This window comes from Dermochelys coriacea, chromosome 14 (genome assembly GCF_009764565.3).
Source record: "Dermochelys coriacea isolate rDerCor1 chromosome 14, rDerCor1.pri.v4, whole genome shotgun sequence".
NCBI lineage: Eukaryota > Metazoa > Chordata > Testudines > Dermochelyidae > Dermochelys > Dermochelys coriacea.
The window spans coordinates 6,266,097-6,554,454 of record NC_050081.1 but is presented as its reverse complement, the minus strand read 5'-3'; the positions used below and the strand labels follow the sequence as shown (position 1 = coordinate 6,554,454).

The following is a 288,358-nucleotide window of genomic DNA, read 5'->3' as shown; positions in this document are numbered from 1 at the left end:
ATATCTAATCTGTCCATTTCCAGTGTTTCTAAGATGCCTGTCATGGCGGTATCTTGGGATCCTATTTCTGAGAAGAATATTTGAATTGTAGGTAATATAACTTACATTCCTTTGAGCTACAGAACCAAGGTGCCTTTGTGGGGAATAAATCTTGATTTGCATTTACCAATCCCACTTTGTAATGAATCTGCATGGCACCAGGTTGCAGTTTTAAAGAAAAATGGCAAATTGCATGCTGGGTAATCATTAGGCCACACACATCACATGGTTTGTATCAGAGCTGGTTAGGAATTTTCCATTGAAATGTTTTTTTCCCCCCCAATGGAAAATTCTGTTTCCACAAAATCAAAATTTTCTGTGGAAAAATTTTAAATTTGCCCAATTTTTTCAATTTTCCAGTAGGAAAATTGAAATGAAATAGTCCAACATTAACCTGCTGCTACCTAAGGTGCTGCAATGCTCCATGGCTGTTGTAACTCAGGAGCTTCATACTGGTCATTAACTATGGGCTGGGCTCCTTGGTCAGACTTGCATCTCCCATTATGATCTCCATTTTCAACTTTTCCAAACTGGGATTTTTCACAATTTTTAAGTCCATGAAAAATTTCAACATTTTGATTTTTTTTGGTCCCAGTTCAGGCTGAAAACAAATATCAGAATTTCACAGAGGATGGATATTCTGATTTTCACTTGATTCTATTCGCGACGCTCTGACAGCTCAAAATCCCTCACTCTGAATGCAGTCATAAAGACCTTTAAACCAAGCGACTGCTGCATCATCCAGAGAAAGGGTCTCCTTTTGAATAGTGCTTTGAGTCATGTTGCTTTGTTTATATTATTCAGGTTTGCTCCCAGCCTCCGGAAAGTTTACTGATGCAAACTGTACAGCGAGACTGCAGTGTCTAAGGTCAAACTTATGATTTACTGAGTGTCTGCAAACAGCTTTCAACACCTTTCCCCACTTTTTTCTTTTTTTTAATAGTAAGGAGAAAATAACCATCCTTCAGTCATTGCAGCTATTGCTCAATTGCACAGTTATTTGTGACATGAAGATTATAGGATAATTATAGTTGAAGACACTATGATTTTACTAGATAACTAAGTATCAACATTTTATAAACTACAGGGAGTTTTTTTGCTCATATGGCAATATTTATACTTAATTGGAGACATAATTAACCAAGTAACTTCTAAAATACATAGTAACTATCAGAGAGAACTATCAAGAATTCACTGCCTCTAAGGTGCCACAAGTACTCCTTTTCTTTTTTGCGAATACAGACTAACACGGCTGCTACTGTGAAAACTGCAACTAAAGTGACACTGAATCTTTCTTTGCCTGGCTTTGATTTCTCCCATTACATTCAAGACCTCATTTCAACAGCTAAAGCAGGCTTCAAGGGGCACTTGAGATGCACAAATGATAGTGGTTTGGTTTGATCTCAGCAGTTTGAGTTTTTCAAAATTGGGAGGGATAGAGATTTGAGCCACTTCCAAAGACTGTCAAAGGTTGGAGAGATGGTTTCCCTTTTGCCCCTCACAAAATCCCAGGTCAGTTGCTTTATTTTCATTATTAAATGTAGAAATGTCACCATTTTCAAACTAAAGTACAAAAATATTCTTTTGCAATTACTTTATGTGTGTATCAAAGAGGAATTTGCAAAAAGAAAAGGAGTACTTGTGGCACCTTAGAGACTAACAAATTTATTTGAGCATAAGCTTTCATGAGCTACAGCTTATGCTCAAATAAATTTGTTAGTCTCTAAGGTGCCACAAGTACTCCTTTTCTTTTTGCAAATACAGACTAACACGGCTGCTACTCTGAAAAGAGGAATTTAGGTGTCAAAGGGATTGCTTAAAAGAATGCTCCAGGGTCTAATACAAAAAAAGGCAAAAAGACATATTGCTCTAGAAATGGAGTCCAGGTATTCTCTTTCAGAAGGTGTCAATACTTAGCATCTATTACAGGCTAATAGAAACAGCTACTGTGGGAACTGGGAGGGAAACCGGAAACTTTTAGCCTTTTTACTGTGGGAGAGGCTAGCTCTGGTAGGTTTAACTAATGGGGGAAGCAAAGGGGTTTTCATGTGGACTGATGACTTTTCTCTCTCACTCAGGCTGGGCTCTTCCGTCTTCTCACCATCCAGTTCTGGGAAGGTTAACGGTAAAGACCTTAAGTCCGACTCAGTGCTGCAGATTATACCCTGCCTCAGCATCCGAGGGGTCATGGGTAAGTCTTGAGGTAAAGTTAATTTCTGCATCTCCTAAGACAGAAATAGTTAATAAAAATGCATAATGAACACACAGGCCAACCTTGAGAAATACATTCTATCACATGCATTTCTATAGCATCCGTCATTTTAGCATGGGTGTGTATGTGTGTCAGGATTTTGTCTGCAGGTCTGATGATGTGGTGGTTCTCTAATTACAGCTAATTTCAAGGTTGAATCTCTCTGGATTTAGTTTGAGACTAGTGAAATTATTTCTGTAGTTCCAATAATCTATGTACAAGCACCCAGAGACATTGTAATTGGTGTATTTTTAAAAATCATTCAATTAAACACACACACACACACACCCCTCCTCCCTCTCTGAGGACTCTACAGAACAGAGAGAAACAACAAAAGTTGATACAATCAGATTCCTTCAGTGCATTTTGTAAGGGTGAATATAGATGAGCCCAAATGGCTCCTCTCCTCACCATCTCCACATCTGGAAACCCCAAACCTGTATATCCCAAACACAGGGGCATTTTGGGTGAGAAGTAGCATTTTCCTTGGCCATGGGCACGGTCTTCCCTCTGCCTATAAGTGTGAATGGAATCCAGGGCCCATAGAATTTAGCAGCTCCATTTATGCCCGTGTTGATACTGTCAGGATAACATGTGACCTTTAATAACTGTAGAGATGAATTTCTAAATATTCTGGCTAACGGATATTGCATTTCTAGGTGCCAGGTTTTACATCTGACTTGCACATGTACTGACAAAAAACTGTGCAATACATGTGTTTTGAAAAAGGCACATTTCATATCTGTAATGACAAGTATTTCTGTTATAATACATACAAATGTATTAGGGGATGAAGCTTCTGTCTGGGAATTAAGATTTCTAATATTCGCTCTGTTGCTAACTCACTATGCGGCCTTGGGCAAATCACTTAACCTCTTTGTGCTTCAACTTTCCTATTCATAAAATTGGGAATTACATTATTTAGCTGTGTGCCTCAGAGGATTGTTCTGTGGATTAATTACTTGATATTTATACAACACTTAGCATGTACACACCGTTCATATTTGCAGAGTATTATAATTATTATTTCATAAATATATTAAAGACTGTGAGGTGCTCAGATGGCATGATAATGGAGGCCAGAGAGAGAGATTTCAAAGATGAAAAAATTATCTAAGTTAAACAAGTATTTTAAGAAATCTCTGAAGGAATGAAGATCCTCTTTGAAAGGAGTTCAGCCAACTCAAATTTGACTCCACATTTAATGTTTGAACAAGCAAGCTTTTAATCCAAGTGAGGATCAAGAAAAATATTCCCACGATATATTTTTAAATCAAATTCAAACACAAACTATTATTTTTAAGAGCTCAATATCACCCAGGCCTAGCTTGCAAACAGAAGCCTGAAAGTGATGCTAAGCAAAAATGAAAATGATGCCATTCATTTTCATTTTCCAAGAAGTAAACGAGCAGAAAATAAATAAATAAAATAAAAAAAATAGATTTTTAAAATTCTTTCCATTTTAATCTTCTGTGCTATTGATAGAAAGGTAGGTAGCGTGACTTTGCTACAGATTATGATTTTTAAGTTGATGTTAACCCATTAACAAACAGCTGGGTGATTTACTTACTTAATCCTTTTGTAAGGAAGTTTTTGGAGAAAATATTAACCCTTCCAGGAAAAGCCACAAGGAAAATATAATGAAAACAAACAGCTTGTTCACCAGGAGTCATTGGCTGATTCTGAAAATGCTGTTGGAATGGCTATTGGCAGGATGAGCCTTGGCAACTGGGGGACCGGTTTGTATTGAATGTAGAACTACCCAGAGGGAAGGACACTTACCGGGGTTGCTAGTGCATGAAAAGGTGAACAGAGTGTCCCAAACTGGTTGAATTTGTTAGCATTGATCGCCCCAAACACACGCCGACGGGCTTTCCTTCCTGTAATTCTTTTCACCAGGTTATTTTCCAGATGGTGTCTGAAAAGGCTCTGGCTCTGCAAAGGGAAGAGAAAACCCTGGGGTGCGCTGGCAATGATGTGGTCACACTAATTTAAAGACTATCTCCTATATCCTATATAGGTATAAAGAATATCTCCTATAATTTAAAGACTATATTTTCAGAATGAGGGAACATTGATTCGCATTGGAAACAACTAAATCCACCACCAGAGCTGCCCTCTTCCTAAAGCTCAGAAGCAGAGGGCATCAATATCACTTAATGGAAATGTATGACAATGGTTTTATAACATCAATAGATCCCCTTCCCAAAGAAGTGCTAATTACAGCCCAGCTTCAGTGGCTAAAGTGTAAAACGGACACACTATTCGATATATGATTATTTCCCGCAAACTCCAATATATGCCAGGCATTGGAGAGAAATAAACACAACACACAGCCCATGCCCCAAAGGGTTTACACTCCTATGCTCATGCAGAGTCCATGGGTTCCTAGTGGACATCTGCATGGAGCTCATTGTAGGATCCAACAAGCAAAGATGATAGATGAGATTGGAGAGGAGAGACAAGGTGACAGCAGGATTCATGGATTATAAGGCCAGCAGGATTCACTGTGATCATCTATTCTGATCTCCTGTGTATCACACACCATCTGAGTTGCTCAGAAAGGCATGGAACATTTCAAAGGTTCCATCATATGTTTTTGGTTCTGTTTACTGTTCTTTTCCCTGCTCACTTCTCGCGTCCTTTCCAGCAGAAGTGAAATTTGAGGAGGGAATTGTGAGGGACATGGTGAGGGATGTGGCAAGGTGACCTGGTTTTGGAAGGGTGTTCCCAGGTTAAGGGGAAGCATTGAAGAAAGAAGAGACACACATGGTGGTGGTTGCTGATTTTAGAGAAATTACACAGTTTTCTTTTTCTTTCTTTCTTCCTGGTGGTGTAACTTTTAGTGACTGACAGTTCTGGACTGATTGCCCTGGAGATGGTCATTTCTCTGAATCCACAGAACAGCTATAGAAGAGGCGGTACAAGCTTCCCCCACCCTTGCGTTTCAGCCCTGGTCTGGAGAGAGCAGACCTCCAGGAGTGAAAGGACAGTTCTCAGTCTCCTTGGCCCATGTAGTCCCTGGCCTTTTTACTGAGAATGCCAAGAAGATTGCAAATTAGTGCCAGTGGAGATATGTCCACTGGAAAATGGACTGATCCATCTCATTTAACAAAGGCGACAGAGCAGACTTGGGATGCGAGTAATTTCAGTCATTATGGATGTGGGCTAATTCCACTGCTTGCAATCCATTCAGTTGGAACAAACTACCAAGGGACGTGGTGGATTCTCCATCTCTTCCAGTCTTCATATGAAGACTGGCTGTCTTTCTGCAAAATATGCGCTAGTCAAATGGAAGTTATTGACCTGGGATATATGGCACATCAAACCAAATGATCAGATGGTCCCTTCTGGCCTTAAAATCTATGAATCACCAACCCTCTGTGCCACCCAAACACCCTGAAAATTCACATTTAACAATGGCATTAAGCACCTGAAGAAAGGGTACTGAAGAATACATAAGAAAGAAGCATTCGTTATCAGACCTTGGAGATTACTGTTGTCTGCATTTCCTTATTAAATATAGTTCAGCTCTGCTGCCTCACACAGGAATAAAACCAGTGGCTATTACTTTAAGAAATTATCCATTCTTCTCATTATTATTTTAAAAAAACCATTCAACAGTCTGTTTGCTCTTGTGTTTGCAATAGATTGGATTGCTCTGCTTAATCTGCAAACTGTTCCCCGTGCATGACTTTTTTTGGCTTGCCTATCTGAAGCAATCCCCAATGCTTTATCACTTTGTGCGTCTTTTAATTAATCTGAGCTTATGGCAGATTCCCTTATCTTAAGCTGCAGGGTTTTACCCTTCAGTGGAATGGCAGAGTGTCAAGGTCAGAGATAGATAAAAGATCTCACAGACTCACCTCTTGTTTTCTTTGATTTGAGGTACCGGTTAACGATTGTGGAGTAGTGAGGTGGCTTTGCACTGCAGAAATCTGGCTGGGGGATGTGGATGGATGGGCACCATCCACTCCTGGTAATTGGAACTCTGTAGAGAGAGAATAGGGTCATCCGGGAGCACTGTATGGTAGAACATGGCATGTACAGTATTTCTTAAAGGCATGGACAGTTCTGTCAGATTCTTCTTAAATGGAATCCCCGCAAAGCAAGGCAAGGGCCTAAAACTGAGCAGGGACCACACACACCCAGTGCTAAATACCACATAACTTAGAAGAAGAATCACGCCTCTTTATTATGTGGATTTAGCTTCCTAACACTGTCACGGCCTGACAAGCATCACCAGACCTAGTTTTCCCATTTGACTCATTGGCTTCTGGGACACCCATGTAATTGCCATAGGTGCGAAGGCTCTGCATGTGTTAATATTGCTTGAAGCACTTATCAACCTAACTAAAAAAAGAACCAGACTGTCGAACGTGTAGTCACACTCAGCCTGGCTCAGTCAAAAATGACTTGGGCCTGTTAGTTCTTTGCATTCGAGCCAAATCGTAGCTTTGTTATCAACAGCTGCCCCCTCACACCTCAGCATCCTTCCTGGATTTGAAAAGTTTGATGGTTTGAAAGACTTTGTGGGCATTTACAAATGGAAAAGTTTGTCTCTGAAGCCAGGCTGTGGTGTGACCAGACCTCTTTGGAGCACCTTTGCATGAGCAGCTGAGCTCATGCGTGCTCAGCTGGGAGACAAAGGAATGTAGGTGTCACAGTGATGAAATGATTCAGTAAGTGTCTCTGATCTTCCTGAGGTGATGCTGATCCAACACTCCAGCATGGTTCGGGATCACTATGCTGACAGAGGTCAGCAACAATTTCATTTTAGTCTTTGACGGGGGGGGGTTTAGGTCCTGTAGTCTGACAATTGCGTTCTGTCTCTTTAAACAGCTGTTCCAACTGGGACGCATGCTGCTTCATTTCCTGTCCATGCAACCATGCCACGTGCTGTTCACTCTGAAACATGCTGCATTTTACCCCAGAGATGGCTGCACTTCAGTAATGCTTGAAGTGATCCCCATGCAATTTGTCCATCAGCTTGCGAAAGGGACAGTAACGGATAGTTAAGGTCCAGTCCAAAAGAAATGTTTCTATGAATTATGAAAAATTCCAGTTTGAACTCCCCCTTGACCCAGGGGCTGCACTTAAAACAACCCTCCTCACCTGTTTACGGGGGTAGAGCATGGCAAGTACAGCTGGCGCAAATATTTTTGACAAAAATGTCAAAGCTAAATCATTTCATGGAGATGCATTGATTTCGACTAAGTTTTTGACAGGAAGGTTTCAGAGCTTCTGGTCCCTTCTGACTAAATAGAGGGAGCGAGCAACTTGACTGGAAAAACCTGACCTTTTCTATCCACAACCCTGTTTCACAAAAACACATTTTGAAACCTTGAAAGTTGTCATGCAACTGAATCGGCCTCCTCGAGCCAGCTTGTGCAAGATGGTTAGAAACACAAATGAAAGTCACACAGGTCTGTATTCATTGGATGCTCCCCCCCTCAGCCCGGGCAAATGGCCAACAGCCCAGCCCACAAACCCTGACCCTCAGCTCAAGGGTTCACAGAGCCAGGATCCTAAACCTGAACTGCCTTAAAGTTCACGAGGGGCTTGGAGGGATGGGGGTAGGGGGAAAGAATCAGACCCATGTCTAATAAGTTGGAAAAGTGCATGAAAAGTGCATGAAATTGTTAACATTCCTTCACCTTTAACAATCAATGGTTTATTATAACATAGGGAAGGGCATTTATTTTCCCCAAGCACCCGCTATTTTGCCTGGCAGTGCCCCTTTAAGCTTATGAAGTCCTTTGGGATGAAACGTGCCAAATAAGTGCAAGACATTAATTAGTTTTATTAAAGATGATGATACAAAGACAAATATCTTTGGACTCTGCCAAGCCCGCTTCAGGAGGCCCCAGATTGACAGAGACTAAGCGAGGTATCGAACAGTCACTAAAGTTCAAACATTTGGAGTGTGGCGGGGAGAGAGCTGCCCTTCAAAAGACCATCTCTGCATCGCTGTGGGACAGACGTTCAACTACCCTTTCTGTATAGGGTGGGGTCCCTGAGAGGAGAGAGCTTCTCTTCTCCCCTCCCCTGACTACCTCTCCACCCCTAACCCCCTCACCTTGCCTCATGAGACCTTAGGTCCAATCCTCTGGTGCAGCTTTTTTCCTCCCCCCGACCCTGCTTGCTGGATATGGTTCCAGATCTGTCCCCTTCCTTCCAAGGGATGGGGATTGGTTCGCTGCCTCCTTTCCTTCCTGGCCTGCAGCTTTACGTTCTTGGCTTAAACCCCTTTCGTGTGGAATCCTACTCTACGCACCCTGCATCCCTACCTAGGCTTCAGCATGCTTGTAATGTAGTTTGTAACAGGGCTAGGCCTGGACACAAGCCCTGCACCATTGCACTAGGTAGGGTGACCAGAAAGCAAGTGTGAAAAATTGGGATGGGAGTGGAGGGTAATAGGTGCCTAGATAAGAAAAAAAATCCTCAAATATTGGGACTGTCCCTATAAAATTGGGACATCTAGTCACCTTAGGCTGCAAGTGCATTTGAAGGTGGCTCCCAAACACAGGGCCTGATCCAAAGCCCACAAATGCCAATGGGAGCCTGTCCACTTCAGTGACTCAGAGTCCTGGTTAACAGCTCCAGGGTGGACAGAGCTTGAGACTCATGAAGGAAACAGGGAGCCCACTGCTGAAACTGGGAGGTTTGCAGGAGCAGGTTTCCAGCATGGGATCCCGTGCAGCATGGGTAGCTTTTGCTTTTGGTCCCCTCTCTGGCCCCTAAGGGCTGAGAAGCAGACAAAGAGGCAGACGCAGCAAGGTGACTTCAGAGGATGCCCGGGCAGGTCAGAGATCATTCGTACAGCGGAGCATGTAAAACACTGGCAGCCTCTGATGAGCCAGGCAAGGCTTGGAAGGGAGGATTTGGAAAGAGAATTATGCAGCTGTGTCTGTTTGAATGAGGGAATTCGCTCTTTTCCCATTTCGTTCCTCGCCTCCAATACCTGTGAGTTTTAAACAATATGATAGGCCAGGAAAAGGCATTCTTCAGCATGGCCGGGGCTTAGCACTGTCTAGACTTCAAAACACAACAGTGCACACCCTTCCTTGAACTCCTGCCACTGCCTTTCTCAACATTTCCTAGACATGGAAGCTGAGAGCCCTTCGCTTTGCCAAAGTCTCAATCATGCTAATGAGCCCCGAGTTCCTGTAGCATCTGGCAACTGGTCCTGCTGAACTTACAGCAGGTGTTAGCAAAGTTCATTTCCAAAACCACATCCATCTGAAAAATTCAGCCTTCACTTCCCATTATGGAATGACAGCATCTCCCTTCAGGCTGACAGAGAGAGAAGCTTGGAGCAAGCCATTCCTGAAGGGACTGCTTCCTAATAATTACACTACAGGGGTAAGCTTTCAACTGGCCTGTTACTGTCAGGCCAAATTGCTGTCTAAATCCTGTCAGAAAGGAGATACCTCTTGTAGCTTGGAAGCATGTCCTCTTTTCTTTAAAACCAGCTATGCCCAGAGACCCGAGGTTGCAGTTGCCCTAAATAACCCGCTCTTTCTTGCATATTTCCTTTCCAGCTTCTTATCTGTACGTTGAGGGATTTGTGGTTCTACAAATCTGGTTACCCTTAAGTGAGTTTAGATTTCTCATGTACTGAGGTGTTTTTTTAATTTTGGACAGAATTTCTCACATTAATAGTTAGCCTTTAACTCTGTGGGTTTTCATCACAAAGAATGGGACCTGGTTGTCCCTGTGTCTCTGAGTGCAGTCCAAGTGAAGAGTGTTTATAATGAGAAGGCACAGGGTTTGCCTAACCCCACGATCTAAGTAACTCCTTAAAACCCTGTTTCTACCCCAGTCATGCCCCCTCCACATCCCTCATGATGTGGCTCAGCCTGGACCCTTTAGTGCTGATAGGAGGCATTTTCTAATTGCCTCTGGTCACCCATACAGTGTGTATCAGGTCCATGACATGTCCATCCCCTGCAGGTCTTAGTTATGTGCTGGTGAACGGGTTTGCCTCACTGCTGTTCTCTCCTGGAAGGACTATCAGACCTGCTCCTGTATCAGCTCATTTCACCCTCTGACTATCTTAGGTACTTTATAGCCCTCATAGGATTTCACAGTTATTAATAGGTTTCAGAGTAGCAGCCGTGTTAGTCTTATTCGCAAAAAGAAAAGGAGTACTTGTGGCACCTTAGAGACTAACTAATTTATTAGAGCATAAGCTTTCGTGAGCTACAGCTCACTGCATCCGATGAAGTGAGCTGTCGCTCATGAAAGCTTATGCTCTAATAAATTAGTTAGTCTCTAAGGTGCCACAAGTACTCCTTTTCTTTTTACAGTTATTAATGGCTTTTATCTCACTACACTCTGTGACACAGGGAAATAATCTCCTCAGTTTTAGAAATGGGGAACTGAGGCATGTGGTAGGTTGAGTGACTTGCCCCGTGTTTCACACCATGACCCTGTAGCTGAGCCCGGAATTGAACCTATGTCTTTTGAGTCTTAGTCCAGAATGCTAATCGCTAGGCCCTTCTTCCCTCTCGTGGCATGGCCCTAGGAGGGACAGAACCAAAACTAACACTATAGGTCATTTAGCTCATGTAACAGAGGCCTATGGTTTCGGAGCTCAAGGTGTCAGTTGCCATGGGAGTGTCCTGTGATTATTTTCAGAAGTAACTAGTGATTTCGCGTGTCTCAATTTTTGCGTGCCTAACTTGACACCCCTTAAAGGGGCCTGATTTCCAGAAGATGGGTGTTCAGCACTTTCTGGAAACTAGATCCCTTTAAGGTATATCAAACTGAGCAGCCCAAAATGGAGGCCACCAGAATCACCAGTCACTTTAGAAACTTGAAGCCCTGACACTCCAAAATTTTGACCCAGAGAAAAACACACTCAGCAGAAACAATTTCTCGGTGTTTGATCACCATGGAGCAGATTCCAGCCCCACAGCTCTGATCCCGGCAGCTGGCAGCTCTCATCTGATAGGCTGGAAAAGTAAAACAAATCAATGAAAAACTCCATGTTAGGACTCCACCCATCTGATGTAGATTTGACCGTGTGTGATAAATAATGTGCCAGTTTGAGCTGTAGCTTAAAAAAAACCCAAATGTCACGCGTGAATATGAAGGGTGTGTTCATCTAAGATGCAGTGTACAGTGGCAGGACACTGAACGGTAATTAAAACATTCAGCAAATGGGAACAGACCAGCAAACACTTAAGTGGCACCAAGCCCACCTAATACAAAGAATGCGGAAGGTGCACGTGCGAAGCAGAAAGGCAATAATCCTACTGCCTTCCAGTGGATCTGAAACCAGTCTCATTAATTCAGTTCCCCCCGTAAGATGGGTTTTACACATGGGGACTCTGTGGCACAGAGTGTAAGTCATGCAGGAAATCTGTAGCAGAACCCAGGAATCCTGGCTCCACGTTTCCTGCTCTAACGCCTACACAGCACGTAACCTGGTACTTAAGGGCTTGATCGCAAGCACATCGGAGTTAAAGGAAAGAGTCTTTAATTGCTCACTGTTCAGGATTTGGATATGGAAACACATCCAGATATAAAGTGCTGCAGTGTATCGGGAGCTCTCCAAAGCAGCAAGATGGCAGATTTCTCTGTCCTCCCAGACAGCTGGAACAGATTTTACATTTGACAAAAAAGTCTGATCTATGGGCTTCCAAACAGCACTCTGGACAAAGCGCTTATGTGTGTTTTAACAAACATGTTCGTGAAGGCAGGGTTTGCGGCCAGCCCACTAAGAGTTGGCTGCAAGCTGCTCCTAACTTGGAAGGAAAAGTCCAGGAAATCTGTGTCCAGGCTAAACAAATCTGAGCACATGCACCCATTCAGCCTTGAATCTCGGAAGCCTTTGACGGGCCAGTAGCTCCAGGTGGTCAGAATTTGCAGTCTTGCTGGTTGATTTCTATAGGGCATTTCAATTCAGACCCCAAATGATTATGTGGAAGCTGTTCTGCACTCTCCTTCCAGTTTGATAACTGCACAGTTATTACCATCTCCATACAGCACATGATTTTCTGGGGCAGATTGCATCATCAACCCATCATATCCAGCATCCCAGCTTTTGCAGCAGCCAATGCCTGAAACTTCAGAGCAAGGCAAATCGACCCTTTTAGGCCCTCACTCAGCAAAGCACTTAAGCGCTTGCTTCATGCTAAGCATGTTCTTAAGTCCATCTCTATTCTGCACTTAAACATGTGCTTAACTTTAAGAACAGACTTCAGCTCCCTTAACTTCAGTGGGTTTTAAACACCTGCTTATGTGCTTTGCTGAGCTGGCACCTTCATGCATCTGGCCTATTATGTAATACTATCCATAGATGTGGGATTTCCTTCTTGAGCCCTATGGTGATCAGGTGGCATGAAGCATGAGATTTAACTTCCCTGATCTTATCATGCATATGGCAATAATGGTAATCCAATTACCTAGCCTTTTAAAAATGCAGCCACACTATTTGACTCTCTGCTCCAGAAACGTGGTGTTTCACAGTGAATAGATTTCTGTTCATTTGGGAAGATCTAAAAGTATTTCCATTGTGGGCATGTGTTCAGTTTAATGTGTACTAGGGGTCACTGTGTGTCCCCCCCCCCACTCCTAGGCTAGGAATTTTCTGGGCAGTGGTGATTTTTTCCATAGTTTGTTTTTAGTTAGCTTTTTTTGTTGGTACCCAAAGACCTTTGGGTGTTGGCACCACATACATGAGAATATTTTATTATTATTTATCACAATTATGAATGCGACTCTGTTTGCTGCATGGCCCCTAATGATTTACACAAATTCCTGGAACCCATATTGTGCGAAGTGAACGGAAACCTTGCAGCTGTGCATTCCTTAAGTGAAAAGTGCAGTCCAGTTCCAGTCTGTTTCTTAGCAATAAGTCAAGCCTGTGCAATCTATGGAACAGCTTGGCAGCCACGTAAAACTGTCTGACTGTTAGAACAATTTGTTGCTAATTTATTCTGGGTCCTACCCTGAAGTCCTGTCTCCAGTAAACCCCCATCCCTACATTTCCAATATTTGCCAGTTGGCTTCACTGAGTTTTGACTGTGAAGACTTCAAGATTGGAGCCTTAGGAGCACTTCTGACTCTTTGAAAATTACAATATATTTTTTACTCAGCAATTGCAGAACATTCAGATCATTTTAAAGAGGAGGCAAACAAGCAGCAGACTGGGATTTGGCTGAAGTAATGAATTCAGCTCTTCACAGCCTCATTAGGTATAAATTTCTCCCTGGAACCGAATTAAAATACCTGAATATCCATCTTTCAGCCCCCTTTGTGAAGCTTGATGACAAACAATGAGTCACTCTATTTTATAATTACATAAATGTTAACTTTTTTTTTTAATTTTTTTTTTTTTTTAAAAGACACACATTTGGGGCCAGATCCTAAACTTTCCATCTGGCTACTTTGGGTTGCGCAGACCACACAGAACAGCCAGGAGCCTGGACTAGATGAGCAGCAGGGGATTCCCAAGGTATACAGCAGCATATCCCAAAGTGCAGGTTGTGCTGGACTGGGGGTAGAGAGCCATGAAGGTGTATGGAGTAACCTGCGTAGGTTGTAAACACACATGGCATGGGTACAAGGGGATCAGGGGATTACATTTTTCTGAAAGGGGAGGGAATTAGTCTTCAAAAGTCTGAGATATGCTGGCATGGGGAAAAGGCAGCATAGTGGGAATGGGGAACAGATGGGAGGAGGGCCAAGAGTGGAGTGCACTGCGTTGCAGCTGATCCTTACCTGTGCAATGGCTTTAAGGGCTCAGAACAAACCAGCCTGTCCAAGCGCTGCCCTTAGGCTGTTCTAACTTGCACTTGCACTGGTTTCACCCCTGGCTGCCCCCAGGAATGGGGAAGGTATATTGCAGCCATCTTTACCCCATTTTCTGTCAGTTGCACAGGGAGTATGATGGGCGGTCTCACTGTCCGGCTAGAAGAGCTGAAGTTAAGGACTAACTCTTGAGAATATGCTCCTGACTCTTAAGGCAGGCCCCATTGCTGGCAATCACTTACCCTGCGGTTGCTCTCTCTCCTCCATTATACTTCCCCCATTGATCTCCTGGTTTATCTTCTCTTCGGTCTCTCCCTCCACATTGCTGACAAGCTCCCCTGAGCTGAATAGCAGCCCATCCGTATATGCCGGCTGCTTGGTTGGCGTTCGTTTTTTCCTGATTTCTTTTTGCTCACTCCAGGGGTCCCTGATAAAAAAAAAAAGAAAAAAAAGTAAAATAAAAACGTGCTATTGCTAGAGTGGGTTAAATATCTGTAATCAAACCCGGGACTGATCATCACAGCCAGCTGGAGAAAATGTGAAACCCAAACGGATCAGAATCATCTTACCTACAAAAAATCATAGAATACCAGGATTTGAAGAGACCTCAGGAGGTCAATCTAGTCCAACCCCCTGCTCAAAGCAAGACCAATCCCCAATTTTTGCCCCAGATCCCAAATGACCCCCTCAAGGATTGAACTCACAACCCTGAGTTTAGCAGGCCAATGCTCAAACCACTGAGCTATCCCTCCCCACAAAGGATGTGGGGAGCTCCATTACAGGAGCCATTGGGAACAGGAAGTTACTGTTGAGAATAATCTTGAATTGGGAAGGGGGCTGGATTACTGTACTTGATGACCTTTTCCATTTATGATTTCTATGGCTCACACCATGGTCACAGATAGTCATATTAACCCTGTTTCTATAGAAGGAAAAGGCAATGCTGTGACTGAGTTAAGTGGTGCTAGATGCCATACAGAATATAGAAAGATCTGCCTCACGTGTTATTCTATATGATAATAAGATATCTGGCCATACTGGCAATGCGGAGTGTGGCAGGGATTCCTAAAGACAGAGCTCTGTGAAAAAGAGAAAAGTATCACCCCAACTGTGTTAACAGTCTTTTGCCATATCAGCCCAGGTCATTTCACAGCCTGAAAAGTTCACTTTTCATTAAACGCATTGAAATGGAAAATTCAGCACAGTTTGACACAAAAATTCATCTTCACTAGAATGAAACTTCACATGTCCAAAACCAGTGGGTTTCCTCAAAGATACTATTGCACAGAAATCCATGACATTGCCCCCTGCCCCATCTGGACCAGTTCCATATAATCGAACCCAAATGTGAAAATCTCAAATACTGCGAATGTCACTGCAAATATTTCACATGATTGTAAGTAGCTGTGTGGCCAAAGTAGGAGCACTATAGAAGTAGAAATTCAACTGTGTAAGCTACGGAAGAAATTCAACTGTGTAAGCTACGGAAGAGGTTAAAACCACTACAGAAGACAGTTCCAGCTCAATAGTAAACTGGATTTATTGGTTTAATTTTACGGACACTAGTCAGATAACGATGCCTTTGAACAATAGTAGCAATGCTTGAGCTGCTGAGTCTAATCTTGACCTAACAAGTAGTTTTAAAACTGGCCTATTAACTGGAATGGTGTGACACTTGGTTTATACCTAAAAAGAAAAGGAGTACTTGTGGCACCTTAGAGACTAACAAATTTATTAGAGCATAAGCTTTCGTGAGCTACAGCTCACTTCATTGGATGCATTTGGTGGAAAAAACAGAGGAGAGATTTATATACACACACACAGAGAACATGAAACAATGGGTTTATCATACACACTGTAAGGAGAGTGATCACTTAAGATAAGCCATCACCAGCAGCAGGGGGGGGAAAGGAGGAAAACCTTTCATGGTGACAAGCAAGGTAGGCTAATTCCAGCAGTTAAAAGAATATCAGAGGAACAGTGGGGGGTGGGGTGGGAGGGAGAAATACCATGGGGAAATAGTTTTACTTTGTGTAATGACTCATCCATTCCCAGTCTCTATTCAAGCCTAAGTTAATTGTATCCAGTTTGCAAATTAATTCCAATTCAGCAGTCTCTCGTTGGAGTCTGTTTTTGAAGCTTTTTTGTTGAAGTATAGTCACTCTAAGATCTGTGATCTAGTGACCAGAGAGATTGAAGTGTTCTCCAACTGGTTTTTGAATGTTATAATTCTTGACGTCTGATTTGTGTCCATTCATTCTTTTACGTAGAGACGGTCCAGTTTGGCCAATGTACATGGCAGAGGGGCATTGCTGGCACATGATGGCATATATCACATTAGTAGATGCGCAGGTGAACGAGCCTCTGATAGTGTGGCTGATGTGATTAGGCCCTATGATGGTATCCCCTGAATAGATATGTGGACAGAGTTGGCAACGGGCTTTGTTGCAAGGATAGGTTCCTGGGTTAGTGGTTCTGTTGTGTGGTGTGTGGTTGCTGGTGAGTATTTGCTTCAGATTGGGGGGCTGTCTGTAAGCAAGGACTGGTCTGTCTCCCAAAATCTGTGAGAGTGATGGCTCGTCCTTCAGGATAGGTTGTAGATCCTTGATGATGCGTTGGAGAGGTACCAACATTCCACACAAAGATGGACTACGAGCCGTCAGGAACAGTATCCCCGATACTGTCACGGCTAACCTGGTGGCTGAACTTTGTGACTTTGTCCTGACCCATAACTATTTCACAATTGGTGACAATGTATACCTTCAAATCAGCGGCACTGCGATGGGTACCCGCATGGCCCCACAGTATGTCAACATTTTTATGGCTGACTTAGAACAACGCTTCCTCAGCTCTCGTCCCCTAATGCCCCTACTCTACTTGTGCTACATTGATGACATCTTCATCATCTGGACCCATGGAAAAGAAGCTCTTGAGGAATTCCACCATGATTTCAACAATTTCCATCCCACCATCAACCTCAGCCTGGACCAGTCCACACAAGAGATCCACTTCCTGGACACTACGGTGCTAATAAGCGATGGTCACATAAACACCACCCTATATCGGAAATCTACTGACCGCTATTCCTACCTACATGCCTCTAGCTTTCATCCAGATCATACCACTTGATCCATTGTCTACAGCCAAGCGCTACGATATAACCGCATTTGCTCCAACCCCTCAGACAGAGACAAACACCTACAAGATCTCTATCATGCATTCCTACAACTACAATACCCACCTGCTGAAGTGAAGAAACAGATTGACAGAGCCAGAAGAGTACCCAGAAGTCACCTACTACAGGACAGGCCCAACAAAGAAAACAACAGAACGCCACTAGCCATCACCTTCATCCCCCAACTAAAACCTCTCCAACGCATCATCAAGGATCTACAACCTATCCTGAAGGACGAGCCATCACTCTCACAGATCTTGGGAGACAGACCAGTCCTTGCTTACAGACAGCCCCCCAATCTGAAGCAAATACTCACCAGCAACCACACACCACACAACAGAACCACTAACCCAGGAACCTATCCTTGCAACAAAGCCCATTGCCAACTCTGTCCACATATCTATTCAGGGGATACCATCATAGAGCCTAATCACATCAGCCACACTATCAGAGGCTCGTTCACCTGCGCATCTACCAATGTGATATATGTCATCATGTGCCAGCAATGCCCCTCTGCCATGTACATTGGCCAAACTGGACAGTCTCTACGTAAAAGAATGAATGGACACAAATCAGACGTCAAGAATTATAACATTCAAAAACCAGTTGGAGAACACTTCAATCTCTCTGGTCTCTCGATCACAGATCTTAGAGTGACTATACTTCAACAAAAAAGCTTCAAAAACAGACTCCAACGAGAGACTGCTGAATTGGAATTAATTTGCAAACTGGATACAATTAACTTAGGCTTGAATAGAGACTGGGAATGGATGAGTCATTACACAAAGTAAAACTATTTCCCCATGGTATTTCTCCCTCCCACCCCACCCCCCACTGTTCCTCTTTTCCACCAAATGCATCCGATGAAGTGAGCTGTAGCTCATGAAAGCTTATGCTCTAATAAATTTGTTAGTCTCTAAGGTGCCACAAGTTCTCCTTTTCTTTTTGCGAATACAGACTAACACGGCTGCTACTCTGAAACCTCTGATATTCTTGTTAACTGCTGTAATTAGCCTACCTTGCTTGTCACCATGAAAGGTTTTCCTCCTTTCCCCCCCCTGCTGCTGGTGATGGCTTATCTTAAGTGATCACTCTCCTTACAGTGTGTATGATAAACCCATTGTTTCATGTTCTCTGTGTGTGTGTATATAAATCTCTCCTCTGTTTTTTCCACCAAATGCATCCGATGAAGTGAGCTGTAGCTCACGAAAGCTTATGCTCTAATAAATTTGTTAGTCTCTAAGGTGTCACAAATACTCCTTTTCTTTTTGCGAATAAAGTTAAAGCAGACTGTTCTCGCTATGTAATAGTCACGTCTGTCTGAAGCTGTCCACTGAGATTATAGATAGCAAATAAAATAGACTAAGGTAATGTATGGCCACTCATTTCTCTTCTGAAAAGGAAATTCCTTGGGTCAGATTCACTACAGGGGCATAAGCAGGCACAGGTCCACTGACGGCCACGGAGTTGAGCCAGCTTACGACAGCCCAGAGTCCAAAGCTTCCTGACAGGCTGGAAGCCACGACAAAGTCATACACTTTATCCATTCCCACGGCCCTGAAAGAATTCAGATTCTCCATCCAATAGTCATACACCGCCGGCTAAATGACTATGCTTGCTGGGTGAGGCAAGCTGGCATAAGGCTCCTGAGCCCAGCATGACTCCACGGGTGGTTAGCTTGGTCCCCGGCCAACGCAGTGAAATTGGAAGGAAGTATGTGGCTTCTCTTTGGTACTTTGTGGTTTGACCATCTGCAGGGAGCTTGAGTAGGCGAGCATGTCCCTCTTTCTGCCCATCCCCTCCTCCATACCAGGCCAACAGCTAAGGAGCAGTGATAGTCTTTATCGCTATAATAAATGACACTTCTATAGAGCTTGCCATCCGAGGATCTCAAAGCACTGGCAAGCCTGCACTTGGAAAACGAAAACTTTTTTAAATCAGTGTTTCCATTAGATGCCTATTTTTCTAGGGTAACCCATACCTTCCCTCCCATCTCCCCCAACTTTTGCTTTGGCCTGAAACGTACTGGTACATGGCCAGAGAGAAATGTTTGCTGAATACAGTTGGCGGGGGGGGGGGGGGGGGGAGAGGAAGGAAAAGTACATTCATGTCATTTTTAAGATGCAAGATCACAAAAAGCTAAAAAATAGACTTTTGTGGTTTCTGAAGCCATTTGGCATTCCTGGGTGGGAGTTGATGAGGCTCTGGGTTTTTGTTATTATTTAGACATCCTTACATTTTGCAGGGCTATTTCTCTTCAGTGTGGGTATGTGTGGGTAGTAAAGCAGAGGGTATTTTTGGGGATAAAAAAACAAAGTTAAAAATGGCCTGGTTATCGAGTTTAGAAAAGTGCTTATTGCATGTGCAACCACTTGTTTTTTTTAAAAAAAGAGCTCAAATTTGCTGTAGATTTTGAGGATGTGGACATGCAATACCAAAACACAATGAAGTATATATGGGAAAACAACTGAAGCAGGATCCTCTTGAGCTGAGATCCTGAAGAATAGATATATTTCATACTTCATTACGCATTTCCTGATTTATGTTAGTTTGTATCTAGTACTGTGGGTTTGTACAAGAGTCAACTAAACCTGGTAGGCTCAGGTTGGATTGTTTCAAGGTTGCTCAGATAAAGGTCCACACAAACAAAGAACTCTCGGCTGAAGTCATTGAACTCACAAACTCAGAGAGCAGTGTCGGCCCAATATGCTGGGCTCTGATGGTCATCATATAAGTTTTAGTAACTGTTGCACCAAATTCAATTCTTGTCGGTATCTAGCTATACTTCGAACCCCATCTTCAGTGCTGAAGGATTGTCACTAAATCCTGCATGCTTAGAAGAGAATCCTATTCACTAGCATCAAGGGTTAAGCGGTTTTTGACCTCTCTGTCTCTGTCCCTATTAGTGCCCAGCATACTTCTAATCTGTCCTAGGACAATTGCTGTGGATCTTATTCCTCCTGATTCAGGCTATGTCTACACTACTGCAGTTGATGAGGCTCTGGGTTTTTGTTATTATTTAGACACCCTTACATTTTGCAGGGCTATTTCTCTTCAGTGTGGGTATGTGTGGGTAGTAAAGCAGAGGATATTTTTGGGAAAAAAAAAAAAGTTAAAAATGGCCTGGTTATCGAGTTTAGAAAAGTGCAGGGTTTTGAAGACCCGCTAAATCGACGGCAGACTCCAGTACTCCAATAGGAACAAGAGGAGTAAGATAAATTGACGGGAGAGCATCTCCTGTCAACCCAGCGTGGTGTAGACACCACAGTAAGTCAACCTAAACTACGTAGCTGGAGTAGCGTAACTTAGGTTGACTTACCGCGGTAGTGTAGACATATCCTCAATGTTGACTCAATGTCAGTCCAGTAAGTCAAGGATTATTTCACTTTTCTGTTTCTTTCTCCCAGCATTGGACAATTAAACACTATCTTCTCAAACGGTAACGGTCAACGGATCAAGTTGTGGGCTCAGTTACACTGGTGCGTAAATCCAGAGTGACTCTGCTAATTTCAGTAGGATCACTCTGGATTTACACCAGTGTAACTAAGAGTAGTGTTTGATCCATAGTTTTGATATCAGACAAAACTTAGAGAAAAACAGTTACTCGATCAGATTTTGAAAGAGAAATAAATAACTACGCTTCATTCTCCCAGTAGCACTGCAATGCAGTGTGACACTTTCCTGAAGGAGATATTCTTATGGCTTCAGGGACTTGTGCTCAGATGCTGGACAAATCTCTCTTGACCAGAGGTGACACAGTTATAAGAGATGCACATTCTTTATTTGTCAGGTTCAAGCACTTATTAACTATTGACTCTCAGGTATTCTCTGATCTGAACTTCTAAAAAAACAAAAACATTAAGATTTCTTTTTTCCTGGTCCCAAAGTACATACTGACTTATCTAACAAGTGCATCCCATTTGATATTCTCTTTACCCATTAATCCTTTCAAATGGAGGAAAAAGGACTTTAAATTTCCAGTTAACTCTTTTTGTTCAACTAATGCTTCCTTGTTAAAACCTTAATATAGCTAGTTTTCCTCTCGGGTTCATTAATATTTGATTAGTCATCTGGAAGGTCATGGATGTTTATCGATAATAGCAGAGAGATGATTGTCTTCCAAAAATTATAATATCTGTAGAATAATTAGGCATTCTTGATAACAGTTAGACACAGATCTTTATTTACTCTTTTGCTGTGAGTGGAAGTTAATTTTGTTTGGCTATGAAAGAATTAATCCCAACCTCTTCACAGGGTAGGTTTGTCCAAAGCTTCTTTGGTATAATTTTTCCTATCTGACTTTTCCTTGGTGAACACAATGCTTTTTTTTCTGGGTGAAACAATAGGATTTGTGGAAAAAAACTTGAAGAACTTAGTATAATAGGCCTGACTTTTGGTGAACATTGTTGATCTGAGTCCTCTGTTGTTTTTGTGGACTGGAGGGAGATTGAAAAATCTGGCACTTTACAAAATACTGTTTATAGCTTTGGCTATTAAGAAAAGCTGGAATTGAGTCATTTACAAAGCATTGATAACCTTTTCAGAGCTCCCGTCTGCTTCAAATTAACAGTGTTTATTTTCTTTGCCTCTGGTTCTAGCTCAGTGTAATCAGTTGACAAATCTTCAGCGACTTTAGTTAGGAGCACGTTTGAAAGGTATGTCTGGTCTGTTGCTTACACATGCAAAATTTTCAAAAAAGATTTACTTTTACTACTTCCTTGTACGTTCCTCCCGGTTGCTAGTTTACTGAATGTACCCTGTACAAGGACTAGATTTATAGAGCAACTGCTTCGCCTTTGGAGAAGACTCTGAATGCAGATTATTCCAGGAATCAGCGACAGAAATGCTGTCAGGGGCCATAGTTTCTTGGGCAAGGCTGGCAGGGGATATGTAGTTGAAACAAGAATTACTGAGGTCACTCGGTATGGGAGTATGGTGATTCCAGAGAGATTTTTAAATCAAGGCACAAATTGGTAAAGCTTTACAATGATGGCTTTTTTCCCATCCTGGACTCAGGTGCCTTTCAGCCAGCATGCAGCCCTTGGCTGTGTCTGTGCTGAGCTTCTTTGGCAAACATTTCCTTCTGCAGCTAACACAGCTGCAGCTCCTTTCTTGTAGAGAGCCTTACTGTGTACATGGCTCTCACAGCCACTGGTGTTTTGAGTGCAGTGTCATTTTGACTTGCTCTGAGAGCAGACTTGTTAAAAATATGACCTTGCCAGTGCTTCCACTGTTGTTAACGCGACTGGAATGGCACTGATGTGAGCAACAGTGGGAAATTTTTGTCCCCCCCCCCTCCCCCAGAACCCTTTGTGTAGACTGCTCTTGAGCATCAGCAGGAGAAGAGTAAAGGGTGTCAGGGGAGGCTGCTTTCAGGGGGACAAGTGTTGCCAATGCTCATGATTGATTTCATGATTTTTCTTTGTTTCCCCATAAAGCACCAGCTCCTGGAGTCATATGATTACATAATAATCTCAGCTTTCATTAAAAAACAGTATGTTTCTAGTCCTTGTGGTTGAGGAGAAAAGGTTGAAAATATGAACCTTTAAAGGTGCCGGTACAAAAAGTGAAAGAACCCCAAATGTATCATTTTAATAATCTCAAGGTTTTTATGTCAAGCTCATGATTGGAGAGAGGGGGAAGAGTAAGATTAACTCAGATGAGTTTAACTGACACTGTGGGATCAAGCTGATGAAAGAGGATTTTCTCACCTACCCTATTAAAGCTCTCCTCAGCAGGTCATCACATCTGCAGAGCATCCTCTCATTTACCAGCTTCTTTAAGTAGGAGATTTTCTGTATTAATCTTTTCATAGCTCTCCCACACCCCACAGGATGTGCTGTGGCTAAATCCTAGAATTTTAGTTAGGCAGGCATGCTAACACCTTTTGATACGTAGGCTAATTAACAAAACTATTGTTAACTGCCTTCCAACTGCACACCCCTAATTGTCACCTCCCACCCCACACTGAAACCCATACTGGGTATCATTAAACAATTACGAATTACAAATTCAATAGGGACCCCATCCTGAAAGAAATATTTCCTGAACCTTTTCTTCTGGCCTTCAAACAATCCCCCAACCTCACCAAGCTCATCATCAGAAGCAAGTTCCCTGCAGACCAGGACCCACCAACACAAAGGGGCACCAGACCCTGCCAGAACAACAGATGCAAAACCAGCAGCCATAGCTCCACTGTTACAATGATCAACACCTTCCCACAACACACCTTTCCGGATTCCTGGGTCCTACATGTGCCTATCACAATATGTGGTGTACTCACCCAGTGCACAAATGCCCCAGTAACCACTATGTGAGTGAACCCAGACACTCACAATGCTCTCGAATGAATTCACACAGAAACATAATAAAAGAAAAACATCCTGTCACCCATAGGCCAACGCTTTCCCCAGAATGAGCAATCCCCCTCTGACCTCAGTCTTTGTCCTCAAAGGAAACCTGCACAATGCCTTCAAAAGATGAGCTGGGGAGCTGAAATTCAATCTTTGCTAGACGCTAAAAATCACGGTTGCAATAATGACGCTGGATTTATGGCTTATTCTGACACTCTTTTTGGTCGTATGACTGCAGGGGTATTAATGGGCCATGTCACCTTGAACGGTCCTTTAGATTGTGTATTAACCACTTATGCTAAACAATCTGTTCCACCTTGTATTCAGCTGTGACACTCTGAGTCCCTTCCCCAGACCTGAGGAAGAGCTGAGTGTAGCTTGGAAGCTTGTCTCTTTCACCCACTGAAATTGGTCCAATAAAAGATATTGCTTTATCCACCTTGTCTCTCTAATATCAAAACTAGCCCACATTTGCCAAGTCTACTTTAGCTGTTATACAGACTCCCTATCACAGCTTGAATAGCCTTAACATTAAAATTAAAGCATTTTAATATGCCTTAGCATGATATATATAATTTAATCTTGCACCAGGCCAGTAGTTACAGGTCAACAGTGATGAAGAAGGGAGGAGAGAACTTTATAATTTCGCATCTGTGATACAGGTAGGGTGCTGAGGAGAAGATCAAAAGAGATGGGAAGGACCATCTGGAGCCAAAGAGTATGAGACCTAGTGTCACCCAAGGCACCCATGGTGATGAGTTTACATAAGAATTTATATGGAATAGAAGCAAAGAGTCTCTTTGCAACCTGCACCTTCATCCCCCTAACTGCCCAAACTTGCCTCCAATCCCTTAATGGGAAGCACCCCAGCCAGACCAAACGAGCTGACAAATCAGCCCCTTCCACAACTGGTATTGTGCAGGTTAGCCAAGGCTAACCGAGTTCCCCGTACATATGACTTAGTACAGGCTCCACAAATCCCAGGGCCAACCTTGCCCTTCAGACTGTCCAGGTCAGTATCTATTTGAATTTCTTGCTAGGTAAGTGTTGGTCATGACAATGAGATGCACTGGGGATAGAGGAGGGATAACATGTTCTCAGAAATTCCTCACAGTAATAGCCTTAGAAGTGATCCATCTTGGGCTGGAAACTTACTTGGGGTGGGCGAACGTTGATGGATTTTTCAAGTCCCATCTCTTTTCCTGCCCAAAGGTTCCCACAAATTTCCCATCTGGGGTCCACAGTCTGGCGCTTCTGTCCGAGGAGCCGCTCAGGATGAATGAATCTGAACCTAACATGAAGTGCTCAACACTCACCACAATGCTGTTATGGGCTCTCCAGCTACACAGTAAGGGAGGCTTTTCCAGAGAGCCCTGGGACAATGGACACAGGAGAAAGAGATTCAGATAGCTGGCCACTAATCATAACTTTAAAAAAATCCCAACAGAGAAAGCAGAATCCACGTCACATGAATGGAACCTAGGCCGTGGGATTGATCCAGGTCAATAAGGCTTCAGGTAAGAAGTGGGGTTATTCATGTGAGTGATGCATTTCGTTGGGTCTGACCTACCTTAGATAAAGGGGGAGGAGTTATATAACAGTTTTTTTTCTGTATTTTATCATCCTAAAACCATCAGCGCAAAAACCATCCTGTATTAATTCCTGACTAATTATCCTGAAGAGATTCAGCCTTTGACCTTGTGTCCGATATACTTGGCATGGATTAATGAAACATTTCACACCCAATCTCATCATTTAATTAGAAAAGGAAGACAGGAAAAACTGAATGCTCCCAGCAGCTAATATGAATTTCCAAAGCAGTGACCAGTCCCTGCTTCCAGAATGAAGATCCTCATTACCTTTAAAAATGGAGAATAATGAGCCCAATCTTGTCCTTACTCAGGCGAGACTACCTTGGGCTTAATTAGGATGTGTGAGGGAGATAAGGGTGAAGTTAAAAAGTGAACGCTTGGACAGTAGCACCATTGGGACATGTACACAGTGAACCTAAAGTAACTATGAACTCAGCATGGTAACTGCCCTTCAACCGCCCTTCCCACCTTTCTTCTCTCTGCTATTAATTGACTTCATGTATGGGATCAGGAATGGAATCTTATTTGTTCTGTAAAACACTTAGTACACTGTATGTATTGTATGTACTGTATAAATCATTGTTAATAACACTATGTGACTGGCTCCGTGGAATACTCCAGCTGTGGTGTTAGTAAGATGCTTATCGCTCTAAGTAACTTGTTTACTTAGCAGGTTTAATAATTGTATCACTTGCTGTCTGCATGTGCTGAGTCTATAAGCCCCAGCATTGGAGATTTGTAAGGGAAGCAATCCCGGTGCTCAGCTCATGTTATTAGCTGAGTCAGCAAGATAGGAGCACATTAGAGGCTGAGCTGAACTAATCTTATTTTTTTTGCAGGCAACATGGGCTTTTGTCTCTCCAGTTTTCTTCATAAAGATTTTTTTTTAATCATGGAGTCCATTCAAGGAAATCAACAATCTTTGCTTTCCTGCCAGAGATGTAAGTGAATGTAGCAGACATATTTGGGGGGGATGCCTGAAGGCCATATTTAAGATGGTGACGCTACAACTACCATGGCCAAATTTCATGCTTACAAACTAGAAGTTCAGGGAAACCCCAGGAGTTCCTGTTCAGGAAGAATGGACCAGTGGTTAGAGCATTAGCTTGGGAAACTCAGGACCAATTCCCTGCTTCAACAATGTCTTCCTGTGAGAGCCTGGGCAAGTCTCTCTGTGTCTCAGTTCCCCCTCTGTAAAATGGTTCACTGGTAATGGGAGCCATATGGCATAGACATATTGAGCTTTCCCCACCAACCCCTTTGGCCAGTGGAGCTGTCCTGATCTCACATATATACATTCATACATATAGAGAGGCCTCTAATCTGCAGTTCTGTATCAATAGTCAGTAGGACTGACAAGCTAATTGGGTCAGAACAGCAATCACAAAACCCTGGGGCCTCGAAATGTGAGGGCTAGAATAGTAATGTGTTCTTTACATTATTCATGGGTGATGAAGGGTTAGAACATGCTGAGAACATTCTGGCTTGGGAACATTAACCACCTGGTGAAATGTTTTAGTAGATTCATAGAGTCCAAGGCCAGAAGGAACCATTGTGATCATCTAGTCTGACCTCCAGTCTAATGCAGGCTAGAGAACTTTCGCACAGTAATTCCTAGAGCAGATCTCAAAGGAAAAACACCTAATCTTGATTTAAGAAAGGTCAGTAATGGAGAATTCATCACCATCCTTGGTAAATTGTGAATGACTTTCACCGCTAACGAAGTCCTGTGGGTTGAGAACAGTGCTGAAGCAATAGTTCTTACCAGGCTTTCTGGGTGATGGCTAGGTGGTCCAGAGGCTCGCTGAGCAGAAGGAGCAATAGGACTGATAAATGACAGGGTGGTAACTATAACTAAACCCTTCCCATGAAGCTCCTGGCAACAGCTTACTTCACTTCAGAGTCTGGTCTAGTGATTCCAAACCCATGGATAATTCTCAAGCTACTGTAGCTACTATTGGTTGTCACTGAAACTTCTGGAACTTTTCTTCCAGACCTCTGTGAAGTCACCAACTCGCTGCCAGGCTTCTCTTATTCAGGCACCATGCACAAAAATGTCTGTGTCCTGACCTGTGGGAGGGGCTTAGCCACCCGAAATGGTGGTAATAGCTGGATGGGCTAGGCATGTGTGTGCTTGCAAGTGTGCATGTGTTAGACCTGAGGGATCTTAAACACAAAGGGATCCGCTGGTAATTCAGTGAATCACATCTAGTCATGGGCAGGCTCTTTACTTAATTATTATTATTTATTGTGAATTGACAATGTCTTGTTGGGATGATGAGGCTGTGCAAAACCAGAGGAAAAAGTGTTCCCTGCCTGAAGGATCTGATAACCTAAATCAAACAGACAGCTCAACTTCTAGGGATGCGGATATTTTAGCAAATATATTGTAACAATCCACGAGCACCAAAAACATTTGTCATTCTGCTGCACACCAAGGGTACTCAGAACTTCATGGCATCTGTGCTAGTGGCAACAGAATATCTGTTTTCCTGGAATTAAAAGTTCAGGTCTTTGCCAGCTGATGTACAGGTGAATCTCTGCAAACTGTGAGCAGTGCAGTTCCTATGACAAACAGCTAGGAAGTTCTGATCCCATCTAACGGTGTGTACACCCACACCCGTGTGTGTGTGCTTGCCAGTTCATAAAAACCTAAACAATGCTTGTTGAGTTATCACTGAATGACCTGGGCAGAAAATGTGAAAATAGAGGTTGAACCAAATCATAAAATTTGGATCTGGATTCTGCTGGGGGCGGGCTGGAACAATTTGTATAATGAGGGTGCTGAGAGCCATTGAACCAAACTGTAAACCCTGTATATAATGGAAGCCACTTCAAGCTGGGGGGTGCAGTAGCACCCCCAGCATCCCTCATTCCAGCATCTATGGATTCTGCCCCAGTATAGGGCACTGGGGTTTGGATTCAGTGATTTCAGGCCCATTGCTAGTTTTGAAGAGATGTTTGGAGGACCTTTGGCTCACCAGGAGAGAATGACAGCTCCAGGAATAAAGGGTGGCAGGGAAGCCCTAAGATGGATAATAGAGACTCTGGAAGTACCTATTCAAGTTTGCCTAATGCCTGCCAGAGACATTAAAAAGATGCCTGACGTGGTCTTGCTCAAAGAAGCGAGCAATGCCCTTGACAAGTGAAGCACCGTGGACATGAACTCCCTAGGGATAATTAGGAAATAAATAACACCACACATGAACATGGTAACCCAGTGAACTGCTTTGTTCCTACATGCCAAGGCCATTTCCATATACCGAGACTGAAGCGTCAAGATTTACCTGAGTTCTAGGGGACAGCCCATAATCTGAAATGTCCCAAACCTGGATGAATCCACATGTGTCTCCAGATACAAGAACACTGTTCATTTGATTGGTGGACAATCCAGTCACAGCCACATCCTCTGTAGCTGGGGCATAGTAAAAACCTGAAACAAGAGAGGATGAAGGGTAACACTTTCAAAAGCCTATTACACTGACACTGTGGACAGTGGCTTCATTAGGTAGCTCATCAGCAGCACTTCACTGAAAAGAGGATGAAAATTCTTTGTTCCTCTTCTAACTGCTCCTATCACACTGCTCCTATTACTAACACAGGAAAAGGCCTCTCTTGTGCACCATTAGAGCCACATTGGAGCACAGGTCTCCTCACACTGTGTCACACCTGTTATAATAAACAGATGCTATATTTAATACCTTATATCTATATAACAACTGTCGCCAGAAGAATACCAATGTGCTTGCATATATAAAATTAGTCATCCACTATTGAAATGCAGCCACCTCTGGGTTGGAATCTGGCCGCCACTCTGTGCTAACAACACTGGGTAAGAGTTCTTGTTGTTGTTTCCCCTTCAAGAGAGGAATATTGCCTTCAGTTTTGCCTGGAGTTTTTTTGGACAGTTATTCATGTTGGACTTTGGCAGAGAGCATGGGACCCACTCCAGAATGGCCAATATGCCTAGTGGTAGGATACTCACCTGGGATGTGAGACACATGATTTTGGAGCAGGGACTTGAATCGGGGTCTCCAACATGCCAGGTGAGCATCCAAATCACTGGGCTATAGATTCTCTCTCTCTTTGTCCCAATGAATATTTAGTTATTTATACAAAGCGGAACAAAAGAGAACTAGATAAATTCATGGAGGTTAAGTCCATTAATGGCTATTAGCCAGGATGGGTAAGGAATGATGTCCCTAGCCTCTGTTTGTCAGAGGTTGGAGATGGATGGCAGGAGAGAGATCACTTGATCATTACCTGTTAGGTTCACTCCATCTGGGGCACCTGGCACTGGCCACTGTCGGCAGACAGGATACTGGGCTGGATGGACCTTTGGTCTGACCCAGTATGGCTGTTCTTATGTAACAGCTCTAGCAGGAGTTATCTATAGACAGATGGACTCTCTAGTGTGGTTGGGACATGTGCCTGGGGTATAGGAGATCCAGGTGTGCGTCTGAACCACTGGGCTGTTGGCTATTCTGGGGATATTCTCTCTCTCTCTCTTTTTTGTGTGGGAAATTTTGAAATCTCTCAGTTTTGTTCTGATGTGGAACAAAGTCAAATTCTGAAATCTCACCATTTTTCATGAAACGGGAGCTCAGCATCTTGTAAGGCGTCTCTTGTAAGCCCAAAATCAAGGGCTACTTTAGAAAATATTGGCCTGATGGGTGTGTCCACCCAGCAGTGGGAGGTGCGATTCCGACTGCAGGTGGACGTAACATGCACCAGCTCGGCTTCAGATAGTGCCTCAAGATCACACTGCAGGGGCGGGGCTTAGCCTGAGGATGGACCCAGGAGGTTGGGCAGGACTGTACTTGGGCAACTAGCCTCTGCAACTGTGCTATTGTTAGGTGCTAGACTGAGCAAAGCTAGCACGTGTATGTCTACCTGCCCTAGGAATCACACCTCCCCGAAGCTATGTAGACGCATCCTTAGTGTCTCTGCGCAAAACCCTGACCCTACTGAAATTAATGGGCTTTTAGCCATTGACTTCAATGGGGCCAGGATTTTTCCCTCTGCGTGTCTGTTTGACTCACTGTTACTGGTAGTCAGCACAGATGGAAATTCCTCAGCTGCAGAGGGTTTCATTTTCGGTAACAGCTCACCATGTACAATTGCAGCTGCCCGGATTGCCATTTCCCACCCATGAACTCTGTGCTCCCTTTTATACTTGGCTAAAATGATCTGTTTAGTGAGGGTGGCTGTGCACTGAATAGCACTGCTGTGTCTTTTTGCATGGTAATTTGTTGTACGTTCCCTGGAGTTAGTTTAAGGCTTGCTCTTTGGTTTTCGTTTTTGTAGTCCGTCCCCCCCACCCCACCCACAGGGATACTAAAGTGGCTCACTGAAAAAAACAAAACAAAACCCAGCCCAACCCCAATCACTGGGAAAATACATTTCCCAAGAGAAAGGGTTTGGATATCTTGTTTTTAAAGCTTTTCTCATGTCCCGTTTGGAAGCTTTTCTTTTTAGCTAGCATTTTGGTTTTATAAATAACATACATTTTCCAATTGTTCTTAGTGCCAGTATCTGAAGTTCCAATAACTGGAATATTGGCACAATAGGAAGGAGAGAGAATAAATAAGCATCAGATACATTCCTGCTGATAGACCAGGGAAGAGTTTGGCTCTTTGGGCCAAATCCTCATTCCAATGTAGTTGATGGATGTTGTGCTTTTAATTCCAAAGGGATTGTGATTTGGTCCAATAACTTCTTATGCCTCTCAGTAGGACTATGGTTATAGCATATGTTGCCAGAATCCTTCTGAGAGAAAATTTCTGGAACAACAGATCAGTTAAAGATCCGAACACACCAATGAACATGGATCAGCTTAATTACAATTCAGATTTCAGTCAGATGCCACCTGCAAGGCCTTTAACACTAAGGCCTTGTCTACACTAGCACTTTTGTCGGTATAACTTATATCACTCAGGGGTGTGAAAAAACACACCCCTGAGTGACACAACTGAGACCGACAGAAGCGCTGGCGTGGACAGCGCTACGTCGGTGGGGAGAGAGCTCTCCCCTGGGCACAGAGCGGCTACATGGGAGGTCTTACTGCGGCACAGCTGCATTGGGACAGCTGTGCCGCTGTAAGGTCTCTAGTGTAGACATGGCCTTAGCCCTGGTCTACACGACAAACTTATGTCGGTACAACTACGTTGCTCCAAGTTGTGGAAAAATGATACCTCTGAGCAACGCAGTTATACCGACCGAACTCCCGGTGTGGACAGTGCTCTGTTGACAGGAAGGCTTCTCTCGTTGACTGCCTCTCGGGGAGGTGGAGTACCTACGCCAAGGGGAGGAGCTCTTCCCATCGGCTTAGGCAGCGTCTTCACTAAGCACTACAGCGGCGGAGCTGCGCTGCTTCAGGGCTGTGAGTGTAGATAAGCCCTCAGTTACAATTAGCATCAGCTTTAGGAATAGGCGGGATAGGTGATCAACCAAAGCATTTCAGAGAGAACATCAGGGCTCCACACACTAGGGGATGAATTCGCCTGCAGGAAGAGACCCCTGCGCTCCAGAAGCCCCTTTACAGAGTACAGGCTGCGGAAGAAGCCAGCTAGCTAGAAGACTCCGTACTCCTGACTGTGGGTTGCAGGAGAAGAACAGCTAGCCAGAAGACACGTTCCCTTCTCTAACATGGGTTGGGCATGAGACATGGAGAGGATGGGAAGGAAAAGTAATAGTGTACAATCCAGGATTAATTACTTCAGGTTAGATGGAGGCGTCTCCCTTGTTTCTCTAGCACCAAACCAAGCCGTTTCTGCCACATCCTCATGGCTTGTTGGCCCACGGACCAAGAGGCCTGGAGGAGACATACACACCTTCAGGTCTCTAGATAGGCAGCAACGAGCTCTTAACACCTGCTCTCCATTGAAGTTAATAGCAAAACTCCCACTGACTTCAGCAAGCCAAGATTTCTCCACAGGCCACCAGGATCCAAACATCTAGCTGAAGTTATGATGACTTTCACAGGTAAGTCTTACCCAATTCCCGTTGTTCTGCAAGGATGCTCCACCAGCGAAGGTTCCCGGCATCAGAGCTCACAAGGATTGCACCGTCTTTTGAAACACCATCCAGGGATCGATGCTGGAGAAAGAGTAGTTTATCCACTGGAGGATGTGACCTAAAATTCAGTGAAGTAGATGTTCAGACCATCCCCAACCCTTTGTTTTCTTTAAAGTCCACCTGGCAGGTCAAAACACCCAACTTTTTAAAAAAGGGCTGGTTATTCCCATTGGAAAGGAGGGGAAAAGCCCAGAACTATAAATGCGGTTGCATTTGGGAATACTAATCACATTTTCCTGTGATTGCTTTCTTCACACAGACATAAATTAAGAAACCCCACACACATTTAATTGTTTTTATTTAACTATTCATGCCAATTTCTACAGGAGAACCCCCAAATAAATAACTGTCTGTATGTATTGGCTGTTAGACATCCAACAAACCTCTGCATTGACTTCAAAACTTGAGCTCCAGGCATCAGAGTGGTGGGAGCAAGAAGTGGCATGTGGGTGAACTGCTGTGCCCATGAAGATCCTGACTGAAGTCAGCGAGACTCTGTACCATCTCAGGGGCCTGCCCATGTGGAGCTCATGGCAGGATTGAGGCCTAGTGAGTATATATTTCATAGAAGTTGGCAATTTTTTGTTCAGTGGCAAAGGGATGGGGAATGTCTCCACAGCTGGTGGCTCGTGGTTGGGCGTTTCATATCACGTGGCTGATATTCCTAAACCAGGGGAAGAATTGCATTTGGCTCCTGTTCAAAACCTTTGCAAAGGGTGCAATTCTCCTCGGTGTCCCTATCAGCCCAGTAATATTTCCTTAACCCAAACCACTGGAAACACCGGGCCTGATCCAAAGCCCATTGAAGCAGACACACGTCTTCCCATTGATGTCAGGGAGCCTCGGACCTGGCCCATCGGTAGATTTTTACACTGAGCCAGGGATGGAAAATGAAGTCATGCTGCTGAAACTGCGTGGAGAGGAAGGCCCCGGGTGTTTGTTAAGGGTCAGATTCTGCCATCCCTGTTGAGGCTGGGTCCAGCTCATCTCAGCACAGTGCCAGTCTATATCTGCAGCAAATTGCAACATCCTCCTGCCTCTGGCTCAGCTGCTACACTGAGGATGGCTTCAGCCATTCCCCACCCCTTCTCAGTCAGATGCTGCTCAGGTGGCAGTAAGTGGGTTCACAAGCTCTGGGTATAGCCAGTGGAGGGGTGTAAGGGAGGTTCTTATTCCCATGGATGCATGGTGCCTTTTAACCCTGTATAGCATAGACCAAACCCATAAAAGCAGGCTTAAATTTAATGGACCCAATCCTGCAAACCATCTATGCTCAAAGTTCTTGTCAACATCTATGTCACGCAGGATTGGGCCCAATTTCCCCTCAGTGGGGCAGATCCTCTGGTGGCGTGAACGGTCATAGTTCCATTGAAGTCAGTGGTGCTAAGACACTCTATACCCGCTGAACAGCTGCACCAAGGGATTGAAACATGCCCGCTGCCCGGGTGCATTCCCAGATTTCACCATTCAAACATGCAGGCCCATGCAGTCAGGATAATGCTTATCACAGCTATAGCTGCTTGTTGTCTTCAAAGCACCTTGCAAACATTAATAGTGCTTAGGCTGGTGCTTACCTTTTGCGAGAAACCTTCACTGTTTGCTCAGCATGCTGACATGATCTCAGATAGAGAGAGCAATGCAGATTCTTTAGTGTCAAGCACCCGGTTTTCAAATGCGTTTTTAATAAATACCACCACCACCACCCACCCACCCACACCCAGCAGGTAAATCATGATAAGGAAGATAATCAAGGAGAATGTTGCAGGGAAATAAGACACCAACATTTTAAGCAGCAAGGCTCTAATAAAAATGCCCTCTCCTTTTCATGCTGTTTGTTAGAAGAAAAAAAACAACAACTTGGAAATGAAGCAATTCTAACATCTGAGCAAAGCCCATTACTTCCCCCAGCCCAGTTTAATGAAAAACTCACCATAAGTCATTAAAAGAAAATGATACCTTTCGGGCTGAGTCTGTCTGAGGTAGAGATACACACTCTGGGATTCCACATCCCACACGATAATTTCTCCATCGAAGCTGGCTGAAGCAAGAAGCCCAAGAGAAGGACAATAGTCTACAGTCAGGATGTCCTCTTTGTGCAGCTTCCCACCCTTCCAAGAAGGATGTGCAGTAACATATAGCGCCTACAAACAGGCAGAGAACAGAATAAAGCTCAGGTTTTACTAACTTGATTAATAAGACATACTGGGGCAAATTCAGTGTTGATGTGAGCAGATGTGGCTTCCTCTGACTTCAGTGAGGTTTTTACCCACTTACTCCAATGTCACTTCCATGGGTGTAACAGAAGGAACCGTCTTGTTCATTTAAACACAATCAACAACTAGTACCCTGTTTTTTAACAGGTGGCTATTCCCATTCCACTCCTCCTCCTTTACGCACCCCTGGTTCACAGAAATCATAAAGTACGATTTTCTGATTCCATCCCACTGTGAGCAATGTTTGATCCCGCAAAGCTACAAGTCCCATGACTTCAGCTTCTTCCACTACCTCCAGTTGGTGCAAGTTGTGGCCAGTCTGAATATGCCAGACCTGTTCAAAAGAAAATATATTTAGTTTTATCCACCCATAATGTTAGCCGTATCATATCCGGCCCCACAGCTATGGTGCCTGGTATCAGAAGGGGAAGAAAAGGCACAAAAGATGATAAATGAAGTCTCTGTCTCAAAGAGCAGACAGTCTAAAGATGTGCTGAACCAAAACTAGGTTCTGATCACATCTGAAAACTTCAGAGAAGTTCCTATTTGATTCCAGAGCAGAATATTGCAGCTTGGGCTATATGCTAATTGTCACACCATGTAGAGTCATCAGAGCTTTGCAATGATTGTTATAAAGGCTCTTAATATATGCAGTACGAGCAACATGATAATTCCTGTCTATCCATATTTAAGGCCATTGTAGTGAACTGAGAGTGTTTGACTGAAAATCCAACTCTGTTAGCAAATGGTGAGCATGTTAAGTGTGTTCTGCTGACTCACTGGGGCAGATGGGAATGTCACTCTAGAGAGAGGACCTCAGCTGTGAGCTGAGCCGACCTTGGGGAGGAACCCTGTGAACAGTCAAACCTCAGAGATTTTGTGCTGAGTTGTTTTTGTGAATACAGCCAGACACCAGAAAAGGGGCTACATTTTGACCTGCTACAGCTTATGTGGGCTGTGCTTCAGGCAGGGTGGGGGAATCACCTGCTCCCAGCTCTGTATTCTGGAAATGAAGGAAAGGTCAAAGGAATTTTGTCACAAGAGCATCTCTATTCTGTTTCAGTAAACAAACCTTTATGGTCCCATTCCTTGCTGCTGTAATGAGCCTCTGCTGGGAGTTGTCAAGGGCCATGCATGTAATCTCTTCCTTCCCATGGGCATTGTTTATGAGGAGGCATTTGGCCCCCGTCTCCACATCCCACACAGCAACAGTGGCATCATCACCTCCTGTCACCACCTGTCAGCAGGGAGAGCAAAGTTTGAAATGTTCTGGTTTTGAGTTGTTTTACATTTTGCTAAGGAAAGCCCTGAGGAGCAGTATGGAGCAGCATCTCCGTTTGGAGCAGGACTTCACCTTCCCCAAATGGTGCATCAGTCCACCAGTTTATGCAGAAATGCCAATTATCCCACTTCAACCCATCTATAATATAGGCAGTGGCTGGTTCAAGGCAGCTATAGACCGATCCATGTATATCCATTGAACTGAATCACTGAAATCATCGTGGATAAACACTTGTGCGGTCAACAGGGGCCAATGTAGAATTGTTCTCTGCAATTTATCCTCTCCAGTGCTATGTCCAGTCTAGTTTGAAATTACTTCATGCTGAAGGATGTTGAGAAATTTGAAGAGGGTTCAGAGAAGAGCCATGAGAATGATCGAAGGAATGGAAAACATGCCTTAGTGAAAAACTTAAGGGGCTTAGTCTGTTTAGCTTATCAAAGAAAAAGTTAAAGGGTGATTTGTTCACAGTCTATAAATACAAACATGGGGAGCAGAGAGACAAGGTGGGTGAGGTGATGTCTTTTATTAGACCAACTTCTGTTGGTGAAAGAGACCCGCTTTGGAGCTAAACAGAGCTCTTCTTCAGGTCAGAGCTCTGGATAGCTCAAAAGCATGTCTCTTTCACCAATAGAAGCTGGGCTAATAAAAATATTACCTCACCCACCTTGTCTCTCTAATATCTTTGGACAGACGTGGCTACAACAATGCAAACTGCATGAAAGAAATTTGACGCCAGAGGGTTTTTTTAGTTTAGCTGACAAAGGTGTAACAAGAACCAATGTCTGGAAGTTGAAGCTAGGCAAACTCAGAGTAGAAATATGGTGCAACAGTGAGGATAATTAATCACTGAAACAACTTCCCAAGGGGTGTGGTGCATTCTCCATCACTGGAAATTTTTAAACAAAGATTGGATATTTTTCTTAATGATCTGCTGTAGTTCAACTACAACTATTGAACTTGAAGCAGGAATTAATACAGTGAAGTCCTAGGGCCTGTGTTGAGTAGATGATCACAGTGGTCCCTTTTGGCCTTAAAAATCTATGAAAAAAATGAAGGCGTTTCCATCACATCTCTTGGAAGACTACTCCAGTCTTTTAGAGCTTAACATCAACTTTCCTTTGCTCATTTCCATTCGATTTTGTCTTGTACTGCCATGAAGCATCCTAAACAAGTCTCCTTGTTTGGTGTTTATGTCCTGGGCCAAGGCATTCCGTAGGACATACAAGACCTATTATTGAAGAACAAAAATCAGTAATGAGGAAGTGAAACATAGGACAATGCGGAGTGTGAAAGAGGTGAGCATTCCAAAAACACTCAGAAAAGACCCGTGTTGGTCAGTTCAATACTAATGTGATTTAGAAAGATTTCCAAAGGCAGCCATATGTCAGGCTGCTAATGAGCTCTCATTTGGCACTAGCACTGCTTGGAATGGGTGTGAAATTTGGAGACCAAAGGGATCAGAGGACAGAGCTGAAGAGGTGGGTATATTTGGGGCTGGGGAATATTAAGAAGCGAATCTTGACAAATTGAAAGAAGTCAGGCTGACCGACAAAACAAGAGGAAGAAGATGCAAGGGATTGTGGCAGAGGATGGGTATGGAGGGGAATTTATAGAACAAGGCAGCTGGGCACCACACAACTAGCTGTGTGGTTCAATGGCTGACAGTTAAACACATAAAGTGATGGCAATTTGTTCCTAGCCTCACGCATGAGAGTAAAGATGTCAAAGCTGCTTAGCTGCAAACCCCAACTACTGCTGAGCTCAGCTTGGGAGGTGCTAGAGATGTCACCAAAGTCATGCTTTCCGGAGCCAACAGGATTTCTTTTTGAAACTTTTGATTAAGGCAAAGCTACAACAAATGGTTATCATACTACACTATACATTAATTAGTACTTATTCAGGATTGGTTTAATATTCAAAGATCCTGGCTAAATAGAGTTGAATGTACCTTGTTGCTCAGTCCTTTCTTGCATTTCCTGGCAGCTGCTCTCCTCCCCTCTCAGCTCCCAAAATATGACATGGAAACACATTCTGGAGCCAGACAGGACACAACCCAAGCCAAACCACATGAACTCAGGGTTCCGTGACGGTGGAGGAGATTTAAAAGGCTCCTGGACTTGTTTTCTGGGTGGGTTAATGGCTGGAATTTGTCGTTCTAACCTTGTCCGCCCTGTTTATTGCAGAAGGAATGCATCCCCGAAACAAAGTAACTCTTTTCTTGTGGCTTCTGACAGCGATTCAGCTGCACGTGTTCCAGGGCACACAACCCTTGACTGTGCTTTTCCAGTTGGTTTGGGATGCAGTCAAAACAAACGAGTGACTAATGTCTGTGAGCTGCCCCGGGTGAAGAGCTCCGCTTTGCCTTATTTGCACTTAGTGACTAATACCGATGGTTGGACGGATGGGAGACAAGTACATAAGCCCATCATCTGCCTGCTCCGGGTTAAGGAAACAGACAAAGAAACCAACGAATGGTGCACAGCTGCTTCATCCCACCGTTTGCTTCTCCAGCAATAAAACAGGGAGATTTTAGTATAGAACAAGAGCAAGCCCAAGTTCTTGCTTTTTCCTTCCATAGCAACTCACTGGAGAAATCGCTAGCGCTCGGGGACCTTCATATTGCTCTTCTTCTTGTCCCAGAGGAGAAGACTGTGACTCCCTCAATGTGTTTCAGAGTAGCAGCCGTGTTAATCTGTATTCGCAAAAAGAAAAGGAGTACTTGTGGCACCTTAGAGACTAACAAATTTATTAGAGCATAAGCTTTCGTGAGCTACAGCTCACTTCATCGGATGCATTTGGTGGAAAAAACAGAGGAGAGATATATCCCTCAATGTGCTTTCATTTTAATTCGAGACCTTAGAGCACCTCTCAGTCAAGCTCTGAAGAGTCTGGTCATCATAAATATACCTCTCCAGAGGGTAATGGGGTGGAGGAGGAATCCCCCCTGCCTGGTGCAGGGATTGGATGTGTTGACCTATATTAAAGTGCCTTCCACACCTAATTGCTATGGACTCAGCTGTGTCTGTAAAGCACTGCCCTGCCCTAGGGGCATTTCAGAGCTGCACCATTCTAGCAGGAGCAGCCTAGTTCCATCTGTGCACTAGATCTGCTCTGGTGCCTGGTCCCCAGCAATTCCCACTTTGGGACGATGCCTGTGGCTAGCAGGAGCAGTCCCAGCTCATCACTAAGCCCTTAGGTAAAAGTCCTATAGAATTTCTTAGGCATTTAATCTATGCCTAAGGTCTCTAGGAGCCAATGGAGGCTGAGACCCGTTCACTGCAATGGGAGCTTTGTCTGAGTCCAAACCAAATAAGGATTTCAGCGTTCAGTCCACAATGAACACTTTAAAATCCTGGGATCAGCATGCAGCTTGAGAGGGTGGGCTGTCAGTTGGACATCTGTGTGGGGATTAATGGAAAGGAATCCTTTCATTAGGCTGTGGAGTGGCCAGAGCTGCTTGCTCCTCAGCCACCGTTGTAGCAACAGGGCTGTCCGCACTGCTCTGGCCAGTGCATTTGAAAGAGAGGAAGCTAGGTTTTTTTCTGGCTTGCACACTTTAATTGCAGATCTGTAGTCATTGGGGATGATGCTTGAGGCAATGGATCAAATTTGCAAAGAAGTGTTTGTGTGCTGTTTCCTGCATCCTTTTTGCACCTGCAGACTCTTAACTAACACCCAGAGACGTATATGCACGTGCAGCACACACACTTCTAAGGATGTGCAAATCCGAGTTTGTGTGCCTGCATTAGGATTTGTGCAGCACAAATTGAAAGAGTGAAAAAGTGCATGAGCACATCTAAAAATCTTTCCCAACTGGATTTTCAAATTGCTGGCAGAGCATGTGCCTCTGGTAACTGGGAAAGCCAGTTTTTTACTTGTAATTTCAAAAACTGGACTGGGAAAGTCACATGGAGAGAAGAAATACAGAGATCCATAATGATGTTTTTACAATCACTTTCCTGGAACTTGCAAATCTAGCATAGAAACTAAAGATGGGTCTGAACCAAACTCCCAGATCCAAACACCCCCAATCCTATAGAGTGTACAAAATCTATATCTGATTTGCTCAGTTGCCCCATATCTACAGTGGGCCAAACGAGTATCTCATATGCAAACACATAAAGGGGTTTAAATTCTGCATTCGTATCCAAATTTTTTGGTTTAAGCCCAACCCTACCGGAAAGCGCTGATCAATAAAGTTATCAGAAGTGCTGACCTGGTGGAAGAAGGTGTTATACAGAGCACCACATAATGGTGCATCATGGGTAGCCAGCATTTCTTCCTCAGGACTGTCATGCGCTAGCTTCAACAATCCAATATAATCAGCACAGGAGACTAAGAGGACGTGGGGAGACTGCTGGATGAGCAAGAAGGGAAAATCCCCCTGCTCTAGCGTTTGTTCTGGCTGGACACATGGGAACTTGAGCACCAGTGTTTGCAGACAAGCCTGTGAGAAAATATCCCAGACTTTCAGGACCTGAGAAAGGAGAGAGAGAGAAGCCGGGATTTATTTACGTGTTTGCTAGGGGCAGCTACTAGTGGCTCTGCATACTCCCAAATTTTGTGGTTCAGGAAGATCTTTTCTATTTACCATGGAGTGACGTGCTCGTGCTTTGTGATGTTTTAGCTTGTCACCTTATGTACTTCCTTTCACACCCCATCTTCTCGCAGAGTTAAGGGCATTGTTGAAGTGAGTCTAGTTACAATATATTGCACAAATACTGAGACTTCATCTGAGCTTTTCAAAAGGCTTCATAATCATTATTAGACCAGGGCAAATAATGGTTTTTGGTTTGTTGGCAATTTCAAAAGTAAAAAAAAATTATTCCAGGTCAAACTGAAAACTAAAAATTTTGCAATTTTCAACAAATCAAAAAGTAAAAAAAAGAAAAGAAAAGAAAAGATTTTGGGTCAAACAAAACTTGTTTGTATTATGACCATGTTTGTAGATTTTTAAAAACAAAATTAAAGAGCATTTTGAAAGACAAAGGTATTTAAAACCCCAAACATTCAAACATTTCATTCTGAAAATGTCAAAGTGAAGCATTTTAATTTTTTTCTGATTTTTTTCCCAAAACAAGCAATTCCAGGAAACCAACACTAAGTTGCAAAATGTTTGAGTCACTGAATTTGCATTTTAATAAAAAAATAGGCCAAAAAATGTCACACAGCTCTAATGCTGGATTAATGCTTTTATCCACACGATGCCTCTGGAAGGGGAGTCAAGTATTATATTCTTTGTTTCATAGTCCCATACATTTACTACTAAAAAAGGACTTGCTAGCCCTGATTCTTAGGGAAATGGCAGAATGTAATCATATTTGCTTTTATGTAGTCCAACTACCAACCTGCAGTGAAGGTGCATGTATTCTTTTTAAGCACTTATTTGGCTTAAAATTATTAATTGCTACAATTGCTGAGAAATTTCTCCCCCTCTTTTAATTGCCTGCAAAATGAAAAAATTTCAAAATACTGTAACAACCACCTCTTCAAAAGGCAAGAGGAGATAAAAGAAACTCCTGTTGCCTCAAAAACAGCTGCACACTCGTTCCTTGGCCATAGTTACACGTAGACTTTCCATACGCTTTGACACTGGCATCAGAATACTGGGAATGCCCATGATGTCTTTCAGCCAAGGATCTCAAATCACTTTACAAAGAATCATTAGTTAATGAAGCCTCACAATGCCCTGATAAGGTAGGTGAGGAATTCATGGAAATTGCTTCATCCACCTATGGAGTGAAACCTGGCAGCTTTGTAGCATAGGAAGTAAAGAATGGTATACTGGAGCAATACACTTCAGTATCCAATTGAAACTGCTGGAGGAATTTTGGGAGGCAGAATGAGCTGATATGCGACAAGAGCACTGGTGTCAAAATGCCTGTTCTTATGAAAAGTGTATTAGCATCTTTCAGGACCACAAAATGGATAGGAGTGCCTTCGTTTTACTACCCAGTCAAAAGCTGGCCCCTCAGGCAGTGCAGTACCTGTTAACTTTGTGCTGAGTCAGGCGTTTTGTTCATCATGACTCAGATGGAAGACTGCCCCCCTACTCAACCCCCACACCACCTGCTGCAGCACCTCAATGCTCTTTGGAGGTCTTCTACCCAAACACTGATCCAGTGACGTATCAAACGTCCATCTGGCATGGTGCATATTGAGAAGGAGAGGTGAACATTGCTATTAAAGGAGGAGCGTTGACTAAAACCTAGCACAAATATGACAAACCGAGTCCTTGGAATAGCTGAATACGTGTCCTCGGGGCTCATGGATGGCAACTGCCAGAATTGTAGTATAATGTCCCTGAAAGGTAGCAATTGGCCAGCTTGTGACATATTGGTTCCAGAGTTGCACAGCATGATCCACCCCTCCGGTAACTAGCAGATTCAGGGATTTGCAGTAGTCGAAGCATTTTACACCCTCGAAAAAATAGGAAAAAAGCAATAAGTGCTTTGGAAAAGTTTGTACAGTCTATGCAGAGTATCTGGAATGAGGTTGCGCAGTGCAGAGAGGTCCAACTAGGAAAAGACTCAGGGCTCATCTATACTTAAAACACTGCATTGGCGCAGCTGTAGTGCTTAAGTGAGGATGCTCTATCATAGAATATCAGGGTTGGAAGAGACCTCAGGAGGACATCTAGTCCAACCCCCTGCGCAAAGCAGGACCAATCCCCAACTAAACTATGCTAATGGGAGCGAGCTCTCCCATTGGTGTAGTTAATCCATCTCCCTGAGAGCTGGTAGCCATGTCAGCAGGAGAAATTCTCCCGCTGACATAGAGCTGTCTACATGGGGGCGGGGGTGGGTGATGGTGGTTAGGTCAGTGTAACTATGTTGTTCAGGGGTATGGATTTTTCACACTCCTCAGCGACATAGTTATAGCAAAGTAATTCTGTAGATCTGACCTCAGTACAATGTTAAAGCACACGAGGGAACCATTAGTGCACACCAGCAGGGTCTACCAGGACCAATTAACATGCAGCATGTTAGTGTACCGTAGAAATCACACCCCTGTAGAGTACATCACCCCACCTTGTAGACAAGGCCTCAGGAATAGTGGGGTTTTTCCCCTTTTCATATTTCAGCTTTGTGATTCAGGTATCAGACATTGTTACTTTTTTTATCCCTGATTGATAAAGAAAGGGTTCTGAGAATAATTTAGGGTCACAAAGAAGCTCTTAAATATTATGATTAAAAAAAATGCACTTTCCCCCCCATCTCGCATAATCTACTCAGTCATACAGAGGAAACCTTTGCACTTTGCAATTAGAATTTCTGTCCGGATGGGAGGGCTCCAGTTCTTTCTTTCCATGACTAAATTTTTTTGTGATTGTAGACCAGAGGCGGGAAAGGCCTCTTGATTTCAGCAATGCTAAGTTTTGTTTAACTATCCAATTGCAAAACCACAATGAACTGAATGGAGCTAATTTAGATCTTCCAAAAATTTGGTTTCAAATTCTATTTTTCCTGAATTTCATTAAGCTTTGTGGAGTCTATCTATGCTGTTGCTTTTATTGTAAAAATAGAATTGTTAGCTAGTAAAATATAATTGCTATTTTTTTCATATTGAATTAAAACAGTGTAACTCCCACTGAAATCAATGGGAGCAGGTTAGGCACCTAAACCTACTTAGGTGTTTTTGAAAATCCATCTAGCTCAGGGGTGGGCAAACTTTTTGGCCCGAGGGCCACATCGGGGTTGCGAAACTGTATGGAGGGCCGGGTAGGGAAGGCTGTGCCTCCCCAAACAGCCTGCCCCCCGCCCCCCACTCCTTGTCCCGTGACCGCCCCCTCCCAGGACCCCTTACTCCTAACCGCCCCCCCGGCACCCCACCCCTATCCAACCCTCCCTGTTCCCCGACCCCTGACTGCCCCCCCAGAACCTCCGCCCCATCTAACCACCCCTGCTCCCTGTCCCCTGAGACCTCCTGTCCCTTATCTAACACCCCACTTCCCCCCTCGCTCCCCGCCCCCTTACCAGGCTGCTCAGTGGCAGGACTGGCTTATTGGAAAGCCTGGGAGGTGGGCGGGCGCAAGCCGCGCTGCTTGTGTGATGGCGTGGCTGTGGGGGAGGGGCTGGGGACTAGCAGCCCCAGCCAGGAGCTCAAGGGCCGGGCAGGATGGTCCCACGGGCCGTATGTGGCCCACGGGCCATAGTTTGCCCACCTCCAATCTAGATGCCTATCTGCATCTTTAGGCAATATCTCACAAAGACCGGGGGTATGGCTACATGAGAAACTTAAGTCAATCTATATTAGGTCGACTTACAGCCGCTGCAGTAATCACTGTGGTGATACATGCCCACGCTGCCCTCCTTGCACGTGCTCACCAGCAGCGCTTCCACTGACCTCAAAGGGACAGCGTGTGCTCTCTTTTCCTGTCCTTTTTCACTAGGCAGGAGACGTGTTCTCTCTGCGAGAAGCCCCAGGCGGTTTCCCAGCTGGGAATGGAGAGCAGGGGGGGTTGGAGGGGCTCCTGGCAGGCTGCCCCTCCCACCCCCCCCCATTCCCCATTCCCTGCTGGGAAGCCACCTGGGGCTTCTTGCCTCCCCTTTCCCCTCTGGGAGTAAATGCAGAGAGAACACGTCTTCTGCCTAGTGAAAAAAGACAGGAAAAGACTGACAAATGTGCAGTCCTGTAGAAAGGAAACAGGGCCCTGTGGTTAGGATACTAGCCAGGGGCTGGAGAGACCCAGATTCAATCCCCTGTTCTGTCACAGACTTCTTGTGTAGCCTTGGGTGGGATCCACAAAGGTGCCTAAGCTCCAGTGTGATCCACACAACTCCTGCTGACCCATGGAGGTGTCTAAAGTAACTTGGTGCCTATGGTTTTTGGGTAAAGGTTTCCTTGGGCTCTTGTGTTCCTGCCTTGGAGCATGCACACTGCTGCCCCACTCCAGGCATATAAAGGCCGATCTCCTGCCTAAATCCCCAAATGATCCATGAACCGGGGGAAGACAGGCATTTGCTCACCTATTTCATGGGGCCCAATCCAGTAGGCCACCTCTGAGCATGCTGCTGGATGGGGTGCCATTCAAACTCTGGTGGTGGCAGTGATGCCCCTCTTATAACCTTTAGCCCAGTGGTTAAAGCACTCACCTAGGATGTGGGAGACCCAGGTTCAATCCACCTGCTTGAGGGGGGAGAAAGGAATTGAACTGGGATTTCCCGCCTCTCTCTCAGAAACTTGCTCCAGCTACTGAGCTATGGGCTGTTTTGACATGCGTCTCCTTCAACTCTCCCGTTGAGGCTGTTCCATTGTGGACAAATAATTAAAGTGACCAGAAAGAAAGAGACCGTGGGAATGACTGTAGCCTGGTGGTTCAGGCACCAACGTGGGCAGTGGGAGACCTAGGGTCCAGCCCCTCTGCTCCAATCCCGCTTCCTTGCAACTCCATGTCCTTTTGTGGATCTAGGCCTTTGTCTCGCTGTACCTCAGTTCCCCATCTGTACATTGGAGTTAATAGCCCTGTCCTACCTCAAAGGGGTGTGGTAAGGATAAAGACATTAAAGATTGCGAGGTGCTCAGATACTGGGTTAATGGGGGGCCAGAGAAGTACCTGAGAGAGATAAGAAGAGTGATAAACTCTGGTGAGTATAAAAACAGGAATATAATATTATGAAATATATGTGACTGTGTTCATTTTGCCTGATGCTGGAGTAAAAACATTGGCCACAGGGCAGGGAGTGGAGCTACCTTCTTGATTTTCCAGGTGTAAACTTTTCTCTTTCTGAGAATATCCATGATCACCACCGAGGTCTTGGGACTGCCTGAGGATGTGATGATGAGTTCTCCCTCTGCTACATACTGGATTTGGGAAACAGCTTCCTCGTGCACCTCTGGGATGGTTTGATATTGCAGGAGTTTACTGTGCTCTTTAATTTCCTGGGAGAAAACAAGGGATAGAAATGTCACAAGGCTAATTCACCTACTAATCATCCAGCATAATACGAACGGCGGTAGCATGCACGCAGAAAGGGAGAAATATAGAGGGGTTGGAACAGTAGAAGAGATGTGGGGTTTAGCAGTGAAGTTTGGTGAGCCCTGGGCCTAATGCAATGATGTTTATGATGCCATGCCAACCCAGCAGACTATTTTGTCCCCCAGCAGTGTGATTAATGACTTGATGATGCGATTAAAGTTGAGCCTGAGATGCACAGTTCAGATCCAGAACCAAATATCTCCAGACTTAGGGCATTCAGGAGTTGGTTTGGGACAATTCTGAATGGCCACACACAGCGGTTACATTTTGTCCCCCAGACACAAACCTGGGATTTTTGCCTCAACTTGAAAACAGCTTGTTTGGAAGGATTTCTCTAGTTCCCTCCATCCCCACTCACCAAGCTCTAAAAATAACCCACTATGTTTCTATTTATAACCGAGAACAGCAGCAACTAACTCTGCTCACATGCTTGGGAGCTACTGCAGCCTCAAATTCTTTGATATGAACCTAGGGCGGTGAAGGCATTTTACAGTCTGAATGCTAGAGATGCGCCTCTGATTTGTGTTGCCCAGTGGACTCTCGCAGCCTTGACCTTTTATCTCAGCCCAGAGCAGCATCCAAGGCTATTTCCTTTGAACATATGTGAATTCACTTTGGGCAGCTCTCTCATTTCAAAGGGAATTTTTTTTTTAATATAGAATTTTTTTTATAGCAACTCCTGCCCAGCTCTGTAGAAATGAATATTTCACAAGCACTGAATTCCCCCACCCTTCCATTATTTGTAGAAGCTGGATATCAGAGATTAATGTAGACGGTTCAGTGGGGCCCAGGAATTTAGAGGGCCCTTGGGAACCCCTGCTTAACTGAGATGATTCCCTGTTTATCCTCCTCATCTTGCTACGGGATGACTTCTCTGTCTGGCTGACGACAGCTGGACTTGGCTCCTGGCTCAATTGGGACTTAAGCTCAAGACAAACCTTAAGTGGTGAAGTTTTGATACAGTTTCGCTAACACACGGGCTAGTAGGTCATGCCTTAGTCACCATCTGAGAATAATGGTGTGTGTGTGTGAGTGTTAGAGAGAGAGAAGGACGTTAGTAGAGGAGTAAAAACAACCTGGTAGACTTGTGGGCCGATTGAAGCAGTACCCAGAATTTTGTTGGCTGTGCAGGTTGGGTCCCAATCCCCGTGTCACCTTCGATACAGGTCAGTGCTATTCCAATTTTATCAACTAGGGAAGCCCTGCATTAGAAAAATGTTTGGTCCACTCCTTTATGGACCGAGAGGGAGAGCCTGGGGAGGAGGGGAAGCATTTGGTACCCAATAGTGGCTATAAAGCCTGTGCTCCTTACATGTCGCTATCAGGACTGGCTCTAGGCACCAGCAAAGCAAGCACGTGCTTGGGGCGGCACAATTCCAGGGGTGGCATTCTGGTCACCCTTTTTTTTTCTTTTTTTTTTTTTCTTTTTTTGCTTGGGTGGCACTCCAGCTAACTGCTGTAAAGTGGGATTTGTTAAAGACAGAGTGGGGCAGCACTTGGCGAAGTGAAAGTTTGCGAATTCTTGCCTGACGTAGCTGGGCTGATGGGGAGAAGATAGTGGTATCTACTTGGCCGTGGTAGCTAAGCCTGACCTAAACTGGACCATCTTTCCTAGCTTAGGTTCCATTTCCAGGGCCTCCAAAAAGAGGCCAGGAAGGGCAGTGTCAAAGGAGGGATGCTTAGCACCATTCTTAGCACCACTCGAAGTTTAGCACCATTCTGGAAGGTGCCTTTCTGCCCACACCTGCAGGAAGACTCTGTGCGGCCCTGACTGATCCGAGAAGGGCTTTTCAAAGATGCCTGAATGAGGGTGCAGCAGCCAGAGCAGGTGAACGTCACCGTGGTCATCTCCCCAGAGCAGCAAGGAGCGACTCCCTAAGGACTGAAAGGGAAAAAAAAAAAACAGAGGAGGAGGGAGGAGTTGGGATTTGCTGGGGAAAGCTGATGATGTTCCCTTTACGGTCCATCTTCACATGGTTAACAGACGATTAAACATACACTGAATGCAATTGCACTTGAGTCACTGCTGAAAACCACACTACATTCCGTTGGACCAAAGCCAGGGAATCGGCCCATGGCTCGAGTAGGGTGCTGGGCATACCTTGGGGATCTCTGCAGGGAGCTCTGATACAGCACCCCTCATGCTGTGTGTGCATCCACCCCCTGGGTCCATCCCACACACACCCGTGCCATGCCCCAAACTCACCACATGTGGCCACACAGAGTGCCCCTTCACCCCAAGAGCTGGGCTCTGTGCAGTCTAGCAGGCTCATACGTGTGCCCTCTCCCCAAATCCTGATTCTGGACTAGGGTAGCGGCACAGCTTTGGGTCCCTGTGTCAAGGCCCTCACACATTGCAGAGAAGCAAGATTTGCCCCATCCAGTACAGACAGCTGATAACAATCAAATCCCCTGACACAGGGTGTGAATTGGAACCATCTCTATCTCCTGTACAGGCAGTATTGATTCTGCTCCCTTTATAGATACGTTGATTCTGTTACCCTTATATACAACATATATACAGCACGTCTCCCTATAGACACCATTGCACAACTGGCTAAGTACATCACTGGTGGAGTGGGGCAGGTTTGCCTTTCCCTGAAACATCAGATGCCCATCTCTGCTACAAGCAGGAAATTGAATTTGATGGAGAAGGCTCTGATCCGCTCTGCAAATCCTCTGTTCCCAAGAAGATTATAGCTAGAAAAGCTTCCTAAATAAATCCCAGTTTCAAATCTGAGAGCACCCTTGTTATTCCTTTAAGTAATGATTAACTTTTCCCTCTTGCCCTGAATCTTGATGGGCTTCTAAGTCACTCGCAAGAGAATGGTAGCAAACAATCTTTGTGACCTAAGTCAGGATGGGTTCTTGCATCTGAAATATAAGACAATCTTATATTGTGACCTTACCTCAAAGAATTATAGCTTGGCACAAATGATCATAAACACTTTTACTTGTTGGGGATAAACAATAAAGGTTACAGGTAACTTTATGAGCACATATTGGAACACAAAGTGCTGTGCCACTGTACCTTTGCATTATACCAGTAGTACAATGAAGTTGGAACATTTTTCAGAGCTGGAGGGATAGAAAGAGAAATGGAATATTAGAATTGTTCATAACTTTTTTCTATCCCACTTCCTCAATATCCATTTTCCATGTGATACGTAGAAAGGGATCCTATTCTCTCACTGCAGTGGGAAGGGATGAAGATGCATGGAACTAATCACTGTTAATGGCAGGGAACAGTGTAAATTCCTTGGGTATGCATGAAAATATAGAGACCAGAATGATGTATAGTTTCCTCTACCTATATCTATTTTCATGATCAACTACAATCTCTTACAAACATCAACATAATCATCACTAGAGACAGACGTGAACCAAAACTCTGGGCCCAAATACTCATTGAAGTGCTGTGAAATTCAGAAATGGATCAGAATTTAGCAGCTCAGCCTTCTCTAATCACTTCTTGCATTCACCTATTCCCAGCAATTGCTGTATTGTCATTTATTTAAATAAGGTTCATTGGGCCTGTTTCTCCATTGCAGGAGGTAAATGCTACCACATGAGAATGGTAGCACATCACTTCCACTAGCCGCACAAGCTGCAAGACAGTGTAGAATCAGATCCACTATACATAAAGGACCAGCTCCTCACACAATGTAAAATTGGATCTCAGTGGAGCTATGCTAACGAATGCCAGTTGAGGATCTGACCAAAACCACATTCTGCCCAATTTATATCTCAGGTAATCCCATGGGCCGCAAGATGCTTTCACTAGTGTAAATTCAGCTTGATCTCACTGCACCCAATGGAGCCAGTCTGGATTTATGCCAGTACCAGTGTGAACAGAATTTGGTCCACTGACTTCAGTCAGGGTGATCATTCCAGCCTTCAGTTTAAACCTTGATACCCATACATCTATAGGAATCCATCCCCTCCACAGCTAACCTACTAGTGAGTGTTGGGGTCTGGTTCCGAAGCTCCAACTCTCCATCTGCTGCACCATTCCCAAACCGCATGGCTTTAGCTACCTGCCTTTGGCCAGTTTTGGCTAACTCCATTAAGCAGTAGGAGAGAACAACAACAGGGACCCCAGAGACTGCAGTGATCAGCAACTAAGGACTTTTATTTGGTTTATTGCTCTCCAAAATACCCAGGTTTCTGTGTGAATAGCCTGGTGTTTTCTCCCCAGAAAGCAATGCTGGAAATCAGAAGCCTGATTTAGACGATACCCAAACCTCAGAATAGAATCTGGGAACATGAACAGAGGCCCCTCCTATTAGTAAAACCCTAACTTGTACCAAATAAATGAAACTCTTCAAAAAGGTTTGCTGTGGACACGTCAAAAAAGTGAATATCCCTGCAGGTGGTGGCTACTGCAAATTTGTGGACATTTGCCATGTACGCAGCATCTGTGGTCCAGAATTTCAACCTTCTTTTTTCTGCTTGAGAGCCTTTGGAATCTGTTGCAATCTGTTAGAAAACAAGTAGCAAAGGGAAAGGAGTACTTGTGGCACCTTAGAGACTAACAAATTTATTAGAGCATAAGCTTTCGTGAGCTACAGCGAGAACTCAAAAGATTGGAATCCCTCTCAGAAGAAATGCACTGGGGCCACCTTCAGCATGAAACAGCCATTCCCAGATGAAGTTAATATGCCCGCATTCTGCAAGGAGCTGTGTATTTTTCATCTCCCACTGAAGACACTCAGCACTTGATAGGAATTTCTCAGCAGCACCTAGCAGTGCCAGGGGCATACTGCTTGGAAAATGAAGGTAACCTGCTAATCCTAGCTTCCCAAACATATGCATTATTATTGATCTGTACTGCAGTAGCATTAGGCGTCATGGACCGGGGCCCCATTGTGCTAGGTGCTGTATACACTCCCAAAGAGTTTACAATCTAAGTAGTCACTAACAGACAACAGGAAGAGCTGGACAGACAGGCACTCTGACCCCATATAATGCTAGTTGATGCAATGCATTTAACAATACACAAAAATGCAAACCTCTTATTTTCCCCAGGGCAGATGGAAGGCGTACTAGGAGCCATAAGAAGCGGTTTATGAATGTAGGTACTGGATTCTCATTAGGGAGGGTTTAAACTCAGAATTTCCCACAAAAGAGAAATTCTGACACTTTGGAAAATATTTGATTCAGATTCAGAATGAAACACAGGAATTTTGGAATTTCCCATTATGGGAAAAAAACAGTGTTTCTTTTCAAAAATGCTCCCAGGCTCCTCAGCAGTCCACCTGAGGAGTTGAGGGCCCACGGGCTTCCAGGACCCCTAGATCCCAGGGCAGCTGGCTGGGCTGCCTGGCTCTCCAGTTGGATACCTCAGGGAGTCAGGGAGTTGGCTGCCCAGGGAGTCATGCAGCCAGGTAGCTACCATGGAACCTGGAAGCCCCAGATCTGCAGCAGCCCTCCAGGTGGGCAGCCAAGGAACTAAAGCTTTTATTTCCATTTTCCTATAGACAATCAACATTTGGGGGCAAAGCTGAAACTTTCTTGCAGAAAATTTGAATCTTGCGGAAACTGCATTTTCCATTGGAAAACATTCCTCTGTAAAATCCCAACCAGCTCTAATCCTCATTGCAAAGAGGCTAAACTCTCCTAGAGATAGCAATTTATTGAGTGAAATCTGGATGCTGAATTACTCCCATGTTCAGTTGTCACTGCATTTATCCCCAATGCTATTATCAATCTCTTTACCTCATATGTTTTCTGACTATGTAGAGCGCTGTCCCAGGTAGTAACAACTCCTCCTTTGCTGACACTTACAAACCAGAGTGGTGGTAGAGAAGAGATGGCCAATAACCTGGTAGTTGGTGCCAGCTGAAAAACCAAGACACATCTTGCTCCAGTGGTCAGATCTCACTCTCTTCTCCATTTCACATTATATACGTGCCTGTAATTCAGCCATTGTGTTCAATGCTGGGTATAAACAAGGCTAGAATTTGACTGTACACCTTCAAAGTTATAGGGAAATGCTCAACCCAACTGGTCCTGAAATAGGCAAATTATGACCCTTCCCTATTATTTGATAAAGTGACCTCTCCCTAGATTTAAGTGCCTGGCCAGAATTGTTTTACTGTTATGTCAGTGGAATAAATCTGGAATTCTTTATTCATTTTTTACTAGAAATTCAACAAGAAAAGCTGCCCTGAAGACAATTCTAGCTAGACAGAAAACTCTGCCAGCCGCTGTCTGCCTGTGTCCTCAAGAAAACTGCAATAAAGCCTGAGGGGAAAAAAGAGTAAAGCTCAAGTTTTTAATTCCTTTTATATTTTGTTTGTGAAGGGAAAATGCAGCTGAAGAAGAGAGGAATATTGCCGAACTACATGCAGCACCAGAGAATGGTTACACTGCTAGCCTGTCCAGTTACAATTCAGCTCCTCCATCCTCTGCGACCAATGCACTTCCCTCTCCACTCACCTTGTTCTGCACACAGTGTCGGATGAGGGGCTCCCTGCCAAGGAAGATCTCCTTCTTGGCTTTCATGTAGTCCCTTTCTTTGTAATAGAGCAGCAGGTATGTGCAGAACTTGTTCCAGTCAATAAGGCCATCACAGCTGGTGTCAACCTCAAAAAACATGGCAACAAACAAGGAGGGGGAAAAGCCAATGTGACTTCACAGGGAGTGTGAGCAGGCACAATGTGATCAAATTCCACTCCGATTATTAAAATTACTCATTGCTTGTATTACAGAAGCACCCGGAGGGTCTACCAGGTAACTGTACATATATATAATGAGACAGTCCCCGAACATGATGAGCTCACAGTCTAAATGGATAAGACATAGGGCGTGAACCTCTATGTCCCTGCATGTATATACCTGTGCAAAGTAGCTGTAAAATGCTATGAAATCGTGGTACTTTACTCAGTCTGGTGGTAGCATTTTACCTCCACAAGATGCAAGGCCGTGGAGAAGCAGTTAATGCTGAAGTTCCAGGTAGCCAGTTATAAGACTAGCTGCCATAAGGTAAGAGTCCTAATGGGAAGGGGAGTAGTGGAGGGACAGGCAAGGAAAAGATCAAAATAAGAGTGTTTCAAAATGTCGTGGCGCCTGTATGCTAGAAATGCTACCTGGCTGGGATGGGAATTACTTGCACTTATGACTCATCTAACCCCAGATCCTCACTACCTTGTTGAAAAGCAGCTCCGATTGGTTGTTCCAGATCTCAGAACTGGTCAGCTCCGACAGGGCTCTATGAAACTCTTGTAGAGTCAGACTTCCTGGTGGCTCCACTTTCTGTTTTCTGCAGGGTCTCACCCACTGGTCTTTATTCTCTGCTTCCCTGCCTTGGTCTTCCCCTTTGGGAGAGGTGTGATTAGTAAACAATGCTTCCAAGAGCTGCAAGTGACCCAGCTCCAGCTCTTCTTCCGGATGGGGGCTTTTACTCTGATCAAAGCTAGTGGAAAAGGAAAGCAAAGCAAAGCAAATGCTCATCGAGGACAGGATAGACACAGATTGTTGTGGGGGTATGTACTGCTCAGGTCCAAGGGTGTTAATTTGCTAAGTGAAAATTTGCAAATACAGACTAACACGGCTGCTACTCTGAAATTTGCTAAGTGTTCTCTTATAGGGAGTAGTAAGAACAAGAGGACTGCAGAGGGGTCGGTACTTTTGAAAATCAGGCTCAACGAGCCTCGTGTTGGACACCCAACATTAGTGGACTATTGAAAACATAGACATTAACCTCTCTGGGTGTGCCTACCCTGCACTTAAAAACCCGTGGCTGGCCTGTGCCAGCTGATGCAGGGCTTGGGCTAAGGGCCTGTTTAATTGCCGTGTAGCCATTTGGGCTTGAGCTGGAGCCCAGCATCTAGGACCCTGAGAGGTGGGAGGGTCCCTGAGCCCGAATATCTACACTGCACTTAAATAGCACATTAGCCCAAGACCGAGTCAGCTGGCACAGGCCAGCTGCGGGTGTCCAACGGCGGGGTAGACATAGCCACTGTGGCTCAGTTTCAGCCATCTGTCAATAATTAGAGTGTTCTGCATCACAGTTTTTTGGGAGGCTTCGAGATCCTTCGATGGAAGGCACAATTGTTTATTTATGATGATGATGATTACTATTAGTGCAATAAATGCAAGAGTGGCACCAGAGAAAGCAGGAAGTAAAGATGAAGCAAGTGTACCTGGCTGCTTTCCACACCCTCACAAGTGATAGTATTTCACCAGGAAATCCCTTGTGGCTTCTGCAACACATTCGCTTTCCCTTAGTGTTTCTCAAAGTCCCAAAGAGACATTTCCCTATCCCCTTCTCCCCTCACATGCCCATTTCCAAGGCCCTGAGTCTTCATAACTTTCCTCCTAGCTGAGAACGAATGGATGTGACTCTTTGCACTGCTCCTGAACCAGCAAGGGGGCTAGTACAGAGCTATGTGGAGCACTCTCTTCCCATCCCTGGGGGCTGGATATAGGTCTGAAACTCAGAGCCAGATCATCAGCTGGCACAAATCAATGCATCTCCATTGACTTATCCTAGCTGAGGATTTGGTCCTCTGAGCCTCTATCTAGTCATAGGCTGTTCCACCCTTGCACTTTTTTCTGAAGTATTTAATTCCCAAACCAAGTGCACTCAGATCTCAATAGCACATGATGCCATGACATTTTCTCTATGGCAAGCATGTGATCAGATGAAAATATCCAATGTGGGTAACTGCATAGCTTGGAGGAAATAATAACTCTAACACATATTGATTCCATGATTACAGGGGGGAATTCACTGTCAACTAATAAGCCACAATTTTTTTTCTATTCAAGGTTTTGCTATATTGAGGTACAACCTGTTGAATTCTTATTTTGTATAGAAAAGATTTAAATAAGTACAACACAGCATAACTTTCTATTTGATTATATTCAGTTTCTTTTCATACTGTCTTTTCAGAGGAAGTTACAAAAAGTTTAATAGCTGCCATAACTAGGTAATATGAACAGTAGCATCAACAACTGTGGTGCACAAAACCATTGATGATGGTGGATGTGTGAAACATCTATGACATTGTTTCCTTTTCACAAGGTACTGGATAAGCTTTCAGCATGACCTATGTCGATGTAGCCCATGAGCTATGTTAGTTCAACTGACAACCGATGGACTTGCATGGCTAAAACCCAGGTTGAAAAACGTGCAACATATTATCATGTCTTAAGGGCTTGTCACCATTGGGAAATTAGTGCACTGCAAGCAAAAGTGTGAATTTACAGCACTGTCTGCTCTGCACTAACTCCTTATGTTGACACTAAAAGTGCCTTTGTGAAACTTAGCTTAATACACTTTAAAGAGTACTACACTATCCTAGGGCACTTTTAGTGCTCAGTAAAAGTGTCCACCTAGGAAGTTAGTGCAGAGCAGCTAGCGTGCTGTAAATTCACACCCTAGTTTACTGCACACTAAACTTTCCATTTAGACAAAACCTTAATAAATGTACTATTGTCAGAATGGAACTTACCATGTTATACTTGCTGGTACTTCTTGCTTGTACGCACACCAGGAAGAATTCTGCTTTTGCTTTTCCATCACTGACATTTCAACTTTTTCTCCCTCTTTCTTGAAACTGCGATGGTTTTTCATGGCCTTTTCCCAGTAGACCAAACCTAATTAAATTGTGACATTGGCAGAACCAGAATCAATTCAATATCTCCTTCTTACCAATAAAGAGATAAGTAAGTAAATAAATAAAAAACATCAAGATCTGAATGATCTTCAACTGGAGCAAGGTGGAAGTTCTTCTCTGAGTTCTCCTGAGACCCTTATCCAATAATCCTTGAGAAGTTGCTTGGCACCAAAAATAAATGTTTTCAGGAAGCCACACTGACAATCTTGGTGGTAACTGCAATGCGCTATGGCTGAATCAAACACTGCTCTTCAGATGCAAGCTAAACCAATGTTTCAAGTTTTCCCAAGCCAAGATATGCCATACCATGGAAGCAAACTAGCTAGTGCATTCTTAGACAGCTGCACTGCTTAGAGGCTCCCACATACATGAGCAGCTGAATACATTACACAGACAGAAAACTAGAGGCTTCATTTTGAAAGGCCAGTACTAGGTACATTGGGAAGTGTATTCTACAGTGGTACTAGCCTGGACTTGCATAACACGATCCATCCTGCTTATAATTATTTAGCAACAGTGCCCAAGAAATGTTTCAACGCAAAGGAATTTCACTTGGGGGATGGGTCCATGAAGAGAAAAGCATTTGGTCAATTTATGATTAACCTGATAATTTGCAGTTGATATCTACAGAGAGGAGAGACAATCAGAGATTTCTTTCCTGTGCTCCGTTGAACATTAAGATTTTGCACCATGAGCTCAATGTGTGACCATACATAACAGGTGAACCTCCAGAAGGGGATTAATTTAGGGAATTACAAATAGCTGGTTGTGCAACTCTGAGACCATGATCAGCTAGGTGGGTTGGTAAAGTACACTGCACAGAAACAGAAGTGAATAGCTAAAGAGGCTCCTTCATCCTTGATCTCAGAAGTGGAATGCCCTGCCTGTTTCATAAATGTGGACTGGTTATTTAATAGTGAAGCAGGATAAATTTTTGTCTTGCTATTTTCATTAATACGTAATTTATTGTGCTGTCAATATTTTCTTGTCGCCATAACTACAGGTGATGCTGGCGTTCCCCTCCCTGTTCCATTCGGTAGTTAAACTGTAACAATTCCATGAAGCCTCCAGTCACGTGCAAAGCAAGAATTCTAAGGAGTAAATGGCCCGTTCTTTCAGAGAGTTTGCGAGAGGGTGAAACCCAGGGTGCCTGTTGCTTTTTCACAATAGTATCACTTCTCTCCTTGTTTTTAATTGCTGCTTTCAGGCCTGTGACTAGTCTTTGCCAGCCTTAAAATCAGAGCGAGACCATGATACGTACATACATGCCTATTCTTCTTCACACCTGGGTGCAGAAGCAGGTCCTCAAATTTCCTGATACAGCCCTGAGAAACAGCTTATTTCCCTTGCTGTAAATCTTCTTTTTAGAACTAACATTACAGGCAGCAAGGGCAACGAGAGGGGACCTCTTTAACGGTCCTGTGTATTTTAATCCAGCATTTCCATAAGTGTGGGGCTTGTACATAGGCCTCTTAATTATTTTAGAACGTCAGCTTTCATATTAATCATTGATATCCCCACTCATTTGGGTGGAACTAGGAGAAGTTACACCAGATTTGACCCCCAGTGCGTGCTTAGATTGGATTGATAGACAATATACTGAGCTGTGGAGACAAAATTGGGATTAACTATATTCTAATAGCTAATGTATTTCACAGTCTAGTGCAGTTAAAAAGGAAACAGTACTTGCTTCATCTTCAGCAAAGATCCCTACACCCTTTGAGAGGCGGAAGCAGGTCAGATAGCTTGTAGAGAGAATATTTTCTTGTCTCCTGCTTCACATGAAACGAAGAGCAAGTGACATTCACACCCTTGAGACATGCCCAGTGCTGAAGAATGCTATCTGGAAGAAGCCCCATGCAATTCTGAAGTCTAACCAGCAGATGGTAGACTATGAAAAGAGATGGAGAGCAACAGCTACAATCTCTTTTCATGGGAGTGAAATCCAGTGCAGTGTTGGAAAACAACCAATGTCTCCAAAGGAATCTATGTCATATGCTGGAAATGTGTGGAAAACATTCCAGGAAAGAAAAAAAAAGTCTTGTGTATCCTTTCTTAGAAATTCTGAATTATTGTGAATGTTCTTTTAAATCAAACCAACCAAATAACTCATTTGTTGTCAAGAGAGAAACAAACAATTCCTCCCCATCACCCAGCAGTGCCCCCTCTCCCCTGACTTTTCTGTTTGAGAACATTTTAAGCATAGAGCATAAAACTGTCTTCTGTCTCCAGGGCCTTTTCTATGTAACTCAAGACTCCAGTGATGTCCTCTGCATGCCCCCCAAAATATTTTCCCTTTCATTCTTGTGCCCTCATTCACTGCTCCAAGATCTCATCATGACTACATCTCATTCAGAAGAATTAATTTATGGCTCATATTAAGTAATATTCATTTTTGGCCATTAGATTCATAGAGGGACCAATTTTAGGCCTAAAAGGAGACTCGATTGTGCCGTGAAACTTGGTTTGTAAGGAGAGGTTTTTATGGTGAGTGATGGAAAGCTGGGTTCTGTGGGCCCATCTGATGTGCAGATCTGGCTTAATACTTTTGCTCACACAGATGCATGTTTTGTGTGCATCTACTTTTCAGGAGCAATTTAAGGTTCCAATAACTGAAATGATAAACGTGGAAAAGAAACAATGGGCTACATTTTCCATTCACTGGCAATGTACACTCTAGGAAAAGTGGAACAGCCTGTAGGCTTTAGCATGCACATTCCTGAGAGACCAAAAGAAGGGGTTTTTGACAAAGCACTGAGAGCGGTAATCTCTAACACAGCTGCTTCGGAATTAAACATTCCACTTCTAGTCTTTCATGTACTCAGACACCTCTGAAACAAATCAGTACTTCTGAAAGCCTTGTAGAGACGTGATGTTCCATACATCCTGCACCTAGTGTGTTAGAAACTCTGCACAATCTGTAACCAATGCTGAGGTTTGCTTCCAAAGAAATATTTATCTCCCCTCCATCAAATTCTTTGCCTGTCAAAGTGTTTAAGGAAACACACAGTCAACAAGGAAATACCAGGGCCTGCAGGGATAACTGCACGAAGCAACCTCATTGTGCCATCAACAGTTTGTGTGATATAAGTCTGATTTACTGACTGAATGGCCAATTGATTTGTTGAGTTTATAAAGGGCTTCACTCCTACCTGAGCAAAAAGCAAAACAGAAGATCTGTACAAACAGCAAAACATAGCACGTTTCTATTCCAAAATGCTGCCATTAAGTTGTTCTGCAGGAGAAGTGGCCATCACGGCTAATGCTAGGGGAGCTTGAGATGAAGCACCCTGTGGTTCAGCAGGGCTCATCTGATGGCAGTAAGGGTGTGTACACTACCTGGTACAGAATTAACCAGCCCCCGGCCAGTCTCATCCTGCAGATTTCCACAGCAAAGACATGGTCAGGAAGCTAGTATAGCCAACACAGTCTCACTTGTGCTCCCCAGTCTATCGCTACCCACCTGCTGTTTGAAACAGGGGTATGTCAAAGCTCATTAGTAAACTTTTAGTGCATGTATGCAGTGTCCACAGGGCCACTTAGTGTGCTGTAGATTGGCACCCCAGTATGCCGTGCACTGATTCGCCATGTAGACAAGCCCTCGTATTGTAAACTCATTGTGGCAGGGAACATTGTTTGTCCTGCATTTGTACAGTGTCTAGAACTAGGGGTTCTGGTCCATGACTGGGACTCCTAAGTGCTACCACGATACAAATAAGAAACAACAAGCAGCTCCGCAAATTACTCCAGGTGAGGAAATTGCTCTCTCTGGATGTCTGGGTTGACTATGGTAGCCCGAGAGCATCAAACATTTTAATTTCAGCATCAAGGAGCTGAAAGTTCACAGAAACCAACAAACAAAGAATCTGGCAGATATAATTGAATGGGAAGGATGGTTGGTTACTAATGGAAGCCAGGGAAGGGCAGTATTTGCCTGCCTGTCCAAAGATATCAGGCCAAGAACTGGATGCTGAAAACAAGCTCTCATTGAATTAAATGAAGGGAAGGAAAGCATCTATAGACAGACATGAAAGCAAAGAAATGAGAGCAAAGGACTGAGGTGCATGAATGCCAAAGGCACCTTTGCATTTGTAGAAATTTGAGGTGGGATATAGACCACTGATCCTAACCGATGATCCCGTTATGCTCCAGGGGAAAGAACTACACCCTGCTTTACCAGTCATTCCTTCCAGAACTCAGTGGGGGAAGTCAGTTTAATTCTGAACATGTAACAATAGCTAATCTGACTTCTCTCCTCAGATGCCACAGGGATACAAGTTACCTTTGTCTAATTCTCAAGCACCGTACTTATTACAGAGTTTGGTAGGTTTGGTCTACTGCCCCCGGTGGCAGGGAAAGACAGCAGCAACATAAAACTGCATTGTCTTCGCATGCACCAGGTATAAAAGAAAAATGCACTGAGAAGCAAGTTGCTTTATATCATCCCACAGCGGGGAGCGTTTTAGGTTCACATTGTTGTTCAGATGCAGCCCTGAATTTCAGCCAATGAAACACAGCCAGAGTTTAGAGAAACACACTTCTGTTACTATTACAATTGAGACACTAATTACCCTGAAGGGAATGCACAAAAGTTCGTTAAGAGTTCACATGGCTCTACTTATGTGATTGAAAAGAAATGAGAGAGATTTCATGGCAATTAACAAGGATCCTAAACGTTCCTGTTAGAGTTCTCCTAACATTCAGCCTGTATAATTCTCAGTGGGCGCATGTATAATACAACAGTTGCAATCTGTGCCTTTCTTTTTATGTATAAAGGGCCAAAATCAGTCTTGGTACAACTCCACTGAAATGGGTAAACCAAGTCTGAATTTGGCCCAAGGTTTCTGCCAGTATACATGTAGGACCTGATGCTACAAACCCTTCATGTATGTATTGCTTTGCTATAGTTAGGTTCTTAGGCTTTTGTTTTCTGCATACTGCTTCTGTCAATCTGTAAGGATTGTGCTGTCAACAAGCAGGCAGCCAGTTTGTGTTCAGAGCAGATGGTTCTAGGGGAGGCATTAACACTGCTCAGTCACTAAGACTTTTCTTTTGTTCTTTCTTCTTGCTTTTGATTAATCTTCAATAAAAAAAAATAATGCAGGCGGAAAGGTTCAATCTGTTTCCCTGGAGAAAAAAGATCACCATTTCTAGGGATAGATCTTCTCTATCCTCTGTTGTACTGCAATCAGAATCCAGCCTGCAAGTCAGAACAGGGTGTTTAATAACAAACAGGAAGTTCGCCCCTTGAACATGCTGCATGTTTTACATATAGTTAATTTGTGTGTGCTAGAAAGGCTGCAGAGAGAATTCAGTCTTATTGAAAATGAGATTGTCCATTTGTTAGAATTTAATAATACCCTCTTTATTTTACGCTGCCGTTTCACATTTTGTCCAGATTCCTTGCAGGCAGAGAAATGTGAAAAGCTGAGTGACTGTGGTGGATACAATGGGCCATTGAGCAGCATAGATTTCTCCAATCAACAGGAGAGGGTCGGCAGAGAGAAGAGCAAAGTGTTTCAAGGGAGCAAAGAAAAATCTTGCCAGCTGGTCATTTTTCCAGGACTAAAGGCCAGGGCGAAGAGCGAGCAGGATTCCTCTAGGATTGCTCAAGGTCACCCGTTCAGCTCCAGCCAAGGTCTGGATGACCAAATGTTGTTGCCATCTGATGGCTATTTGGCAGCACCACAAGAACAGCCAGGCAGCTGCTGCAGGAGAGATATCAGAGAGTGACTGGGCCAAAGGAAAAGCAGGTTCATCCTGCAAGGGGATCCCTTTGGGTCAGGGTTGAGCAGGGCTGGATTAATGCTGGGGCTCTAGGGCTTCAGCCCAGGGCCTTGGATTTTGAGCCCTCTTCCCCCCAATATATATTATTTACTGCATTATTCTGCAGTTGGTGGTTGCGTGCCTGATCTGGCCCCAAGGGCTCCCCCGGCTGGGCATCAGCTGTCCCTTCATGCCTCCTGGGAAGCAGCAGTGCGCTCTGGAGCCTCGCCTATCCTCGCAGGAGGGACAGGGAGAGGAGCAGAGGAAACATCCCTGCTCACAAGAGGGATGGGGGGGAAGCAGGAAATGCCCCACAGCTCAGGGTGGTTCCAATTCCCCTCCCGGTTCCTCCTCTCCCTTCCTGTAACAGCTGGCCTGGGAAAGCAGAGAGGGGTGAAGGACCCCTGGAGCTGCCATCTCCTGCCAGGAAGGGGAAGGAAGGGGTGGGGGGGATGAAGAGCTACATGAGCAGAAGGAAGGCTGGTGAGGCCACAGCTGATGAGTGGGAGGGGGCTGGGAGCTTGAGGCAGAACTGATGGGGGACTGGCAGATGGAGGGTACAGGGCAGAACTGATAGGGGCTGGGCATATGGGTACAGGGCAGAACTGATGGGGGGGGATGAGCGCATGGGGGGCTAGAGGCAGAACTGTTGGAGTCTCGGGAGGTTGACAGGATGAGGCTGGGCAGATGGCCTTCAGTTTATTTTCTCTGTTTACTATCATGCCATGTATTTAATTTAGACACTTTTCATTTACATTTAAACACATTGGACTATATTGATAAATGCAGACGTACAGTGGTACGCTTTTCATCAGGCACCTAATCAGATACTGTAAAGCAATCAGTAAATGCCGTGCTTTCATTAGTTAGCAGGGTTGCGTACTGTGCAGCACTTTTCCCCTAAAAAACAACAACAAAAAAAGACCACGCGAGGTAAGTGTCAACATTTCAGGCAGTAAGAAAGGGAAATTAGATGTCCATTCATTTCTTGTGAGTTTAACTTCTAATTTTAGTTCCATAGTTTTAATTGAATTAATATTAATAGCATATTGCTTTAATAGCAGTGCATGCACTTATTCATTTGCAAGATTTTGTTGGAATATTGTCTACTGGCACACTTCAATCTTTTATTGTGAGATTAATAACTATGAACTGGCACACCACTCTGGAAAGTTTGCCATCCCTGGCCGATGGCAGGCTCACTTGAGAGCAAACATTTGAAGTGCCCTTCGGCCCTTAAAAACACCCTTTGGCTGCCAAAATTTGTCTGCCAGAAAATGTAATTGAAAATGATGGCGGTAGGTGAGTAAAGCCATAGCATCACTGTGTGTATTAAGACTAGTTATGTGCCAAAATAAAAATGATTTTGTTCATTTTAACTTTCATTCCTCTTTACAATAGGGCCATATATCACACTGAAAAACCAGACCTGAAATAATCAAGGTCATTTTAACAATAGAGTGTTTGGCATCCCCCATGGATGGCGGTAAAACAATAAAGGGAAGAAATTGAATATGCAAAGAGGGTCCCCAAAACTATAACAGCCCTGGGCCTCCATCAAACAATCCAGCCCTGGCTGGAGGTACATTAGTAGAGTTGTGTAGGACAAGAGTGGCTACTGCACCTGTTATGTGAATAAATAAAGGATTTAGGTCTGCAGAGTGGCCTATTTAGCATTAAATTCATCCTTAAAAAAATAAAGGACCATCTGCAGACATTTGCTAATTATTAACATTCATTTTCCACTGCACTGCAGAACGTTACACCAAACAAGCATGATTTTAAAAGAAACAGGAAGATGTAAATTCCACCAAACAAGAGAACAGAGATCCCTCTCAGAAGGCCCATGGAGGTACATCAAGGTAAACCTGGTACAAAATGAGAAGAGAATCAGGTTGGTTTACCTTAAGATTTTCTTCCCTGGAATGAAGCTCAAAGGTGGAGTGTCACTCTTCAGGCTGTCTGAAAAACAAAGTCCAAACACATGTTCATAGCAGGCTGGGTAGATGACTTGATGATAGAACATTACAACATTAGGAGATACCAGCCAATTTAGTTCTGCAGCTTAGGGTTTGTCTACACCAGGGGTTCTCAACCTTTTTCTTTCTGAGCCCACTCCCCAACATGCTATAAAAACTCCATGGCCCACAGTGCCACCAGAACTGTATTTCTGCATATAAAAGCCAGGGCAAGTGTTAGGTGGGAGCAAGCAGAGCAATTGCTCTGTAACTCACCCCCTGTGGATGCTCCGGATGCAAACTAAAAGGTTTCTAGTTCACATTAATGTAATCCTCTCCAGACAGGATGCCCCAAGATTTTGGGGCTGTTAAATGGGGCCGAGGATGAAAAGGGAAAGCTCTATTATGGAGTATTGCCAGGAGGCTGATAGATGCTCAGCCCAGAAGATACTATGAATCAGACACACAGCGGTTCCTATTCACCCACTTTCTCAGTTATGAACTTCCTAAATTTCTTTTTTTCTGCAAAGCTCCATCCAGTTGCAAACTTAGAGAGGCAACAAGAAGATGAATGGCAAGAATGAGCAGGAGGGAGGGTGAATGAGGGGGATGTGAACAAAACATTGTGACTATAATGTGGCTTTCTTAGTCATTTTATGTGCCCCTGTAAAACAACCAACCGGACCATCTTCCAAGATAACCCTTCTTTGTATATTATTAGTGATAACTAAGCAACTCTGAAATGAATAGAAAAAATTAATGCTTTCTATTGATGAGGATTTCAAAGTATTTCAGAATAGTTAATGAGTTAAGCCTTGCAACCCTAACCCCAATCGCAACCTGTACCCCTAATCTCACAATACCTTATGAGCGACCAAAATCATATTTGCACGGTACAAAGAAGGAAGGCGAGATTATAGGAGTGGTTGAGTGAGCTTCTGTGGCTTGCAATGTGCAGGAGGTCAAACTAGATGATGATGATGGTCCCTTCTGACTTTCAAGTCTATGAGGTACTGGGAGATTAAGTGATTTGTTCAAGGTCCCACAGGAAGTCTGTGGCAGAGCTGGAGATAGACCTTGGGCCTCTCTTTAATCCACAAGACCATCCTGCCTATCAAACACCATACTGCATGAAAGTAGCTCCAGGTTACCCAAGGACAGCCCGGTTCACCACATTTTGTCACAAGACCGTTGGTGAACCCACACTAGGGACTATATTGCCATGTTCTCTTTGTTCAAGGAAAACAATGACCAAGGTCAAAGTTAAAGTAAACTCATGATCTGCTTTCTCTAGGACAGCACAAGTGGAACCCATATAAAGCTGCTCAGGAGTCAGGAAGCATTTTATACAGGTGTGCCCTGAAAAAGAATAGCCAATTATCTGTTCACATACACCTACTACACAAGTCGTGTAAAATCCTCCAATGGCAGAGCTGGAAGGAATAGGACTGGTAGGGAGCAGCTCTCTACAGCCAGTTTGTGAAGGTTAAAGAAGAATGAAAACAGCTGCCACAAATCAATAGATTTGTCAAAAACACCCATTGAGTCAAACGCTGTCAATTCCAATGTACTGTAGCTGACCACAAGGGGGGGTCCCACTCCCCAACAGAAAGATGGTCTTCAAGCATCGGATAAATAAGGCTAAGCAGATGCTAGGCAGCCATTCACTCATTATAATTCAATTCTGCTTCTCCGACCACTTGAGACCGACAGAGGAAATCAGTTCTGGAGGCAGAGCAGCAGCTCCTCAGCTGGGGGCCTGTGGCATAGTGACACATCAAATTAGCCTGTCCCATTATATTGTAGCTGTGTGTTGGCAGGAGCCTTTGATCATATTTTAAATGGCAAAAAAGTCAGTCATTTCAGGACCTGAATTAGTTTACAAATCAAAGCGGCAAAAGGTATATTTTCTTCTTTGCGTTGTTCCCCCTAAACTCTAGCAAGCATTCCTAAAGCATTCCTAAAACAGCTCAGCAGATGAAAAACGTGTCTAGCCAGAAGTCTTGGCAATTGCGAGAACAGTCAAAAACAGCAACATCTTTTCTTCAAATAGGGAAGGAGGATCATTTTCCCAGCTGGAGGCAGAGAGAAAGCTTAAGGAGAAGGGAAAAGAGAGATTATATAAAAGTTATTGCATTATAATTAAATCATGCTTCAATGACTGAGGCTCATACATTTATATTCTAGACAACATGGAAGCTATTGTGGGTATGATTTTCAAAAGGTGGCCTCTGCTTGTGATGGTGCATCTTTGTCCTCACAAACGTCAGCTCATTTGCCCATTGGCAGGGATGGAATGGTAGGCGAGTCTATCACGCACTAACACAGGTCATAAAAAAACCCCAACAGGTAGGAACCTATCTATCTAAAAGGTTTGTGCGCCTATCACCTCTATGGCACACCACAGTGGGACCTGAGCACCGGTGTGTGCAGGCAATCCCTGCTTTGCTTCTTTTCTCTGCCTAATGCTTTTAAACTGGCTGGATTGGAATACCTGAGTGCTGTCCACTGGGCTTTCTCATTAGGTTCCCTTCTCAGGACGCTGTGCAGGGACATGTATGTATACAAGTGGAGGCCGAATTGAGGCCTTGCGGAAAACCAGGTGCTGTGCCATTAACATAGGTGCTGTGAAAGGGCACAGGCTGCCCTGGCGCCGCAAGACTGTGGGACTTATCTACCGAGGTTCTGGAATGTATAGACTCCGTCACTATAGGATCTGAATGCCTCCAACCCGACCTGATCCAACCCGCCATTGAAGTCAGTGGGCATCTTTCCTAATTGGACATCAGTTGGAAGCAGAGGGTGCTTTGCGGGTGGATGAAGCAATGGTGCACGTGCTAAGCTGTGTAATGTGAAATCCAAGTTGGACCTTTACGTCTCTGAGCTGCAGCCTTTGTTACAGTAGCTGTTGCCAACCCTGACCGAACATGCGACTTGTACATTGCCTAGCACATCTCTGAATGCATATTTGGCTATTTGACTATAATGGAAGGGAAGGGTGATCCAGGGTTAGTTACAGAGCTTGTCTGGGACTCGGGAGACCAGAGAATTGTCTGCTCTGCTGCAGAGTCCCTGTGCAACCCTGGATAAGTCTCTTAGTCTATCTCTTCTCTCTGGGTAAGCAAAGGCTTTGTGATGGCATTATTCTTCCACTTAGAAATATTATTGAGCGCTTGCTGAGAGAACAATGAATAGAAATTTGGAGGAAGGTGAAATGGACAGATTTAGTTTATAAGAATATTTCAAACCTGTCCAAATATGCCAGCCCAGACAGTGGGTAATCTGACCACCTAACAGCAAAAAGGGACAGGAAACACACAACCCTTTGTAACATAGGCCTTCAGTACAGAGTAACACAGCTGTGCCTGCACTATTCCCCAGCAGGTGGAAGCATCTGTCCTGATTAGCCAAGGTTTTAAAGTTTGCTTTCCCTTTTTGATCTGCCTAAATCTTTTAAACTGGCTGGATTAGACCATCTGATGCTCCCTGCTGGGTTTCTTGATATTTTTCCTTCACTCCCCTGACTCCATGTGTGGAGGCAGCTGGCTGCTTTTTGTATCTCCCATCCTCCTTCACATATGAGATTCAGTGGGATTTTTTCCTTATTCCATTTGGCTTGAAAGTTTTTTCCTTTAAGAATACAAGACTCTTCCATAGCCAAAGGCGTGCGTCCCTTCAGATAGCTGTATAGCCTTCCCATTTGTTATGCACTGGCTAGTATGTATGGCCCCGATTACATAAACTCAAAACTGCAGTGTACAGCTAAGGCTCTCTTGCCCATTGAAGTCAGTGGGAGCCTTTCCTTCTACTTCAGTAGGTGGAAGAATCACTCCATCACAAGTACAAGGATCAGACCCTTATACTTCATTATTACAGTAGCTGGCAATAAAATATTATAGTGTTAAGACACTGAAGAGCTGATTGCTACCATCCCTGAGTGTGAATAACCATCGCAGACAAACAATCCCAAACAGTGGGTAACCCTGAGTGCGTTTCAGGTAAGCCCAGAAGGACAGTCCAGCACACCTGGGTATGTTTTCAGAGTGGTTACATGGTATTTTTTCTTTGTTCCCCCTCATTGCCTTCTACAAGAATAGCACAGCCAAATCTCCATCTCCACTTGAAGCAGCTTAGGATGCGAACAGGCAGAATCAATTAAACCTGCCAGTCAATGCAAAATTAAAAGAAAAGTTTTGGCTTCCAGTTATCTGTCTTCTCAGAAACTTCTCTAACTCCAGCAGTGCAGAGGCTGAGACACGCTGCAGGGCACATGAAGTGACTTGCAAACTTGGAAACAGGGGCCTCATTTCTATTTATGATTCCCAGTGAGGGAAGTCATCTCACTGAAGGGTCATATGTCTCTTAAGCAATTCACTTCTGATTAACACACAAAATCTGCTCAGGAAGATGCAGAAACAAGCTGCCCCTGTGAAGATAATCTGGAGCTGAGAAATTCCCAGCTGTAAAGGACAGGGAATAACTCATTGCCTTCCAGACATTTTCTTTTCTTTTCTTTCTTTTAAAAGAATAGGTACATTTTTTTGAAGCAAAAGCACAAGCTATTTTTACAGTTTTAAAGACAGCAGATTCCAGTTCCTTTTTATGTTAGTCATGCTGGTGCAATGCTCTGTATCAGGAATTGGGTAGCGATACATTCAATTGGATTTTCTAGTTCTAAAGGGGTAGAATCTTCTCTCAGTAGAAAACATATTTCTCTGTCTTTCACCTTAATATTGAGCTTGTTCTTGATCTGCATTGTCCAGCTACCACACAGCGGGTGTGACAGGTGGCTGAGTAGCTGGCTGCTTTGATTGAATGAATTCCATTTGATGCCCTATTAAGGTTTACAGAATCTCGGTCCCTGCTGAACTTTTTCAGATGCTGACTCAGCACTAAAGAGGAACCATGGCCAGTTGCATGCAGTACGAAAAGTTAGATGGGAAAGGCCATTTGTCATCTTGGACGTGCAGACCAAACGAAAGCTTATGCTCAAATAAATAAATAAATAAATAAATGTGTTAGTCTATAAGGTGCCACAAGTACTCCTTTTCTTTTTGTGAATTCAGACTAACACGGCTGCTACTCTGAAACCTGTTCGGAATACAGTAGATCACAGGCATTGCTGCTTGTGGGATCTGTGTGAGATCAGAACCAGTAGGATGAGGGAAGTAACCCCATGTTTTTCCCCACAACCAAGCATCTGAGCAGCACATTCTAAACATGTTCAATTGTTAAAATTGATGTTATTTCTCTGATGGATGTTTTGGGGTTTTTAAAAAACTTTTCATGTATGTATTGAGATCACTTCTCCATCCAGCATCCTCTCATCTGGTACTTTATCTTTAGTGAGATTTAATGAGTAGACTACTGTATCATGCCATGTCTGAGTACATTTAACAGGTTTCTTTGAGTACTTTGTCATCTCAGCTATTGTTTCAATATCATATAATCACTAGTCCAAAGATGAAAGGTGAACATTTTGCATCTTAGTAAACCATACACAATTACAGATAAATACCAGATTTTCTTTTATATACAACAAGAGATAATATATGGAGTCACCATTTATTGATTTTTTTTTCCAGAATCTATCATCTAGACATGCTGGTATTAGGCATTAATGCTGGGTAGTGTACAATAGGAGTACTTGGTGACTGAAGACAAGTAGACGAGTTGTCCTGAATTGTAATTCTCTTAAACCACATGCCGATCTGATGTAGAGAATTCCATCACTCCCATGGAATTTATCTGTTGAGGGATGCAGTGGTGCTGTAGCCAGGTTGGTCCTAGGATATTCGAGAGACCAGGTGGGTGAGGTAATAGCTTTTATTAGACCAACTTCTGGTGGTGAGAGAATCATGCTTTCAAGCTTACTCCGACTCTCCTCACCCACCATGTTTCTCTGTTGAGGGAGTTAGTCATTGCGGAATGAGAAGGAGCATGCGTGAAGCAGGTTTGAAAACCAATACGAGGTTCTTGTGTATGATTCAATGGTCAGTGTGTAGCTAGCGTCTGAAGCACCTGGGTGAAGACATGATGTGTGCCCGCAAGGGCTGGGGGGAAGATACCAGCGAAAGGAGGACACTCAGGTCTAAGAATAGTAAACTATGCTTTATTGAAGGAGGAAAAACTTATGCTCCAATCTGCGCAGGGAGCCCCTAGGACGTGCGGAGGGGCTGCAGGGGACTCTGGCCATTCGGGACAGCTGACCAGGCAGGACTCCACCGGGGGAGGGAGTCCTCTGCGGCGCTATATTCTCCGTGCTTATCTCGGGATTACATGTGGTCAACAGCTGGTTACATTCTTATATATATGATTTATGCTTATTACATAAACTGACTTATTTACAGGCAAAAATATGCTGATCTATGCTACAATGTCTTTTGGCAGAGTCTGTTGGACAAAGTTCATTGAAACTGCCTGCAACCTCCGCTTACATCCAGTCACATACTCAGTCCACCACTTAGCTCCTCGGCAATCTTCCGCAACCTTGCCCCTACACTCCACCCCTTGGTGGACTGAGGTGTATTAGTTACTGCCACCAGCGCACTTCGAGCGTGTGCACTGGCTTGGGGGTCATAATGTCACTCTGCTTAGTGGGTTCAGTCCATTGCAACAGTCAAGCTTAGCGGCCACAAATGTGTGGCTCAGCAAGGCTGAATCATGATTCAAAGGAGCTGTTGCTAGGTACTGATGGAGGATGGTGTTTCTAGCAGTTGCAGCTATTTAAGGTTCCAGCAGTAGTGAGAAATCTAGAAAGTCCCCAACATGTAGCACTTCCAGTTGATGCATACAGCTATTAGGATTTTATTCACTAAAACTGTAAACCACATAATCCTTATAAAGTTGGAGTTTGTAATTTATCAATGACTCGTACACAAGAACTACCAGTAGTATTGCATTGCTTTCTAATTTTTTGTCATTGTCTTTGTCTCCTACAAATAATGCTGAAGAGACAGAATCTCTCATTGACATCAGCTCTGTTCTTCTACTGATGTCCTTTTGGCACGTAAAGGAACAACAAAACAGTACTACCATTAACATCTGAGAGGAGAACTTCTTCTTCTTCATATATTTAACATGTCTCATAGCAAGTAACCGGAAGGTCCAATAATATAAAGAATACTCCAATAATGAGATCACTCTGGCAAATTGCTGATAACAGTGTAAAAGCATCAGACTCAGTTAATAGCTATCACATCTCCTCGGTAGAAGATTGTTGATTCTAGTCCTATATAAGCACTTGGGCTCACCGACAGAGATGACACTACTGCTGTACTGTTAAGTGTGTTGCTCCATTGATGAGAGATCCCTCTGTCCATAAGGTGAAGGGAAGCTGAAAAAACTCAGGACACTTACAGAAAGAGACAGAGATTATCAGTCTCTTACTCACTGATGCAAATCTAAATAACTCAGCTGCAGCCAGAGGACTAAAATGATAATCAATCTACTAAGAAAGCAAAATCAGGCCCAGTATCCAACCACCTGTACATTGTTCATCCCTGTAATACATGAATCCCTGCTGACAGGTTTATACATGTTGTCACTTCACCACCAGTATTTAATTGAAAACTCTGTAATGTGTTTTGGGTGATTTGTGTGACAAATGTGATCTCAGTTCAAATTTCTTAGCAGATGGCTTTTTAAGATTCAGTTCTGCTTTTATCGTATTTGCAACTGGAGATGTATTGAAATTGGACTGATTTTGCCCGTGAGCTCCTGCATCTTCTCTTATTGGCAGCTAACCCCATTTTTGGTCCTTGGCCAACTTTCTAATGCAGTCCCATGTGTCTCAGAACATATTCTTTGCTCCAAAAGGAAATGTAGCCATAGCCAAATGTAATTAATCAAAAAATAGTTTTCATGATGACTGGCTCAACTTTCCTCTCTCGACATTACCATAATACAATGTTAGTACTGGATATAACGTAGTATGTAATTGTACATGCAGATATTGTTTATAGTAGAGCTATAGGACTGTGGTGCAGAGCTTTAATCATCATCCTGCTGAAGGAGTTTCCATTCGGCTGTACTATCCAGATTCATATCAAAATCCTCTTTCTCCTGCTCTCTTGAAAGCTCTAAGAACACCTGAAATGTGAAAGTTAAAGGAAGGGTCTAATTAATTCCCAGGATTGGAAACAAAGAGCTCCAACAATTTTGTTTTAGATTTAGATCTATTTATCCAAAAGGCACAAAAAGAGGTTGCAATGAAGAGAGAGACATGGCACGAGAAATTGTTTCTGTACTCTAACCCAATGAGATGTGAGCTGTCAGAGGATGACATAATTCTGTTAAGTGGGGAAGAAAAACCAACACAGGACCAAATTCTAACATCAGTTACAACTGAGCAAACTCACTGATAACCATTGTTTTGAAATAACCATCGTTTTTAATGCTTGTACATAGGTGTCATTTGCATCTGAATAGAAATTCCATATCAAATCATAAGGCGTTGCAATAATTATTGTTCTGTGCTTCTGACAGGTACACAGCATAGACAGTGCTGAGATGACAGCCTTTATACCACTTATTGATAACAACTCTCATTTAGGAGGCAGTGCTCCTAGTGCACAGGGCACTGGATGGGGACTCAGGAGACCTGGCTTCAATTTTTGGCCCTGGTTCTGGTTTGCTGGGTGACCTTCGGCAAATCACCTCATTGCTCTGTGCCTCAGTTTCCCCATCTGTAAAATGAGAATAATGATGCTGGCCTCCTTTGTAAGTCACTTTTAAATGTCCTGATGAAAAGTGTGGAGTAAGAGCTAGGGACCATTATTATTTGGACTGATCCCCATACTGACATTCTTTAAAATATGTTGGTTACCAGGTTAAATATGTTCATTTTTACACATTGTATTTTCTTGCTACTGTCTCAGAAATATTATAAACAGCACACTGTACCTGTTCCAAAGTGGACTGAGAAAGGCTGTACTCCTCCAGGTTGAACGTACGTTTAGCTGGACAGAAATGAAAACGCATTAGAAATCTCCCACAAATATATGTTATGACTTTAAATAACAATTCTTCATATGTATAGTGAGTCCTTTTTGTTTAGTTCTCCTCAGACAGGTGCAGAGAACACAGCTGTGCAAGCAACTGTCTAGAAGTGCTCCCAATAGCCTGAAGATATCCATGTTGCAAAGACACCATCTCTGACTGTATGTAACAATGGATGGGGACAGCTGCTTCCCTATTTGGTCAGTCATGAGTGCTCCTCACCACACTGCAAGTCCCCTCAAATTCCTACAAGTTTCCGCAATGGTCCCCAGAAACTTGAGGCTCACAATTCAATGTTTGTGGCTGAAGTCCTTTATGGGCCCTGCACATCTGACATCTCACAGAGTTACAAAACAATCTATGGCCAGCACTGGTTACGCAATACAGTTTAATTTTGGACACGGTCTTGACAGTCAACGAGCATAAGATAGTACTACTCAGCACTGATTAGGCTTCTTCTGGAGTACTGTGTCCAGTTCTGGGCACCCTAGTTTGGTAAAGATCTGGACAAACTGGACTAAGTCCAGAGGAGAATAAAAATTATTAAAGGTCTAGAAAACATGACCTATGAGGAAAAATTGAAAATGCTGGGTTAGTTTTGTCTGGAGAAGAGAAGACAGAGGAGCGAAATGATCACAGCCTTCAAGTACGTAAAAAGTTGTTATAAAGAGGAAGGTGATAAATTGTTCTCCTTATCCACTGAGGACAGGATAAGAAGTAATGGGCTTAAACTGCAGCATGGGAAATTTAGGTAACTGTCAGGGTAGTTAAGCATTGGAACAAATTACCTTGGGAGGTTGTGGAATCTCGATCATTGGAGGTTTTTTAGAACAGGTTAGACAAACACCTGTCAGGCCTGGTCTAGATAATACTTAGTCCTTCCTCAATGCAAGGGACTGGACTAGTGACCTGTCAAGGTCCCTTCCAGTCCTACATTTCTATGATTCTATTATATACAATGCAAAGTTACACTGGAAATAAACCGATCAGAAATATTTTTTCCTCTGCAAAAAACTGAGATGAGAATGATTTCTTTTTACATTTTGGTAAAAATATTTCAGCAGAAAATTTTGACATTTTGATGAATTTCTTTTTAGCCCAATCTATAAAACTTTAGGCCAAAACTGCCTTATTTAGGTGGGTGAGCAGGGGGTGTTGGTATTCTGATGAAAAAAATTAAAAATTGAGGAAAGCAGATACTTTCTGTTAAAAAAAAATTGATGTACAATTTTTGATCAGTCCTGCTGGAAACACTTAGGGTGAAATCCTGGCCCCATTGAACTCAATGGCAAAACTTTCGTTGTATTCAGTGGACCTTAGGATTTTACCTCAAAATTTTGCTATCTGAAGGATTCACTCAAGTTCTCCTGTACATATGGACTAAACGGGGAGAGGGCACTCTGAAACCTTTGGAGGGGAGAGCTAAGGGTAACATTTCTCAGGAAGCTAAGTTCCCTTTTAAAGAGAGAGGGACACATAGACAGACAGACTTAGGCTATTAACTGTTATTGAAAGTTAATGGGACTTAGGTGCTTTTGAAAATTTACTCCAGGTGTCCTGCCTGTAACACATGGACCACCAATACAGACATCTCACCATTCTAGAAACTAGAATCTTTGAATATCAATCTTTTTAGGAAGAAGATCATAATGTCGGGTATTCAGAGCTGATGTCTGATGCTCTGACATCCTTCCAATAAGGCCTGCCTTCCAGAGGCACCCTTCCTGCACTGTCAGAAGCAGCCATTTTAGAGCATCCACAGGACTGCTCAACAGGCCCCAAAGTTGTAGTTCACAGGGCTAGAACCTCAGCTCAGTGTAAACTGCCATAGCTCCATAGACTTTAATGCAGCTAGGCCTATTTACACCCACAGAGGATCTGGCCCAAGCTTTTTTGACAGAAAAAATATATAGCTTAAAATGCGGCTGTATTACGGAGATTCCAACATTTGACAACACCCCTCTTACCTGCCTCCAAATTGAAAAACGCCTGGGACAGAGACTGTACATTTTCCATTGGTATCTTATAGACCATCAAAGAGTGATACCTGAGAGAAGGAATGTGCAGAAGGTGACCAGAATGTTTAAGCAATGATTGGATCATAGTCTATACGTACATGCACCGAGAGAAGATTTCTGATGGCAAACGGCTCTTTAATCTAGCAGACAAAAGCATAACAGTGGTGCTGGAACAATTTGTATAGCGGGGATGCTGAAAGCCATTAAATCAAACTGTAAACCCTGTATATAATGAAAACCACTTCAAGCCAGGGTGCGCTGCAGCATCCACTGCACCCCTAGTTCCAGCACCTATGATAACACATTCCAGTGGTTGAAAGGTGAAGCTAGACACATTCAAAGTAGAAATAAGGTGCACTCTTATGGTGAAGAGGGTAATTAACCACTGGAAAAACTTACCTAGTGATGCCATGGTTTCGTCCTCTCCTGAAATCGTTAAATCAAGACTGGATGTTTGTCTAAAAGTTATGCTTTAGCTCAGCCAGAAGTTACAAGATTGATATAGGAATCAGTGGTAGGAATTTTATTTCCTGTATTATGCAGGAGATCAGACTACGGGCTTCTCTACACTACCTGCCAGATCGGCGGGCAGTGATCGATTCAGCCGGGGTTAATTTATTGCCTCTAGTATAGATGTGATAAATCAACCACTGAGCGCTCTCCTGTCAACTCCGGTACTCCAGCAGAATGAGAAGCGCAAGTGGAGTTGACGGGAAAGCGTCCGTTGTTGACTTACTGCAGTGAAGACATGGCGGGAAGTAGAACTAAGTACGTCGACTTCAGCTATGCTATTCGCGTAGCTGAAGTTGTGCATCTTAGATCAACCCCACACGGTAGTGTAGACAAGCCCTAAGTCAATGGGAGTTTTGCCAATGACTTCAAATGGTCCAGGATTCCACTCTAGATGATCATAATGGTTCTTTCTGATCTTAAAATATATAACTATGGGAAATGGGGTTCTCTCTTGTGAAAACACATACCAGTCATCAGCCTTTCTACTCAGCTTGTATGGCATATCCCTTTCCTTTACCCTTCATCTGTTTTTGTTATTCAGATTGTTAGCTCTTTGGGGTTGGGACTGTATGTTGCGATATAGTACCTAATATATTATGATGTTAACGCAACATCATAAAAATAATTTGTGGGTGGTTATGCATACAAGAGAAGCTTGTCCACTCATAGTAAAATTACTTTGTCATGGAACTTGTATCCTTATTCAAATTAATATCACTGGATTCAGAAGAGAAATATTAGGAAGCTAGGTTTTTTTTGCATTGCAGTCACATAGAGGAAGACTCTAAATGTTGAATGATTTTACAAGGGTCCCATTAAGAGAAAGACGGTTGGTTCCCTGGAGAGTTCATCTTTTTAATTTTACTAGTATGGAATGTCCAACCCCTAAATGGGATATTTAGAAAAAAGTTAAAATAATGGACATCAGCTTGGAAAATATTCCCATAGGTTACATACCTAAATTGGACATCCTAACTTCATTACTGTTTCCTCTGGCCCTGATGATAATTAATACTCATCTTTTTTAATAATCTTCTTGGGCCTATTGCTGTAACCAATTGCCACTCTTTGAAACCATATTCTGGACTGATGAGCAGGAGGTGTTGTAGATGGGCTCAGTTGGTGTCCTACCCTCTCCAGCCTATTATCCCCTGGCTTTGTGGATGCTGGAATTCATACACCTCACACACAAACTCCGATCTCTAAGTTAACCCACTGTTGTGCCGATTGCACGCAAATTCAAATAGCATCCTATGTAACCCCTGCCGCATAGATGCATTTGCATTATCAATAAGGCTCCAGAATTCTTTTAAGTTACCGTTCCTGACATGCTGAAAGTGGGAAGATTCGTGTAATCTCTGCATGGATGAGATCAACTTGTTCTGGGTCCTTCACTTTAATTTCCAACAAGTAACCTTTGCCAAACTTGCTTTTCAGGTACTGAATGGAGCCGATACAGCTGCAGAGGAGAGAAGCACAAAGTGAAACACTCATCAATGGTTCTCACTACTCTCTTTTAGTAATTGCAACCACATGATGTGAAGAAAGTGGTTGAATTCATTAGTTTTTCTATTAGTTCTCTAGGGGAAGGACTGATATTAGCTCAGATTCTTCCTAGGTCTATCCATCTTCTAAGGCAATACATTTACTTTGTGTTTAAGCAACAGTATTCCTTGGAAGGAGCAGTATCTCTGGGCAAAATAAACTGGCAATGTGCAAGCACTTAACAGCAGCTGAATTTTGACAATATATATTTAATGCTGGTCCCTGAATCTTTTTTTAATCCAAAGCTGTATTAACTTTTGACACTTAGGCCTGGTCTACACTGCGGGGGGGGGAGGGAGATCGATCTAAGTTACGCAACTTCAGCTACGTGAATAATGTAGCTGAAGTCAATGTATTTAGATCTACTCACCGCGGTGTCTTCACTGCAGTAAGTTGACTGCTGATGCTCCCTCGTTGACTCCACCTACGCTTCTTGCGCCGGTGGAGTACCGGAGTCGATGGGAGAGCACTCGGCGGTCGATTTATCGTGTCTTCACTAGACGCGATAAATCGACCCCCGCTGGATCAATTGCTCTGGAGGTAAGTGTAGACATGCCCTTATATTTCTCTAATGTATCTGCTGCTGCTTACCGAAGCTTTCCAGACACCATGATGGCCACTCGGTCACACAATGACTCAGCCTCTTGTATATAATGGGTTGTCAAGATGACTCCTTGTTTCTTACTTTTCAATGCAGCACGAACAGCTGTCCTGCAACCAAAAAATACATTTGATTTGCAATGTGTAACTCCTGTGAGTATTTTCCTGCATCACTGCTCTGACTTCCAGAAAAGGCAGAGACATGTAACTTTCCTCCTACAGCTGCCCTTTTACAATAATGAAAGGAGAAACTAATAAGCTAACCAAAATAGCAGAACATACATGATCACTGAACCTTCAAAGTTCAAGGCCATTGGGGTGGAGAGCTAGGGATGACTTGCAGAGAGGAAAGACAGGTGGGTGAGGGGGGAGGAAGGACACAGTGAAAGAAGAGAAGGAGGGTTAGGAACATAATTGCGGCTTGAGCGTAGCTGAAAAAGCAAAGAGACCGAGGCTGGTATGGTCTATTTTGTGCTTAGAAAATGATCACTGATATTTTCAGAGTGATCACAGGCAAATCAGGTGGGAGTCCAGGTTGGGGAAGGGTAGAAGGTCACACTAACAAGGAATCTAAACCTTTAGAATTGAAGTGCTCCTTGTTGGGTTTGCTCATTCCCCTACAAGTAATGATCAGCTACAGCGCAAGGATTGAAATAACGACAAAAAGGTTTCTACGGTTTGTTCTGAAAGCAAGGGCCCTTTGGATATCAGATTATTTTATGAGTGTGAATCAGAGAGAGCGGCCTAGGAGTAACTAAGTCTGGATTGAAAATTCGACCCTCTCTCCGGCTACCACAGGGCTGGATTCTGTCAAAAGAGCTTCGCTCACTTGCGTGGCTCACTAAGAGGTCAGGCAGCATTGCAAAACCTGAGTGCCGGGAATACAAAGGCTGTTCTGCTTCAAAACCTCCCAGGGCACATCACACACCTGACATGCCCCCCAAAACTACACGCCACTTGCTGTGCAGGCTGTACCCCATAACAAGTGTAGTAGGGGGTCCTCTCCTCTGCTGTGAAACTCCATGAGGCCTTCTCCTTCCCTGAGCCTCGAAAGCTGGTCCCTCTCACCAACAGCAGTTGGTCCAATCAAAGATATTATTTCACCCACCTTGTCTCTCTAACAAGCCCGAGGAGCATTCGAACAGCTGGCTTCCATGCTGCCTTCTGGACAGTTAGCCTTACTCACCACACATGATGTTGCCCCATGGGGTCCATTCCAGTCGACAGTTCATCCAAAAGCATCAGCATGGGCCTGCCCAGCAGGCTCAGTGCAAAGCATACCTGATGGGGGAGATCACAAAGTCAGTGGCTTTTACCTTCACTGTGTGCACTGGTCTCATGGGTAGCAACTGCCTTTCACTCAGCACAGTTATAGCTGGAACGGCTCAGGTGGTTTAATGCAGGCACCCCCTTTTTTATAATGTGGCATGCACTTTGAGGGACTGTCAACATGTGGTGAGTGTAACTGGTATGAAGAAAGCAAGCTTTGACTGAATCTGCAGGGAATGGACAGGTCAGGCATGTCAGTGACACATGCTGAGGGGGCTTCTCTCACCCACGACATCTTCACCGTCTACTCAGGCTTCTCCAGTGATTCTGACACTGCACAGTAAGGTGTGACCCGCTCTCTGCTAAAGAAACAATGTGTAACATTTCTTTCTCCTTTTCCAAGATGTTCCAGAGAAGGGTGTGAATTCACTCCTTTTCATAGCCCTGGTCTTTGGAGAACTTCAGATCCAGTTCCAAACTGCATGAATGGTCTGTCTCTCTCTCTCTCTACTGGGCTGATCCAAAACCTCAACCTCAAACGCCCCTGAACTCTAGAGAAGTTCAGATCCAGCGTTTTAGGCTCAGGTCCATCTTTAATTAGAAATCCAGGGCAGGGATGCACCAACTATAGAGCAATGCACAAAAATACAACTTGAGGCAGCTCAGTCCTTTTCACTTGCCATTCCAAAATAAAGAATGATTGAGAGGGATCTTCCTGGAACGGTTCATCCCCTTCTCTAGACACTACTGAACCACCCTTGCCAGGGCTGATTTATCCTTGCCTTATAGATAGGGTTGCTACCTGTCCAGGTTTTCCCAGGATCATTCCTTTTTTGAGATAGCTCTCCTGGAAAACCTGTACACATTGCCAGCTGTCCAGTTTTATAGGCTCAGGATAATTCCAGATGCCACAGTTTTTTGAACCTCTGAGATGACAACTCTACTTACAGAGAGTGCAAAATATTTGCCTTTTGTGTCCTCTAGATGGCACCCAATAGCACTGGCTTAATACCCACAAAGCCAAAAGCATTTTCAGGAAAAAAGATCCCCAAACTTCCTGAAAAGACAACTTGAAGTCTTCCCTCTGAACTCTTCAGGAGGACCCAAGTGGAAACAGCAACTAGGAAGTGATGGGTTTTAGAACATAAATCACAGGAGAGAACGAAATCCACACCTTTCTGCTTATTCCTGCTGGTAGTTTCTTGGCTGGTTTTTGAAGATGCTCCTGAAGTTTCAGAGCATTCACTACCCTGGTGGGGAGAAAAAGTGAAATGAACCCATCAGGCATGTCTCTCCCTATGGAGCCACCTGAGGGGAGACCTGCTCCTTCCTAGCCTTGAACCCCTCTGTCTGTTACATCACAATCATTTCTACAGCCACCCTTGTGATCTCACAAACCATCATCACTCCATCCTCCAGCTCCCTGCCCAATCTTCTCCAGCAACAATGATGTTCTCAGTCACCCATTTACTTTTTAGCATGTTTATTTACTAAAATATAATTGGCTCAAAACCACCCACCCAGCTATCCTTCCTCTTGTGTCCCCTATTTGTCACAGACGCTTGGTGTGTCTTGGAAATTAAAATACGTGCTGTGTGTACTCTAGCAAGCCCTGCTCCTGGGGTTCCTGGACCCTCCTACAGTACAAATAATAACAATAGTAATAACAACAATAACAAACTGATACTAGTTAAAACCAAAAACAACCACAGTCCCTATTTTTCACTATGAAATTTCAAAACCTTGAAATTCTAAAATGTGAACCCCCCTGAAATTCCTATTTTCCTGTAGTCATTAGAAAACATCTCCATTTTTTGCTAAATATAAAAACATTTTTGCTGTTTTTCACACTAGTAGTTCCCATTTCAATGGCCAAAAGCCAAGTGACCAGGCAAACTCCAGCTTTCCCAGCTGGGCCCTATGTGCCCAATGAAATGCCCTAGAGGGATTTTTAAAATGTTCCCTGCTTTCATTTCATTTAACCTGAGCAAGGGGGGAAAGAGCTCCACATTTTCTTCTATGTCATAAGTACACGAATATGATAAAGAAGCTGAACCAGAAACAGCTTTAGACAATCTGGGCGCAGAGGTTGCTAACGGTGATTAAACACAATGTACATCCCTCCACCTGCCATGGAGGCTGGAATCATTTTATTTCTGTACCGTTTGATAGTAACAGCAGCATCTTCTCTCCTCATCCCTTTCACAGCAGCATAAACCTCCAGATGTTCCTGAACAGTAAGATTTGGCCAGAGAGGGTTCTCCTGAGGGCAGTACCCTAGAAAGTCAGTTGTGTCCTCTTCTGGTTGAGAAGCAGCTGCATCCACCCCCTTCATCACCACCTGCACAAACAATCGGCTTATTCTCAGAGGTAGAAGTGTTTCTTCACACTTTTTAAAAACTCTTCTTCAACATGGAATCCTGCAGACCTCACCAAGGGTCCAGCTGAGGGCTCTGCAGGTTTCCACTCTAATATGGCCCCACTACTTCAGCACAGTCAAAAACAGGGAAAGGGAGACAGGGAAAAGAGGTAAAATGCAGTCTCCTTTTTGTAATGCTATGGGGAAGAAGTGAAAGCAATGGGGCTATAAGATTAGGGTTAAACTAATAGGAAGGAATTATTTACCATGTTCATGAAAGGGACCTCGAGAGGTCATCTAATCCAGTTCCCTGCACTCATGGCAGGATTAAGTATTATCTAGACCATTCCTGACAGGTGTTTGTCCAACCTGCTCTTAAAAATCTCCAATGATGGAGATTCCACAGCCTCCCTAGACAATTTATTCCAGTGCTTGACCACCCTGACAGTCAGGAAGTTTTTCCTAATGTCCAGCCTAAACCTCCCTTGCTGCAATTTTAGCCCACTGCTTCTTGTCCTATTCTCAGAGGTTAAGGAGAACAATTTTTCTCCCTCCTCCTTGTAACAATCTTTTATGTACTTGAAAACTGTTATGTCCACCTCAGTCTTCTCTTCTCCAGATTAAACAAACCCAAATTTTTCAATCTTCCTTCATAGCTCATGTTTTCTAGACCTTTAATCATTTTTGTTGCTCTTTTCTGGAATTTCTCTCATTTGTCCACATCTTTCCTGAAATGTGGTGCCCAGAACTGGACACAATACTGCAGTTGAGGCCTAATCAGCACAGAGTAGAGCGGAAAAATTACTTCTCATGTCTTGCTTTCAACATTCCTGCTAATACATCCCAGAAAGATGTTTGCTTTTTTTGCAACAGTGTTACACTGTTGATTCAGATTGTTCTGTATCATCAGGTCCAGGATGTGGACAAATTGGAGAAAGTCCAGAGAAGAGCAACAAAAATGATTAAACACAAATGAATACATCTCAGAACTGTAGCAATTAGGCTGCAGCACCCAAATCCAACAAGCTTTTCCCACTGTGTAAGACAATGTTTGGAAATTAAGGCTGCACGACTTTGATGTCATTACTGCAAACTTATTGTTGTTTATTGTACGTTTCAAACTCTTAGGGTAAAATCCTGGCCCAGCTGGGTATGTGTACACTGCATCTGGAAGCGAGCTTCCCAATTGGGTCCACAGACCTTGTGTTATCAGGGCCCACGCTAGCATGCTAACAATAGCTGTGTAGATGTTATTTTGATGTTGCGGCTCAGGCTGGAACTCAGGCAACCTCCCGGCTTCTTTTAGTGCTCTAGCCTGAGTCCCGCAAGCGTGAGTCTGTTGGCATGGGCTGGGAGGCTTGCTTCTAGATGCAGTGTAGATATACCTATTGAAGTCAATAGATCTACTGCCATTGATTTCAATAGGATCAGGATATAACCCTGGAGTTTTCAGCTTTCAGTTAGCATTCAGAATAGACAATTCTCCTTCTCCTCTTTCCCAGGTTTTGCCTACCTGTCCAGCAGTTAGGGACGTGTCTCCAATGATCACCTTTAGAGTTGTGCTTTTGCCAGCCCCATTGGGTCCAAGTAGCCCGAAAACCTCACCTAGAATAAAATGGACAGATGAGTACCATCTACTGGAACTGCTAGCAACTGTGCGTCACTACAAAAGAGAGGGAACAGAACCAGGGAAATCTAACATTTTTGCAAAGAGTTGCAGCTATTTTTCTTTACTGGACTAGTGTCTCATGCAAATGTTTTGGAATATTGTGTAGAAGGCTTTTATGTTTCCTGAAATTGATACACTTGATGGTCTGCCATTTGTGCTGGTGATACAAATAGATGTGTTCAAATCTCTGAGCTGGTGATGAGATAGAGAAGCATTCCTGGGTCACTGATTTAAATTCCACCTGGGTTGGTAGTGACTGAAGTTCTCTACCATCTGATGCTTGTTCAGTGGCCATTGTAAACTCAGCTGATAGTGCCAGTCAAATCCTTATGATCAGATTCCAGTCACAGTTACACCTGCATATGTCTGGAGAAGTCTACAAAATTTAAAAGACTCACCAGCATAAATGAAATCAGAATATGGCCTCCAGTATTGAGGTGTCTATATCATAAAATCAACCATTACTATTTACATAAATATTGGCAATATTAACAGAGAGATGGAGGACTGCCAGAGATTACACACCCATCTAATTCCATAGGTTAGGTTTGAGAAAAATTAGCCAGGTAATGCGAGGACACTTGCAACAAGCCCCTACCCAAAATTACTTGATTTGTCATGCTTGGTGCCTGTGATCAATAGAAGACTTCAGTCACCAGTGATGTTAATCCAGTAACTTTCACAAGCTCTAAATATTCTATTAAACAAAATGCATAACAATTGTTTTAAAAACCTCTAGTGATATACTTGTTTGTTCTGACCTTTTTTAACGCAAAAGGAGACATTTCTTGTGGCGACTTTCTTCCTTTTCTTAAAAATGGAGCTGGCCTTCTTGTCTTTGTATTCCTTGCGTAGACTGTTGACGCTAAGGATTGGTCTCTATGGAACAAAAGCAAATCACCATCACTTTGATAAAATATATGGATGTAGCAGATATGGCCCAATCTGAGAAATGAATGAAAGATGATCAAGAAAACTGTTCCTTAGAATTCATTTGGTATCACAAACCCTCCTCACTCCCTTCCTCTGTTGACATTTTAAAATTTCTAGTTGACTATTGTTAACTATGTGGACTTGTGCATTTATTAAGCACAATCTGAGAAGCAGCTATCTATTGCTCAACACCCAGCTCTGAAAATGCACATGGTAAGAAAAAGTTGGGTGTTTCTTAGGCTTCTGTGGTTGGTGGCCTTATCAATGAAAAATCATTTATGAACATCACTTGTCAATAGAGTCATTCAGGAATTTTCTGCTGGAATGATTTTCTGGCAAATATGCAATTTTTTTCTTGGTAAGGGATCCTCTTTTCCAGGCAGCGCTGCTTGTGACTATGGCTGGTTGAAAATTTTCCATCTAAACTTCTTTTCGATGGCAAGTTGGGCTTTCAGATAAATTAAAACTTTCATAGAAAGTGTCTGATTTCCTTGAATATTTTCAATTTTTCATTGGAAAACTGGAAACCAAATAATTTTTGTTTTTTGGATGAAAATTGTTGTTTGACAAAAAGTTGAATTTATCTGCAAAAAATCCCATTTCCCAACTAGCTCTGCTTGTAACACCAAGTGCCTGTTAAATGTTTTCCAGTGTCCAGGGCCAGCTTTAAACACAAAGCAGCTTGAGGCACCGCCCAGACTCTGCCAATTCACAGGCTGCCCTGCTCTTCCTATCTGGCATTAGGATGGAGCCACCATCTCTTCTCCCTGCCAGTGACATCAGCCAGAGGAAAATATGTGAGAAACTCTCTTAGCTTGTGTTTTCCCCATGACCAGGAGGTATTTTTGCATAAGAAGTCTTGAGTAAGATTAAGCAGCTCCCTTGTGCTCTGGCTCTAGGGTGAAGACAGGGAAGACTCACATAGCATAAGCATAATGCAGAAATGGATGGTTTTACTACAAAATGAAATATATAAAGAGCTAGCATTTAACTGTACTGTGCCTTTCGTGGATCAGAATGAAGGCTTGGTGAAGATTAATCAGATTTAAAGTCAGGCTAATTGCTATGCATTACGCTGTAGTTTACAACTACATCAGCAAGTGTTTTATTACAGAAGTCTAAAAAATTTAAAAGTATAAATGAAATCAGAATGTGGTCCCTAGTATTCAGGGGTCTACATCACAAAGCCAATCATTACTCTTTGCTTTAATATTGGTAATCTTAATAGAGAGATGAAGGAGCGCCAGAGATTAAACACTCATCTAATTCCGTTTGATATCAGGTTTGATAGCAATTGGCAGAGTAATGTGGGGAGATGTGCAGTGTGCCTCTACCCAAATAATGTATCGTCATTATTTAGGTTGGACATTAGGAAAAACTTCGTAAGTGTCAGGGTAGTTAAGCACTGGAACAAATTGCCTAGGGAGGCTGTGGAATCTCTTTCATTGGTGGTTTTAAAGAACAGGTTAGACAAACACCTGTCAGGAATGGTCTAGTTATTACACAATCCTACCTTGCGCACAGACTAGATGATCTATTGAGGTCCCTACCAGTCCTACATTTCTATGATTTCGTGTTGGATGCACATTCTCCTTATTCATTTTTACCTCTTCCTGGTTCTGACAGGTCATTACACTCCTGGATCTCATTCTTTCAGCTTGAACATCTTCATCTTCTCCTTCAGATTCTTCAGGGTTTTGGCGGAAGATCTCTTTCCTTGGAGAAATTCTACAGAGACAAGAAACCAAACTCCGTGTTCTTGAAGCATATGGTACAGAGGCAGATTTCGACCATGTAGCTCCTGTGTCATGAACACCTGATCTATTCAGCCCAAAGCTCAATTCAATTTGTATAGATTCTGTTTTGCACAGACCTGAAGATTGGATCCTCTCTCGTAGTTTTTCTTCCATATTTCCACTCCAGACATCGCAGAATGAAAATAAAAATAATACAGTGCAGGTATGGCTGGAAAATAAGCAAAAGACAATGGGTGAAATGCCTGGATCCACTGATGTCAATGGCGAAACTCCGATTTACTTCAGTGGAGCCAGGGATTTTATCCAAATACTTCTTTTCAAATTTCAGATTTTAGCATCCAATGTGAAGATAAACGGAGTGCAAAAAAAGACAGAGGCATGGTCTAGTGACTGGAGCACAGGACAGAGCAGGAACAACCCAGATCTAATACTGGCTCTTACATTGACTCTGTTGTCTTGCCAGAGAGAGCGTGAAGATGGATTATAGCTCAGTGGTTAAGGCGCTCACTTGAGAGGTGAAATCAGTTCTACCAAGGATGGAGAAATGGAGAGAGTGGAGGGAAGAAGGAAGGAGGAGGATGCTATGATGCAGGAGTGTGGGGAGAGCCTTCAGGGAGTGGCAGATGCACAAGGGTACTCAAGCCCACAAGAGAAAAATGCCGTGAAGGTAACACTTGTACTGCCCCCCTCAGGTAGCTGGAATGGATGGCCCCTCTTTACCAGTGAGATATTGAGCCCTCTCAATTCCCCCTGAAGTCAATGGGGGGTCGAAAGGGCTCAGCACATCACAGGACTGGGCAGAGCATCTTTTCTTTTCTTTTTTTAAATCTCAGAGCAGCAGTGTGAGAAATTTTCTGCAACAAAACTCCATTCAGCAAGAGGAGGGAGTTGAAAACAGGAAAACTTCACATCATCTTGGAAATGGAAATTTGTTCTTACTGCCAGGCTAACTAGCAAGTGGACTCTGCTCAGCATCACTTCTTGATCATCTTCCCAGGGGGGAAATAAATGGTCTGATGACACCTGCATAAGGATAAAACAATTTACAGATTAGAAACAGTAACATTTTCCAGTTTAGAGTAAAAGTGAAAGCCTACATCCTTTGAATGTAAGATAAGATTGAATTTATCCCTCTGAGTTTAAACACATATAAGCTCTCCGCAATGCTTATGGTATTGTTAGAGAGAGTGTACGGGACCTTCCTAGACCTCTGTTTCAAAGGGGCTTTACAGTTTATCATCTGGCTGCACAATTACTCAGCACTTCATTGGTTTGGCATGATTGGACTCACTCCTATAACTCAATGAGAGATCAAGGTGATGCATCTCTGAGCCTCCCGCTTCCACCACATCCTCCATCTTCTCTTCTATCTTGCCCCCCTTGCTTCCTGTTTTCCTCCCACCACCTTTATGTTCTCCCTTCTTCCTCCCACATCCATCTCCTACCTTTTCTTACCCTCACTAGACCCTCATCCTACCTTCCACTGCTCCTTTGCCTTCTTTTTCTTGCATCCGGCAACCCTTCTCCAAGCCTTGCTTTTCACTTTCATTCACTGCCATCACCTCCATCCACTCTGCCAGTCTCTTCACCTCTAACTTCCCCCATCCCCAGCTTACCCTCTCTCCTGATTTCTCTGGAATGCCCATCATCCACAGTTCCTTTACCTCCCTCCATCTCTATCTGCAGCTGCCCTCTAATGGTGGCACTCTTCCCACAGCCCTTGCCCAGTGTCATCTCCAAAGAACCATCATAGGGCCACTAGATTTCTCCTCTCCTGCTATTTTCAACCCTTCTCCAAATCTCAATTCTCCTCCTGCCTCATTCTTCTCTAGGTAGATGTGACCTACTGCCTCCGTGACTCCTCCCCATTCATCTTCCTCTTCCAGACTGATTTCTGGCTCACCCTTCCTCTCATTACAGTCCCTCTCATACTCCACTTCCATATTGACCCCTTGTAAAACAACCTGTGCAGCTCCTTAGACAGCTGGCTCCTTGGCTTCACCTCCTTGTTTCCTCTGCACCACACTTTCACCAGCCTACTACAGTCTTTGGCATAGGGCTTACATATGGGGAGAGTGCTCAGAGATACAAAATACTACCACAGAGCCATTTCCGAAGAGAGGCTGAGCATCTGCAAATTCCCACTGCAGTCAAGAGGAATTAAAGATGCTCAGCACCGCTTAGGATTTGGCCTGCATATTTGGATCCATCTTCTCAGTGAATAGCTGCAGTGCTACATCCATCATAGGCTATTTGGATCAATACTTTGTCATGCAGGTAATTTTCTGGAGATGCAAAGTGGCATTTCATAGTGCAGTACAGCTGGGAATTTTGGTAACTATTACTGATAGGAATCATTGCACTGGTTTGAAATTTTAACCCAAGGCTCAGGTCATGGTACATATCTAGCAAGACTACACCTGGCAATGTGCTACAAACAATTCATCTGACCTCCTTGGTTTTTTTTAGGTTTTGCTGCAACTTTTTCAAATTAAAACTAGAAAAAAGTGTATTATGCTGGAGTTTGTTATGTTCTGCACGCACCTGCACAATTATTCTCATACAGCCAGCTAACGTATAGAAAGGAATCAATGCAGTGAGGATGGTCGTGATGAAGTTCACATGGATTATATAATAAATTCCATTAAGCACGAAAGAAACCTAGAAAGCCATAATAAAAAAAAACAAAAAAACCAAAGGCAACACACCCATTAGTCCGCTTTAAGAGAAAATTATATATATAATTTTGCTTCTCTGAAGATATCAGCTTGAGAGCATTTCCCCAGTGAGCATGCTCCAACCACAGGTATCTTAGCAGTTATGGAATGTCCTGCTCAGATGCTAGACAAGTGGGAAGCAGGAGCTCCTCTTAACCTCTGAATCTGAAATCCAAAGCAAGATCCAGGTCCAAATTTTGAAATTGGCACCTGTCTTTATAAGAAGCTGAAGAAAACTCCAGGATGAAATCCCCACTTATGTCCTCTGAATTTTTTCTGCTTGATCCATCTGTAATTGCCACTATGATAAAATCCGACCTTCAATGACACTATAACTCCCCTCAAACCTTTCATGTACTTACAAATATAAAGATAAAAGCCCAAAGGTCACTGTAGCTTTTCTTTTTGCGAAAAGCAAAAGAGATCACATAAGTGAGGATGACAATGGATGCTGCGTAGCCAAATATAGACACAACCTGAATGGAGAGAATCAGAATGAGCATCATGCCAACACACACAATATGCAACACAAATTTAGAGGATAAAAATGGTATCACAGACATTTTTGACGGAACATTTGTGCTACCTAACCTTAACCAAAGTGGAATTGGAGCTGGGAAACGATGCTACTGTAGTGAACACCGCTTCCTTGCGAACTGAAAACTCAGTAACATGCTAAGACTGGACTGCTATTTCTCCCTTCTGAGCATGTATGTTGAATTTTGTGCTGAAAAAAGTGACAAACTTATGGTAATGTGCAGTGTAAAATCAGGCAAACATAGCCAGGTGATGGGCACATTTCTCCCTCCGTCTATCCTGACACAGCATAGTGCTCCTGTAGAACACCCTTGCTGTAATTCTATTACTGAGATTCTCCAGAAAAAGACGGCCAATTTGACAACTTTTTTGACAAAATGAGGTGGCATGGATTTCTTAGGGTGTTAAACCTTTCTCTTAGGTCAGCACTTGCTATATCCATCAATGAATCCATCCTCCCAAAGTTCAGAATAGAAAACAGGTGCTCTGATACAAGGATGGTGAAGGATATGTAAGAGCCTAGAGTATTTGGATAACATTAAAAAAAGTCAGGCCTCAATTTCCCCCTGTTATTTTATTCTTGAAGATGAATTTTCAACATAGTTTATTAAAAGGAAATTTACCATAGGTAAGGCTAATAATCCAGGAGTCAGACTAATTTTATAATTAATTAAAAACATAATCCCAGTCATTGTGAAGAGAAGAGCACAGCAGAGAGGAATGTCCACCAGAGCCTGGCCACACCAATATGCTGAAGGGAACATGCCTGAAGTCCACAACTGGGAGTGAGCTTTTATCTAGGAAAGGAAATGGAAAGGAAAGCGAAGGCATTCACTCAATTGTCAAATAATTACATTGAACAAGGTGGAATGGGAAATACATTCTGGAAAAATAGATATTAAAAATAAAAATACTTGTTTAGAATTCTGTTACGGGAGGGGATACGAGTTTGGATAATCCAAAGTATGGCCCCAATATTGCAAACACTTCCTTAGCTTTGACTGCATATATAGTCTCACTGAAATCAATCTTACAACTCACATGCTCACATGAAGTGTTTGTAGGATTAGGACCAACGGGAGAAGTCAGAGGAACAACGTGAATGCGCGCGCGCGCACATACACATTTTTCCAATTGGGAAACAACACTGATGTGGTTGGATTTCTCACCAGATCTTTACAAGATGTGAAAAAGTGATGTTCTATTGTTAAAAACAAGAAACACAGCAGATATGACATTTACTTTTACCTACCCAAAGTATCCATTCTTACCTTGTAATCACCTATGCTGCTCATTGCAAAGTGAGGTGCCAAACCAGAAGCTAAAATAGACATGAAAAGAATGGAATGCCAAAGTAACCTCACTCTGTACTCAGATGGCATCTAAAAAACAGTAAGCAAAAATGGCTATATGCTTTCATATAACGGCCATGGGTGGTTATGTAATGCCTATAAATAATAACAGAATAGATTTTAAATAATGTCAACATACAGCCAAAGAAACGAAAGCATCCTAGTTGCTTTACAAACGTCTGGCTTGAAGTTGCATTTGCAGAGGCATCATGTCTATGCAACCTCAAAGCACCCCTTTTTGTAAGGCATCCAGAGAAGTGACAGCCAATGCCACTTCTCTACAGACTGACCCTGGAATGTTGCATTCAGTTTTGGATGCCACAATACAGGGGGATAGAGACAAATGTCAAGAAGAATAAAAATGATTAGGGGACTGAAAGAACCCATCTCTTGGGAAATAATTACCCTCCCTTCCACCCTAGAATCCACACACACTCCAGCAGAAATTTCCCAAGAGGCGGCTAATGTACATAGAGATGGAATGGCCATTCATCTCCCCAGACTTGGCAAATCATTAGAAAATGTACAGGTGGAAACATTTTGGCACTGGCTGGGGTAGAGATGGGAATGGCTTGACTTAAAGGCTTGTCCCACACTGTCTGGATAACAATCTAGCAGTTCTTTTCTAGCTCTAATTTCTATGAAAACATAAAGGTATTATCACATGTAAAACACAGATTTGCATTTGTAAGGAATGATGTGTACAGTTTGGGTCCCCTCATCTCAAGGAATATATAACAGCACAGACTGAAAATTCAACAAAAAGACAAGATGATGACAAGAATGTCTGGAAGGGACTTAATGTACGCATGACTAGAGAATGAAAGAGCTAGCGTCATTTAGCTTGGAAAAGAGAACAAGTGAAAGGGACCTCAAATTATATAAAAGAGAGAACATGGGGACACGTAGTGGTGAATGGTATAGGTTCAGAAGTGACTGGTGGCTACGGCTGCCTCCATTTTTGGGTGCTCACCTTGAGACCCTTTAAAGAGGCCTAATTTTCAGAGGGTGAGTGCTCAGCACTGTCTGAAAATCAGGCTTTTTTAAGGGTTCTCAAGTTGGGCATCCAAAAATTGAGGTTTCCAAAATAACAAATCACTTTTGAAAATCTTGGGCAGAATGTCAAATACATACCATAGGGGGCATCCTAGTCGTGACTTGAATATGCCTAGTGGAATTTAAGTTTCTTAGTAATGCATTGCTAATGATGTTCATAAGCACTGGAAAGCAATTGATTCTCTTGGCATGGCACATCATTGAAAATCTGAAATGCTGAAGAAATGAAAGATTAGTCAGTCTTCGCTCTAAAAACTAGACTTTAGCTAGCTGAGGAAATTGGATTGAAAAAAGCAGAGGGGTAAATTTTGGCCCATTTATTCCATCAGTGTAAGTGAGCACAGAATTTGGCCCAGATTTTTACAGTTAAAAATCCCCATATCTCTAGTATTGTTGTATGCTGACCTTGCTCCATGAAATTTTTATGATACCTGCTACATTTGCTAGCTTAAAACCCAAACAAGGATTTTTAAAAACGTATTATTCTTCAACTTGCTTTTCTAACAAAACCCTCTTTAATCTATTTTTTGAGGCAGAGACCTTTTTCTTTGTATTATTATAGAAAATGTCATGTGCATTCATAATACCATATAAATTAGAGATGAGCATAAACCAACACCTTTACCTAGATGTTGCCAAAGTTTGGATGTAAGCTCTAGATCTGGATTTCATTGTAGACACATTTCTGTACAATGAGCCAAAGTAAAAACAAGTCTCCAAACTATAGGAAAGGCTAGATCCAAAGTTTGCTGCTTGAATCCACCTCTAATAATAATAAATAACCATAACATCTTCCATCAGTGGTTTTTGAGTTATAAAGTTTACAGAACGTCATATATACTTAGTTTCAGTTACCTTGTCTGCAAGTGATACTTTAATAGCCCCATTGTATTCTTGACCATCTGAGATGTTTTTCCCATTAGCTATTTCCAACATTATATTCTGACTTTTCACAGCCTGGATGAAGTCCTCAATCTCTGAACCTAACAAATTAGAAAAAGCAGAATTTAGACAGTTCTTTTATAGTAAAAGCACAAGAATGATAAAATCAAAATGAAGATCCCATCCAAACACCCTAGTCTGTGAGAAACTCTGTGTCTAGATCTGAATTATGTGGCTTAGGTCCATTCCTAGTAAAATTCTAATGTCACTTTAATAAGGTCTATTGGAAGCTAAAAGTCTGGAGAGAAGCTCTTTGAAATTCTTCCATATCAGTAGGCTTACACCTCTAACATTTTTCAAGTGATGGATTTCTGAAAGGGGGCATGGTCTGACCTTTTAACAGGAAGGTGTTTCTTAGCAAAAACTACTTTGCTGCACACAGTAGTCAGGAAGTTCGCATGGTGAGAAGCAAAGCTGGTAAAAAAATATAATTTTCTACAGGATAGAAATTCAGAGATTTTGAAATTTGCTTTTTGTCTCAAATCACAATGAAAAGTTGAAATCTCAGAATATTTTATGAAATGAAATATTCTGAAACATTAATTGAATAATTAATCAGCAGAGTTGCTGCCCATCTTGTTTCTTTTGGTATTAAAGTCAGTCTGCTCTCCACAGTGCCCCACAATTTCAGTTTTCAACTAAACATTACATTGAGATGATCAGGGTCAGTCAAACCTTTCAGAGTTATTAGTGCAGGCTTTCTGCAGATGCAGGAAACCAATACAGAATCAGCTTACACTTGATTCAGGTTTCTAAGGTTTACTTTAGAACCATGAGGGTTAGAAACATCATTTAAAAAAAATCTGAAGATGATTCATGCAGCAAGGTATGGATATCATGGCAAATGCAACAGCCATTTAATAGTGGATTACAAGTGACTCTGATTATAACACTTTACATTTTCAAAGCATGCAAACAATAAATGTTGTTCTGGTCTAAACTAATTAATGAAATGATCTTGTATGAATTATTCAGGAAGTCACTATTAAGATGCACTAGGATTTAGTGCAGGAATATACTTTGCAACTTTGTACTGGTTTCGTGTGTTTCTTCAAAAGCAAAAAATCAACAGGACACTTACAATGTACTATGTTGTAGATTCCAACATTGACATTATTAATTCCATTTTTCTCACCTGTATCATTGAGGATCAATAAGCTGGTGTGACGTGTTCGGTAGTGCTGCTGTCCAGGTTGGAGAAAATACAACTGAGGTGAAACCTTCATCGTAAGGGCAACAATTTCTCCATCACTTACTATCTTGAAGATCAGGAAAGGCAGTATAAGAAGACCACACACCAGTAATCTAAAATGGAAGAGTAGGTGATGAGTTACAATATACAGTCATTTATTAATCCATGGTGCCAAGTTGGCTAGAAAATCAAAATAAGATGCTTATACTCTCTTATCACCATGTTTCTGGCATCATACCAACTGATTTTCACAAACCTGCAGGCTTCTTAGAGCTAAAAGTCTAGCCATGCAACTCAGGGATGTGGAATGGTCACAAACCTTTAAGACAGTGCCTGGTCTCTGCCTATCATTTCTTCAACCCAGAGGTGTGCCTGGCAGGGAGAAGCTTCAGGCAACCGAGTGCTCTGATGAGCACACCATGCATAAACCATACTTGCAGGGACAGCGAGCAAAACCAGAGTAGAAGGTGGGGAGGGGTGCCATGGGCAAGGATGGCAGGAGGTAGAGGAGGGAAAGAGGCCGAGGATGGCATACAGGTAAGAATTTGGGACTGTGTCCAGAGGCAAGCAACAAAGCCCTAGGTAAAGAGTGGGACTCTGAAAAGTTCTATGATGGGTGACAAGAAATTCTTCTGATACGGCTACCCCCACTCTTAGGGGACCATGTGGCCACCTGGGCAGATTATAGAAAAACACAGCGCCAGGTCAAGCCACTTCTAGCTGCCACTTCAGCGCCTGGCAGCCAGAACCCCAGAAGCTGCTGCCTTTCACTCTGGTGGGACCACCATCCTTCACATACCTGGTATCAGACTCATTTCTCCCTATATTAGCTCTGTCGTTTAAGAACCTGGTATCTACTTATGTTATCCCATTGGTGCTGCTTCTTTCCCTCAAACAGCGATGAGAATAAGCGGAGTGGTGGGGGAAAACCAGAATGTCTGTTTCACAGGAAATTCAGTGATTTCAAATTTTGTTTTTGTTCCAAGTGGGAACAAAATGTTCAAGTTTGAAATTTCCCACAAACAATTTAAAAAAGTTGTTTTGGGGTAAATGTTTCCTTTTGATTTCCTTATTATTTTTAATATAATATAAAATCAACTTTCAAAACAAAAGGGCATTCTGAAATAGGAAAGTAAAATGTTCCATTCCAAAAATGTCAAAGTGGAGCATTTTGAAATGTTTTATTTTGATTTTTTTTTTTTGGCCCCACAAAACAAAATTTCATCCCATTTGACAGGTGCCCATGGAAAGTTTCAATTCTGGTGAAATGGCATTTTCTGATGGGAAAATGTTCAGCAGGAAATTTTTCAACCAGCTCTAATACAGTCTCAAGAACTGTGATTGTCCATTTCAAAGGACAAACCTGCTGCAGCCTTAATAAAGAATTATATTATTAGAGATATGCTCAGGCCTCAAAGTTCAGATCCAGACACACCTGGGGTTTTGTGATTTATGATTTTGGTTTGGCCCATTTCTAATTAAAATAATGCCTAAGTCAAATGGGCCAAACCATATGCACAGTCTCTCCTCTGACTAGACTGGTGAATCTACTGTAGCGATTTAAAAACCTGTGTGAGTTCAACAGGGCTGCTCTGCATTTGTTCAGTTAGTGTCTTGGAGGGAAGCAGAGCTCCCGCCTGCCCAGCACCAGGAAAAAATAGTCTTGGGACCCAGGGCAAAGACTCAGGAAGAGCTTTCACTTCCCTTTGTTACCTTCCCGAAGACCACTTCCCTTCCTGCACCTGAGGTCCCTATCTCTTAGGCCTGGTTCCTCAGTAAAGTAAAGCAAGATGCAAAAGAGTACAGGATCTGGGGTGACTTTCTTCTCCAGGTGAGAAACACATGGTTTCTGAAACTCCTTGGAAGGTTGGTTTAACTGCTCTACCAAAACAACAAGAAAGTCTTTGTTTTGAACCCTCTCTCCCTTAAGGGGAAACAGAAAAACTTTTTAATAGGTTGAAAATAGTTTCTAAACTCTTCTTCCTGGAGGGTGGTATGGAAAAAAAACGAAACCCTAACCTCAAATCTTTAAGCAAAGTGTCACAAATCAAAGTGAGATTACAGTGAAGTTTGCAGGGTTTTCATGATCTGGAAGAGAGATTCTGCTTGTCTCACATATTCAAAGTATCCCTTTCTGTTGGCTCATACTTCTGTTTAGTTGCTTCCAGATAGCAAACAGGCCCAAGTGGTTTCCTGATTGTGTTGATTAATTCTCACATTCCTGATATGGAGAACTAGAGCTTTCTCACTCAGCAAGTAATCCTCTTGCTTCCTTGGGACCTAGATGGCTGGTACATTTTGATGCAGTGACCTTACTACAATACCCGATCACAAGTGAATACAAGAAACAAGTCCCCAAATTACATTTCATTTGGCAAAGCTGTAAGAAAGTCTCCCGTGGAATAGCAAAGCCACAGAAAATAACAGGCAGATAAAAACATTACAGCCAGGGGTGTCACTTCGCAAAGGTGCCATGAGCTGAAAAGTTGTTTTCAGCTGCTTGTTATTTACAGTGAATTTGCTATTTAATCTGCAAGTTGTTTTGAGTGCTGACAGACAACATAAATACCAATGAGAAATTTTTTCAGGGTTTTTTTTTTTTTTTTTGACATAAGCAGTCTGAGTTTGCTTTTGCTTTTCATATATAGGATCAGATACACTCTGGCACTTACATGGACCTAATAGTTTGACTCTCATGCTTTAGCTTTAAGAAGCGAATTCTTGCCAGGGCACAGACTTGCTGTCTCCAGAGGGCTGTGCCACTTACAGTCGCCTTTCCAGTGTCTGAGAGTGACAGGAGACTTTGTTCCAATTCGTCGGGAGAGAAGATATCTCTTTCCTCTTCTGCCAGCTCCTCACTGAAAACACCATAATCTAGGAGCAAAGAAATCGGCCAGTTAAAGCTTACCCCTTATCTTGGTGTGTTTGGAACACAGAAGTTCTTTCCTTTTAGCTTCACTGAAGAGCAATATGGAATCAATCCCAGATTACAAATAAATGGGAAAGGAGGGGAATGATTTACCAAACAAATTGACTTAATCTGCATCTCATTGCCACATATAATGTTCCACATTATAGCCTGCAAAGTTGTGGGAGGGGGAAAAGGTGGAGCATATCAACCTATGAAAATTCGGGGGGGGGGCAAACCAAGGTTTGGGGGGAGGTGCTACTGCCCTCTACAGCAAATTATGCTCCTGATCTGAGTTCTCAAATCAGCGAGTAGGATGTTGAAATGGATATTTGGATACCGGGTTTGGAAATGGCTACTCAACTCAGAGGCTGAAGTTTCAAGCTTTAGTCCTACAGGACATACCAAACCATTACTAAATTGCAGCACTGATGAGTCTCATCAGCATGTGTGTCTGGCACTAGTGAGTTTAATTTTTTGAGCAGGTTTGGGAGTGCTCTGTTTAATTTGAGAACCACCATCTAATTGGAGATGACCAGAATGAGATTCAGGATTCCAGGCAGTTGTTATAAAAATGTGAAAAGAACTGTTTCAAAAATCAGGAAAGATGCCCTGGGATGCTTTCAGTGGAACAGAAAATACCATCAGGTTACTTATTTGGATTTATCTGATCCGTGATACTGAGATAAATTCCACTGCTCTTATTAGACAAAACTCCCATTCACTTCAATGAGAATTTTGCCTTTGTAAAGACCAATTAATCCTTTTCACTTTGGACAGAATTGGACTTTTTTTACCTGCTTGATCAATTGCTGCTTCTTCTTCCAGTGCCAAGAACACATCAGCCAGAGTTGTCATGGAAATGCCATAACTCAGAATCTCCTGGCACACATGAGCGTCTAGCTCACAGAACAGTTCTAGAACACAAAAATATCTAACAGTTGCTTTCTTATAGTTGCATATTTTAAAGTTTTAAGAACAGAGTGGCTGCTAAATACTTTGGGCCAAATATGAATTCACCTCGACCTCCATCATGACTAGATTTAGGCATTTAAACAGTTAAGTGACAGAAAACAGTTCTTCAGGCTATTTTATGGAGAGTGGATATCCAACCAACTAGGATTTGAAATCCCTAATACAGATGCTCACTGGGAAGGTGTGCTCTCAAAAAATAAAATAAAATATAATAATTATAGTTTTAATTTGCACAACACCTTTCATGGTAGGATCTCCAAGTCCTTTACAAACACATGCTCTAATCCAGACAGGAATTATTTCAGGGATGTTTTCCTGCTGTGTTATACAGGAAGTCAGACTAGATAATCACTGATTGTCTTAGAATCTCTGAATCTCTGTATTAAGCCTCACAACTCCCTTGTGAGGAAGTTATTATATCTTGACTCTGCAGATGTGGAAATGGAGGAACAAAGCATGTAACTATGACTTGCCAAAGGTAACAGAGGTGGCAGAAACTGGGCATAAAACCCAGATCTTCAGTACTTTATTCACACCCCCTCCCATCTCCTACAGCCCTTTCTGTTAATTATCTTTTTCCTTAAACAGATATGGTAAAATTGGGTTGCTCAGCTTAAAAAGAGACAACTGACATAAAATAATTAAGGCAAAACATTAACAGAAAAAAAAAATTCAGACAGCTTTATGTATGGATATTTTCTTCCAGGAGTCTTTTAGACTTGTTCTGAAACTTCTCTGCTACAATGACATCCTAAAGAGTCACTCTTAAATTACCAAGTGATAGTTACCAGGGAACTTATCCACATTTTCAAAGGGCAGCAAGTAAATCAGTTCTTCATGACTCTGCCCAGATAACTTAGCATTGGGAATATGCTGCTTGACCAGAGTTGTCATTTTTGCAGAATCACAAGAGTCATTGATGTGCAGGCTGGAAAGGAAAAAAAAAAAAGGAAATGTTTGTAACTGTACCTCTTTTGTTCATCCTGGAACAATCCAACAAATCCAGAAATGTACATCCAGCCACTTAATAAGTTGTTGGAAAAAGTGAAGTCTTTTGAAGAAAGTTCAGAAACAAATTGTCCACTAGCATATATGTAACAAGACTTTTCATCACACACCTATTCGGCATTTGGAATGTTAGCTGTTTAAACTATCAAGGGTTCTGTTTCTCTCAAACAGACAGAGAAGTCCAGAGGTTACTGACATATTAGATGTGATGTAGGAGCAGGAGTGGCATCTAATTATAGGATCAGCTCCAGGGTTTGCCTTTCTGCCACCTGCAATTGAGAATTTGATTTGATTCCTGAGAGAAATAAAAGGTTGCATGAAAAGCACAGGAACATCAGATATGGAAAGTCTATCACAGAGAATAGCTTGCCAGAGTTAACAGATGTAGAGTATTTAGAAGATATCAAGTAAAACACAGTTATTCCAAATTTGCACTATATGCCCCAGAAAGGAATCTCTGAATTAAGTTGGGGTTGAGAGAGCAAAACACCTCTCGGGATCAGGCTCATAGTCCTCAGCCACGTGGGATTTTATTCTCTTAAATGAAGGGATGAAATATTTGGACAGGAAACCAAATGGAGTCCTCATAACTGAACTGATCAGTTAACCTATCAAGAACTTTGTACAATTTGTCAAATGTAATTTAGCGAAAAAAAATGAGTACAAAAAAAAAGTTTTTGCCAGGCCCCATAATGCTAAATGACAGAGACTTATCAATAGTAAAGCATTTCTTCTTGGAAGTCTCAAAACTCCCTTTCATTATGTGACCCATGCTGATTTCTCTGGGTAGGACTTCTTCACATGAGGGAGGGTTTGCAGAACCACCATTCCAAATTCTGAGGTCCTTATGCAACTCTTATGCAGGCAAAGTTCCCATTCAGGTTATTGAGCGTTTCCTTTAGTAACAATTCAAATAAACAATGGAGCAAAAGATGGGGAAAGGACAATACCAGCTAACCTTATGTCCTGTGGTTATCTATGTACTTTATTGTTAATCAATGCCAATTTTAGACATGAATTATTAAACTGTTTTGCACATTTTTTTGATTTTTTTACCCATGTGTGAAAAGATCTTTTCCTTTTAGTATCGGACAGAGGACTAAAATTAACAGATGTTCAGTACTCAGACAGATAAAATATATAGCCGAGAAAGATGCTTAATATACAAATGACAAAACTAATACACACCAGTACAGTGTACATTAATTTTGACAATATAGAAATTATTATTCCCTTCACTATTCCCCCCCAAGAAATATAGAACCAAAATGTACTCAAAATGGATCCCTTTAACACAAGCTCAGTATACTGCACCTTAAGTGATAACCGATTCCCCATTTTCTCTTCAGAAAGAGAGAAGAGCCAACACACTTTAACCTCCCATGGGAGATAAAAGCTTTCCGGTCTAAAGAAACAGAAACAAAATAATTTGTACTATAGAGCTAAAATGGGAGATTGTTCCTCACTAGGTAGAAAAAATGAGTGAGGGGAGACCTAAGCGTCCAGTAAAAGATATTACCTCACTGACCTGGTCTGTCTTAATAAATAAATGGATGTACTAAAGACAGCAGGGACTAACCTTCTCAACAGTCAGGACAGAACAAGTTATGACATTGAGAGCAGGGCAGGAATGGCTTTTCCATTTCATGGGAAATTCTTAGATTTTGAACTTTTTTCTGTTCCAAAATGGAATGAAAAGAAAAACCAAAATGCAATTCAGAAAAAAAAAATCACGTAAACTGAAACATTTCATTTGGATAAAATCAAAATGTTTCATTCCAATATTTCCTTTTTTCATTTTATATTATATAATGTAAAATTTAAAAAAATTGAAATGAAAAATCCTTTCAAACTGGAAAATTGAAATGTTCCATTCCATATTTTTTTCCTAAATGAAATTTTGTCAAAACTGACACACTTCCGCAATACGTTTTCCTTTCAACCAGTCAGCATTTGCTGACAGAACAATGTTCCACTGGAAAATTTCTGGCCAGCAAAATGACATCTGTGTTACTATTATCATCATCTCCTCTCGGGGAATGAGAAATCCAGTGCTCACCAGCAATAATATCAGCCTCATCCGTTAACTGGGTACTGAACAGGGTTACTCTGTTAGCTTTATGCTCCTTCAGTAAGCTCCATACATGGTATCTGGAACTGAGATCCAAACCAGCAGTTGGCTCATCTAATATCAAAACCTGCCAGGAGGAAATAATAAAACATTCCATTCCAGCCACATGAAAGACTATGTGACCGGGACACAGATTCTGACATTTAGGATTGCACATTTAGTGGAGTGTTTAGGATTTTAATGGAACTGAAGCATCTAAATCCAACACTTCCTGTGGAAAACATTATATTCAAATAAGGAAAGAGAATTAAAATGGATAGACACAGCTCTATTTATACAGATGCTAAGTGCTCTAATCTCCCATTGGGTGCGTTCTTGCCTGGGTAAGCAAGAGCTCCTGGCCCATGCAGTCGTGGTTCCCTCTGCAGGGCCTCGGCATGAAATTGCCACCAGTATCTCTGGACCAGAAGAGGCAGCATGCACACCTTAATACCCATGACTGGGTCCCCCTAGATCAGACTGAGGCTCTGAACCCCACAACACTCCACTGGTGTGGGGTTCAGCTTGCACTGTTCACGGTCAGCCTGAGCTGAAACTGAAATTAAATTCGAGGTCAGAGCCACAGCTACAGTGAGAGTCACAGAGAAAGGCTTAACAAGCCTGCACCTGTTCCTGAATGCTATCCTATGCTGCGTGTGTACAGGCTTGGCTAGCACAACTGGTTAGGCCAGGGCAAAAATGATTCTCAGTGGCCTATGGTGTAGCACCCTCTGGAGAGACTAGAAGCCTCACCAGTCTGTACGGGGCGTGGCACAGTGAGTGTTTGGTACCGTGATGGGGTGTCCACCACCCACACAGACTGGAAGGGGTTCAGGTGGCCAGGCAGGCCTATTAACTCCACAGGCTGCACCTGGAGGAAGAGTCAGGGAGCAGGGAATTGGTTGCAAGCAGGTTCAGCTGGGCCGGAACAGATGGACCCTATAAAGGCAAGAAGCTGGCAAAGACAGAGGCTGCTGCTGGGAAAGGGCAGTCACTTCCTGGGAAGGGGAAGGAGAAGGAGGGTTTGGAGCTAGTACCCAGAGCAAGGAGGGGAACCAGGCGTGATAGGAAGCACTCCAGGGAAGGAGCAGTGAGGGCTGGGAGAAGAAAGCCCAGAACTTCTGGGTTGAGAGTCCCTGGATTGGAAGCCAGAGTAAAAGGCAGGCCCAGGTTCCCCTCCCAGCCACCGAGGGGTGTGGCATAGATCAATGGCACAATGAACAGGAAGACTGCCTGGGTCACTGTGGGAGTGACAGAGAATTGAAGGACTGTACCCCAAAAGGGGGGGAATGTTGAGTAACCTAGCCGGAGGGCTGAGTCACAAAACTGGTGCTGCGGGTTCCGGGAATGAGAGAATTGCTGCAGAGACATTGTGACAGCATGCAAAGGAGTGGCGACCTCAAGAGCTAATCCCCAGAGTGACCAAGAGGTGGCACCAGACTAGCGGTGAGTGGTGCAACTCGTACACAGACAGAGATGGCTGGTGACCAGGTTCCCATGCCTTGCATAAGACAATACACATAACAAATGGGTAATAAATAGCATAATGAAAATCACAGCTCTTCAAACTAAATCAGCAGCTTCTGGTGACTTTCACCAACCTATCTGCCTTCTTGTCAGCAGGGTGTCCTACAAACAGGTTGATGTTAATCTTACCTGGGGGTCTCCTAAAATGGCAATTCCAAGCGTGAGCTTTCTTTTCTGTCCACTGCTTAAGCTGCTAGCTTGGCAGTCCTGGATGTCTTTTATTTTCAACAGAGTCAAAACTTTTTGGACCTAGGGAACAGAGAACATCCTGGTTTCAAGCTAGTCATTTAAGATTTTCTTCAGAGCTATTTGTTGTTTCCCAAACAGCACTTTGGACACAGGAGCAGCATAGGAACTGGGTTACAAATAATTACTGGGTGTCAATAATTGACTATGAAACCAGTGTTACACCCCAAAATGCTTGCTGAGCTCCATGCAGTCATTCTGGGATACAATTTCCAGTGTGGCCAGTTCTTGAGATTGTATTGCAGGTCTCACAATATGCAGTGTTTGTCTTAAAGCCCCAGCTGCTGACATCAGATTATTTCACAACAATCTCAGCTTTCATTTTTTTCAAAAAGTAAAGCAAAATTAAAGAACACAATCTTTATTATTCTTTTTAAAATCTGATGACTTTTAAGCCAATCTAGTCATTTTGGGGGTGGGTGGGTTCTGACATGTTTTTGAACAGTTGGGGCTGGCAGTATTTGGTATAATTACTAAATAATGGCACATCTAGAAGTGCTATCTGGGAACTTTGTAAGAAGATAGCCATTCCTATGTGAAAAGCTACAGGTACAGTGTATAGTCATTCTGTGTCCCCATGACACTGGAGACCTGCTGAGCCTGACATTGGTGCGGTTATTTTGGGGGTGGGTGGGTGGCGGTTGGGGAGTGGGTTCAGTCCAGCAGGGGTTTCAAGGTCTCAGCTGGAAATGCCTCCTTGCACTGAAGCAATAATGGGGAGCTGAACTAAGCTCAGCTCAGTACATTTAAAAGGGGCTGAGGTACTCCCATGGGAGGCAGAGTGAGGGGTCTTCTGACAAGAGACTATGACTGAGAGCTCTGCGACATAAAAGTGGCCTGGTCTACAACGTTAGTTTGGATTTTTATTGTTGGTTTGAAGTTTACACACGGCCAAGCAGCAGGAATGGAACAGGGCCAAGAACTTTGCAGGCTGGTGTTACTTTGGTTTAAACAGATCTTTGTGAATAAAAGTTTTATTTTCATTATCTTCATAAATGATGTGGATAATGGCATGGAGAGTACGCTTATAAAGTTTGCAGCTGATACCAAGCTGGGACGGGTTGCAAGCACTTTGAAGAGTAGGATTAGAATTCCAAATGATCTTGGCAAACTGGAGAAATGATCTGAAATAGCTGAAATTCAATAAGAACAAATGCAAAGTACTACACTTAGGAAGGAATAATCAATTGCACAAATACAAAATGGGGGAATGACTGCGTAGGAAGGAGTTCTGAAGAACAGATTTTCCAGGTTATAGTGGATCACAAACTAAATAGGAGTCAATAATGTAATACTGCTGCAAAACAAGCAAACATCATTCTGGGATGTATTAGCAGGAGTGTTGTCAGCAAGGCACCAGAAGTAATTCTTCCACTCTATTCAGCACTGATAAGGCCACAACTGGAATATCATGTTCACCACACTTCAGGAAAGATGTGGACAAACTGGAGAAAGTGCAGAGGAGAGCAACAAAAATGTTTAAGGGTCTAAAAAAATATGACCTACAAGGAAAGATTGAAAAAAAATGCATTTGTTTAGGCTGGAGAAGAGAAGATTGAGGCGGGCCATAATAGTCTTCAAGTACTTAAAAGGCTGTCATAAAGAGGAGTGTGATAAATTGTTCTCCTTAACTACTGAGGACAGGACAAGAAGTAATGTGCTTAAATTGCAGCAAGAGAGATTTAGGTTAAACATTAGGAAAAACTTCCTAACTATAAAGATAGTTAAGCACTGGAACAAATTACCTAGGGAGGTTGTGGAATTTCTCTCTGGACTTTTTTTAGAACAGGCAAACACTTGTCTGGCATTGTCTAGATAATATTTAGCCCTGCTTCAGTGCCTTGCAGGTACATTTCAGTCTTACATTTCTATGATTCTGTGCTTAGCAGGGACTTGTGAACAATCTGCACAGCTGCTCAATCCCCGGCCCTACCTAATGCATGGATTCTTGCCTTACTGATGGGCCTGAACATGCTTCCTGTTAAAGGCATGTTAACTGTAGGGCACCATGTTCTAGTGTAGAGGCCAAGTGGATCTGTAGTATGATGAGTGGAACTGGAGAAAGGAGGTCAGGTTTTAAGAGAGTCCTAGTTTGGTAGGACACGAAGGACTCTGCAAAGTGCCTCGTCAAGTATTGTTAATGACTCCTTGGTTAGAGTAAAAGGCTGGGAGTTGAGAGACCTGGATTCTATTCCTGGTTCTGCTATTGGTTTTGATTGCAGGGCAAATCACTTAACAGCTCTCTGCCTCAGTTTTCTCAACTGCAAAATTGCTGTGTATAGTAATACTCACTAAGCTCTGTAAAGTACTCACGTGAAAGTGCTACAGAAATGCAGATTCATTATTATTGTTAATCTTTGTCAGGACCATGAAACAACTGTAATTAATGAAAAACTGAACAAGCGTGGCTATCAAACTTCCACCACCATTGAGGAATTTGTAGTTTGAGATTGTTTCAATTCGCTAACATGACACACGTTCATGTAACGCTCAATTAAATTTTTCATTTGGTCTTCTTTAATAAACAGATACACAGCAACAACAAAGATTTATTTTGGAAACAAAACCAGTTACATGGACACAGAAAACCCTCTTTGAAACTCATTGTAGAATTATCCTGGGGTTTAAATTTGCTGTGGGAAGTTCATGGACACATGAACAAAATGTTCAATGATTTCACTAACTAGTTTCCTGCTGGCTATTATAGCTAAACCAAATATGCAAACAGTTACTGTTTGCTTACTGCTGAAAGCCAAACAATATAATTTGAATCTTTGGACTGTATATGCCTGGCCAATGACTGTAACAGAGTCAGTAGAAAAGGGAACATCTGGTAGTGGAGTAATCAGTTTCAGAGATGTTTCATAAGCTGGAAGTATGTGGATTGCACAATGAGAGAAATCTGGATTTCCAGGTCCCTCCACACTCCCGCAAATAATCACCCAATTGTCTCTAAGATATGGGTGGTACAGGTATCTGCTCTGAATGCCTAACCAAAATCAAGAATCACTTTTGATTTTGATCCAAGAAAGCAGAATGTAAAAGACCGTTCCATGGAAGACCTCAAACATGATGGCTGGATTGTGTCAGACACTTGTCCCTCACAGGCATCACCATAAAGCACCAGACTTGGCTCAGCAGGGCCATCCTTAGGTATACGCAGCATGGCATAGGGCATCCGAAAGTTTGGGGCACCCCAGGATCTCAGCGTCCACCCTCCCACCTCTTCCTATCCCTGTTCTGACCCTTCCTGCAGGCTCCCACCACAGCTGGGTGGGGATCTAGTACTTAAAAGTGAAAGGTTTCAGACTAGCAGCTGAGTTAGTCTGTATTCGTAAAAAGAAAAGGAGTACTTGTGGCACCTTAGAGACTAACAAATTTATTTGAGCATAAGCTGTAGCTCACGAAAGCTTATGCTCAAATAAATTTATTAGTCTCTAAGGTGTCATAAGTACTCCTTTTCTTTTTAAAAGTGAAAGTGTTCAGCCTGCCAGACTTATTAGCACAACACTGAAACTGTTAAAAAGAGCCATTCAAGTGGTAATGAAGCAGTTTAACAGGCATTTGCCAACCCCCAGGTATATACCGTCAGTTTATGAATTTACTGACAAACAGTTGTGCATTACTGGAATATTTACTCAGAGCATGTTAGTCTACAGGACCTTCATTTAAAATTTGCTTTACAAATATTTTATTAGTGTGTTGCTGAAGATTATAAAATCACATCTCTAAAAAATCCTTGCATAGATTTTTAGATGCACAATCTGAGTATTCTTTAGCTTTAAATGCTTGGATCTTCAGACACACGTTTTTTTAAACAAATTCTTCAAAAGACCATGCTTATCTAAAATACACACGTGAGCCCAGGCTGCTGTCGGGCATCAGGGCACCAGTTTAATACTGCATAGTGCCCCATAAATCCTAAGGACAGCCCTGTAGCTCAGGATAAAACATAATGCAGGTGCATAATGCATTTGGTAGTCTCCATGCTCTCCAGTAACATGCAAACTAACCTAATATAACTTTCCGGGATATGTCTACACTGCAAAGGAAAACCCACAGCACCAAGTCTTAGATCCTGGGTCAGTTGACTCAGGCGAGCAGGGCTTGGGCTGCAGGGCTAAAAATAGCAGTGTAGACATTTTTGCTAGGGCTGGAGCCTGGGTTCTAAGATCCTCCCCTGTCATTGGGTTTCGGCCTGGGCTCCAACCCAAATGGGAACATTCACACTGCTATTTTTAGCCCTGCAAGGCCAAATCAACTGACCTGGGCTTTGAGGCTCGGCACAGCGGGTTTGTCTTTGAAGTATAGACATACCCCATGTGTCTTTTGGCCCCTGAGAATAACCCTACGTTTACAAATAATGCACTCCTGCCTTGAAAAAAAAAAAGAAACAAAGGCATTTTATCCCCACAATAGAAATAAGAGACCATTTGAAAGGTCACACTAATAAATTACTTTCATTAACAATGGGAAGGATGTAATAAGATGATTCATATCTTCTCAGTCAGGGGTGCCAGAACTGAGTTGGCAGGGACAATGGCCCTCCCACTTTTTAACATGGGCATAGTTTGGGAAGCAGGGGGCTGTGTTGCCCGCACCTTCCCCAAACTGCAAGCCTCAGGTTGTACGGAGCGGCACCGGCAGGGGATGTGCTTCACGGAGGGGGAGCTGATAAGGTGACCAGCTCCCCCCACAATGAAGCACAGCCCCTGCCCATGGTGCCAGTCTCTTCCGAGTGGGGGGGCCGAGGTGGGCCTTAGCCCTCCGGTCACCATGAGCCCCAGCCCCTCTCTGTGGCCCTGCCCTTGCTCCTCCTCTGGGCTGTGGTAAGAGCTGCTCAGGGAGCTCAGGCCGCTATGGGGAGTCCCGGACCTTCCACCTGCCCTGGGCAGTGTGCCCCAGGGGGTGTGGATGTGGACCAGAGGCTATCCTCAGGCACCCCAACCCCCTGTCCAGGGCGGGTGGAGGGTCTGGGATTCCCCACAGAAGCGGGCTCCCTTGGTAGCTCTTACCACTGCTCGGCTCCGGCTTCCAGCCTGGCCGGGGGATAGGGCTTCGGGGGGAAGAGGAGGAGCAGGGGATAGGGCAATGGAGAGGGACAGGGCCTTATGGCCCCCTCCCCCCCCCCGACTACTATCAAGCTTCCAGGACTCCTGCTCAGAATTACTACGTGAGCTTTCAGATCCTTTTGGATAAATATACAAACCTGGCCTCTTATCTTGTGCTGACAGCCCTGGGAGATAGGATGGACTAGTAGGTATGGCACTGGACTGGAAGTCAGAAGACTGGGGTTTTATTGCCAACACTGCCACCCACCTACTATATAAACTTAGGCAAGTCACTTAACCTCACTGTGTCCTCTCCCAACTTGTCTCTGTCTTGTTTATTTAGATTGTAAGCTCTTTGGGACAGGGTCAACGTTGTCTCTTCCAATAGCACAATGGGGCCCTGATCTCTCTTACAGGATCACTTACAGGTCCTAATGCAAACAAATAATAATTTGCAAGAACAAATGAAATTTGTGTGTACTGATGTGCCAATGCTATTTGTACATGTAAATGTGGTCATTTGGGCACTTCTATGATTGCACTTATAAAATTGTGCATACAAAGTTAGAGACCAGTGTGAAAATCTGGCCCTTTAAGTCTAGTCAAAGGCAAGGTTTCTCACCAGTCATCTTCCATATGAAACATACTTGCCTCTTGTTCAACCTCTTTTGGCTGAATCCCTTTGATTTTAGCAAAAATCCTTAGATTTTCTTTCACTGTCAAAACTTCAAACTGAATGTTAAATTGTGGGCAAACTCCAATTATTTTCCTAATTTCTTCCAAGTCCTCCATTTCAGATACTTTGTATTTATATATCATGGCAGAGCCTGCAAAAGTAAACATGAACAACAGAAAGCATAACATGCTGTTCGAATGCATGGTACGTCAGACATTAATATTGAAATATGAGCAAAAGTATCTATCCTTATAACCTGGATGAAAGAAAACTCTGGATATTTGCACTGTGTTCCTTCCACAGTAGATGTAACACACTAGTATGTATCCCACAAAAGCATTAACAATTTACCTGATGAAATTTTCTTACATGATCTTGTTTTAAGAAACCAAATAAATAAATTAATTAAAATGTTACCAACAAGAGGAATCATTTGCCGGATATTTTGTATAGCATGCCAGATTCACAGACCATGCAAACATTTTGCTTTCTTTTGGTAATATAAGGCTGTGCAAAAATAAAAGGAAAAATATATATACATACAAACGCTAACCAAATATTTTCAAACTTTAGGAAACAGATGAAATTTTGGGAGTTTGGGTCAACTCTTATTTTATTTCAATCAATTCACCCATCCCCTTTTCTTCATCTGCTTGAAATAAGGAGAGTCTCTGGGAAGGGAGGAGAGGAAATTGGGCTTAGTACATGGTATAAAAGCTTTTGTGCTTGAAGAACACAAAAAGAAGGAGAAGATAGAGGAGAACAAGTTAGCAGGGTGTGGAAACATAAGAACAGCCATACTGGGTCAGACCAAAGGTCCATCTAGCCCAGTATCCTGTCTTCCGACAGTGGCCAATGCCAGGTGCCCCAGAGGTAATGAACAGAACAGGTAATCATCAAGTGATTCATCCCCTGTCGCCCATTCCTACCTTCTGACAAACAGAGGGTAGGGACACCATCCCTGCCCATCCTGGCTAATAGCCATCAATGGACCTATCCTCCATGAATTTTTCTAGTTCTTTTTTACCCTGTTATAGACTTAGCCCTCACACAACATCCTTTGGCAAGGAGTTCCACAGGTTGACTGTGCATTGTATGAAGAAATACTTCCTTTTGTTTGTTTTAAACCCGCTGCCTATTAATTTCATTTGGTGACACCTAGTTCTTTTGTTAGGAGGAGGAGTAAATAACACGTTCTTATTTACTTTCTCCACACCAGTCATGATTTTATAGACCTCTATCATATCCCCCATTAGTCATCTCTTTTCCAAGCTGAAAAGTCCCAGTCTTATCAATCTCTCCTCATATGGCAGCCATTCCATACCCCTAATAATTTTTGTTGCCCTTTTCTGAACCTTTTCCAATTCCAGTATATCCTTTTTGAGATGGGGCAACCACATCTGCACGCAGTATTTAAGATGTAGGAAAACCATGGATTTATATAGAGGCAATATGATATTTTCTGTCTTATTATACAGTATATCCCTTTCTTAATGATTTCTGTTTGCTTTTTTGACTGCCACTGTACATTGAGTGGATGTTTTCAGAGATCTGTCCACAATGACTCCAAGATCTCTTTCTTGAGTGGTAACAGCTAATTCAGACCCCATCATTTTATATGTATAGTTGGGATTATGTTTTCCAATGTGCATTATTTTGCATTTATCAACGTTGAATGTCATCTGCCATTTTGTTGACCAGTCACCTAGTTTTGAGAGATTCTTTTATAGTTCTTTGCAAGCTGCCTGGGTCTTAACTATCTTAAGTATTTTTGTATCATCTGCAAATTTTGCCACCTCACGTTTTTTCAGATCATTTGTGAATATGTTGACTTGGACTGGTCCCAGTTCAGACCCCTGGGGGACACTGCTATTTATCGCTCTCCATTCTGAAAACTGACCATTTATTCCTACCCTTTGTTTCCCATCTTTTAACCAGTTACCAATCCATGAGAGCACCATCCCTCTTACTTTGCTTAAGAGCCTTTGGTGAGGGACCTTGTCAAAGGCTTTCTGAAAATCTAAGTATACTATATCCACTGAATCCCCCTTGTCCATGTGCTTGTTGACCCCCTCAAAGAATTCTAGTAGATTGGTGAGGCATGATTTCCCTTTACTAAATACATGTTGACTCTTCCCCAACAAATTATGTTCATCAATATGTCTGACAATTTTGTTCTTTACTATAGTTTCAACCAGTTTGCCCGGTATTGAAGTCAGGTTTACTGGCCTGTAATTGCCGGGATCACCTTCGGAGCCCTTTTTAAAAATTGGCGTCACATTAGCTATCCTCCAGTCATTTGGTACAGAAAGTGATTTAAATGATTGGTTACAGCAGGGGTTCTCAAACTGGGGGTTGGGACCCCCCCAGGGGGTTGCAAGGTTATTGCATGGGGGGGGGTCGCAAGCTGTCAGCCTCCCCCACTTTGCATCCAGCATTTATAATGGTGTTAAAGATATAAAAAAGTGGTTTTAGTTTATAAGAGGGGTTGCACTCATACACTTGCTATTTGAAAGTGGTCACCAGTACAAAAGTTGGAGAATCACTGGGTTACAGACTACAGTTAGTAGTTCTGTAGTACAGTAGTAGTACTAACTACAGTTAGTAGTTCTGCAGTTTCACATTTGAGTTCCTTCAGAACTCTTGGGTGAATACCATCTGGTCCTGGTGACTTATTACTGTTTAGTTCATCAATTTGTTTCAAAACCTCAACACCACCTCAATCTGGGACATCACACCTCCTTCCCTGCTCTGGATGTGTAGGAGTATAGGAATTGTCCTACCATATTAGATCAGTGGTCTATCAACTGTAATGTTCTATCTCCGACAGTAGCCAGTATCAGATGCTTCAGAGGAAGGTTCAAGGAGCTCCTTAGTTAAGTGACATTCATTTCCAGCTCACTGACAGCACATGTGCACTCCCATGTACTCATAATCACACATTTCTATTGTGCCTTCCCACATGTAACCATAAACTGTTCATTCCTTCAGACAGCCAGAAAGTGTGTGTAGGTAGGGGAAATTACACTTTGGTAACCTTCTCTTCAGCTTGTCATTAGATAATTTTACCTTCTGAAGGTGGGCAAAGTCCACTAAGGATGTTCAGTAGCGTACTTTTTCCAGCTCCACTGTGACCAAGTAATGCAGTGATCTGGCCTTCATAGACATTAAGCAACAAACCTAATATAAAAAAATGGTATTGGTGATAAAGTTAAGCAAAGGAAGTTTGAACCAGAGAAGGGCTAGGAATTAGGATTAAAAATTCTCCAAGCTTCAGGTAACTAGGTAATTGATCTAGCTAATATTACCACACTAGGCATTGGAAAAGTTGCTTAAGCTGGAGCACATCTAACGTAAACAGGAGTGAGCTGCTCAGGGATTTCTGCATGAGGGGCCTCGATTTGGAAACTTCCCCACACTGGCATGCTGGAGCTAGGATTTGTTAACCTTTTCCATTATGCAGGAGAGCCCACTGTTTTTTTTTTTTCACCCTTCTGAGGAGACCTGGGCACTTTGTGGATGTTGATGGGCATCTGTATATTATATTGAGCGTTCACATTTGTGGGATAAGTGCCCAGAGAATGGAATGGGCTAAATAGTACCCACATCTGAATGGGCAACAAACTGGGTACCTGGGCCCAAAAAGTTCTTTTCATGTATAATTATTATTAACTATCAATATCCCTGTTGAATCTCATTTATATTTATAAACAGTGTCCATCACTTTGGTATCTAGGTGCCTCACAGGGACTAAAATGGGATGGCATGGGATTAATGGATGCATGGGTAGCTTGGTGCTCGGATAAAATACCCACAGGTACCTTCAGTTTCAGAGGCTTCCCTCCTTACCTCTTAAAGCATTCACTATCTTGTCCTTCCCTTTATAGGTTTTTTTAATATTGTTGATACTGGAAAAAAAAGCAGACAGGTTTGAATTAACGTTGGAATCGAAGGGCTAGGCGCTTCCTAAAGCTCTGCTCCTAGGTTGGGCTGATAGTAGGCAGGTACTGCAGGGGGTTCCTGCAGTAGTCTTCTATTTCTCAGCTCAGCACAGACCTTCTGGAGAATCAGGTCCAGGGTACTTTATGGGGAAGATTAAATAGAAATCCAAGTCTTTACATTTCTCTAGTGATTGGACTCGTATTAGCCTTAACACAGTAGAAACCAAACAAACATACTCTTATTGCCCATACCTGATGGCCTCTTTCCCACGAAATTCTGGAGGCACTTGCTCAACATGATCATTAAAGACCTGGTCATTGTATTCTTCATGGTCTAGGATATCATTGTTGACACAATTTTTTCTTTTTTTAAACCAATAAGATGGCTTCAGGAAGAACAAACGGGAATGGTGCATCCCATATTTATCTAATTATTAAACCAAAATAAAATGGAACACTTTATTCAGTGAAATATTGTGATAAAGCAGCTGCGGGGGTTGGGGTAGGGGAGCATTTTCTAGGGTACCAATGACAGTTTTGCACCACTGAACTAAAAAGAGAATTAGGCACCAAATTGCCATTTGTGCCATCATCATAGCAAATGGAACCCATTCTAGCAATGTCAACAAGTCAGGAGGCCAGGGATAGAGATGGAACATGGAACGAATAATCTGTCATCCCTACAAGTAGCCTTGTAAGGCAAGGAAGGGGAACTTGCATTAACACTGTTGTGCTTTGTTAGTTTTGTGGGAGAGGACTTTATCCTGAGATCTGTCATACTCCCGTGCATTAAATGTGCTTAGAAAACAAATCAATCAATCAATCTGAGCTTGAGCAGAATGAGAAAATAGATTCTGGATACAATAACAACACCTAACTTTTATATAGCAGTTTCTATCAGTAGATCTCTAAGCAATTTACAAAAAAGGCAAGTACAGTTATCCCCGTTTTACAGATGGGAGGCACAGATAGGTAAATGACTAGCCCAAGGTCACCCAGCCAGTCAATGGCTGGGATGGAAACAGAACCCAGGTATCCCTTTGAGTCCCAGTCTAGTAGGCTACAATACAGTCGAACCACATTATTTACAGGAGGTAGTTCAAGAGAAGGGGAAAGCAATGAAACCATTTAAATTAATTTAAATTGCAATCAGACTCATACTTACCAGGCAAAACTTTGTCAAAGTAGATGGCTAGCATCAAATAGAGAAGAGCATCAAAAGCCAACAGGAAAAAAACTGCCAACATTGGGAATGAGTCTTCCAAAAAGTCAGAAAAATCCACCCCTTTCACAGCATCTTCTAAATGTACAATCTGAAATAATGCAGACATTTACAGAGGAAAGAATACAAATGGATGTTAGAGCAGTTGGCTATGTAGAAGAAGCCTGTGGCGAAGTATAATAAGGGGTTGCTTAATTGTGTGGGTTGGATGGAATAGAGAGGATAAGGGCAAATAGGGATAAGAACCAAAGGATAGACAAAACAATTAAATTATTCAGGGCCATGAAGGCCTGAAGATGTTGAAATTTTATGTGGCAGGTGAGGTGAAGCCAGTGAGCTTGAAGTTCTATTACTGGATTTGAAGGACTCAAATCCTTTCACCAGGAAATGGGTGTCATCATCAACTTTCCTTCACTGACTGCATTTTTGAAGAGTCAATGAACCCAAAAGTCTTAAAAGATGAAATGTTCATCCTTTCCTAAATGAATGATGCATGAGGAGGAAATTATTCTGTATCATACCCGCACAAATCCAGCCGTGAAAGCAAAAGGACTGAAGAGACCTAAAACCCATTCCAAGGGTTCAGGAACATGGTTATACAATACAGCAAGGCCAAGACTTCCAAAGGACAGGGTGAAGAGGAACCCAACTATGCCAGTGAGCTTAGGTTTCTTCAACAAAGAACTTAGCAAGAAAGCAAGTGACATCTGAAAGAGACCAACGGTTTGTTAGCATCAATTTCTGAGAGAATCACAATATCGTCGTACAGCACTACAGTTGTAAGACTGTTGGTGTTTCATTACTCCTATATAACCCCTAGTGACAAGGTGCTTAGAAGAATGGGCCAACATAAAAGAGAGTTATTGAGACTAATGATGATGTTTTCCATACATGAGAACTTTACTGAACAAGTGTAGGAAAAGCTACAATTATGAGGTAACAACCAGCTCTGGGGAATGTTTGAAAGGCCTTACCTTATGTCGGGGTTGCCTTGACCCTGAATGTTTCCAAATTTGGAAGTATCCTGCCCTCTTCATTAATTGGCCAGTATTTTTAGTCTGAAGAACCAATGAGCTTTTTAAGGTGCAAACCGCCAGTGATAGAAATGACTGAAACAACACTTGTTTTAGGTGATTGGCAGCCTGCCTTCTCTGAAGCAGAACTTTAATGATCTTGGTCCTTCAATGGCTTGATAGCTTGAGTCTACCCAACATATACAGGCCAAACCATGCCTCACAGCTTCCAAACATTACACTTGGATTAGCATCTGTGTATAGGTCTGAACTTGGCTTAAGGCCTTTAAAACACTTTTTATTTAACTGGATCATAAAAATAATCCTAAAATCCAAGAGACCATAGCAAAGAAGCTAATACTGCAGAACAGAATTCTCCTTAGCATTACTTAATTAATGTAAATGAAGTCTAGTTGGGTGGAGAGATCCCAAACCAGGGTCGCTCAATCATTCTCTGGACTGCGGAAGTAAATTCCTGTCCTCTTTGGTCTTGGCTAAACTTGCACTGAATTGAGAGAGGAATGTTAATCTGCAGTTGAAAATGAATTGAGAAAATGAACTGAGCCCAGCAAGTTTTGTCCCAGAGTGGACTGAAAACATGACTATTTAGGATCTGTACGAAGGCTGTCTGAATCCTCCAGGCCAAATCCTCTCTCCCGCACACCTCAAAAAGTTTGCTTGTGGCAATACCAAGGATCCTTAAATCCAGACTTATAATAAGTCCAGAGATGGAAACAGCTATGCTTCTGAAAAATATAACTTACCAAAGAGATGCCATAGAGATAAAAGAGGAAGAACATCACAGAATGGCTGGTGTGGTATATAAATTCATCAGATTTCATGATAAGTGTCAGTAGAATTGCCACAATTAAAATGTAGCCTGCATACAGCAAACCCCAGGAGAACCTAAAATCAAAAGACAATGCATTACTTTTCTGGTTTATGTATGGATGTGAGGTCATGCAGTAATCTGTTAAAAAGAGGGGAGGGGGAAGGTAAGCCTGTACTTTGATACAATCATTGATATTTCTTTGACAAAACATGTTACCATAATGTTTTATAGAGATACTACCAACTTACCATTTGCTTACAATTTAGGCTTTAATAAAAAGGGGAGTTTCATGCCATGATAGAAATAGAAATATTTTATGCAATTAAAAATAAATAAATGAATTATGTTTCTCTTTAATATATTTGTCCTCAAAACACCTATGTGAGGTAGAGCAGTGCAGTTATCCCCATTTCACAAATGGGGAACTGAGGCACAGAGGCTACACAGCTTAAGCAAGGTCATACAAACAGTCTGCGGCAAAGTAGAGAATCTAACCCATGTTTCCCAAGTCCTAGGCTATTGCCATGGCCATATACCAAGCTCAGATGGACAACTGAAACACAAAGAACTGATTTTTAAATGTGATAGGAGACAGTGAAGACTTAAAGCCCAAGATATGGGCAATATATGATCTCTAGTTTGCCCGTCAGATGGGGAGAATGTAAAATACACATCTTAAACGGACGTGAATCAGTGTGCATCCATCAGCTTCCATCATCCTCTGTTTACTGACCAGAATGTTATCTGGGATAATGATATTATTCCCTTTTAAACAGGGAAGATATCCTGGGAAAAATGGTCATTCTGACTGTGGCTATTCTTCCTGACCAAGAAGTTTCCACATTTCTCCCAGAATTTACAGGGTAAAAAACTGGCTCCATTGAAGTCAACAGATTTCAAATTTACCTTAATTTCTTTTAAAGCTGGATGCTTTCCCGTAAACATGCATTTATTTTAGACAGCAATGTAAAAATTGTTGCATAATGTTTCTCTAAGCAATGAGCGTGAAGTTCATTTTCCTAATGGCTACTCTTGCATTTCTGGGATTTGTACAGTAAAGATTGATAAAATTGCTCATGCTTCCTAAACAAACGGCTACAAAAATATAACCAGGCACTCATGGAAGGGCCAGGGACAGAGGGACAAGAGAAAAAATTTGCTGGAGGCTCAGACTTGAGCACAAATCACCATCTTCATGTTGGGATTTAGAGCAGGGTTTGACACCAACTTGGCAGAAGTCTTTAGGTATTCCTTCCCAGGCTGTTTTTCAAGTAGAAAGCTCCAAATTACACAAGGAGCAGCTATATACTATATTTCCTCAGAACTCCTGTCCCGATCTGGGGTCACTGTGTATACCTGTATTGCTCACTCTTTTATGGGTAAGGCCCAGTTTAAATTGCAGGATGGTCTTCAAATAATTGCAGTTGAGTTGCGGACAAGACTTGGAAAACCATGGAAAAGTAATAATGTAATTTGGAAATGCCAGAGTAGTCCTATGTGTTCAAGAAAAATGCGCTGGAACAATATAAAACACTCAAGTGTTATGTCATGCCTGCTAATTATTTTTGATAACCAGACATTTTGCTGCAACTATATTACATTAATTAAAAAAAAGTGACCGGTACAATATGAAATTCAGAAGACAAAAAGTCTTAACACTATTGCTATAGAAATCGAGTCCAATCACTTTAGCCCTTTACATTTTACAGGCATTGAATGTTAGTGCAGTACTACTTGCATACTCACAATGTATGCAAAATTGTGGACTGTGGAAATTAAAATCAAAATTGCCATGGAAGCCTAATATTGCGGGATTTGCAATTTCTGCAATAATCACAAATGAAGTAGGACCTTACTTATGGGCATAACCCATCCTCCCTATAAGGTGCTGAGCCTAAATACTATGGTGAGTTTGTGTATAATTAGCTCCCAGCTGGGAGTGTCTATCTGAACAGGCACTGAACCCTGGCTGGAAATTACCAGGCCATTGTCTAGCTCAGTGGAGTCTCCTCTATGGGACACTCCTGGGTTAGAGAACAGTAATGCCCCAGGGCTCGCACAAGGGGGCTCTGAAAGATCCATACACCCCATCACAGAGCGGTACCATTCAATAGCAAAACGAAATCAGTCTGCACTATTATTGACTATAATGGACACACATTGGCTTCACTGACCAAGTTAGAACACGCTGAAATGTTTTGAATCCTGAACATTTGAATGTAGGAAACATCAGGGGAAATGTGAGGGGCATGGGGAGGGGGAGAAGAGGGGGGAAAGAGTCCCTGAATTTTCTTTTTGGACCCATTCTAATGGAATTCCTCTGAAAGACAGTTTGGCCCCTCGTCCTCGTATTTAAGGCTCAATTCTGCATTATGATCGGTGGAAGGACTGCTTTGCCTTCACCGATTACAATGCAAGATCTACACCTTGCACATAAAGCAGAGAAAAACAAGCAGCCATTCAACTATGTCATGACAAACTAAAGGTTCTCAATTTGCTTTGGCTACTTCCATTGACTCTCATACATTGTGCAGCTGACTAGTAATTCTGATGCACTGCCTATATTTAGCAGCTTCCTTTGGCAACATGGATTACACCTGGGCTTAATTTACATTCTCAGGTTTTGCAAATGGAGAGGACACATCTTGCTCACCCAGCAGAATTTCCCAGCTTCTTACAGTTTACTTTAAACACATGGCTGCATCGGTGAGATATTAATTCACCAGTTGATTTATCTGCCGTACATAGTTAAGTGGGCATTTCACACACCAGAAGGCTAAATCCCGGAGCGCCATCATCTTCATCAGCACCTTAAAGTTCCTCCTTTCTTTTGCCATATTGAGTGACATAAAGTATATGAGTGGAGAGAATGCCACTGCAGTGCAGACAACCAAAAAGTCATAGTTAATGCCTTCTGCAATACGAAAGGGAGGTATCCTCATCTGTACAGCAGTGACTGATTGCAGCTCTTCCATCACTGAGTGGTTTGATGCAACCTAAAATACAAAACAAGTAATCAATTAGATTAATTTGACAAGACCCCAGATTTTTAGGGACATTTTGTCAATGATTCTTGGCTGTGGGAGCTGGATTTGAGCACTCTCACTGTAAACTTCTCCATCGGAATTAAGGAAAGATGAGAAAAGGGCAACCTAATTCACTCTCTACACAAAACACTCACTCATGCCTGAGCTCACACCTGCACTCCAGACCCTGAAGCTGCAGCTGTAAAGAGGATGATAGGAGCCATGTGGAAAACATTCCAATCACCAACAAGAAAACCCCCATGTTTCTTGCTGTTTTCCAAAGCAGCAAACATTTTCACTCTAGCCTTATGTGAGGTAGAGAAGTGCTATTAATTCCATTTTACAGATGGGGAACTTAGTCACAGTGAGGTTAACTGACTTGTCCAAGGTTACATGGGAAGCTTGTGGCAGAGATGGCAATCACACTGGTCTCTAGCACTCCAGACTAGTGCCTTAACCACTGGGCCCTCCTTCCTTTCACAGCATTTGTGCGATTCAGCACTTGAACCAAATTATGGTAGACTTATGGACACCCTATTTGGTGTGCTCAGTATTTTTGCATGGATAGAAACAGAGAAAAATAGGGCTGGAAGGGAACTCAGAAAGTTATCTAGTACATCCCCCCATGTTGAGAATGGATTAAATATATTTAGACCATCCCTGACAAGTGTTTATCTAACCTGTTCTTAAAAACCTCCACTGACGTGGATTTCACAACCTATCTTGGTAACCTATTCCAGTACTTAGAAGTACTCAGTAGTTAGAAAGTTTTTCCTATTATCTAACTTAAATCTCTCTTGCTGCAGTTTTTCATCCAGTTATTTACACACCTTAGAGTGATTTCATGTAGGCCATATTTCCCTAGTTTTCTTAGGCAAATGTCATGTGAGACTGTGTCAAAAGCCTCGCTAAAATCAAGATGTATCACATCTTCTGCTTCCCCCATCCACTAGGCCTGTAATGCTGTCAAAGAAAGGAAAGAGGTTGCTTTGGCATGATTTGTTCTTGATAGATCCATGCTGGTTATTACTTATGACCCAATGATCCTCTTGGTGCTTACACACCAATTGTTTAATAAATTAGTTCCAGTATCTTTCCAGGTATCAAAATGAGGCTGACTGGTCTATAATTCCCTGGGTCCTCTTTGTTCACTTTTTAAAGATATGTACTATGTTTGCCCTTCTCCAGTCCTCTGGACCCTCACCTGCCCTCCATGAATTCTCAAAGATAATTGCTAGTGGTTCTGAGACTGCTTCAGTTAGTTCCTTAAGAACCTGAGAGTGAATATCATCAAGCGCCGCTGATGTGAATACATCTGATTTCTCTAAAAAGCTCCATCTACATGTAAAGTATTTGGTCAGAGATATTCTTTGGTTAGGTCCAATACTAATAATCTGGCTAAAATAAACTGACTTTCAAGCTCCCGACTCTACTTACTTGAATGATAGCAGCGTCAATGTTTGCTTGCAGGGGAACAAATCCTGAAGTCCACTGTTGACTAACAGCACAAGTGACGTCATCATAAAATATGAAGCCAGAGCAGCTGCCTAGAGGAAAGATTTTTTTAAAAAGCAAATAGTAGTGTGCGTGTGCATGGAGGGGGTACATGACACAGAGGATTAGGGAAGTGGAGCCTATCACCTGTAGGTTCCCCAATTAGACTGTACTCTGTGGTTGAAATCCTGACCCTGCTGAAGTTAATGGCAAAAACTCCTATCGACTTCGATGGGTTTCACTGGAGATCAATAGTGCCTGAGAGTCATTTCCATATCATGGGCATTCAGTGGTCATTACGCAATGAATTCGGGGAGTCTTAATGCAATAGCTAGTATGGTAGGTACACACTACCAAAGCACCCTTACAATGGACAGAAAAGCACTAATAACTTAAAAATATATGGTTCAGTTAGGAGGGAAGAGTCACCCATTTGAAAATGATCAGGACATGAAGTTAGCACTGTACTCTTCCAATACCCAGGACAGGCAGGTCCCAGGCCATATCTACACTGCGGGCACTACAGCCCATGAAAAATCCACAGTGCTAAGCAGCATAGTTATGCTGATCTAACCTTTGACAGAATCAGCTAGTTCATTGGAAGAATGCTCCTGTCAACCTACCTACCTTTGGCTGGGGAGGTGGAGTGACTGAAAAAAACCCTTCCCTTTCTGTAGGCTGCATCTACACTACAGGGTTACTGCAGCATAAGCTAAGATACCATAGCTATATGCTGCTGTAGTGCCCAGAAAGTAGACATTGGCTTACATTCAGTGCATTTTCTGGGAATGTTTATGTTTTGTCTTGGAGATGGCTGCTGCAGAAGTCTGGAAGCCTGGCTTCTTCTGGGCATAAGAAGTTAACCAGGTGCGTCTCTTTTCCTGAAAAGCTTTATTCCAGACAGATTGTATTTAGTGGCTTGAAAGACGAAGGGAGGAAGCCATAGCATATCTTTAGAGTGGGGATGAATGGGACAGAACAAAAGTAGAATAATACCCAGATCTAAGTGGTAAAGAGGAAAAAAAATTCAGTTAGAAGGTCAGAAGTTGTAGTGCTGTTCTGTGAGGACAGAACTGCAAAGTCTTTGAACTGATTATTACAAGGAAGGCCACTGGAGCTGATAAGAAAAATAAGGCTCACAATAGCAAGCGGTATCCCTTTAAATAGAGTCTGCCTGTTTGCCCCACAGATTCTACCTGTTTCCACAGAGCTAGTAGACTCTGAAAATGCTTTCCCCAAGGAACAAGGCTTTGGATGGTCACAAAGTCTGAGGCCACGTATTCAGAGGAGCTCAGCACACAGCAGTCACTCTGGGAAACAACGGGTGCTGAGCACTCTGGAAATTCTGGGCACTGGTGCCCATAGGCTCCCAAAGCACCGGGTGCTAGCTCATAAAAGGGGTCAGGAAAGATCACAGCATTCAGGGATGTGAGAGATCCTGCTGACTTCCAGAATGGCAGGTTTGGGGGGTTTGCTCCCTGCCAGAGGAAGAGAGGCTGTAAATGCTGGTGGTTAAAGCCCAGATGCACCTGCCTCCTCCACAAAATGCCTCATCACTAATGTTCATTAGAGTGCAGGCTGCCAGGGCTGAAGGGAGGGCGAGGGGGACGGAAAGCAAGAGATATGGGAGAGAGGAAAAGCCGTCTGCCAGATCAAAGTCTAAGGCAATCCCATTGTCCCATGAGAATCCCACAGGGATTAACCAGTGGTGCAAGTAGAAATCATTTCTTGCTGGTACGCTGGACTCATGGGAAGGGACACAAGGGGGGGAGCATGTAACCTCTCTATGTGATCCCCAGGTGACTTGTGCCCAGTCCGGTGGCAGGGCTCTGTCCTTCTCCTGCTGCACCAGAGACTTCTGCTGTACAGACCCCAGGCAGGAGGACTCAGGAGATGCAGCTGCGTGGAAGGGTAGGGGGCAGGACCATACCACCGTGCTTGTACCACTGGGGCTTACAGAACACTGGGTTTGTGAGGCAGTTCCTGGCCGAAAATTTTCCAGGGGTATGTTTTTCAGCCAGAAAATGTCAATTTGTCAATGTCAACATTGTGGGGGGAAATGTGTCATTTTTGATGAAATTTCATTCAGGAAGAAAGTGCTTCAATAAGGTCCTTATTGGTGTTTTATTTTGAAATGACTTCTTGTTTCTAAATATGTTATTTTATATTATTTCTATATATTTTATATTATGCCAATTACTATACTTATTTACCAAACCCAGAAGCAAACCTGTTACTAGTTGGAATATCAATTACCAATGAGCAAACCAATTACCAGTTAGAAGGCCAATTTTCAATTATAACACCAATTATTTTCTTTTCAATTATAAATAAAAAAAATTAAACTCTAATTCTGAAATAAAATAAAAAAATAAAATATTTTTAAAAGTTTAAACAGAAACAAAACATTTCAAATGAGCCAAACCAATCCCCCTGCCCAAATTCGGTTTTGTGAGAAATTTTGAAATTTCAACTTTTCATTCCAATGGAGAAATTTTTTTTGTTTTTTAAATATCAGAATTTTCCGTGGAACAGAATTCTGAGTCCCAAACAGATCTATTCCTGAGTATACTGAGTGGGTGCCACTGGGTGCTGAAACTTTGACCAAGTTAGCAACTTCTGTGAATGCCTGTGGCCAGAGTCACCCAACAATCCATTCCAAGTAGACAGATATCCCATATACAAGAATCAATATTAGAAAATAGTTGTTTGAACACTAAATTTATACTTACATACATTTTAATCTCACTTCAACTATTATAATTGGTGATTAAATTGAAAGATTAAAATTATTAAAATTCACAATTATTTGTGTTAAATGGGAAAAATCACCTGAATGATGATCCATATGGTCCCTTTGCAAATGGAATTCAGAATTCCAATGGGAAGCTATCTCATAAGAGAAAGCGTCATTAAATTTAACTTCTATAAATTCATAGAATGCCATAGTAGTGTTTTCCAGCTCTGTTTGTTCTTCAGCATTCTCTCCAACAATATGTACACCTGTGATATACAAGAAAAATAAATGCTCATGTTTACTATTGACTATCAAAACATCAGATGACTGTCACTTTTATGACAAGCAAAATAAACCATCAAAACTAGGGAAGAACGGAGTCACTTTGTCTAATGTTAAGTGCACTTCAAAATCGTGAGTCAGGAACTTTAACTTGAATGTTAAGACAGCATTTCATTCAAGAGAGGAGTGAAAAACAAATATGTAGCAACTGCTAAAAAACAGAAGCAGAGAGAGCAAGAAGAAAAAAAATAATGAAAAATGAATATAGAGATTCCGAGCCAATGGAGTAAGTTAAAGCAGCCCCAAGGATGCTCTTAAAAAAGACACCAGGCCAACTGCAGTGCAGACTGGCCGTCAGAAACTGGAGAGCCATAACTGGCATCCTAGCGTCCCCCACATCCTCTCTTCTGCACTGAGTGGCATATGGCCATAAGAGAGACTCTGCACCATGATATTCATTAGCACCACCCAAGTGGACTGGCACTAGCATCATCTGGCATTATAGATTAATATCTAACAAATATTCAGTACAAGCAAAATACACCTTTTAATAAAAAGTCTCCTGAAACACAAGAAATGTAAAAAACAACAGTGTAATAAAGTTAGGAGAGAACGCACTTTTCAAAAAGGAATCAGAAGCCACATGCTGCATTATTTGTCTGGTAGTATGCGTCACTGGTGTATACTGAACTGCATAACTGCGAGAATTAAATTTATCTGCACGCCCAAAGTCAGCTGAAGGTGTTGCTGGGTATCGCATATACCAACCACTAATTATATCCAGATACAATATGAGGGGTATCAGTAGTGAGAGGACCAGTTCCTAAGGAGAAAAAAAATGGAAGCAAATTAGAAGTTGGTAGCACATCTGCAAATCACCTGACCAGCAACCATACTGCCCTGTAGAAGGAGCTTATCCCATTGTAGGGTTTTGGCATACACTTTGGGAGAGCAGCTCCTAACTGAATGACCTTACATACTTGCATATTTGTTATGCAAACTCTGTACCTTGGCTGAAGCACTTTTGGAACAATTGATGAGTAAGCGTTGACCCATACAGTTATACCTGATACCCTCCCAGCCACAACCTTGGTTAGCCAATTTAATGATGCCAAGGATGTAACTTTTTATAATACTATGCCATTTTTTCCCTGTTCAGCTTCTGTAGAGTAGAAATGACATACAGATCCAATCCTACACAGAGGGATGGGAGTAGGGTGAGCAGAGGGCAAGTGTGAAAAATCGGGACAGGGTGGGGAGGTAATAGGTCCCTATATAAGAAAAAGCCCCCAAAACCGGGACTGTCCATATCAAATCGGGACATCTGGTCACCCTAGATGGGACGTCAAAGGTTTGGGGCCCCATCTCTCCCAGAGGGTGCATTTCAGGTTCTCTCAGTCTTGCACACTTTCTTGAGCATTAAATTCACAGACTTTTTTCTTTTCTTTTTTTTTTAAGCAGAGAACAGCCTGATAATGAAACAAGCCAAATGGTCGATGAAATGCAAAGAGCACTGAGATTGTCAATAGCAACTGAAGAGTGAGAGCTGGACTCTGCCTTCATGGCACTGGACCATGTCGCAGGTCATGCAGAGCTTCTGACCCAGATTGTCAAAGGTATTTAGGCACCTGACTCCCACTGAAACCAGTGGGAGCCAGATGCCTCAATACCACTGGGGATCTGTGCCGGAGTGTTGGAGTGGAGCACAAAGCTTCCTAGAAGTTCCCGGTGTGCAGCTGTAGCTTCACCATTGCACCACACATAAGGATGCTTTCCCCTCATTGCTTGTTACAGATGGGAAGGTGGGGCTTTGTTCTTCTGCGGTACCTATCTGGCTCTATGACTGCTGCCTGTTGTACAAGTTCTCTGGTGAAGCCCAGCCCCAACCTCAGAACAAACCCCAGCTCTTCTGACTTGCCTGTAAACTCTGATTTTTCTTCCTCCATTTCACCAGTATATGCTTTAACAGCAGAACCCTGGTTTGTTGACACACACTGATCTCTCGCTGACATCTAGGAAGCATTTCTGGAATGGGGTGAGAGAGAGTGAGAGGTTTTTTTTCCTGTTAGTATAACTGAATGGAGGAGCACTTTGTGTGGTGTGTGGGAGGGGGCAGGTCATCTGTGATGGGTCTTTTGGAGCATCTGGATCTCATTTCATGTGTCTGTCATCCATATGTCTCATAAAGGGAAACTCATATCCCCTTTCCTCCTGGTGGCAGGCGTTAGCTCATCTTATTTTCAGCTGTAATGCTGAACGCTTACATGAAACAAGACTATTTAGTGGATTGTCCTTTTTTTTTTTAAATGTATGTGTGGGAGAGTCAGTGCATTGATCTGCTATTGGCTGTTAAGGACTTGAGAGAGATTACTGGAAATGTGGCCGTAATCTATAATTAATATGGAGTAAAATTCATAATAAAATGATAAAGGGAAAACACACCCTCCATCTCTTTACATGAGTTAAATGCTTTAGAATTATCACCACCTTCCTTTAGGACAAATGCCCAGAGCAGATGGAAGATGCACACGTTGGGCTGAAAGCCTACTATGATGTGGCTGTAAGTTCCAATAAACCTTTGCATCATATAAGTGACTAGGACCCAGATCCTCAAAGGTATTTAGGTTCCCAACTTCCATTCATTTCCAATAGAGCCTAAATACCTTTCAAGATCTGGGTCTAGGGAACCCCCTAAACTCCTTTATCCAGGACAAAGGACATAGAAACGAATAACTTTAATACACAAAAACCAGCAAGAATAGCTCTGTAAACATCTTTATTCGGGGTACCTATCTGCTCCGATGATCATCTAGTGATGTCAAAGAAATCAAAAGGCAGCTAAAGTGAACCTAGCTAAGTCGTGTGTTGTGAATTTTCAGACTAGCTACGACTTATAAACAACTTAGTTTGTTTATAATATGTCTCTCTCTCTCTAGCCTTAATAAAATCTTGCTTCAATTAGGCCATTTGTGGCCTTGGAATGTTGTTCTGGAGAATTCCAGCATAGACTGTCCTGGAAAGAGAAAACCATCATTAGAAAACAGGGTATCTGAAAACTCACTCATCTTGGGTTCTTGGTGAAAAAGGAACATACTAAAGGAGACCTCTCACAGAAGAGACTGTGGTTTTGGTGGACAGGAGGGAGGTACTTATCAGCCACAGAGATGCAGGGGGTTCGAAAGCCCCAGAGTTCAAAAGTTTATCTGCAGAGTTTTACCTCCCAACCTGGGTGGAAATGCAGGGGGTTAAGAGGCATCTTACACTTCCACTGAATTCAGCATACCTCAGGAGGTACACTCAGCACTAGAGCTGCTTGGAAATTTGCACTGCCCACCCTCAAAAAAAGTTTCAAGTTTGCAGTGAAAAATCAACATCAGCAACATTTCAGCTGAAATCTGAACATTTCAATTTGGAAATGCTACTGCAGTGCCTCAGGGGAGTTGCCATTTAGGTGCCTCATGGCCTCATTCTCCTCTGTGGGCCAGGCTCCTTAAGGCTACATCTTCACAAAGCACCATAGGCCCCCCTTGTGGAGAGCTGTGATGGTGCTTTGTGGGAGTTCCTGGCCCTGGTGCATCATGGGAGATGTTAGTCCAGTTGGGGAACCCACTCCGTAGAGGAAAACGGGGACATGAGGCACTCAAACTTCAACTCCCAGAAAGCACCACAGTGGCATATCCAAATTAAAAATTTGGATATTTGAGAGTTTAACACAAAGTTGACCTTTTTCGCAGACAGCCATTTGTGAAGTTTTTGTGGAAAAATTGTTTAGCAGAAAGTCTAATTTTCCAACAAACAATAGTGTTGCTCAGCCTCACTCAGCACTTTGCAGCACATACAGTTGATCGGGGAAACTCAGCTTCAAGAATCAGAACTGACTCCTGAGAGGAGCCATCTGCTAATGTCAGGCTACCAGCAGAACTTCAAACTAGACTTGGTCGGGTTAACAATTGTCTTGTCCCACAAAACTTTTCACAATTTTAATTTTTTTTCCTGTTTTGACTCAGGAAGAAACCAAACCTTTCAAAGATTTTCATGAAAAAAGAGAGACCATCCACCTCCAAATAGCCCATCGATTGGTGATTAGGGCAGTCCACAGGGAGGTGGGAGACCCAGGTTCAAGTACCTACTTGGCCATTCTCTGACATCCCAGGTGACTGTCGTGACCACCAAGACAGTGGCTATTCTGGAGTGGGTGTCTCTCAAGCTTTCCTGTTGAAGCTATTCTACTTTGTATAACTATTCATCAGGGTTAGAATTGGAACCTGGGTCTCCCATGACCCATGTGAATCCCTAACCACTAGACTATTGGCTAGTCTGGTGTGCAACTCTCTCTCTGGTTTTGCCCAGAAATTCCATCCTGGACCCGAGGAACCTTTCCCAACAAAAGTTTTAGTCAACACTGGTACACCTCTATGAAAAGTTCCAGTTTCAACAAATTGGCATTTTCTGATGAAAAACCATTTGGTCAAAAATTTCCTAACCAGCTGTACATCAAACAAGACGTGCCTGAGCAAAATCATTTGCAGTGTCAGTAAGCACTAAAGACTGTATAGAGGGAAGAGCACTAATAGAACGATAGGAGCTCAGACAGCATAGAATCAGACAGGCAGAAATAAACTCACCTTCACAAAAGCCTTCGGAGGAAGGAAGCTGGGACACTTGGAAAAGTCTGCGAAGATAGTGAAACTCTCTCCTTGTTTCTCTGCACAGTGGTTTTGATGCCAGCTGGATGAGCTAGTTATTCAGAATAGTCACTGAAAGGGAACAGCGTCCCTTTAACTGTCATGCTGCCAAAATGCTCTGTTCATGTGACCATTTCCCCATATTTCTCAATTGTTTTCTCCCTCCCCTTCCCTTACTACCAGTTCTCCTAGCTAGCAGTACTGCAGCTATACTCATAATACTGCAAACAAACTTAGCAAGGGAAAGCACTCCCAGGAAAGTTACAGTCAAAATTTCTTAGAACTTCACCTCTGCACCTTTCAGCTTAAATGAAAGCTGGACAAAGGTCATAGCCCAAAAATCTGGTCTGAGAAAGCAACAAGTAAATATGAACTTGATCCTGTGAGATGCTGAGCACTTGCAGGATTGGGCCCTATGCAAATAGAAAACCTTGTTGTGGGGGAGGGGAATACTGAGGGTTGAATTCATCCCTGGGTCAGAGCTGAGTTCAGTAAAGAAACTGGAGGGGGTGGGGGGCAAAGAGTATGAAGAAGTGCCTTTATGCCACCTTTGCTCCTGCTCCAAACTGAGGGCTTCTGAGGGCTGTATCTGTCCCTGGCATAGGTTAGAGCAGTCTGGAAAATTGTCTTAGCTTGCACTTAGTTGGCAACTGCCACAATAAGTTATTGTGGCCTCCAGGAATATCTTGGGCTATAGGAATGCCCCAGCCATGCCCCCTCCTTCCTCCAACGTGCCCCTGCCAGGGACATCCCCCTTTTTCAGAGGCTATCCCTGCCCACTCTGATCCTTATTATATCTTCTGTGGTACTGTGTGTGGAGAGAAAGCACAATTACTGTGGTTTGCAAGAGAGCTGAACTCAGCCAATTACCTATGTCCGTTCCTGTCTCCCCCGAGGTCAGATAGTCCCCAAGGTGCACATCTGTGACTGAACCAGCTAATGGTATCTGTGGCTCAAGTCAGGTTGTACTAATATGCACTTCTACCTAGAAAGCTAATTCAACAGTTTTTCCCCATGTCTATTCAGAGTCACAGCTGTTTCCTTTAAGCAGAGCTGGCCCTGTAGGATTTTTTGCAGCTATTATTCCATAAAGTTAGCCATTTTTCATTGTTTCTTCAAGTTATTCAATTTTTCGGCTGCTCAAGCTGCCATAGAGACAAAAATCCATTTTAACACACCTGTTAGCACAGCAGAGCCAACACAACTAGGTGCAAGTGAGATGGGTTCCATTCTTCCTCAGACAGCAAAAATGAGTTTGGTGATTTAAGCCACAATCCTATTACACAATCTGCACAGCACTCCTGAAAGAGGAACCCACTGAAATAAATAAGGATGTGGTTGGATTAACTGCCCAGTGGTGTTGCATGCAAGTATAACCAAGGGAAAAATAAGACAACAGTGGGGTTTGCAATGGTGTCATTGATGACAGAACGTGGCCTGTGGAATTTTTGTCATAGAATCATAGAAGATTAGCATTGGAAGAGACCTCAGGAGGCCATTCAGTCCAATCCCCTGCTCAAAGCAGACCAACACCAACTAAATCATCCCAGCCAGGGCTTAGTAGCCTGACCCAAAGTTGGGTATATATAATTGTAACTTGAGGATTAACAGGTTCATGTCCCAAGATCAGGCCCAGTAAGATTATTGTAAAATCATCATATAATTTGGAACCCCAATGTGCACAGATGAAACATTCACACCATAGGAACTCTCTCTCTATATATTTACAAATATATACTTTATTAATAATTTAGCAAAGATTATACACACACTTAAACTTAACAAGGCAGATAGAGATAAATATAGAAAGTACATTTGGACATCCATACTTATACCTGTATCTTTCTTAAGCTACTTAATCATTATCTGACATACTTAACCATTATCTTTCTCATCACCGTCATCATCCTCATCTTCTCCGGTGGCCATCATTCTGACCCCTCCCGAGGTCTACATCTCTACAACCTATCTGCTGCCTCTGGGATGTTACTTTTATAGTAGGATACGCTGACGCTGCCATGTCCAATGCATATTCAATAGAGGTCTTTATTTGTATTTCCTCCCCTTAAGGTGTCCGTTTTCTATAGGTTAGTATATTCTTTATATGTATGACATTACCCTATTAGCATACATGTCAATTTTCTGTCATGGCACCTTTGCGGTCAGAGGTTTTGTCCGAAACCTTCTGGATGCTGGTGTCAGCTATGTTCTGTGGGTGCCTGAAGTCAGTATTCGGGACAAAATTCCCCGTCTTGCATGCTACTTTTAGTTCCATATAACTTATGAGTTACTTAAGTTTATTTATACCAAAGATTATAGGCCTCAAGCCTCATACTATCACTAAAGCCAAATCTTACAGGATAAAAGCCTGTAGGTTCCTTGCATTACTACCAAATATAATAAAGCAGAACAACAAAGCAATGAATATAATACAGGTAAGCTGGCCCACTGGGCTAAAGCTTTGTCAAGCCAGACCTTAAAAACCTCTAAGGATGCAGATTCCACCACCTCCCTAGCTAACGCATTCCAGTGCTTCACCACCCTCCTAGTGAAATAGTGTTTCCTAATACCCAACCTAGACCTTCCCCACTGCAACTTGAGACCATTGCTGCTTGTTCTATCGTCTGCCACAACTGAGAACAGCCGAGTTCCATCCTCTTTGGAACCCCCCTTCAGGTAGTTGAAGGCTGCTATCAAATCCCCCTTCACTCTTCTCTTCTACAGACTAAATAACCCCAGTTCCCTCAGTCTCTCCTTGTAAGTCATGTGCCCCAGCCCCCTAATCATTTTTGTTCTCCGCTGGACTCTCTCCAATTTATCCACATCCCTTCTGTAGTGGGGGGAGCAAAACTGGATGCAGTACCCCAGATGTGGCCTCACCAGTGCTGAATAGAGGGGAATAATCACTTCCCTCGATCTGCTGGCAATGCTCCTACTAATACAGCCCAATATGCCTTTGGTCTTCTTGGCAACAAGGGCACACAGCTGACTCATATCCAGCTTCTTGTCCACTGTAATCCCCAGGTCTTTTTCTGCAGATTAGCCAGAAAGAGCCCAGCTTGAATTTCACAGCACAGGTTGAGTCTTCTGGCCTGGCATCTAGGGGTGTGTATCCCACACAGGCCTTGAAGTGGTTAATGTAGGCCCGAGAGGCCAAATAGCATACCTGGCAACACCTGAGAGAGAGAGAAAGCCAAGTTTAATTGAATGAAGCCCAACTGAGGAGGGGCTGGTGGTGATTATGGGGAGACGGCCACTACACCACATCTGACCACGAGGAGGCGCTACTGCACTGAGCAAACTCCTTTACAGAGGTAAAATGCCTTGTTTACTTCCAAACTGAGAAGTGTGCTTTTGGAAAGCATTGAGACACGATACATTTGGAAATTTACAATATACCTCTGGTTTCAACAAAATCAGACTTTAATTGGCAGAGTACAGAAATAGAATGCCAGGTTTCAGAGTAGCAGCCGTGTAGTCTGTATTTGCAAAAAGAAAAGAGTACTTGTGGCACCTTAGAGACTAACAAATTTATTTGAGCATAAGCTTTCGTAGAGTGAGCTGTAGCTGTCTAAGGTGCCACAAGTACTCCTTTTCTTTTTTCAAAAATAGAATGAAAGCCATAAGATAAAATGTAGCTAAACATAAATACATTTTGGGTAAATATGTCTAAACTTTTTGCTTGATGGGCAGGAAGCACAGAACATTAAAATATTGGGGGCAGGTTCTCTGTCGTGTTAGTGTCCACTGAGCCGCGCAAAGTGCACATGTTGGGGGTGCCATCAGGCAGCAGGTTGTGATTCCCCAATTCTCTTCCCCCAGCTTCAGTCTGAGTGCATGTTAGAACAGCCTGGGGGCTGTTCTAACTCTCACCATCTGGCAATGGTCCCCAAGGGCTTTATTTAGTCAAGCAGAGCTCTAGCCACCTCCATAGAGCCACCTATGCCAGCTTTGCACCTATTAGCAGAAACATTGGGGCCAAATTGCATTGCTTTTGCACCACAAGGCAGGTGCAAAGGGGATGAAATTGGCCAGAGACTCAGACCTGTTGCCTTTAATATGGCAGAATAAAAATCTTTTGTCTGACCCTAACAATACTGTAGTTCAGCCCAATACATCCAGGGATCTTAAACACAAAAAAGAAGCTTACAAGAAGTGGAAGATTGGACAAATGACCAGGGAGGAGTATAAAAATATTGCTCAGGCATGCAGGAGTGAAACCAGGAAGGTCACATCACACTTGGAGTTGCAACTAGCAAGAGATGTTAAGAGTAACAAGAAGGGTTTCTTTGGGTATGTTAGCAACAAAAAGAAAGTCAAGGAAAGTGTGGGCCCCTCCGAATGAGGGAGGCAACCTACTGACAGAGGATGTGGAAAAGTTAATGTACTCAATGCTTTTTTTGCCTCTATCTTCACAAACAAGATCAGCTCCCAGACTACTGCAATAGGCAGCACAGCATGGGGAGGTGACCAGCCCTTGGTGGAGAAAGAAGTGGTTTGGGACTATTTAGAAAAGCTGGACTAGCACAAGTCCATGGGGCCGGATGCGCTGCATCCGAGAGTGCTAAAGGAGTTGGCGGATGTGATTGCAGAGCCGTTGGCCATTATCTTTGAAAACTCATGGCGATCAGGGGAGGTCCCGGACAACTGGAAAAAGGCTAATGTAGTGCCCATCTTTAAAAAAGGGAAGGAGGAGGATCCTGGGAACTACAGGCCAGTCAGCCTCACCTCAGTCCCTGGAAAAATCATGGAGCAGGTCCTACAAGGAATCAATTCTGAAGCACTTAGAGAAGAGGAAAGTGATCAGGAACAGTCATCATGGATTCACCAAGGTTCAAGTCATGCCTGACGAATATAATTGCCTTCTATGATGAGATAACTGGCTCTGTGGATGAGGGGAAAGCAGTGGACGTGTTGTTCCTTGACTTTAGCAAAGCTTTTGATATGGTCTCCCACAGTATTCTTGCCAGCAAGTTAAAGAAGTATGGGCTGGATGAATGGACTATAAGGTGGATAGAAAGCTGGCTAGATCATCGGGCTCAACGGGTAGTGATCAATGGCTTCATGTCTAGTTGGCAGCCGGTATCAAGTGGAGTGCCCTAAGGGTCGGTCCTGGGGCTGGTTTTGTTCTATATCTTCATTAATGATCTGGAGGATGGTGTGGATTGCACCCTCAGCAAGTTTTCAGATGACACTAAACTGGGAGGAGTGGTTGATATGCTGGAGGGTAGGGATAGGATACAGAGGGCCCTAGACAAATTAGAGGATTGGGCAAAAGAAATCTGATGAGGTTCAACAAGGACAAGTGCAGAGTCTTGCACTTAGGACGGAAGAATCCCATGCACTGCTACAGACTAGGGACTGAATGGCTCGGCAGCAGTTCTGCAGAAAAGGTCCTAGGAGTTACAGTGAATGAGAAGCTGGATATGAGTCAATAGTGTGCCCTTGTTGCCAAGAAGGCCAATGGCATTTTGGGCTGTATTAGTAGGGACATTGCCAGCAGATCGAGGGATGTGATCATTCCCCTCTATTCGACATTGGTGAGTCCTCATCTGGAGTATTGTATCCAGTTTTGGGCCCCACACTACAAGAAGGATGTGGAAAAATTGGAAAGCGTCCAGCAGAGGGCAACAAAAATGATTAGCGGACTAGAACCCATGACTTATGAGGAGAGGCTGAGGGAACTAGGATTGTTTAGCCTGCAGAAGAGAAGAATGAGGGGGGATTTGACAGCTGCTTTCAACTACCTGAAAGACTGCTCTCAGTGGTAGCTGACGACAGAACAAGGAGTAATGGTCTCAAGTTGTAATGGGGGAGGTTTAGGTTGGATATTAGGAAAAACTTTTTCACTAGGAGGGTGGTGAAGCGCTGGAACGCGTTACCTAGGGAGGTGGTGGAATCTTCCTTTGAGGGTTTTTAAGGTCAGGCTTGACAAAGCCCTGGCTGGGATGATTTAGTTGGGGATTGGCCCTGCTTTGAGCAGGGGTTTGGACTAGATGACCTCCTGAGGTCCCTTCCAACCCTGATATTCTATGATTCTATAATTCCAGTGGAAGTGGAACGCACAAAGCAACTCTCAGGATTCTTTCAGAACCCAGCGGGATTGGGGCCCTGGAGCCCACTATTAGAATATGCCCATCTTCACTACACAGTCTGGGGCTCCAGAACTGCTGATCTGAATGAACCCACCATCCAGAAAAGGTAATCTCTTATATTAAGAGATTTAAAACATCATTTTATCTTCTCTTTTTTCTGAGTGGGGGAAGTGCCCCAACTGTCTAAACTGTAGAGCTCCCACAAGGTAGAACTGAAAGCCCAGATTTTTAAAAGGTACTCAGCATTGCAACGCCTAACTAATTTAGGAGCCTAAATCTTATTTTCAGAAGGGACTTAGGCACAGAGGAACTTAAAACCACTGACGGGCTCCTAAATTAGTTAGGCACTGCAGTGCTGAAACACCTAAACACTCTTAAAAATCTGGGCCTAAATGTCTTTCTACCTTTAAAGATAACGAAGTATTGAATACCCAGGTAGTATTCTCACCAAGCTGTAGAGGTACGCAGCGCTGTACAATTGTAATGCACTAAACAGTTAAGAGTCACTGAACCCTATCTAAAAGCACAAGCTGATAAAATATATTGTTGTATAACGGAGCCAACAGAATTGTACACAGCAGCGTCAACGCGAGGGGTGGATGGTTCTGGGATGATTTATGCAGCAAATTATCTTAAACACTTAGGAAAAAGGATGAATTTTATAAGCGGTTTCGGTTCCTTTTCTTTATGTTTCAATCCACAGAGTGGTAAGAAAAGCCAGTTAAATCTGCAGGCTGCTCCATACCTATAACTGTTGCAAATGAACAAGTGGGCGCTAATAAATTATTCCCATGAAACAAACATGACTTTTTTACCTATATGATGCTGGTTCAGACTCCAATAAGCAGCAGGTTTGACTTGTGATAGTGATATATTGTAAGCAAACAGAGCATAAGTATCTTCTTGTGGACGCTGACTCTTTTCTAATTACTCCACTGATTAAACTGCCGTGTGTTTGAAGTCACCCACCTATGACTGAAGGCTCAGCTTCATACAGGCTTCTTTCTGATGAGGCAAATGTAATAAATGACCATATAATAGCTTAGATTTTATAATTAAAGATAGAAAGAAAACAGATGCACTATATATAAACTGACCTTTTTTTCTGTGCACTAGATGATGGTGTTTCTCAGCTATTCACTTCCCTTCAGAGGAAAGTGCTCAGGAATGGAGACAGGAACTTGAGCTCTAGTCACTGCTTCGCCACTAACTCACCCTGTGACCTTGGCCAAGTCACTTATCCTTTCTTTGCCTCATTAACCTCCATAGGACTAATACTTACCTCTCAGGGGGTTTGTGAGGCTTTAGCCCTCATTCCTACCCTTTTCTCTTCAGACTAAGGGAGAGGCATGCAAAGGGCTTGAGAATGTGAGGAGTCAGATTGTGCGTCATGACTAGCCTTGCTCGGATGCACACGTCATCCCCATTCACACGTGTGCTGCAGCATTCCCACCAAACAATTACTTCCATGTTCAAAGTTTTACTGTTTGTGTTACACCATGAACATGTAAAGCACTGTACACTTGCTGCATGGTTTTATATAACATCTGTAAACGAGGCAGGCAGAATCTCAGTGGGAATAAATGGGCACTGCTCAATTGACAGCTCTGTGTGGCTTTGCATAAGCTGAAGATCTGACCCAGAGCCGCATTTGGATGGCGGAGACTGAAGATGTTTTTTAACTACAGAATAAAACTCTGGCTAAAAAGGCATATCTGTATTTAGTTAACTGTTCACTTCAAAGCATGCTTCCACATCCAAATCAACCAGCCCAACCCATCTGTCAAGTTCACTGACTTGTTTCACAGCTGCAGGCCTGTAGTTTCTCTAATACCTATTGTATGCTGAGCAATTCACCTTGAGTACCCCAATGGCTTCTCCTTTAAAAATATCCTTTTCTCAAAAGAGGGGCTAATTTAGGAAAAATTATTCCCTTGTCCAAAGTACAGAAGCTGCAAAGCTACAGGCCTCAATTTTTATTGTGCTGAGAAGTGTGTGGCAATGATAGCATATATGTGCATTATTAAATCACACACATTAATACTGATTAAAATATAATGGAACATTTTTAAAGGTCTTCCTGCTGAAATCTTTTCCACTCAAAAGTTCCTTTCAAAGCCATATCAAAATTATCCATTTCTTGCTCATGGGAGAGTTCTAAGAACACCTGAAATGCATGACAACAACAAAAGTCTGGTTATTTCCTGTCACTGATAATACATTAAATATTTGTCACTATTTTTATGAAGGCAACACATGGGTTTGCAATTGCCCAAAAGATGACCATCACAGAGAACAGGTTTTCTGCTGATACAGCTCCCTTCAGAGCAGCAAGTGCTCTCTAATTTCCTGTTCACCAGCTCACCAAAGGTCACTAGGTGAGCAACACTAGGAAAAGACCATCGTCCTCTTTAAGACTGTATATTTGTTTTGATTCACTTCTATGTATGTTTCTGTAAACAGATTTCAAGCCAAACTCTGTGAAGTTGGAATTTAATGATGGCTCTTTATGGGGACTGTTCACATCATGATGCCCTACAGAAACTGCAAGGCAATGTTTCACAGAAGGGTGTTTGCCCTTTTAATTCAGTCACACAGGAGTGAGTTATGACTTTGCCTCATGACCTGTGCATTGAGCCAGGCATTGGTGTGCTACTCCATGAGCAGCTCACAAAGCAGACTGAAAGCTTATGCTCTAATAAATTTGTTAGTCTCTAAGGTGCCACAAGTACTCCTTTTCTTAAAGCAGACTGTGACTCAGTCATGATCTGTCTGCCCGTTTCTCTCTGCTCCAGCAGGTGGAGGTACCCTTGCACCAGCCTTATATCTGCTATCCCTTAGTGCACCAACATAGCTGTGCTGCCCAGTCCTTAGCGGGAGCGGAGCCCTAGGGAGTGGTGGCTTGCAGAGCCCGCTTTGCCCATTATGCAGCTACCCACAATGTGGATACCAGTGCAAGGGAACAGGAAGGCAACCTCTGCCCTTTTACTCCCCTTCATGGCTCTGCAGGCTGGGCCACCATCTGACTCTCACTGCTACAATTATTCCCTTTAGAATCTTGAAATTGAATCTTTCTCCAATAATCGTCCTTTTTTTTTTCCTTCCAAAATTTGATCTTTGTGCTGTGCTGCCTTCTTTGTTCCCTCGGAAGTTCTGCAGCACATGCAAACTGTCCCTTTACAAAAAGAAAAGGAGTACTTGTGGCACCTTAGAGACTAACAAATTTATTAGAGCATAAGCTTTCGTGAGCTACAGCTCACTTCATCGGATGCATCCGATGAAGTGAGCTGTAGCTCACGAAAGCTTATGCTCTAATAAATTTGTTAGTCTCTAAGGTGCCACAAGTACTCCTTTTCTTTTTGCGAATACAGACTAACACGGCTGCTACTCTGAAACCTGTCCCTTTACAATTCCTTTACAAGGAGTTGTGTAATACTTTGAAATCCCATGCCTGTTCCAAAGTGTTCAAAGAAAAGCTGTACTCCTCGAGGCTGAAGGTTCGTTTGGCTATGGAGAAATGAAGATACAGTTAAAAAAACATGTTTCATCTTTACATGTCCTTTTCGAGTGATCCTAACCTTTTGCTGATAGTTTCTCTCTTACCTGCCTCTAACTTGGAGAAAGTCTGGGACAAAGGCAGTGCATCTTGCATTGGTATCTTGTAAACCAGCAAAGAAGAAACCCTGAGGGAGAAAAGAAATTGCATCCATTGTCCTGTGTCTAGCTCGTAGACACCACTTTGAGTCAAATTCTGTCTGGGTCAGGTGTCAGGGCCAGAAAGGAAAAAGAAAGCATATTAAGAAGCTTCCGTATCTTATTGCATGGCCCAGACACAATGACAGTCTCTAATCAACTTGCCAGCTAGGGACTGTAACCCATTAATCTCTCCCAGTGAGAGATCTTTGTTCAGGCTGTGACATTTGCTGCCAAACTCCAGCAGTGGGAATGATATAGTATAACTCTGCAGGCATTCAGGATCCTGATGTATTTTGCAGTTACCGTTCCTGACGATCTGCATGCGGGAAGATCCTCAGAATCTCCATATAGAGGCAATCAACCTGTGCTGGGTCCTTCACTTTAATTTCTAGTAAGTAACCTTTGCCAAACTTGCTTTTCAGGTACTGAACAGCACCAATGCACCTGGAGACAAAGAAAGCAACACAGTGGGAAATACTTAGTAATGGACAAAGAGTCTTGCTTCCATGACCCTCTCCTCTTAGTGGATGTCAGGGATTAAATTCAGCCAGAGCTGTCCAGAACAGAGCTCCGGTAAATATTCTCAACCCCTCTGTTGTTTTTATAGCTTGTTGGGGGCAGGGGGATGTGGCAGCGGGGGGTGTTCCAGGAAATACTCTATGAGAATTTAAGTCCTGGTGGGTGTAATGAATGAGGTTGGCTCCATAATATCTGCCTGTTCCCTGAGAACTTCTATAGTGTCCATCCTGCTATTGACGGATCTATGTTGCAGCCTACCGAAGCTTTCCACACACCATGATGGCCACTCGATCGCACACTGCCTCAGCCTCCTCCATGTAATGGGTTGTTAGGATGGCTCCTTGCTCCTTGTTCTTCAGTGCAGCCCGAATTGCTTTCCTGAAAAGAAAGACAAAAATTATTTCAGAGGAAGAGCCAAACAAGTTTTTCTATAATATTTTCCCCTCAAAATGACAAAGGAAATGTATTTAAAACCTAACAACAACTTTACATTGATGTCTACATGAAAGTACTTTGAGCTTCCCATTTGACCAAAATTCATAGAGGAATTGCTCTGAAATAGGATTTACTACAGTGCTGATTTAATGGGGAGGGGCTGTTAAGTTCTTTTTTGTACCTGCTTTAGCTGAAATGTGTTTCACTTTGGCCAATGAGAATTAGGATAGTGTCATTTCAGAGGAGACAGTTGTCAAGTAGACAATGATGCCAAGAAGGGATGGGATGAACCAGCTCAGAGAAAAATAAATACCAGCCTCCATTTTGCTCCAACCCCTGAACTGAAACTGAGCCTCAACTGATTTTTGCAGATTGCAAATGGTTGGGATGTGAACTCCCCTCAGAATTCTCAATGAAACTAAAACATAGTACCATTAATTCTAGACTCCAAGTTGCAGCTGTCCCTGCACTAACGCAGATGGCGAGAGAGAGAAGGCACAGAGTGTATATCTGCCTACCCAACCTCCCATGCCACTGTGAAGGAATGCGACTAATCAAGGATACTAATCTGCTTGCTGTCCAAAGCCTAACTCCCATCTCGAAAGTCTTGGCCTTTAAATTTTTATTATGCTGTTTTGATTTAGTTCTGATGTTAAGAACAGGCCTAATAATTGGTTCAGGCATTACTCACCACATGTGACTTTGCCCTTTAGGGTCCATTCCAGTTGATGGTTCATCCAGAAGCAGAACTGTCGGATTACCCAGCATGCTCATTGCAAAACACACCTAAAATGAAGAAAAAACTTTGGGAGCTAAGTTCTGTCTTTCTGGCCTACTTCACTAAAGCCAGTGGTGGTGCCCAGGTGTAAATGAGAGCAATTAACTCATTTTCTTAAAAAAAAGTATGCATAAGATTCATTTCTATGCAGGACTCTGAAATCCTCTAATTCAGAGCAAACCAAAAATATGTCAGCCTTCGAAAGATGAGTGCTTGGACTTCATTTCCTCCCTCCACACATATATGCTTGTGATTTAAAGAAGCTGAACAATCTGAGAAACATACGGTGCAATATTCTGTACTATGTTACATGGACGTAACTCCCTTTGAAGTGAGACAGCACAAAATGCGTGTTTAGGCCCCACCGTCTCAGGGGAAGCAACGAGAATCTCATCCATGTAACTGGAAACAGAACTAGCCCCTCTCTTTACCAATGAAATTTTTCATTCACACTATGGACATTTCAGAAATGTGCCAGCTATTTTCTGGAGATAATTTACCAACCATAACTACAATATGTTTACACCCAAACAGAGATTTTACTACTGTACATTTGAAACAAAAATTCATTTTAGAACATGAAGGGTTGGATTCTGCTCTCATTTATATCAATGCAAATGCAAAAAGGACTCCACTAGCTTAATGGCGTTATTCCAGTTGCAACACTGAAGAACAAGGAGCAAAATTCATCCCAGGGTTTGATCCAAGATAAATGCAAACGCTCACCTTTCGAGTTACCCCAGCGGATAATTTCCTAGTCACTTTGTTGACATGAGCCTGAAGTTCCAGAGCCTTTGCTATCCTGTGAGGAAGGAGAAAGAAAGGAAGTAAAATGAACATTTGTTTTTTTTCCCCAACTCAACAATTTTTCCATTGTGCTGTCAGTCTTGGGTAAGAGTGGACTCGGTTCCTCCCGTTTGTGGGGGCGGCTGGGCCCTGGGAGGAAGTCTCTTCCACAGAGAGTACAGGGGTTCTGAGAGGAGAGGTTAGTTTTCATTTCTCAGTAGAGACTCCTGATAGAATTTGCTTGGTGCCCCCTCTGCAACCAGCAATACCAGCAATACCCTATTATTTGGGCTTCTCAGCCGAACCCCCAGAGGTTTGCCCTTCCCTGACAGCTCCTCTGAATGACACAATGCTCTGCCCCCACTGGTAATGGAGGTGTCCATTTCCCCTTTCTCCATCACTACCGGTGAAGCTTTGGCCACTCTGTTTTAGCGTCGTCTTAGTTCTTTTCCTGATGGTACCCACTAAAGATGATTTGTTTTGGAGGTTCATTGCTTTCTTTCTGCAAAATGACTTTTTTTTTTTGCATTTATTCTTTTCTCCTAAGCAAAAGGCATGTGTAACCCCAGAAAATGCTTACTTCACCTTTTCCACAGGAGAATTCTTGTGGATCTATACTATGATGCTGAAAAAAATGGATATTGCAGTCACTGTGTTTCAGTTTTCTTAAATGCCCATAAACTTATCTGACTGTGTATTTTCACGCAATGAAGCTGACCCATTGAAGAGTGCAAATCTTTCCAAAACTCACGTTCTGAAGTCTTTTCATAATCTCAAGTATCCTTCAGTTTCAGCATACTTCCCTGTCCAAAATTTTTCTGGAAAGTCTGCTAATTTTTTATTTTAAGCAATAAAATCATCAGAAACTAAACAAGAGAAGCTTTTTAAACAAGCTGTTCCTAACAGGATAGAATCTCTCTCTCAATCATAAGAATCATATTATTAGTAGTATTAATTACAACAATCTATTATAAACCCTCTCCATCTTGCCTAGAGTGGACAGTACATAATTGATTATCCCCCTAATTTCACATTTTGGCACCAGACATTACAATCTAAAGTTTAGACACAGATACATCCAGCATTTAACACACACTAATTTTAATTCTAATTTATTCTAAATGAGAAAATCTGGGTGGTTTATTTTCTTGGCTAAATCACCAAAGGAAGTCATTCGGGCAGTTTGACTGTGGAGCATCTGATTTTCAGCAAAATTCTACTTTCTCTTTGCTTTATAGTTCTAAGATATGAAACACGAACTGAAAACTTGATGTGTTTTACTACATACCGTTTGATAGTAATGGCAGCATCTTCTTTCCTCATCCCTTTCACAGCTGCATAAACCTCTAGATGATGTTGCACAGTAAGGTTTGGCCAGAGAGGGTTCTCCTGAAGGCAGTGACCTAGAAAGGCAGTTGTGCTCTCATGGAGTTGAGAGGCAGTGGCACCTTTCCCCTTCATCAGCACCTGAACAAACAATCTGTTATCCTGCACATGTATAATCTTGTGATCAATAAATGTGAAGGGTTAAAATTACAGGGCGATTATGGGCTTTTCAGGCTTTATGAAGAGAGAATTACTGAGCAAGGGACTTATCTGCAACCTTTGATTATCTGAATAGTTTCATGGAGTACAGGTTGTAGGTCATTTTCCTGCTCGATAGCGTCTATAGCTGTAGATGTTTGCTCTAGGTACTGTTATATGAATGGCCCGTGAGAAATGCCAATAAAAAGACTTACAAGACCATTTCCAGCAGTAGCGAAAGTTCAAGATTCACTCCTGAAATGATTTACTTTTAATTTATTTTGAGGCAAATATAATTGGGGGTATGGATGGAGTGCATGCTTTCATTTCAAGTGTTCTGGCATTGGTTGGTCTACATAAATAGTGTTAATGTCGTTTTGTTCATTATTGCCAGTGACATGTTCTTATGTGAGTCACAATGACTGATGATAATTTTCGTTAACAATTTTGAGAGCATGACATGCTAGGCTTTGGGCTAGATTCCAAACATCCTTTTGGGTCCTGCTTTGAGCAGGGGTTGGACTAGATGACCTCCTGAGGTCTCTTCCAACCCTAATATTCTATGATTCTACAGCTACATCACAGCTTGGGTGAGACTTGCAGCTTGTGGAGATGTACCCCCACAAACTGTACTCAGGCTAGCTAACTAAAAATAGAACTGGACTTCAGTATAGACTGCACAAGGATGACTGATACCCCCTTTCCTCCCTGGGGTACATACTTATTTGGGGAGCCTGCACTAAAGCATGCAACATGTTGTTCTCTCTGATATTTTTCACAAGATAGCTAGAGTATAGCTAGTGTGGGCATGTTTACACAAATTGCAAGTCACCCCCCCCCACCCACCTACTTCAGTTGAAGAAGTAGCCTTTGTTTCCGTTAATGTATAGTTTAGGATTAGCAGTGGGTTTTTCACTCCGACCTGTATTTTAAAGTCTAACCCGTTTCACCGACCTGTCCAGCAGTCAGTGTTCTCTCTCCGGTAATCATATTGATAGTTGTGCTTTTACCAGCTCCGTTGGGTCCTAATAGTCCGAATACCTCTCCTAGAATGAATATGCATCAATTTTTAGTAAGACTCGCCCTTCCTGAGAGAATGTCAGGCATATTCACCATGAATGAACAAACAAATGAGAAATCTTTTGTTTATACCTGTGATCAAACAACAGCCATTAAAAATTCCATGAGGGCTGTCTAGAACTGAGATGTTCCAGTGAGTGAGTGGTTTACATATGTAACCTTCAAATCAGACAATCATCAAAATTATTATAGTAAAATACTCCTGGGTTCTAACCTTTTTTTTTAAACACAAAAAGAGACATTTTTAGTGGCCACTTTCTTCCTTTTCTTAAAAAGGAACTGGCTTTCTTCTCTTTATATTCCTTGTGCAGATCGTTGACAATGATAATTGGTTTCTAGGAAAGGAGGGAAGTGAGAGAAAATTTATACAGAACAAATCCCTCCCACTATCAAAGACAGTCCGGTTGTTCTCACTGTTGTGTGTGGCTGCTGTATACAGGTTTTATTCAGAACACTTCTTTGACTATTTTGTTGCTGCTGAAATGTGTTGAATTTTCATTGCTAAAAGGGGAGATAAAAGTTCGACAGTGGTGAAATCTACTAGACAGTCATGTTAATCCCATATAGCTTTTTACTATTTTACATAACTATATGGCTACCTTTCAGAATAGCAGCCGTGTTAGTTTGTATTCGCAAAAAGAAAAGGAGTACTTGTGGCACCTTAGAGACTAACAAATTTATTTGAGCATAAGCTTTCGTGAGCTACAGCTCACTTCACTCACGAAAGCTTATGCTCAAATAAATTTGTTAGTCTCTAAGGTGCCACAAGTCCTCCTTTTCTTTATCTGGCTACCATTACCATACTATCCATGTGCCTCACACTCTACACACAACACCTCTTTATGGTTTTATAGGAAAGTACTGTTCTCTTCGTTTTATGGTTAAGGTCACAGAGGAAGTCTCTCACAGCAGGAAACTGAATCTGTGTCCCAGGCTAATGCCCTTTCCACTGGGCCATCTTTCCTGCCCATTCAGGTTAGCTATTATGCAGGCTGTATTATTAATTATTAGTTAAACTAAAAAAAAACGTGCTTGAAATTGAAAGAGAAGAGGTCACAATCCTTATTCCAAAGACATTCATTTTAGATTGCCTGAAAACAAAAGAATTACATTCTATTTAAAAGTTGTATTCTCAGTTTTGATATTTGTTAATGCCACTTGGAAAGCCAATTTCTACTTACAGTAGAAAAATATAAGGGGAGAAACATTGGATTTCCATATTGACGTTTATTTTTTCCCCTGTGGGTAATTTAGGAAGAGTAAAGAGAGACAGAAAAGGACATCTTGAAGTTTTACCTCTTCCTGATTTTCAGAAGCTATTGCTTCCCCAACTCTTGCCCTTTCAGCTTGCACATCTTCATCATCTTCTTCTGGTTCTTCAGAATTTTGATGGTTGATCTCTTTCCTCGGGTGAATTCTACCAATCAAAGGAGTCAAACTCAGGATTACATCCTTTATCCTAGTTCACAACTGATGTATTATGAATAGAGCAAGACCGAATGGCTGTTTGGTTCAACACTTCTGGTTTTTATTATTTGCTATTTGGAAAGTCAAGCACACAAAAAGTTAAGAAATACCAGAATTAAGGTTGCCCATACAAACTTAATTCAGCCCTCTTGTTGCATATGGATTATGACAGCCTTGACCAACGTCAGTCATATAGGATGTCTGTGAGGAGCCAGGAATAGAACCCAGCACTTGTGTGTCCCAGACCAATGGCTGAAATACAAGAGAACAACTTCTCTCTTCTTATAGTCCTTTGCCTTATTCACTGACTATTCTGTGCCCTGTATGAGGCAGGGTTTGTTAAGAACAAATAGTACATGATCCTGTAGATAAAGACAGTATCAAAGTGCACCTGCAATCTATTTACTGGATTTTCCTAACCTTTGAATATGTGGCTTTGCAAACTTAACACCATTTCTCCTTGGGGCAGGGACTATATTTTTGTTTTGTGTTTGTATTGTGCCTAGTACATGGTCCATGACTGCGACTTGCAGGCATGACAATACAAATAAACAACAACATTGTAATTTCCTATTTTTTTTTTTTAGCAAGAATACTTGGGAGGGGAGAATGCATCATGTGGAACCCTGTGGAACCTATGCATGGATTTTTTTAAAAAAAATCAAAGTTGCTAAATGTTTTGTGAAAAATTGAAAATATCAACTTTTTCTGTGGAAAAATGTATTGTCAAGAAAAGAGCGAGGGTGGGTGCTGTGTGGGGGCACACATGTGCGCATGGAAGGGCATGTGTGGGAACAAACCTAAAAATTGGATCCTCTCTCATAACTGCTCTTCCATATTTCACCTCCAGCCATCGAAGAAGAAAAATGAAAACTGCACAGTGGAGGTAAGGCTAAAAAAAAGAAGAAATAGTCAATGTTGTATGAATGAAAATAGCAACATTGTATTTGATATATTTTAATTACAGTTTAGGTAAAATGCCTTAAAAGAGGGATCGGCTTCTCCTCATGTTTTAGTTACCTCCTGAGCTGCTAACTGGCTATTTAATGTTAACTTAATGTTAGGTGAATGTTAGGTTCACTTTATTCAGATTCTAATGTGAGAGATGAAAGAAGAGTTTAATTCAGTTCTCCCTGTGCCTGTCTCTTATCTAATCTAGGTGGGTATTTATCCCATATTGATCACTCTGGCATCCTGATCTGCTTCACTTCTTTATTCCTCTTATGGATCCATCCTAGGTACTTCTCTGTCCCCACTTGCACAGAGTCTGAACATCTCCCAAATCTTCACATATAAATGCCAAAATAAAACCCTCTTGCCCTGGGGCTGGCAGCACCCCAACTATAAGGCTACATCTGATATGATCTAAAGAACAATTAAATGAAAATGTTTCAGTTTTAATAGTCCATATTGAAGTATTATTTTCCTGTTATTTAGCTGTGCATATCCTAGGTTCTCTCCCATAATGCTTCCCATTACTGGTAGCAATGGTGGTGAAACTGGCATAGGTCAGTTGCCAGTGTTTTAGCCTTCATGCCATTGAACTCAACTCAGAGCAGGCCTAGACAACATGGGGGTATAATGTTAATAATTACTGGCACCTTGTCTCAACTAGCTTTCTCACCATTGCTGCCACCACTGGTGCACAACTGGTGGTAATAATGGAGCAAAATATTACCATTTACTACATTTTCCCCCATATAAGAGTCTAGTCCATTGAGACGTAGTCTTCAGACTTGGATTGAATTTTATCGACTCTGTAGGAGTGTACAGCATGTAAAATTGTATAATAAGTTCATATTTGTATTAACTAATACTAATGCATTACATTACAACAGATTACACTAGTAGAGAAATCACGTTAATGTATAAGCACAAAGGCAAAAGGTAAGGGTGAGCTCAATGCATGATCTGGGGCTTATTTTGTTTTCCCTTGCCTGTTTCAGGTGAGCACTATTATTATTTTTGAGTAATTGGGTGCTGGCCAGAAGTCTGTCAACTGCCGCCTCAAATCCAGTCAAAGTTCTACTCAGTATGGAATGAGTCTGATATTCTTGTCCCACTTTCTCATAGGTAAAAAGCCTCAAACAGTCCAGCCTTCTCTAATAAGGTGACAGACAAGGTCCTGGGTTTATGGACAAACTTCTCCTGCCAATGAACATTAGGCTACATTGGAAAACTCTCCATCTCAGTTCAACAGATACGACCATGAAACATCTGTCACATTATGTATGTTTTGCTAGCTGCGGGGAATTATACAGATGCAATATATAGTCACCACATTAGAATGTGTGTCTTCTGCAAAATAATAATGCAATATTCAAATTGTTTCTTACTGCAAAGACAGATACGAATATGTAGCTCCAATTGCCAGTAAAACTGAAAGCCTCATTTTCTAAAAAAAATCTGTGGGTGGAAAAAAAAATACATTCAGTAGAAATCCTGTAAAGCTTTAATATAATACTATCTGGTTTTAAAAGAATGAAAACACACCTCAGTAAATATTTCAGAAGTATGTGAACATTTCTGTCATTTTACTCAAAATCCTTATAGTAGCAAAGGGAAAATATAGATGTTGGAATCTGGGTGTCCTAATACAAGGAAATAGTTACACCCCCAAATACAAATATCTTCAGACTCTTCTTTCCAAGACTAATAGTTCTGTCAGATGCAAGAATTTTATCTCCCTAGCATCTCTGGAAAGAAGTGGGAACAATAGGGATTACACAAAGCAATTTTCAAAATTCAACCCCTTAAAGCAGTGGTTCTCAAACTTTTTTTTTCCTGTGAACCACATGAAAATTGCTGAGGATGTCGGCGGACCACTTAATGATCTTTCCAAATGTTGTTTGTACCATTAGCTAACTATCGTAAAGCACTTTGGATAAATGTGCTACATCAAAAAACCCTTAATAATAATTAACTTTTTTTGTTCTACAAATAAAAGCTCACAACTCATTTCAATATCAGTACCTTTCTAATGCGATGGATGTGCCCCCTCTCTCCCCCACTGTGGCAGCCCCCGAGCTGGGGCTGGGAAGGAGGGGAATATCTCCCTCACCACAGCAGCCACATCACTGAAGCTGGGAAAGAGGGCCGTCTCTCCCCAGCAGCCGCAGGCCTGGAACTGGGGAAAGTCACCTCTTTCTCTGGCTGCCACACATTGCAAATTTCCCCCACACCCTCTTTTTACCCCACTGCCCCCTCCCACCTATCCCCTATTCCCCGCAAGGGCACCACCTCACTTTAAATGTGCATCTTCTCCAGGGTCCAGGCAGCTAATTAGCAGAGCCACACCTACGCGGCTTCACTAATTAGGTTGGTGGCCCTTCATTCTCTTGTGTGTGGCTGCTGAAGCGTGCACCTTAGAGGGAACTATCCGTGGACCACCTGAATGGAGCTCGCGGACCACAGTTTGAAAACCTCTGCCTTAGAGAAACCACAAAGCTCTTTGCCAGGGTGTTACTGCCAGCTTCCCACAGAGAAACCATGAGGTTTGTTTTGTTTTTCTAAAAAACTTAGCCAGTTATGCATCTAGTTTCTTCATGACATAGTACAATAGTTTACCTTCTGAGATCTGATCACAACATCTATTAATGGATACACAGGAATCAAAATGGACAAGAAATAAAGGAAAATTGTCTCTATGGAAGCGATCCACATGATGGTATCAATAATGAAGATAAGCGGTGTTACCAAAAAAGAAAGTAACTTATACTAGATAAAAAAGTAATCTTTGCTCACTGTTGCCAAGAATTGGATGACACTACATTTTGGGTTATATGGTGAATACCACACAACTTACTTATTGGATGCTGAATACTAAATACAAAACTCAAATATAAGAAAGGTTGATGGGAAGGAGTCAGGGTAATGGGTCAGAGTTGGTGTTTGGGAGAAAAGAACATTTCTGTCACTCCACTGCCATCTAGAGCATCCTTAGTTTTTACCCCCAATACCTATTTGTCAGAAGCCATACTGCTAATCCTACACATTTCAAAATCATGAGTCAGGTCCTAAAAAATAATCAAGAACTTTTTAACAATTGGATTCTTTTTATTTGCCTTCTGTTTTTTGAGCTTGGGGTGTGGTGAGTGTGTCACACTTCAACCTTTTCTCCACAACAGTGAGCGTTACACATTTATTTTGAATTAAAACAAACAGTCTCATGTGATCACATGACTCCCGGAGGTGGGACTTTAAGAAAACACACCAAATATTATGAAACTTCCAATAAAAATCAAGGGCGTTGGCAGCACTACATACATTGGCATATTCTGGCAGATAAAATACTTGGAAAGAACCTTCCATTAAGTTGCAGCATAATTAGCATGGAGGCAGTGAATATCTTAGCTTGCTGATTTATTTATTTATTTATTTTTACCATGAGGCTTTTACAGAGTTCAGAGTGACTATGCAGATATTTGTAAACAACATCTCCTCTCGGGGATCCTTTTCCCAACCTTGTAGAAAAATGACATGATGTTTGAACCTTTTTAGATCCAGAACTGCAGGATGTACAAACCAAAGATCTTCTCTAGGGCCTTTGCACCTCACGTCTAGCCTTGGCAGTACACGAAATCCTTAGAAGGGTGTCTCTGGAAAGTTTATTTAGGTTGCAAGAGGCACCAAAAGAGTTGAGGTGTATTCTGTTACAACTCAGTAGTCTGCAGACGAACCATAGAAGGATGCCTCAAGTCTAGATCTAGTCAGAATTCCCCCTCCCCCCCCCCGCTCTGGGGAACGTTTCAAGTTTTTGCAAAAAAATTAAAATATTCTGATTCTGAAATGCCCCCTGGGAGTCATAGTTCAGGTGTCTCATGCTCCCATTCTCTTCTATAGATTGGGCTTCCTGGTCAGACTACATCTCCCATCATACACTGTGGTCTCCCCTCTCGGCTAGGGGCGGTGGCTCACATGGCATTGGTGCATCAAAGGAGCTGAAGTCTGACCAGGGAGCCTGGACCATAAGGAGAATGGAAGTATGAGCCACCGCAGCAGCATTTCAGAATCAAAATATTTCAGGTTTTAACCAAAGCTTTTTGATTTTCAGGCTTAATTCAAGATACAAAACTGTCTCTTATGAAATGTGTTTGTCATTATCTGCTACAAAAAAATAGAAGTTTTCCCTGTAAAGCAGACACTTTTCACAAAAAAATCACCAACTTTCCATCAAAAAGCAGTTTAGGTGGAGAATTTTGAGCCAGCCCTATTCAGCACAAGAAATTTATTCATGAGGCAGCTCCGAGCCCCTGAAATAGTCAGTTAGGATCCTGCGTGGTACAGTTTTCCCAAGGCCAACTCTGTGCGGGATTTTTGTTGCTGTTATTTAGATTGTGGTTTACAAGATCCAGACGAAGAGAGATTTTCTAACAGACAAAGATGGTCACAAGAACAATACTTTGTATTTCGATTTGAAAAAACACACAAAGAAACAAAGATTTTGCTTAGGAGATTTCACCCTGTGCAAAATATTGGGGCGGGGAGAAATCAGTTTGCAACCACAAAAAGCATGGAGCAAGAGACAGTTGGGAATTCTGGGTAGGGGACCACAAACCACTTGAAACTAGAAAGGATTGGAGAGGATATTAAAGAAGAAAATTATATAAATAATGCATCATAGTTAAAGGTACAGAGCTGTCTCTGTTATAAAATGACTGTCATTTTCTATTTCCTGGAGCTGCACAGGGTATTTCCACTTCTATATCATCACCTGAATGCTCAAAAGCTTGAAATACAGTTTCATAAACTTTATAGCATGCTGTACATAATCTAGCCATTTGCTTACCTCTATGAGGATAAACGACTAAAAATCACAGCTGTTGCATCGCTTTCGAAATGTGAAGGCAATTAAATATATGAACAGGATCATAGAAATTCCATAGCCAGTAATACCGGTAAACTATAGAGAGGAAAGCTCTTATTAGGGGTAAGTGAACAGGTATGAACAAATAAAACCTATCTGCACCACTTTAGTTCAATTTAAATGACAATAATACTGAGGATCAAGGGATAAAAAAACCCCTCCAATTAAATGCAAAGTACTTTTATAAGGAGGCTAAGATTTATTATCTCCATTTTACAGAAGGGGAAATTCAGACACAATGCAGTGAAAAAGAGAAAATAGAGCAACAAATAATAAAAATGCCTAGCTCTTATAAAGCCCTTTTCATCCGTGGACCTCAAAGCACTTCACAGTCTGTAATGTATTTATTCTCACCACACCCCTGTGAGGCAGGGCAATGCTCTTATCCCTGGTGCACAGATGGGGAGCTGAGGCACGGAGAGATTGAGTGACTTTCCCAAGATCACAAGGATGTCTGTGGCAGAGCAGGAAACTGAATGCAGGTTTTCCATCTGCAAGACTAGTGTCCTAACCACTAGACCATCTTTCCTCTCAAACAGCACAAAGATTTAAGCACCTGCGAATGTGATAGTGCTATCTGAACTGTTTAACAAGCAACCTGTGACCATTTACTTGTTGGGGATGTATTATGTTCCTCCTTGCTTTGATTATTATTGCTGGGGGAAAACCTGCTGCCCTGGATATAATTCTGCTCTCAGACCTGGTTGTGTCCAGAATTTCATTCCTAAAATCAGTGAGCTTACTCTGGGTTTGCACGGTGTAACTTAAAACAGAATCAGGCACAGTTTCCTAGAAATGAAATTGCAATGCTGACTACAACTCCCAGAGGCATCAACTCTGGGAACACTTGTACATAATAGGAACTTGTTGGGAAATCTCTTCTAGGCTCATCTTGCATTTTTCTTTTTACTAGGTGGGGAGGAGAGCGCAAGAGGAAATACAAAAGACCTTTTTCACAAACAGGAATCTCATTTCACTGTGAGAAATCCATTTTTTGCATCTGGAGCAAATTCAGAATTCTTGCTGGCAGAAATGGCAACGTTTTGCCATGGATCAAATTTTAATCTTTTCATATGAACGCCCAGCAAAAAAAATGGCCCCTTTGCCTTGCTCTGACCTATGGGTGCAGACGCTTGAAGAGCTAACTGGCATAAATGATTACAATTTAAATGAATTCTGAAACCAGGAGTTGACCAGCTTAATTGCTCCCCTTTCCTGGTGGAGAGATGGGTAAACTTTATCTTCTGGATTTTCTCTTGTTTTCAAAGGTGAATGATTTTTAAGCGATCTAAATAATCAGATTTACCAGGGCAAGAGCTTCACTGGCACTCTTAGAAATTCTGTAACTCAATGCAAAGATAACTCCAAACATTGAGAAGAGAAGAATCAAGTACAGGGGAATATCCACCAGAGCCTGCCCACACCAGTAGGCTGAAGGGAAGAGCCCAGAGACCCACAGCTGGGAACGAGCTTTTATCTGGGAAAGGAAAGGAAAAAGAGAGGTATTATTGTAGAGTTTTTAAAAACAACAACAGTCCTTCCAATTAGTTGACTTTATGTTCCAAACTGGCTCAGGGAAATAAAAGTACAAACAAATCTCCATTTCTTCTTCCTCTGTAGAGTTCTCACTCTCTCTAGCTATTGCCACTCTCTTCTTCTCCTCCTCCTCTTCACTGTCCACATATCTGTTTTCCCCGCTTCTCTCTCTCCCACCCCATTTGTTTCTTCCTTCCTTCTTTAGTTGCTTCTTTTCCCTGTCTCCTTGCTTCTTGTCCTGATGGCAGTGGAAATATCTTAATAGTGTACCCTGAAATACTGGTTTTCATTTTTTATTCTTCATTAACCGGTGTCTAAAAATGTTAACAAGGTAGCTCCAGAACAAAGAGTCTTTCTATGATTGTCAGCATTCATTAAAGCAAATCCAGGGATGTATCTCGTGTCAGTTTAGATGAGCATGCTGTGTACAATAGGACAATAGAGTAGATGGATAAAGGGATACATTAGGGCATCATGCGGGCAGATTTAATATTCCCTCAGTGTATTCTTCACTCATCAACAGAAAGCTATACATTCATCATGCTATTTCCCCTACAGACTGGGAAGATTGAGGGGAGGGTGGGAGGAAGAGAAAGAGACACTGTTATTGTCATGTTTATATATTTGGGAGGCTCCCGGACACTATCATGATGGAAGCCATTGTGTAACTAGGTAGCTAGATGAAAGGGAGTACTGGTGGCACCTTAGAGACTAACAAATTTATTAGAGCATAAGCTTTCGTGAGCTACAGCTCACTTCATCGGATGCATTACAACTCTATTGTATTCAGTGAAAGACTTCAGAACACACTTTCCTTCATAGTGGTAGATAATCACCTCTAAGTCCGTCATCTAGGCCAGGCGTTTCAGGACAATTTTTTTGGTGGCCTCAGAGTGTGGCCACCAACTCTTGCTGGTGGCCACTCTCACATTTTTTCCTAAAATACTTAATTAGCTTTAGGCAAAGCAAATAAATATGCCCATAGAGGCGTCCAAATCATTGGTTTCAGAGTAGTAGCCATGTTAGTCTGTATTCGCAAAAAGAAAAGGAGGACTTGTGGCACCTTAGAGACTAACAAATTTATTTGAGCATAAGCTTTCGTGAGCTACAGCTCACTTCATCGGATGCATTCAGTGGAAAAGTATTGAATGCATCCAATGAAGTGAGCTGTAGCTCACGAAAGTGTACACTCAAATAAATTTGTTAGTCTCTAAGGTGCCACAAGTACTCCTTTTCTTTTTGTCCAAATCATTGTAATTTATTTATTGCTGGCTAGTTAAGTCTGTTGTGAAAAGCGATATGAACAAACATATAGGTATCACTTTTCACAGCAGACTTACTCAGCCCAGGCAAGCCTGGGGACAAATTAAGTCCTGGATGAAGGGTCAGGGGAGGCAGCGGGGGCCAGGGGAGATGGGGGTGAGGGGTTGGGGGAGGCAGCAGGGGGACTGGAACCTGATGCCCCATGGCCAGAGCCTGCCACCCCACCCCTCACTCCAGGGCTGAAGCCCAAAGCCTGAGCTCCACCGCACATAGGAAAGTGGGGAACTCATCGGCTGCTTGCTCCTACAGCAGTGTGCCCCAGGGGACTCCAGAAGGGGGCACTCCTGCTGCTGGCCTCAGCAACCAACACCAAGACAGGGCATCCAGGAGCAACAGGGAGGGGAAGTGGCCACTGCTTTGCCTCCTCTCCTCTCCAATCACAGCCCAAGAGGCTCTGGCCACAAAAAAAGCCCCTGGTGGCCGCATTTGAGAAACACTGAAAGTCCATCTGATCTGCCTGCAATGTCCTGTACATCAGAGGAGAAGAAGAAGATGGAGAAATGAGAGAAGAAGTTTGTATATTTCTGGAAAATAAAGAACAACCCCCTCCAGCCCCCTCTCTTTTTATAATTGCAATTTGATTCTATTAAACCTGCCTTCTTCTGCCATGAGAGTACCTGTCTTTGACCTGTTACATATTTGTACACAGCTATCACTCTGCCTCTACTCTCGGTTTTATTTCTCTAGATAGATCATGCCTTGGTCTTTTAGCTGTTTCTCAGAGTGGTTAATTTCAAAACCTTTTAGTATTTTGATTTCTCTCCTCTGAACTCTCCAAGTTATGTCCTTGTAAGAATGTGACAGCCCAAGCCAAATGCAGTTCTGAAACTGAGATCTATCCAGGCCTCCCCCTACATAATGTCTGATAAAATTCAAGGATTTTACCTTATAATCTTGTACGCTGTTCATTGCAAAGTGAGGTGGGAAACCAGGAATTAAAAGCAGCAAAAAAATAAGATAGATATCAATAAAATAATCCCATAATCTTGGATGATTCTCCTGTGGGGGCAAAAAAAAAAATCAGAAAACATCTGAAGAAAACATCTGCATTGTATTAGTCTGGGTATCACAGCTAATGCTAGGCAAATAGTGGGGTTTTTTTGGTTTGCTGGCACTTCAGAAAAATTTGGGGAAAAAATTGGTTTAGGTCAAATCAAACCTGAAAATTCTGAAAGATTTTAACAAATTCAAAAAAGTCTGTTTCAGGTTGAGGGACACATTTCATTCCACTTGACCTTTTAAAATGCCTGGAAACAAAACATATCTAGAGTCATAAAATTTGGGAGGAGATACCCCCTTATCACTTTTAGTCCAGTGGTTAAGGCACGCATCTGAGATGCGGGAGAGCTGGTTCAATTCCCCCATCTGCCTGAAGTTGGACAGGGATTTGAACTTGGCTTTCCAACCACCTACCCGAGTGTCTGAAACACCAGGCTACAAGGGGGTCCCGTGTCCTCATGCCTCCTCCCATAACCTCTCCTCCCCCTCCAATAGCCCCTCCCATAGCCTCTCCTCTCCCATACCCCCCTCCTACCCCGCACCAGAGACCCAATGATTAGGTCAGAAGGGAAGTTCAAGACTCATGACTAGGGAGGGCCAATGAACCCGCGAAGAAGGTTCTCCTATACACAGGCTATGGTGCAGAGTTCTCTTTTTTTACAACAAAAGGATATGAACCAAAGTCTCCACTAGTATATGCAGGGCCAACTCTGCTTAAAAAAAAAGTGTTTAGTTATACTAGTGGTGAATTTGGACCTATACATAAAAAGAGATCAAACAAAATTGCTTCCTAATAAAAAACCTGATCACATATTGAGACATTAGATACCTCTTTCCTAACCATATGTATTAGAAGCATTTCTGGCAGTGAAGTTATGACACTTACAGGAAAAAATGGATGACTCCAGATTCGAATTTGTGCCGTGGAATTTAAGGTTCACAGCAATGCACTGCTGATGATGTTCACAAGCACTGGAAAGCAGTAGATTGTTTCTATGCTGCATATAACTGTAAACCTGTAGCTCTGAAGAAAAGCAAGATAAGACAAAAGCTCAAAAGGTGTTTTCTAATGGAGGGGGAATCAGGAAAATTATTCATCAGTTTACATTCCCACTCACAGGCTACTTTACTGCGAGATGAATCTAGGAATGCATGAATTAGTTTTGCATTTATGTCGGCAGGAGTCTAGGCTACAACTTGACTTGCTAAAATTGAGCCAAGAAGTGTTAGCCTGTATCTACAGGAAATTAGTTAATGTGGTTGAGTTGAAGTCAGGCTTACTTAGCATGTTTTTGAACAAACAGACTCAGACCAGTGAAATGTCCCTCATTTTAGTCCCATAAAGACAATGAATTATGCAAGCTTACCACTGCACACCATTATACCACTCCTATCTGTGGCGGATTTAGAGTTAGTGGGGCCCTGTGCTCACCTTCATTTTTGGGGCCCTTTCTTGGGACCTAGCCAAGAAAAAGAACATTCTCTCTTATCTCTCCCCCCACACCCGTTTTTCATTCTTTTTTTCTTCCTCCTCCTCCTATAAGTAATAGGAAGTAAATGAAAATAAAGAGAATTACCTTGATTGTTTTTGTAGTCTAACTTATTTTTCCACAGACCACTTGAAAAATCGCTGAGTGTCTCAGCAGACCACTTAATGATCTTTCCAAAGATTGTTCGTACCATTAGCTAATGATGGTAAAGCACTTTGGAGAAGCACGCTTTATAAAAAAAATGTTAAAAAATGTTCGGGTGTGGAGTCTGGCCAGGACTTAGGGTGCAGGAAGGGGCTCAGGGCTAGGGGGTGCAGGGTCTGGGAGGGAGTTAGGGTGCAGGAGTGGGCTGGGGGTTGGGGTGCAGGGTCTGGCCAGGAATTAGGATGCAGGTGGCGGCTCAGGGTTGGGGCAGGAAGTTGGGGTGTGGAGCACTTACCTGGGGCAGCTCCCATTTGGTGCGAGGGGTGCAGATGGGAATGTGGGTCAGGATGCAAGAGCTCCCGTTTGGTGCTCAGGTTGGGGGTGGGGATGTGGGAGGGTGCAGGAGTCAAGGCTGGGGTTGTGGGGGTGCTCCCTGAGCAGCTCAAGGCAGGCGGCTGGGAAGGTATGTGTAGGGGGAGTGCGGAGTTCCTGCCTTTGCTCTGCCCTGCCCCAATTCCACCCCCTTCCCCAAGGCCCTGCCCCTGCTGCTTCTCCGCCTCCTCCCTGAGCGCCCTGCAGCCCTGCTCCTCCCCCTCTCTCCCAGAGCAACGTGAGCACCGGCAAACAGCTGTTTGGTGGCAGGGAAAGCGCTGGGAAGGAGGGAGATGGGGGGGGCAGGAACACGGCACGCTTGGGGAGGAGGGAGCTTGACTGACAGTGGGGACAGAGCCTGCAGCAGGAGCCCCAAGAGCCGGCAGGACCAAGCTTCTGCCACCACAGTTGGGGGGCCCCATGCCAGGGCACCCTGTGTTTTACTGTAAATCCGTCTCTGACTCCCATGAAAACCTTGGCAGATTCTATTCCTTCCAATCCTCGCATAGGGTTTGGCCTCTCCACTGGACAAAAGGTCAATTTGTTGTCCACTTTGTCAGTTCAGGGTGGCCCTTTATGCCCTGAGCTTCTGTGTTTCCTGGGTCTCTTGAATCGAGTAACAACTGTCACTGCCCCGTTCCCTGAGAGGGCTACTAAGGCTGGGTATCTGCATAACCAGTGTTGGTATTTTTCACGAATCACCTCTTAGAGTACGTCTACACAGGGATGAAAGACCCCTGGCATGACTACGGCTGGCCTGCATCAGCTGACTTGGGCAGAGGGGCTAAAAATCTCTGTGTAGACGTTTGGGCTTGGGCTGGAGCCTGAACTCTGGGACCCTCCACTCTCATAGGGCCCCAGAGCCTGAACATCTACACAGCAATTTTGCAGCCCCGGAGCCCACATCCTGCAAGCCTGAGTCAGCTGACCCAGGCCAGCTGTGAGTTTTTTATCCCTGTGTAGACACAGCCTGAGTGATTCCAGATCCTCCAGGAAATCGTGCCCAGCGAGCCAGGAATGCACAAATACATCTCGCATGCCTTGACACAAAGGCCTCTAAATATTCTACTGTCCTTATCATATGGCTCATCTCAATACAATAGCCTCTAAAGTTTTCATGCTTTCAAGGACGGAGTGAAAGATATAGACAATATTTATAAAGTTAAAGCCATATTTCACAAAAGATACTGCATGTGTTTGCAATATCTGTCGCAGTTATATAGCATCAGATTGTTTTGCATTTAAAATAAAGTGCTGTTCCATTTTTAGGGCAAGTTCCAGAGACAGCTCCTGGTTTTGCAGATCAATAAAATGCATCCACAATTCACAGAGTGTAAAACTGCAACCACAGAAATGAATGCATCCGATGAAGTGAGCTGTAGCTCACGAAAGCTTATGCTCTAATAAATTTGTTAGTCTCTAAGGTGCCACAAGTACTTCTTTTCTTTTTGCGAATACAGACTAACACGCCTGCTACTCTGAAACCTGTCACAAAAATGAAGTGTGTTACGTGACCCAGCTCAAAATCAGGTCTTTCCTGGCTAAATATAAGCCCATTTGCTTACCCATATAAGATTATTGCGTATTATTTAATACGAGATGGTCTAGATCATCAGTCTGTGATTTGCCCAGCGTAAGGAGCAGCGTGTTGCCGACCTGACCCTGGAGCTGTCTTGAAGAGGGATTGTGAATACTAGGACCACAGTCTTCTTTCCGATCTCCCCACTACTTTGCGGAGGGCGTGTGCTGTGATCTGCCTGTCCCTGGTGCAGCGTACATTTCCCAGTGCACCTGTGTAGCTCTGCCCTGTCCAAGCACAAATTCAAGAAGGGGGATAAAATGGCTTTGAAAAGCCTGACACCCCGATGTACTGGAAGTGGTGCCATGGAACCCCAAGCCCCTTTTCTCCCTGATGCAGGAGTTCCACAAGCTGGCCATATTTGAATTAAATTTTGATGTGTTTGTTTATTTTACAATTTTGTGAATTTCACTTTGGCTTATGTTTGATCTTCATGTCTTTGGCGCTTATCCATCAGGAGCTTCATTCAGACAAGTTCCACAGAAGCACACTGGCATCTTGGTTAATTATTAAAGAAAAAAGGAGACACTCACTACCTGGTGCTCACAGGATACTTGTATAGCTCCATTATGTATTCGCTTCTCTGTGATATTTTTCCCTGTTGCTATTTCCAGCATTATGTTCTGAGTCTCCAGCGCATGGATGAAGTCCTGAATACTTGAACCTAGTATGAAGCAACAGTAGAGAAATAGCAATCTTTGAAGTTGTTTTTTTTGTTTTTTAAACAATAAAAGTTCTCCTTGGGTCTTTGGTAAAGTCCCCACCTGCCAAACAGGACCAGAGAAATTATAATAAAATAAATTCTGTAGAATTCATACACAATTTGTGTAATAATCCATTGCATTTTCTCCACAGTTAGTTAATTTGCTGCTTCCAAATTTTTGCGTTATGAATTGACTCACTACTCTGCTGATTCTCTGCACATTTAATTAGTTTACTGCCCTAATTCTTTTGTATTTCAGCTATTTTACTACTCCTATTAATTTCTGCTCTCTTGCTATCATGTCTATGATACTACTTCTTTGCTACCTTGTCTGTCTCTCTCTCTAACACCACCTCTCCCATCACTGAACGCAGTCTCCCATCTCCTGTCCATCTGCATTATTTATTCCATTCCTTCCCAATTCCTTGCTTTCATTACCACAGTATTCATAACCCCTTCCTTCTCAAACTCTCTGTGCTCCATTGCTCCTTCTCCTCACAACTTAAGCAAGGAGAACGAGGAGTACTTGTGGCACTTTAGAGACTAAAATTTATTTGAGCATAAGCTTTCATGGGCTAAAACCCACTTCATCAGATGCATGGAGTGGAAAATACAGTAGGCAGGTATAAATACACAGCATACTGCAGCATCCTTCTCTCAGGTAGCCGACACATATGTTGCCCTCATTCGTTCAATACAAAATGAAACCACAAAAGTTATTTGCCTTCCAAGTGATCTGACAATGTCATTCTTCTCCTCAGATCCTTTCTCTGGCTTGTCATTCAGCCTCACATCAAATATAAACTTTTTGCCACCACCTCCAGATCACCCTGTCCTTCTCGGGTTCCTTTCCTTGTTGAGCCCTGTATTGTCCTCTACGACATCTGCTCTGCCAATATTCCTGCCCCCCCCACCCCCGTCAAATTTCCTTGCAAGGCTAACAGCAGTGGCGTAGAAAAAGACCAACCTTGCTGTTCTGTTTTGCCCCCTCACCTGTTTCACTGAAGACTAGAAGGCTTGTGACTTCCTTGTGAGATTGTTTTCCAGGAGGAAAAAAATACAGACCAGAGGACAGCTCCCAGTAATTGAATTGTTTCCATAAGCGAATTAAGATAAATTGGATAGCTAACGGTAGCATAAAAAGTCCACACAGCAGTAATCTAGGTTGAAGAACAGATCACAAATAGTGTGAGTTTGGAGACAAGACATTTTGCAAGTTGCATTATTGTAGGGGAGCTAGTAGCAACCCATATATTTCGATTGTATTAAGAAAAAAAAAAAGACTCTTGCTACTTTATTTTGAGAATATGTAACACCCCCCTTGTGTATGTCAGGCCTTTAAAATTCAGCAGGAAGAAAGCGCCAGGGTTAGAGAGGTGCCTTTTCTTTGACCCACGAAATTCCATTCAGGTTTGGCAGAGATAGAAACTTTCGTAAATTACCATTTCCCTTCTATTGCTTGTGTTCCTCAGGGAAACGATGTAGTATGCAAAAAACAACTGAACATGAACATTCTCGTCTAATGCCGGCTGACACCACTGCCAAAGCAGCAGCAGCATACGCAGCAGTGGGAACCTCGAAAGCAGAAAGCCTCTATAGGGGTGTAGGGAAGAAAGCTGGGATTCCGGTGACCCCTGCACAAACACAGGTACCCCCTGGCCCATCCCTGCCTCGGAAGGCACCAGATGGAAGGTGCTCCTCCAACTTCCTGGGTCGGTGGGGGCAGAGAAGGGTAAGAGATCCAACCAGTTCTAACTGTAATAACCAAGCAGCTGGTTGAAATTTTTTTTTACAGTAAGGTTTTCTGCCGGAAAAGAGTTTAATTGAAAACAATTTTTCTTCACAGAAAAATGTTGTTTAATTTTTTTTTCTTTGACAGGACATTTCTGTGCAAAATTAAATTAAAAGATTTTATTTAGTTTCCTTTTAGAAAGTTAAAAAGATTCTAAATTTTGGATTTTTTGTATTTTCCTTTTACTTATCCTTTTTTCCATTTCTGCTATTGAATGCAACAGAATGAATATCTAGGGTTATTTTTTTTTCAGTTCTAACTTTTCACAACTTCCTTAAAACTTTGGAAAACGTTACAGAGTTTTTCCAGAGTTGGAGAAGTTTTGAAAAATGTACAAATTAGGGGGGAATTAATGAGAAACAATAAAAAGTTGAAAGAACAAACAGACATTATTCATTCTATTGCGTTCATAGACAATATGGGGAAAGGAAAAAAATGTGAAAGGAGAAAAAACAAACATTTAATATTTTTTAACATTTTCTTTTTTTAAAATACCAAGATGAAATGAAAATTTTGATTTTTAGTTTTGAAGTCCCCCCCCCAAAAATCAAGATATTTCAATTTTTTTTTAAAAGAACGAACATGGGATTTATAACCAGTGCCAATAATCATATGGCTAATTTAATTATGTACATCGTTCAGTGCAAGAAACTCCCGGTAATAAATTAATAATGGGATGGGGATGTGTAGTTAGGGAAGCTTTTGTGTAGCTGGAATTGGCAAGGTAGGCATTTCTCCAGAACACTGGGATGATCAGCTTTCTATGTCATGAATCATTTAGAGCAAATATGTGATTTACAAGCAAACACTGTTGTGATTGAATTATTTCTAATGGTCCAGGAACATTCAAGGTGAGAGGGAAGTGGATCCCTGAAGTTCCATCCTAGCCCACTCCACAGACTGCTGTGCTATGAACATCCTCCCACAGACTGATTTCACCTAAACAAGTCAGAAACACTGGCACTTACATGGATCTAAGGGTTTTATCTTCATGCTTTAGCTTTAAAAAGCGAATTCTTGCCATGGCACAGACTTGCTGTCTCCAGAGGGCTGTGCCACTTACAGTCGACTTTCCTATGTCTGAGAGTGACAGGAAACCTTGTTCCATTTCATCAGCAGAGAAGGCCTCTCTTTCCTCTTCTGCCTGCTTGTCACTGAAAACACCATAATCTACAAAGAGTTTTCAAAGTACATAGGTCAGCATAAATTCCTTTCAGAGTAGCAGCCGTGTTAGTCTGTATTCGCAAAAAGAAAAGGAGTACTTGTGGCACCTTAGAGACTAACAAATTTATTAGAGCATAAGCTTTCGTGAGCTACAGCTCACTTCATCGGATGCATTTGGTGGAAAAAAACAACTTTTTTTTTCCCCACCAAATGCATCCGATGAAGTGAGCTGTAGCTCACGAAAGCTTATGCTCTAATAAATTTGTTAGTCTCTAAGGTGCCACAAGTACTCCTTTTCTTTTTTCATAAATTCCTTGACAACGTTTTTTTACATGTAATAAAAACAGAAACACTGGCAGGGACAAGAATACACAAAATTATCAACTACTGACCAGTACTACATGGCAGGCTAAACATAACTATCTTCTAGTTTGCTACAAGGGAAGAGATCTCAGTTAAGATGGGCACTTTGGGGAGTATTAAGTAATAGAAAACACTGTAGGACCTTGAAGGGATGTACAGAAAATCCATCTCCCATCCACAGTTCTGTATCCAGAGATCTCTTCCAGTTTTCCACTCATAAGGCTTCTTTTCCATAATTATACACTTTAGTAAAGGACATCTGAAGGTTAAAGTGTTAAGTAGAATTTTTCATGTTTAAATTTGATGTTGCAAGTATAAATAGACCCCTAAGCCACCATGGAGAACCCTCCAAAAGGAAATGTTCATCATTCATGGAAACCTGTGTTTTCATAAAATAGAATTCTTAGGAGTTAGGAGCATTCTGTGGAATAGCACCTGGATTCACTGTATTAATTAAAAATAAACAAATAAAAGACTAGAGACATTTATAATACTCAGACACAAAGTGTACGTAACTTTTGTATTTGTGGTTGTATTTGAGGCTCAGTGTCACTAAGAACAAGTAGACACTGTGCTTTGGTTAGCATATTGTCCCACATGCCTGATTCTGCACCACTGACTTCACAGGGAGCAGGATCAGGCTCTAAGTGCATAAAGTTTTAAGCCCATCACCAATTTTATTAGACACAGTTAAGGTATAACAATAATAAACTATTCTTGAGTGAAAGACTGAAACAATAAATACATTTTCTGAAATTTTTTAAAAAAAATCAATGTTTGATACAGTCCTTAGTTCTATGAACTGAAACAAAATCCAAAGTTTGGGATTTAATCTTTAGCAGGAAAAAGTCCTGTGGCACCTTATAGACTAACAGACGTATTGGAACATAAGCTTTTGTGGGTGAATACCCACTTCGTCGGATCTTTAGCAGGTTTCAGGGTGGTAGCGTAAGTGGACTTTAGCCCACGAAAGCTTATGCCCAAATAAATGTGTTAGTCTCTAAGGTGCTGCAAGGACTCCTTTTCTTTTTGCGGATACACACTAACACGGCTGCTACTCTGAAACATAAGCACTTACCTTGTCATCCATTTAATATTTGATAGCAAGTCAGGAGTAAAAAAAAGTCCTCTTTCTATGTTCTTGCATAATGACAGGTTTCAGAGTAGCAGCCATGTTAGTCTGTATTCGCAAAAAGAAAAGGAGTACCCGTGGCACCTTAGAGTACGGTGCTAATAAGCGATGGTCACATAAACACCACCCTATATCGGAAACCTACTGACCGCTATTCCTACCTACATGCCTCTAGCTTTCATCCAGATCATACCACTCGATCCATTGTCTACAGCCAAGCGCTACGATACAACCGCATTTGCTCCAACCCCTCAGACAGAGACAAACACCTACAAGATCTCTATCATGCATTCCTACAACTACAATACCCACCTGCTGAAGTGAAGAAACAGATTGACAGAGCCAGAAGAGTACCCAGAAGTCACCTACTACAGGACAGGCCCAAGAAAGAAAACAACAGAACGCCACTAGCCATCACCTTCAGCCCCCAACTAAAACCTCTCCAAGGCATCATCAAGGATCTACAACCTATCGGGAAGGACGACCCATCACTCTCACAGATCTTGGGAGACAGACCAGTCCTTGCTTACAGACAACCCCCCAATCTGAAGCAAATACTCACCAGCAACCACACACCACACAACAGAACCACTAACCCAGGAACCTATCCTTGCAACAAAGCCCGTTGCCAACTCTGTCCACATATCTATTCAGGGGATACCATCATAGGGCCTAATCACATCAGCCACACTATCAGAGGCTCGTTCACCTGCGCATCTACCAATGTGATATATGCCATCATGTGCCAGCAATGCCCCTCTGCCATGTACATTGGCCAAACTGGACAGTCTCTACGTAAAAGAATGAATGGACACAAATCAGACGTCAAGAATTATAACATTCAAAAACCAGTTGGAGAACACTTCAATCTCTCTGGTCACTCGATCACAGACCTAAGAGTGGCTATACTTCAACAAAAAAGCTTCAAAACAGTCTCCAACGAGAGACTGCTGAATTGGAATTAATTTGCAAACTGGATACAATTAACTTAGGCTTGAATAGAGACTGGGAATGGATGAGTCATTACACAAAGTAAAACTATTTCCCCATGGTATTTCTCCCTCCCACCCCACCCCCCACTGTTCCTCTGATATTCTTGTTAACTGCTGGAATTAGCCTACCTTGCTTGTCACCATGAAAGGTTTTCCTCCTTTTCCCCCCCCTGCTGCTGGTGATGGCTTATCTTAAGTGATCACTCTCCTTTACAGTGTGTATGATAAACCCATTGTTTCATGTTCTCTGTGTGTGTGTGTATATAAATCTCTCCTCTGCTTTTTCCACCAAATGCATCCGATGAAGTGAGCTGTAGCTCACGAAAGCTTATGCTCTAATAAATTTGTTAGTCTCTAAGGTGCCACGGGTACTCCTTTTCTTTCTATGTTCTATATGTTTGGATTTCCAGTTGTTTTTTAGCCATGTTTAAAAATATAGTTAACTATTCAAAGCAATTTTGCTAGTCATTTCTATCTTTGAGGATGCCCAAAAAGGTAAGGATTCATATTTAGCAGAAAAAGAGCATGAGATTAATTTAAAAATAATTTTCCCTGGCTGAAAATTGCATGTTTGGACCCAGTATTTTACCTTCTTGATCAATTGCTGCTTCACCCTCCAGCTTCAGGAAGACATCTTCGAGGGTTGTCATGCTAAGGCCATAATTAATAACCCCTTGGTCAGAGTGGCTGTCTAGGCCACAGAACAGATCTGTACAACAGAATGATACATGTACCTTGAAGGCATAAGAAAATTAAAATTTATCTGGGCTAAATTGTGCTCTCGGGTATAGAAATGTAAATTCAAAGTAATTCCTAACACGCTTCTGTACTTGAAAGCAAAATTTAACCCTGTCTTCTAATCCTAGGATAACCATTAGAACTATGGGTTTACAGAAATCTCCAGGTCTTTATTTTTAATCAGTCTTTGATAATATTCTGCCGAGTATTTAAAGATTGAATTGAAGTTGTACTGAAATACATACGCTCAAGAGTCAAAAAAATACCAGGTGCCAATTTTGATTGTCCACTTTTAAAATTTTCAAACACCTTTACACATTCTCCCATGGTACCTCTTATGCATGGAACGAGTTCCTGGTAATGATTTGCAAAGGCAGTGTCCTCTTTCAAATGCATCTTTAGAACTCTTAGCTGCTATGATGCCTTAACAAACAACCCAGAAAGGTTTAGACAGCTGATTCACTGGGACCACTGCCTTTCCCAGTGACCAGTTTCATTTCTTTATTTTCTTGTGTTCACCTCATGCGTTTGTTTAATGTACCTACCTACCATTATTTTTCAAATTTCAACCTTTTGTGCATTTTCAGGCTCTGGCTAGGGCTGCATCTGTAAATGCCAAAATGCGGTAAGAAAGACTGTGCTTACAGTATTTCAAGCCCAGCTGGAAACACAAAATTAGTAGAACTCTTATGAGGGAGCATGTTCTCCAAACTCTGGCCCTTTGCAGACTCAAAGAAATATCAAAATTTAAAAAAACTAAACTGAAACTAAAATCTGATTCCCAGGGGTGCTGGAACAATTTGTATAATGGGGCTACTAAGAGCCATTGAACCAAATTGAAAAGGAGTATTTGTGGCACTTTAGAGACTAACAAATTTATTTGAGCATAAGCTTTTGGAGCTACAGCTCACTTCATCGGATACATTCAGTGGAAAATACAGTGGGGAGATTTATATACACAGAGAACATAAAACAATGGGTGTTACCGTACACACTGTAACCAGAGTGAACACTTAAGGTGAGCTATTACCAGCAGGAGAGCAGGGGGGGAAAAAAAAATCTATGGTGCTAATAAGCGATGGTCACAAACACTACCCTATACCGGAAATCACTGACACTATTCCTACCTACATGCCTCCAGCTTTCATCCAGACCACACCACACGATCCATTGTCTACAGCCAAGCTCTACGATACAACCGCATTTGCTCCAACCCCTCAGACAGAGACAAACATCTACAAGATCTCTATCATGCATTCCTACAACTACAATACCCACCTGCTGAAGTGAAGAAACAGATTGACAGAGCCAGAAGAGTACCCAGAAGTCACCTACTACAGGACAGGCCCAACAAAGAAAATAACAGAACGCCACTAGCCATCACCTTCAGCCCCCAACTAAAACCTCTCCAACGCATCATCAAGGATCTACAACCTATCCTGAAGGACGACCCATCACTCTCACAGATCTTGGGAGACAGGCCAGTCCTTGCTTACAGACAGCCCCCCAACCTGAAGCAAATACTCACCAGCAACCACACCACACACAATAGAACCACTAACCCAGGAACCTATCCTTGCAACAAAGCCCATTGCCAACTGTGTCCACATATCTATTCAGGGGACACCATCACAGGGCCTAATCACATCAGCCACACTATCAGAGGCTCGTTCACCTGCACATCTACCAATGTGATATATGCCATCATGTGCCAGCAATGCTCCTCTGCCATGTACATTGGTCAAACTGGACAGTCTCTACGTAAAAGAATAAATGGACACAAATCAGATGTCAAGAATTATAACATTCAAAAACCAGTCGGAGAACACTTCAGTCTCTCTGGTCACTCGATTACAGACCTGAGGGTGGCTATCCGTCAACAAAAAAACTTCAAAAACAGACTCCAACGAGAGACTGCTGAATTGGAATTAATTTGCAAACTGGATATAATTAACTTAGGCTTGAATAGAGACTGGGAGTGGGTGAGTCATTACACAAAGTAAAACTATTTCCCCTTGTTATTTCTCCCCCACCCCACCCCACCCCCCACTGTTCTTCAGATGTTCTTGTTATCTGCTGGAAATAGCCTACCTTGCTTGTCACCATGAAAGGTTTTCCTCCCTCCCCACCACTGCTGGTGATGGCTCATCTTAAGTGATCACTCTCCTTACAGTGTGTATGATAAACCCATTGTTTCATGTTCTCTGTGTGTGTATATAAATCTCCACTCTGTATTTTCCACCAAATGCATCCGATGAAGTGAGCTGTAGCTTACGAAAGCTTATGCTCAAATAAATTTGTTAGTCTCTAAGGTGCCACAAGTACTCCTTTTCTTTTTGCGAAAACACACTAACACGGCTGCTACTCTGAAATTTATCATTATGATGTCATATACCAAGAGAGTCAAATCCAGCAGTCCTTACTCCAGAATAACATCCAATCCCTGCAGCAGATTTTATTTAGACAAAACTTCAGTGGAAATTTTGTCTCAGTAAGGATTGAATGAATTGTTACCAACTCCTTGTGTGATATCAACCTCATGCGTTTGCTAATGTAATAAAACAAGTGGTTAGGAATAACTAACTGATTTGACAGTACCTACAGGAAGAGTTTGGCAAAAAGAGTTTAACAAAGGGCCCAGTCCTGAAAGGTCCTTAGGAACCTCAATGCCTATTGAAAGGAGCTGAGGGTACTCAGCATCTTATAAGAGATGCCCAGAATTTGAGGATCAGGCTGAAAAGAAAGATGGCTTTTAGAATGGAGTGCCCTCTGAGCCAAAAGCTCTTTTACCTGGGGAAGTGAATCACTTCTGCTTCATGGAGCATTTCAATACTAGGATTCTAGGAATTCGGCACAATAATGAGAAAAAAAATTAATTGGCGGCAAGTAGAGTCTGAATACCCAAGGCGTTACATCAGATGAAAGGTGATCTCAGATCATAGTGCCTTAAAAATAAAATTAACAGCAAAAATATATGTATTTTTCATAACTGGAACCATAGATATTGCATGTGCCAGGTTGAGGGAATGTTTTGACACCATGTCCTCAATACATTTTGAAGTTTTTATATTCATTCCAGTTAAGCTATATTAGAAAGCATTTATCTTTAAATTCCCAGAGATGTTGCTTGGTAGGAATGAAATAACATTTCTTCTGCTACTGTGATGCAAATTTAGCACTATCAGGAATGTTTTCCCATAAAATAAAATAAAATAAAATAAAATACTTTAAGTGATACCCAATCCCCCGTTTTTTCTTTAAAAACAGAGAAGATCCAACACATTTTATTCTCCCATATGAAATAAAAGCTTTCCGGTCTAAGGAAAGAGAAAAACAAAATAATGTATTAATGGACCTCACTTTCTGGAATTAGTTCTTCTTGAGTCATTAACACAATTAAGAATCTAAAGTTCAGCATCTAATAAGCAGATCATTGAACGCTGGTTACAAGACATGGAGTGATAATTCAAGAAAGAATGGACATTCAGAGGTTAGAGGTGAAGATAATAATTTAGGAAGGATTATTAGCAGAAGTGGGTTTTTAAAGAGGAATTAAGACAGATGGGGTGCATGGTGGACACATGGGAAACTGTTGCAAGAGTAAGAGCAATATGATAAAAGATAGAATGCTAAGGATGAAATAGACAAAGAAAAAGAACAATAAAAGGAGTACAGAAAGCAACCTGAACCTGACAGAGCAACAGACGCAAAACCTGGAGACATATGTCCACTGCTACAATGATGGATACCCCCCACAACACACCTTTCAAGATCCATGGGTTCTGAACATGCCTATCACAATATGTGGTGTAACTCGTCCAGTGCATTTAATGCCCCAGACAATTACTCTGCTCTCAAATGAACTCTCATAGAAAAATGATAAAAGACAAAAACACCCCATCAAAACACTTTTCACAAAGCAAGTCCTCCATGCCTGACCTCCCAAGCCTTGTCCTCAAAGGAAACCTGTATAACACCTTCAAAAGATGAGCCTGTGTACTTCAATTCATGACTACGCTGGACACTGAAAACCATGGACTTAACAGATACACTAATTTTATGGCCCCATTACCACAGTTTGTAACACACCTGCTGCCTACTAACACTCCATTGTCCTATGACTGCAGAAGTATTAATTTCCTGCTTCATTTTAAGTTGTCTCCTATAACATGTGTGAATCCCTTATGTTTTACAATCTGTCCCATCTTGTATTTATTTTGGACACTCTGGTTACCTTCCCCAGACCTGAGGAAGAGCTCTGTGAAGCTCAAAAGATTGTCCCTTCTGTCAGCAGAAGTTGGTCCAGTAAAGGATATTACCTCATCTACCTAGTCTCTTACAAAAAGAGCATAAGCAGCGAAAGGATACAATGAGCTTGTGGTGAGATTAGGTAAGGGGCTACTGTGGGTGAGGATGACACAGTAAGACTATTTCACAGCCATATGTACATTCAGAATTAGAATGGTATCTCAGATGTTATTGTAATGTTAATAGAGATGTGAAGGAATTAAAATAACCTCTGCCCCCAGATCAAGAGTAAGAGAAAGGAAGGATGCTAATATTGGGAAACGAAAGGGGAGATTATTTGGTCAAAATGGTAGGATAGCAAACTGGATACAGAGTTGCTTCTTCATTTGCAGGACATGACTGGTGCTTCAGTATTGCAGCAAAGCCTCCACATTTCTGACCAGAGGACTATTAAAATTATATATTTTAATTTTAAAAAAAAAGACACAAACACACCCTTCTCCAGGATAAATAGTCAATAGCAGATGGACATGAATTCACACTGTATGTGGTCCCTCGTAACCCTAGTATTCTAAAGCAGAACCAATTTACAGTGAACTTGGATATAGTGAAACTCAACTTAACAGTGAAGCACAAAGTCCTGAATTGCTTCATTGTAGTTCAATGAGTTTTTCTTCCCCTGTAAAAGCCAACCTTTCAGACCTGATTGAGTGAAAACCTCTATTAAAGGCAATGAGGATGAAATCCTGGTACCACTGAAGTCAATGGGAATTTTCACCCGAAGAATTTAGCCTGAGCAAGGTCCATTCTTAAAGAAAACTCTGCTTATTCCATCTACTTATAAAATCTTATTATCTAATGAGATAAGCTGGTCTCACCAGCCAGGATATCAGCTTCATCCATGAATTGGGTACTGAACAGAGTCACTCGACCAGCTGTACGTTCTTTCAGCAGGGTCCACACGAAATGACTGGAATGGGGATCCAATCCAGCAGTTGGCTCATCTAATAGCAAAACCTGCAAAGAGGAATGAAATCAGATTTTCACAATGTTGCCAACTCTCATGACTTTAGTGCAAGTCTCGTGATAATTGATGTTTCTCTTACAGCTCCAGCTGCTGGAGTCAAGTGTTTGCATGGGAGTCTCAGCTATCATGTTTTAACAAAGTTTGCATCCCTCTTGGTTGCAGGGAAATGATGGAAAACATGACCTGAGGGCACCTTATTGGCTCAAAAACCAGAAAGCAAACAAACAGAACCCCTCAATTTTTTTTTAAATATCATTATTTTTACATGAAACTCATGATTTTTGGGACTTGACTCAAGATTTTCAAACACTTGGGGTTGGCAATAGTGCATTCAGATCCAGTTACAATTAATAATTTTTGGTATATTTACAGACTTGAATGGTTTTAACTTCTTAATTTTCTTTTCAGGTGATTTTAACATCAAAATGCAACTCTACAAGCTTTTCTCCATGGGGACATCTAGGAAAGTTAATTTGAATTAACTAAAGGTATGAATTTGAAGTGGATTGGTTAAACCACACTAAATCCCTGTGTGGTCATTGTTATTCAGAATTAAAGTGGCTTTAATTAATTTTGGAAGTGAATTAAACTAAACTGAATTAAGGCCACTTTAATTTTGAATGACAATGTCCACACAGAGATTTAATATAGTTTAACTAATCCACTTTAAATCCAGACCTTTAGTTAATTCAGTTTAACTTTCCTGGATGTGTCTATGGACACAAGCCCTATGTCTATATTTTTACTGGTTTTCCTAGTTTGTTTGTTTATTATCCTTTTTGTTTGCGCTAAATATGGTATTGATGTATTCTCAATCTATCTTTCGTTTGTTAAGTGAATTTCAGTCATTATTCTGGAATCATTTAGATATTTTCCAATCTTGTTCCTTGGACAGATCATATTGTTTGAGATTATGTTTATAAATTAATGGCATGAAAATGTACTTTGCATGGTTTCAATCCTGCAAAGACTTACTCATGTATCCAACTATGCAATATGAGGAGTCTTATTGAAGTCAATAGGAGCTAGGATCCTCACAGGGTGTAGAAATAAGTATGTGCATAAGTCTTTGTGGGATCAGAGTCTGTGTGTTTAAATGCATATACGATACAAACACAAGTTGTGCATATGACTGCTCCTTTTTACCTGTGGATCTCCTAACACGGTTATCCCAAGAGACAACTTTCTTTTTTGTCCACCACTCAATTTATTAGCTTGGGTGTCCTGAATGCTGATAATATGCATCAGTTTCAAAACTTTTTGCACCTGGAAAATGACAGAAAAATAAATGTCAAGGACTGGTATGTTTAGGCTTTTGGGTAAGTAACTTGTAAGTAACCGTTTCACATAACTACAGTGGTTACACAACAACATGTGTGTCTGTCAGTTGGCGCTGGATGCTTTTTTGTTAGAAAACAGTGATGCAGCAAAAACAAGAGCAAGAAGAATTGTAGTAAGATCTTTATTAAGCATGCACATAAGCCAACGTTACATGCGGAGAGGCCTGTGTTTATCTGACAGCAGCCTAGCCAGGTTTCTGCTCCTGAGGTCCAGGTGTCACATTCAACAAGATCACTCCTGAAACCTCCAGTTCTACTCAACCTGCAGAACCTACATGGATTGAGACATCATACAAGAACACAAGTTCTCAGATTTAAAACCTGACTATTTCACAGCTACATGCCCATTCAGAATTAGAATGGTACCTCAGCTGTCATTGAAAAATGAATGGTGATGTGAAGGTATTGAAATAATCTCTACTATCATGGCATTATAATGGAGTGCAGCAAGGAAAGTGTTCTTGCCTCCCTGGTGTGGTAAAACTAAAAGGGTTATGTAGACACTTAGGGTACATCTACAAAGCAATAAAAACCCTGTGGCAGAAAGCCTCAGAGCCTGGGTCAACTGACTTGAGTTCACGGGGCTCATGCTGCGGGGCTAAAATACAAGTGTAGGCATTTGGGCTCATCCTGGAGCATGGGAGCTGAAACCTGACAAGGTGGGACGGTCTTGGAGCCCACCTCCATAGGAGCCTCATTGTCTACACTGCTATTTGTACAGTTGACCCGGGCTCTGAGACTTGCTGCCATGGGCATTTTTTGCTATGTAGATATACCAGATGTACCAATGAAGTGAGCTGTAGCTCACAAAAGCTTATGTTCAAATAAATGTGTTAGTCTCTAAGATGCCACAAGTACTCCTTTTCTTTTTGCAGAGTTTTAAAGGTACATGGAATCCTAAAGAAGCAAATAGGCCCTACTGGGACTTTCAAAAGTGTCCAAGCACCTATTTGCATCTATCGGGCCTAAATATCTTTAAAAGTCTGGCCCCAAGCTCTTTGGGCAGCGGCCATCTGTTCTGTCTAGCATAGCGTCTAGCACAATGGGGGCTGGGTCCATGAATGGGGCCGCTAGAAGCGAACACAAAAACAAATAATAATGAGTATTGTCTCCTCTACATGGGGTTCTGCAGGTACTCCTATTATCATGGAAACATGCACCTGTGATATTCTTATGCATAATGGGCTAGCTCCTCCATCAGTGTAAATTGAATTTACAAATACAGCTGAATCTCCACTGACACTCAGGGTCTTATTCTTAGACAAATTTTATACCACACAATTTGCATGAGAAAATGACATGATGCTGTGAAGTAGAAGTTCTTCCCAAGTGAACATATACTTACCTCAGCAGCTCTCAAACTGTGGGTCGGGACCTCAAAGTGGGTTGTGACCCTGTTTTAATGGGGTCGCCAAGGCTGGCGTCAGACTTGCTGGGGTCCGGGGTCCAAGCCCGAGCCCCAACGCCCGGGGCCAAAGTCCAAGGGCTTGGATGGGCTCAGGCTTCAGTGTCCCCCCCCCCCCCCCAGGATCGTGTAGTAATTTTTGTTGTCAGAAAAGAGTCGCGGTACAATTAAGTTTGAGAACCCCTGACTTACCTCATACTCTACCTCAATGGACCGAATCCCTTTGATTTCAGCAAAAATTCACAGATTTTCTTTCACTGTTAAAACTTCAAACTGAACGTTGAATTGTGGGCAAACCCCAAATAATGCTCTAATTTCTTCCAGATCCTCTATTTCTGATAGTTTGTACTTGTATATAATTGCAGAACCTGTACACGTGAACAAAGAAAGATTGATGAGTCCTTTGTTGTTTCACCCAAGCACATTTGAAATCAAGCACATTCTTCCTTTCAGTTTAGAAGTGTATCATCATACCATCTGATGGCTGGGAAAGTCCACTCAGGATGTTTAGTAGTGTAGTTTTTCCAGCTCCACTATGACCAAGTAATGCAGTGATTTGGCCTTCATAAATATTTAAGAACAACCCTAATATAAAAATAGTATTATGTTAGGATTAAAGTTTGTGAAGTAAATTAAGTCCTTCCTGTCTCTTTCTATGTGCCCATCATCAAAGTATGGTGTCCAGGTGCCAAACATGACAATTAAAGAAATAAGATTTCTATCTAAGATGAGATAAGCAAAGTCAGAAATTCAGAACCCATAATGTGGGTTGCATCTCCAGTAACCAGGTTCAAACTTGCAAGAAGTTTTTCATTATATTAGTAGAGAGGGTGCAATATCTTAAATTGGTTTACTCTGCTCACTCCCTTTTATTCTTAGTAAAGATAGAAATACAGTCATAGGGAAATCATCAGTTACATGAATTAGATTTTGGAATAGTCTTTCAAGCAGTCATGGCGGATACAAATTTTGCTTCTTTACTTCTTCCACCTTTTGATTTCAACATTTTTTACAGCTACTATTTTTCTTCTTATTTAATAGGGATTAAATGTTGCAAAGAAAACATTTGCAATGTCCTTAGATTAACATTTTAATAAGCTCTTTAAAGTATGGATAAGCAGAATTACTGTATCGCCTCACAATAAGAAAGAGCAGCCCTAAAATTTCAGAATCGATTGGGTTCATTTTTGATTAAAATCCAAACAAAAAGGTTTAAGAAACTTTTCATACCTCTCAAAACTTCTATTTTCTTGTTCTTTATTTTATATGTTTTTTTTAATATTGTTGAGTCTAAAGGAAGGGAAGCAAGTTATCAGCAGCGCTGGATTCCAATTGTTGAGTAAATACTGCCTTGCACCATAATAAATAATACCAACTTGCTCATATATAATGCTTTGCTTCAGTAGATCTCAAAGTGCTTTACAAAGGAGGTCAGTAACATTATCCCCATTTTACAGATGGGGAAATTGAGGCACAGGGAGATGTAGGGACTTCACCAACGTCAGTCAACAAACAGCAGAGCTCAGAATAGAACTCCGGTCTCTGGACTCCGAGTCCAGTGCTCTCTCCACTAAATCACACTGCCTCCCTAGTAATTTATACCTGTGCAAGGTAGTATATACCTCATCTGGTAGCCTTTCACAATCCCCTTTCCCAAGTGTCAATGTCTACAGAGAATGGAAGATCAGCCCCTTCATGTATAAAATGTATAACATTACATCAGATTGTCCTTTTACCTTTAAAGGCTTTGGGGATCAAATCTGAACTATGCTGCAGGTACAAGGAGTTTGGGTTCCCCCTGCCATAGGTATTTTTGGACAAAATTAGCATCACAAAACCAATTTACAATTTGGCTCAGTTCATGTAAGACTGGCCTGATTTGGTTCCTAATCTCATCTGCATTGTAACAGCGTTTGACCTAACTCTGTACTCTTACTTTGTGAAAGAACATATTCTCGCAAAAATCCCACATAGGGGAAAGCTGAGTAGGCTGAAGTAAAGCTAAATTGATCGCTGGAGCAGGGATAGCAACAGCAGCAAGTGTGCTCTGTTAATCCTCCGATACAATATGTAATCTGTAGGTTGTTTCTTATATACAGTAGTGTCTTACCTGATGGCTTCCTTCCCATCAAATTCTGGAGGCACTGGCTCCATGCTGTCATTGAAGATACGTTTGTGATTTTGTTCAGTTTCAGGTCTCTTACCAGCATAACCTCTCCTGATTTGGCACCAGTATGATGGCTTCAGGCAGAACAAAAAAGAATATTTCATACCATATTTGTCTAATTGGAAACAAAGACTATGAATCTTTAGTTTATCAAGGCATAGCAGACTAAAAGATAATTCATGGCATTAAACAGTTTTAGGGTCAAAAGTTTTAAAGGTATTTATGTGCCTAACAGTGTAGATGGGCACCTTGCAGGATTTTCAAATGTGCCTAGGCCCTTAGATCCTTTAAAAATCCCATTAGGCACCTATTGGTATCTTGAGGCACCCAAATACCTTTAAACATCTGACTCTTTATGGATTTCAGCACTGGGAAAATCCACCCCTCTATGGCCACCAAAGACCAATTGTTAGAAGAACTGGTATAGTTCTACAGCAAAATAGGAGGGCTAGGTGTGGTTGGGTTCATACGTCCATGTGTTACAGAATCCATTCTGGGCATAACAGCACATAAGAGACAGGATGGAATCCACTGCTTTCCAGATGTTCCCCCTCCCTCAGTACAGGTGGTTCATATAAAGCCTTTATTGAGGCTACTTTAATCATTAGGTTAAAGTAGCCTCTGTCCTGCAGCTGCAGCCAAAGGATCAGGCCCCATGGTTAATCTCTCAAGCACCTGTCCTAACTGTTAGAGCCAGGTGCTGGGTTCAGGATTTGAGCTATCATGAAAAGGAAAAAAAACCCCTATACACTCAAAATGGAAGGGGAAGAGGGAAATCACTCTTCCGAAACATGGCTGAATAATTTTGGCCAGTTTATCAGCTGACGGCAATGGCTTAAAAGGCAGGAGCATGTCATTGGTATTTCTTTAGCTTCCCTAGCTTTGTCTGCCATAGTCACAGGTCTGTGCTTAGGGCCCTGGCTCTTGGAATCATTTAATGACCTCTGAACCTCAGATACCATTTAAAAACATCTGTTCTGAGCCCTTGTCATTGCAAAGGAAATACTTGAGAATGTGACCTGAAGGAAACCAAATGCAGAAACATCCACCAGAGTCTATAGGTGTGAGGCGTTTGATCCATTCCAATAGGGTGCTTGTTCCAGGACCCACTGCTCTGAGGCTCTCACACTATGTGGCAGGAGGAAAGAGTGCAGTGGGCCCCATGCAAGCAGAAGCACCCTGGTTGCTGGGATAAGTTTTGTATATGCCCTTACTTGCTACTACCTCTGGGGGAAAGGGGGGTTCTGTTGCTGGGAGACAGGAAGGGGTGGGGAATGCTGCTGACACTGGAAGTGGTGAACAGGGTCATGTTGCAGGGGTTCTGAATTGCCTTAACTTTGTTATATACAGTTTATGATGCCAGAGAGCAGGTACTGGAGCAGTGGGACATTCAGCTTTGGATGATATTTTCATATTCAAGGGTCCAAATTTGATATGACTGTTAGTATTCCCAGCTGTGAACATCAGCCAAATCTGAACAACAAACTAATTGCTTGTCTCTGTTAATTACAATATATTTTAAAGGTTGAGGCTAATTAAAGTGTGATATGAAAGCTGATTCTTGGTTGGCCTTATTTAGGAATCCACACTCAATCTATAGTCTGTTGTATGGAAATATTGTTTAACACCAGTTACAGATGAAAGAGACATTAGCAGATCCACCCAATGTGGGATGGTAAATTCTAATTCTACGTTTTCCTTTGTTCAGCATTATTCTATCATCACTTACACTGCTTTGAAATAAGTGGGGGCTTGCGGAAAGAGAGGAAATTATAGGCGTAAGTCTATGTATAAAAACATATACAGAATTTTAATTATAAATATACTTACCAGGCGAAACTTTATCAAAATAAATAGCCAATAGCAAATATAAAACACTATCAAAAATCAGTAGGACATAGGCTGTAAATACAGCATATGATTCCTCCATAATGTTAGAAAAATAGAAACCCATTCCATATTTTTCTAAATGTAAAATCTGAAAGTAAAGAACAAAGACTAAGAATCTTCAGCTGAAAAACCAGGTATGTAAGGTCAGAATTTTGATGAAATTTATGCAACACAGTTATCCAGAGACACTTTGGGAAGTCCAGCACTACATTACCCCACACTCCTTTTAGTTTCTTTTCCTCACTAGAAATACATTTCTACTAATGATAGGGAGCGTGTACGTTTTCATTCAAAAGATTAAAAAGTGCTCCAGAAACAGATTCACACCAGCAAAGTGCAACCTCATATCATCATTTTGGGGCATGTGTCAGACTCTTCTATTGGGGGCAATATAATCCAGTACTAACAAATTACATTCATATATCATGATTGCTTTCTTCATAGGGGAAACTGTAGCAAACGGACAGTTTTTAACCAATGTGTAGGCATGCGTGAAAACTGCACTTGCTGGACACTTGAAAACTAGCAAGCAGCAAACTTTTTGGGGCAGTGTTTGTACAGCACCTAGAACAATGACACCTTTAAATGCTACCATAATACATAATAAACAGTAACCTAGCCTGGCAAATTTCAGGCACATACAGCCAATTAGCTACCAGTTACAGCTTTACTGCATGTGTGTTCCAAATAATTCACCACACCTCTGAGACTCCAGTAATAAAGGCAAAGGGGCAGAGGAGACCCAAAGCTCATTCCAAGGTTGCAGGAAGTTTTTTCACCAATGTAATAAAGTTCAGACATGCAGAGAAAAAGGTGAGGAGGAATCCAACAGAGCTGGTGACTTTAGGTTTCTTTAAGAGGGAGCTGAGCATGAAACAGAAGTGGATCTGCAGATAAGGAAGCTTCTAGTTAGCAGAACACATTTCCATCAGAGGTTTAAAATGCATCGTACACATTGTGTCGGACATGCTAGAGAGAGGCATTGAGTTAAGAGTTGGCCTTTAGGAGACAAACTGAAGAGACTAAAGTCAGTGGGAGTTGCACCTGTGCACCTTAAGATGCTGCCTATCCTCAGAAGTTCATGACTTGACTGGCTGTAAACACTTCAGACTGAAACTAATTCATATTCAGGCCCCTGGGGGGTTAGGGTTAGGGTTAGGGACACCAGAACATGGGGTTTCCTCCCTGATCTTCTTTGCTAATTGCCATTGATGGACCTCTCCTCCATGAGCTTATCTCCCTCTGAAACACCTGGCATTGGTCCCTGTCAGAAGACAGGATATGGGTTTAGATGGACATTGGTCTGACCCAGTATGGCTATTCCTATGTTATCTAATTCTTTTTTGAACCCAGTGATAATTTTGGCTTTCACAACATCCCTTGGCAACAAATTCCACAGGGTGACTATGTCTTGTGTGAAGAAGTACTTCCTTATGTGTGTTTTAAACCTGTTGCCTATTAATTTCATTTGATGACCTTAGTTCTTGTGTTATGTGAAGGAGTAAATAACCCTTTCTTACTCACTTTCTCCACGCCATTCATGATTTTATAGACCTCTACCATATTCTCCCTTAATCATCTAAAAAACCCATTTAGACCCATCATTTTGTCTGTGATGTTGGGATTATATTTTCCAATGTGCAGTACTTTGCATTTGTCAAGACTGAATTTCATCTACCATTTTGTTGGCCAGTCACCCAGTTTTGAGAGGTCCCTTTGTAACTCCTTACAAAATTACTCAGGATTGTTAAATCCAAAGCAGATTGCATCATCCACATATTTTGCCACTTTGCTGTTTATCCCTTTTTCTGATTCATCAGTTACTGATTCATGAGAAGACCTTCCCTCTTATCCCATGACTGATTACTTTGCTTAAAAGCCTCTGGTGAGGAACCTGGTCAAAAGTTTCTAAAAGTCCAAGTACATTATATCCACAGGAATGCCCTTGTCTATATGTTTGTTGACCCCCTCAAAGAGTTCTAGTAGATTGGTGAGGCATGATTTCCCTTTATAGTAGCCATGTTGGCTCTTCTCCCAACAAATCATGTTCATGTGGGAAATCTTGATCAACATCATGACTACTGTAGTTTAAGAGCCGAGTGGAATCACGCTTTCATATTCTATCTACGAATGTGGGGAAAAAGGGGGGGGGGAGTTCAAAAAGTTATATGTGGGCAGTTTTATTTCATAAAATTAAAGCAGCATGCAGCACAGAAATCATTTCATTATTTACTGGCCACTAAAGGATTCCATGGGCACAGACATTATGTGTTGCATCTCTCAAAGTTCTGTAAAGAAAATCAGTCTTCGTGGATGGATTTGAGATTAGAATTTACTTTTATCCATAGCCCACAGAGTCTGGTGTCTGTAAATTCTTCGGATGGCAATTCAAATAATGTCCAATTATGAAATTAAATGAGATTTAGAGAAATTGCTTCTTCAATTAGCGTGACTATACAAAAGCTACAGTGTTGGGCCACTCTCCAATCTTCCCTACGACTAGTAGCAATGTGGCTCAAAGAAATTTTATAGTTAGAAAATGGAGAAATTTCATTTTAAAATCCCAACTTACAGATGCTATGCCATAAAAGAAAAACAGAAGTAATATTGGAAAGAAGCTGCTTGTGTAGAAATATTCATTAACTGTGACAGCTGTCAGAAGACTTGCCATAATCAAAACACAAGCAGTATACAGCAAACTCCAGGATAACCTAAAAATGAAAATATATTGTTATCTTTCTGGATAATTGCTGTCATGATTTCAGCCATATGGTAAACCCCATTGTTAGTTCAAATACTTAAGATATCCCTGGAAAAGCCACAGCAACATTTCACATACAGTTGTCAATTAAGGCATTATACAAAGGAGATTGCCAGATAATGAACTTGGGAACCCATCTATCCCTCCCATGGGAAATGAGCAAGAAGGTTGAATGGGAAGGAGAGTTCTGCCAGGTCTCACATAGATCATACTCCTTAATCTTTCCACCAATGGAGGTACCGTTTGTCTGATTCACCATCACCCCCTATCCTCCATAGAGGACCGGCTGTCCCCAAACACCACAGATATCAGGGGACCAATGATTTGCAATGTCATCTGCTTGGAAGCCTCATCCATCTGTGTCAGCTATGGGTCTCTAGGCCAGCTATGACTATGCTGCCAGGACTCCTATACCTGGCGGGTACTTGGTAGAGGTATGAGAAGGGGGAAACACTACAGTCTGTGGCTGTATTATATTTTTGCCCTCATTTCCATAAGTCTAGTGAGAGATGATGCTCATTACCTCTGACCAACCATTCTGTATGCACAGAGTCTAAAGACAAGGAGGGAAAGTTGCCCTGGAAGTGTCCAAGAACTCAGCCCTGTGAAAAGGGGAGATCTATACATAGTTCTAGTTGGTACAGTTGGGTCCCAGGGTTTTTAAGAAAAGCAAATATTCTAGATTCATAGGTGGCTTCCACACCTGTTGTCTTATTACAGGTCTCATATGACATTGCCTCTCTTTCAGGTTGCAAAAATCAATGATATCATCAGCTCTCTCTAACCTCTGCTTAGCTTCCTAGTGTTTATTCCTTTTTCTTCTACTTTTATCCCCTTTACCATTGTTATATTCCCTATTGATGTTAAGTATAGACATGTTAGGCACACAAAATCTAATAAAATTGGGTAACTTTTTAAAGGGCACCAGTTCATTAAATGGAGGTTCGCAAGTTTTAAGAGTTACATTTTTTTGTAAAGTTTTCCAGTGGAGTTACTATTAGGATTTTATCCTAGAAAACTGAAGAAGGCCTCCATCCCCTTCAAAAAATATTGGCAGTAGCAGAGCAAGATTCCACACGTTGCCCCAAACAATGCACCTCGATCACATTCTCAAGGGACAACCTCTAACGGTAATGAGGTAATGTCCACTCAGCTCTTGGCCTCTCCGCTTAGGCTATCCATAAGAATGCCAATCTAATTGAGGTTGGCTGTTTTCTTTTTGAGAGTTCCTCCTGCCCATGAGAAGCTGGACTGAAACTGTCAATTCATTTTACAAATACTGAAGAATATATGTATTCTGGCAACTATTAACTTAAGACAGTAAACCTATGCACTTCAGCTACTTGTGTTACTCACCAGAAGGCTGCATCCTGTAACCCCATAGTCTTCATCAACTCCTTGAGCTTCCTTTTTTCTCTTGTAAGACTGATTGACAGAAAGTGCATAAATGGAGAGAAACACATTGCAACAGCAAACATGATAAAACTGTGTTCCAGGGTAATTGATGGTTTGAAAGATGATGATCCCATATGGACACCACTAATCGATTTCATTTCTTCCCAGACAGAATGATTTGTCGTCATCTAAAAAATTCAAGTTAGCATTTAATTTAGTTTTATGTAATGAAATATGGTCATAGTACAAGGTTATAACATGTCACTTAATATTGTGAGTGGTGCTGTAAACTGATCGTGTATTTCTGACGACAGCTACCTTCTCTTTTCTGGCCTTGAGAAATGCAGACTTCCCCCTTCAGGTCTATTCAAAATACTGACACTGAGATTGTCTTCCTAGCATGTTGCTTTAATTACTTCACCACTTCTCTGCCTCCCTACTCTGGGTCTCTCTCATCTTTCCATCAAACACCACATATCCAGTCTTTTGAGGCCTACTCCTGCTCAACCTATCACCTCTTGTATGTTATATCAAGCCAGGACCACGTGCCTCCGCTCTCCCAGCAATGACAGCCTTCATGATTCGCGAGCTCAGTTCTCTCTCAAGCACCTTCACTCTGTCTTCCAGGCTGCCCCTCATTTTTAGGAGGAGCTCCATGATAAATCTGCAAAGCCACAACACTCCCCTCCTTCAAATCTCTCCTTAAAGCTCACTGCTACCGCAAAACACTCAATAGCAGGGGAACTGACATGCTGAGAATGCAGCTTATTATACTAAACAATCATTTCAGTGTTGTCTTGGTCTCCTCTCCTCTTCTCCCTGCTGGTTTTAATTCATTTGGGAGCAAGGATTGTCTTTTCATATGCCTAGATTGTAAAGCTCTTTGGAGCAGGGACTGTCTTTCTATTACATATATGTACAGTGCCTAGCACAATGGGGCCTCTAGGCACTTCCCCAATACAAGACAATTACATATTAAAATTGTTAGTCTTAGTACTAACACTGACAACACTAAATTTCTCAGCTAACAACCTCCCTTTCTGAGTTTATAATGTTGCACATAACAAAATCCAGTGCTAGGACCCATAATGGAGACGGGCGGAAAATAAGAACTTGAACAGAATAGCAACAGGGCAGAAGTCTATGAACAAAACATTTAAAAACATTTCTTAAAAAAGAAATTAGGTGAAGTCAAAGCATAAACCAACATCAACTGCTCTTTAAACATCATGTGTTACCCAGGAGGCCACACTCAATGATCACAGTGGTCCCTTCTGGTCTTGGAATCTATGCTGATGCTAGAAATGACAATTGTTTCCATTGCATATTGCAGCCAAAAGCCTTCAAGCCGTGAGTAATAGATGTGAGATAGGCCTTGAGGCCTGGCTTGTCAGGGATGTTTCTGTAAATATCCCAGTAGATGGAAACTGTCATGGAGAGTTGGCTCTTTCCTGAGCCTTCATGAATTTGAACCTAGGGGGAGGTTATTGAAGGTGCAATTGGGGGTTAGGTGCCTAAATGCCACTTGTATCTTTTAAACCCCCCCCAACCTTTGAGGCCAGGTTACCTTAGTGAGAGCCCCTCTCCTCTTTGTCATTCCAACAGTGCAGACCAGGTTGTGCATTCTTGCCAACATTCACCACGTTTGGTCTGCTGGGGACTGGCTGCAGAGAATTCTCAGAGGTGAGACTAACTCTGAAATTAGCATCCTATGCTGATCTGAAAAAGCCCATGTTTTTTAGCCTTCAGAACATGCTTCAGGGGCTCCCCGTCTATTCTCTCAGACCTTTAGTGGGTAAGAGGAGCAATTATCCTATTTTGTAGCTTTCTAAAATGACAAAAGGCACCACTCAGAATGCTCTAGGCTCCCCTGACAAATATTTCAAGACCAATATATCATCAAAATAAATAGCAACTCCATAACACACAGCACAGAAATAAACCAAGCTATTCACTGTCCGGACACACAGTCCCTAACAATATTTGCTTATTCAGCAGGTTTCTTAAAAAGGCATGCCGTACAGCATGCTCTGAAGTTTAACTGATTTGTGTCATTGTAGACCAAGGACGAGGGGCACATTTCAAAGTAAAGAGGCCCACACAGAAAATGCCCTTCCAAAAGCCCCTCCTTTGGGCCGAGGAGAGTACTTCTGCAGATCTTAACTGTAGCAGCATCGCAGAGGGAGAGAGGCACTCTCTCAATTAGGAAGGTCTGAAGCCATTTAGGATTTTAGAGGTCAATACCAACCCTTTCAACTCTACCCTGAAACCTCAGATATCCAGCCCAGATCATGGCACATAGGTTGAGCCTGCTTGCAGCCAAATACTCCAATTACCAAACGGACTCATGTATTCCACACGAGCTTTAGTTTGAGTGGATTTAAAAATGTAGTCCCAAGTAGAGCTGTAGTCTCAAAAGGGCAAAGGAATTAATTACAGTTGTGAGGTCCAATAGTCCATACTGGAAAGAACAGTTGCAACCTCCTTGCCAGATTCAAATGTTATAAAGTGGCCTTGGCTACTTCTGAAAGATAATCATCCAGCTATAATCTGTATGTCAGTATCTGTTAGACGTTCCAGTTGGATTAGGGCCATATGCTGCTGGGCACGAGTGAGTTGCATTTCACTTGTGGTCTGGGAAGTTCTTTGTGTCAAAACGTTTTGTAAGTTTTACCATTTCTATTTTGTGACTTTTAAAACTGATTGTAATTTTGCACAGAGATTATGACGGGTGCATGTTTTCGAGATGAAACTAAAAGCAGTCAGTTTCTGCAACCCATTCAGGACTCTGAGTTATTTCACACATTGTTCTTTGGTAGAAGCTCTCGACACAAGACGATCCATCACTTTTTTTTTACATTGTAATAATCCCATGCACTAAAAAAACCCCTGATCATAGAAGAATTTATTTTGCTTAATGTTTAAGGGTAAGGTAGAAGAAACAGAAAATAATTTCAGTGCAAGAATTCTGCTTACTTCTATAAATAGCAGCATCAATGCTTGATTGCAGTGATAGAAATCCTCTGTACCAATATCTTAAACTATCGCAGTAATGTCCGGAAAAGTTATAACAAGAATCTGCAAAGATGAAAGGCCAAGTACATTACTTAATTGTGTGCAACAATCATTTTAATGCAATATCAAAGTTGGGACTTTAATCCCACAAAAGTCAAGAAATTCAGATTTAATGGGACTACAATAATAACTCTGCCACAGCAGCAAGCAATTAGCTCCCAAGGATAGTGGAAATATCAAAGGATCAACAGTGCATTGGACTAGTTCAGTGTCATCCCATGGAATAATAGCAGGACCTTATTGCAGTGGATACACCTGACAGCGTTTCTCTTTGCTCATTGCTTCCCACCTTAGTGCCTTAAGTGCATGTGAAATGCCAAACCTCCCATTTACTTCAGTGGCACAGGATCAGCCCCATACTAAGGATCTGGGCATATTTTTTAATTCTGTAGATGGTTTACAACCTGCCCAATGATTTAGCGTTTTTAAAGTTTCCAATTAAAGCTGCTTGACTGCGATCTTCTGCTGGCCAAAAAACCCAGAACCCAAAATCAAAGAAGAAACCAAAAAACCTGGTACACCATTGTCTGCAGTGCTGCAGGCATTTCCACTCCCTGCTGCACAAAAGTGCTGCCCTGAACAACTGCTGTTCAAAGTGAGAAGTGAAGACAGACTCTCCATGGCAAATCAATTCTTCACTTCACTATGTAGCCTCCTGAAAGAGCACAGGACTGAGGACACTAGTTCAGTCCTTATCAGCCATCAGTTGCTAAATTTTGCTAATAATTTTCATTATTTATATGGAGTGTATGTGGAGATGTAAAATAGACTGTAGGGCAAACAGTGTAAAATGCATACTAATCTACACCACAAGGCTGATCTGTCATGCATGGACCCTACATGATGAGACACAGGAAAAAGACTGAAATGGAATGTAACATATCAAGTGGGATGGAATATTTTAAGTAAAAGGGAGAAATATGCCTAAATCCTCAATTTTAAAAAAAAACCCAAAGTTTCTACTGTATGTATATTTAAAAGAAAGTTGGTGGTGTTGGATTTTATTATTTTGTTACAAACAATAAAACAGACTTACATTTGTGGTTCTTTTTAGGTCAGAAACTCACATGTAGACTAAGGGCCAAATCCACTTCAATGAAGCTACGCTAATTTACGACAACTGAGGATCTGGACATCTTTATTACCTATCTGTCCAAAATGCTCATTTGGAGCAATCACATTGCTGGGAGGAAATCTGAGGCAACAGGAGAAGTCATCATTAAATACAACCTCTACAATTTCATCGTTCAAAATCCATGCTGCCTCCAGCACTTTTTCATCTTCCATCACTTCTGTTTTTATACCTGTGGTTTATACAAAAACCGTTATGATCAATAGCTACAACACTGAAAACATGAGCACAGGGATTTTATACATCTAGCCAGTTTTGCCAGCTGTGCGTTGTTCCCCTCCGAATCTCTGTTCTCTAGGCCAGGTATATTTGTAGATGCTTGGGTCACATTCAATTTGATCAGCTGGGAAAAAGTGAATAAGAAAATCTTAAATTGAATTGCGAATGCAACAACAGGTAGGTATCTTACTCCACAGATGGCACTGTATCTAGAGTTATCTAGAGATAACTACTGTATAAATATAGAGATAGAGATTCTCCCAAACTAAAACTCAGGATCCAACACCCACAAACTTCTCCTAGAAACAATGTAGAATCCATATGTAGATATACAACTGAACTTCTCAGCTGGTCCTTATCTCAATAATGGATTCAGTGAAAACCTAGATTCTAATACAGGGCACTCCGTTTATAAGAATTATTGATATAAGCATCAATCACATATAGTGATCAAAATCACTGGGACAAAATCATTTCTATACTAACCATAGTAAAATACTCTACTTATAAGAATCATTTAGTGGCACACTGACTACATGTAATATGATACTCGGTCAAGAGCAATGACATGTAATAAGCCAATAAAGCTGTTTTGAATTTGATGACATCTCGCTTTTTTAGGCATGTAGCGCGTACAAAGTATAATCCTTGTGTAAAAAAACAAGTTGTGCCATTTATGTGAGAGTTGATCGACATAGCAGGAAAAAGAAAGACGCTTTCTGCAAATGAAAAACGCCATCTTCTGGAGTCCTGAAATAGTCCTCCCAAGACCAGCCAAAGAGATGCTGCTCAGAAATTGGGCATTCCACAACTTAATTGTCTACGATTCTCAAAGCAGGGAGTGCATCATACAAAATAAAGGAGACAGAAAAACAATAGGTGCCTTGTCTGGCCGCATTGTTGAGGCCACGTTCATAAAGTGGATCAGAAATGTCAGAGAGAGAAATACCCCCCTATGTGGACTGTTGGTGATGCAACAGATGATGATGCAGAAAAACTGGTGGTGGCCCTGGGTGTTACCAACCTCAAGGCATGCACTGGCTGGTTTGAGTGTTTTCAAAAACAAGATGAGATTGTTTTTAAGAGAGAAGCCAAAGACACAGACATTAAGTCGTGTGAAGAATGATTAGAAAACTAATGGATCGAAATGAGACATGACTTAGTTGAAGATGACATTTGGAATATAGATGAAAGTGGAATTTACTTTCGAGCCCTGCCTGATGGCACTCTCACTTTTAAATTAGACAATAACAAAAGAAGGAAAGAGGTCTATGGAAAGAATTACTGCTCTATTCACCTTTTCCATGACTGGTAAGAAAAGGGACCTTTTCATCATTGGGAAAAGTCAAAATCCACGGTGTTTTAAAAATGTGAAATATCTTCCAGTCCACTATGCTGCCAAGTCATCTGCCTGGATGACTGGGCATCTATTCGGTGAGTGGCTGAAGGATTGGAATCAAAAGTTGGGGCCATGAAAGGAGAAAGATTATGCTACCTGGGGACATCTGCACAGCCCACATGACAAAAGGTGTAGCACTGAGGAATATCCAACTTGAATTCCACCCAAAAAGCACAACTTCTATCCTTCAGCCATGTGCCCAGGGAGTTATCAGAACTGCCAGGGCATACTTTCATAAGCAAACGGCTCTCACGGTGTTTCACCACACTGATGATGAGAACAACAAAGCTACTTCTGTGGAAATGGCCAGGAAGATCAATCTTTCAGATGCCATTTTAATGCTTGCAAATGCCTGGTCTGACATCAGTGCTTTAACAATTGCTAGAGAAAAGGAGGTCTGGTGATCGCACATATGGCGGAAGCAATTCTTGTTGAGCCACCAAGACAACTCAATGAATATGAATTTGAAGAGCGGATTGACGATGATGACAATGCTTTTATTATGCAACCTGTTTCTGATGACGACATTGTGACTGAGATCAGAGACCATTTTGAAGTGAAACCTGAAAACGATGCAGAGGTGGACTCTCATGATGACACGGTAATCATCCCATCCTTGACCCAAATGAAGGATGTGACAAAAACTAATGGTCTATTGTGCAGGGGCTTCAATGATTATAAACTCCTACATCACTTTGGAAAGGAAGATATGGTGATATTCAGAAATAAACGTTAATGTGAGCCAATACTGTTAAATGGTCTGTTTTGTTGTTTTACATTGATGTTTAAGCTATAAAAGTCAGTGTAATGCACTTTCATGTGTTACATTTGTTGCTGTTTGAGAGATTTTTAAAATTTACATCTTTGGATCTTTACATTAAGAGGTATATAGCTCCAGTAACTTACACTTTGTGTAAAGTTGTAACATGCACAGTATTAATAATGCCTTGAAAAAAAGCACCAGCTACATGATTGGGTAATACATAAATAATAATAATATGTTGCTCAGTTAGAACGTTGGTATGGTTGGTAGAATGTTGGTTTTGTTCCACGCTGAATATGTTTAAAGTCTAAAGAACTTAGTTACGGTAAATGAGATGTTTCTCAATTGAATAAAAAAAGCCAGTTGTTTAAAACATAATGGTTGATTTAATCCATTCTTTGCAATTCTGCTTGTAAGAATCAATTGCTAAGAAGAATCAAATTATGCAGGATAGGTGTGATTCTTATAAAAGAAGTGCATTGTACTCTAATTACTGGGAGTTTGAAATCTGGATCACAGTTTTATGGCACAAGCCCCATCTCTGCTTCCCAGTCAACAAAAGGAGGAATTTTATATCATCATTCTAGGGAAAGTTTCTGATCTGAGTTATTTATTTCTTATTAGGTCCCAAACCTGGCACCACATCTGTCACCTGCAATGCCAGCTAGCAGCTAATCTATGTAATTTATAATCAGGTATTCAGTGGGAAAGCATATATTGTTTCAACTCCGCTGTCTTCCTTTCTTAAGCCCCTTCTATCACTGCTGGACTTCAAGGTGCAGTTAATGAAGTTTCTAAAAAAATGAAAGAACCATTAAAATTCAGTCAAGTTTGTCAGAACGTTGCTTGTGGATCAGGCTGCTAAATATTTTCATGAAACTGAATTTCAGGAGTATTCCACAAGGGAATAAACATACGTTTCCCTTGATGCTGTTGTGCTGTACTGTGAACATTTGTTAGCATGATCCACCAGGAATGGAAAATTAGTTACTATAATTGACTGTTAACACCCCTCTTAATACAAAAAACTCACAAGCATTCAGAGAAAATTAGAGGTATTGAATAACGAATATACAACTATCCGTGACAACGAATGATAGAGAATATGGCCAAAAGTAACAACTGGATTTAAAAAAAAGAATTATGGTAGATATATTCATGGAGAATGCAACTACATTGCTCCAGATGTCCCTAAACTTCCAACTCCCAGAAGCTGGGACTGCATGACAGGGGCTGGATCACTCAAAATTGCCCTGTTCTGTTCATTCCCTCTGAAGCATCTGGCAATGGCTGTTGTCAGGAAACAGGATACTGGGCTAAATGGACTGTTAGTCTGACCCAGTATGGCTGTTCTGATGTTTTTATGAATATTGTATACTAGCAGAACATGTTAAGACACAGTACAGGTACGGTAGCTAAAGTAATAACAAATCTCAATATTTAATGGGCATAACATACCTATCATTACAGAGTCTGAAGCCACTTTATTCATTATTTGTCTCATGCTGCTTGTCATGGGTGTATAAGCAACTGTAATCCCAGTAGCATTATAGGCAGAGTCATCTAATCGTCCCAGGAAAGCATGAAGCGCTTCAGGATGTGGGACATGATATGTGAACATTGATATCAAGTACACCAGAAAGAGAAATAGGAGTGACAGGATCCATTCCTGGGTAATGGAAAAGAGTAAATGAGCAGAGAGAATGGCACAACAATTTCAGAGAGAATGTTCCCTCCCTGGTTATAAGATAAGCAATAAAGCCAGTCAATACATTTTAGATGGAACAGTTTTCCTTCAAAAATTGAAGTTTCAGCAAAATCTAAATCTTGTCACAGAATATAGTCACTTTATCATTCAGAGCTTCCAACTTTCACATCTGCTAATACCTGAAAATCTGATCTGCAGCAATGCAAATACAAAAAGAGTAATATTGCCTATTAAGACAATGAAACACAAAGCTCAACTCTTCGTAAAAAGAGTTACTGATTTTACATTAGTGCATATAGTATGAAGACTGTGCTCTTCGTGTCACCACAAAACCATGATCAACTATTAAAAGTAAAGAGTAGTTTCTATAACAATCCACAGGTGAGAGAATTTCTCCTATTATCTGTTGCAGCAATGAGAAAAAGAACTACGATGGATGAAAAAGCCTCGCAAAAAACTGCAACAATTGGGGCTTTTCAATTATCATCTCACTTTTACTACTCTCTCAAATACAAAGTGGTTTTTGGGGGTGGGGGGAGGGAAATAACCCACTCACATGACCCAGCTTTTTTTGTTTTGTTCCAAACTATCTTTTTGTACTTGCCTGAAAGGTCTGCATTTTCATTCTCCATTTGATAAGTAGATTTTTACGTAAGAGAGCTTTAGTTTGCTGGCACACACTCATATTTCTCTGAAGTCTCTGCATTTCTTGATCTAGAAAGAAAAACAAAAGGATGTAAATTCTAATAAAACAAATCTAAGAAAAAATATTTGTTGTATTTGAACAATGCTTTGCATCCAAGGATACCAAAGCACTTTACCAAACTAAGCAATATTTCCATTTTACAGATTTGGAAACCAAAGACTTGCCAAAGTTTCTTCATACAAAGGAAGTCTGTGTTGGCAGAGAAAACAAATTCAGATTTCTCCCTCCTAGACCCAATGCCTTAACTAATAGACCATCTTCTCTCCCATGGCTTTTATAAATTACTATTTGGTGAAATTGTCCCTTCTGTACTGCAAAATTAAAGAACTCACTTCAGGTGCTCTCCTTTACTAAAAACGTTCAGGGTGGGGAGAAACTACAAGGATAATGAAAACTTTTCTGTAGTAGATGCAGGGTTTTCTTAAACTTTTTCTCTATTTAATGTTTTTAGTCGTCTTCTTAGAAATTAAACAACAGGCAATACTACTTCATTTTTAATTATATTGATACTTTCAGAAAAAGTGTGTACGCATTCTGCTGTTTTTAGTTTGAAAGTATTTCCTAAAAGAACCTCAAATTAATTGATATTTATAATTTGAAAAATAGAAATCCAACTTACTAATTATGCATTCATGTATATCTGGGTATGCAAAATAGTAGTAAGAAATACAAAATGTGTTTTGAATTTTCAGTGGAATCCTAAACAACCTAACAATGGTAGAAAACCTTAAAAAACTAGAAAAATAATTATTTTCATATCTTGGCCTACCAGTGAACAAAAGTGTTAATTTAAAATTTAAAGTCAAACTCTACTGTTTATTATAAATGTATACATAGTTTACATACATAGAAACAATGCCTACAGTCCTTCAAATCATTTGGAATTATGTCTAGGAGTGCTGCATTTAGCCCTAAATAACCATAAAGAGATGAGTGAGCAAGATGAAAAAGTATGGTTCAAAGCACCACCACAGAATTGAATTTGAATTCAGCCCCTATTATTCACTAAGGGCTTGATCCTGCAAAGTGTCAAACAACTCCTGAAGGTGCTGTGAGCTGAGCCCCCTTCACTTCTATAGGAGTTGAAGGCATTTCCACATCTTGCAGGAACAAGCCTAGGGACATTCTTTATGTGACTATCATTGGGAACAAAAATTCACTCAAGAGAAAGAGTAACAAATGCATGTTTGTGAGAATATTTATCTGGAAGCACTGGAATGGGTTACATTGGAATGAGAAGTGGTGGAATCTCTGTCCTTAATTTTTTTAAGGCCCGGCTTGACAAAGTCCTAGCTGGGATGATTTAGTTGGTGTTGGGTCCTACTTTGAGCGGGGGATTGGACTAGATGACCTCCTAAGGTCTCTTCCAACCCTAATAGTCTATGATTCTATGAAGCGTTTGGCTGCCCCTTTTAAAATTCCTTTCAAGTTGGGAGTTATCCAATCAAAGCAGAAACAACAATATGTTTGGTCACCTAAGCATCACCTATCTCAAAAACCACATGTAGTGAACGTGTAAAGCACTAGTTGTAGAGAATTGTTTGACCAGTCCATAAGGGTGAGCTACATACACATAAATCAGTCAAGTTTGAGTAACTTGTGAAACCTTCAAGGGGTTACATATGTGAAATAATAGATGTCCCAGATCTAATTGCAATCACAAAGCTAAAATGGAATCATACTATGGTATGACTAAATTATGCTTTCATACAAACAGACGTCCTGACCTTCCAAGAATAAAAGCTCAGTTACAGAGACAAGGTGGGTGAGCGAATATCCTTTATTGGATCAACTTCTGCTGGCGAGAGAGAGAAGCTTTCAAGCCACAGAAAGCTCTTCTTCAGTCACTCTCACCAACAAAAATGGATCCAATAAAGGATATTACTCACCTAGTCTCTCTAATATCTGGGGAACACCACAGCTACAATGACACACGCATAGCTCAGGATAAGACATCTTTGCATCTGACCCTTTAAAATGTCCGTAGCTGAAATAAAAGGAGCTTGGATGTGTTTCATTCTTTTTCCTTTGGATATCACTTCCAGATGTTGCTGACTGGACAGCTGGACTTTTCTTATAAATGATGCCAAAAGCACTTCCATGGCTCGGTTCCCCTTACTATTGTTGTTGTGTGTGGTGTCTTTTTGGGTGGGGGTGGGGGGGGGTAAACATTTGCATGCTCCTAGTGCAATAGGTTCAGATTTCTAATTACTCATAGACTTTAAGGTCAGAAGGGACCATTATGATCATCTAGTCTGACCTCCTGCACAACACAGGCCACAGAATCTCACCCACCCACTCCTGCAATAAACGGCTCACCTATGTCTGAGCTATTGAAGTCCTCAAATCATGGTTTAAAGACTTCAAGGTGCAGAGAATCCTCTAGCAAGTGACCCGTGCCCCACATTGCAGGGGAAGGCAAAAAACCCCCAGGGCCTCTGCCAATCTGCCCTGGAGGAAAATTCCTTCCTGACCCAAATATGGCAATCAGCTAAACCCTGAGTATTTGGGCAAGACTCACCAGCCAGATACCCAGGAAAGAATTCTTTGTAGTAACTCAGATCCCACCCCATCTAGCATTCCATCACAGGCCATTTGGCCTATTTACCACTAATAGTCAAAGATCAATAAATTGCCAAAATCATGTTATCCCATCATACCATCTCCTCCATAAACTGATCAAGCTTAATTCAATGCTAACCAAGGAACCTATCCCGGAACTTGCCTGTGCATCCTCCACTGTCATTGATTTCAATGGGATTTGAGATCACTTGGCATGATATAGTTGGTCTTGTTCATATTTTTTCTTCAGACTTGGAATTTGATGACAAATAGTGCAAAAGAAGAAGGGGGAGAAAAGCTAAAAGTGCACATCACACGTTCACATCTTGCTAATGTGATTTGCTATTCTGAAGTAGCAATATACTCAAAAATGTGGAACTAAAGTTATTTATCACATTATTGTTATTATTATTATTATTTTTATTATTATTATTACAAATGAACTTCTCTCTGCTACTAAATCCAGAAGGAATGCCACTATAACTGAAAGAGCAGGACTGAGGTAGGCTATTCCAAAGAGAAATTACTCCAGTCATTTCATAATGGAGTACATCTCTCATTTTAGACCCAAAATTACCTCTTAGTAGAGCAACTTGTTGCTGCTAATTATTTATACATGGGAAACATTGAATCAGAAAACTAAGGGTACAAGAAATTTGGTTATAAAATTAGTTCCACATTTCAAGCTTCCTCCTCTACTATGCCGGACTCATAAATAAATACATACTTTAAAGCACTTTACATCTTCAAATGTCTTGTACAAACATGAACTAACCAGTAGCATTTATCTCACATGAGTGTCCTATCCCTATTTTACATCCAGGAAAACAGACACAGAAGTTAAGTGAAGTGATTTGCTCAAGAACTGACTGCAAGAGTCTGATCCTGATCCCATTGAGCCAATGGCAAAATGCCTATTGATTCTAATGGGTAGGATTAAATGGAATTTGGAGCACAGAAGATGGAGGCTTATCATGGCGCTGAAGATTTGGGGACCAAATCAGAATGAGCTAGTGAGGGATCAAGGAATCTAAGCATCTGCAAGCACAGGGCAATTCTCTTGAAGGGAGTGGATGTTTTTAAAAAAAGTAAAGAAGTTTCCCATTAAACACTTGGGTGTGGAGAATTTTAGGTTGCAAACTCATACCAATGTGTGTAAAATTTTCTTTCAGAAGATTAAAGGTTAAAAAAAAATCAGAAACCCAGGCAATTCAGAGTTAAACTCTAACTTCCACAGTAAACCACAGAACTGCAGACAAATCACCGCCACAATTCAAACTCTGCTCCAAAAAATAACAAAAGTCAACATTTGTACCTGGAAAGGACAAAAAAAAATAGTTTCCTTGTACAGCTAGAATCGAGCTCTCTGCAGAGTTGCTGTAATAAACTTACTTCCAAATTAAGTCAGCTGCAGATTTACACACTTCCAGAAACGCATTCCGTCACCCTGCAGACGAGCCAACAGAAAACAATTTCACATTATCATCCCAACCGAACATTCATGACAAGAACCACACAATTGCATCAAGCAATCAAAGTAAACGATTTCACCATTACTCTCTTAGCTATCTCTAGAGACAAGTAAGTTAACCAAACACAAAACTGCAAAAATAACACTGTTCAGTACTTTCTAAATGAGTCTGAGCATACTACATTAGAGCAATCTTCTGGAGCAGGGTTAATCGAGTGGTGGTGATTTACATGTAATGCAGAAGTACAAATTTATCTTTCAATTCCTTGTTTTCTATCCTAATAGAGGTAAAACTGCATTATAGCAGATCTTTCTTTTTTCACACCTACCAGGAGATTTCTATGGCACATTTCCTGGGGTTCTAATTTTATTTTTAAAACGTTAGTGTTCTTGAAAGATAATATACGCTTGAAACGCTGATACATGCCTGCAACTTTAACATCACAAAAATGAAACTCTTTGTATAGGAATTGCAAAGAAAATAGGGCATCAGGTACTAATACCACCTCTACTGTCCTTTCTCCATAGACCACCTCGAAGACTGTCTACACTATAGAACCTACACTCTCATAGCTTCCTAGTTTAGATGCAGAAAGAGTTTTTCTGCCAATGTAGGAACACCACCTCACCAAAGGACAATGCTTAGTCTACACTCAAAAGTTATATCAGCATGGCTACGTGGGTCAGTGCCAGAAGCGGTGCTAGCCCATTGGGAGCCCTAAGAAAGAATATTTTTGTGAGGTCCCCTACAACACATACTAATAAACTTGTTAAACAGAGGGCAAGTCAACACTACAGGACTACATTGGCACAGCTGCACTGACGCAGCTGTGGCATGTCTGGTGAAGGAGTGCTCGCCCATTGGCATAAGTACTCCACCTTGGCGAGAAGCAGAAGCGATATCAGCGGGAGAGCATCTCCTGCCAACATAACACTGGTGTGGACAGCGTGAAACTTGTGTCACTTGGGGGCGGGCTTTTTCACACTCCTGAGCGACATAAGTTAGATCAACTTAACAGGTAGTATAGACCTGCCCATAATAGGGAGTCCCCTTGAGTGGCTTGGGGCCCTAAACAATTACTTATTTTGCTTATGCTTGGCACCGGCTCTGGTCAGCACTGTGAAAAAACCACTCCCCTGACCCACAGAGCTATGCCAATGTAACTGTCAAGTGTAGATGCAGTTTAGGCAACAAAAGAGCACTTCAGTCCAATGCAGTGGTTCCCAAACTTTAACAATCTGTGAACCTCTTTCACTAAAATGTCAAGTCTTGCGAACCCTCTCCTAAAAATGAATATTTCCAGGGCCTTTCTCCTTTACCTGAGTATAGATTATAAAAGCAGTGATTCTGGAAATATACAATTTGTTTTTATGACATGCTTATTACACACTATTTATGATTAATTATTATTTATCATTACAGTATTTTTATTATATTATGAAAACAGCAACACCCTTCCAAGATCTCACTTTCGTAGCTTGTATCACTTGGAATATGCCTGTTATAAGACAAGACTCCTACGTTTCATCAAGGAGTATCAGATGTGAAACAGCGTGAAGGTATTTAAGAAGACAACTCAAAGAGTTCCTCCTACACAAGCATTCAGGTCTTGAGCAGTCCAGGCAAACAACGCATATTACAACAAAGCTTAAACTTGTTCTTCGTAATAATTTTTAAAACAATACTAGCTGCCTATTTAATTTTAAAAACAGCAAAAAGTATCTACCTTCCTTTCTATTTCTTAAAAGGAGTCTTGAAATTTAAGTCTCCTCAGTGTGATAGATATGCTTGCTTTGATCTGCTTAGCTCTTGAAAGTCCAGGGGCTCCAGGCTGCTGGCCCCATGCTGCCCGGGGTCCCTAGGGACAGCTCTGTCCACCATTAGGGAATTTTTTCCCAAGAACCCCCTGTAACATTTTGCAAACCCCCAGGGGTTCATGAATCCCAGTTTGAGAACCACTGGTCTAATGTAAGGTCTGTCTATGCTATGGAGACTGTATTGGCACTGCTATGCCAGCATAGCCCCATAGTGTAGATACAGTCTACACTGACAGAAGAAGTTTTTCTGTCCAGGTAGGAATACCACCTCCCTGAATGCCATTAGCTACATCAACAGAAGCACTTTGACGTATTTGTGTCTACACTGGTGGTTATGTTGGTATGGTACCTCAGTTAAGAATGTGGCTTTTTTCACACCCCTGACCAATGTAGCCGTGCCAATATAAGTTCCAAGTGTAGACTAAGCTGTCAGTTGGGGAGCTGGTGTTCCTACACTGACAGAAAAAAACGCTTCTGTCCATGTAGGCTGCATTTACACTACAGGGCTATGCCAACACAGTTATGCCGATACAGTCTGCCTAGTGCAGACATATCTCTTTATTAGCACAATGCTTCAGTAGAGGGTGGAAAATGGCATGGAGGAATTTCAAAAAAAATCTCCCCACTGGAATTTTTTTAAAAAAATGTAAAGGAAACGTCACTTTTATACATACATACACGTGTGTGTGTGTGTGTGTGTGTGTGTGTGTGTGTGTGTGTGTGTGTGTGTGTGTGTGTGAGAGAGAGAGAGAGAGATTTATTCTGGTTTTAAAAGAAGGCATCAGAATAAATTTGGCACACACACATACATATCTTTTAAAACCAGAATACATGCTGCAATAAAGCATGCTCTGTGAAAAGCTGAAAATTGTTAATATATTGTTAATAGACCACAAATGAGACAAAAAAGCAATAAAGCCTTAAAATGGCAATAAAACTTCAGCAGAAAGAATTTAAACTTCATCCTTTAGAAAGATTCTGCATCTGCTAATCAGGCAGTTCAAACAAAACAAAACAGCAGGGCACACTGGAGAAATGTTAGTTTTAGAGTCTTTAATTACCAGCTGTTTTCATACTTTAGGAGTCAAATGGAATTTTAAAAAAATAGGGAACTTACCTTAGGGGAAAAGTTTTGAGAAGCATTCAGAATATTTGCTCTTGTAATGGATCTGTAAACACTGCCGAGGTCTTCTTTTTCCTGCCATTACTTTCTAATCCTTGTAATACACTCCATGCTTCTGTGCAGCTCCTCCCACCCTTCATTTCAATAATTCTGCCAAAAAGGCATGGCTTACATGACCACTTTGGTTTACTTTACTAGTTGCCCCCTCTTTACCCTCTTTCTTCAGATTCCTTTCTTTTCTATAGAGCTAACAGAGGATATTGCTGCCCAGCTGCTGAAGGAAAATTCCTCTCAAAAGTTAGGTTCAGGAAACTCTTGAAACTTTGAATACAAAAATAAAAAACAAGCTCTGCCTGGTCAAATCTCGTGTTTCTTCCTACAAAAGTAGTAGCTGACTATAACCGCCCTGCAATGATGCCTTGATGTAGGTAGAAGGGCAAAAGGTTGAGCCTTATTTACCCAGCAGATCAACAGCTTTGTTGGCAAAATATTGTATATAACAGAGTTCTGTAAAGTAACTCCAACTGGCTGGAAATCCCCTTCCCCCTTTATCATGTGGAAACGAGGCACATCAAACAACATTAATTTCTCTAACACTATATTTTCAAAGGGAATTCTTCTAATTTCATCGATATAGAATAGAGGTTAAGCTATAAAGCTGCACTATATCCAATCTCTATTTCTTTTTCAGAGCCAGAGGCAGATTTCTATGGCACATATTCAACAGTGAAAATTAGGGATGTGTACATCGGTTTCTAAATAAGTTCCCAAGGGCGGCGGTAGAAATCCCACAGTCAGAAGTATTCAGAATGACCTGGGACACAATGAAAGCTAAGGCTGTATTGGCGGATGGACTGCAGGAGATCAGCAGCACTCAACTTGCGGGGCCCTGCCCAGAAGGGGTTTGCCACAGCCACGTCCACGGTGATTTGTGTACCATGTAGCTCATGAAAAGCAGAGGTGCCCTGTACTCAGGCAAATGTGAGCGACGCGCCAAGCATCAGTAGTGAGACTTGCCCATTAGGCATGGTAAACAAAACAAAACAAAACAAAAAAAAAAGAAGGTAAAAATGCTATGGTCAGATTAAAAAAGTGTATTATTATTTACATAACATTAGTGCATGACAGACAAGCAAAAGTGGGGCCTGTGACAGGGTATATAAACCAATCGTAGTTGTTAACTTTCCGCCAGGGAGCCCGTCCCAGGGTGCACCTGCACTGCTTCTTAGGCCAAGTGTAGGACTTGAAAAGGAGGAAGGGGAGAAGAGCAGACAGGCTTCTCCCAGGGGCAAGTGACAAGTCTGACCAGAGACATGGGCTCTGAAGAGCTGCAGCCCGCCTGAACCTCAGAGTAAGGAATGTGCTAACCCCAGGGCTAAGAGGCTGATCGAGGCACAGCAGCCTGTGGTTAGAGAGGAGGAGAGACTAGAGTGGCTCAGGTGCATCTGGTGAGGAAGAAGTAGAGTTGTGATGCTGTAAAGCGGTCTAGCTGGAAGGCCAGGTGACTCTTATGACTAAAGTAGGCCAAAGATGACACTGGGGAAACTGAGGCAGCACATCTGGACACAAGGGGATGTGCTGGAGTGACAGCTTTGCTACAGGACCCCATTATGTGAGGCACTGTACATATTAGTAGATGGGTCCCGGCCTGAAGAACTTACAATCTAAATGGACCAGACAGACGCAGGGTGCGTGAAGGGGTAGAACACAAAAGCAAAGCTACCAGTGGGATGGTGGAAAGCGTCATGTTAATTCCATTTTTTTTGAGGGGGATGGGTTAATTAGGAGGTGACCGGCTAATGGAAAGAAAGGGGAAAGGAAGGGAATGGAGACAAAGAGGGCAGGGGAGTGGAGAGAAGAGGGAAAGAGGTGCAGGTGTGGGGAGACTGCGAGGAAGGGACTGGGGACTCGGGGAGGATTGGAGCAAACAGCCAATCAGCACAGGGCACAGGAAGTCTAGTCCAAACAGTTCCCTGAATGTCCAGGGTTCCAGGGGTTCCTGCTTTGGCAGCTTCCGCCCCAACTGGCTGGAGTCTCTGGCAGGCTCCTCTCTGCACCCACTTGATGGTGGAGGGGATTCATCATAATACCCTGGAGTGTGGAGAGGAATGTCATGTCTCAACGCAGCTTTAAAATTATGGGGTTGGGGAGGAAGTTTCATGGAACACAATATTTAAAAAAAAAACCCAACACTTTAATTTTCAAAATTGGAAGATTTGCTGACATTACATTCCCTTTTGGGCGGGGGGGAAGGGGAGAAATGCAGCTCCACACATACTAGACAATGGGGTGTCAGGAAGCCTGTTATGGCTCTCCATTTCAGAGGGTAAACCTGCATTAGCCATAGGTATTGTTTAGATCTGACCAGGAGGCAGCTTAAATCTATGCCAGCAGGCAACAATCCTCAAGGGGCAATGTACCAGCTGGGAATAATTAGAGTGCAGTGAATTTTGTCCATGCCCTAGGATGAGGCCAGGTAAGGGCTGGTGCAGAAGCTTAATAGGCTAACTCTGAATCAATTGAAAGTTGTCCTATGATGAGGGAACTCGTACTGGGCTAGATCAGCTGCTTTGCATAGTTCTGGTGGCGTTAAGGGGCCTGAGTACACAGAAGAATCTGGCCTTAGGTATTCATTCTTTCCTGGAGCTGTGGAAAGAGACCAATTCTGGAACCAAGTCTGGCTAAGCTCTGCACATTGAAGCTTCAGAAAAATTTAAAAATAATTTAAAATAAAAGCCCAGATATCTGACACCCTTTCCCAGGCAGTCTTCTCAGTCTCACTAACTCAGGATACAGAATAAACGTACGAAAAGACAGCACTTGCCCCAGGAATAAATCACCCACTGTATAAGCTATTCCACGGGATCGTCTCCATCAGCCTTCCACCTGCTGAGAAGAGACCCTTTTATATGGGCAGTAGGATCCACCTGTTCTCCTGTAATCAAAGTGGAGAGAAGCTGTGCCTGGCTGCTTTCTTTCTCCAGCCTTTGGATATGTGGCTACTAAAGAGAGGCAGGTTGTTTCTAGCTCACAAAGGCTCTCTCTGGGATCTGAAAGGGCTTGTCCAACGCACTCCACACACCACTGGCAGGGGCCAGCTCTACAGAGGTTGTTATCCCATCACCCAGCTGGTAAAGAAGCTAGTATTAGCATGCTGCTTCCCAGGGTGGTGGCAAATGAGGAAAACATCAAGCAAACCTGGCACTGTGGTACTTCCTGGGCTGCAGCCAACATTGAGGCCCATGGTCAGTTACTAGAAGGAACAAGCTCCCAAGTAAATAATATTGTAGAGCAACCAATGAACCACGAGACACTGCTTTCTCTGTGGGGTCACAGGTTAAGAGTTTGTGACACAGTATGGCATGTTCTGCATCCTCAACATTTTGGGCTAATACTGCACCTACCAGATATTTGAGGAATCAGTTTGCAGGACAAACGTCAGATCAAAATTCAGACTGCATAGCCTACGTTACATACATACCATCTCTGTCAGTATTGAAATCCCTATTACATCAGGAAATAAACATAGAAAGGCAATTCATTGTCTACCTGAAACTAGCTCAGATGTATTAACCAGCAGTTTCATCTGCGACAGTGATACCATGGGTAAAATCTAGAGTAGTTTCTTGGAGAAACTAAATAGAGCCTAATTGCTCATCTGGCTAGGTTGTTGTGTGTTTGAGTTCATCCACTTGGAACTGAAGGCTAGCTGCATAAAAAACACACCAGTAATGAGACAAACAGGGTGTATTAAATGGCCACATCATAATGTAGACAATTATTTTTTTATTAAAGTTATACAAAATATAGATGAACTTTAAAGGCTGAATTCTACCTGTGCCTAGTGTGTGTCAATTATTCACTTCACTCTGGAGAAGTGAGGCAAACAGGAAGTCAAGAAGTTCTGACTTCTATTCCCAGATGTCCTGATGTGACACTCACGTCACACTCCGTGAGTCAAGTTACTAAACCTCATTTGTAAAACAGGGCTAATGCCAGCTTTACTAGGGTGCTCTGAGGAAGAGCCAAACAAGTTTTCCTGTTGTATTTTCCCATCAAACAGCAAAGGAAACATTACATTAAGCAAAAATAACCACATATGGATGGGAACATGAAGGACTTTAAAGAAACCAAGAACATTTCCATCCATGACTGGAATCCATTCTATAGATATGTTCTGAAATAAAATTTGCTACAGGCTGAATTCATTAGACCGGACAGTTTTTAATAGCTTTCTTTGTACCTACTGTAGCTTAAATGAGTTTAATTTTGGCATGTCAGAATCAGAAGTGTGTCATTTCAGGTAACATAGTTGGAACCACTTATGAAAGATGGGTTAGCCAGTTCAGAAAAACAAACAAACAAACAAACAAAAAAAAACACTGTCGTCTAAAATGTTGCTCCTTGTCCTGAGCAAAATCGGAGCCCTAAGGTCTTTTGCAGGTTCTGACTCATTTGCATATGAGCCTTCCTCAGAATTTTCAATGAGGAATTGAATTTTCAATCTTCAACTAAGATTCAACAGTGCTAATTCTAAGGGCTAAATAGTAACTATCCTTGCATGGGTGAGTGAGGAGTTTAAGGAGTAGACACAGAGGGCCTTTCTTCCTACCCAACCTTCTGGCAAGAGGCAAAATATTGATGTACGGCTCCGTTGAGGGCTAGGTTGTTTGGTTGTCCAATGATTACTGCTCTAAAGTGAGTGTGGCCAGCTCTGTCGGTGGCCTAAAGCTCTAATCTTCTTTGATATTGAATTGATTTAGGTCTCCAGTTAAACAGGCCTCATAGTTTGTTCAGGCATTACTCACCACACATGGCATTTTAGCATCCATTCCAGCTGATGGTTCATCCAGAAGCAGAAGTGTCAGATTACCCAGCATGCTCAGTACAAAACACTACTAAAATGGAGGAAAGCCATTCCAGAAGGAAGGATCTGACCCACTTTTTAAAAACACACTCTCTTAATTCAGATCTGAATAATGCATGAGCAAGAGAGACTCAGAAGAAGTTTCTTGTGTACAACAAAATAAAAATACATCTGCTAAAAATAATCCAAAATAGATTTGAAAATAATTTGCCTTCACATGCAGAAGCAGGCAAACACCTTCCAGTGCCAACAAATAAATCTCACGCATGCACACACCAGTGCTCAAGTTCTGGGTTAACTTTGCAACTGGCATTCAGTGACTTAAATAAATTGATTTATATACATTACTTGAGAAACATCCTGTGCAATTTTCTGCTCTATGATCATCCAGAAGAAACTCTCTTCAAAAATGATAGGAAGCAAAATGCATTCCCAGGTCTGTTGGGTCATGGGAAGCAATGAGAATCTTGTCTATGTAACTGGGAGCAGGTCCAGACCCATAAAACTTACTAACTTAATTTTTCACAGACTCTGTGAAGCTTGCCATAACATTTTCCTAAAGATAATTCACATGACACAACTTGAGTTTTTGTTCCATAATAGAGATTTCACTGTGTTTGAAATGAAAAAATCATGTTAATGCACGAAAGGCCGTATTCTGCTCTCCTTTCACACCAGTACTAATGCACAGCAACTCCACGGGCTCGAGTGGAGTTATTTCAGACGCAGCACTGGTGTGACTGGGAGCAGAATTTGGCCCAACATTCTATACAAGAACATCTTGCTAGTTATACTAGCAGATAATATTCCAGCTGCTTTTTTACAATACTCCTGAAGCTTCAGAGCCTTCATAAATCTGTGGGGAGGGGAAAAGAAAAGTTGTAAAAGGAACATTTCATGGTTTGATAACAACAACGAGGAGTCCGGTGGCACCTTAAAGACTAACAGATTTATTTGGGCATTTATCTGTTAGTCTTTAGGGTGCCACCGGATTCTTCGTTGTTTTTGTGGATACTGACTAACACGGCTACCTCTCTGATACATGGTTTGATAATGGGTACATCTTGGTTATCTGTGAATAAACATTGCCCCAGGAGACAGCACAACAGAAGGAGTAGGTTCTAAACACTCCCCTGGGCTTGTGGGGGAAGATAGCTCCTACTGAGGGATTCAGAGACATTCAGCAGAGCTTTCTCACTCCCTCTCTCTTCTGAAACACAAAACTAACTGGCATTATTTGGTCTTTGTACCAACTGATAGCAGCGGCAGCTTCCTCTTTCCTCATCCCTTTCACGGCAGCATAAATCTCCAGATGTTCTTGCACAATAAGGTTTGGCCAGTGAGAGGGTTTGCCTGAGGCCAGTGCATCCGATGAAGTGAGCTGTAGCTCATGAAAGCTTATGCTCAAATAAATTTGTTGGTCTCTAAGGTGCCACAAGTACTCCTTTTCTTTTTGCCTGAGGCCAGTGGCTCAGGAAGTCAGTTGTATCCTCCTCTGGGTAAGAGGCAGCTGCATCTTTCCCCTTCATCAGCACCTGCACAAACAGTCTGTTATTTGGATTTTGTGTGATCTTGCGATAAACAAAAGTATCCCTAGAAAGGTTTTACTCTTTTCTCTTTTACTTGAAGAAGAAATATTATGGACCACACAGCCAGAGGAATAATGATTATTCCATCATCATTAGACTGGGGTGGTAATCTGCATCATTCATAAAATTTCACTCAACAGAATTCCTGGGTACTATCTGGGATTTACACAACCTTACATACAATTGTGGATATAAGACATCCCAAGGGGATAACACCACCACCATCTGACTGAATATCATTTTGTCACTCTCTGCTTCAAACCACTTAGTACCAAATCAATAACAGCAATTATATTTCTCCCCAAAGTTTTTCAGTAGTTACCATATGTGTAATTAAATGTCAGACTGTAAATGACCCAAAGGAGATGTGAAACAACCCTCATTCAGATTTATTTTCAATGTCCTGGCCTTGAAAGATTTTGTGCAAAATGGGGATCCTCTTCTAGGATCAAAATTTTAAACCAACAGATGTGAAAATGTCAAGCTCCGTTACAATTCCATATTGAAAAACTGGCATGGCTCAAAGAAATCGTAAGGCTTTCAATTAAAACCCACTTGATTGTGCTTCTACTGAAGTCAATAGGAGCTTTCATGTTGATTTCAGTGGCAACAGGATGGCACTCAGTGTATCAACATTTATTATTAAATGTATTAAAGGCTATTCTAATATAATTCAGTTGGTCAATATGCGAGGCATCTGATTACAAGGGTTTCACATTAAAAATGTATAAGAAACACGCTCCACCCCCATATAGTTTCTGGACCACATGAAGTGGCCTTTTAAGTTTTGGGGGCAGATAATGGATACTTCTTTCAACAAGAGACAGGTAAATATATGCACAGAGAATCTTTCTCCCCCATGGATCTATTGAAGAAAGATCTGATACTTAATGTTAGTGTAACATGCTCCTATGTTAATTACATTAATTGATATTAATTTGCATTGATATTTTTGCTTTTTGTTTCATTGAATTTTTTGTCTATCGTGAACTCTCCATTTTTCACTCCTAGCTACGTCACTCAGAGCGATGAAAGATTTTGCACCCTGAACACTGTAGTTAGTTGACCTAATCCACAGTGTGGGTATAGGTAGGCTGATGGAAGGATTTTTCTGTCAATCTATACATTGCCTCTCGGAGAGGTAAGTTACCTACACCAAAACCCATTCTGCTGATACAGGAAGTGTCTACATTAGGTCATGATATGCTCAGGAAGGGCGAGTTTCTAAGAATTGATGCATATTTATTCTAGGAGAGCTATTAGGATTGCTAGGACCCAATGAAGCCGGTAAAAGCACAGCTATCAATAAGATCACTGGAGACAATGCTGACTGCTGGGCAGGTAGGTGAAATCTAGGGCATCGGAGTAAGAATCAGAATGGAACACTTTTCATTTCAAAATGTTTTATGGTTTCAATTTTTTTAATTATATTACAGTAACAATCCCAGTTAGAACAATTACAAATGCCCATTCAGAATACCAATTGAGCAAACCAAGTACCAATTTCCAAGCCAAGTAGAATACCAATTAGAAACCAATTACCAATTTATAAAATAAATATAAAAATACAGTCAAAATCAAACTGTTTCAATGAACTCAATGATATTTTTCAGAAATTTCATTTCATGGGAAATTTTAACTTTTCTTCTGATTCAAAATGAAAAATATTTCAGAAATTTCCCACAGAGTCGATACACCAAGTTTTGACCAGCTCTAGTACTAAGGGTATGTCTGCACTACAGCTGCTGCAGCTGTAGCTTCGACACTTCCTACATTGACAGAAGGGATTTTCCATTGATGTAGGTAACCCATCTCTCTGATGGCCAGTGTTTTGGTCGATGAAAGAATCCTTCCATCAACCTAACCATGTCTTCACTGTGGATTAGGTCAACTAACTACAGTGCTCAGGGTGTAAAATCTTTCATGGGTCTGAATGATGTAGCTAGGTCAACCTAAGGTTTGGTGTAGACTAGGCCTAAGAGACTTAGTGACTCTATGCCCCTCAGCTAGCATCAGCTTTCCTGGCAGGCTTTATCTTTCCTGCAGGTTGCAGACCACTGACGTGCCAGGTTTCAGGGTGGGGAAGCATGGAGGTCCTCTCAAGGCACCAAAGCTTAGTTATCTTCTAGTCTTGAGCCTATGACTCTGGGGCCCTCATAACATTGTATGAAAGGATACTAAAATGGTGTCTTAAAAGATTCCGAAGCTTCACTCCTCAGATGACACAAGGCTCAGGCGGTTAGTACCATTAGGCGGGAGCTCCCGAGGGAAATTTAGTCAAAAAGGAACTGGCAGTAGCTCTCCAGAGCTCCTGAAGGACCGGTCGTTGGATCATGCTCAGTAGAGCACAGTCCTCAAACTGGCTTACAGCTACGTCACAGAACCGAAAATCTTAGAGTTAGGGGAGTTTCCCCACATGATTTGCCCTGGAGATGTGAAACCCAAGGCTGAGAAGCCTACCTAGATGATGGGTTTTTATGAAGCTATCTGTTCCACTTCTAGGGTCATCAGTGGCTGAATGCTGACAAGGTGAACTTTGTGCATGATCTTTTCACCATCTGGGACCATGTGTGTGACAAACTGCCAATCCTAATCAGTAGACATACACATGTACCAGGTAGAGCATAAATGCGATGCACCATGAGAGCAAGAAAGGCTATCACGCCTGAGAGACCCTGAGAAAGAATTGCTGTTGCATTTTCATAGCCTTCTCTGCAAATGCAACTTCTCTGTTTGAAACAGCAGGGCGAGGAGACTGGGAGAGGGGGGAGCAGCCAGAATTGGAGACAGTTTGGAACTGCCATTATCCACAAGGGAGAAAGAATGGAGCCTCTCTCTTCTTGTAGGACCCTCAATGAGGGAGAAGACTAAAACCAGCCAGTGGATCCCCCTGCTCCCTCCATGCACATCAGTGAGATTAATGGGAGCTTTCTTTCCAATCCAAGCCAGAGAGAGACAGTAAAGCACTCAGCGGTGCCTGAAGTACTTGGGTGCTGGTTTCTTATTTCTGGAAGTTCACAAAAGAGCTGGAATGAGAAGGTACTAGATAGAACATGGGGGTCCTGGGAAAAAATGTGTCTCACTGGTAGGTTATGGGAAGAAAATATTTAAGATCCATGGGACTGGCAGTCCCAATACGTGTTTTCCATTTGGAATACCTAGGATTGTTAGTGGGGAGACCTGCATGGCTGACTCCAAGAGCCTCCAGTAGTCTCCTGGCTCTTCTATTTCCCCTTTAAATAGTCAATCCCAGAAACAACTACTCTTTGCTCTCCTGATCCTGGTGTCCCCCTTGCCTAAACCCTTCAATTCCACCTCAATTCTCCACTCAGCAGCCCCACCCTGGAATCTCTGCTAGTGCGCTACGTGCCACTTCGTTTAAAAGTTTGGATGTTCTAAAATTAAATGTGGAGCCCAACAATAGGATTTTCAAAGGCAGAAGAGCCTGATGACTATTGGAGGGTGAGTAGGGTAGAAACTAGGAGAGGCTGGAGAGTCATGCAGAAGAACAGAAAAAGACTACATACCAGAGCAGAAAGCCAGTTTTGGAGTAATGGAGATTTTTGATACTGAAAGCTAAAGGACTAAATCATTCAGACTGTGAAAAAGAACACTGAATGCAGCATAAAAAATGCAAAAGTTTAAGAATCATTTGTATATTTTTTAAATATGATTTTAGAATAAACTAGTCCACGATCCCTCGTGCCTACCGTTATCATTTCACTGTTGCTTTTGCAAATAAAGATCTCTTCAAAACAGACTACAAGCATTTCTCATGTCTTGCAGTGTACTGCCATCCTGTGGCCATTTACATTTCATTTGTTTAAAATGGCACCTTTTTAAATTCACAACCATTTCCCCCTCCACAGTTAAATGTACTCTGTGATAATTGGATTATTTACTGTGTGTTTAGTTTTCCTTCTCACACTGAGGAGTGGGGGGGAAGCTCTCTAATGGTTAACAAATTTATTAGAGCATAAGCTTTCGCGAGCTACAGCTCACTTCATCGGATGCATCTGATGAAGTGAGCTGTAGCTCACGAAAGCTTATGCTCTAATGAATTTGTTAGTCTCTAAGGTGCCACAAGTACTCCTTTTCTTTTTGCGAATACAGACTAACACGGCTGCTACTCTGAAACATCTCTAATGGTTGGCTTTGTTTTCCTGAAGTCTGACATAAAGCCCAAGGACATATACCATTTATAGTTACATATTAATGAACAGGTTACTGATAACGTTAGTTGAATTTATTTACCTTTGTGTTTTTAAGCCCCCTACAGAACCTTTAACTCATCCGCTTCCTATGTGAAAAAACGTGATAGGACAAAGGCCCAATTCTTCTCTCATTTAAGTTTTACACTGATATAATTCCATTGATTTACAGGCAGTATGAAACATCCACCTTAAAAGGGGTAATAACTACATAAAGTGCAAGGCAGTGGAGAATCAGGCATTATATCATCACATACCTTTGGGCAACAACCTATCAGTTATTTAGTAACAACTTGTTTCCCTAACGTTACGTATCCCTTCAAATAAAGCCCAAGTTGGCACTGACAGAAGGTTATCACGCAAAGGTGGTTTAGTGAACTACATGAGGTGAATTTGCTGGTCACAGTCCAGTTCCTAGGTGTCCACATCACAAATCACATCACCATAATTGGAAAGCTTTTTGGAAGTCTCAATAAGGTGGACAAGGATTAAATGGACCAGGGTGAATTAACTCCCTTCTCTCAAGCTATGTCTACACAACACACTCCTTAGGGTGGCATGTAAAGTATATACACTGCATGCCCCCTAGCACGGGTATAAATAGCAGCATAGACAATGCTTACGCAAGTCAAAACACATTTGAACTCTGTGGGTATGCACCTGGGTATGTACCCTACAGCCGCTCTACTTGCTCTACAAGCACTGCGTTCCCTCCCCTATAGGAGGTGATCCTTCTAGAATAAAATTTCAGAGCACTGGCCAGGCAATGTGGAGAAACTTGAGTTGCTGTTGCCTTTGTTGTACATGTTCTGTGGCTTGAGGACCTCAGCCTTTAGGGGTGTCTGTCCAGCACTTTTCATGGGAACTAAAGAAACAGCAAAAGATAAAAATATGTAAAAATTCACTTTAGGACATGAAGGTATGAACTTTCCAGCTACTAGAAATAATGGCTGAATGCACCACAGGTAGACACATATCATCTATACAACCTCATTGTCATGGCCCTAAGTGACTTAGGAGACTATGTTCAACTGAAGATGAACAAGATTGATGCTCTTAAGTCATTTGGGCGCTTTTGAATATTTTACCCGTTCTTCCTTATGCTTAGCACAGCAGAAAAACAGATACATTGTAAAGGTGTAAGCATTTGCAATCCAATCCATCTTTATTTCAACAGCACTTTCTATTGGGAAAAACAAAAATAATTGCTAATTGTTTTACAAATACATCAAAATGATAAAAGAAAAATAAACGTATGTACAAAATTAAACATAAATGCCCAAGAAAGCATACGACTAATATCACGATGTACATTAAAAGAATGCTAGCAATGTTTAAATAAAAATTATTCCTGTTATGAAAGAATATAGCACATATCATATAAATAAGCTACATGCAACTGTACAATATATTTTAAATAAGGATTTCTCATGATAATGTGAGCAAAATCTGAGTTATTAGAACACCAATACAAAAATACATCCTTATAATACTACTAAAGCAATTTTATCTTCAAAGTTTTGTATACACTTTAACTAATTGATCCTCACAACATCCCTGTGAGGTAGATAAGTATTACTATATTCGTTTTATAGACAGGGGAACTAAGTTACCTGTCCAAGGTCACCCAGCATTATCAGGGTCAGACCTGGAACAAGAATCCATAACTACCTGGCTTCCTGTTGTACTGTCATCTGAGGTTTGTATTATCTCTCTATTATGTACAGTTTGAGTTCAGTTTATTATTTATTGTACTGAAATACCATCAAAAGCCACCGAGCGCAAATGTTACATTTTAGTTCTAAAGTTTTAAGCTGATATCAATTGTCTTTACTGTATTTCAATATATTTGAACTTCCATATAATTTCCTCTGTTTTTGAGATCTATTAGGCACCACATATCTAGTGGACTTAATGGGGCAAATTCTGCTCTCACTTATATCTGTAAATTCAGAGTAACCATCAATGGGGTTACTGCAGTGTAGATGAGAACAATGCTAGGCACATTTCTCCTAGATTCTAATAAAGCCTTTGATATGGATCATGAAAAAGTTAGTGACAAACCTATTAGAAAATCAAACCCTATTAGAAAAGTCAGAACAATGGTTACTTGGCTATTATGATAGAATATAAAACTCTTTGAATGGCTATAGATCAACAGAGGAATTAGAGACGAAAGAGACGAGAATCAAATTGGAAAGAGGCATCAGGTATAACAAAGGGTCCTAACCTGGCAAATACAGTATTGTCATACATCAGAAGAAAGAGCAAATTGTACATGAATAATATAGATGACACCACGTTGGAGTAATTCTGAACACAGTGAAAGGCAGAAGTGACCTAAATGACACGAGTTTAGAGACTGGGCAAAATGAGGCCAGATGGAGTACTCTACAATTTGGGGCACTTCATCCTGAAGAATAATATTGTTAAACTCTAGGGAGCATGAAGGTCAAGATTAGCATGTATAAATTTGTAGAGGAATTGATTAGGGAATTTAACTTGTACAGCCTGGAGAAAATTTGGTTCTGGGAATAAGACAAATGTCGTACCTTCCCAAAAGGCAGGAGGATGGAGGATTTCCCTAAGTATATTATCTACGATCTTTTGGAGAAAGAAAAGATTCAATATTATATTTAAGTTTTTCAATCCTTTGGGCTAATTATGTTTTTCTGAAGCTATTATGTCTGTTACTGGCAACGGATACGTATTGAATGTGCCAGTGTGTGAAAGTTAACTAGATTTATTATCTTTCAAAATGTATTTGAATGTGAAAAAAGTGAAACAATGCTACATCAGATTTCTCATATTAACCAAATAAGACTGCAAACACTACCCAATGCTTATATAAAAGTTTGTCTATATAATAGGTTTACTTTTGATAAAAAGCAAAAAAAAATAATAGTATGTTGGCAAGATATAAGGCATAAGCATTACATTTTATTCACATAACGAATGTGTAGTGCGGGTTATTATTCATTCACGGAGGATCTGATACAAGGGGCATGATCCTGATCTAAAGTTCGCTGAAGTCAATGGAAAGGCTCCTATTACGTACATTGATTTAATAGGTTTTTGGAAGAGACCCTAAGAGTGTAAGCAATGGGATATGATGTCAGTAGATATGAAGTCCGAGGTATGGGGGTATCATGTAGTGATAAAGAAAGTACCAGAGTAAAATAGATATGTAGAATAAATGGGATAAAGACAGCACATCAACACAAGCTCTGGGTAATTATTATTCTCAGCCTCATCTTTGTTATAAATACAGAGAAACTTTCTTATTACATTGAACAAACTTCTGCTCTGTCACTGCAATCCAATCGACTGATTTAAATTAGTGGCAAGCTTTTTGGGTACAGACTCTCATTCACTATACAGTGGTACAGCACCCAAGACAATGGGGCATCAGTCTCTAGATGCTACTGCAATATAAATGTTAAATAAATACATTACAACAATAGCAATAGGATTGCATCAGTGTAACAGAGCAGAATTTGGCCCAGTCAGTGCCTTAAAACAATTCAGCAGATAATCATTCTATTTCAATATAAACTGAGTTACATTACTCCACATTTCAGTGCAAGAATCCACGATATATGGCTTATTAAAGTGGACAGATTGACTATATACCAGCTCCTGAAAGGTAATGCGCCCTGTCCCTTCCCACTGAGCATAGGGATCGCACCACCATGCAGGATATCAAGGTCTAAGTGGGATTCACAGGCTCAAGTGCAATATGTAAGAAAACAAGATCCACATAATTCCATGCAATCCTAGATGTACAGAGAAAGAAGCAAAAACTGTACACATATAGGGCTCATTCCTGCCCCCACTGGTCAATTATAAGACTTGCACTGAATAAATGGGAGCCTACACAAGCAGACTAAAGCAATCTATCAATTTTACATAAATTATTGCCCAATGGTACACAAATGTTTGCCTTATAGCATAGTTTTCTGAGTTCTGAACATTTTAGAAAGGAAGATGATAGGAATTTTCTAATCTTAAGGTTAACATATGTAACTGATATGTCTTCTGTGTCATGTGTCTTCAGATATACCGAATATTTGCGCAATGCATTTCAATTAATACATTCTACAATGCAATCAATTGATCAAAAACCTGAATTTTGATTCTAAAAAGCTCAGATTAAATAGATTAATTGATTCTTTCAATTTTTAAATCAAAGATTTTTTCTTTGAAACCACATACAGGATTAATACTTACTCTCAGATCTGAGGATGTAGAACCACACATGGGCTCTCTTATTATTTCTTCTACAGAGAACAATTTTGCCAGATAACAAACAAAAGTATTTTTAGTGACAAGACAATATCTGCATTTGGAGTTTACTCTTTTTGATTTACGATGAGAGAAAATGAGCATGATAGAAATAAGAAAGCACTCTCAGTGAACTGGACATGGTATTGTATTGCCTCATTACTATTGCAACAAAGATAGATTAGAAAGTATTGGTGCACAAGCCTGTAAATTCACGGTCACAAAAAATGAACACACCTAAAGAAATGCCTTTTAAACATGTGTTAGAACATGTATTCAACAAAACGGATTGTTTTAACAAAGAATATAACTAGAAATGCTCACATTTATGCAAATTCCATAAAGATATATTCATTTGGTGGTCACGCTTTTACAAATATAGACTGAAAGGAACCTATCCAGCTTTGCAAACCACATTTAAACTTACAAGTGCATGCATTATAAATTTTTATGCAACCTACAAAGGTAACTTGATTAGAGTTACACTTGCCAATTTGCATTAAAAAGGTTCATAATGGTTAACCACGTGCCATATTATACTAATGTGTAAATATTTTTATGTTGAATGGATCCCAAGCTACGTTTATTATATAATTTAGGGCCCTATTTAGCGATGAATGTTGAATTTCCTTCCCTCCCCCCTCTTTTACTAAAGCAAAAAGGGCCTTGGGCCTCTTCCAAGCAAGTTTGTGATGTGACAGCTGTGTCCCTCATCAGTATGCTGTAGATCGTGTGCCTACTGATCAGTCGCGGAGGTGCTACCCCAGAAGAGGGCAGAGAACAAGGGGAAAAGCAGAGATTAGTTAAAACACACACAGGTTACACATTCTGAAGCAGCATAGGATTGGCGGAACATTATGATGAGAAGAGACTAAAAAGTACGGTCATCTGGATACTAAAGTCCAGATATGGCACAAAGAGGAGGAGTTTAAAACTGAGATACAGCAAATAAACTCAAGAATTGAGGTGATGGAGCAGGATCCAATATGGAGGCACAGTTGTACCATACTGATTATTTTGGATAAGGAGAGTTGACCTGAGATATACCATACCAGACAGGAGCACCAGGATTTTGATCAGCAGGATCCAACGGGAATTTAAAGTCAGCATATAAGTTAACTGAATTTTAGGTATTGGTATCATATAAACAATTTAGGCTGAACTAACCAGCATCATATTCCATGATGAATCCTGGAATCAGGCAGTTAAGTGAGTTGTCTGTATAGCAATGTAGTCTATATGGAATTTTATGTAGAGGAAGTGACGATAAAGCTTACCAGAACACTATCGGGTAGTTAAAGCTCAAAATTGACTTCATTAAACATCCACCTTATATCTACATGTTTACTCCAACTCAGACAAGTTACTGACTTCTGGCATTGCTATATCTTCTGTTCAGACTTTTATTTTTGTGACTCTTTTCTAGTGCTGCTGCCCTGGTTCTGTGGACCCCTGCTTTTGCTGGAAGCTCCCTCTTGAAAGATAACCAAGGCAGAAGTTTGATCCTGGAGTTGAGCAATTATGTACTGACATCACACACTGAATAGTTGAATAAGCTCAAGGTTGGAGTTTCTTGACCAAAACAAACAGGAAATTATAAAGAACTAAATTGTCATTTACCATTATCACTTCAAAATAGGACAGGGTAAGGTGAGTGGATCAGAAATTTTAAAAAACAGACCAATTATATGCTAACAACGAGAGTCCTCACAAATAAAGGCACTCCCACAGTTGCATAATATTGATGGATAAGTCCAGGTAGGGGAAATATGTTCGAAGTTTACAATTATTATTTTTTTTTTCTAGTCAGATATTTTTTTTTCAATCTCAACGGCTTTCTTAGCACTCAGCACACATTACAAGAAACAAAACAGAGAGTCGGACAAAAGTGAACTGTAGTGTACATCTATTGAATCTGACAGTATTTAAAAAAGCTCAAAATATGACTCTATCTTCCTGTGTTCTTTCCCACCAAAGTGTGCTGTTTAAGGTTCCAAAACTGTTATCTTCCTCTTCTTGTTCTTTAGCAAGCTCCACAAAAACCTAAAACGGATGAAAGTGGCATCAACAATGTATTCAGTGTAAGAGCATTCAGACTGCAAGGATTGGCGTGCCTACCAATCAAAGAAAATTCATGGAAACAAATCACAAAAGTGGGACCTATTGCACTAGTATCTGAATAGGTATACTGACTCTTCAGAATGGAGAGTTAAGATTTCTTTGTTACTGTAACACAACAGAAGAAGGAGCCTGTACCAGATGCAAGATGCAGAGTATCCAGTGTCTGCAATAATAAATCCATGGATTTATCCAGTTTGCAGTGTCAAATGACACAGAATTTATTTAATCAAAAGTTACTGAATGTTGTTAGTAATTTCTAGTGACAGGGATTTGCTTTGTTCCAATCATTGTAGTTTCCATGCCTTTTGTTATTGACTCTTACTTACACTCTTATTTTGAAAGTCAATGGGATTTATGTTCTTAAGTGTTTGTGTCATTTTTGGAAGTGACACTTCAGCTCTTACGGGGCACTGTTGAAAATTTTACCCCATAAAACTATAATCCACAGATTTTTTTTTTTTTTTACAATTATGAAATAAAATTTGCTTCCTATACCTGTTCCAGGGTTGCTTGAGAAAAGCTGTACTCCTCGATATTAAAGACATGTTTGGCTGTTAAAAGGATTAGAAAGAATGCACATTTAAAGAACAATTAATCATCAAATGCCCCAAAGGACTTTATTTAAATCTGTATTATTAAATGATTCAAATATCTTGTTAAATTCACTAAAAATCCAGAGGAGTTTTACAATTAGATGGCGCAGCTCAATGCAATGCCATGTCAGAGCAACTAGTTCAGGTCTTAGGTTGCAATCTCCCTCTCTCCAGAGTGGCAGGGATGGGAATAGAGACTGGAAGGTGGCATCCACACAGTCATAGAAATTAGACATGGAAAAGAATCACTGACAGTGTCATCCATCCTGCAGCACCAAAAAACCCGCGACACTATGTCTTATGTAACGGACTCTAGCTGCATCTTTACTGAACTGGTTTAACACTATACCTTGGAATATATTTATCAACATTCAATCTGGTGGTCCTCAGTTCTTATGGCCTATTTTCTTTGCAAGCCTTAAAGGCGTCTGGGTACCCCAGTATCCAGTCACAATCCTCTCCAAGACCTTCCTCTCATGTACAGAGTCAGGCTTGCCCTCTGAAGGTGTCTTGGGGCTGCATGAGGAGCAGCAAAGTCTTATTCCACAAGTAAAAACTGTTATGGGTTTAGCTTCAACTCCCAAGCCCTAACCTCTGTGATAACAGACTACAACCACCATAAACTTTCTCCATTCCCACTGAGAAACCCAGTGACCCCTCCTAGCCATATACTGATATCCCTGCAAAAAAAAGGGGGGGGGTGAGCGCCAGGCATTTTGAACTGATATGCTAATATAACGTAGTTCGCAGACTCCTAGGGATGATGTTTAAATTATCTGTACAGTGCCAGGGCTGTGAGAATGGATATTCAGACAAATACAAAAAGGGTTTCTTTCAAAAGGAATATACAATTTGAGTTCATTATTGTAATGACTCACAAAAGTGTGTGCATTTGGTGGGGGGCATATGGGAAAGACAAGGTTACAGTGATACAAAACATGCTTTTGGGGTCTGATCAACACCACTGACTTCACATATTCAGAGATGTTAAGGTGAGAAGGGACTATTATGTTAATCTACTCTGAACTGAATAACAGGCCATAAAACGCCATCTGGCTATCGATTTACCACAGCATCTCTTTAAGAAATGCATCCAATCTTGACTTTAAAGATTAAAAATGAAAAATCTACCACATCTCTTGGCAATCTGTTCCAGTGGACAATTACTGTTAAAACTTAGCACTTTATATCCAGTTTGATTTTTTTTTTAAGTTCAACTTTCAGTCATTGAAGCTTGTTGTGTCCTTTGTCTGCTAGATTAAAGAACTCTCTAGAATTAAATATATTCGTCCACTGTAGGTACTTATAAACTGAGATGGGAAATGAACCAGGTCCTTGTTGCATTCACATCTGTTTAGTTCTTTTTACCTTGAATTGTGTACACAGGTTAAGAGTACAGCAGGGTTATACAAGTTAATGGGTTCTGAGGAAATAAAGTTAAAAGGGCAGGAGTCATGGAGTGGAGGTTAGCATTAAAAAGCTAACCGAACCAAGTGGATTTTGAGGAAAGATTTGAAGAAGAGAAGCAGTACATGGTACACAGGATCAGGGATAATATTTCAGGTTGCACGTAGGCAAAATGATTTCTATTTACCTTGTTTGCTTGGCAAATTCTTGGTCTTACCTTCTTCCAGTTTAGAAAAAGACTGAGAGAGCGACTGTACATCTTCCTTAGGAATTTTATATGCCAAAATGGAGGCAAAACTGAAAAAAACCCATAAAATACAGTGTGAGATTTTCCCAGGCCAAAATTGCTGAAAGCAAAAGGAAAAAAAAAAGTTTCACATGACTAAGCATAAGTTCATTTTCTAAAGGAGTAGACAAAGCACTGCAAGCTAATCAAATAGGGACATAGGAATTACCATTGTGGATCAGATTATTTGGTCCACAAACCTGACAAAGGCCAGAACCAGACGCACCAGCCAGGACTCCTTTGAAGACACCATCAAAATTCCGTGTCACCCCTCTTTGGCTCCTGCGACAGAATCATCTGCCCTGTCCTCACTTATCAGGTATTCTCTTTGGTGGACAGTTCAAAAGTCTCCCAACCAACTGGTTTAGTCCATTTAAAAAGGGAAACTCCAAGGTCACATCCTAAGAATTAAGAGGCTGACAGAGTCACCTGGCAAGTGTTTGTTACATCCCAAATTTCTTGGACCGGGGCAGGGGTAAAGATCCAGAATGGAAAAATCTGTCACCAGAAGATCTCCTTTCCGAGATTGACCTCTCCACCAAATACTGCCCCACCTGAAAAAAATTCTTTGGGTATTTCTAGGATGGCCTTTTCCTGGGTCCTTGTGAACAGCTAACAAATTAGAATAAGATATTACTGTTAAGAGTTTGCATTTATCCACTGACAGAAATTCAAGTAATTTAGTGTTTCAATAAATTTATGGAAGAACTCTTGAGGACGGGACAAAAGGGATGTGGACCAAGCACTGAGGCCTCCTAGAAGAGTCTGAGCTGCCTTCAGCATTTGCAGGACTATAGGTACCATCCATATTTCTTGGAGTGGGAAAGAGGTCACTCTCAGCAAGAAAATTACCAGGTCACAGCTGTTACAAAAGCATAATTTTGGTCTTGCTATCAATAAAGGCATTTTTCTTTGCTAGCTTTCACAACATGTTCTCTTTTGTAGGCTTATTTTTGTACATATTTTATTTAAAATGTGGATAACATGATATCACTTACTCATAACACACTGACAAAAATGAAGCATGCATTAATACAAATATATATTTTTCCTTGTAAGGACTGTATTTAATAACTTTTATTTAATAGCTCTAGTTAATAACTTTTACCTTTCCTGATGATTTGCATTTGGGAAGATGTGCAAAATTTGCCTGTGAAGAAACTCCACTTGTTGTACGCCTGCTGTTTCTTTTAATTTAATTTCCAAGAAATAGCCTCTGCCAAATTTGCTCTTTAGATGCTGAACTGAACCAATACACCTACAGATTGTTGAGACAAATATAGGTTGTCATGTAAATAAAAGCAGAGCTGTTTTCAATAGTTTCTTTTTAGGAATTAGATTATTTTATGACAGGTTTCAGAGTAGCAGCCGTGTTAGTCTGTATCAGCAAAAAGAAAAGGAGGACTTGTGGCACCTTAGAGACTAACAAATTTATTTGAGCATAAGCTTTCATGAGCTACAGCTCACTTCATCGGATGCATTATTTTATGAGAGACTTGAGATGAATACAACTGTGGCTATACTTTTTGAATGCTATAAATGTGTTCAAGCTGAGAGACACCATGTTTCTCTGATGCAAAAGTTCCAAATATCCATGGACGACTAAAGTCTACAATACCTTAACTGTCCAGACACCAGGATTGCAACTCGATCACACACAGCTTCAGCCTCTTCCATATAATGAGTGGTCAGAATAGCTGCTCTCTCTTTGCTTTTAAATGCTGCTCGAATTGCCCTCCTGAAAATTAATGAAAAATAGCAGCTACAAATTACCTTTAACATGACATGTCGTATGTTAGGAAAATAATACTTTAGTTATAATTAACAAACTCCTCAGCCACATGATCAGCTTTTTTCATTCTAGGGCAAAGAAAAGCAAATGTATGTATTTCTTTTCAGTTATTCTCAATTAAAATATATTAATGTCAGTATTTTGCAGGGATTTGGATGCCAGTAGTCTCTTAAACCCAACAGCCTTATTAGTAAAAGAAAACGCTAATTTAAAATCCAAAGTGAATACCGGGTAGATACACAGAAGCAGTTACTGATCCTGTATTGAATCTTGCCTATGCTGGGCCCTGCGAGGAAATTTCACAATTTGGGGAGAAAGGAGGAAACATTTCTTTGGTGGGTTTCTTTGGGTTATTTTTCTTTAAAATGATGAAAGAAGCTGCTCAGAAGTTTCGATTGTCAGAGTAAGTTCTAGGAGAGATGGGTTAGCAGGAAAAGAGCAGTTGCAATGATCAAATGTGCATGTTAAATTCTTTTATATCACGTGGTTCTGCAATTTGTCAGCTGGCTCTCAAATTCATCCCCTGGACATTACTATGACAAGCATGGTATATCCTGTATCAAAAACACAAAATGGTTTGTTACTCGGCTTCCAGAGGCACTGCCTCTTTCTCCATCCTTTGTTACCACACTGGTGACAAGCAGAGGAATTTAAACTGGAGCTCCTTTGGTTAATCTTGTAGCTTCGCATTACCCAAGAGAGTCCCACAACTCTTAAACGAACTCTCCTTCCCATCACATTACAAAGCCTACCTAGTTTCTTAGGCATCTGGGGAGGACAGCTGCAGGAAGATGATGAATTTGAGGAGCTTGGTTTATTATTCCTCAATGGGCTGATATCATGGAGGATTCTATTCTTTTTGTCCATTGTATTCTAATTATGATGAATTTTAAGTAGCTGTGAAAGCACTGAGTTGCGAATGTATGCTTTTGATTGTTATAAATCAAATGAAAGATTTATCTTCAAAGGGAAATAAGCTATTAATCTGCAAATGAAAACAGTTTATACAAAGCTAGATTCTTGGCAGTGCACAGAGGTAGCCTTCCTTAATGTTAACAGCAGTTATTCACATGACTGGAAAGAATAAATAAATAAATAAATAAATTTGGCTATACTAATCTATATAGTGGCATATATTACCACTGTGAGCTTTGGAGTAAGAATATTACTAACATATTATCCTACAATGTAGTCTTTTTTTAAAAAAGTGTGGCATAATGTTACACTCACCACATATGCTGTTTGGCTTTAGGATCCATACCAGTAGATGGTTCATCTAGCAATGTAATCAGGGGATTACCCAGCATACTTAGCGCAAAACATAACTGACATGGAAGAAGGAAGGTTAAATATGATTATACAATAGGCCTCATGTTATGAAAATACTGAATTCAACTTTTTAAAACCTTCTTCATACCTTGCGTTTAATTCCAACCACTAATTTCTTTGTTGTTTTCTGTAGATGGTTTTTCAACTCAAGGGCACTTGCAATGCTGCAAAACACCCAATGCACAATATCTGTCTCATCAATCACCGAGACCATTGTTTAAGAAAGCAGATAGATTATTAATCCTCACAATATGTTTAGTCATTTCTCTTAGTACAATTGTTAAATAACTAGTTACTCTGCTAATTACAAAAATTATTCTAATTTTTTTTTAAAAAAATCGTTATAAAAGTTTTTACATTGCTATATCTTATGCCTCTCACATAGAAATCACTGAGTAAGCTAGATGTTTTCAAGGTGAAATAAAGATGTATATAAAAATCAAAGGCCTTACTGTTGGGTTTTTCCCTTCCAAACCATAGTCACCTCTTGCTCAAAACTGCTAAAAGCAGTCTACTATAGTCAGACAAAAACAGAGCACAAGAAACCTATGACATCTATTGTTGGACTATTAACCTATTAGAACCCAGCTAAAATATGAGTGCAAGGAAAAAATGCTGAAATTCGTTTTTACCGTTTTACAACTTCTTCCACATCAGTTTTACTCATTCCTTTGACAGATCCATATATTTCAAAATGCTCCTGCAACGTAATATCTGGCCAAAGTGGATTTACTTGAGGACAATATCCCACAAATTTAGCAGAATTATCCTCACTGTTCAATCCTAAAGAATAGTCTCCCATCAGCACCTGTGGAAAAGACAGGCCTTAACAGTATTTTTATAGGTTTTGCATGTCTCTATAAAGACCAAAAAATATTTAGAGATACTGGTGACCAAAATGGTAAGAAAACAACAAACAAAAAATAGATAGCCCAATCCTTTTCTATTAGTTTGCAGCTACATATTGCACCTGGCCAGCAGTTGGTTCAACGTCTCCCACCAGCATGTTAATCAGTGTGCTTTTTCCAGCTCCATTTGGTCCTAGCAATCCAAGTATTTCTCCTGAATAAAATAAATACATAAATAAAAATGACAGACGAAGTGTTACCCATGCGTTCCAGGAACAAAAAGGAAATGTTTTTTCCCTGAAAAACACAGTAGTTCAATGGTAACTAATTTAACGCCAACCTTTTTTTACGCAAAAAGAGACGTGTTTAGTTGCCACTTTCTTTATTTTTCTCCCAAGAAGAAAATCCTTTCTTTCATCATATTCTTTATGCAGACTACTGACCAGAATTGCTGGTTTCTAAAAAACAGAAGATAATATATTAACTGAATTATTTTTTAAAATATAAATGACAAAAGCACTCTCGCCAATGGACAAACTGAAAGTTTATTGCAATAAAATGTTTTTTTTTTACATTTACCGAGATTAGACAGATAGATTTAGATATTACTGTCTTCTTAGTAAATCATTACATTTCTGTTTCACCATGGCTACACTTACGGACAAGCAGGGGTTATCACCATTATCTCCACTCAGAGTCCCTGTTTTTCACTTCTAAGTCCTCACTGTCTCTATATGCTGCAAAACCATTTTAAGGGTCCGATTCTGCACCTGACCCCTATGCAGACAACTATTGGGAAGCAGCAGCAGAATTATGCTCAAAATTGTTGTCAGAGCTGCTCATATGCAATACATAGCACATCTCCTCCTCCTCAAGGCTTGATCTCAGTGGCATGATGCACCTAAATCCTACTAGCCCGAAGTGTGAGTACTCATTAGCTTGGAATCTAAAAGTACCAACCCAACCAGACACAGAACTGTTCTTAGGGCAATAACTCTAAGTTTTACCATGGGTAAGAGGTGGTAAGTCAAATAAATTGACACACAAAAGGAAAAAGAAAAGGAGTACTTGTGGCACCTTAGAGACTAACAAATTTATTAGAGCATAAGCTTTCGTGAGCTACAGCTCACTTGAGCTGTAGCTCACGAAAGCTTATGCTCTAATAAATTTGTTAGTCTCTAAGGTGCCACAAGTACTCCTTTTCTTTTTGCGAATACAGACTAACACGGCTGCTACTCTGAAACACAAAAGGAAGGCACTGGAAACAAAAGAAAGTAAGTACTGACATCAGCTCATTTGAAAAAAAATAGAATCCCATTTGCTCATCTGAATCTTTTTAATACAAACTAATTCAAAGTAGTAACTAATTCAGAAGACAAAAACAATATCTAGTTCTAATATTTCCAATTAAGCATTAATTTATTATTTCAGAGCTGGCATATGTTGATTTATTGACAGCAATTTTATCTGATCTCACCCTGTCCCCTGTGATTCAATCGTAATTACACAATTACCTCATCACAGCTCTGGCAGGTTGTCTTTTCTTTAACCCACAATCTCTCTGCCTTCACGTCTTCATCCTCGTTCTCATTATGTGGATCATCTTGAAATTTCCATGTTTTGATCTTTGTAGTAGTTCTAAAGAGAGGAACAAATATTAATTTCTGTTCAGTCGTCTTTAAACAGACAAAGCTCCCAGGGATTTCACTGGAGAGCTGCCTGATTATGGACAGAAAGATCAAGTCCTTTGTGTTTGTTAGGCAATAAACTCATGCAATTAGCCATATGTGAATGGGGAGAAAAAAATCAGTGGAAAACAAGTCTTTAAAAAAAATAAAATTCAGTTGCCATTTAAAAAGAACTGCGATCAAAGGGAATAAGCCAAAAAACTGCACTAAAGTAAGGCTACTGCTAGGTCACGCCATAGAAAATCAGGTCATTTAAATGTAAACAAAGCACTTTCCTGTTGATTCTTAGCTACAGAAACCGGTGAATATTAAAATTATTTCACAATGGTTACACTGGTCTTACTGTTATAAAGAATGGGGTAAATCTCCAAAGCTGTTTATGATGAAATAGCTGTACAATTTCTATTGGCCTGTAGGAACAGTGTGCAGATAGATGCCACAGCCGATATTCAAAATTTTCCCACTACAGCCCCAATCCTGTTAACACATATGAGCAGGTATTTGACCAGTTATAAGGGTTTTACTCCTGGAGAAATTCTGCGCCAAAAAATTATAAATTGTGCAACAGAAAATTAAAATTCTGCACACAGTATTTTCAAATTCTGCATATTTTATTTGTTAAAATAACACCATATAATCACACCAGTTTCAATTATTTTTGGTCTTTTATTTCAAAATACCTGTCGGCAAGTATGTCTGTTACAATACAGACAACAAAAAAGATTCAGAAAATATTTTTTGACAAATAGATTTCTTACTAGCCATATTAATACAGAACTCTGAGTAATAATTCATTTAACCTACAATACAGAACCATATTTCCCATACCTCCCTGCCCGCAGAAGCAGTGCAAAAACTGGGGGGAGTGAGGGGTAATGGAGGAGCTGAGGGAGAGGGAAATAATTGCTGGGAAGATGTCTGGGTGTGAACTTGGAGGGTTATTGGGTATGGGTGGGAAAAGTATGGAAGAGGTTTTTTTGGCAGGGGAGGGGAAGGACTGTTAGGGAGCTTCCCCCATGCAGACCCTGGCTGACCCCTAGCCTCTTGCATTCAGTTAGGCACGTGTCCCTTCACCCCACTCAGACACCCACTCCCCCCAGCCGCATGTGTCCTTGCACCCCGTCCACATGTCCCTCCACCTCCACTCAGTCACCCACTTCCTCCATCCCCACATGGCCCTGCACCTCCTCCCCATGTGTCTCTGTGCCCCCACTCAGCCACCCCAGCCCCATGTGGCTCTGCATCCTCTCCCCATGTGGCTCTGCACCTCCCTCCTCCTGTGGCCCTGCACCTCCACTCCCATTCAGCCCCTGTCCCAGGCTGTCCTCCCACACCAGCCCTTATAAGCCCTTATCTGTGACCCCCCCCACAGCCCCACACGGTCTGTCTCCCTATAGCCTCTGTCTCCCGACCTGGCCTACAGGCGCTGTGAAGAAGGCACTGCAGGCTCTCTCTCTTCCCTAGCTGGCTGGCAGCAGCTGCTGTGTTCTATCGCCACAGCACCCTCTGGTGGGCATAAGGTAGAATTGCCGAAACTTTTGAGCAGAAGCTGTTTCTGCGCAAAAATATTAGAAGTATGCACAGATCATTAATTATGTGCACACACAGTGGCTCAGAATTTCCTCAGAAGTAAGGCTTGCAAGATCAGGGCCCTTGTCTGCATAATGACAGAACTCTGAAATTGTCCAAATATTGGTCTTCCTTCAATATTTTAAGAGATAGGTATATCTTCTGCCTGGATAATTAATTTGCATATTCTACGTGCTTTTATATAGTTGATGAATACAATTTAAACTTAGATCAAAGTGTAAGGATTGTCAAAACCATAATTTATTGGTGTTTAAAGACACAGTCCAGGTGTTCTTTTTCTTGTAACGTATTATACCTTGCATAATATGCATCACCACTTGATTGTTAAAACTATGTACCAATGCAAATCGGCGACAGTTATCCAGATTTTTATGCACGATTTCTGAATACTATTCATGCTGGTTAAATGAAAACGTAACATACAGATAGAATTAGATAAGTTCACATTGAATAGGTCCATTGATGGCTATTAGCCAAGATAGTCTGGGATCCAACCCCTGTCTGTAAATCTCCAACTCCCAAAAGCTGGGACTGGACAACAGGGGATGGATCACTCAGAGTTGACCTGTTTTGTTCATTCCCTCTAAAGCATTGGGCACTGGGCACTGTGAGATGACAGAATACTGGGCTAGATGGACTGTTGGCCTGAGCAAGTATGGTCGCTCTTACAATTTTATGGAGTTAATGTGAGTTGGACACACAAATGTTATGAGGGAATGATCCTTATATTAGTCGTTCTAGCAGAAAAGAATTATCTAAATTATGTCAGAGACATACCGTATTGATACAAGGATGATGGCCAGTACAGAACAAGCAATGTCTGCACTGTTTTAAAACATCAGTATAATGCAATAGGACATATTACTCCAGTGACAAAGGGATTTTTGTTTTATCTTTGGTGTGCCTTCTGCTGCACATTAGCTACTCCCAGTTAATGCTACCAATACTGTCTTAAGATGCTTTTTCAATACAGAATAAGAAGAGATCCTATTAACCAACACAGACCTGAAAAATGGGTCCTCTTTTATCGATTTACCTCCATTTTTCACTTCAAGATATCGCAGGAGGAACAGCCACACTACACATTGCAAATAAGGCTAAAACAGACAGAAAAACCGTTAATCAAAACATTTCTAGCCCCTTGAGGCCAAAACGGTTGTCCATGGGATGAGTACTATGAAATGTTGATTCCCTCCCAGCAGGAAGGTGTTCATGACAGACTCCAAGGCAGTGAAATCATGTCACTAATTAATTCCATTGGAAGTCAGAGGGGTATATTTCCAAAAACTGTTTCATATGGCATAAGTGCTATGTGTTGTTATAATTAGAATATTCTTCCAGTTTTGTATAAAATATAAATGAGTTATTTAAGAGTGAAATATGTTTTAAATCAGTACTTTTTAATTAATATTTCTGAAATGGTTTTCTGAAGTTTGGCCCACAAAACAGAACAGAGAGGAGAGGAAAAAACGTTATTTTAAGTAAACTGGATATGACAACTTTCTCTTTTAAAGGATCCACTCAAATCTGTCATAGGCCAGACCCTTTATTACTACGTGAAGGCTGTAACTAGGCCTCAGTTAAATGAGCCGGTATGTCTCAGTCCAGTTCCTAGCAGACAAGAGACTGTATCACAAAAACAACATCTCAGCTGGGCACTTGTTGGCAGACTCTATAGGGAGGCTAATGACTGAACACACAAAGTTTGAACTCTTCCATGATCCCAATCAGCAGTCTTATCTTCCAAGGGTAAGGCTGAGCCACACTGCTGGGGCAGTAGGTGTTGAGCTGAGGGAGTGGGGCAGTTTACGCCGCTGTTGCCTATTCTGTAATCATTTTTTGACTGCAGAGCAGTAGTTAATCCACTATCTGTTATAAGCATTCAATAAAATTCTTGAACACCTTACAACAGAATGTCTTTAGGAAGTGGCTTTTCATTCAAAGTTAACATTTCCTAACGTATTTGACAAACAATTGGTACTTACCGCGATAACTGCTACCAAGAGTTTGTCCCAGGGGTCATGGTATTTTTCATTCTTTTGCAGGTGTTTCCATGATATCTGACAATGTGACAAATATTTAGACAAAGAACTTTTCATCAAATGCTACATTTTACATCTAAATTTAATTGCAAATTATAATGAACTATTTAAGACATTTTATTTATACACTTTATGAGCCTCATTCAGGTTTGCACTGGCTTTACATCAGTGCAATTCCATTGACTTCTGTGGAGTCACTCCTTGTTTACATGGATATAGAGAGAGATCAGAATCAGGAGACCAATGTATTTTGTCAATTGCAGGCTCCCAGTAATCAAAACAGCTCAACTCCAGACAGAGGGACATGGAATTTTCCCTTATGTATTTAACAAATGCTCTGTTTCTTCCAGATTCTGAAACTACAACATTTAGCTTACAACAAGGGGGTAATAAAAGAAACTTTTCCAGCAGTTGGTGTTATTTATTACCCATTAAATGGCCATCAGGCATATTACAGATCAATGCAGAAGGCAAAACTTCCCATTCACTTACATGCAATATATATATATGTATTCTGTTAGCCCATGTACTAGGGCACTTGAAGTGACTTTCAAAGTTCCCAAGTTAAATTCCTTATAAAAAGGAACAAACCAACATCCCAACACCCCAAAAGCTTACCTTTATAAAAGTAATCAGGCATCCAATAAGAGGATAGATGGGAATGAAGGCACAGAAGACATAATGAAAAATGGTGGTTACCATGAAATATCTCAGAAAGAATGCTACTTCAGTGACAGCAGTAGAGATCAAAGCAGTCTAAAAAAAAAAAAAAAGAAAAGAAAAAAAACAAAACATGTATTTTTATCCAAGCCTATCTCACAAACTGTCATGGTCATAATATTTAATACAAGTTGTGACAAGTTAGAAAATTGTCTGTATTATTTCTTAGGAATATTATGTATGATTCGGTTTCCTTGTTCAATTTTATATTGCTGCCTGACTCAATGCAGTTAAAACAGGCTCTAATGGGGGGTTGTCTAGGATGGGTAAAACAATGACACAGATGAGACAGCTTCTCAGGTACCCACTGGGCCTTCAACTGGGGGAAAGAACCTACCTGGCTGGCACCAACCAAATGAGCATGTTTTCCTATTTCAAAGCTAGGGCGGATATGAAAAAAAACCACTGAGGGGTTAAAAAGGTCCCCTGGCAGAAAAGAAGGGAAGAAGCGGTCAGCTCAGCTGGAAGCTAACAGGGACACAGTCAGCACGCAGCAAGTCTTGACATACAGACAGACTGACTTGAGACCCAAGGTCTGGGAGCAAGTTATGTGTAACTTGGTGCCCAGAGAGAATGGGGGACACCAACATTATCATGCCTACCTAGGGGAATGCCAAATATGGGTAAGACAACATGCATATAGGTCTTTGTTATTTTTAAATCCACTTCTCTCAGCTGTGTGTACATCTGAGCATCTTTGTTTTGAAGAAACTGCTTCTGTATACTATTACTGACCACTGGCTGCCAAAATAGAACTCTGGCTCAGTTGCACCGACTAGGTAACATGGTTGGCACCCAGAGAACCGGTTGGAAAGTGGTTGGCCTGCAGGATCCTACACCAGAGAGAAGTGGAGGCACAGGCCTGCTACCAGAAAGGGGTGCACTCGAGGGACTGGAAGATGTTCTCTGAAAGCACAACCTGCCCAAAGATTGTGACACAAGTAATCCCTTGTCTTATTCCACACGGAGTATAACTATTCAAAAGCGTCTGTTGCTGTGGCAAGGAAGAGAAGCAAAGAAACATGTATATTGCCTCATATTTAAACCATTTGTCATTTACTTAATTTCTTTCCTTTTCAGATGCAAGTTTGATAAATGTCAAATGGTTTAAATATGAGGGAATTATTTTCCAAAAATGATACCTGAAAAAAAATGTTGATTTGGCTTGAGGGGAAAACATGTTTAAAGTTAACTAAATATACCAAGAGGCTGACTTACCATTGAAAAAATAAACGACCAAAATTCTTTGGTATTTTGCACTTTTTTAAAGGTGAAAGAGAGCACATAAGTGAACAGCACTACTGATGGCACATAGCCAATAAGGCAGAAGATCTGCAAGGGAAAAAAAAGACATTTCTTAGAAAGATTCATCATATACCGTGCTGTCAGAATACTCAGTATACCCAGGGGTACAAAGCTGTTATTGACGTTTATTTTGTAAATGCCTGAATACTTTTAGAATACATTTTCATCTCCAGTTGATCCTCTGTCAGTTAAAAGCTAATTTAATTGGTTTGAGATGGTGTACACAGCATGATATGTGCTATTAAAACTTTCTGATAAAAAATGCAAGCAGGACAGCAAGTCCCATCTCTCAGTTGATTTAAAGAAAAGATTTAAATTTGTTTCTCAAGTGGCACTATCGGGTCTCACATAAACACTAATGATATGCATATTTTGGTAAGTGTTCCAAGTTTCATCCTCGATTAATTTCACAAACTTTTGCAGAAATTAAAACAAGAGCAGGCATGTTGGAGGGAGGGATGGAACCACAGTCAAATGATGGCACGCCAAGTACAAAAAGCTCAAAGGAAAACTCAAAGTTTCATAGTTCTCACCTAAGAGAAGAGCTCTGGCTCCAGAAGCATGGACCCTGGAAGGCCTGGGATCCCCAGCCCCAGGGCAGGGGACCCTGGCAGTCTTCCCCAGAACAGGGGACTCTTGTAGCCTCAGCTGTCAAGGAGTCGCAAGTGTGGGAGCTGGGGCTCTCAGCTCCCTGCCAATCTGGCTGCTGTGAAGGTGGGAGTTTGGAAACCCCAGTACCTAGCAGGTGGGCATGCTAGTAGGAAGCCAGTCAAGTTTCCAACAGAAATCTGCCCGGCCGGCCGGGTTCTGTCAGAACTTTGTCAAAACTGAACGGCCTCCATGAAATATTTAGATTTCAGCGATCTGGCAAATTCCAGTGAAATAACATTTGGGTGAAATTTTTCCGACCAGCAAACAAAAATGAACACGTCACATTTCTTATACATTTTGATAAAGAACTTTAATGAGAACAGAGAAGTAAATAAAACTAGACTTACAACAGCAAGGAACTTCCAAGTATCAAAATAAACACCATGATGAAATGCAAATAAGCTTCCTATCATCAGAACAAGAATAATGAAAAATAAAGGTAAGTCAATGACTGCTTGTCCACTCCAGTAAGCAGATGGATAAAGACCTGAGATCTTAAGCTGAGTGTAGGCTTTGATCTGTTAGAGGAAAAAAATAGTTACAATAGGTGTCAAAAATGCCACAAATGGCAGTTATGTTAATTCTTATTAATGCTTACACAACTTGGGCCCAATTCTGCTCTCAAATACACAAGCTTTACACTAGCGTCATTTCAGTGTCTTCACTGGAGTTATTCCCAATTTGCAATTTTTAGGTGTTAGGGGAGGAGGTCTATGTATTCACATTTTTCCACAAAGAACTTGCTGGTTTTGGGAAGAAGGGACAAAAGCAGAACACCCAGTAGGAATATGGACGGAGTGCCCTCTATGATCCTACTTTCTTTAGTTTCAGCTAGGCATCCAGCTGGTAGTAGGTTATGAAAAGACTAGAGTGCCCAATTCCATCTCCAAATCTACAGCTAGTTCTTCTATATGCAAAAATCCCTAGTTTCTGCTCACATTCATATTTGAGTCATATAATTTGTCTCTCCAACTACTTGTTAGTCTTATATAAAATTTAACTTTATATACATTTATTCTTGGGGTAGGTGCATCCAGTAAACAGACATTTAAATTTATTTGAAAATTGAGGAGTCCTGACACACCACTTGGTTCTGAAGTTGTTGTACGAATAATCCCACCATTGCGTCCCAGACAACAGCCATTACCAAGTTATTACTGCATAATTATATCATCCAGTAATGGCCTTAGAAGAAGGTTTTATATTTGTTTACATACTGAAGATTTAAAATGACCCAAACTGCATAGTTCAAATTGAAGATTACCTTATGGTTTTCTGCATTTTCCATGGCAAAATATGGTGGCACCCCCGTTACAATGATTCCTAGTAACATCGCTTGAAAAAAAGCCTCCAGTCTGAAAACTGTCTCATCAGTTTCCTGAAAAATAATTAAACTTCGGCACTGGGAAATCAGAATATACTAGAGACAAAAAACAACTCCTCAAACTTTTTTTTTTTTTTTTTAAGTTTCTAAACATGATTTCCTGTGCTCTTGTACCTAGACTCCTAACAATGTCACTTTAGTTACAGCTTATTATAAAAGTCTTGTGCAGATTTTTGTGCAGTTTATAAAATTAATATGTTCAGAAGAGAAAGAAAATGGCAACTATGAATAGTTGACTACCGTAACCACCTCTTTGCTATCCTCGATTATTGCAGCCTTGCTCCTCTCAAGTCTATTGAGAATTCTGCTGTTAAGATCATCTTGTTGCTTTAATCACATTGTCGCACACTTTGAGCCTCTCTTCTGGCTCCTTGTTCACCTCCCCATCAAATACAAGCTTCTTAAGTGAAATCCTGGCCCCAATTAAGTCAATGGCATAACTCCTATTAAATTCAACAGGACTAGAATATCACACTGTGTCTTTATCTTTAAGGCCCTTCAAAACTGTGATCCAACCTACCCAGGTGATCTAGTAACCCATCAAAACATTGACCTCCACTTCGTTCCACCAACATTCTCAGCCTTTACTGCCCACCAGCTGAACCCTATACACTGTGTGCTTATACATGGGAAAAAACTCTGATAAAATTCTACCTTATCCTGTTCCAAAACTCTCCTTATGACTCACCTCTACCACAGTCAAATCAAAGCTAGGTGGGCGACAAGCTTGAAACACTTCTCTTGCCCTCTCCCTTTCCCACTCCTTTTCTTGCTACCTCCAACAACCAGTTAAAAACACCCAAACCTACAGTACAACAAAGTTGTGCTAGTTCATCACCATACTAATTTGAGTTTGTCTCATATTTCAACCCCCTACTCATGCTCTGTGTGTGTTCTTAGATTTGGGAACATCTCTTTTCTGTGTTTGTAGAGTGCCCTGGATTGAGGCCCTCGGGCATCACTATAATATAAATATTTACTATGTATAATTATATTTTAAAAAAATCTGAATATGATTTTTTAAATTCAAAGCTGTACTGCTTAATGTGCAATATTTAATTACCTTAGAAGCTTTAAATGGTGAAAAAGATAGTAATAAAATTGGCTTGAACTAAATGGCCACGCTTAGTAATTTATTGAATCCTTCTGATTTATAGCTACATTTTTTCAATTGCTCCAATATAGGGCTAACCTCAAGAAGTGCCTAAATAGTCAAAGCCACAAAACTGCATGCACAACTGCGATTTTGCTATCGTTTCCTTTGTAATTATGCAATTTTAAGCCTATGATACTTCCTGATTTGAACTCCACCTACTTGAATGAATGGGTTACTCCAGATTTGAATATTCTCGGTCACATTTAAGTTGCGGAGAAACAGGTTGCTAATGATGTTCATCAAAACAGGCAGAGAGTGCACCATAGTACTGTTGAATACAGCTGTAAAAATGTAGCTCTACAAAGAAAAATATTTTCATTGTTAAATTTGCAACATGAAGGTTAGCACTGAAGGTTATTGTTGGAAGAAACCCTTTGTACAATATAGAACTTACTAAAAAGTATAGTGTTACTAACACTTATCGTAATGCAGTACAAATATTCACAATCTAAAGGGCAGAAACGTAACCAAATTAATTCCAATGAAAATAACTTTATGAAAATGTGCCCTTTAGCTACAAGGTTGGTTTTTATCTAACTTTAATACTTGTTTGCAGTGCTGTTGCAGCAGTGTTGGGTCCCATGGTCTTCGAGAGACAAGGGGGGTGAGGTAATATCTTTTATCGGACCAGCTTCTATTGGTGAGAGAGAGAGAAGCTTTCGAGCTACACCGAGCTCTTCCTCAGATCACACTTGTGACATACGGGGGCAAATATTCAAGTGGTATAAATAGTTATAGTTCCACTGAAGTCAGAGCTATAACAATTTACACTAGCTGAGGAATTTGATGTTAACTTTACCAAGAAATGGGAACAAAAGGCAGGACCTTAGTGTTGCAAATTGTTTCCTCTTAGTAACATGAGGTACAATCCATGTTTCTTCAAACCTTACCATGTTCTTCCACTTCAGATCACAGGTTGGACTTGAAAGACAGTGCTTTGATTTACATATTAATACACGCACTCCAAGACACGCACTTCTCTTTCCATACTAGAGCGTTGTTGCAAGAGCAGTTTGGGTGAGCTGCGAAGGTGAACTGAGAATGAGCTGACAGTCTAATATGAAAAGAGACCGTGTTGGGTGCACAGATTTCATATATTAAACACCCAGATGTTTTTGATGTTTAATTAAAAAGACCATTTAAGTAAAATATACTTAAAGAAATTCCCTCATTTACAGTATTAATCCATTGTTATACGCTAAAATATCTTTTATTTTATTTTTAAATGAGAGGTGTTTAGAAGGACTACAGACCTGAGGGTCTGTTTTTTATTTAAATGAAATCAATGTCAATTACACCAAAGAATGACAGGTTTCAGAGTAGCAGCCGTGTTAGTCTGTATTCGCAAAAAGAAAAGGAGTAATTGTGGCACCTTAGAGACTAACAAATTTATTAGAGCATAAGCTTTCGTGAGCTACAGCTCACAGCTGTACTCCTTTTCTTTTTACCAAAGAATGAGTTTTAGATTCAGCTAGAAATGTAATCACTTGTAGTACCATTCATGTTTTCACATCCCAGGCACATAGACTGTAAACACAGCATTCTGGATAACTTACAAATGAAATAATTGATTTATAATGCCATGCATTTACATACTGTCAGGCATATAAAAACGAATTAAGTAAGTTCTCTCAACTTTTGATTTCAATATGGAAAATGTGCAATGGAAATTTTACTAAGCTAGTGTAACTAGTATACAGAAGGTATGTATACCTTGCTAAAATTTCCAGTCTATTAATAGACAAGCTATCTTCTGCCAGGCAGAAAGCAATATTTTCTTCATTTCTTCATTACCCCACATTTGAAAAGTTCTAGAATTAACTTATTCTTTAAAAACCCTGTGTGTCTGGAAAAGCTAGTGGAGGTTCATATAGCACAGATTATATTTAACTTTTGCTATCACCCTAATTGAAATTAGGGTTGTCAATTAATTGCAATTAACTCACGTGAACTCAACAAAATCAATCGCGATTAATCGCAGTTTTAATTGTACTGTTAAACAATAGAGTCCCAATTGAAATGTATTAAATATTTTGGATGTTTTTCTACATTTTCAAATACATTTACTTCAATTACACCACAGAATACAAAGTGTATAGTGCTCACTTTATATTATTATTTTTATTACAAATATTTGACCTTTGTAAAAAATGATTTAAAAAATTGTATTTCAATTCACTTCATACAAGTGCTGTAATGCAATCTCTTTATTGTGAAAGTGCAACTTACAAAAGTAGATATTTTTGTTACACAACTGCACTCAAAAACAAAACAATGTAAAACTTTAGAGCCTACAAGTCCACTCAGTCCTACTTCTTGTTCAGCCAACCATTACGACAAACGAGGTTCTTTACATTTATGGGGAATAATGCTGCCCCTTCTTTTTTACAATGTCACCTGAAAGTGAGAACAGGCGTTTGCATGGCACTTTTGTAACAGGCATTGCAAGGTATTTATGTGCCAGATATGCTAAACATTCATATGCCCCTTCATGCTTCGGCCACCATTCCAAAGGACATACTTCCATGCTGATGATGCTCGTTAAAAAAATTATGTGTTAATTAAACTTCTGACTGAACTCCCTGGGAGAGAACCGTATACCTCCTGCTCTGTTTTACCTGCATTCTGCCATATATTTCATGTTATAGCAGTCTTGGACGCTGACCCAGCATATGTTGTTCATTTTAAGAACACTTTCACTGCAGATTTTACAAAATGCAAAGAAGGTACCATAGTGAGATTTCTAAGGACAGCTACAGCACTAGACCCAAGGTTTAAGAATCTGAGGTGCCTTTCAAAATCTGAGAGGGACGAGGCGTGGAGCATGATTTCAGAAGTTTTAAAAGAGCCACAGACTGATGTGGAAACTACAGAACCTGAACTACCAGAAAAAAAAATCAACCTTCTGCTATTGGCCTCTGACTCAGATGATGAAAATGAACATGCATTGGCCCACACTGCTTTGAACTGTTATCAAGCACAACCCATAATCAGCATGGACGCATGTGCCCTGGAACGGTGGTGTAAGCATGAAGGGACATATGAATCTTTAGCACATCTGGCACATAAATATCTTGCGACACCAGCTACAACAGTGCCATGAAAATGCCTGTCACATTGTAAACAAGAACCTGGCAGCATTCTCTCCTGCAACTGTAAACAAACTTGTCCAAGCGATTGGCTGAAGAAGTAGGACTGAGTGGACTTGTAGGCTCTAAAGTTTTACACTGGTTTATTTTTGAATGCAGGTTTTTTTGTACATAATTGTACATTTGTAAGTTCAACTTCCATAATAAAGAGATTGCACTACAGTACCTCTAATGGGGGAATTGAAGAATACAATTTATTTTGTTTTTTAGAGCGCAAATATTTGTAATCAGAAATAAACATAAAGTGAGCAAGGTACACTTTGTATTCTGTGTTGTAAATGAAATCAATATATTTAAAAATGCAGAAAACATCCAAAAATATTTAAATAAATGATATTCTGTGATTGTGTAACAGCCTTAATTTAAATATGAGCAATCGTATCTTCTCCTGAAAACATCTTTTAGAGAACAGAGCACCAAAAACTACTTCTGAGGTACCCAGAAAAGGCCAGCAGCACCACAACATGGGCCCATCTTCCTTACCTGTTCTGAAAGCGACACATTTAAAGCTGCACTATGGGGTGCAGCCGACACGTAATCACTGTCATTGAACATTGCAGTCAATATCTTCCGGCTTCTGAGAGCACTGATGAGATCATCAATATTTGATCCTAGTATAAGGCAAAGACGATGACATGACTATTCATCACAAAAGTATCTGGTTAAACGCAAACTTTACACCAAAATTATGAAAGCATTTATATCACGATAACGAGAGAGAGAAGTTCTCCCATATAATCCTCTTTATCAGAAGTTATTTTTGTTTCTCTACATGTATAGACTCTTCAAATATTTTAAATAGTGCTTATGTTTTGATTTTAGCTCCCTCCTTCAACATCCATACAAACAACATAGAAAAAAAGGAAGGTTTTTTTTGTTGTGTACATCAAATTAAAGTGAATTATAGTTCAGAAATTGATTATAAAAATACCACAGGGCACATGGATAAGTTTGGATACTCAAGGTTTCAGTGAGAGAGACTCGTTTTAACTGGATTCAGAGTAGCAGCCGTGTTAGTCTGTATTCGCAAAAAGAAAAGCAGTACTTGTGGCACCTTAGAGACTAACAAATTTATGCTCTAATAAATTTGTTAGTCTCTAAGGTGCCACAAGTACTGCTTTTCTTTTTGTTTTAACTGGAGTCATTTATCATGGATCGGACATTACTCTCTTTTGAAAAACAGTGTTCAGACAATGGAAGTTGTAAAGTATACAAATGGCGTGTGTCTAAGACACTGGACACCCAATGTGTTTTTCTTATTGTCATGAATAGAGGTTCATAGACTTTACCCAGCAGAACCTTAAAAAATAAGGGTGGATGCATATGGAATTTAACTACGTTACTTTGAAGGTGGACTTTTCAAAAGTGCTCAGCATTGGCCTAACTCTGCTCCCACTGACATCAGTGCTGGGAACTTCTGAAAGTACCACCCTTAAATTGCATGGATGGGTCATTTAAGAAAGCCATTTTCATTCCCATAGCAGCATACAGAGTCAGAATGCCCCACAATGGAAAACCTGAAGAATTTCTGGATCTTAATCATAGAGCTCCTGACAGCCGGTTTTAATCAAGTTTAGATACAGGTTCATTCAGCTTTAGTCATCACCCATGACTGATTAACACTGGAATGTTCCCATTTTAAAGAATATTAGATGCTTTTATGTTCTTTAAGTTGCAAATTAAAAAATTCAACCACCAGCCATTCATTGCAGTGATCATTCTTGAAGCTCCAGGCTACGTTCCACTTCCCTTCATGTTATGTATGGTTTACTCTCTCATACCAATGGGATGTTATGTTTAAAAACACTTTCTTAAAGCTGGAGCATTAAATACATGACAGTAATCGAGCATACTGTATTTGCTTTTTTTCTTCTCACCTGTCGAGTTCTGAAGGAGGAGACTTGTTTTGTACTTGAAATATTTTTCTCCAGGCTTCAGCAAGTACAAATCTGGGGAAAGTTTGATGGGAACCACAGAATTTTTGAAGTAGTGATGTATAAGAAACATTAAAATCTGAACTACAAGAAAAACTAAAAAAAGCAACAACCTGAAAGAAATAAAGTGATTAAAGTTCAGTGGAAACTGATCCAGATTATTTGCATATTATTCAAAACAAGTTGCTCCTCAGGTGTCAGCCTCAGACCCACTATAGATACAAACATCATCATTTCAGTTAATGGAAGTCTGAATGAATACCCCGATTCAGTCCACAGACTACAGTTAACAAAAACTAAATATATAAAAGGCAAAGCTCATTATTCACTTCTTACCATAAATCAAAATTGCTCTGGAAAAAAGGAAGTGATTGTTGGAAGCTACAGCAGGCAGCAATGTAACCAAAATAGCATATGCATCACGTTATCATCAGTGTTACCTACAGAAGCAGCTCAGGCCCAGGGAAGCAAATATTCAACAGCAGCAGCATGTATTAGGATAGCCATGCTTATCTACATTACACACGATCATCAACATCCTCTTTTTCCCCCAAAGGCATCTTTCCACCGGGAGCACAGCATCACCATTCACTCTTGTTCATGGCTTGTTCCTCCAATAAACCCAGCCTGATCATGCCCCGGCATAGGATGTCACACCATCTAGGCAGTGGTCAGCCTCTACATCAGACTGACCTTAGTTGCGTCTTCATTATTTTCTTTGGCATCCTATTAGCTGTTTGTCTTCTACACCAGCGGTTCTCAACAGTGAGTCTGTGAACCCTTTCACAGGGGCCGTGGGGCTCCGCGGCTAAAATCCAGAGCCCGAATCCCTGCCCACCCAAAACAGAAGTCAAACTATACTGATGCCCAAGGGCCCAACCCCAGCCCAGAGCCGACACCGTTGGGCCCTGGAGTTTTTAATAGTATGTTGTGGGGGGGCCTCAGAAAGGAAAAGGTTGAGAACCCATGTTCTACAGTGTTCCCACCATTGCAATCTTTTTGATTGTAATCACTCCCATGTCCTGATTTCACATCCTCCCCCCCGCCATTTAACTTCATCTGTCTTAAAATCATTCCACTTTACATTTGCCATCTTTAAAAAAAAAACCTCTCATCCCTACTGCCTGCAACTTTCTGATGTCTGTTTCATTTAATGCAGCTGCTCCCAGACCCTAGCGTAATACTGTTAGTACACTGGTGTGATAAATTTTCACTTTGGTACCAAATGTAATGTTTTGATCAGTCCATATTTTCATCTGTTTCTGTGCAGCACTCATGGCTAAGCCACCTCTTTTAGCCTAATCCTTGGTGGGATTGTCGGCACTGATTAAACTTCCGCAGCACATATAAGATTCCACTTGTTCTACGTCTTCTGCATTTCAACACTTTCTCTAATGTCCCTTTTCCAAGATGCAACCACTAAGTCTTCATTGTAAGTTCAAGCCTACTACACTGATTTTCCATGGCAGCAAAGAACACCATGATTAATTCAAACATGTCTGTCAGTTATATGACATCATCTCCATAAACTAAAGAGTTTAACTCCAATGTCACGCCCTCCAACTCATCTAACGTTCTTAATATCCAGTTTAAAAACCATGATGAAAAGCTACATTATACACCACAGGTATAAAACAAACTACTAAAACATATCTAAGCATGTTTGAACTTCTGACCATAAATGGATTTTGGTAAATGAAACGGGAAGCCATCTTAATACTTACATAATTCCCACTGACTTATTTTCACGTCTTAAGTTAAGGAAGTGAACCTTTGCTATAGTAGACACCTGCTGTTTCCAGAGAGCGGTATTGCTTGCTGCAGATGATTTTGTCTCAGAGAGTATCAGTAGGCTTTGTTCCATCTCATCAAACGATTTTGTATCCATTTCCTCGCCTGCTGACTGGGAATTAAATATGCTATAATCTGTATGGAAAGAGAGGGGGATAGAAATGGAAACATACGATTTACCTTTCCTGATCAAGTCACTGAACCATGTGATGTGGTATCCTGCCTTCAGGAGTAGCCAAATGGTGGTGGTAGAAAGTCTATACAATGCCTTTAAACAAACTGTGCAATGTTGTACAGAAGCAGAAAAACCCCTTTCTGATCCCCTACACAACCAGCATACACCCAAAAGACAGAGATTTTAATTAGCCTAATTAATTTAGCCTATGCAACTACCAATATTGCTAGATATCATGGATTATTCAGCTGTTAAACTCTTTCTAAACAACTTTCCAGGTATAGGATAGTTCAGTACCCTGTGGTTAACAACAAAGCCTAGAAAGGTGAGGATACTTTTATCTATTAAACTTTGACACTAGAAGGGTATTGCTTTACTTTTGGAGTAATCTCCTAAAGGATAGCAAGAAGCATTTCAAACAGGCCTCTGCTTTTACACCCACAATCATATGGGGTGCAAATAATTGTGGGTATAAATATGGTTAGATATTTAAATTCTATTTACAGGTACAAATATATTTTTTCAAATCAAGTGGTTGGAAATCTAAATTGTATTTCCTGTGTCTACAGTTGAATGCAAATGCAAAATCCCATAGGGAAAAGTATATTTTTGGCCACAAAAATCTACCTTATTTTTTAAAAAAAAAAAAAAAAAAAAAAAAGGACATTAGATTTAAGGACTCTGAAATTCATCCCTGTACAGAGGGTCAGCACAAGACCTTTACAGCTCTGGACTTCAGACAGGGATCTTTCTCCATCCTCTTTGCCCTTTGTTTGCTGTTCTGATCAGGTATTTCAAGGAGCCCACAACAGCATGTGATTGTAAGTGTCACATATGGTTTGATGTAATATTCTATGATACGACATTTTTGTTATTATTTCCGCTTTTCATAGTGAAAAGTGCTAAATACAATCTTACAAAAATTAACCACAACTAATCAAGTTACAAAGAAAAAGGTAAATATTATAGTTACATCTCACCTGCTTGATCAATTTCTGCTTCAATTTCCAACTTCAGGAACACATCTTCCAAGGTTGTCATGGAAACTCCATAAGTAATAACACCCAAATGTGAATGAGTGTCTAGATCAGAAAATAATCCTGTAGAGGGGAAATAATGTGATTGCTTGGCAACAAAATTACATTTTCCCACCAGAATTGCCTCTGATTTAATAAAAAGACAGTGTGCCCCAGTAGGTGAGACTCTTTAATGAATACACACAATATATGTACAACATATTAATTACGAAGACCTAAGTCAGGGCGCTACAGTTAATGCTGAGATGAGTTTTGCGTTTAAAGCAGATCTTCAATCAGTATGTTAGGTATGAAAAACGCTGCACATTCTCCCCAAAACAGCAGCATTTACTCTCCAAGTACAGAACGAATCTTTTGAGAACTTACAAGTAAGTCCATTACATAGTTTATGAGTTAAAATTAATTTAAAAATGAGTCCTTAAAGAAACGTAGCACCTGTCAGACCTGTGCTTTGTCCCAAGTGATCTTAGTAATAGAGCTCAACGAAATTTTCTGAATGGTTTATTCACAAAAAGATGCATGCAGGAACCCCCCCCCCCCCACATGAAACTGCATGTGTCTGTAATTTTTAGCCCAGGGGTTGCTTGGGCTATAGGAGACCCAGGTTTGAATCCCCACTCTTGAGCAAAGACATGAATTCAGATCTTCCCATTCTCAGATGAAGGATCCTAATCACCAGGCTATAGACATTCAGCTACCAATCTCTTCTGTTGAAGCGGCTGTACTTTTTATGAATACATAAATATTCATTGGGCCAGAGAAAAAGAGAGAGAGAGAATGACTCTCTAGATTGGAGTTGAAGGCACTCACCATTTAGGTAGGAGTTGTCGATTCAAGCTCTCTCTCCATCTGATTCAGAGGAGGATTTGACTCTATATATTGGAGTCAGGTGTTCTCATTAGCCTAATGGCTTTAACTGACTCTCTGCAGGCTAATTGGAGTCATGTGTCCACCCTAGCCTGGAGCAGCCCCTGCTCTGGTCAGTCAGGGAACAGAAAACTGCTTATCCAGTGGCCAGTATATCTGCCTTCTACTACTTTGCTATACCCAACTGGCCTGGGTCTATCACAATATATAAAGAAAAATGACAACATACTTCTCTGAAGGTACCATTATGATCAACTGATTTCCTCCTCTTTACTCCCCCACCCCCCACATTAGCTCAGCACTGAATTACAATAGCATCATACCTGAAAACTTGTCCATGTCTTTAAAAGGTAAGGTATACACAAGCTGCAGTTCATTCTGTTGTACCAAGCTGGCTTCAGGGATATGCTGTCTGATCAAGGCTGTTGTAGCTTCTATATTGCAATACCCATCTATATGCATACTAAAAATACAAAGTATTTTAAAACCTTTGTTTCTTCATTGCCATTTTTGAAAGTGTAGCCAACAGAGCAACAAAACAGAGTGAAAGTGATATTTGATCTTCCCAAACAAGACAGAAAAATAAAATCTTTACAAATTTAGTAGGATAATTTTAAATTATCCTACATCTTATGGGGAAGACAAAGCAAATATAACATGACACAAGGAAGGTGGCTTATAAACTATAAAATAATACCTCAAGCGGTAGCCAATTCCCCATTTGGTTTTGAGAAAGAGAGATGAGCCAACACATTTCAGCATCCCTTGAGAAATCACAGCTTTTCGATCTAGAAACAAAAACAGGCATTTTTATTCTGAGGACCCTCAATTTACTCATAAAACAATGGCATGACTAAAGAGAGAAAACTCTGTTGTCTACTGACAGTGGAAGGAGCACCTGTTCACCTTATATGCAAAATACAGTTCTAATTTACACTCTGCAAGCCCCCAGTAAATGTGTTCCACAGGGCCACAGCAAAACTCACCAGCAAGAATATCTGCCTCATCCATGAAATGAGTACTGAATACTGTTACCCGATTGGCTTGTCTGTTTTTCAGGAGATTCCAAACAATGTGCCGAGAACATGGGTCCATACCAGCAGTTGGTTCATCCAAAAGTAAAACCTACACAATGATTAGGAAAAAAGGCATAAAAAAATCCAAACCCTCCATAGTCACATCTGAGATACCCACATCACAAAATCCTACAGAAACCAGGAAGACTATTAATTCAAGGGCAGTTATGCTCTATTTGTTTAAAGGTAGGGTGGGAAAAATTTCTTACTTTAACCAACTAAAAGGTATGCAAAACATCCATCATAACTATTTACTTTTTAAAAAGTACATCAACTATTTGTGATAAACAGAAAAACCACACACTACCTCAGAAATGCATCTTCACAACTGGATACATTTGATTCCCACTATAAATAAATTTAAGCTACAGTGGTAAAAAGACAAATTGGTTCCTTTTACCCATAGTTGGTGACATTTAATATGTATATTTTTAAAAAGGTAGGAAATCATGAAGGGTATTGTCAACTTACATCTGTACATTGCAGCCTTTAAACATGTACCCAGTCTAAAGGAGCATCACACCGTATAGGTCACAAATAGCAAACATTTACCTTCGGAATCAGAAAGAGCCACATACTCTCTGTCATGTCCCAGGTGCTTGTATGGCTTTTTCAGGCCATGAGCCTGCTCTCTCTGACAACTTGTACTGTACTGTTTTTAGAGGGTGCAATGCGCTACCCTCCATTCCAGATGCAGTGTAATCTTTTATGATAATTTACCACAAGAAAAGCATGATATAATCCAGTTTCTACATTCACTAACACAGTTAACTCTTTGCAATGTAAAAGTTGCATGCTTCAACTTGGCAATTTTAAATTGTTTAAGCCAGAGTTGGTATGAAACATAGGAAGAGTTGACATTTTTGCACCTTCTTATTTGCATCGTTTGTAATTGCCAAGTAATATGAACATGGGTACACTATCCATTCATATATACGGAACAAGCAGTAACTTAGTATTGTGCTTATCCCCCCTTACCTTTGGGCTCCCAAGAACAGCGATTCCTATCGATAGCTTTCTTTTCTGCCCTCCACTTAATTTTTTAGCTTGGTTATCTCGGATGGGCTGCATATCCAAATCATTCATCACTTTCTGCACCTTTAAAAATATAACAGAAGTGTTTCATGTCAACAGAAATGAGATACAGTGATTAAAACGTGACTGGCATAATTATTAGCAGTCTTATGTTACATTTTGACAAATTATTGATCGTTTTAAATTGTTCTAATTAACATTTTTAATCCCCTTTCCTGGAATGAGCTTCTTGGAGGCAAACACCTTTACCAATTGTCAACACAGTGTCTATTACACAGGATCAGGGCCTTGAAGTTTAACCTACCAAGACTAGATAAATTATAGGAGGCCAATATTTGTAAACAAGCATTAGTATTTATATGTTCCAATAATATTTTGTTATAGTAGAACAAACAAATTCAACAAACTTTACTTAAAGAAAGTATCTTCCTATATTTTCCCTCTTCAATAAAACAGTGTATAGGTCTTTTATTGTAAACTAGACTTGCAAAGTGACTTCCATTATGCAATCAATAAAGCTATATTAACAGTGAATACACATTGTATACAATTTATATCTGAGTGACGTACCTCTTGTATCAGAAGATTGGGAGATATCCCTTTAATATGAGCAAAGATCGATAAATTCTCTTCCACAGTTAATACGTCAAAATGTATATCTAATTGTGGGCAAACCCCCGTTATCCTTCTTACATCAAGCATTTCATCAATTTCAGAGATTCTGTGTCCATAGACAGATGCAAACCCTAAAGAACAAAAAGTAAAATGTAAAAAGGTTCTTTAAACCCAACCACTACTTTGATCATCAGCATACACAGACTAACTTCACCAATTAAAATGTACGTATAATTTAAAATTAACCTATTTCAGATAGCCTGAGAAAACGAGTGTAACTTGAAATATCCTCAAACATCAGTGGCCTCAGGTTTTGAAGGAAGAAAAAAAGGACATTAAAATAAGTAGATTACAGCCATACACATCCTATTTTTTCCCTAACGCTAGAGAATTCTTACCATCAGAAGGTGGGCAGAGTCCACAAAGAATATTCATCAGTGTTGTCTTGCCTGTTCCACTATGCCCAAGTAAAGCTGTAATCTGACCCTCATATATGTCAAAGGATAAGCCTGACCCAGAAAGAAGAAAGGAACAAGTGAAATAAGAAGTTAATGACATACGTTGTGTTATTCTGCACAGGCTTATGTCACTGCAGTAAATTCAAATACTGACATATAGGGTATGTGTTTACTTTGTATTCCAAGGAACATCTTACTTCAACATTTTAACAGCCTGGTAAAACTGCAACAGTAGCAAAAAATAAAAGTGGGGATTAGATTCCCTGCTAGCACTGCCTTTGAGGAGACCTGAGTTTAGAAGCTGTGGTTCTCAACCTATTCACCACTGTGGGCCACCTATGCAGCTCTCTCTCTGTTATGTGGGCCACATGCACACAGTATATATACTACCTGTATGGCCTTGAGGATGTCACATGGGCCACAGCTGTGTGCTGACTGAGCTGCAAGCAGTTGAGAACCACTGAGTTGGAGGCTCCCATACTACTAGCTCATGGGAGCCAGTAAGAGGCTCCTCTGTGCACACTTACTGGAGTTAGGAGACAGAAAAGGGGACTAGGAGCATGGAAGAGAAAGACGACACCCCACAAGGAAAAGGACTGAAGAGGAGACTACAGAGTCTGTTACAAGCCCCTTAGTCATACAGTTACAGGCAGATTGGCTAAAGACACAAGGGAGCACACACATAACCACACTTAATACTTCATACTTAATACTTTAATGCTTCATACTTAACCATACTTAATACTTTAATGCTCCCACCCAAAGAAAAAGCACAAAAAACATTATTCATGGGTTATTTCTCCTTCCATTTCAGATAAGTAGCTTAGAAGCTAGAAATTTTCTTACTTCTGAGAGCCTCCACAGTTTCACCCTTTTTGCTGAATGTTTTCTGAACACTGCTGATTCTGAAAGAAGACATGTCATTTTATTAAAGAAGATAAGCTTAAAATATCATTTTCTTTTGCAAGGAAAGATCAAGATGAACAACTCTGCAATGGTGATATAGAAAGGTTTTGACACATTTTACTGCTATCCTGAAATCACACAAATATGTTGGAGAAATATGTATAAACCAAGAGAGAGGACATCTTTTTGCAATCTTTTGCGTGAACTGTTTATATTATTGCCTCTCTGGGCTGGCAATAGGGAGTGGGGGTGTTCCTCATTGACTTGAGTGTTTTCTATCATGGCAGCTGAATAATTCTTTAAGTAATCCATACTGTTATTTATTTCTAATAGCACCAACAATGTATTAGGCACTTTCTAAACAGAATAGAAGGCCCAGTCTACGAGTCTATGCCCCAGTTAGCTCACAGTAGACAGACAGATGGGAGACAGAAGAGGTGAAATGTAGTGGACAAAGTGGCGATAAGTAAGACTAAGTTAACCACAGTATGTTTTTCCTCTCCTAAAGAGGCTATATGAAATCCCCCTCCCCCACAATTATGCCTCAAACTTTATCTTAATAAGGTAGTTCAGCTAGTTTCTCCAAAGGCACCAGGATAGAAGTAGGTCTTTGAGAACTATATGAACTCAGGAAGTGCAGTGGCGGTATGGGTAAAGCCAGGAGGTGTGATCTACATGTAGAGAGCAAGGTAGGGGGAAAAGGGTATGAAATCTTTGTGTGAGAAGATGACAAATATGGGAGGATGGTGCTGACATCAGTCACAAAGGGGAAAGCGTTGGTTTATGTGGAATCAGGCAAGGAGTAAGAATGATCCAGCATTTTATATGAGCTTAGGACAATCTGGGGAGAAAACCTAATTCTTCACACAGAAGTGGATTTATTCAAAACAACTTTTTAAGACATTAACCAAAAAAAAAATCAGTCCGATTCTGGTTACTGAACACAAATATTTTTGTTTGAGACTAAGGGAAACATGTACAAAAAAAATGGAGATTTAGATTATTTCCCAATGTCTATCATGCCACTATAACAGTGATTTAACAGCTCATATGGATGATCCAGAATAAACGCTTATATTAAAATATGAGGAATATACGAAGGTACAGATTTAAGAGAATTAATGTCATTTTCCACATGGACTGCAAAAGGTGCTGGAAATGGATCGCTTTTACAGTGTTGTTGCATAGCATGTCCTGGGAAAGCTAGTCTCGTGGCTCCCCTGTGTGGTGTTGGTGGAATGTGCAATTCTTCACATAAATACCAAAAGGGATTTACAAAACAAATCTTGAAAACTGGATTCAGATACAACAAAGACTTTTTTTCTTGAACTGTAAACTCACCTGACTTCAGCACCTGAAATCACTTATGGCATCACTGAAACTGAACAACTTGGATTTCATGTGGCTTCATCCTGCTAGACTAGGACTATTTTCAGAAGGTTTGATTTGATTGACATACAGTAGGTAAATGTTTCCTTTTCCAAAAGGAACTTTGTCGTCTTTGGAAAACATCCATATAAATGAAGATGTGGCTTCACAGAAAATGGACAATTGCTACTTTAATGTGTAAAGAACTAGATGTAATACATACCATATGCTATTTGAATCAACAGATTAAAAATTACTCTCAATTCCCAGGCACACACGAAACAGGGGAAGTGCGACAATACATCTGTGCCGTAGCAGGAAGTTATACCTGATAGCTTCTTTTCCCTGAAATTCTGAAGATACAGGTTCAACCATTTCACTGAAACTTAAGCTTCCATTAACACTACTCTCATATAACTCCTTGTAATTTCTTCTGCGCTTTGACCAAAATGAGGGCTTCATAAAGAAAAATGATGGCCGTCGTAATCCAAACTCACCTAAGTAATAAGAAAGAAAGAAAGCCTTCTGAATGTTAAGAACAGATATGATTCAGTGTTTGGATTTTGGCTACGAAAACTGGGCCTGATCATGCCACATTGCTTATCATTAAACCCATCACTACGGTTCTAATTAAGGAAAGCATCCCTATTCAGCAAAGTCTATCCTTAAGTGTTTTGCTGAGAAGTGATGGATTTATGCAAGTACTTAAATAGTTTTCAGAATTAGGATCTTGAGAAGAGTGATTTAAATACACACATCATAGAGAAAAAGATCAGAAGCAAAGGAATTTGTATTGAAAAAGATCTCACACATGCAGTAGAGAGGAACTTGTTCATAGGTATTAATACACTTGGGAACAAATGTATCACATTTATGAACACATCAATAACTTAACATAACATCTTGGACAGACACAATTCCCAAGAAGAACAATTGCAAAAACTTTGATAACAGCTTGGTCAGTAAGGAAAGAAAATTATTCTAGAACAATAATAAGAACACATGGGGTCAGACCAAAGGTCCATCTAGCCCAGTATCCTGTCTTCTGACAGTGGCCAGTGCCAGGTGTCCCAAAGGGAATGAACAGAACAGGTAATCAATCATCAGGTGATCCATCTCCTGTCACCCATTCCCAGCTTCTGACAAATAGAGGGTAGGGACACCATCCCTGCCCATCCTGGCTAATGGCCATTGATGGACCTATCCTCCATTAATTTATCTTTTTCTTTTTTGAACCCCATTATAGTCTTGGTCTTCACACAACATCCTATGGCAAGGAGTTCCACAGGTTGACTGTGCATTGTGTGAAAAAATACTTCCTTTTGTTTTAAACCTGCTGCCTATTACTTTCATTTGGTGACCCCTAGTTCTTGTGTTCTGAGAAGGAGTAAGTAACACTTCCTTATTTACTTTCTTCACACCGGTCATGATTTTATAGACCTCTATCATATCTCCCCTTAATCATCTGTTTTCCAAGATGGAAAGTCCCAGTCTTATTAATCTCTCCTCATGTGGCAGACATGCCATACCCCTAATCATTTTTGTTGCCCTTTTCTGAACCTTTTCCAATTCAAATATATCTTTTTTGAGAAGGGGAAACTACAAAACAGATATAACAAAATATAACCAAGCAGAATCAAATCCTAATCTGTGTGGTTTTTTCCACTTCATTAGCATATTTCAGAAAAATAAAATTTATTTGAATGAAAAATCATAAATATTACTTTAAAATATAAGTCATTTATAAATACCTTTATAAATATTTAACAATCACACGTCTCATCTTTTGCCTGACATGAGTGTTGCTTTACATGAAGTTAAAGCAAAAAAACCCACAGAAAGTGGCATTATTATATACCAAAGCGTCCTGGACACTTTATTTAAATACATTATGTTAGAGCCATCAATTAAGGGTCTGGTTTTCAGAAGTGCTTAGTACGCAAAGCTGCCACAGACTTTAAGTGGAGTTTATGAAATTCAGGACCTATGTGGTTCTGTTCAATATTTATCTCAGATTCCAAACATACCTGGAATGACCTGATCAAGATAGACAGCTAGAAGTAGGTAAAACATGCTATCCAGAACCAGTAAAATAAGAGAAATTACTAGCGGATAAGGACCGTGATTTAAATTTGAAAATATTGCACCATCTTGATAATCTTCCAGATGCATGACCTGCAAACCAACATGAAAAAGTTTAGCTACTACAAACTGTATTATCGTCAACTTGAAATTAAACATGACAACACAGTACAAAAATAAAATTACAAAGTAATATTATATAAAAACTAAGCATGGGCGGTTGCCATGATAAACGCAAAGAAGATGAAATGCTAGTTTCAAAAGAAAAAAATAATGGCACACAGTATTTTAGTTCATATTAAGTTGTTTGCTGTAGGGAATTATAAAAGTCAAATTTTATGCCATGAATAAAAAATAAAAAAATTACAAATTTATAAAAAAAATTAAACTATTTAAAATATTTGAAATTGAGGTAAGACAAATATTTGCAGTATTTAGCAATATATGCAATATTTGTAACTTGACAAGTAAAAGTTATATCTTAAATAGCAACAGCCACACTGGGTCAGACCAATGGTCCATCTAGCCCAGTATCCTGTCTCCGACAGTGGCCAGTGCCAGATGCTTCAACCAGTCAGAGGTTTAGGGACACCCGGAGCACAGGGTTGTGTCCCTGACCATCTTGGCTAACAGCCATTGATGGACCTATCCTCCATGAATTTATCTAATTTTTTTTTAAACCCAGTGGCACTTTTGGCCTTCACAACTTCCCCTGGCAACAAGTTCCACAGGTTAACTGTGAGTTGTGTGAAGAAGTACTTCCCTTTGTGTTTTAAGCCTATTGCCTATTAATTTCACTAGGTAATCCCTAGTTTGTGTGTTATGTGAAGGGGGTAAACAGCATTCCTCTATTCACTTCCTCCATGCCTATCACAATTTAACAGATCTCTATAATATCCCTCCTTAACCATTTTTTTTCTAAAATGAACAGTCCCAATCTTTTTAATCCCTCCATACCCTAATAATTTTCGCTACCCTTCTCCACACCTTTTCCAATTCCAGTATATCTCTTTGAGATGGGGTGACCACAACTGCACAGAGTATTCAAGTTGTGGGTGCACCATGGATTTACATAGCAGCATTATGATATTTCTGTTTTATTATCTATCCCTTTCTTAATGGTTCTTAGCTTTTTTGAGTGCCATTACACACTGACCAGAAGTTTTCAGAGAACTATCCACAATGACTCCGAGACCTGTGGCAACAGCTAATTTAAACCCTTTCCTTTTGTACGTATAACTGGGATTATTTTTTCCAACGTGCATTACTTTGCACTTATCAACATTGAATTTCAGCTGCCATTTTGTTGCCCAGTCATCCAATTTTGTCAGATCCCTTTGTAACTCTTCTCAGTCTGTTTTGGACTCAACTATCTTGAATAAATTTTGTATTGTGGCAAATTCTGCCACTTCACTCTTCAACCCCTTTTCCAGATCATTTGTGTAGATGTTGAATACCACAAGTTCCAGTACAGATCATCAGGAACCCCACTATTTACCTCTCTTCATTGTGAAAACTTATCATAGAATGGAAGAAACCTCAGGAGGTCATCTAGTCCAATCCCCTTCTCAAAGCAGGACCCACACCAATTAAATCATCCCAGCCACGGCTTTGTCAAGCCGGGCCTTAAAAACCTCTAACAATGGAGATTCCACCACCTCCCTAGGTATCCCTATCCTTTGTTTCCTATCTTCTAACCAGTTACCGATCCATGAGAGGATCTGCCTTCTATTCCCATAACTGCTTACTTTGCTTAAGATCCTTTGGTGAAGGACCTTATCAAAGGCCTTCTGAAAATCCAAATAAACTACATAGATCGGATCATTCTTGTTCACATACTTATTGACTCCTTCAAAGAATTCTGATAGATCGGTGAGGCATGATTTCCTTTTACAAAAGCTATGTTGACTCTTCCCCAACAGGCTGTGTTTATCTATGTGTCTGATAATTCTGTTGTTGACTATAGTTTCGACCAGTTTGTCTGGTATTGAAGTTAGATTTACAAGTCTGTAATTGCCAGGATCGCCTCTGGACCCTTATTAAAAATAGTTGTTACATTAGCTCCCCTCCAGTCATCTGGTACAGAGGCTGATTTAAGTGAAACATTACATACGCTACATACCACAGTTACTCCTTCTTAAATAGGAAAGAAAAGTTACATCTCAAAGAGGAAGTAATTAGGGGCTAGACAGGCACCTGGAAGTCACAGGCTCAATTCCTTACTCTGCAACAGACTTCTTGTGTGACCTTGGCAAGTCACTTACCTTCTCTGTGTCTCAGCTCCTCCTCTGTAAAATGGGGATAGCAGTGTTTCCCTATCTCACAGGGGTATTGTGAAGACAAATACATTAAGGCTATGGTAATGGGAGCCTCATAATTATCTTAGCTAGATTTTATATCATATCAAGTTACTCTTCATTTGTTTGTGCATGCAATGGTAGTAAAGAACAACACACAGTTTACTTACCTGTGCAATCCCAATCAAGAACGTACACTGACACAAGGGGCTTAGGATCCATACAAAAGACTTTGGAAAATCATCCAGCAGGACAATAGTGAGACCCACAAAACCAAAAGCCAGTGTTGCCAAAAATTCAACTACACCGACATGCTTTGATTTTTTAAATAGAGTCGTCAGCATGAAAGCAAAGAAAACCTAGAATACAAATCAGAACATCATTACAGAGCACAAGAGAACTGGCATAGAAATGCTGCAATTAACATTTTTATCTTCAATGAACAAGTTACTTTCAATTTACAATAATTGCAATGCTTTGCCAAGACTTTATCCCTGTTAATATCAATACCTCATTTGGTAAAAACAGGCCTTCAACAATACAACTGATCTCCTAATATTGTCCATGTCATAGAATGAAGAACTGAAGTATTAAACAATTAAAGGAGACATACTTCAAAATTCTTTACATTATTAAACTTTTCCAATAATAAATTAAGAAATTATAATAAATAATATTACAACTCTACGTGACTTGTACACATTCAGACAGTAACAAAGTGGAATCTCCAAGCTTCAGTCAGGGTCACAATGTTATTCAAGTGATCTACAATTGCAGAGTACAAGGAACGTAGTACAATATTTTGCAAAGTTTGGATAAGACAAAATATGGGAAGTTGAGAGTCAGCACAAAATGAACATAAGGTCCCATGGGGTCTAGAACTCAGGCCTTCAGTGCTGCTGCTGACGACATCTCCATGCTGCCAATTAGCGGCAGCTGTAACCAGCTTGCACTCCACAGCCCAGGATCCACTGTGGACATAGATCATGGGAAGCCCCGCCTCAACAGGTGTGACAGAGAGCAGCCCCATGGCTCCTGATTGGCTCCCAGTCCTATATAAATCTAAGGGGCATGCCAGGAAGCGTCCAGGCAACAACGCAGATTCCCTGTAACTGCCCCGACCATTCCTTGCTCCTGAACTGGTGGCTTCTATCTCGGCTTCCTTTGGACTTCAGCTTCTGACTCAGACCCTGAAACCTGACTTGGATTCTGACCCATGGTATCAACCCTATGTGCTCCTCCGCTATTCCCTACCTCAGGTCTGCCCCCTGCTCTGACACTTGGTCCTGACTGCCTGTGTTGGGATGCTGCCAGCTGGAACTCTTCCTTCATTAGAGGTTCAGTCCCGCAAGATGCTGAATTCGCTGGATTGAGACTTGAGTACTAGGGAGAGACAAGGCAGGTGGAGGCAGTATCTTTTACTGGACCAACTTCTGTTGGTTGAACAGACAAGCTTTGGGGCTTACATAGCTCTTCTTCTGGTGTGGAGAAGGTAACCCAGTGTCCAGCTAAATACAAGTTGGGACAGACTGTTAAGCATAAGGGGTCCATGCATGTTGTAGGAGATCACTTAAAATGAAGTGGACAATTAGCAACTCTGCAATAGTAGACCCTGGAGGGTTAGTAGGAAGCAGGGAGTGTGACAAATTGATGTAATGAGCCATAAAACCAATGCTTCTATTAAGTCCCTGATTTTTAGCGTGCTGCAGAGTAATGAATTTAAGTTCCCAGTCTTGTCTTTTGAAGATATTGTGAAGGTTTCCGTTGAGAACAAGGACTGAGAGGTCAGATACAGAGTGATCTTTTTGTGAAAGGTGTTTGCCCATAGGTGATAGAAAAATGGTAAAAGACAAAACCATCCTATGTGAGTTCATTAGAGAGCCTAGTGATTGTCTCATTTCACCCACATAGTTGTTGTTGGGGCATTTGATACACTGGATGAGGTACACCACGTGCTGCGATAGGCATGTGTAGGACCCATGGATCTCAAAAAGGTTAGTTGTGGGGATATTGATCATTGTAGCAGTGGAGATGTGGCTGCACATTTTGCATTTGTTGTTCTGGCAGGGTTTGGTGCCACTTTGAGTTGGTGTGTCATGCCATTCTTTCAGGATGGGGTTCCAATTGAGCATGGGTTATACGTGTTTGATACCTGTACAGGTTCTGATGTAGAGTGGCAGGTGACAAGCAGGGCTGTGCAGTTGGTGTTTGTTTGTTTTACTGCTGTACTATAACATGTTCTCCCAGGGTATCTGGGTGGCCCATTCTATGATGTGATCTACTCGTCTGGTGGAGTGTCCTTGGTTAGTAAAGGAAGTTTAAACGTGTGGAGGTGTGTATCCTGGGCTCTCTCTTTTGGAGCATGTTATTTGGAATCTGAGTGCCTGGCTGTAGATAACAGATTTCTTGGTGTGTCCCAGAAGTTGATGTAGATATGGGAGTGTTCTACAGAGAGTTTGATAGACAGGTGGTAGGTGTGGAAATCCGAGGGAGTTCAGGTCATTTGTCCAGAGGATGAATATATCATTAATGTATTTCAGGTACATGTTTTTGTGGTACATTTTCCCAGAGATTCTTCTTCAAGGTGCCCACAAAGAGGTTGGCATATTGGGGAGCCGTCCTAGTATCCATGGCTGTACTCATGGTATAAATAAAGTGTTTATTGTTAAATGTAAACTTCTTATGGGTAAGGATGAAATGGATGAGATTGACAATGTGTTTGAGGTGGATTCCTGAGCATTGTCCATTGTCTTGTAGATATTTGAAGCAGACAGCGGTGGCATAATAGTGAGGGATGTTGGCGTACAGGGAGAGGACCTCCATGGTGGCAAGGACAGTGTTCTGAGGGAGGCCGTTAATGTGGCACAGTTTCTGGAGGAAGTCGGTTGTGTCCTGGAGGAAGCTGGCCCTTTGTACAGTGAGTGGTTTGAGGATGGTTTCTATAAGTCCTGATATTTGCTCAGTAACAGGGTTGTGGCCAGATACAATGCATTTGCTTGGATTCCCTTGTTTGTGTATCTTGCAGAGCATGCAGATGGTCCCTGGGGTGGATTTATGGGGTATGAAGTTGTAAAGTTTCTCTTGAAGTTGTTTGGAGAAGGGTTTAATGATATCTTTCAATTCTTGGGTGAAGAAGAGCTCTGTGAAGTTTGAAAGTTTCTGCCTTCCACCAACAGAAGTAGGTCCAATAAAGATTTTTACCACACCTGTCTTGCGTGTCTCATATGCTGGGACCAACACAGCTACACCACCACCACAAACCAGAGTACTGGGCATTTTGGGAGACTGAGCCATACATGAAGTAGTGGGCTAAAATAAGCAGGAATAATAAACCTTTTAAAAAAATCCCATGATATTTGATTTTAGTACATTTCTGCATCTGTGGTATCTCCTATTCAAATCATAAGAGATTTAATAAATACTTCTGTAAATTCAAATACTGTGGGGTTCAAGTGGCCACCTGAGTACGTGACATGAGAAGCTACATAAAAACCTCCCAAAACAATTGTGAGAATAAAGAGAATGGTGTGATAAAGGCAGCTGTTTACTATTTGGGGTAGGGAAACATGTCTAGAATGGGGGAAAACAGCGGATGGGAAGAAGCACATTGGAGAGAGTGACCTCAATGAACCACAGACAAATTGAATTCACGAAACACTTACTGAGGATATTCCATACAGGAAAAAAAGAAGAAATATCACAAAGGAGCTACTTTGGGGAAATAGTGAAGAGGCTGTTGCAATGACTGCCATGAGAATGGACATGACAAAAATCAGAGTTGTGTACAGTAGAACCCAAGACAGCCTGGAAGAAAAGGAAAAAACAGGGAAAATTCCTACATTAACTAAATTATTGTACTGGAATAATTCAAAGTTACAATTCTTTAATATTCCAGAATGCTGCACAAAAGGGAAGCAAAACAATGTGCCAGAGTCTCAGAGGAAAGGAGGTCTCTAAGTGCAAATATTATTCTAAGCATCATTACATGTACTTTCATACTAATTGCATCAAAATAAAGCAAAACATTGTTCTGTAATTTTGTAATTTCCATAATTAATTCCCTCATTTAATTGAAACAGGGTCAGTGAGGAGCAGCTTTCAATAATTAAAGAAAATGCTACTTAAATTTTAATGCCCTAGTCAGTCCAGTAACACAATATTCTTCTATATAAAATAAACTTTGTTGAAAAGTCAGAGAACAATTTCTTTCTTAGGGAACAGATGCAGCCTGTAAAAGGATAAGAAGTGTGACATATTTTACTTACCTAACAACTCACTAGATTAGCCCTTTTATAGTGCTTTCAAATTTCAAAATGCTGCACAAACACTACCTAAGTAACATGTCTGCAGGGATGCGTTTTATAGAGAGGTTCCCTAAAGCAGCAAAGGGAAGCGACTTGGCCACATGTATCAAGAAATAGTGACTGGGGGGTGGGGAGAAAGTAGTCTGCTAATATTCTAAATTAAGGGCTCGATCATGCAAACAGCATTTATTATTGCGAACAATCCAACTGAACTATTCACTGTAAAAAAGGATTATATTTGGTGGTAGCTTTTTGTAGGATACAGCTCTAGTACACCAATGGCCACCATTATTGGGCATGCAAAACTAAGCTAAGCTCATTTGTTCCCCTACAACCATACTGTATTAAAATGAGCACACCTGTGACATGGAAGAATAGGCATTACATGATAGAATACCAATCATTAAAGAGGATGCACTTTAAAATCTGAATGTCTTCTGCACAGATTTCTCTCTCACATAGGTCACAATACTACAGCAGTATTCATCCAATCCACATACTGGAACTGATGTGAGTGGAAAGGAGACTGTCACTTGTCCAACTGAACATCAGGAAAAAGAAGTTACTGAGTTAAAAGGAGGAAAAAATATAGCTCATGCACGCAGCATCTTATTTATTCACATCAGGCATCTGGTATATTTTTGAGGGATTTCTATATGTCCAGTTAGGAAGGAAGGTTCAACTGCACAAATACAAAATGCGAAATGACTGCTGAGGAAGGAGTACTGCGGAAAAGGATCTGGGGTTATAGTGGATCATAAACTAAATATGAGTCAACAATGTAATACTGCTGCAAAAAAAGCAAATATTCTGTGATCTATTAGCAGGAATGTTATAAGCAAGACATGAGAAGTAATTCTTCTACTCTGTTCAGCACTGGTAAGGCCTCAACTGGAGTGTTGTGTCCTGTTCTGAGCAACACCTTTCAGGAAATATGTGGAATCTCCATCATTGGAGGTTTTTAAGAACACGTTAGACAAACACCTCTCAAGGATGGTCTACATAATACTTAGTCCTGCCTCAGTGCGTGGGACTGGACTAGCTGACCTGTCAAGGTCCCTTCCAGTCCTACATTTCTGTGATATAAAGCAGAAGAATAATGGAAATATATATGAGGTTTTAGATGAAGCATCATCATTATGACATTTGCTTTTCAAACAGGCACAAACTTTATGCTATTATAACTGTGTTTAAGCAAGACTTGCCCAACATTCTCATCAATATTACAATAGCCTAAAAAGAAGATGAACAGTAATCAATTGGTGAATTTTAAAGATTTATTATAAGACAACATGACATTTACTATATTTATTTAGAATAAGAGTTTTGTTGTATAGTCACATACCAAAAGGCGGTGTCATGAAGGCCCATTATCTTTAAAAATTCCTTCAACTTCTTCTCCTTTTCTGCCACAATATGAATTGCCAAATAGTACCCAAAGGGTGAGAAAGCTATTATTAGGTAAATTAAAATAATTGCTCGAGGAAAATAATCAATTTTCATATCAGCAGCCTCTCCCATAATAATAGCTTTAGTTGATTCCAGTTCTTCCCAAACTGAATGATTAGTCTTCAGCTAAGAACAAAGTGAAAGAATATTTTAAATCAGTTTTGATTTTACAGCTCCACAAACCGAAAAAAAACAAACCAACCCCCAAATACCCCCAGAAAGCATTCACCTGTTAATGTAAGACCCAATCCTGGAGGCATTTACACACATACCAAACTTTACTGACATAAGTAGGCTCACAAACTTCCCTGAGACTTTAAATACGTGCTTGTGTGTGTGTAGGTCTGGGGCCTAAATCACACAAAGTCCCAGAATATCATAGTTCAAAAAGTAGGGAAACACGACCTTCTCTGGGATGATGGAGAAAGCGAGTGAACAAAACTTTAGGATGTCCATCTCCTAATAAGGGGACTCACCTGTGCAAATAGCAACTAGAACTAGAAAGAAGTAGTGGAATAGAATTCAAAACAAACACTAACCAGGAACAAATCAAACCAATCCATGCCACCCTATATCACTTAAACGGATGTTAGATAGTAAAACAATTAAGAACTTCAGTTCAGCAAGGTAGAAGCTTCATCCCACTGCAAGACTGGCATATGCAACTGGATTAACTCTCTTTAGAGAAAGCTGACATTTGCTAGTAGGACACCATGGTATCCACTGTCCAGACCTGCATGTCTGATTATTACAGAAAAGCTCAAAACCTCAACTTGTGAGAACCGTTACACACTCCCCACTAAGAATTTTTAGAAAATGGTATTATGTTCAAGATCTTAACTATTGCAGTCATCAAAAGTGAAGTTAACAGGGCTGTGGCAAAGCACTAACTGCATTCAATGCTATTGACATTTCACCACTGATATTACCAATGCGAGTATTTATGGTACATATTGTAAAGACTCCAAAAGTAAAGCAGTGGGGGTAAGTAATGCTACCTTTCAAAATTTCCATATCTGTCACTTTTGTTCTGCAAAAGCTTTATGCATCTTAGATACACAGTCCAAAGTTTTCACGTCCTTTCATGGTCTGCCATGGGAACTACTCTCTAACTTAAGATTTTTCTAGGCATCTTTTTATCTATACGAGGTGTAAGCTTGCTGTATCACCAAACACGCAGCTCTAACATAACTACAACCCCCACTAACAGCTAGGTCTTAATTCCAACACTGGATACAGTTCATACAGTTACAATATCATTGGAATAAAAACGTGTTTTGTGGAATGAGAATTACCCCCAATTTCTTGGCTACCAAAAATCTGTTTCGTTTATGTCTTCTGTCCCAAACCTTTTAGAAATCCATCATTAGGGGGACACATGGCCTAATCGCCACTCAGACTGGTATTAAGCGTGCATCCATTAAAACAATCTATCGTTACAAACCAGTGTTGGCAAACCATTTATTTTAAAACAGAAATAAGTTGCAGCATTAAGTCAATTAAAAATTTAAAAGGCTCACATTTAATGACAGACCATATAAAATAGATACAGAAGATTGAGCCACCAGAGCAAGAAAAACCCTTGCTTACCTTGCTATCCTAGCCCAAATACCATTCTGTGCTAACTAACTGTTGGCAAGTGCTAACATTTAATGACTGCCATTGCATACACATCACACTCTCGTATTTAGATGCATAACAATGTACAATCAGTAGTGCCATTCATTTAGATGTGAACACTCGGTGCAAAAATATTACAAAAATGCAAGGAAGTCAAAGGGGAACACATCTTGAAAGAAATCTTTCCTGAACCCCCTCTTCTAGCCTTCAAACATCACCCCAACCCTTGCCAATCTCATCATCAGAAGCAAGTTCCTCACAGACCGAAATGCATCCGATGAAGTGAGCTGTAGCTCACGAAAGCTTATGCTCTAATAAATTTGTTAGTCTCTAAGGTGCCACAAGTACTCCTTTTCTTTTTGCGAATACAGACTAACACGGCTGCTACTCTGAAACCTGTCACAGACCAGCAAACACTAACTTGAAGCAGCACCAGACCTACCATAGCAACAGATGCAAAACCTGCAGCCATATTTCCACTGCTACAATGATCAATACCCCCCACAACACACCTTTCAAGATCCACAGGTCCTACACATGCCTGTCATATGTGATGTACTTCATCAAATGCCCCAACAACTACTATGCAGGTTAAACCACACAATCACTACACTCATGAATGAACTCTTGCAGAAAAATAATAAAAGATCCATCCACCTGTGTGTGAACGCTTCTCACAAAACAATTACACCATACCTGCCCTCTCAGTCCTCATCCTCAAAGGAAACCTGAGCAACACCTTCAAAAGATGAGCCCCGGAACTTAAATTCATAACTCTGCTAGACAGCAAAAATCATGGATTCAGTAGGCACTGATTTTATATCTCAATACAACAATCTGTAGCCCATTAATTCTACACTGTCCGATGACTGCAGAGGTATTAATTGCTCACTTCATTTTGAATATTTTTTTTACAACATGCGTTACTCCTTATACGTAACAATCTGGTCAACCTTTTATTTAGCTTTGACTCTCCAATTACCTTCTCAGACCTGAAGAAGAGATCAAAAGCTCTTTCTCCTCCAGAAGCTGGTCCAATAAAAGATATTACCTCTCCCACCTTATGTCTCAGGAAACATTTTGTTAATCCGTTGTAGACCAGTTTGAGAACCCTATTTCATATTAAGAAACTAACGCCATGTCTCTACATACAATGCCACAGCAGCACAGCTGTACAGATACATTGTGCCTCTGCAGTGCATCTGGTGAAGATACTCTGTGCTGATGGGAGAGCACTCTCCTGTCGGCATTAAAAAACCCATCTCTGCAAGCAGCAGAAGCTATGTCCTGCTGACATAGTGCTGTGCACACAAGCACTTATGCTGGTTTAATTTACTTTGCTCGGGGGAGGGGGGGAGGATATTTACACCACTGAGCGACGTAAATTTTGCCGACATAGGCTGTAGTGTAGACATAGCCTAACAAGACAAAAAAAAAATCTCATTACAAGAATACCAAACCAAAAGCTATTTAAGCAATTCTGCCTTTTCATTTTACTTCTCTAGATTTACCTGTATTATTGCTGCATCGATACAAGCCTGTAGAGCTGCAAATCCTGAGTACCAGTATGTAACAGATTCACATCCGTTTGATAAACTGGAACAACTGGCTATGGAAAAATAAAGATATTTTAAAGCCAACAAAATCTCATTTAAAGCACTATAATAAAAAGACATTTTTCTCTAAAGCAGACATAAAACTTGATAGATATACCATAAAGCCAACGACAACATCACAAACCGATGGCTATTATTACAAGGATAATACGATATAACCAATCATAGGATAATTTTTCAGCCACTTTGTAGGGTGAAGATTGAGAACCACTACTCTTTACTATGGACAGAAACCTGCAAAGTTACTTTAATGAAAACCAAACTGTTTTGCAGTTATGAGAGAACAAAAAAGGATTCCAAAAAAAGATTCACACATGGACTGAAAAAGCCAAGGAAATGAAATGGTGAGAACGAGACCAAACTGTGAATTCTATCATAACATTTTCATGGGAAGTTATTAACTTCACAGGTAATCATTCCTAAAATTAAAATACAACTTTAAGATAATCTTCTAATGGTGAAAAGCTGTGTGTGAAATACAGACTACTTTTTTTTTTTTTTAAAAGGTTTGGACTGTCTACACTTTACCCTTTGAAGAACATATTTCCAGTGTTCTTAAACAAAGGTAAGAGGAAAACAAGGTTATCTGCAAGAACATACCCTCTTGTGGTGGAGGAGTTGCTGAAGATGCTGGGGCTATCACTAGAGTGTTTCATGTTTTGAGCTGTTTTGTACTTTTCAGAGCTTCTCAAAGCAGGGACCTAGGCTGAAATCCTGGTGCTAAAAAAACTCCCACTGCCCTACGTTTTCACCACTTGTTTTTTACATGCTTGTGAAGAACCATGTAATATTGTCACCTATAAATACAACCAAATTATTACTGATACAGAAAGATGATCATCTAATGCAGAGTTCATTTGTGCCTTAACTATCCCTGCAACCATTCCCAGTACAGGAAGAGGACTCCTAGCTTTTTGAGGGAGTTTCCCAATCAATTATGTAGTCCAGCACATCTCCTGTGCATCAAAATACCCCGAAGAGTGAAAAACCAGCTTTCCCCCCCCCTTCATATTGTATTGATGCTAATGCCACCCACTGTTAATGCTCTTTGGCTTTCTTGTGATAACACGTGAGGTAGCAAAGTCTGCACTTAGCATCACATGTGACATCATAAAAAAAGTAGGTGAAATTTTCAAGTTAAATGCCTTAAAAGTAGCATGTATATTTACCTCTTGATTCTACATTGATAGAAGACACTGTGACAGCACCAGGAAAGAATCTAAGTTGGTAGGACACAGAATCTTTGAAAACTACACCAACAAAGTTGGAGGGGTTAACAGTACTAGCCTCTTGCAACTCTTTTTCACTGAAAAATTCTTCTGTAATTACACCTGCAAAATATTAAAAATTAGAATTATATCAGAATGCTTGTGTGAGAAAAACAATCAAAAGTGGACTATGTATTTTAAGCAAAGATTGTGTCATTTCTAAATAGGGCTACTTGTTTTCAGTATTTAGGGCCAAATTTTGGTCCCATTAAAATTTATGAGACTATTTCCCATTCACTTCAATGGAGCCTGGATTTAAGTCTCAGCCCTTGACAAGTTTTGTATGATTTTTTAAAGGAAAATACATTTTAAAAATGAAAAAGTGAAATTTTCCAGGGACTCAAACATTTATTGTTGTGATAAGAAGCCACGCGTCACTCCCAAATGTGAAATTCATCAGAAAGAACTTGAAACTAGCAGATCAGGAAACCAAGGAAATGAAAGTTTCAGGTCATAGTATCTGTGATTCTTTTCCTCTTGGCAGTCATATCAGTTCGTACCAGAGGCATCACCTAAGCTACAAGTTCATACGAGTTTTTGGGGGTAGAATCAGTTTCAGCCACACAGCTGTGTCAGCTCTGTAGAAGAGGCACCACTTAACTGTGTTTTTTTTCATCAGTTTCAAAACCAGATATTGACGTGGTGCTACTCACATAATCTAAACCTGAAAGCCCTAGTTAAAATAAACTGATATCTTCCTTAATTTACCGTACAACAGCTCTCAGTAAATCTGTTAGCGTGAGACAGAATCTTTTCAGTTTGACGATACTAAGCCCAATCCTGAAACCCTCACTCAGATCCTGGACTTCAGTGGGACCACTGGTGTGAAGAAGGGCTACAAGATTGAGCATGACTGGCATCACACAATGCTCATCAGCTGAAGCAGAGAAGGATGATATCACAGTCCCTTCAAGATCTCAGCAGTAGAGGGGAGAAATACTGTCTAATCTACCTGAAGAGGACAAGTTTGATCAGCCATTCAAAGCATCACCCCATTTTCCACCCTTATTTTCCACCTAAACACAAAAAAAACCATGAGATGTGGAAGAATAAAATAAATACAATACCATCTGCAAAATATTCAAAAGACACTTTCTGCATGATTTTTCTTGTCATGTTTGTCACTGGTGTGTATCCAAGAATGAAGTCCAAGAGCATGGAGCGATCTAAAGTACCAAGATCAGTGTTGGGCACCTCGCCAAACTTCCTATTCGGATGCATCATGCTCATTAATATAAGCCAAAATAAAAAAAATAGTGGAAAAAGGATTTCCTGTTGAAAAAACAACAACAAAAAACAAGACAATAAAAATTTCTCCTGAAGTTTACTTAAATTATAAACGCTTCAAGAAGAGACTGTGTCCTTTTCAAATTATTTGATTGTAAAGCTTCCTGCACATTTATTGCACTACATAAAAAATCATTTCAATCCTGGCTGTTGCTGTGACACAGCCATGGGATTTTGTTAACCTGCAGTGATAACTTGGGAAGCCATTTTAGGATGCAAGTGCACCATTCCAACTCCTAAGAAGTTATAAACCAAAGAGCAATCTCTGTGCTCAGTTACAATGAAACTGGTGAAGTTACATGGATGAAGCGGATGGCAGAATTTGGCTTCAGATGTTTTGTTGTCTGGTCTCTTATCTAGAACATGATTTGGCTTTTGGTATAAACTTAACATTTGCATGATCTGAAAATGAAAAAGAACTCATATATATTTCCAGCCATGGAACAGTTAAGCAAGTCAAGCCAAGCCTTGTCTTGCCAAACAAGTAAGTTAAATGTTGTCTTGTTGACCCTTGAACTTCCCCCTAAAAATCCAGGTACATCACATAATAGAGCTGTTAAGCAAAATTTTAAAATAGGTAAATTTTAGAAATGATATCACAAATACTCCCAATATTTTAATCATTGTATTTATTGTTCTCTGGTGATGTTTTGGGCTCATGTTAACATTACACAAAGGTACCTCTCAATCCTGACTTCCAGAGTTATGTGTACTTATATAGTTCATGTGCTGGAATGGAGGGTTATAGCTGTGAATGCTCTTTCTAGTTCTGCCACTCTCATGCAACCTGACACGGGGTAAGTCACTTAGTCTGCCTGCAACTATTTCCCCATCAGCAAAATTGGCATTATAAGGCTTCATTAATGTTTTATAATTTGCTTTGACATTCAAGGATAAACGATGAGATAGCACTCTGAAGTATTATGATGTTATTCTCAACAACATTATATTCTTAATTATCATTTAAACTATTTGCAAACATTTGCTTGAACGGTTCTTACAAGGAACTCCAACAGGCAGTTCTATTACCTAATTGCTCTTATCAGTAACAAGCTTTCCCTGATAAATAATAGCCATTCTAAACTTAATCTTGTACTTTATCAGTATTATTTTACTACATGTAATTCTGCCCTAAAATAAGTAATGTTATTTTACCCCAATTGGTCAGTTATACTCTCTAGAAAGTGAATAGAGAAACTGAAATTACACATCCATACACAAAGACACAGAGCAAGACTATTTCTATAAAGCATTTCTTGCCAAAGTACGATTGAAGGAGCCAATGTATTTCAAATCTGAGCTCAGACTAATCAGTTATTTCCTCAATAATCAGAGACAATTTAACAAAGCTTAGTTTTGTTTCTAAGTCAGCTAATTTTTCAACCATAATCAGACACAGACATAGAGGCCAGTAAATGATCACGTAACCTACCTGCACACTACTCTTCTTAGTCCTGCATTTAACAAGGTAGTTCTTGAATAAGAGAGCTTTGGTTTGTCTCCACACTCCTGCAGTTTCTGTGGCCATTTTTCAAGAGTAGCCTGTTTAAAAAATAAACCAAAAAAGCATTTGAAGTGACAACTATTAGTCGTACCTATTCAAGTTTTTTTTAATGTAAAAAAGAGAAACCATGTGCCAGCTAAATTATATTGTTCTATACCACTGATAAACCGTTTTCCATTGTGTAAACCCAATCCCACATTAAATTAAGAAATTTGCACAGATACACACCCTAGACACATTTTGCAATTACAAGACAGATGTCGCATTGGGCTGCCTTATGGCAGCTTGGCATTCTGATATGTCTTTTTGAGAATACAATCTTCTATTCCAGCAAATAAATTTTCATATTAAAGAAATAAATAAACCTTTAGCCCGAAAGGAAAAAACCTTCACACCCAAGGATAAAATGATGCAGCGAGGGGCGTGCCTGTGTTTGCAGACAGTCTGAAACAATACTTCTAAGTGGCGTCAATAACCCCCCTTCACCCCAATAGTGCAGTAACTGAAACCTAATGATAATGTAAAAGGCAGCTTTGTTAACTACTTCACTATGATCACAGCATGCAAGGAAGAAGAGAAAAGCATCCAATTATAAAAGTTGTTCAATCTACTGAACGTATCTCATGTGTGAATTTCTAGAAGACTACCAATTCTTATCTCCTTCATGTGACCCTGGTTAGGTTGGCTCCATGGGGTATAAAGTGCTGAGCACTGTCCTTTGGAGAAGCAGATCTGAACACATTCTTCAAACAAACAGCTCCAGAGAGTTATCTAGTAGACCACACACAAGATTGGAGATCACGCTTGGATTTTTAGTCCACTGACTTGCTGTCAGGCTTTGGGCAACTCATTTAACCTCTTCGTGTCTCTATTTCCTCAGTTGTAAAACAGGAACTACAGTAGTTACCTCCATAACAGAGATGTTATGAGAATTGTTTATGTTTGCACACCACTTTAAAGACATAAGCCATTCTAAATGATTAGCATTACCACCTTCACTCCCTTTCTCCGTGAGCCAACGGTGGCTGACGGCATAAAGAGATGACACCGCATCCTTAAGAGGAGGGTGAAGCATGTATCATGGTTTAGCACCCTCCTAGCTACTAACTTGTAAAAATACATCTATCCTCTACTAGGAGGAAAAGGGGAGAGGGATATGACAACATAAGAATGAGGCAACTCAAAACGATAGATGGATGGATGAAAAATGTACAACTTCCATGAGGGCCAATAAACTCTGCACTCTATTTCCAAAGGAACAGGAACAACATTGGGCAAGTACCTTATCTGAAATGAACAGAGCCCATAGTATTGGGATGCTCTGCCACTAAAAGGTTGTAAACAATTACAGACATTGCCCAAATTCTGTGCCAGAAAACAAATGGTGATAGAGTTATAATAAAAATAAAATAATTATCTATTTAGGTTTATATTCCATGCTCTATAGTTATGACTGATAAATATTTTTTTCCGCCATACACTCAAAGTGCATGTAACAATGTCCATTTACTCTGACCTTTTAGACACCAGGTGGTTTAAGGTTACTCACTAAACTATGATGATAAACTATAGAAACTTGCTTTTGCGAGTTCAGAAATCATCTGACCAAGAGGACAGGCTCAATGAAGCTGAAGCTGACATGATTTTAGCTTGTGGCACCAAAAACAAAGTAAAACACACTCTTTGTAGCCACATGCATATATCAAGTTTGTATGGGGGTCAGGGTGGGGGAACAAGACTACTCCCTGCTTATATAGCCCCTGATGCTGAATTCAAATCCATCTAGGCAGATTCTTGCATTTGTGCAGTACCACATTGACTTCAGCATGAAGCTGTAAGGGTCCCTCCACGCAGATTCAGTTGCAGCAATCAGAGGCCTTAAAGGGTCATTTTTGCAGGTTCACAGAAAAGCAAATTTCCCGGATGGATTCCATTTAGAATATGTTGCATCACATTTAAAAAAAAATCCACCTTATATTTTAAACTCCACTATTTTTTCCCTTTGTTAACAGAAAAACAAAGCAAAAGTTCTTTAAAGGCCAACCTATATTAATAATTAGACCTGATGGGGAAACGTGCAGATAAAATTTCTCTAGAGATTTTCAAGTCAATTACTTTAAACTGAATGAAAAACAGTGTTGTAACAACATGCATTGCTAATTGTATTTATTTGCACTGTTTAAATTCTGCTCTTGAATTTCAAACATTACAGAAGTCATCAGATTCTGCAAACACTTTTGCCGCCAAGCAGTTCTGCCGACTTATTCCTTGTGGGTTTGCAGACCTGGGGACTAAATCTGTATGCCCTCTTTTATCAGAGACTTTACTCTCTTTTAAGGTCAATAAAAATGTAGCCTATACCTTTGGCAGTTTCCATTTAATCAGATAGTCATTTAAGACCAATTATAGTAAAAATACTTCCATGCATTCAGTGGGTAATTAACCAAATTGCCCAATTATAGTTTAAGGGGCAAAAATAACTTCAAAAGCATTAAAGACAGGTTTCAGAGTAGCAGCCGTGTTAGTCTGTATTCGCAAAAAGAAAAGGAGTACTTGTGGCACCTTAGAGACTAACAAATTTATTAGAGCATAAGCTTTTGTGAGCTACAGCTCACTTCATCGAATGCATCCGATGAAGCGAGCTATAGCTCACGAAAGCTTATGCTCTAATAAAAGCATTAAATTAATCCTTAATATTACCTCTTGTAAAGTATCCTCATGGAGGACTACAAAAGTGCATAAAATAAAACTGCATTTCAGATAGCTGAGAATATACCAGACTTCCCTGCAAACACTGATAAAGGAAGTGGTTTGAAGCAAGACTACCTGGCCCCGGGGGTGTTTCAGTCAAAACAGTGCCCAGAAAATTACTGTCTTCCCAAATTATTGTCACATGTGGGATGCGGACGTTTATATCAGTGGAGCACAAGGACGGTACTAAAAAGAGAAGATAAAGGGGCTGAGAGAGGTTATTTTCTTCACCAAATGGCCTTTCAACATCAACTGCACTGACTTTCTTGAAAAAACAAATAAACGCTAGACTGTAGAATAGTCATTCACAATTTAGCTTGTTTGTTTGTTTAGGCTGAAAGTGAAAGTAACGTGCCAATCTACCTCACTTGGAAGTGTGGCTGAAAAGCAACAACCAAGCCAGCACCAAAAGAAAAATAAAACCCTGGCACAGAAAGATGACACTATATGTAGGGATGAAGAGATAAACAGTACATTGTCCCTGATGGGCATTCAGTGAGGAAGGCACCAGACATGAGAACCATAAAAAAGGGAAATGCCCTCATCCTGTCTGCCAGCTTCTCAAACATTTTAAGCTCGGTGTTCGATTTAAGAATTTTACAAAGGAACAAAATTCTTCCTCAGAATTGCATCTTTCTCTCTCATGAATGCCTGCTAGACCTGAGTGTTGGTGGAACACAATATATTTATCTCCAAGTTAGAAAGGATTATTTAATTGCAGGATAACATCAGTTGAAAATATAATCCACCAAGATGCATTAAGAGAATGGTTTACACAATGGCTCTTTCCTTTCTCAGTGCTCTGAGACTTTCCTATTCCTCTCTGATCTGACCAAATGGTCTCCCGGCCTAGAGACTTCTAGCAGATTCCTAACCACAAATTCTCTCCCTGGCACAATCTTTGTTTCTTTGCCTGTGAACTTGGGGAAAATGCTCTATCTTGGTCCTCTGCATTTTTCATTTCCCTCTCTTGATTCCCTTTTTCTCCACATTCTCTCTTGTACACTCACGCAAGTCTATCAGAACTAAAATACATGCAGAAACTACATTTCATAGTGCTTACTGTACAATTCTGGGAGAATGCAACACCATATATAGTAGCTAATGCTCTGATGAAATGAAAGGTTTCGCTTGCATACAGTTAGGCTTCTCACCCTTCTTTTCCTAGATCAATACAGTAACAGCATGGATACATTACAATAGATAGTGGACTGGGGTGAGAGGGACTTTCAAGAGCGAATAAATGTAAAGCAAAGACATTGCTAATGTTCCAATATCCAGCTTATTAGCCTGCCTCTTGCTTTGCAGGTCTGGGATTCACTCTTTGGACCACAAAACACTAAAACAACATTTATACAGAAAAGGGAATCAATCTCCTCCCCAATGGGTACGTGGCATCCTACCGGCTAGCTCTGTTTTATACGTGACTAAAGGCCCATCATTTGAATCTAAGTGACTAAAGACCCATAATTTGAATCCGACAGCCCTCTGGGCCTCCATTTCCCCACCTGCAAAATGGGGCGGGGGGGGGGGGAATGATTTTCACCTACCTCGTGGGGCACCTTTGCAGTGCACAGGGAGGTCCTCAGAGGCCAGGCTCTCTCTCTTTCTCTCTCTCTATCTCTCTGTATATAAAAGTGGCAGTATTACGCACAAGGGTACACAAACAAATGGATCCTTGCTGACCACCAAGACAAGACAGCCGGGAGGATGGGGTTAGCCCTACCCCTGTCCTTCGGGGCTGGTAGAAAGGCACATCCTATCCATCGGTCATGCCCGCACCAGCCGGGAGAGACACACAAATTATTACAGTAGATCTGGGAGCCAAACTGAGCACGGTGTTGCCAATGATATGCAACGTGTAACACACACACACACACACACACACACTCACTCACTCACTCTCTCTCTCACACACACACACACACACACAACTTCTTAGGGCCCCTTCCAGCCCTACATTTCTATGATCCCCCCCCACAGATCCTTCCCCCCCCCCCGCACCCCTAGACCCCCCCCCGCGGCTTTCCAATGCCCGGGGGCTCCGCCCAAGGACACCTGCCGGGGGGGGGGACCCCTGGCCCGCCCGGGGAGATCGCTGGCTCCGGCCCCCCCGGCGCAGGGAGGACGCTGCGGGCTTTGCGCCCCGCCTGGGGGGGGGTCCCCGTGAGACCCCCCCCCCCCCCGCGGCTGCACTCACCGGCCGCCCCGCCCGCTCGCGAGGGCCCGGCCGCAGCTCGCCGCCCCCACCCGGCGCAAGCGGAGGGGCCGGGCCCCGCTCGCCGCCGCCGCCGGGCGGGGCGGGGCGGGGCGGCTGCGGCAGCGGGCCCCGAGCTCCCGGCCGCTGGGGGGGGGCCGCCCGCGGCTCCATGGGCCCAGGGGGCTGCCGCAGGCTGCGGGGGCGTGGCCCGGCCAGACGACAGGGCCGGGGAGGGGGCTCTGCCCACACAACCCCCCCCCCCAGGAGCTGGGGGCACCCGCTGACAGCCCCCCCCCCATCAGGCTACCCTGTCTCCCCCAGGCTATGGAGACAGGGGGGAATCCTGCCCCTGGAGCCCTCCCCCCCCGTACCCCAGGCTATTGAGGGAGGGGGGGCTCCAGCCCAGAAACTCCCCTACACCCCCCCAGGCTACCATGTGGGCAGGATACCCCCCGCCCCTGTAACTTCTCTGCCTCGTGCACCCCCACCCACCGCGCTACTGGGGGCCACCGTGCCCAAGTAACCCCCAAAACCACACCCCCTTCGGGTTAATGCCCCAACAACTCTTCTTACCCCGCCCCCCACACCCCCCCCAAGTCATGGCCAGCCCTATGGGGGAGGTGAGGTGTCTTGCCCACCAATGCTCCTAAAGCAGGGGCTGGCTACCTTAAACGCCATCCCAACAGCGCCCCGGCCAACTTTTATCATTTTAGATATCTCAGAAAACATCTTTCAGAGTAGCAGCGGTAGGAGGCTGTATTCGCAAAAAGAAAAGGAGTACTTGTGGCACCGTAGAGACTAACAAATTTATTAAAGCATAAGCTTTTGTGAGCTACAGCTCTCTTCATCGGATGCCAAATGCATCCGATGAAGGGAGGTGTAGCTGACGAAAGCTTATGCTCCAATAAATTTGTTAGTCTCTAAGGTGTCACAAGTACTCCTTTTCTTTTTGTTGAAGAACAGTCACTCTTAGGTCTGTGATCGAGTGACCAGAGAGATTGAAGTGTTCTCTAACTGGTTTTTGAATGTTATAATTCTTGACGTCTGATTTGTGTCCATTCATTCTTTTACGTAGAGACTGTCCAGTTTGGCCAATGTACATGGCAGAGGGGCATTGCTGGCACATGTTGGCATATATGACATTGGTAGATGCGCAGGTGAACGAGCCTCTGATAGTGTGGCTGATGTGATTAGGCCCTATGAGGGTATCCCCTGAATAGATATGTGGACAGAGTTGGCAACGGGCTTTGTTGCAAGGATAGGTTCCTGGGTTAGTGGTTCTGTTGTGTGGTGTGTGGTTGCTGGTGAGTATTTGCTTCAGATTGGGGGGCTGTCTGTAAGCAAGGACTGGCCTGTCTCCCAAGATCTGTGAGAGTGATGGGTCGTCCTTCAGGATAGCTTGTAGATCCTTGATGATGCGTTGGAAAGGTTTTAGTTGGGGGCTGAAGGTGATGGCTAGTGGCGTTCTGTTATTTTCTTTGTTGGGCCTGCCCTGTAGTAAGTGACTTCTGGGTACTCTTCTGGCTCTGTCAATCTGTTTCTTCACTTCAGCACGTGGGTATTGTAGTTGTAGGAATGCACGAGAGAGATCTTGTAGGTGTTTGTCTCTGTCTGAGGGGTTGTAGCAAATGCGGTTATATCGTAGAGTTTGGCTGTAGACAATGGATCGAGTGGTATGATCTAGATGAAAGCTAGAGGCATGTAGGTAGGAATAGCGGTCAGTAGGTTTCCGATATAGGGTGGTGTTTATGTGACCATCGCTTATTAGCACCGTAGTGTCCAGGAAGTGGATCTCTTGTGTGGACTGGTCCAGGCTGAGGTTGATGATGGGATGGAAATTGTTGAAATCATGGAAGATTTCCTCAAGGGCTTCTTTTCCATGGGTCCAGATGATGAAGATGTCATCAGTGTAGCACAAGTAGAGTAGGGGCATTAGGAGACGAGAGCTGAGGAAGCGTTGTTCTAAGTCAGCCATAAAAATGTTGGCATACTGTGGGGCCATGCGGGTACCCATCACAGTGCCGCTGATTTGAAGGTATACATTGTCCCCAAATGTGAAATAGTTATGGGTGAGGACAAAGTCAAAGTTCAGCCACCAGGTTAGCCGTGACAGTATCGGGGATACTGTTCCTAACGGCTTGTAGTCCATCTCTGTGTGGAATGTTGTGTAGAGGGCTTCTACATCCATAGTGGCTAGGATGGTGTTTTTAGGAAGATCACCAATGGACTGTAGTTTCCTCAGGAAGTCAGTGGTGTCTTGAAGATAGCTGGGAGTGCTGGTAACGAAGGGCCTGAGGAGGGAGTCTACATAGCCAGACAATCCTGTAGTCAGGGTGCCAATGCCTGAGATGATGGGGCATCCAGGATTTCCAGGTTTATGGATCTTGGGTAGCAGATAGAATACCCCAGGTCGGAGTTCTAGGGGTGTGTCTGTGCGGATTTGTTCTTGTGCTTTTTCAGGGAGTTTCTTGAGCAAATGCTGTAGTTTCTTTTGGTAACTCTCAGTGGGATCAGAAGGTAATGGCTTGTAGAAAGTGGCGTTGGAGAGCTGCCTAGTAGCCTTTTGTTCATACTCTGACCTATTCATGACGACGACAGCACCTCCTTTGTCAGCCTTTTTGATTATGATGCCAGAGTTGTTTCTGAGGCTGTGGATGGCACTGTATTCTGCATGGCTGAGGTTATGGGGAAAGCGATGCTGCTTTTCCACAATTTCAGCTTGTGCACGTCGGCGAAAGCACTCTATGTAGAAGTCCAGGCTGCTGTTTCGACCTTCAGGAGGAGTCCACCCAGAATCCTTCTTTTTGTAGTGTTGGTAGGAAGGTCTCTGTGGGTTAATATGTTGGTCAGAGGTGTGTTGGAAATATTCCTTGAGTCGGAGACGTCGAAAATAGGATTCTAGGTCACCACAGAACTGTATCATGTTTGTGGGGGTGGAGGGCAAAAGGAGAGGCCCCGAGATAGGACAGATTTTTCTGCTGGGCTAAGAGTATAGTTGGATAGATTAATAATATTGCTGGGTGGGTTACGGGAACCACTGTTGTGGCCCCTTGTGGCATGTAGTATTTTAGATAGCTTACTGTCCTTTTTCTTTTGTAGAGAAGCAAAGTGTGTGTTGTAAATGGCTTGTCTAGTTTTTGTAAAGTCCGGCCACGAGGAAGTTATAGATTCATAGATATTAAGGTCAGAAGGGACCATTCTGATCATCTAGTCCAACCTCCTGCACAGCGCAGGCCACAGAATCTCATCCACCCCCTCTTACGAAAAACCTCACCTATGTCTGAGCTATTGAAGTCCTTAAATCATGGTTTAAAGACTTCAAGGAGCAGAGAAGCCTCCCTCAAGTCACCCATGCCCCATGCCACAGAGGAAGGCGAAAAACCTCCAGGGCCTCTTCCAATTTGCCCTGGAGGAAAATTCCTTCCCGACCCCAAATATGGCGATCAGCTAAACCCTGAGCATATGGGCAAGATTCACCAGCCAGATACTACAGAAAATTCTTTCCTGGGTAACTCAGATCCCATCCATCTAATATCCCATCTCAGGGGATTAGTCCTATTTACCCTGAATATTTAAAGATCAATTACCAGAATCCCATTATCCCATCATACCATCTCCTCCATAAACTTATCGAGTAGACTCTTAAAACCAGATAGATCTTTTGCCCCCACTGCTTCCCTTGGAAGGCTATTCCAAAACTTCACTCATCTGATGGTTAGAAACCTTCATCTAATTTCAAGTCTAAACTTCCTGGTGGCCAGTTTATACCCATTTGTTCTTGTGTCCACATTGGTGCTGAGCTGAAATAATTCCTGTCCCTCTCCTGTATTTATCCCTCTGATATATTTATAGAGGGCAATCATATCTCCCCTCAACCTTCTTTTAGTTGGCTAAACAAGCCAAGCTCCTTAAGTCTCTTTTCATAAGAGAAGTTTTCCATTCCTCGGATCATCCTAGTAGCCCTTCTCTGTACCTGCTCCAGTTTGAATTCATCCTTTTTAAACATGGGAGACCAGAACTTCACACAGTATTCTAGGTGAGGTCTCACCAGTGCCTTGTATAATGGTACTAAAACCTCCTTATCCCTACTGGAAATGCCTCTCCTGATGCATCCCAAAACTGCATTAGCTTTTTTCACAGCCATATGAAGTTTGTGTGGAAGGTTGGTTCTTTATAAGAGTATCCAGTTTTGAGAGCTCATTCTTAATCTTTCCCTGTTTGCTGTAGATGATGTTGATCTGCGAACTCTGAATTTGTATGCTGCTTCTGTTCAAGTGAGTGCAAAGAAACCTGGCTCTCTACCCAGAGCTCATTAACTGCAGAATCTTTCCCATGACACAGAGATAATAAACCACTCTGGACTTTGTTACCTGTTGCTAAGACCACTGAGAGCCTGATACAAGAGCTTCTCATCTCAGCCCTGCTCAACACTACAAACTTATGTCGATATAATTATGCTGCTATGCAGTTATACTGACCTATCCCCCAGTGTAGACAGTGCTATGTTGACGGGGAGAGCTTCTTCTGTCAGCATACCTACTGCCTTTCAGGGACGTGGAGTACCTAAGCTCTTCCCTTAGTAAGCATAGACAAGCCCTCAGGAACAAGCAATGCCATTATTACCACCAACATATTGTAAAAATGATGGCTTGACCAGCAACAAGAAATTCACCAAAGAAAGAAAGATACCAAAGGACCATGGGTTCTTAACTAGTTTACACAATTTTACCTGGGTCAGGATTGGTTTTAAAAATCATATTGAAATCATGGACAGATGGAGATCCTCAAGCACCCCTGAAATTCATGCAACTTATTAAGGTGTCTAAATATAGATTTAGGTGCCTAACTTTAGGCATCCAAGGTCCCAATTCTGTAAACATTATCCACATGCTTAATTTTAAGTATGTGCATCAATCCTATGAAGCGTACATGTTTCCAGGACCAAGACCCAAGTCTATAAATGCTAGTGTGGACTTTGGTAAGTTTAGGAAAATGGAAGTCAAATCTAACATTTACACACTTGTTCCCTGATCTCTACTCCTGGGGGAATTCTGCGCCAAAAAAATTAAAAATTCTGCAATATAAAATTAAAAATTCTGCTCACAATATTTTCAGATTCTACAGCATTCTGCATATTTTGTTTGTCAAAATAACAAAATATAGTCACACCAGCTTCAATTATATTTTGGTAATTTATTTCAAAATACCAGTCAGCAAGTATTGCTGTAACAATACAGACAACAACAAAAAAAGATTCAGAAAATGTTTTTTGACAAATAGATTCCTTACTAGGTACATTAATATAGAACTCTGAGTAATAATTCATTTAAACTACAATACAGAACCATATTTCCTGCACCTCCCAGAAGCAGTGCAAAGGCTTGGGGGAGTCAGGGGTAACAGAGGAGCTGAGGGAGAGGGAAATAATTGTTGGGAAGGAGCCTGGCTGTGAACTTGGAGGGTTGTTGGGTATGGGTGGAAAAGTATGGAACAGGTTGTGGGATTTTTTTTGGCGGAGTGGGTAGACGCAGGGAGGGACTGTTAGGGAGCTTCCCCCATGCAGACCCTGGCTGACCCCTAGCCTTTCCCATTCAGTCAGGCACATGTCCCTTCACCCTCACTCAGACACCCACTCCCCCATCCCTATGTGGCCCTGCACCTCCCTCCCCCCGTGGCCTTGTGCCTCCATTCCCATTCAACCCATGCCCCAGTTTGTCCTCCCCTAGTAGCCCTTATGAGCCCCTGTCTGTGACTTCCTCAGTAATCCCACACTGTCTCTCCATAGCCCAGGAGTGGGCAAACTTTTTGGCCCGAGGGCCACATCTGGGTGGGAAAATTGGGTGTAGGGCCATTAATGTAGGGCTGGGGCAGGGATTGGTGTGTGGGAGGGAGTGCAGGGTGCAGGACAGGGGGTGCAGGAGGGGCTTCAGGGCACGAGATTGGGGTGCAGGAAGGGGTGAAGAGTGTGGGAGGAGGCTCAGGACACGGGGCTGGGGTGCAGGAGGGGTTTCAGGGCAGGGGGCTGGGGTGCAGGGTGAAGCAGGGGCTCAGGGCAGAGGGTTGGGGTGCAGGGTGTAGCAAGGGGCTCAGGGCAGAGGGTTGGGGTGCAGGAGGGGTGCTGGAGGTGGCTCAGGGCAGGGGTGTGGGAGGGAGGGCAGGCGATAGGAGGGGGTGTGGTGTGCAGGAGGGGGCTCAGGGCAAGGGGTTGGGGTGCGGGGTGCAGGAGATGCGGGCTCTGGCCTGCACCGCTTACCTTGAGCGGCTCCACGGTGGCAGCAGCATGCAGCAGGACTAAGGCAGGATCCCTGCCTGCCCTGGCCCCCTGCCACTCTTGGAAGTGGCCGGCACAACGTCCCTGCGGCCTCTGCGGGAGGAGGGGACAGAGGGCTCCATGCGCTGCCCCAGCCTGTGAGTACCTCCACCGAAGCTCCCATTGGCTGTGGTTCCCCGTTCCTGGCCAATGGGAGCTGCGGGAGGCTGTGCCTGCAGACAAGGGCAAAGCACAGAGCTCTCTGCCCCACCCCTCCCCCAGGGGCCACAGGGATGTGGTGCCGGCCGCTTCCAAGAGCGGTGTGGGGCCAGGGCAGGCAGGCAGCCTGTGTTAGCCTGGCTGGGCCCCAGGGCTGGCAATCCCAATCCAAAGCCCTGACTGGCCGGATCCGGCCCACAGGCTGTAGTTTTCCCACCCCTGCCCTGTCTCCCGACTTGGCCTACAGGCGCTATGAAGAAGGCTCTGTGGCTCTTTCTCTTCCCTAGCTGGCTGGCAGCAGCTGCTGTGGTCTATTGTCACAGCGCCCTCTGGTGGGCAAAAGGCAGAATTGCAGAAGTTATTTTCTGCTGGGAGCTGCTGTGTTCTAGCCCCCACAGATACAGAGAAAACCTTAAAAATATGAATCCTAAAGTCTCAAACTCCAAAAGGCAAACAACTTTTATTTTTACACATCTCAAGTTTTAAGATCATCATGATTTTATGGGGCCTGATTTTTCAACTTTTTTAGCTGGCAATACAGCAGAGCTGAATTATTAGAGACAGACGGGTCTTTGTTTATAGGTGACTTTACAAGCTGAGACCTCAGTAACTCCTGTTCTCAGCATTCAACTCTCAGGGTGAAACCGTGGCCCCATTGAAGACAATAAAAGTTCTGACTTCACTGAAAGTCAAGGGTATTCTGTACTTTGCCTTGGGAATGTACGCCATCTATTACCTGGTTTGTTTTAGCTTATTAAGACTCTCCCTTCACTGGATGTCCTCCGAGAATAAAAGTGATTTTAAAAATACAGTACTGTAATGACAACTTTCCAAGTTAATAATAATAAAATTTAGCCATTTTTGGAAAAAACTTCAAAAACAGATGAGGTATTAAATGCAAAATATTCCTATTAAATTGTGCCCATTAGTTTTTCACTATAATGCCCAGAAACTACGGTAGAGTAACATAACATGAGTTCAATTATAGGAAGAAAAAGTCTTACTTTCTTCTAATATAATTGAGGGCCATTCTAGGACTAAATTCCTCTGGCTGCTTTGTGATTTGCTGTCATCATCAACATATCTTCTTATAAGCTATGTATAGAATTGGTCGGGGGGGCGGAGTTTTGGTGGTTAAAATATTTGTTTAACCCCCTCTCCTAAAATTCACTATTGTTAACACAAAGCCCTCCAGGTGGCTGACATCTTCAGCTTATCTGAAATATTGTCCCAATGGGGGAGATTAAAAAGACACTGTCATCTCAACTGGCAGAGACTACCATGGGTAACACTCATTGTGGCTGGGTATTACAATATTCTGAAAACATGACATGACATAAGTCACCGTACCATCGAGCAGTGGCTTTCAACCTTTCCTGACTACTGTTCCCCTTTCTGGAGTCTGATTTGTTTTGCGTAGCCCCAAGTTTTACCTCACTTAAAAAACTACTTGCTTACAAAATTAGACAGAAAAATACAAAAGTGTTACTGAAAAATTGGTTTCAGAGTAGCAACCGTGTTCGTCTGTATTCGCAAAAAGAAAAGGAGTACTTGTGGCACCTTAGAGACTAAAAATTGCTTACTTTCTCATGTTTACCATATAATTATAAAATAAATCAACCAGAATATAAATATTGTACTACTTACATTTCAGTGTACAGTATATAGAGCATAGAGTATAAACAAGTTACTTGTCTGTATGAAATTTTAGTTTGATTTCACTGATTTCACTAGTGCTTTTTATGTAACTTCTTGTAAAAAGGCAAATATCTAGATGAGTTGGTCTACCCCCTGGAAAACCTGTGTGTACTTCCAGAGGTACACATACCCCTGGTTGAGAACCACTGCCATAGAGCACTGTTGCAGTACAACAGGAGTTAAGATGACACCATCAGAACTGTGTGAGGAGAGGAAGCTGGCATGTCAAACAATTAGCACTTAGGATATAAAGGGCTTTTCACCTTCAAAATACTTTACAATCATTAAGTAATTCATCTTCACAACACCCCTGCAAGTGTAGATACTGTAAATATGATCTCTGTTTACAGATACAGAAAGCCATGTGGAAAAAGTTAAGTGATTTGTCCAAGGCCATGAGGGAGTTCATGTTAGAGTTGGATCATAATTTAGACATTCCTGATTCCACATAGGAGGGGTCAGACTACATCTTTCTCTACAAGCCTGCATGCTTCTAAATTAAGCTCCTGTTAGTGAAGATATATAGTGTCATACAATAGGGTCAACAAAATGCCATTTGTATTTGCTTTACTGGTGAAAGGTTAACTCATGTGATTAACTCAAAAAAATGAATCGCAATTAAAAAAATTAATCATGATTAATTGCAGTTTTAATTGCATTGTTAAATAATAGAATACCAATTAAATTTATTAAATGTTTTGGATGTTTTTCTACATTTTCATTTATATTATATACTAACTGAAATCAAATACACTGAAAAATGATAAAATAGTAATTTTCAATTCACCTCATACAAGTACTGTAGTGCAATCTCTGTCGTGAAAGTGCAATTTACAAATGTAGATTTTTTTTGTTACATAACTGCACTCAAAACCAAAACAAGGTAAGATTTGAGAGCCTACAAGTCCACTCAGTCCTACTGCTTGTTCAGCCAATCACTAAGGCTTGGGCTACACTGGGGGTGGGTGGTTTGAACTAAGATACACAACTTCAGCTATGCTATTTGTGTAGCTGAAGTTGAAGTATCTTAGTTTGACTTACCTGGCCGTCCTCACGGCGGCAAGTCGACTCCGCTCACTCCTCCTGCTGAGGTGGAGTACAGGCATCGATCCCCAATAGATTGATCACCACCCGCCGATTTGGTGGGTAGTGAAGACGTACCCTAAGACAAACAAGTTTGTTTACATTTACAGGAGTGACACCAGGTGTTTGCATGGCACTTTTGTAACAGGCATTGCAAGGTATTTATGTGCCAGATATGCTAAACGTTCTTATGCCCCTGAATGCTTTGGCCACCATTCCAGAGGACATGCTTCCATGCTGATGACTCTGGTTAAAAAAAAATAATGCGTTAATTACATTTGTGACTGAACTCCTTGGGGGAGAATTGTATGTCCCCTGCTCTGTTTTACCCGCATTCTGCCATATATTTCATGTTATAAGCAGTCTTGGATGATGACCCAGCACATGTTGTTCATTTTAAGAACACTTTCACTGCAGATTTCACAAAATGCAAAGATGATATCAATGTGAGATTTCTAAAGATAGCTACAGCGCTCGATCCAAGGTTTAAGAATCAGAAGTGCCATCCAAAATCTGTGAGGGATGAGGTATGGAGCATGATTTCAGAAGTCTTAAAAGAGCAACACTCCGATGCGGAAACTACAAAACCTGAACCACCATAAAACAAAAGCAACCTTCTGCTGGTGACATCTGACTCAGAGGATGAAAATGAACATGCATCAGTCCGCATTGCTTTGAATTGTTATCAAGCAGAACCTGTCCGCAGCAAGGACCCATGTCCCCTGGAATTGTGGTTGAAGCATGGAGGAACATATGAATCTTTAGCACACATCTGGCACGTAAATATCTTGCAAAGCTGGCTACAACAGGGCCATGAGAACGCCTGTTCTCACTTTCAGGTGACATTGTAAACAAGAAGAGTGCGGCATTATCTCCTGCAAATATAAACAAACTTGTTTGAGCGACTGGCTGAACAAGAAGTAGGACTGAGTGGACTTGCAGGCTCTAAAATTTTATATTGTTTTATTTTTGAATGCAGTTTTTTGTATGTAATTCTACATTTGTAAGTTCAACTTTCATGATAAAGAAAGATTGCACTACAGTACTTGTATTAGGTGAATTGAAAAACAATTTCTTTTGTTTTTTTACAGTGCAAATACTTGTAATCAAAAATATAAAGTAAGCGCTGTACACTTTGTATTCTGTGATGTAATTGAAATCTATTTGAAAATGTAGAAAACATCCAAAAATATTTAAATAAATGGTATTCTATTATTGTTTAACCACGATTAACCACGATTAATTTTTTTAATCACTTGATAGCCCTAGTACTTACTATATGGAATGGAGAAAACCTCTATAGTTATCTAATCCAGTCTCATCTGCTGTACAGGCAATTCCCCCCACCCCAGACACAAGACACACATTCAGTAAGAATTTTCTTTTCTTTTTTTTAACATAGCAAAGCCTTATTTTTCTTTATTCTCATTCTTGGAAATGGCTGAACCTTTCCAAAAAAATAAATGTGGGAAACCCCAACATGGAAAATTTCAACCTGAATGGTTGACATTTCACAAACTATAAGGAACTGAGAGCAGGGTCTTATAAAGGAAAGAGTAGGGCAACCTTAATTTTATATGTTTAAAATTTATTTTAATTAATTACTTTGTCCACAGTAGTTTTAGATGTCTCCACTTTCACTATAATGGCTTTGAATCGGGAACCTACCTTAAGCATTAAAGCTGAGTGAATAACTGTTAATAAATTATACTTCATTGTCTGTTTGCTAAGGGTTACTGCAATCTGCTCACTATGCTCACATTTATTGTTTGAAATTATATTCAAATTTCTTCAGGAGTTTTTCCCTACAGCTCAGCCATCAACAGTTCAATGCAAATTCTCTATATCTGAAGATCAACCTGTGTGGACTGATTACATCAAATAGTGTTTTTTCTGTTCCTTCTTTTATTCTTTTTTGTATAGGCTCTTATGTCGCTCGTGTCACTGTAGGAACTGGACACCCTCCATCATGCATTAAAGGATGTGATTAATATCTGTCATGTCTGGTTCCATCTCTTTCATCCCCGCTCCAGGAGAGAACTGCGTGTGTAGATTAGTGTTTTGTTTCGGCAGAATATTGCTGAGTTTTAGAGGAGGCATTTGCAGAAGTGTGCCTTGCACATAGAGTGGAAGGTGGTGAGGTTTGTGATGGCCCATAGTTCCTGTTGGACTTCATTCCACAATCTTGACTCATCCTTGAGAATAAGTTCCGTTTCCTGTGCAGATGACCTTTACGCTTATGGTAGAATGGTCCATTGTGCTTGAGGAGTGCAGTTATCGATCAATTCATACTGGAGGTGATCTTTTAGATATGCCGGGCCCTGGCCTTTGAGTGCCTTGAAGATAAGGACTGAGATCTTGAATGTGACTTGCTGCTCTATGGTAAACCAGTGTAGATAGCGGAGGAGAGGTCTGATGTGCTTGCGGTAGTCCAGGTTGCTGAGAAGATGTGCAACAGCATTCTATTCTAGTTGAAGTTTCTTAAGGGCTGATGGGCTTCATCCCCATACTGCATTTCTGTAGTCTAGATGGGAGATGACTACAGTGAGTTTAACTGAGGCCAGGTCTCCATCCCATCCTGGCAGATGGTGTCTTCTAGGCACCTGAAAATGGTAGAAAACATTACTTGCGTATGCTACTACGTGAGAGTTTAGTATCAGCCAGGAATCAAGGAGTCTCCTTAACTATGGGTTGATTTGTCCAATTATTGGTATGTGGACCTTCAACCAAAGGAAATTGCACAGCAGAGACAAACTCTTTGAAGTGCTCCGATGAACTTTCTTCATCTGTGAGCTGATCTCATCAAGCAGTTGACTATCCATGTGGCAGTGTTATGATCTAATGTAGGGAAGGATAGGTAGAATTGTGTATCATTTACATATTGTTGGCACTTGAGTCCATGTAGCGTAGTGTAGTGATGCGCGACTCACCGACGTGACACCTCCTGCTAGTCGTTCTGGAAGTTACCTCTTTTTTCAGCTCCGGAGTGCTCTCTGCAGGCTGGTGGCTCTCCTTTCACTGGCCCCCGTGTCTCTCCCAGACCCCTGCCCCTATGCAACCCCAGTACCTGCTCTAGGCCTTCAGCAAGGCCTGCAGACTGGGGATTTTCCAGTTTGGAGCTTCCCCAGCTCCTCTGGCCTTTCCCCAGCCCTGCTCTACTCTAGGTACCTGCTGAGCTCCCAAGCAGCCAGGCCCGTCTCTTTCCACCACCAGAGAGAGAGAGAGACTGCCTGAGCTCCTGGCTCACAGTCTTTTATAGGGCTTGCTGTGGCTTGATTGGGGCATGGCCCCAACTGTGGCTGCCTTCCCCATCAGCCTAGCCTTTGACTCGCAGCCACAGGTCTCTCCCAGGGCTGGCTGTAACCCTTTCAGCCCGGAGTGGGTGACCACCCCGCTACACGTAGCCTTACCATCTCACCTAGAAGCTGCATGTAGAGAAATGATCATTGTGGGTGGAGGTGCAGTTTACAATCACTACTCTAAGTTCTTCCCGGAGGGAAGCACCCAAATCCCTTTTATTGCATTATGCCCCTGCCACTTCTCTCAGGCCTGACAGCAGTATCTCACAGTCAACAGTGTGAATGCGGCAGAGAGGTCCAGGAGGATGAGAACAGATATCTCCTCACCATCCACTGAGAGCAGATTCTCTTCCATCTCTTGGCCTGATGTTCTGCTGCACCTACGATACAGCTTCAATTAGATGAACTTGTAGTTGGCCTTTTGGCTAATTCTGAGAACCAATGTATCAAGGGTGGGTTTCTTGAGTGTCAGTTGCATTACTGACAGGTTTCAGAGTAGCAGCCATGTTAGTCTGTATTCGCAAAAAGAAAAGGAGTACTTGTGGCACCTTAGAGACTAACAAATTTATTAGATCATAAGCTTTCGTGAGCTACAGCTCACTTCATCGGATGCATTTGGTGGAAAAAACAGAGGGGAGATTTATATACACACACACACACAGAGAACATGAAACAATGGGTTTATCATACACACTGTAAGGAGAGTGATCACTTAGATAAGATAAGCCATCACCAACAGCAGGGGGGGAAAAGGAGGAAAGCCTTTCATGGTGACAAGCAAGGTAGGCTAATTCCAGCAGTTAACAAGAATATCTGAGGAACAGTGGGGGGGGGGAGAAATAACATGGGGAAATAGTTTTACTTTGTGTAATGACTCATCCATTCCCAGTCTCTATTCAAGCCTAAGTTAATTGTATCCAGTTTGCAAATTAATTCCAATTCAGCAGTCTCTCGTTGGAGTTTTTGAAGCTTTTTTGTTGAAGTATAGCTACTCTTAGGTCTGTAATCGAGTGACCAGAGAGATTGAAGTGTTCTCCAACTGGTTTTTGAATGTTATAATTCTTGACGTCTGATTTGTGTCCATTCATTCTTTTACGTAGAGACTGTCCAGTTTGGCCAATGTACATGGCAGAGGGGCATTGCTGGCACATGATGGCATATATCACATTGGTAGATGCGCAAGTGAACGAGCCTCTGATAGTGTGGCTGATGTGATTAGGCCCTATGATGGTGTCCCCTGAATAGATATGTGGACAGAGTTGGCAACAGGCTTTGTTGCAAGGATAGGTTCCTGGGTTAGTGGTTCTGTTGTGTGGTTGCTGGTGAGTATTTGCTTCAGATTGGGGGGCTGTCTGTAAGCAAGGACTGACCTGTCTCACAAGATCTGTGAGAGTGATGGGTCATCCTTCAGGATAAGTTGTAGATCCTGGATGATGCGTTGGAGAGGTTTTAGTTGGGGGCTGAAGGTGATGGCTAGTGGCGTTCTGTTATTTTCTTTGTTGGGCCTGTCCTGTAGTAGGTGACTTCTGGGTACTCTTCTGGCTCTGTCAATCTGTTTCTTCACTTCAGCAGGTGGGTATTGTAGTTGTAGGAACGCATGATAGAGATCTTGTAGGTGTTTGTCTCTGTCTGAGGGAGCAATTGCGGTTATATCGTAGAGCTTGGCTGTAGACAATGGATCGAGTGGTATGATCTGGATGAAAGCTAGAGGCATGTAGGTAGGAAAAGCGGTCAGTAGGTTTCCGATATAGGGTGGTGTTTATGTGACCATCGCTTATTAGCACCGTAGTGTCCAGGAAGTGGATCTCTTTTGTGGACTGGTCCAGGCTGAGGTTGATGATGGGATGGAAATTGTTGAAATCATGGTGGAATTCCTCAAGGGCTTCTTTTCCATGGGTCCAGATGATGAAGATGTCATCAATGTAGCGCAAGTAGAGTAGGGGCATTAGGGGACGAGAGCTGAGGAAGCGTTGTTCTAAGTCAGCCATAAAAATGTTGGCATACTGTGGGGCCATTCGGGTACCCATCGCAGTGCCGCTGATTTGAAGGTATACATTGTCCCCAAATGTGAAATAGTTATGGGTGAGGACAAAGTCACAAAGTTCAGCCACCAGATTAGCCGTGACAGTATCGGGGATACTGTTCCTGACGGCTTGTAGTCCATCTTTGTGTGGAATGTTGGTGTAGAGGCTTCTACATCCATAGTGGCTAGGATGGTGTTTCTCTCCCCCCACCCCACCCCCCACTGTTCCTCTGATATTCTTGTTAACTGCTGGAATTAGCCTACCTTGCTTGTCACCATGAAAGGCTTTCCTCCTTTCTCTGCCCTGCTGCTGGTGATGGCTTATCTTAAGTGATCACTCTCCTTACAGTGTGTATGATAAACCCATTGTTTCATGTTCTCTGTGTGTGTATATAAATCTCCCCTCTGTTTTCTCCACCAAATGCATCCAATGAAGTGAGCTGTAGCTCACAAAAGCTTATGCTCTAATAAATTTGTTAGTCTCTAAGGTGCCACAAGTACTCCTTTTCTAGTTGCATTACTGTATGTTCGGAGGAGGAATGGGAAAATTCCTTGTCTGAATAAGATGTTGGCTATTTCAATCAAGAGTGGCACCAGTTCTTACTGACTCTCTCAGGAAGGGCACAGGTGAGATTAACAGATTTTGCGTTGAGACTCCTTTAGAACATTCAGTACACCAAGGAGTGACTGTACTGAACTCTGGAAATGCAGGTGGGCTGTTTGAGAAGTTTTCCTGAACTTGTGTGATGTGTTCAGTGAGGTATAATGATAGTCTGCACCACTTTGTTCTGGCTTCTGAGGTACTCAGGATTGATCAAACAGTTTAACACCCTGGATAGCTCCTTAGGGCAGGATTTGACAGCTTTAATGGTAGCTGATAGGTAGGTTTTCTTGGTTTGTAATATGGCCTCAGAAGAGGGTTGGCGAAACTCTTTCATTCTGTCAGTTTCAGGCTTTGTTTTCCACCATCATCCCTCATGTTTTAAACCTTCTGTCTTCATCTGGTGTCAGAAAACCAAGGAGATTTATGTGAGTGATAGGGAAGAAGGGTCTGTCCGAGAGTCTGCATGCCAGCGGTCAGGGCTAGAGTACATCGATAGCGATTCACCAGATCTGCAACCCCTCCTGTTGGTGGAGTGCTGCTGCCTTTTGGCATAACTTCTGTAATTAACTAGCCATAGCTTAAATTTTGATTTATGAAAATATATGATTCAAAACACATACTTGAGCATTTGAGCTCCCATTTTGTTTTTTGCAAGTATTTATGCTAGTAAAATTCAAACACTTGACTGTTAATGGAAAGAAAGACAGTCAAAGCAATAGTTCTGTGCTAATTTGCATATTGGTGGGAAATTATTTCCACAACGCACTGAGCTCTATTCAATATATGTTGATTTGCTATTAGGAGTGAAGTACATACCACAGACTTCACTACATTTGCAGGCTAAGGCCATGTCTACACTTACCGGAGATCGATTCTGTTGCAAGCGATGCAGCAGGGATCAGTTTAGAGGGTCTAGTGAAGACCGGCTAAATCGACCATTTACTCCCATTGGTGAGCTGTTACACACACACACACACACACACACACACACACACACACTTAGTTCCATGATTTAAAGTAAATAGGACTACCTGTATAAGTACACAATCTGGCCCAATAGGATTAGGCAATACATACAAAAAATAAATCCTGCACTTAGAATATCCGTTGATATTACTAAGCAGCAAAACAGAAAATGCTAACAAGACAAAAATGAACATACTATAATAGTCATTGCTTTCTAAGGCCAAAGAAAGGAGTGTCAACACAGCACAACAGAGGATAATCAAGAGCAAATTATGGATCCATGTTTAATCATACAGAAAGGAAGTATGGTCCAGTGGTTATGTCACTACCCAAGGACTTCAGAGTCCTCATTTCAAGTCCCCAGTCTGCTACTGGTTTTCAGCGACCTTAGACAAAGCACTTAGCCTCTCCGTGCCTCAGTTTCCCATCTGTAAAAGGGGAATAATAGCATTGCCCTGCCTCACAGGGGGGCTGTGCAGCACTCAGATACTATAATGATAGGACAGTACAATCACTTTGGGTAGATACACTCTGAAACTTAAGATAAATTAATGAATATATACACAAGCTATTAGGCTCAGTACAGGGGTAATTAGATGAAACTTTAGCTTGTATCTACAGAAGTCAGACAAGATTATCTGATAGTTATTTTAAAGGCAAAAAGGGACTATGAATATACCATAGGATCATCAGGCAAATCCGATTAATGACCAGGAAAACAGAGGGACATTAAAAACAAATCCATCAAAAGGAAAAATTTCGGAATAGATATTTTATAATGCATTCACCAAACAATTCCTAAACTTTACCTTTTTTGCAGTGCTGATAGTTGTTTGCAGAACAGTGGATCCAGTCCTTTCTCTCAGACTGGTTGTGAGCCATCCCTTGGTACACAGAACTGGAAAGAGGGCCAACCTGTGATATAAATGGAGAGAAACCATTTTTTAAAGGGGAAAAAAACATCTACTAATTATTATAGGACTAAAAAAAGAAGCCAAGTCATAATTTGCTAAAAGGAAAACTCGAAAAACAAACCAACCCCAAAACCAAAGCAAAAGCAAGAACTGGAAGCCCCAGTTATGGGTGGATAATGCAAAACCCTATTTCTTCACAGTGTCCTCCAGTCAGCATTTGGAGTTGAGGCCAACTGGATTTCTCAGGAGTGGTTAGGATCGAGCTTGTCATCAAATTTAATAACTGATTCTATCCCTATGCAAGGAAGGCTACAGTTCCTCTCTCCCACCCCTTCCAAACAAGGTGTGCAACTTGACATAATGGGCATCTCTCATCTTTGGCTACTATGATCCTTTGTCACACTAGGCCATTCTATTGTTTAATCCTCAAACAGCTTTTCCATTTCAGTGTATGAAGGCTCCTGTTTGACATTCTTACTAAACAAGAGGCTTCATTAGTAGTATCATTGGTGGGTATAAGTGTTCCAAAGTTATACATGCTGATGCCATGATTAAGAAATCATATTATCTAATTAATTTACCTCAGTATATTTTTAACTTTGCTGGGAGAGAGCAAGTGCCGGGTTTTCCTGGACTGTGCTAATAGCCCAGATTTTTCACTTAGTGCTGTGTCACTGAAGCATTACGTGAAGTACCACTTTTTGGTTTATTTCTACGAAGGATCGTTACGAGAAACTGTGCCAGCCAGGAACAAAATAATTTATGAAAACTGAGTTTCCCATTGTGTCCCAATTCCATTTGGAGACAACAATCACTGTGTGGCCTGTCATTTAACAGACCACAGACTTGGCTGAATGAAACTACAGTCGTATGTTTTAGGGCGTGTGGTGTTGTTGTTCTTAGATTTTGTTCCGCTGAAAATCAGTATGGGGTACAGCACGTGATTAATAAAAACAGGGCTGTTGTGTCCAATGGAAAAAATGCATCAAAACCTGCTGATGCTTCCCAGCTAAATTCCTCCCAATGGAAACAAAACATGAGCACTTAAAAGTAGATCATCGGGAATGTTTCACGTTTCTACTAAGGTTTCAGAGTAGCAGCCGTGTTAGTCTGTATTCGCAAAAAGAAAAGGAGTACTTGTGGCACCTTAGAGACTAACAAATTTATTAGAGCATAAGCTTTCGTGAGCTACAGCTCACTTCATCGGATGCATGCTCTAATAAATTTGTTAGTCTCTAAGGTGCCACAAGTACTCCTTTTCTTTTTGTTTCTACTAAGGGATCCTGTGGTGAACTGGATGCATCCGACAATGCAGATGAAGCTAGAGAACAGTTTCCCCTTGGGTCTCCTCTTCTCCCGCTCCTCACATGGAAAAAAAAATATGACGCAAACATATTGCATTTTTAAAGCACATTTGATTCATCTCTGCAAACAATTAAACTTCAGAACAAGACCATAAAACTGCTGGTACCGTTGAAGAAAAAGACAGCTTTAACTGAGCCACTGAACATCTATATCTTGAACTCAAACTGAACCCACAACTGTACCTAGCATGGGGACCAACACTTCTAAAGCATTAGTTATTTTAATTGTATAATACCACAAATACTGCAAAGCTGTCAGCCCTTGGAGCAAACCCAATTTCAAACTTCAGTCAAATAATAAAATACAGACTTCATCCAAAGTACAATTCAGACTACAGCTACTACACAAGGGATTTCCCATCAACATGGACTTCAGCTAGAATTCAGAATAGGCTCAGCTCTCTATTGTTTGCTGAGGTGGGAGAATAGTTTAGAGCTTGTCTATATGGGAAAGTTTACACCTTAGTATGTATCAGTGTAATTTAAAATTTGTGTTATTGCAGCTGGTCAATAAGTTTTTCAATCAAAATTGTTTTTTCTCCTAAACTTTTTTTTGTGGGGGGTGGTGAAATACTGAAGAACCAAAATGCCTAGAAACTGAAACATTTTCAGCCCCAAAGCAAAAATTTAAATCCAGAAATGCCGCTGTGTTGCCTCATGGAATTTATAATTCAATTGCTTCGTGCCTTCCATTCTCCTCTATGGGCTGGGCTCCGTCTTCTATTCTGAAGTACAGCCTCCCCCTGAATTGGAATTAATTTGCAAACTGGATACAATTAACTTAGGCTTGAATAGAGACTGGGAATGGATGAGTCATTACACAAAGTAAAAACTATTTCCCCATGTTATTTCTCCCCCGCACCCCACCCCCCACTGTTCCTCTGATATTCTTGTTAACTGCTGGAATTAGCCTACCTTGCTTGTCACCATGAAAGGTTTTCCTCCTTTCCCCCCCCTGCTGCTGGTGATGGCTTATCTTAAGTGATCACTCTCCTTACAGTGTGTATGATAAACCCATTGTTTCATGTTCTGTGTGTGTGTATATAAATCTCTCCTCTGTTTTTTCCACCAGATGCATCCGATGAAGTGAGCTGTAGCTCACGAAAGCGTATGCTCTAATAAATTTGTTAGTCTCTAAGGTGCCACAAGTACTCCTTTTCTTTTTGCGAATACAGACTAACACGGCTGCTACTCTGAAACCTCCCCCTCACCAAGAGGGGAAGCCATGGTGTATCATGGGAGATACAGGCCAATCACGGAGCACCACTGTAGAGAAGAATGAGTGCGTGAGGCACCTGAACTACACCTCCCATGAGGCAACACAATGACATTTCAGTTTTTGGCTGAAATAGTTTGGGTTATTTTTATTTTTGCTGAAAAGTTAATCTTTTCTGTTGAAAATTCTCCATTATCCAGTCAGATCTATCATTATACAGGTATAACCCCAACTATGGTCACTCTTATTTCAGTGCCTTTTAATTCATTTATCCGATGTTGCTTGGGAAGGAGTCTAAGCTAAATGGAAAAGAAGGCACTCATACTGAAATAGGCGTATCCACACACACACACACACACACACACACACACACACACACACACACACACACACACAGAGTTATACTGGTATAACTCTACCTTTATGACTCATAAAACGTCGTTGTTTAGACAAGGCCTGTGATGATAATGATTTATATGGGGCCAAACCTTGCATCCATTGGGTGCTATTTTCAAATGAGTTAGATACCCACTGAATTTAAAACAAAAATTGGATATTTGATGTGTAATCTTTAGGCTCCATTGAAAACCCCATCCATTGAATTAAGTGGGATTGTTTCCACGCATTTCAGTGGGATCAAGATTTGGCTCCTAATGTAGACAAGCGTGATGCAATCAAGGAAACTCCGAGAAGTTGGCACGAGTCACCGACCCATTTGGTGTCTCAGGTGTTCTTGGGACCTTCATTTTCCAGTTTTCTTTTAAATGTCTCTCTCCAAATCTAAATGATTTCAGTGCTTCCCATAGTTTAGTGGCATAGACTAGAGGTTCCCAAACTTTCTTCCCCGAGGCCCACCTGTGCAGCTGCAATAGGCACTGAGGCCCATTATTAACACTTCTTGAGGAATTCCTTCTTGAGGAAGGAATGTTAATTATTAGTTATTACTTAATGTAATAAGTTTATTACATAAACTATAACACTAAACAAACAAACAAACCACTGTACATGTTTCCTTTTCATTTAATGAGAACAACTGTAATGATAGAAATCCCTAGCAATGTGCACTCAGATAAATGCTTTGAGGATTTTGACTGGAGAATGCAGTTGCCCTGGCAGCCCACGTGGGACTGTGGTGCCTACCCACCTTTGGGCTGCGGCCTACAGTTTGGGAAACCCTGACATAGAGGCTGGACGCATACGAAAGTAACTCCAAAAAACGACTAAAGCAGTCAAGCCCACATCAACACATACTACGCAGCTATTCTGATTTTGCCTTTGAGCCTCATTACAGATTGCAGACATAGGCCGCATCTACCTTGCATACTTCTGCAGGTTTGGCTTTGTTGGTCATAGGTGTGAAGAGGTATGATCCCGGACTGCCAGCTATGCTAGCCAAAGCCCCTAGGGTAGACATAGCTCCAGCAACAACACTGAGCTTTTATTGGCATAGTTTTTTTCATTTGGGAGTGGAGGAAGAAGCTATAGTGGTAAGAGTGAGCCCCATTCACTCTAATACAGTATACCAGTGAAGGGCTTCTAGTGGAGACATGGTCATCATAACACTTTTGCTTAACTACCTAATGACCATGACTAGAGGGGTGTTTTTATTTTTAAATTAAATTTTGTTTTTTGAGAGACAGCGAGTGTACGCACCTGTGGGGAGGATTTAAATGAATTAATTACAGTTACAGCAAATGAAAATTATTCATAATCTTATGCAGCATGCTGACAAAAATAATCTCCAATGCTGCCCATATGCTTATTCTCTGAAAAAATTCTTAGAAGGGGACACAATCATTTTTTTCACCCCTTGTATACATCCCCCTTTTAGCACTGTTCACTTGACACCATTTCAACATGGGAAGTTATTGAGGTTCATATGCAATATAACTGACAATAATTGAAATATTGTCCATGTAAACATAAAAAAACCTCTTTCCTCAATCTTAACAAAGGCTACTTTTCCACATTTGAAGATTTGTATGTATATAATTACTAAGAGTCACATGTCCAAAGAAAGTTAGGATTTATGTATTAAAAACAATTCTCTACATAATAACCATCCTGTAGAGAAGAAATACTGAAAATTTTGGGAAAGTTGTTACTATGCATATGCCTTCTAAAATCTTGCCATTGTACCTATTTAAAATTAAAAAACACTCAGACCACGAGTGTACATTGTAAGCTCTTTATCTGAAAATTGTTCATTAAGTTTAGCGGTAGGGTCTGTTCCTCCACTGCCATGCCTCTTGTGTAGTTATTTACACGAGGGCAAAATAAGTGTAAAATGCTGCAAAATCAGGATGGGAGCATTTTACTCTCACTTTTCACTGGTATAAATGACTACGGAAATCAATAAGGAGCCTAGTTTGTGTGACAGCAGTGCAAAATATAGATTAGGAAAGACATTTTCTTTTTTGCCCTGTTACTTCCTCTAACTTAAAAACACTCAAACCAACTCCTGTGTTATAAACCCAAAGTTCAATCCTAGTGTGAGCTCTTGTACAGCAAGTTTCAACCCAGAATAAAAAAAAACTTTTATGGGAAAGTTAAAAATCTCTGAAAAACAAGTTTTAGATATGGAACATCAATGGACCCCTAACAATAGTGGCACCAGAGGCTACCACTATAATATATACATTGCATACAATGCCCATAGTATCCTGTAATTATATCCCCATCTACAGACAAACATTCATCCCTATCATGCCCAATACTTTACATTCACAGAGGGAGGGGCGGGGAGAGACTCTATTCGTTGTTTTTTTTTAAACCTGCATTTGCAGCATAAGCAGAACTCTACTGTATTCTCAACTAGAAAACTCTATAGTCCAAACTGCCTTTCTTTGAGGTGAGCAAAGCAAGCAGAAAGTTGATCTCTCTTTACATGGAGGTGGAGAATGGCTGGCAGATCTAGTAGTTGCAGAAGCTCAGCCCTGCCTCTTTGCTATGTGACCTCTGCCCTCTTTGCTATGGAGCCTGCCCCTTGTGCCATGCAGCAGGACTATACCAAATCTATTGC

At 41.4% G+C, this 288,358-nt stretch overlaps 3 protein-coding genes, 1 long non-coding RNA gene and 1 pseudogene across 8 annotated transcripts; 1 reads left to right on the top strand and 4 right to left on the bottom strand.

Annotated features, from left to right (window-relative positions):
- Positions 1–1,831: 1,831 nt before the first annotated feature.
- On the bottom strand, positions 1,832–56,037 carry LOC119843189 (WD repeat-containing protein on Y chromosome-like). The gene is made up of 20 exons (XM_038372202.2): positions 55,186–56,037; positions 52,874–53,141; positions 52,166–52,312; positions 51,443–51,565; positions 50,032–50,203; positions 48,756–48,802; positions 47,469–47,606; positions 45,439–45,627; positions 41,974–42,165; positions 39,962–40,222; positions 35,536–35,700; positions 34,648–34,797; positions 34,207–34,391; positions 32,169–32,308; positions 28,461–28,606; positions 24,737–24,954; positions 14,296–14,480; positions 6,157–6,281; positions 4,073–4,225; positions 1,832–2,264 (listed from the first exon to the last, which is right to left on the bottom strand). The coding sequence occupies exons 1-20, from the start codon at positions 55,305–55,307 to the stop codon at positions 1,983–1,985; spliced, it is 3,408 nt and encodes a 1,135-aa protein (XP_038228130.1). The 5' UTR covers positions 55,308–56,037; the 3' UTR covers positions 1,832–1,982.
- A 14,759-nt stretch (positions 56,038–70,796) lies between these two features.
- On the bottom strand, positions 70,797–128,807 carry ABCA6 (ATP binding cassette subfamily A member 6). 2 transcript variants are annotated; one of them, XM_043496428.1, is made up of 40 exons: positions 128,142–128,807; positions 126,207–126,338; positions 123,500–123,606; positions 122,200–122,404; positions 121,395–121,565; positions 118,506–118,615; positions 116,812–117,038; positions 113,975–114,116; positions 112,719–112,904; positions 112,141–112,288; positions 111,228–111,402; positions 110,884–110,942; positions 110,104–110,214; positions 107,010–107,185; positions 101,191–101,310; positions 99,484–99,622; positions 98,739–98,829; positions 97,205–97,344; positions 96,239–96,358; positions 95,206–95,407; positions 92,477–92,646; positions 91,255–91,382; positions 90,478–90,615; positions 89,263–89,373; positions 88,615–88,788; positions 87,817–87,930; positions 87,282–87,398; positions 85,677–85,760; positions 84,854–84,945; positions 84,588–84,708; positions 82,809–82,926; positions 81,892–81,983; positions 80,182–80,360; positions 79,194–79,269; positions 77,937–78,031; positions 76,742–76,861; positions 75,924–76,064; positions 74,042–74,121; positions 71,979–72,034; positions 70,797–71,165 (listed from the first exon to the last, which is right to left on the bottom strand). In XM_043496428.1, exons 3-40 carry the CDS (start codon positions 123,602–123,604, stop codon positions 71,067–71,069), a joined length of 4,932 nt encoding a protein of 1,643 aa, XP_043352363.1. In that variant the 5' UTR covers positions 123,605–123,606; positions 126,207–126,338; positions 128,142–128,807; the 3' UTR covers positions 70,797–71,066. The 2 variants fall into 2 exon arrangements, with proteins under 2 accessions (XP_043352363.1, XP_043352364.1); XM_043496429.1 differs by lacking the exons at positions 123,500–123,606; positions 126,207–126,338; positions 128,142–128,807 and having other exon boundaries at positions 119,759–122,338.
- A 5,389-nt stretch (positions 128,808–134,196) lies between these two features.
- Positions 134,197–195,377, bottom strand: LOC119843261 (annotated as a pseudogene).
- Positions 168,816–186,971, top strand: LOC122456581. The gene is made up of 3 exons (XR_006275526.1): positions 168,816–168,846; positions 169,196–169,202; positions 186,846–186,971. It is a non-coding gene; the product is annotated as an uncharacterized LOC122456581 (long non-coding RNA).
- Positions 195,378–206,847: 11,470 nt separating the features above from the next.
- ABCA5 (ATP binding cassette subfamily A member 5) lies at positions 206,848–265,763 on the bottom strand. Of its 4 annotated transcripts, none has more exons than XM_038372362.2 (40): positions 265,701–265,763; positions 265,051–265,125; positions 260,678–260,787; positions 259,026–259,230; positions 257,860–258,021; positions 256,586–256,683; positions 253,351–253,580; positions 251,364–251,505; positions 247,872–248,060; positions 245,350–245,497; positions 243,651–243,819; positions 241,895–241,953; positions 240,989–241,099; positions 240,546–240,721; positions 239,919–240,038; positions 238,851–238,989; positions 238,562–238,652; positions 238,188–238,327; positions 236,941–237,060; positions 235,719–235,920; positions 233,938–234,107; positions 232,544–232,671; positions 229,071–229,208; positions 227,636–227,749; positions 226,719–226,889; positions 225,634–225,747; positions 224,314–224,451; positions 223,639–223,713; positions 222,659–222,750; positions 219,890–220,013; positions 218,716–218,833; positions 218,498–218,589; positions 218,160–218,335; positions 217,616–217,691; positions 217,429–217,523; positions 216,025–216,144; positions 215,515–215,664; positions 214,338–214,417; positions 212,616–212,671; positions 206,848–212,042 (listed from the first exon to the last, which is right to left on the bottom strand). In XM_038372362.2, the coding sequence occupies exons 3-40, from the start codon at positions 260,771–260,773 to the stop codon at positions 211,935–211,937; spliced, it is 4,932 nt and encodes a 1,643-aa protein (XP_038228290.1). In that variant the 5' UTR covers positions 260,774–260,787; positions 265,051–265,125; positions 265,701–265,763; the 3' UTR covers positions 206,848–211,934. The 4 variants fall into 4 exon arrangements, with proteins under 4 accessions (XP_038228290.1, XP_043352360.1, XP_043352362.1 ...); XM_043496425.1 differs by having other exon boundaries at positions 265,051–265,117; positions 265,701–265,758; XM_043496427.1 differs by having other exon boundaries at positions 265,051–265,113; positions 265,701–265,758.
- Positions 265,764–288,358: the final 22,595 nt, after the last annotated feature.

Bases quoted from the DNA above. Each gene is read 5' to 3' on its own strand.
- LOC119843189 (XM_038372202.2), bottom strand. From the start codon at position 55,307: ATGAAAAACCATCGCAGTTTCAAGAAAGAGGGAGAAAAAGTTGAAATG. The intron at 53,142-55,185 runs GTAAGTTCCATT...CTTTTCCACTAG, and splicing joins GTACCAGCAAGTATAACATG to CTTTGATCAGAGTAAAAGCC. The intron at 4,226-6,156 runs GTGAGTCTGTGA...TTCCCTTTGCAG, and splicing joins CAAATCAAAGAAAACAAGAG to AGCCAGAGCCTTTTCAGACA.
- ABCA6 (XM_043496428.1), bottom strand. From the start codon at position 123,604: ATGCTTCCTAGATGTCAGCGAGAGATCAGTGTGTGTCAACAAACCAGG. The intron at 91,383-92,476 runs GTGAGAAAAATG...CTAATTTGTTAG, and splicing joins ATTGATCCTCAATGATACAG to GTTCAGAGATTGAGGACTTC. The intron at 89,374-90,477 runs GTATGTATTTGA...ACTGTTTTTTAG, and splicing joins CGACTAGGATGCCCCCTATG to ATGCCATCTGAGTACAGAGT.
- ABCA5 (XM_038372362.2), bottom strand. From the start codon at position 260,773: ATGGCCACAGAAACTGCAGGAGTGTGGAGACAAACCAAAGCTCTCTTA. The intron at 258,022-259,025 runs GTATTGTATTTA...AATATTTTGCAG, and splicing joins TTTTGAATATTTTGCAGATG to GTGTAATTACAGAAGAATTT. The intron at 215,665-216,024 runs GTATTGTAGACT...AACAATCTGTAG, and splicing joins CTGGTGTCTGGACAGTTAAG to GTGTATTGGTTCAGTTCAGC.